The sequence below is a fragment of the Pipistrellus kuhlii genome, unplaced genomic scaffold (genome assembly GCF_014108245.1).
Source record: "Pipistrellus kuhlii isolate mPipKuh1 unplaced genomic scaffold, mPipKuh1.p scaffold_m20_p_12, whole genome shotgun sequence".
NCBI classification, from domain to species: Eukaryota; Metazoa; Chordata; class Mammalia; order Chiroptera; family Vespertilionidae; genus Pipistrellus; species Pipistrellus kuhlii.
Window position 1 is genome coordinate 8,472,686 of NW_023425427.1, and position 288,358 is coordinate 8,761,043.

Below are 288,358 nucleotides of genomic sequence, written 5' to 3' on the forward strand. Positions count from 1 at the left end.
CTAAAGTCACAACTTGTCTCCCATCCCCTAGCAACCACTGATTTACTCTCTGTTCCTAATTTCTGCCTGGGAATTTGCCTATTCTGTATGCTTTGTATACATGGAATTACACAATATCTAGTCCCTTGTGTCTGGTTTCTTTCACTTATCACAATGTTTTCAATGTTTATTAGTACTTCATTCCTTTTCGTGGCTGAGTAATAGGCCATTGTATGAATATCACACTTCTGTTTATCCATTTATTGGTTGACAGACATTTAGGATGCCACCACTTTTTGACAATTATGAATAATACAAACATTTGTGTACACATTTTTTTGGGTGAATATATGTTTTCCATTCTCTTGGGTGTCTAGCTGAGATTGGAATAGTTTGGTCACCTGGGAACTTTTGTTTAACTTCGGAGAAGTTTCCAGGATCACAGTTTTTACTCCTTAAGCCATCAAAAATGGAAATATCACATTTATTACTAGACAGAGCACGGGCACATCCATTAGTGGTCAGATCCTGAGATGCAGCACTGATTTGGGAGAGTTTTTATAACGGGAGAAAAAGTTGTTGTAGTGAAGTGGCTTTGATGAGAAGAGAAAATAAAGGTGGTTTCTTTTAAAAGTGAAATGAAGCTCAGGTCCGTCTCTAGGTCCTTGTGTGAGTAGCTCAGCCAGTGGCCTCAGAATATTCAGGGAAAGTTTCCTCCCAGAAAATGTGCACAAAAGAGAAAAAAGGGGAATAAAACAGCAATAGATAACAAGCTCGGGTTCCCAAACCAGAGAATCAACACTGAAATCAGAAATGTGTTTGTTTTTGGTTGGCTGTGGTTTTTTCCTAAACGTTGATCCATTTAAAACTGACTATACCTTCCCTGGTGAATAGGTGAAGAAAAGAAAGGAATTTCAATTTTTAAGAAGTAGGGTTTTCGTCGTCGTCTTCTTCTTCTTCTTCTTCTTCTTCTTCTTCTTCTTTTTCTTCTTCTTCTTCTTCTTCTTCTTCTTCTTCTTCTTCTGTATTTTAGAATTTTATACATTACAAAGCTGTTTTTTTTTGGGGGGGGGGACAGGCAAAGTCTCTTTATTTTGATTGTTAAATATTTGTAGTTCATCTTACCTTTTTCAAGCAATAAATCTGACTTCTTGCAACAGCTGGTATATTGGGAGACCTCTCGAAGTGAAGTGTTTCATGAATTACACCTGACCCACCTGTCAGGATAAACATGTTTAGGTTCTAACTGAACATCCCCCTGACAATGTCAGCTGATACCCACGAGCAAACACTTAATCCCCGAGTCTCACAGCACTTTTCACTATTTCTTCACCAGCGCTATCTCCCGTCTCCCCTGCAGTCACTAGTGTCTTTTTGAATGTTTGTATTTCACAACCTTATGTTTTCATTCATGCCGCTAGGAGCCTTGAACCCTATTAATTCTTACCTATACCATCTTATTTAAACTTCCTGGTCATCATGGAGGTCACCACTCCACACAAGCTGACTTCTGGGCCTGCATTTGGAAGCTCTCCATGCTTTTCTGTCTCCATCATTATTTTATTTGTTCATGCAAGAAAATATAACAGGGGAAAAAGAAAAGCAGGCAAAAATGCTGACTCTGCAATACCAGCATAAAAGGAACTATGCCCATGTTTTCTAACGGAAGACAGCTTAGTTTGAATATTTTATCACTCCAAAACCACCCCTGGAGAAGAACTCCGGGGGGCCTGGCATGCAGTTAAGTGCTCCGTGTGAATAAAGGGACAGCTGAGTAAACAACCGAAGTGAATTGCCAGCAGCAGGAATGGATTTGAGAGAGCTGAGCATCCAGCTTGGCCATGGGGCCTGGTAGAAAGCTTGCTGAGGGGTAACCAGAGTACAGGCTGCGACTGCCTAGCTTTCAAGGAGGGTGGGTGATGCAGAGGCCCTAGCAGCCACTGCTGTTACCACATCCCAGAAGTCTGGAGAGGAAGCAGGTACCTCTAGCCAAAAGAGCTGTGTCCTGGCTCTGAGCCCCTCAGTTCACCTCCAGTGGGGATCTTGCTATTTCAACTTCCTCCTGTGATGATGCCAGGACATAAGGGGTACCGTAATGCCTTATATAAACCAAAAAGGTGTCTGAACAAGGTGGGGGAGGCAGTAGTTCTGACAAGGCGCGTCCAAGGTAAACCTTCCAGGGGTGCACATCTTACATCTGCGCGTGCATTTGGGGTCTTGGGGGGGGGGGGGGGGGGGGGGACCTTGGTGAAATGCAGACCCGGACTCCCGAGCCTGCAGTGGGCGAGGTCAGTGCTGCTCACACACCGGGATGCTAAGCTGCCAGGGATGCTGACGGCCGAGTTGAGGACCACGATCTGAAGAACAAGTCCGGAGGGGCCACCCGCGTGGCCATGGGAACCCCACGCAGGGCGAGGAGGAGGAGGAAGGGGAGCTGGGAGGAAGGACGAGGAAGCGGAGGAGAGCGCGGGCGAGGAGGACAGGTTGAAGGGGAAGAGGGGGAGGCTTCGGGCCCCGGCGAGGATGCGCAGACCGAGCGGGGAGGCGGCGGGAGCGGGCGGCTGCGCGGCTGCGCGGGCTGCGGGCGGGGGACTGGTGGCGGCGGCGGTGAGGTCCCGGCCCCGCGCCCGCAGCCCCCGCAGCGGCCGAGCGGCCCGGCCGAGGGACCGGAGCGCAGCGATGGCGCGGCCGCCGGGGCGGAGCCGGGGGGCCTGGGCGCCGCTGCTCTGGCTGCTGCTGGCGGGGCCGGCCGCCTGCGCCGCCAGCCCCGGGGATGACGGCGCGGGGCCGGGGGGCCGGGGACCCCGAGGCCGCGTGCGGGGCGACGCGGGCGCCGACGAAGCGGTGCGGCGCCACGACTCCTCCTACGGCACCTTCGCTGGAGAGTTCTACGACTTGCGCTACCTGTCGGAGGAAGGTGAGAGGGGGGCGGAGGGGGGCGGGGGGAGGCGGGATGGCGGGCAGGGAGCCCCGGGTGAGGGGCGGCTGCGGGGATGGGGAGCTGGAAAGGATGCGCGCGGAGGCAGCTCCTGCACCGCCGAGGCCGGGCGGAGAGCGCAGCGCTCAGACCCCCATCCGCCCGGTAACGGGGCCCGCAGAGCTGTCCGCTTTGCAGGTGGGGAGACTGAGGCCGGGGGAGGGTGCCAGCCAAGACCTGCGAAGCTGCGGACAGGTGGAGTTCCCTCTACCCCTTCCCCCCCCCCCCCCCCCCGTGTTCAGCACCTGGCCCCCACCCTCTCGGTCAGGTGTGTATGGGAGGGAAGCGGGAGGGGGGAGGGGGGAACCGTTAGTCGGGAAGGCTGCCATCTGGCCCGGGCTGGGTGAGATGGGAGCAGCCGGCAGCGGAAATCAGAAATCCAGACTTAAAAACGATGCTGCCGTATTTCCTCCCCGCGAGCACTGACCTAGATTCGCAGAGGCGAGCGCCCTGACCTCTCCGCCTCGATCTGTGCTTGCCCCCTGCCCCGCCGCCAGCGCCGGGTCACTTCTTCTCCGCTTCTACCCCATCCCCCGGTGTGAGCCTCCATTGTGGGGCCTGCTGGGCCCGGAGGCTGGGGCTTGCCAGCCAGAGACCTCCCCGTGGGGATGCTTCCGTGAGCAGCACAAAGCCAGTGGTTCTGCTTGGAAGGAAGGGAAGCGGGCCTCTTTTTTCCTGCCATTTGGAAAGTAGTCGTTTTCATTTTCTTCTGCTAGGAGAAATAGTAAAAATAAAGTAAAATAAAATAAAGTAAAATAAAATAAAATAAAATGTATATATTTAGGACTTGAAATCTGTGTCCCAGCAACTAATATGTAATGGATATGTCTGTTACTGAGGATTAGGTTTAGCTACCTACACCAAATAAAGATTAATAGCTTAAATAAATAAGATAGAAGTTTCTCTGTCATATATAGAAATCTGGAAGTAGGCAGCCCAGAACCGGTCATCAGAGACCCTGGATATCTTCTCTCTCTCTCTCTCTCTCTCTCTCTCTCTCTCTCTCTCTCTCATATATTTTATTGATTTTTTACAGAGAGGAAGGGAGAGGGATAGAGAGTTATAAACATCGATGAGAGAGAAACATTGATCAGCTGCTTCCTGCACATCCCCTACTGGCACATACCCTTGACTGAAATCAAACCTGAGACTCAAGGGTCCGCAGGCCAAAGCACTATCCACGAGCCAAACCGGTTAGGGCTTCTTCACAATTCTTAGCGTGTGACTTCATGGGCCAAAATGGCTGCGTGATCTCCGGCCATTATATTCACTTTCCAGACAGTAGGAAAGAGGAAGTGGGAAGATCATTGACTATAAGAAGATTATGCAGAAGTCCCATATAACAATCCTACTGAGCCACAACTTAGTCATATGGTCACTCATAGTTAGTTGCAAAGGAAGCTGGGATGTGTAGCCTTTTAGCTGGGAAGTAATAAGTCCAATTTAAAAATTGGAATTAGTGTATTAAGGAAGATGGAGAGAATGGACTTGGGAAAATATATTAGTTGGGCAGAGGCTTAACTGCTAAAACAGAGTCCTCAATATACAGTGGCTTAAGTAAGATGGTTTGTTTTTGTCTCACATGAGTCAGGCTGGTCTGAGCTGGTGGGACAGCTCTGATCCACAAGGTCATTCATGGACTCAGGTTCCTTCCATCTGATTGCTTCATCATCTCCTAAGACTTGGTCCTCATCTGTGTGGAAGTTGAGTTGCTTGCATGTCCTTGTTCAAGCTTGAGGAAAGGAGAAGAACGGAAGTTCGGGGCAAGCAGTTTCCTCTTAAGCTGGCTGTACAGATCACTGCTGCTCACATTCCTTTGGTCAAGAACATAATTATATGACCTAGCTGCAAAGGAGGTTGGGAAATGTAGTCTTCTAGCTGGTTAGCCATGTGGCCAGGGAGAAGGAGAGAATAGGGGGAAGGGAGGCAGGGAGTACACAACAAGCAGATGCAGAATCTTTTACTCTTGAAAAGAACAAGTATCCCAAAGTCCATCTGCTTCTGAAAACATCTAAAACATATTTATTCTGTTCATAGTCAGCCTATCACACTCAGATGTGGCACATGAAAGCTTATATTCTCATTGGGCACACAGACCTAACAAATGAAGAACAAGATCAGATGCTCAGTTTGTATCTCCAGAGAGAATAGTTAGTTGTATAACCCAGACAGTTTCATGAACATGGACATCAGGTGGGCTGCAGCCATAGGAAGGCTTTATAGAGTTAGCTGGGAAGTATGAAAGACTTTGGTGAGGCAGAAGAGGGAGGACATTTAGGTGAGGTGACTGCACAGGAGCAGCAGGGCATGCGATATGTATACAGATCCCCAGTTTGCTTGTCCCTCTCACATATTCTGCACGTGCAGGAAGAAGTTTGAATAGGGTCTTAGGACTTGAATCTTACCAAGCATCCCTCTTTATCTTAAGGTTCTTAGCCCAGAATCTATGTGGTATTTAGAACAAAGTAGAATGTAAAACAAATTACCACATGATTATGGCTAAATAGCCTATCTGGTTGTTCTCTCAAAAACAACAACAAAAACAAGAACTGAGCTGGGTGTTGGCTTAGGGCAGTGGTCGGCAAACTCATTAGTCAACAGAGCCAAATATCAACAGTACAACGACTGAAATTTCTTTTGAGAGCCAAATTTTTTTAAACTTAAACTTCTTCTAACACCAGTTCTTTAAAATAGACTCTCCCAGGCATGGTATTTTGTGGAAGAGCCACACTCAAGGCCAAAGAGCCGCATGTGGCTCGCGAGCCGTAGTTTGCCGACCACAGGCTTAGGGTTAAGTCCCAAGTAAAGCAAGCCTCCTGCTCTCTTCTCCCAGCTGCTAAGACCCACAAGCTAGGCCTAAGGAACAGACCCTGAGACTTTCCACAGTCACACGGGTGATGGTGGCTGGCTTGCCTTTGGGGCCATGGCCTGTATAGGAAGGAAAAGGGGATAACACCATACTTGGTTGCTATCTTTCAGGCACAGTGACCTGACCACTTGTAAGACATGGCCCAGTCAATTCGCTCCTGACCACCGAGTTCAGATCACAGTTTTTCCTATCTTGGGAAAGAGCTGGTGAGGCAGTAGAGAGAAGAGCAGGGCCTGGAAGGGCAGAGTTCCCTTCATCTGCTTATATTCTTCCTACATCGACTGCATATTGTATGCAGCTACATAACTCACTGCCCTACACATAAACATTTGGGATGCAAATGTTACCTCCATGCTTTTCCCCTTTGAGATGCATAGACAGTTACTATCTGAGGATAAAAAGACCCCTCTCACACTCGCACATATTCACAATTTTTCATTTATAGCATCTCTTCATTTGTTCCTTGTTTTGAACAAATATAGTATCACCTTGCTCAGTGAAAAAGAAAAAGTAGAAACACTGTTTTTATACTTTTTATGGGCAGGAGATAGCTTATAATCTCTGAACCTTTTACTGAACCCAAGATAGAAAGATGAAGCACAAAAAAAGATAAGTAATTTATAAAAACAATCTATATCTTTAAAGATAATCTATAACTAATTTATCTCTGTATCCCCCATGAATCTAGCCCAATAATAACACTAATTGGAGCTAATCGTTAATAAGTGCTTCCTACGTGCCAGGCTCTGTTTTAAGTACCTTTTACATATTAATTTTAATCTTCACAGCAATACTCTGAGTTAGATACTACAGTTTTCTCCACTTTACAGTGAAGAAAACTGACCCACAGAAGATTTAGATATTTTAGCTAAAGTCATTCAGCCAGGACAGTGGTTGGCAAACCGCGGCTCTGTTGACTAATGAGTTTGCTGACCACTGAGCCAGGATGTAGCAGAGAGCTGTATGGGATTGTTGATTTACTTTAAGGAAAAGGTGTGCAAGCTGTCCAGCCTGCCTGGAACGGAGGGTCCCTAGGAAGTGCAGAGGGACAAGCGGGATGGGATACTTTCCTGAGTGGACTTCAGAAGAGGGGATTGGTAGGTAGGCAGTTGAGAACCGCAGGTTACTGAGTGGAAGAGTGCCTTGGGTAACGCTTTGCTAAACAGGCTCCGTGTGTGTGTGTGTGTGTGTGTGTGTGTGTGTGTGTGTGTGGCTTTCCATTTTCCAAAGTCCCGGGACAACTTTACTTCAGGATGTGATTCTGCTGAGTGGAAATGATGACTCTCGCAGTCCAGAAAGAGGCAGATGCTGTTGCAGGGGCTCTCAGAGATCAGAGCAGATAATTTCTGGTTAAAATATCAAGGACGCAAGGACTCAAGGACTACATTAATACCTGAGGGCTGCGATCCAAGCAGTTAATTAGAGGCACTAAATAGCAAACCAGAAGCCATTAACCACTCAGTGGAGAATGGCAAAACGGGCTCAAGGGATTACAGGAAAGGAATAGATGGTATCTGTGAGTAAGACAGGGATGGAAACCACAAAACCATATTGAGAACCTGAAAAAATAAAAAGCAACCACGAAAATAAGTACCTCTTGTGTTACAGGGATATCCGAAGGGAGAAAAAGTGGCTTCACTGGTCTCCACAACAGAATAGTTATTGGAAGTTTTATAGGGCACATGTGAGAAGAGGAAAGTGGGAGGAGAGGAGGGGGGGTTTTTCCCTAAACCAGTGGTCAGCAAACCACAGCTCTCCAGCCACATGCGGCTCTTTGGCCCCTTGAGTGTTCTAACGCCGCTTCTTCAAAATAGACTCACCCAGGCTGAAAACCGACTTCTGTGCATGGCCCACGAAGTTTCAGTCACACTGTACGTGTGCACCTGCATGTGGTATTTTTGTGGAAGAGCCACACCCAAGGGGCCAAAGAGCCTCATGTGGCTCAAGAACCACAATTTGCCCTCCACTGCCCTAACCCAATATTATTTGGTCTCAATCTAAGTTTTTATTTTAGCAAAAAAGAAAACCGATAGCACCAAGCCCAGCTGGTGTGGTTCAGTGGTTTAGCATTGACCCATGAACCAAGAGGTCACTGGTTCAACTTCCAGTCAGGAGACATGCTTGGGTTTCTGATTTGATCCCCAGTGCGGGGAGGAGGAGCATGCAGAAGGCAGCCAGTTAATGATGTTTCTCATCTATCTTTCTTTGTCTCTATCCTTCTCCCTTCCTCTCTCTCCAAAAATCAATAAAAACATTTAAAAGAAATAGCCCCCAAAATGGAGGGAAAGAAACAAGCAACAACAAACAAACAAAACCCCAAAACCAGTAGTGAAAAATGGGGGGTGGACAATGTAAGGGGAGAAAGAAGAGCTGGCCGTGTCTGGGGGTTCTAACCCATGTATCTCTAGACCAAGGTAGACGAGTAAGTGCAGGAAAGAAAGGATGGTGGGGACAGGGCGGGGGAGGCCAATAAAGGTCTTTAAACAGTGATGTGACAAGATCAGTTCCCCATTTTAGAAAGCTGGCAGGTGGTGAAGGAAGGGGGGGGGGGCGGATAAGAGATGGCAGGGTGTGAAAGGGCAGACTCAGGTTTCTAGGGTGGCAATACTAGTAAAAGGATGGTGGGTGAGTGCATATAGCAGGTGGAGAGACCCAGGACTACAGTTCCAGGCTTGGAAGACTGTGGTGGGTGGTGGCATTCTTCACTGCCACAGGAAGCGTAGGAGGAAGAGCATTTGGGAGGTGGGGAGCTTAATGCTAGGCTATGGGATTGATGTGCTTGTGGAATATCCAGGTAGAAACCCATGGCAGATGGTGGGGCAAAGATGTAACAGCCACCCAAATGAGGTGTGTGTTTTTTTTCTTTTTCTTTTTTTTTTTTTTTGGTGTTTTTTTAAAAAAATATATTTTATTGATTTTTTTACAGTAAGGAAGGGAGAGGGATAGAGACTTAGAAACATCAATGAGAGAGAAACATTGATCAGCTGCCTCTTGCACGCCTCCCACTGGGGATGTGCCCGCAACCAAGGCCGATGACCCTGACCAGAATAAAACTCGGGACCTTTCAGAAAGTCCAATGGCTGACGCTCTATCCACGGAGCCAAATCAATTAGGGCCAAATGAGGTGTTTTTAGACAGCCAAGCAACTCCACAGACTGTATCAGAATTTATCGTAGGGTGATTTCCCTCTAGGAAGATTGAGCCAGAGGGAACAGACAACCCAGCACTGGGCACAGATTATTCTCTGCTACCGGACACCTGGTGCAGTGTTTTTTGCAATAGTATCACTCAGGGTCTAAGGATAGACAAGACAAAGGGATGAAGAACGCAGTAGCCCTCACGGTCGTACCTCCTGGTGGTCTTGTGATAGATGATTGCTTGTAATCAGTATTTTTTCCAGTTGGATATTTATCTCTGTTGTCATGCCATACCAGTCATTACTAATAAAAACTATAGTTACATATTATGGAACTCATAATCATCAACTAGAAGGCTTCGAGATACTTGCTAAGGACAGGGAGGTTGGTCAAAGCTCCCAGCATGAAACTTAACAATGAAATGAAATCCAGAACACACAGGGTGCATACACTTGACCAGAATCAAACCCGGGACCCTTCAGTACGCAGGCTGATGCTCAGCCACTGAGCCAAACTGGCTAGGGCTGGAACCTGAACTTTAGGCCCAGGTTCTGCTGCAGGCACTTTTGGTAATTATCTTACCAGGTAGTAGTCATGCTGGAGTTTCAGGATAATGGTCTTGGGGACATAAAAGACTTTTTGCAGCCTAGCAGGATCTTAGATACTGGCACATAGTCCCAACTTATTTTATGCCAAATAGATCAACTTATTTTATGTAATATTGAAAAACCTGCTTCTATTCTGATGCCAGCCCCAATGAGTACACTGAAGCTTATTTTTGGTATTAATGACCCACAGTTATCACAAGTGAAAGGGGTGGCCCATAGAAAGACAGCTCAGACCAACTGGCTACCAACTCAGGGGCACCCACTAGAATGTCTCACAGGACTCAGGAAAGCACCGGACCTACAGAGAGTATAGTTTTATTATAAAGGAAACAGTTCAGCAATAGCTGGTGTAGACACACAGAGGGCGAGTCCAGGGGACTCCCCAATGCTGTTGCCAAGCCTTCCTCGTGGAATCGGCCTGTCAGCCTCCTGGGACAACACCGCAGTGAGAAATATCAGGAAGAACATTATATGAAGAGGCTCAGCGTAGTTTGCAGCATTCAGCATATATAAATATAAAAAGAAAAACAAAAGTCTCATCTAAGGCAGGCCTTGCCAAGGTACTAGGGGTGAGTTAATTAAATCTTTGGCCAAATAGAGCAGGCTAATTTTTTTTAAGTTGATAATTTTGTACAGCCTGAAAATGGTGTTATAAATATCCAAATGGCCCTTGGCAGAAAAAAGGTTCCCCACCCCTGCCCAAAATATACTCTTGTGTGCCAGGAAAATGCAGTCCAGTGGCTTTTTTTTTTTTTCCTTAAAGGATAACTCATAGAACAAAATAAACAGAATCTCACTTCAAAAACACACACACATTACAAATAAAATAAGACATCAAAATAAGGTGAAAAACTAATAAGACAGTATTTTTTTAAAATGTGTGTTTATTTTCCTAATGCTAAAGGGTGGTTTTATTTATTCATTTGTCAATCATTTATTCAGTGGCCAGTGCTAGGCTTGATGCTGGGGAGAGAATATCATACAAGATGAATCACACTTGACTCCTTCGTACACTAAGGAAACAGCCTAGGAGAATATTATTTTTGTTACAAACTGGAAGCATAACGTAGGCTTGCCCTTCGGTGTATGTTTTAATGCATTCTGATGCCAAGCAATGTTACAAGAGAAATACACAGCTGTTAGAAATGATGTGTGTAAAGAATTTAGTGAATATGAAAATGTTATATGCAGCTTAGTGAAAAATGGAAGTTGGCAGTGATGGAAAAATTCTGTTATCACATATATAAATGGAAAACCTCTATTACTGAATATAGTCATTGTTAAATTTTAAAACATGTTTTTATTGCTTTTAGAGAGAGCTTTTAGAGAGAGAGAAAGGGAGAAGGAGAGACAGAGAGAATCATCGATGGGAGAGAGAAGCATCAGTGGGTTGCCACACCCTGTGTAGGGATTAAACCTGCAACCTGGGCATGTGCCCTGACCCGGAATCAAACCAGTGACCTTTAGGTGCATAGGATGATATCCAACCAACTGAGCCACACTAGCCAGGGCTTTTTTTTTTTTTTTTTTTTTCCTCTTAGAGCATGTGTATTGAATTAAAATTGTGATTTTTTTTAAGCTCCCAGGTCACAGTGGTGAGCCAGTGTTCATAGGAAATTATGCCCCCTCTCAGTGCTTCAGTTTCCTTGCCTGTAAATGAGGGAAACATCACTTATTCTCCGTAACATGTAAGACTCAGTTCAAGGATGTGTACCCTGCATTCTCCTCTCATGAAGAGAGTAAGTTTACACAGGGCTCTCTTCTGAGGCCTTACGTCTACATCTAGATGGGTGTGACAGAAGATAGAAAATGTAATTTTTTTAAAATTATCATTGAAAACGTTGTTACTGGACTTTCTAACCATTATTTATTCTCGCTCTCCAGGTTACCCTTTCCCTACTGCTCCTCCTGTGGATCCATTTGCCAAAATCAAAGTGGATGACTGTGGCAAAACTAAGGGATGCTTTAGGTTGGTAGACCTGTGAATTGGATAACTTTAAGACTGAGATGTTGCTTTTATTTCTCAGGATAGAATTGGAATTGCATGCAGCCCATCCTAACCAGGGGCCTGTACTCCTTCGGACCTTTGGCAGGGATGTGGCCTGTTTCTGAGAGCCACCCCAGTTCACAGTCTTAAAGGCCTGGATCACGGGAACATTCTTCATGTTGACTGTGCTGCCATTGGCATCGTTGTCTATTCCTAACCAATTGGCTGTATGAAGAAGAATCATGTGACACAGATATGCCCACGTTCATTAGGTGGGACATGGCCAAGACAGACAAGGATAAACATGTCTAATACCCAATTCCTTTTGAAATAAATAGTCATGATGTATGATATTAACTATTAATAGTCATTGAGCACTGGTTATTGTAGTGAGGCATTCCGTGATTATTAATAGTATTCTATCATGGCATGATGGGCTAGAGCTAGAAAACAGTAGTAGTGACAGTGGGCCTCCCACAAAGATAGCTCTGGTTTGTCGTAAAACTTCCTTCTCTTTGTATTTTTTTTTTTTTTCTGAAACAAATTGTCCTTAAGTAAAGATTTGTTCGGTCACTGTTCTAAAGTTCTGATTTATATTTTTTTGGTTCATTGCTCAAGATCTATGGAGGAGATGGGGGGGAGGATTGAATTAGGGCTTTTGAGCTTTTCTTTGGATTACCAGAACATTCTAAGGAATAAAAATAATCCAATAATACTAATATTAAGGATAATGACCTTTAATGTATTAATTCTGGTCACTAAGGGATATTTTTGAGAAGCGAAGGAATTTTAGTACCCTGCTGGCTTCAGGGTGACCTCTTTTCTGGCCCATTCACTCCTGATTTAGCTGTTCTTAACCTTTTCCACCCAAGTTCCTTATTGTGTGGAGTTTATACCTCACCCTGGCTGCTCAGAGTCCCTGCCTAATCCTTGCCTCCCTCCTCAGTCAGCACTTAGTGGGTTTGTGTCTTATTCCTTCAGATACCTTCCATCTGAGTTTCAATGATCACACCATTGCTACAATTTTCTGTCACCCTAAAAAAGGTGTAAAAGAGTATTCCTCAAACTAGGACTTGTCAGTTCTTAAAGGACCCACAAGTCCTCTGTAAGAAAATTTACATTTCTGTTTTCAAGAAAGAAACAGATGATATATATTCAAAGGACAGACATATGGCTGCCAGATGGGAAGGGAGTGGGTGAAAAAGGTGAAGGGATTAAGAAGTACAAATTGGCAATTACCAAATAGTCACAAGGATGTAAAGTACAGAATAGGAAATACAGTCAGTAATATTGTAATAACTCTGTAAGGTGCAAGTGGGTACTAGATTTATCAGAGACATCACTTTGGAAGTTACATAACTGTCTAACCACTATGCTATACATTGAAAACTAACATAATATTGAGTATCAATTGTACTTGAAAAAAATTTTTTTTAATTTTTTAAAATTAAAAACATTCCTCAGGGAAACTGAAAATAAATAAAATAAATTTGTGTCTTTTTTTCAATGGTGCTTCTTTAAAAGATCGATGTATGCATAATCTGATTCTGTGGAGAGACACCTTGTAGTACTGTATGCTTTAGTGTCTGGATTTGTGGTTGTATCAGAACCTATGGAGCAAAGGCAAATTTTATAAATAGAAGATGCATTCATGCTCAGTAATGCCAGTGAGGTATTCAAGTGGGTGCATTGTACATGCCAGGGTTTTGCAGTCATTCAGATAAAAGTGGAGGAGAGTGAGTCCTGTGCTCAGTTAAAAGACCCTGCACAGTACAGTCAGACATACCATATGTGTGGGAGCGGAATGTTCCTTTAAGAGAAACCGCATCATTCATCACATGAACGCTGTCAGTTTAAGTGTTCCTGGTTTTGTAGTGTAATTTATATTTAATTTGCAACTTGGTGTTTATTTAATTGCAAATTTTAAAGTAGAAAGAATTGGTATACATCTAATTAACAAAAATAATTTAAATTATTAACTCGGAGAATTTTCTCATTTAAAAGAGATCCAGAAATAATTCAGTAAAAGCTAATATTTGAGAGACACCAATATAGTGTAGAGAACACTGGCTGGGAGTTTGGAGGCCCAGGTTCAAGTCCTGTTGCAGCCACTGACTCACTATGCAGCCTTCCCATCTCTGGACCCCTTTTAATATGCAGATAAAATGAAGCAGATCATATCTGAGGTCCCTCACAACTGAGTGAAACTGTTTTCTGAAGCAATGATCTAATTTACTCAGTAATGTCACTTAGCATCCTGCCTCATTCATTGATGTCCTTTTAATGTATTTTAAATAAGAATATAAAGGAGTCACGTCTGTTTTTTATTAAATGTATTGGGGGGTAACACTAATAATAACATCACATAAGTTTCAGGGGCGCATTGTATAATTACCATCATATCCCATTGTCTGCTCACCACTCAAAGTCTAACCTCTTTCCATCACCATCTCTTGGACCCCCTTTCCCCTCTCGGGTCACCTCTGTTTTGATGTCCCTTACAGATATGGAAAACCAGGCTGTAACGCAGAGACCTGTGACTACTTCCTTAGCTACCGGATCATAGGGGCTGACGTGGAATTTGAGCTGAGTGCAGACACCGATGGCTGGGTAGCAGTTGGATTCTCTTCAGACAGGAAAATGGTGAGACACACATCACGACAGAAGCTTATGTTTCTCTTTCGTTTGCTGTGTGACTTGAGAGGTTAGAGAACGCTCGAGTTTAGCGAATGGGCCTGGTGAAGCGACCACTGCCACTTTCAAAGTCAAGAAGCTAATTTCTGGCATTTGGTTGCTTTTGCAGAGCATCACAAAGCACAGAAACTCGGCAAAGCAGGATAATGAGGATATTAATATGGCTCTCTGGTTGCAAGTTTACACAAATTCAAGCTAGTTTACACAAGGAAGGCAGAGGAGGTATGGAGAACACAGATGTTTCATGGTTCCTCTGTTTATCAGCCATTTCCACAGACTTCCTGCAAGGAAAGCCTCCGAAGCCACATGGTTTTCAATAGTAAGATTTATTTGCTGCTCATGCATGTGCATTGGCAGGGGCTCATTCTGCAACCAGCAACCACCAAGGCATGCTATGTTCATGGCAGAGACAGGAGTGCAAAGACAACCCAAACTTATTTTAAACCTCTGCTCGTGTTGCAGCTGCTAACACTCCATTGCACAAAGCAAGTCACACAGCCAAGCGCAAAAGAAGGGGCCGGGATAAACACACCCCTACCAAGGGGCCCTGAAGAGGTATGGGTGTGAACTAGAACAACAGGGGGCCGAAGAACTGGGTCTGACAATTCAGTCTTCCAGAGTTCTGCCGGGTGAGGACACATCTGGACCGCAGAAAGGACTGTGACCAGGCACAGGCAGGCCTCCGGGGATCCAGGCAGCTGCCCATCTCCTGCCTTTGCTCCTTTCTCTGCCTCTGCTGCTGCCTTCCCTCCTTTCTCTATAGCCCCGTCATTTGCCACTGCACTGTGCCAGGGTGCTTTCCAAACAGCCGGACTTCCTTGGGCCTCTGTACCCTGGCGCATGCACGTCTTTTTCCCCGGCCTGCTTGAGATCCAGGCAGTGAGAAGAGGGCAGCTCAGGCCAGGGTCACGGCAGTGGTGGTGGTGAGAGGTGCTCAGGTTCAGGATCACTTTTGGAGGTCAGGCAGGCTTCGCTAATGGATTGGACGTGGGTTGTGGATGGGTGGGTGGTAGGAGGGAACTGAGAGAATGGTCCAGGCAGTCAGAGCTCCCTGGTCTTTGTTCTTGGAGAGGTCACCAGGAGAGGTGACCTCCATTCCCAGTCCAGGCAGGAAGACAACAACGGGTCCAACTGGTAAGATTGCACAAATATGAATCTACATCGCTCATTTCCTACCGGGGTGTCAATAGGAGAAAGAGCAGGTGTGTGCCACACCGAGGAGCTGGCTTGGGTTGCAGCTGACCATTTCCCGTCCCGGAATGCATATGCGGACCGGGTGCAGCTGTTAGGATTATGAGGTCCAGAGCTGGGAGGTTGAGTGAGGAGTATTCAAATTTTGTGTTTGACATTTTGCTGCCTCAAGGCTTTTACATTACTGATTTCTCTTTTCTTCTCCTATTATTTCAATAAGAATCACAGGCTAAATTTTTTTTTTTTTCAAAACCTGATACACAGGAAAAAGCAAAATGGAACCCCTTTTAATAGCCTTTAGCTTATTTTGAAATGGTGTATTATTTTTATTAGGCTTTATTATTTTTTAATTTTCACCCAAGTACATGGTTTTTGTTTCTCACTTTTATCCTCACCTGAATATGTTTATTGATGAGAGAGAGAGAGAGAGAGAGAGAGAGAGAGAAACATCGATGTGAGAGAGAAATATCAACCCGTCACTCCCATACGCTACCTGACTGGGGAATGAGCCCGTATCCTGGGTATGTGCTCTGACCAGGAATCAGACCTGCAACCTTTTTGGTGTACAGGACAGTTCTCAACCAAATAAGTCATTGGCCAGGGTTAGGCTTTATTTTTACAGCAGTTTTAGATTCACAGCAAAATTGAATTAGTGGATTCAGAAAATTTCCATTGACTTACGTAGCCTCAACCATTATCAACATCCTGCACAAAGCAGAACATTTGTTAGAACTGATGAACACCTTTAATATTTTTTTTACTTATTTTGAAGACAAGCTGCAAGGATGGTACAATGTAAGAATCACCAATTGATAACTTTTTTGTGGTAAAATGTACATTACATAGAAGCTACCATTTTAACCATTTTAAAATATACAGTTCAGTGGCATCAGTTATATTCACAGGTGCAGCCATTGCCACTGTCCAGAACTTCTTTACAAATGATAACATTTGCCACACATGCATTATCTTTCTACCGTTACTACTATTATTGTTATTGTTGTTGTTATTATTTTATGGAAACTTTGGGGATTAAATCCATTTACTTATTAAATTCAGGAAGTTTAACATTGATCTGATGGTATTATCCACTATATGGTCTATTTTTAAATGTTGCCAATTGTCCCAATACTGTTCTTGATGAAAATTTTTATTTTATGGCCCAGGATACTGTCCAGGAACACTACACTATTAGTTGTCATGTATATTTCATCTTCTTTAATATTAAATAGTTCCTTACCCTTTTAAAAAATTTGGTCTTTTATGATTTTTTTTATAATTAGAGGCCAATTTTTTCTTTGTAGAATGACCCTCAATTTGGATTTGTCTGATTGTATTTTTAATGATTAGTTTCTGTGTATTTGGCAAGAATACTATAGAGCCAGTGACATATTCCTTTCTCAATATCATATCAGGAGGCATTTGATGTCAGCCATTGTGATGTTAACTTTGGTCATTTAGTGAAAGCTTTTTAAAGGCATTTAAAATAATTTTGGGGGTGGGATTTCAAATGAGATATCTATTTCTCAGTGAATTTTCTGTATTATTTTTTGTTAGTCCTCATCCAAGGATATTTTTCCACTGATTTTTTTTTTAGAGAATAGAAGGGAGCGGGAGAAACAGAGAGAGAAACATCAATGTGAAAGAGACACATACATTGGTTGCCTCCTGCAAGAGTCCTGTCCAGGGCTGGGGATTAAGCCTGCAACTGAGGTACGTGTCCTTGTCCAGATTCGAACCCAGGACCCTTCAGTCCACAAGCCGATGCTCTATCCACTGAGCCAAACAGCTGGGGCTGAATTTTTTTTTTTTTTAGCAGAGAAATTTGCAAAATACTGACTTTTTTCTTCATTATTTTCCATGGCAGGGTGGTGATGACGTCATGGCCTGCGTCCATGATGACAATGGCAGGGTCCGCATACAGCACTTCTACAACGTAGGCCAGTGGGCAAAGGAGATCCAGAGGAATCCTGCCAGAGATGAAGAAGGAGTTTACGAGAACAATCGAGTCACCTGCAGATTTAAACGCCCCGTGAACGTTCCTAGAGACGAAACCATTGTCGACCTGCATCTGAGCTGGTATTATCTGTTTGCTTGGGGTCCAGCCATTCAGGGTAAGCTTGCATTTTGGCATCTGGATTAAACATTGCACACTGCTGTGCTGGCATTCGTTATTTATTGGGCAAGAGAGTGATAAGCACTTAGGATAATATTGTTTAAAAAAGGAGATTTGATCCTGCCTTCAGGTTATAATGAATTTATCATTCACACAGACATGCAAATGGATAAGGTATACAACACGCGTAGCTTGAATAATACAAGATAACATATGATGAGTTAAGTGCTGAATGAAACAGATCACCTGACTACTATCTGTGGGGTGTGACTGTGCTTAATTTTCACCTGCTCCCATTTATTTCTCACCACATCCTTGAAATGTAAAGGTATTATGACTAGAGGCCCGTTGCACGATATCCATGCAAGAATAGGCCTTCCTTCCCCTGGCTTCACTCCCACTCACCTGGGAGCCAGCAAGTCCCTGCTACCAGCTCACCAGAGAGCCAGCAAGTCCCCTCTCCCAGGTCACCCAGAGCTGGCAAGACCTCACTTCTGTCTGGAGCACCATCTCCAGTAGCTCCCTCTTCTGCCCCCCTTCCCCTCAGAGCAGGCTTCACACAGCTCTGTGCTTGTGCATGCAAATTAACCTCCATCTTTGTTGGGTTAATTTGCATACTCACTCTGATTGGCTGTGGGCATAGTGGAGTGATGGCTGATATGCATGTTTCTCTTTTATTAGGTAAGATTCTAGAGACTAAGGAACTTGCTCAGGGCACTACCACTAACTAATGGAAAACTAATATTCAATTCTAGGTCTGCCTGGCTCCAAAGTCAGTGAGAACTCTTAGCCCTTATGCTCTAAATGCAAACAAACAAATACTGAGCAGGAAAGGGTCTCTGGAGATTGTCAGGCATTTCAGTGTGTTCACTCTATGACTCTCCTGATGGTCACAAATCCACCAAATTACCTTATAATTTAACCCGTTACCCCTCACATTTTTAACGTGCAGAGATATGCCTGCCTTTATCGTTAAAATGCAATTCAGTGGCCTGTGGAAAGACTGAGATCCTGCATTTCTAACAAGCCCCCATGGATATGGTTTGTTGCTGACCTCCCTTTGGGGGGCAAGGTTCTTCCAGCATCTCCCCAACAAAGACCTAAGGATGTCCTGAGACCTTTTAGCAGCTGCTAAAACCGAGTTATGCTGTGTCTTCAGCATTTCCCACCTGATCAGCCTAATGGCCTGAGAAGCCTGGGCACATCTTGTCTGCAGTTTTGGGGTGTTTTTGTCTTCTTTATTGATTAAGGTATTATATATGTGTTCTTATTGCCCCCCCCACACACACACACACTCATGCCTCCACTCCCCTGGTGTCTGTGTCCATTGGTTAGGCTTATATGCATGCATACAAGTCCTTTGGTTGATCTCTCTCCCTTACTCCCACCCTACCCTACCTCCCCTCTGAGGTTAGACAGTCTGATGTCTGATCGATGGTTCTGTCTCTGTATCTGTTTTTGTTCATCAGTTTATGCAGTCTTTGTGTGAGAACTTTTCTGGCTCCTGGGAGTTGCATCTTCCTTTACTGTGTGCCTGTCAACTATATGTTGCCCAGTTTGATCTGCACACACACACACACACACACACCGCTTCAAATTGTTTCCATTGATTGGTCTGGAGCGTTCATAAACTTTTTTTTCTGTTTCTAATTGAAAAAACATTGGGATGCCTTCAGATAGATTTTGAGACAGCTTTCCCATTTGCATATGCCCCAGATTAACACCAGTAGATCTGCAATTGTGTCTTCGAGTACTTTCAGTACCCTGGGAAATTAATCCTATCTTATCCTGGAGAAAGGAACTCATTTCAAATGATGGCATTTGGTCTCTGAAACGTTGGGTTTGTGCATTGCTTTTGCCCCTTGGTAGCTGTATCTAGCCTTCATCTAAATTCTGAACTCCAATTTATGTATATCTAAAATGGGGATAATAATAATTTCAACTTTATAGAACTATAGTAAGGATTAGATGAAAACAAGTACTTGAAATCGCTTTACAAACTGGAAAGTGCTGTCCTGCAACAGTTCATCTCCTTACACATTCTGCCTTGCGAGGTGAGATCACTCCGGACTTCTGTTCTCACCGTCTCCAAACAAAACAGGCACCTTCCCACCCACTGCCAGGCTTGTGCTTTTCCAGTCTCTTGGACGCCCTTCTCTCACCTCTCTATTTAAAAAAAAATGTTTTAATTTATTGATTTCAGAAAGGAAGAGAGAAGGAGAGACAGATAGAAACATCAATGATGAAAGAGAGAGAATCATTGATCGGCTGTCTCCTGCACGCCCTCTCCTGGGGATCGAGCCTGCAACCTGGGCATGTGCCCTTGGCTAGAATCGAACCTGGGATCCTTTAGTCCATAGGCCGACGCTCTATCCATTGAGCCAAACAGGCTAGGGCCTAACACCTCTCTATTGATGAAAACTTTTCATGCTCTTGAGGTCTCTCAGAGGTGATAAACCTTGAGTTAAGGTTTGAAGAGGGGTGTGGATTAGAGTTCTCTAAGGAAGGCATAAACTAGAACTGCTTGGTTAAGCCTAGGAGTCTGCAGGGGACGCCCAAGCGACATCAGGTAGGGGAGGGGAGGGATTTACTGGGAGAGAAATCTCGCGCCAACCTGAGCAGTTTGATTAGTGCCAACAGGAGCCGACATGGACACTGGGGCAGGGAAGTGACATGTCAAGTTTGGTGCAGCTTCCCTGGCAGATAGGACTTTTACCTGAGGCCTGTTTCCAAGGAGACATTTGCTCTGAAGTATCTGCCTTAGCCTTCCTACCCCAAATTTCATATGGATTATTCAAAGGGCTTACATCCATATGGATTTCATATGGTTTAGGAGGTCAGGCACTTCTAATCAGCTATGAAGTAGCCTTTAAACACAGCCTTTCCCTCTTTCCACGTCTAAAGAGGTCAAAAGCAACCTTTCTGTTTAAATATTTATTTGGGCCCTGTCCAGTATTGTTCTATGGTTAGAGTGCTGGCCTACTCACCAAAGGGTCGTAGGTTTGATTTCCAGTCAAGGGCGTGCACCTGGGTTACGGGTTCAATTCCCTGGCCCCAGTCAGGGCACCTGTAGGAGACGGCCAAATAATGTGTCTTTCTCTCGTTGATGTGTCTGCCTCTCCCTCTTCCCTCCTCCCTCCTACCTCCTCCTTTCTCCCTCCCTCCTCTCTCCCTTTTCCTTCTCCCTCTCCTTCTTCCCCTCTCCCTCTCCCTCTTCCCTCCTCTTTCTTTCTCTCTTTCTCTTTTCCCCTTCCTTCCACTCTCTCTAAAAATCAACGGGAAAAGTATCCTCAAATGAGGATTAACAAAAAACATTTATTTGGCATTTTAATCCTCCTACTTCCTGTAGTGTTCCATCCAACTTGAGCAAGCTACCACTTTATGTCCCATAGACAAGGTGAGAGAGGCTTCCACCTGTAAGGGAATCCAGTGTATTCAGGGGTTGTTAATAATCCATTTATAAAATATATATTTGAGGAAAGCAATTAGTAGCTCTTGCTCTTTGAAATCAAAGTATGGTTTTCCTTTGGTATCAGTAAGATAAAACTCATTAGAGACCTTAAAAGTAAGCATTCCTACAGTACTAAGTAGCAGGCTTAAAACTGGGGTGCTGTGGGGGTATGCAGATTCAGGGGAACTTGTCTTTTTGGATAAATTTAACTAGCGTCTCTGTTCTTCATTCTATGTGCAATTGTGGGGAATTCCGAGAGTTCTGATAACCTGATTCCAGATCTTTATAGTCACTGCTTACTTATTTAACAGGAAAGGTTTTTGTTTTGTTTTTCTATTGTTAGAATATATCATTTTCAATATGTAATTTTCTTTAATTGCCCCTTCCTTTTCATTTCTTTTTTTAAAGGCTCTATCACCCGACACGATATAGACTCACCACCTACTTCTGAGCGTGTTGTCAGTATTTACAAGTATGAAGACATTTTTATGCCATCAGCTGCCTACCAGACCTTCTCCTCTCCATTCTGTTTGCTTCTCATTGTTGCCCTGACTTTCTACTTACTGATGGGAACCCCTTAATCACAGCTGCAACGCCAGCACATCCCATGGATTAGAAAGTCTTCAGTATAAATATATATTTTTAAAGAGTATGTAGTATAATTTTAGCTTCTATTGTTTTAAAAATAAAAGGACTCATGATTTCAGCTTTTTGGAAGAAAAAAACAAACTTCTTTTCTAATCAAAGAGGATTGTTTAATAATGACCCCATACTTTTGGAAAATACTTAAAATTTTTCTAAGTTTTCATATTTGAGCTTCACAATATCTCTGAGTTGGTTTGATGAATATTATTATTGCCTTCTTACTGAATGGGGTCTGAGACCCAGACAGCTGCCTTTTTGTGACTTGGTCAGATAACAGGTAGCAAGGTAGATAAAGAGCTAAGCATGGGATCCTGTCCCTAAAGCGCCTCTCCTCTTCCAACCACAGCTCAGGAGACTTACTTGGAAAATTGCTAAAGAGAACTTTACTGCATGGACATAGTTCACAGTCAGCCTTTAAGGCAGAAGAACTTTCAAATTTTCATAAAGCTTAAGTGCTTTTGGATAATTACACAGCTGATGGGAAGAATGGGGGAAATTACAATAATATGAAAATGGTTCATATTTCTTTGAGATTTCCTCTCAATTAGTGAGTAGCTATGAGAAACCATTTTTTTTTTTATTGCTGTTGGAAAGCTTAGAAACAGTTGGCTGATCCTGAAGATGAAAATTATGTTAATGATAGAAAATATGGGCATTGTTAGCAGTTAGAATTCAACCACTGTTTTATAAATTAAGGTATTAATCTGTGGTTACAGCCTATTCTGTTGCCAGAGTAACATACAGTGAGAATGATTTCATAAACAGTAATAGATCAGATCATCTTAATAAAAATTTAAAGCATTTGGACAACCCAACATTTTGCAGATTGTGGAATTAAGCATAGAAACATTTTTAAGATGAGATTTTTTTAAAATTAGAAAACTAGAGGCTTGGTGCATGAAATTCGTGCAAGGGGCTTGGCTCTTGCAGCCCCGGCTTCATCCGGAAGGTCTTCCAGAAGGATGTCTGGTCTAATTAGCATATTATGCTTTTATTATTATAGGTGAGAAATGACCCGTAAAGTGAATTCACCTAGATTATTCATTCAGACTTGTGAATTGGATTGGCAGTCAGTATAATTTATAATAATGTTTTGACTTATCGGAGTTCCTTTTTTCAAAGAAACATAAAGGTTCCCTTTGGTCCAAATGTCTGTGTTAGCAGCACATTTAGAAGAAAAGAATCCAAGGATGTGGTTCTGCGGCTGAGGCATTTCCATTGTAGAGCTCTGGAGTCCTCTGGTTTGCCTTGTTGCTTTAAAGCTTGCTCCAACTTTGTGGGTTTTTTTTATTAAACAACACTGGAGACTGGTTTCTAATGCCATCCTTGAAATTCATGTCAGAGGCGAGAATCCACCTTTGGAGAGAGCTTTCAGATTCTTCTGAACTGAACAGAAAGAAGAAAAACATTGAGATTCCTGTGACGTTGCCCAGTTCACCAAGCTCATCTGAGGAACGTAGGAGAACTAATCCTCCTTGTAGGTGGGGAGAGGTTAAAGGACATCAAGCAAGGTAGGATTTATGTGGTTTAAGTCCCTGGTTCCACCTGACTACCACTGCCTAACTAAGCCCTCTGGTCATGGCCGAGGCTGGGTTGTAATTTCACCTTTGCAGCTATACTAGTTGTTGAGCAGTGAAGATCCTGAGTGTGCAGGCACCCACGTTGTAAATAAGAGAGCCAATATTTTTCAGTTTCATTCTCCTATGTGTCTTACATCTCAGCTACAAATAGCTTAAATCTAAAGAGAGACTTAGTTCACTAGTCTCTGTAGCTGGCAGGGAAGCAATAAATTAATGGATTTCCCTTCTGCTTACATTTCAAGTCAAGCTACTTATTTCACACATTGGTCCTACCAGTTTTCACCCATTGATTACCAGTTTTGCACATTTGTGCTTGGAACCTCCCATGATTGCTCACTGCTGTAAGTGTGAAATGCAAGCCACTTTGATCACCTCCCGGTATCTTCTTTTCTCACCACTCCTCACTTGCTATGACCCAGCTCTCGGTCCTTCAGACCTGCTTGCTTACCTCTTATGTTCCCTGTGCCCGAACATTCTCCATCCACTTCCTGTGCTTGCCGAACTCCTGCTCATCTTTCAGGCCACAGCTTAAATATTTCTTCTTCCAACCCCCTGGACTAGGGAGATTTAGGTCCCTGCCAAGTGCTCCTCTGGCACACTGGGCTTCCTCATCACACTTTACTGTAATTGCTGGCTCCTCCTCCTTCTGCAGGAGTAGCCATTTCTTGTTACTCATCACTGGAACACACACTACTACGTGGTAGACACTCAGCAAACGTGTTGAAGGAATAAACTTCTGTGGCAAGTTTCTTTGGAACAGAAGACTTGTATTTCATATATATTGTCAAACTGGCTAACATTTTTATATTCTTCCACCTATGATCAAACCATAAATCATCTCTTTAGCAAACACTGAACTCATAATCCAACATTTTGCAGATTGTGGGATTAGGCATAGAAAGTTTTTTAAGATGAGATTTTTTTTTTAAACATAAATAAAAAGATGGTTAGTGAGAATGTTGTTTTGCCCTGCAAACATATCTGATAGTCTTACCAATGATCATTGTTTAGAAATGAGAATTCACAGAACTGGGTTGGAGAACAGCATTTAACATCATCTCAGAGAGTCATCCACTTATAGACACATGGGAGTTAAACCCTGTAGAGTCCAAGTTCATTCATTCTCACCTAATGTAAGAGAATCAATTTCTATTTTACCTCTGCATTCAACTTTCTAACATAGTACTTGGTACAGAGGAGATACCCACCTGTGTTTTTGTAGAATAATCTAGCTATTTGTATTTAGTGCTGTTCTAAGCACTCTGTGTGGATTAACACATTTAATCCTCACAACAACCATAGGACATAGGTTCTATCAATCCAATTATACAAATGAAAAAACTGAGGCTAGTCATTTGGCACAAATTACCTCTGCTGGCAAAGACTTTAGAGACCACTTAATCCAATGCACTTATTTTACAAAGGGGCAGCTGAGGCCTAGGGAGGTGGTACTATTTCCCATTCGTGCCTCATGCACATACATTGAAACTTATTAAGTGGAGCCCACTATCCACACTCAAATTAGCTGGGTACTTTGTTCTCTCTCTCCCACTCCCCTGCCTTTTAGTAATTTACAATGAAAAGACCCATTGTTTGTTTTCTACCAGCTTTTTTTTTCTTCTTAAAATATTTTGATTACTTTATCAGTCATTTTTAGAGTTTTTTAAAAATTAACACACAGATTGGACAAGACTAAAATGTATTTGTCTTGGTTAATTTTTTTTTTTTTAATGGCTTGCCTAAAACCCGGGTCTTCTATCTTTGAGTCCAATGCCCTTTCATTGCTCCCCAGTCATCTCAAAGGTGAATTGGTAAACGTGATTTCAGACAAAACGCAGGAGCCATAACTGTCTTAAGTTGGCTTTTGGCGTTAAGGAAATCAGGAAGTTTGGACAATTCGAGTGGATTTCCATCCTGAGGGGTTTTTACTACTATTTCTGTAATTAAGTTTACTGTCTACATAAAGGATCTGTGTTTGAGAGAGATGACCACTAGCCCTAGCTCTAGCCTAGGGCTCAGCAAGCTTTTTCTATTAAGGGCCAGATGGCAAAACAATTTTAGGCTTTGCACTCTCTGTTTCAACTCTGTCATAGATCATGCATCAACCAATGAGCACAGATGGTTGTATTTCCATAAATTTTTTTTGACACTGAAATTGGAATTTCACCTAAATTTTACGTGTCACAAATATTTTTCTTTAGATTACAAAAGAATCTAGTCCTAGCTGGTTTGGCTCAGTGAATATAGTATTGGCTATGCATGAAGGGTCACGGATTTGATTCCAGTCAAAGGCACGTATCTTGGTTGCAGGCTTCAATCCAAGTCCTGGTCGAGGTGCATGTGGGAGGCAACCAATCAACATTGATGTGTGATGTCTCTCTCACATCAATGTTTCTCTCTCTCCATCTCCCAGCTCCTTTCCACTCTCTCTAAAAATCAATGGAAAAATGTCCTTGGATGCAGATTAACAACAACAAAAACATCTAAAATGTAAACACCATTCTTAGCTTGCAGACCATACAAAAATAGGTTTCCCTTGGTCTGTAGGTTTCCCTTGCTCAGGAGACAGGTCTAAGTATCAGGATCAATTGTCAAGTACACCGCTGGTAATGCATTACTGGTTAATTGCAAAAATATTGAAGTCAGCAATTTGCTTATAAAATATAGGTGATGAATTGTTATCCTGATAATAGCATTCCCCAACACATACATCTGATAGACTTCCCAGAGTTGATGCGAAAGTGGTGGCAGTCAAGTCGGCGCTGGGTAAGCAGCTGTTTTATTTTACCTAAACTGTGGCAGCGTGAATGACTTTCACTGATGAATTGCTCTTCATGGTGGGGATTACCATATTTCACAGTAATTTATTTCCCTGCAGACATTTTTTTTTAAAGTTTTATCAAAATCTGCTGCAGCTGCCGATAGTTTTACACATGTGACAATGTCATCTACCTTATGTGTCATGATGGAGAAATCTTTGAGAACCACCGCAATAGGCTCAAGGCTGAGATGTGTATATTTGGTTGTATATAAATGTATGCCTTTTTGTTCTCTAAACAGAATTGGTTATGATCAGTGAACAGGTTATTCTCGGTGTTTGTATATAGATTTGTACATATAAGATGAGGTCTGTGTGTGTTTGTACATAAATGCCTCTATGTACATACCATGACCATCTGAAGGTCTTTGCCAAGGTGGTTTCTGTTTCTGATCTCTTGGATGCTTTAAAACCCGAGGCAAAAAAACATTGTATGTATTATAGGCAAAATGACCCTGGAGTTTATAGAAATTTAGTTTGTAGAGAGGATTCCTGGATCCTTTATTAAGCCTTTGCTTCCTCCAATCAACATTGTACGAATTGTTAAGAACGTATAAAGTGTCATTGTTGAGTCTGATGTTTCTACACTATTAGTTAAGAAACTGAGATGTTAACTGAGTACATGGCATGTTGATGCATCCCATACCCGTTTTGTATATAATTCAGTTCTTTCTCTAGTTACCCAATTACTTAGTTTCAAGTTGGACTTCTTTGTTTCTATGTATAATAAATAACTTGAGTATAAGTTCCTTTTCATAAAAACAGTGGCTATGCTGATGTGATTTCAAATAGGGCTGCACATTTAAGGGAATCATTCATCTCTGGAATCTTTCACTTAAAGTATACTGATTTTTTTTATTAATATTTTCAACCCACTCCCCCCTGCTCTCCAGATATTTGCTATTGGGCAAGTAGCTGTTCAGTTCCATTCTTCTGGAGAGTGAGCAATTCTCTCGGGTCTCGGGGTGCTGAAGGGGTTGTGGCCTTAACCTGGGTCACTAGAGCAGTTACCATGTCTTCACATAGCAAGGCCTGGCCACCTGGAAGAGTGAATGCAGCTTCTCCACATGCCTTATTCCCACAGCTGCGCCAACATGCTGGAACAGTCTGGCTCCAGGAGTATCAATATACTTTTTTGAGATTGTCTATAAAATACTATTTTGTAAACATGATGCCTTTCAATAGACATTGATGGGCTGTATTTGTTTTGTAATAATTATGTACCTCATGTTCGATTGTGATTGATTTTGAGATTTATGTATATTTATAAGCCTGTCCCATGTGAATTTTTACTCTTAAGATGTGAGGTACCTTACTAATAAATACATGGATTTCTATCTATGTCAAGTAACTGTAGCAATATTCCTAAATGCTACCTAAATGATTGTACTGTCCATTTGCCATCACAAATACTTCTATCCTTAGAGGTTTATGTCACAGTTACAATATAATTAACTAGATTTAAACTTTAAAATATAAATTCTCAACATGGTTTTGACATTCGTCCTGTTGATATAATTAAAGGTACAATAGTTTATGACTGCTTATTGCTTTGCTCTGGTGCATTTTTGTTTCTCTGTTTGTTTGCTTTACATCCTTTCATCAGTAAAGTCTCCCCAAAGTTACAGACATTAAGAAGCCCATAGCCCAGTCTTATCTGACAAAGGGGGAGATCGTGTTGCAGCAATCAGGTGAAAAATCACTGTAGAGAAACAATTTGCAAAGTAAGTCTATGTTTATAGCTTCAGCTTAATACCTTTCTCAAATAGTAAGTGGATAATAATCCCACTTAAAGTGTGTTTTGTAGTTAATGGTGCAGAACTAGCTGTAAGGATTTCAATGATCAGCCATATTGGTAACTAAATCATAATAAGTTTGATTGTAGAGCATTATGAATCACCAAAAAGGTGCTGAGATTTGCAGGATGTAATAGCTGAGCTGCTGGTACTACCAGGGCGAAGTTGGGAAACTCAAGGAATGTTAAGAAAGCATTACCAGTAGACATTACCACATTCTGCACTATGGGCTCTAATCCTCACCACCACCCCCCCCCCCAAAAAAAAATACGTTTTGTTGGTTTTTGTGTTTTGTGTTGCATATTAACTGTTCCCCTGTGATATTTATTTTGCCATATTCTCAGTGGGTAGCCCAGATGTCTGTCTTGACCCTAATTGATGCCTGACTTGGAAATTTCTTAGGGCTCAGTCCCAGGTGTAAGGGCCAGGGGACAGGCGATAAGAAGAGACAGCTGAGATGGAATGAATAAAACCATCTGTATCCAGGAGGTCAAGAAGTTTTAATCATTTGTCATTCATTCACTCAACATACATTTACTGAGAACTCTTCTGTGCCAATCCCTGTGGAGGACTCCAGGGAGAACAGCTCTGTATTTCTGATGCTAAGAGGCTCACAAGCCTCATTAGGGAATCAGACACATAAACGCCACGATAATGCCTTTGGGTGACTAGAGCCATAAGAAAATGCTCAGTTGTGGTGCAGACCTGGGCTAGGGACCCTCACCCAGCCTGGGGCAGCCTGGAAAACAGGAGGCGGTGGTGATGCTGAATCTGAAGGAAGAGCCAGGAAAGCAGATGAAGGGTGTGAAGAAGCATTGCCAAGAAAGGGGAGAGCAACCCCAGAAGGAAGACCAGCAGGCTGTGTTTGCGGACCACCCTGTCTTTTGGCAAGGTTTGTCTTCATTTCCTACTGCTGCTATAAAAATAACAGAGGTGTTCTCTTGCAGTTCTGGGGGCTCGAAGTCAGAATTGAATCTTCTGGAGCTAAAACCAAGGTGTTGGCAGGGCTGCTTTCTCCTGGGAACCACAAGGGAGAAGGTCCTTTCTCGCCTCTTCCAGCTTTTGGCAGGGGTGGGTCTCCCTTCACACCCATGTCCACCTCTGTGGTCAGATCAGTTCTCTTCTGTAGTCTAACCTCCCTCCCACTCCATAAATATTCGTGTCATTACACTTAGGCCCCATCTGTATAATCCAGGATAATCTCCCCATTGCAAAATCTTAATCTTATTTGCAAAGTGCCTGTTACCAGGTCAAGTGACACACCTCACAGGTTCTGGGGATTATACTCTGGATATCTTTGGGGGCCACCACATTGCTGGGGGATAATGGACAGGGAGGGAACTGAGAGAAGGGAGGCAGGTCCCTCATCTTGGACTTTGGATGTTTGTAGTCAAGGGTTTGGACACCTTCCCACAGGGTAAGGAGGTTTTGAAGGGATCAGATTATATTTTAGAAAGATCATGCTGGTTGCAATGCAGAGAGTTGATTGGAGTGACCTAAAAGGGCAATGACACCAGAGGGGTGTCAAGAGGGTACAAATAAGTGACTCTTAGGATGGAAAGCCAGCAGGAGTTGGTTCTCAGATGAACATAGTTCATTTATAAATAAAGAGGGATTGGTCTGGCCAATTTGAAATGTATCCACCACGCTCTGGTTCTCAGTCTTGCTCTGATTTGGAGCAGGAGGCTGGCTGTTTATAGATGACCTCCGCTTTGGCTGGAGTATTGCTGCCAGTAGAGCCGAGGAAGGGGCGGGCTAAGAATTCCAAATCCTCATCCCTAACTCCTACATTTCAACCATTCCAGATAAAATGTTCCAGATAAAAATCACCCCTGTAAAGATGAGGCGCCACCAGTAAAGGACACTTAAGGCCAGGCACTCTCCAGACCAGCAATTCTGGTTTTTAGTAATGATCTAATCACAAAATATACCTTGCAAATGCCCTTCTCCCTGCTAACCTCCTCACACTCTAGAAGAGGAAATTGGAGTCACTTTGCAGACTTTTTACAAAAGTATTCCTCTCCTCTTTCTCCCCCCAAAGAATTTCCCAAGTTTTTTTTATTCATTTGGCTCTTTTCTGGGTACATGGGTCTCAACTAAGTTGGTTGAACCAATTTAAAATCTTTTCACTGGCCCTTTAACACACTGATACCATTATCCTTGTTGACATGGGGTGGAAGGTTAGCTGCAGCTGGATGGCACAGACTGGAAGGACAGGAACCTGGGGGCAGGAACTATTCCCAATGTTGTGTCAGTTGCTGGGACACGGAAATGCAGCAAAGCCATGTAAACCACCAGCTTTGGCTGCAGTGTGGTGAGTGCCATCAGAGGGTGAGCAAAGTCCTGTGGGAAAGCAGCCTCCTTGTGTTAGGCCATATAAACGCCAGTCCCTTGTCTAGTGTAGGGGTGTCGAACTCAATCAGAGAAGGGGCCAAAATCTAAAATCCAGCCTAAATCGCGGGCCGAATGGTTTACTGAACAGTCATAAACTGTCATTGTGATGAAAATGCAGCGGAGTGCAGTGATGACAGCGCGGTGCAGGCCACATTGCAAGGCCTGGCGGGATGGATTTGGCCCGCGGGCCTTGTGTTTGACACATGTGGTCTAGTGCTTCAATCTTCATTTCTGTTGGAGTTAGGTTCTCAAGTAGAAATCCTGCTGGAGAAGTGTCAGTTCTATTAAAACAGCTGAAATGTTGCCTTTCATTGGGACTTGGAAGCAGAGTGCCAAGACAGGGCATTTTTGATCTGCTGAGCTGGGTCCCTAACACAATTTAGGCAACATTACCCCTCCTGTCCAATGCACGTCAGTTTCTGTTTGCAGGCACTCATAGATGCTTTTATGTAATACTAGTGGCCAGGTGCACAAATTCATGCACGGGTAGGGTCCCTCAGGGTGGCCTGCGGGGATCAGACCCCAGCTGCCCCCGCCCCCAAGCTAGAGCCCCCAGCCTGACAGCCCGACAGCCCCGCCTGGCACACTGCCATGGCCTGATGCTGCCCCCTCACCTGTTCCACAATCTCACCTGTGGGCGATCGATGGGGCGGGACCCCTGCCCTGCTCCCTTAGCACCTGGGAGCAGGGCAGGGGTTACCATCTTTAGGGACTGGACCCCACTCACACCAACCTTGCTTGGTGCCACTCACTCACCTGCTCCACAGCCCCACTTTCGTTGGGGCCCATTGCCCCACTGCTGCCTGCTGTCAGCTCCGAGTTGCTAACACTAACATGTTCCGCCCCGCCCCCCTGCTGGTCAGGGCACATCATAGCGAGCAGTAGAACTCCCTGTCGAACAACCACCTGAGGGGACAATTTGCATATTAAGCTTTTATTATATAGGATGGGATCTTTTTGTAATTAGAGGAAGAAAGCAGAGTCTTTGGTTGGAGGAGGAGGTGGGTGGTTTAGTCTTTGTTCCTTCACTAACCCCTTGGATGGGTTTTGAAACTCTGTGGTTTAGAGGACTAAAAGTTAGATCTGGAAGGAACGCTTCATGACAGGAGATATAATACATTGGGCACAAGTGACCTGGTTTAGGGTTTGAGTAATAAAAGAGCAAAGAGTATGCAAGTTAGGGAGAAGGACTTCCTCCCCACCTGTGAGTGGAACCCAGCTCTGCTTTGGAATCCTGAAGATTAGAATAATGACACGAGTATTCAAGATCTGGGAATAATGACAAAGGCTCTGACAATCTTATGATAGGCACTGAACCCAGTGGGCTGTGTGGGTAGCAGGGTGGACACAGGCTAGCTGGTGGTTGTTGACTCATGTTTCTGGGTATATGTGAGGTATCCCTTTGAGATTCCCTAGAAATTACTGAGCATTTTTTGGGAGGGAGACTGAGGCACTATTGTTATATAAATGGGAGTTTGAATCAGTGTAAAATGGACACTAAAAGCAAATGTGACCATAATTTGTAATCATAATCTCAGCAGTGCTATACAAAGTAGTTAAGAAGCAAAGCAAAATGCAGGACAACTGAAGCAAAATATTTACAGAATAAGTCAGAGTTCAAAGACCACTTGGAAAGCAAGAACTGTGACCTGAAACCCAAAAATAAAATGGAAAGGAATTACTTTTTCTTTTACTTTAAAACTTATTGACAACTGGAAAGGGTAAACTTGCAGGGTTTTGAAGCACTCACATATTGGGTACTTGGTAAATGTTTCCTTCTTTGCTCTTCCTTCCTTCCATCCTCCTTTTTAAATAAAGGTGCTGTTTGAGATAAACTTGGATTGTAAGACACTTCCGACAGAACAGAAGCAACTTGCTCTACCCCAGAGTTTCCTTTTTCTCTTCTGAGATGAGAGCTTCTATTATCATTATACCCTTGGGAGGAGGGAGGGAAGAGATTGGGGGGGAGGGGGAGGCGGGAGGGAGGAATGAGGTTGGGGGCTTACTTGACCCGACTTCAGGTCTCAAAAAGAAATAGTGGTACTATGAGACTGATCTAGAGTTTAGATTGCTCCCGCACTGCCACCTGCACCAACAGTTGTCAACAGTGATTGCACAGTCCAGTTCTCTGAGGAGCTTTAAAAAATATGCCAACGGATCCCTGTCAGTCCAGTTAGCAAAATAGTTAAGATAATAGAAGTAGGAGCCAGACTCTGAGTTAGAATCCTTCCTCTGTCACCTCCTAGCTGTCTGACCTCAGCAAGATATTCAGCTTCTCTGTGCTTCGGTATTCCCCTTTGTAAAGGGTCAATAATAACACCACCTTTTTTGTGGGGTTGTCCTAAGGATTGAGTTCATAGGAATGAGGCGCTTAAAACAGGGCCTGACATAGATAATCGCTAAGTAAAATCCTGCCAAATAGAACCGGGGAATCAAGTGTTTTATAAGTACTCCCCCTCGGGATTCTAATCTGCAACCTGGGTTTTCCATCTGTCAATGGAGTGCCACTTTTGGGATTCCGCTTGCCGAAAAGTTGACATTAACCAATCGAAGAAGGGAGTTTTTTTGTTGTTGTTGTTTTTTTTCCCCCTTCCTTTTCCTCCAATAAGATTTTGAACTCAGAAACCTGTTACCTGGATCCAGTGGAGCGGAGGGGTTTTCCCTACACTTTCTGGGATTTGTAGTTTGCCAAAGGCCCTTGTAAGCGCTCGGCTGCCGAATCGGAACTACAACTCCCACAACGCCGCGCGCCGCCCGCCCGGCTTCTCGTTGGTGACTCTCTCCGGCTTCCCAGTACCGCCTCTGGGCGGCCGCAGCAGAGGCACCATGGCCGACGGCGGCGGCGGCGGTCCCGCCGAGGTGTCGGGTCCCGGGGACTCCCCGGGCCGGACGCCAGCCCCACGCGCGGCCGAGCCGGGTGGTGGTGGTGGCGGCGGCGGCGGCAGCGGCAGCGCCGGCGAAACCCCGCGGACGGCGGTGCTGGCGCTCCGCTTCGACAAGCCCATCAAGCAGGCCTTCTACAACACCGGGGCCGTGCTGTTCGTGTGCCTGTGCTGCGCCGCCGCCGTGCTCGTCTACTTCATCCTGGAGGCCTTCCTGCGGCCGCTGCTGTGGGCCGTGCTGTGCGGCACCTTCCTTCACCCCTTCAAGAACTCGCTGACGCGCCGGGGCCGCCGCTGGCTGCTGCGCCTGCACCGCGCGCGCACGCCCATCCTGCTGGCCGCGCTGCTGCTGCCGCTCTGCTTCGCCGACTACGGCGTCGAGGCGCTGGGCGAGCAGGCGCTGCGCCGCCGCCGCCTGCTGCTGCTGCTGGGCGCGGGCGGCCCGCTCCTCTACGGCCTCTACAGCCTGGGCAGCTACCTGGGCGTGCAGGTGCTGCTGGCGCACGCCGGCCTGCTCATCTGCCGCGGGCTGGACTACTTCAGCAGCCTGTGGGTGAGTGAGCCAAGGCCCGGGCCCTCCCTCCGGGCTCCCGGCGGGCGCGCTGCACCCCCTTCTTTGCAGCCCCGGCGCCCCGGGGTGCGACTCTGCAGCTCCATCTCCAGGTGCAAGGGCGACCAAAGTTCCATCCCTGTGCGGCAGCGGCAGCCCCCGCCTTCCTCCCTTTTTTCCTTCCCCAGCATCTGCATCTGCGGAACTTGGCGCACTTCCTTCCGACGGGAGGGCGGGTGTGGTTGGAAACAGCTTCCCAGCCAGCCCTTCCCTCCCCCGCGCCCATCCTAGCAGGTTCTCTTTAGGGGGACGCGCGCCCCCAGTTGGGGATCACAGTTCCCGCTTTGCAGGTGGGGGCTCCAGAGCATCAGCAAATGGACTTGAATTTATTCCTGGTCACGGCGGTGGGAGCAGGTGGACTTTTCTGGATGTCAGAGCTGGAAGGGACCTTAAGAGTTGCTCGTTTAGCATGTCGTGAGTGGAGAGGTGACTTCTAACCGTGCCAGGGCTAGTTAGGGACAAGCAGGGGACTCGTTGACTCAAGTGTCTCAAGTCTTGAAACGAAGGTTTCTTCATAGTCCGGGGCTGCCCCTCAGTACAGGTGATTTCTCTGTACTTTGTGCCAGGCCCCGGGTGCTGAGCCTGGCCGCACTCTGCTTCTTTGGAGCTACTTACTTTGTGCAAGCACAGCTGTACCTCAGTGCATCTCCTCCTGTGGATTACTTAAGCAGACTGGGTGGAAGAGAGGTAGATTCCTGATTCTTGGATCACTCTGGGCTCATTCTTAGAAAATTGGGGAGCTTTAGAATTGGAAGGGACTTCAAGGATAATCGAGCGACACAATTCCTAACTCAGATCAGATTGTAGACCAGTTCATTCAGATATTTAAAAAGCAAGTGGATATTTATTTTATTTTATTTTATTAATATATTTTATTGATTTTTCACAGAGAGGAAGAGAGAGGGAGAGTTAGAAACATCGATGAGAGAGAATCATCGATCAGCTTCCTCTTTTGCACACCCCCTACTGGGGATGTGCCCGCAACCAAGGTACATGCCCTTGACCGGAATCGAACCTGGGACCTTTCAGTCCTCAAGCCGATGCTCTATCCACTGAGCCAAACCGGTCCCGGCGCAAGTGGATATTTAATGCACAAGAATGCCAATTTATCAATAAAGAGTACTATTAATTTTTTAAAATATATATTTTATTGATTTTTTTTTTTTTTTTTTTTTTTTTTACAGAGAGGAAGGAAGAGGGATAGTCAGAAACATCAATGAGAGAGATGCCTCTTGCACACTCCTCACTGGGTTTGTGCCCACAACCAAGGTACATACCCTTGACCGGAATTGAACCTGGGATCCTTGAGTTCTCAGGTCGACGCTCTATCCACTGAGCCAAACCAGTTAGGACCCATTAGAATTTTTTAATCCTCTTTTGTCAATGTTTCTCAAGTTGCAAAACAATTCTCCTCATCTGTCCAGCAGGGTATTGACGTGCTCGAAGTTATTGGTAAAGTGATGATTGATCCCAGAACTGCTGTCTTCTCTTGGTCTATCAATACCACTTCTCAGGTCAAGTTAAAAGTCCATTATGTTGGGTGCTGGGCTTTGTGAAGGATTGAAAAGCAGTAAGATGAAGGCTCTTACTTCAAGGTGCATATAGCCATACGTGTACATAATCTAATGGAGATGACAGACTCACAGGAATACATATGTTCATTACCCACCAGTTATGGGCCAGCAAGGTAACGGGGAACATCTCATCCATAATTTTGCAATGCTGCCGGTGCGTGCGTGCAGCAGCTGAGTGGTCAGACAGAAGCCTTGGCCTCTAAGTTTCAGTTGCGGAGGGAGGGTGTGCAACAACCCCCTCTAACTCGGGGATCTTGTGGTTGTCAGGCAGAAGTGACCCCAGAGTTAAGCTACTCTTTCCTGCCGGGTGCCTGCTTCTCTTCAGGAGAGGTTTCTGAGGTCCAGAGAATGTTTCACAGTTCGGTAAAAGTTCATTGAATGCCTCTTACGCAGAAAGCAGAATAGTATATGCTGTTAAGAAATAGAAAGACTATTTTGGCCAGATTCCTAGATCCTCAAGAAATTCAATCCTGTCAAAAGTCAGACACGTTTATAGAGTCTGCTAACAGTTTTCGACTGTTGATATTACAACTTACTGTAAATTACTGTAACCAAGGCCAACTATCTTATCCACTGCACTCTAGGAGGGTAGAAAAGAAAGCCCTAACGGATGTGGTGTGTTTTCATACTAGAATAAGAAGTTAAATACATGGGTAAATGGTCATGAGTAGTGGAAAATGAAGCATTTCTGTCAGTAACTCTCAAGAGAAAGAGATGAGGAATTAGAATTCACATGTGTCAAACACAAGGCCCGCGGGCCAAATCCATCCCGCCAGGCCTTGCAATGTGGCCCACACCGCGCTGTCATCACTGCACTCCGCTGCGTTTCCATCACAATGACAGTTTATGACTGTTCAGTAAACCATTCGGCCCGCGATTTAGGCTGGATTTTAGATTTTGGCCCCTTCTCTGATTGAGTTCGACACCCCTAAATTAGATACTTTTAAAAAGGTGTTCTCGCCGAAACCGGTTTGGCTCAGTGGTAGGGCGTTGGTCTGTGGACTGAAGGGTCCCAGGTTCGATTCCAGTCAAGGGCATGTACATTGGTTGCGGGCACATCCCCTGTAGGGGGTGTGCAAGAGGCAGCTGGTCCATGTTTCTCATCGACGTTTCTAGCTCTCTATCTCTCTCCCTTCCTCCTCTCTGTAAAATATCAATAAAATATATTTAAAAAGGTGTTCTCAACTCAGTGTAGTATACAGTATAGGTTTGAATATTGTTTTACTGAACATAAACCCTCATCTTTGTATTTTACTTAAATGCCCTTGTATGGTTTGTGGCTGAGGAGAAAGGGCCAAGGTTGGTTGAGCTAGAGCAGTGGTCGGCAAACCGCTGCTCTTGAGCCACATGTAGCTCTTTGGCCCCTTGTGTGTGGCTCTTCCACAAAATACCACGGCCTGGGCGAGTCTATTTTGAAGAAGTGGCATTAGAAGAAGTTTAAAAATTTGGCTCTCAAAAGAAATTTCAGTCATTTTACCGTTGATATTTGGCTCTGTTGACTAATGAGTTTGCTGACCACTGTGCTAGAGGTAGGGAGGAAAGTCAAGACAATTAATGGTATAAAAAAAAAGGCTTGAAACTCAGCTGTTTGGCTGTAGTAGTAGGGGCAAGGGTGTAAAGAGACAATATGAGATCATTAGAACTGAGTAGGGAGTGGTAGAGGGACTAAGTTGAAAGTAGAGCCGGAGGTTGGTCTGAGTTTGAGAGAAACAGGCTTGCAGTTGTGCTTCAGCACTGGGGCGGGGGGGCGGGGGGGGGGGGGGTGGGTGGGGGTGAGGTGTACCTGGGAAGCAGAGACAAGGTGTTTTCAGCTCTCAGGCAAAAGTGCTGATTAAGGCCTGACATGACCTGAAAATAGGTCATGTGACTGGGCAGGGGTCCCACGCTGTAACTTTTCTGTCACATAGTTCACAGTCAGTTTGATTTTGTAATCCCAAGCAGGGCTGCCTGTTAAAGAAAACGAGTCTTTATGCTTTTTGGACAACTTGTAAATTTGAGCCTGCTGCATGAATAGATGGGAGAGGCAGAGGGGAAAGGTATTTACACATATCTGCATTTGGTGAGTTGACAATTCATACAGTTGAGATGCAATTTTAAAAAATATTTATTTTTATTGATTTCAGAGAGGAAGGGAGAGGGGAGAGAGAATAGAAGCATCGATGATGAAAGATAATTACTGATTGGCTACCTCTTGCACTGGGGATCGAATCTGAAACTTGGGCATGTACCCTTGACCAGAATCGAACCTGGGATCCTTCAGTCCGAAAGCTGACACTGTCCGCTGAGCCAAACTAGCTAAGGCATTGAGATGCAATTTTTGAGCCATGATCCAGGCACTGGATTAGGTGCTTTCGTGTGTGTTATTTCATTCTCACAACAATCCTGTGCAGTAGGGGGGGATTTTACAGGTGAGAAGACTGACTAGAGATTAATTTGTTCTTTTTAAAAATCTATTTTTTATTTCAGAGAGGCAGGGAGAGGAAGAGAGAGATAGAAACATCAATGATGAGAGATAATCATTGGTTGGCTGCCTCCTGCATGCCCTCTATCCGGGACCGAGCCCACAACCTGGGCAGTACCCTGGCGGAGAATTGAACTGTGTCCTTCTGGTTCATAGGTTGGTGTTCAACCACTGAGCCACACTGGCTGGGCTATTCTTTCTGTTAGTAAATTGTATTCAACAGACCTGTCAGCAATTGAAATCCTTGTCATTAAGACCTTCAGTAAGGATTTTTAAAAGTTTTACTCCAGTACGTTGTGTTTAAATTGTTAGTTTAAGTTTTTAGTATGATTTGATTTTAGTTATTAGGGAAAAATGGAAGAACATCAGGGATTGGACTAACCACATGTGTTCCCCAAAAGACCCCTGGATTCTAGTCAACTAGAAATCTTAGCCATCTCTCTGTTCCTTGCTTTTATCCTTGTTCAGTTATCTTCAATTCCTGTTCAGTTTTCCTTTGTAGCGACTTCAGTGCCTTTATTTCCCTTTGTTCTCAGTTTATCTTTCTCGTTCCGTTCCTCTTCCCCTCACTGGTAGGCTCTTAGCTCTTTTCCTATGTCTCCTAACTGCATCCTGCTTACAGTGAAGACTAATCATTTATGGTGTGGGTAGTTCTTTTTGAACAGTTTCAAATATATTATGATATTGCACTGACTCCTTAAGTGATTTCTAAACACTTAAAAAAAATAACTTGTTGGCCCATGCTCACATGTGACTCAGTCCTTCAGGTACTTGGCATCTCTCCTAGTGGTGGCGGCGTGGGTTTGTCCAGATAAATATGAAAAGCTCATGGCTTCCCCTGCTCCACCATGTTTCTTTGCTGGGAGTGTCTTGCTTTTCTTCCCTCCATTAATTCAGACTTGTTGGAACATTCGCAGGCCATTTACAATATTTGCATTAGTAATAGGTTTGTTTTCTCCGTGGTCTATAATCGCATTATTCTCATTCCACTTCATAAAGAAGCCTGTGGTGGAAAGAATAGTGGCTGAAAGATGAGAAGAGTATAAATTCTACGCTGAGCTCTGTCAGTAACTTGCTTCTCGACCTTGAACAGACCAGGCCTCCTCTCTGGTACTTGGAGGGTTTCTGAGGCTCCTTGGTGTTTAGTTTTACAGCGTGGGGAGTCTGGCAGCCTTGTAGGTGAGGCTCTCAGGAAGTGTGCATTAGCCATCCAGGCCTACTCAGCGCCACTTCTGAGCCCCGGTGCCTTTCTGCTTGTCTGGCAGCAGTGAGGAGGAGGATTTCCAGTGCTTGCTTAGATTTCAGGGGACGATTTCGATTTTATAAGATTCTTGACTCAAGTTCCCAGACCACAGAGAGAACAGTTATTCAAGTTAGCATTAAGCTGTCTTAAAAGAGAATGAAGTCCTGGAAGCAAGAGGTGATGGGGGCTGTGATGAGGGCTGTGGCTCCATAACTTGGGAAGAAGTCTGTTGGTTTAGTCTCTCTTGTTCAAGACTTAGGAAAGTAAGAAGAAGAAAAAAGACTTGGGAAACTGTTTTGCAGAAACATGCAACAGAAGCAAGCCAAGTTGTCTTTCTAGTTAATGCCCAGATGGAAATAAAGAAAACAATGACTTAGTTTAAAAGGCAGAATCTACTTACAGCTTATGCATTTACTATTTTTTAATCAGAGAAGTATATATGGGTAATAAGTCAAGTGAATGGCAAATGTGACTTTCTAACTAAAAATTTGTTTTTAGTTTGCTTTACTTGTAGTGCATTGCCAATTTTTATGCAGTCTTAATATAGTATCTAGCATACATTATGCAGATCCTTATATAATGATTCAAAACAAGCATTGAATGTATATTTTGAAAAGGACACATTGTTTTAAAGAAAATACATTTGGGAAGGTATGACCTCTTGTGTATACATTTTGCTCATTGATTTATGCTGGGAAGAAAATTCATACTTGAACAGGTTTGCTCAGAAGCTAAGCATATCTCTTCGGGAAAGAAAGAAAAAAACTCTCCTAAAGGCCAGTTAGGAATCCATACTAGAAATTACGTGTGGAAATTGAATGTCCAAATCCTTATTTTGAGTTTAAGTTATTTTAAAGAATATTTAGCAACTTAAAAAGTTGACTCAAGTAAAACATGCTTATTATATTTTTAAAAATTTAAGTAGCATAGAAGTTTTATGGTAAAACCGAATTATTGTCTCTCTTCTGCTATCATTTCTACTGTACAAATGTTACTGTTGTTACTGACAAATAGTCTTCTAAATTTATTTCTAAGCCTATGTGGATATATAAAGTGTAGGATTTTTGCTTTTTAAAACAAAATGAGGATAACATGTATAAAACTCTGCAGCTTGGTCTTTAATTTATCATTGTATTGTAGACATCTTTCTTTGTTAGTACTTACAGATTATGCTTCTTTTTTTAAATAGTGCTATAGTATACAGACTTTTTAGAAAGTGTTCTAACCAGATTATATTAACTGTGAATCTGTATTAGGATAACCTGGTAAACATTTTTAAACATTGGTCATTGTAAAGTAATGGTTTAATAGGAACTCTAAGTTTTTTTTATAAAGGGCCATACTTTTTGCACTAATAATATTCTGTGACTCTTCTGAGGAAATACTTCAAAATATTGAAGATAAAAAATCCAAAATAAGGCAAAGTGTTTTTTGTTTGTTTGTTTGTTTGTTTTTTGTTTGTTTTTTTAAAACATTTACTAGTTATAAAAATAATAATCCTCTTAGGAGAAAATTCAGTATTTGAAGAAAAGCATAAAGAAGCAAATTAAACCCTGAAATCCAACCAGCCAGGGAGAACACATTTTTAGCATTTTGAGAGTATATTTGACCATTATAAATTTGCACTTGCACAAATTTATAGTGTATCATTGAATATAGATATTCATCATGTTTTTGAAAGTCTGAATAATTGTTTCATTTTTGGAGATACTACCATTATTTAAATAGTTCTAAAATGACATTTTAGCTTGTTATAAATTTTTTAGTATTTTAAACTGCCACCGCATTTGTATATCTGTCTGCACAGTGTACAGTGCTTCTGTAGACAACATTCCTAAAAGTGGAACGGAGGTGTCTATTTCAGTGGTCATTTTAAACTGGAATGGGATGATCTGGAGTTTCAGGTTTACTGGGTGAAAATGCTTCACTTTGGACCATGAGTTTCCCTTAGAAAATCTGAAGTATGTAGTCTGGTTTCGTTTGTTTTTTTCCTCTCTCCCTAATAGTGATACTGATTCCTAAGTACAAAGAACAAAACTTCTTGGAGATTCGTTTTAAAATGTAGATTTAAAATCTGAAAGTTTGTACCTTTTGTGATCCTCTAGTTTAACTTCTCACTGCTAAGGGACAGATGTTCCCACTTTGTCATCCCTGACTGATGGTCAGCCCTGGCTCAAACACTCTTAGTGGTGGTAGCCTTATTCCAATTTTAGATTGCTGTAGTTTGTTAGAAAGATTCATCCTCAGATTAAGCTCAAATGGGTTGCTTCCTAATCCTACCTAAATTTTCAGAAGATTGTCTAATGCTTTCCCCAGAGGAATTTCCCAGCTATTTAAAGATAGCTATCAAATCTTGACATTTCCTTTTCTTTTCTAAGCTAAAAGCCCCCCTCCCTCCCGCTATAACCATATCTCCAATGTTGTCGTTTCCATTTCCTTCTCCTCTTTATTTACTTATTTTAGCACCACGGTTCTTTCTCCTGGTTAAGAAAGCAGACTCTGGGTTCTGATCCCTGCTTTGTCACTTTTTAGCTGTGTGACCTTGGGCAAGTCACTTCCCTGAAGTCTCAGTTTCTTTCATCTGTAAAATGGGAATCATAGTACTTATTATTATTTTAACCTTTTCTTGTGTGTGTGTGTGTGTGTGTGTGTGTGTGTGTGTGTGTGTGTTTTAGATACATTAATCTATAGAGAAAACTTAAAGAATTTCATAAACTCCATGGCTTAAAAATGAAATATTTTACCTTAAGGATCTTTGTGCATATAATAGTTTTTGAACTTTAATTTTTCTTAAGTTAAAACTAATGTATTTTTGCTTAAAAATATTTAAATAACATCACTCCATGGGATTTTAAATGCTTGTTTACCTTAAAACCTGACTGACCTTATAGCAGCACCTGCCAGCAGCCTTCTCTGTGCTGTGACCACAGCTCTCACGCGATATAGATGGTTGCACATTTTGTACAATTGTATGTATTTCCATGTGTATATATTTTACAACTGTGTCTATATTTCATTTATTTAAGATCTGGACGTTGGTAGTTGGCTATCTGTTGACTGTTTCATTCAAGTGGAATGCAAGCACTGAGCGCTACTTGAGAGCAATTTCAATTCCTGTCTGGATTATATTGCTTTTTCATTTAGGTGGGTCACTTTTTCTAAGAAAGTTTAGCTTAAGGTCAGCAACGGCAGACCACGCAAATCAAAGTGATTTTTTTTTGTAGTGTTATATGTTATATTTAAAATTCTTTAAAGTAATCTCTAGAAAATATTCTGCTTTAATATTTTATTAATAATTTAATGAAAATGTTATGCTTTAAAATGTCTATCTTTTAGTTAAACGGAATGCTCATTTACAAAAAGGCCCTTTTAAAAATAACCACATCTTAAAAAGGAGAGCACACTTGGATTATTATCATGGCTATTTCTGAGTGTCTTCCTGAAGAAGGATGTAGATAAGCAGTCAAGTATGATAAGAGGTGCTCAGAATCACAGGGGAGAAACAGTGAAAGGAACCGGAGATGTTTACTCTGGATAAGAGAGGGGACTGGGCTGCTGGGCGGGGAGAGGTGGAGGTAAGGAGGATATCAGACATGGAAGCCTGTCCCAGGAAAGTGGTTTAAACGTGTGGGAGAGAGGTACAGCAGCGAATAGTTTCAGAGGGAAAAATCTCCATTCAACAGAAGGAAGATCGGCCTCAGAGCTGCACAACATAATTCTGTTATTTGGGGCTGCACTGTTCACTGAGTGACTGCTATACAGTGAGTTTTCAGGGACTTTTCTTATTTTCAAGTCTGAGTCTATGGAAATATTTAGTTCTAATTTAAAAACAAAATTAGTAACCACGAGTAGTAGGTAGCCTATTTAAAGTAGTTTTTAGAGCTAGCTATTGTTAAAAGTTGGAAGGAGAAAAAAAAAAAGAGTTGATTGAGAAAATACGTCTCTCCTTAGAGCCCAGAGTTGAGGGCAGGGTTACCCTCTAACTTTGCTGACTTGGAATGCTGGAGGAGTTTATCAGCAAGACCCCCTAAAACATGACTTGACTCATTTTGAATTGGAGGAAGGCAGAGGAGGGAGGCAGGTCCATAAGGCTCTAGGCTAATGGTAGACCCTTGTTAGCATTCTGCACCAGGGAGGATACGTCGAAGCTTTTTGCGGTGCTCTTTTGGGCTGTTTCCCCCCTTTCTTGAGACAGTTCACCTCTAGCAGTATTTTTAGGAAATCAAATGAGGCCACATGACTTTAGGATCCATGCCTTATGCAGATGCCTGATGCAGGTCATTGTGGGATTACTTGGGCGTTTTGAGTTTGAAATAGTCTTAAAATCTGGACATGCTTCAGAGAGGACTTTGTTCCTCAAGTGACACAAGCCTATTGCAGGTAGGCTGGTACCTGCCCAGTCCTTGGGACCAGGGGCCTCTTAGAGAAGGCCGGTATTTAGGTTTCATCTGTCATTTTTTCTTTTTGTCATTTTCCCTATGAAACACTTTTGTTAACATATATGCCAAATTGTTCTTTTAAAGTGTTGGGTTCTTTTTTTTTTTTTAAATTAAAAATGTTAACTCTTAATAATTTGCAGCATCTCTGGCTGGCTCATGGAGAATTCCAGTATTCCTGGTTATTGTTTTCCTGATGTCAGTGGGCACCCTCTATGAAAAACAGAATGGAAAAGAATCTTCTGGTAAGAAATAAGGCATCTATTAATATTACTGTTAAGAGTAGCTTTGTTTTAAAAAAAAATGCTATGATGAAATAGCTTTAAATATACTTAAAAACCTATGATGTTTTCTGAACAGTAAATTTATTTAAAATATTTTAGGTTGTTAGACTATATCTCATGCCTCTTTTTTGCATTTTTTATTGAGGTATAACTTATAAAATTAACCATTTTTAAAGTAACATTTAGTACATTCATAGTGTGTGCAACCATTACTTCTGCCTGATTCCAAGATACTGTCATCACCCTAAAAGGAAATCTTTACCCGTTAAGCAACTAACTCTGTAGTTAGGTTAATTTGAGATCTTTGTGCTTTCTTAATGTAGGCTTTTATAGATATAAATTGCCCTCTTAGAACTCCTTTTTTGATATGTTGTGTTTCTATTTTCCCTGAGTAAAGATTCTATGTGATTTCCCTTTTGATTTCTTTGACACATGGATTCAAGTGTGTTGTTAAATTTCCACCTATTTGTGAATTTTCCAATTTTGTTGCTTTCACTAATTGCCAAATCCATGGTCATGAATATTTACCTGTGTTCATCGTGTATCCTGCAACTCTGCTAAATTTGCTTATTAGCTTTAATTTTTTTTTTTGGTGTGAATTCACTAGGATTTTGTATATGTAAGAACATGTCATCTGCAAATAGTTGTACTTCTTCCGTGCTGATTTGGATGCCCTTTGTTTTTTTTCTTGCTTGATTTCTATGGTTAAAACTTCTAGTACGATGTTCAATACACCAGGTTCTTTTAAATATTATTTTTGGCTGTAAATGGTTTTATTCAAAAGCAGTTTGTTAAAAGATATGACTTTCTAATGAGTTGTAAGGGGACAGCTGAGGGTGGGGGAGCAATAGTGCTCAGGTCATCAGACTGGACTTCCTCGTTGACCAGCCATGGGGAGGCAGCTGTGCCTTGAGAGATAAATCTGAGGAGCACACAGCTATTCTAGTGTCTGACATTTGTTCCTTGTTTCTTTCTGATGGTATACATAAGCTAAAAGGGCAAACAGCTCTCATTCCAGCCTGCTTCGGAATAGGTAATTCTTGATCTAGAATCCTTTTATGGACTTCTAGTCTAGACAATTCTTATAATAAAATAAATCTTTCAAACTTTTTTTTTCTAAATTTCTGAGTATTTTTTCTCTCTTGTCCCTAGAACCTGTTTCTTTGAGGCATCAGAACTCAAACCCCCTAGTCCAGTGGTCGGCAAATCACGGTTCGCGAGCCACATGTGGCTCATTGGCCCCTTGAGTGTTCTAATGCCACTTCTTCAAAAGACTCGCCCAGACTGAAAACCGACTTCTGTGCATGGGCCACGAAGTTTCAATTGCACTGTACGTGCGCGCCGGCATGTGGTATTTTGTGGAAGAGCCATACTCAAGGGGCCACAGAGCTGCATGTGGCTCGGGAGCCACGGTTTGCCGACCATGGACCTAGTCCATACTGGGACACAGCCTTTTCCTTTGATTATGGTCCGTTCCCTCCTGTAGATGTCACCATAGCGTAGTTAGGTACAGGACTGCTTCAGTGTACTGCCATTGTGTGCGTGCATTTATTCCTCCCCTGTCCTTTCCACTGCCCCTTTCGTTGTAGGACCTGCTCTTGTATCCCAGTCACCTGTGCAGGCATCTCTCTCAGTGTCTTTTGAGCTTTGAATCTTTTGCTGCTGTGGATGCTTTTATGACCTGTGGTTCACTGGATTCACAGAATGAATTAATCCTTTGGATTTCCTCAGAATTCATTACGCCCACAAAACTCCTCTTGTGAATCATTGCTGAGTTAGCTTTAGAGGCTCCTTCTGAATCCAGGGGCCTTGCCAGTGTTTTCCCTTAGACCTTGGGAGCTCTTGGTATTTCCTGGAACCCCCCAAGATAATGTAGAGAAAAAATGTTAAATGTGTACCATGCTTCATCCCAGAGATTAGCTGGTGACTGGTGGAGCTAAGAGATAAACCCAAGTCTTTGCCCCTAAGCCTAGCGTTCTTTCCCTTCGCCGGGCTCTTTGAACAAGCGTCAGTCACCCTGGAAAGGTCTGACTGCTGATCCTCTTGAACCCAGTTGTGATTGCCAGCTGCTTCAGTCTTTTATGTTGGCTCCCCTGGCTTACCACAGCGGTGGGACCTAGGTGCTCTGTCTCCTGGGTCCCAGAGTCTCACTGGGTAGAAACCTGGAATCCGGCTTCGATGTGTTTGTTCCCTTAGCCTGTGAGAAAAGGGGAGCAATAGCGTTGTTGTTAGTAATGACAGTATGGGCAAGGCCCTGGTAGACTCTTGAGGCATGCTGTCTCATGTCTTTTACTCATTTAAATTTACTCTGAATATGAGAAGTACTTCTTCAAAAGCCAGGCAAACACACCAGCTGTATCTAGCAGCCTGGACACCCAGCTTGAGAAGTACGGGCAAGTGAAGCTGGATCTGTTCCTCCTAACATTGGTAATTGTTTATAAGTGACCTTCTAAAAGTCTCTTTGCAGGAAGACTTGGTGGTTGCCTTAATTGTTTTAAGACAGCATGCAATAGGAGTGAAAAAGTTTGGTCCAGTTAAGCCCAAATTGGAAAGAGAAAAGGAACAAACTAGATTTTTTTTTTTTTTACTGCTCATCTTCCACTCCCCATTTCTGACACTGTCAGTTAAAGAGACACAGAGAACCTCCAACTGGTACTTATCCACATCCTTGATACTGACTAATAGTACAACGAGATGATCCTGGAAACCATTGAGAAGGAAATGTATTTTCCACATTAGTAATGGACACACAAGAATCAAGTCTCAATTAGATTGGTTTCAAAATATATTTTCCCCTGATTTAAAAAAAAATGTTATTCTTCCCATTGCTTATTAACAGATAAAGTTTGAACATGTGATTTGTTATTCTTTTTCCTTTTGCTGGATTATGAGTTTCTGTCCCCTGGAGCCAGGCTGCTGATGTCAGTGGCCTGCTGCTTTGGACTTGCGTAGATCCCTGTTACTTGGACCTCTGATTGCTCGCCCTATCCCTGGGTAGATGGACACTTGAAACCTTGGATGCTCTTTCCTTTTTTGTTTATAGTTCTTGGGCCCCAAGATTATGTTCTTTGTCTGTATGTCTATTTTTAGCTGGGACTTTTTGCCAGTACCATGACAGTCTAGATTCTCAGTCCTGGAGTTTTCTGTCTACTTTGTCATCCTTTTTGCCCAAACCCTTGGGGTTTTTGCAGTGCAGGTGGATATCACTAAGACAGAAGTCGTTAGAATGCCTATTTGAATAAGATCAGTTTCCTAATCTTACCTTGATAGTTTTCAGATACTCTATGTTGATTTTTTTTAAAGACTATTTTATTTTATTTATTTATTTATTTATTTTTAATATTTTATTGATTTTTTACAGAGAGGAAGGGAGAGAGATAGAGAGGTAGAAACGTCAATGAGAGAGAAACATGGACCAGCTGCCTCTTGCACACCCCCTACTGGGGATGTGCCTGCAACCAGTGTACATGCCCTTGCCCGGAATCGAACCTGGGACCTTTCAGTCCGCAGACCGATGCTCTACCACTGAGCCAAACCGGCTTCGGCTCTATGTTGATTTTCTGTGTGCTCTTCTTGGCAAATAACCACTGGTCTGGTGGATCATTAATAACCATTTTGTTTTGCCTGGCTGGTGTGGCTTAGTGATTGAGCATCGACCTGAGAACCAGGAGGTCACGGTTTGATTCCCATTCAGGGCACATGCCTGGGATGTACCCAGTCGGGGACGTGCGGAAGCCAGCAGGTGAATGACTCTTTCTTGTCACTGTTATTTCTCTCTCTCTCTTTCTTTCCCTCCCCCTTCCTCTCTGAAATCAATAAAAATGTATATTAAAAAAAAAATTTTATTGCTAGTAAAAATTTAGGACTACTATGTTTCAATTTGCAAGTTAATTCCCACTTTGTTCATTTGCGTTAAAAAGTTTTAAAAATGCATGCTTGTTTTACAGGGGCAGAGTTACCAGGACAAGTTATCTCCATGGCTGCTTCCACTCTGGCCACCTTGGCCATCTCTATCACAGGGTATGAATCGAGCACTGAAGACCAACCCTCCACTCAGCCTGCAGGTGACTGACCTTACGAAGGAACTAGTGGCCTGGTGCGAATCGTGCACATTAAAAGGAAATTAATTAGAAGAAATATTTTAATAATGCTATTCACCCTTTCTCTATGATAGAAGTGTCAACCAAATTCACGATTGACAATTACAAATGGAAACACATGCATACGATTGGTGCCAGCGAGAGCTTTGTATGTATTGTACATGTGCGAGCCAACTTAGCCTTTTAAGGATATAGAACAAACTTGCTTAATTAGATCTGTTTTCTGATTTAGCTAAACTTTTTCCAGCCCAGTGAAGCACCCCAACTTCTCTTTCAGGTAATTGTCAGCAACACATCAGTAAATATCAATGGAAGCAGATTATTATTGTAGATCACTCAGGTAAAATATTTAACTGCAGCAGTGTTTGACTATATTCTGCGCAGTGAGAAAATCTGAAGTCATTTTTAAGGTCTACCATTTCTTACTTTTCAGTTGAGTCAAGTTTGTAAACTTTCTAAATTTCCGTTTTCCGGCTAGTGAAAAAAAAATAGGATTCCATCGAGTCTCCTATCTACCTACTTCAGGATTTCTGTGAGGATCACATGAGATGAGGCACGGGAAAACACTTCACAGACGTTTGGTTAAAGTGTAAAATGTTTCCACCTGGCTAAAGTGTTCCTGGGCTGCAGAAACTGCAAGGAGGCTAGTTGTCACTAGGGAGAGGAAGCTGGGCGTTGCTATGTGATGTCATTACCCAGATGGAGAGAAGGACACTTAGCATATATTAGCCTTTTATATAGACAGATGCCTTCAAAATTCTTCTTGAAAATGAAATACACATAGAATATAAAATTAAGAAAGACACTAGCATTACAAAATGCTACCTACTGATCCTTCATTTTTCTCTCTGATTCCTATTTTTACATCCTGCCTCATCTTTGTTCTCACGTCACTTTTTTCATCTGTTTAATTATTTACCTTCTTAGGTTTCTTATCTTTATTCTTCATTTTGAACTGTTTCTCTGGCATTTCTTGCTTTTCAACATTTGCTTTGCATGCCTCATGCTCTTAATCTATTGGCCATTTCCCTTAAAACAGACTCCTCTGGTTCTTCTGGGTTCAGTGCTCCCAAGAGGCCCAGCTGGTAGATTTATATCAGCGTTAAAGTCGCTCCATGCTCACGTGGAGGTCAGGAATGTGAAAGGCCACCCTGCCTGTGCCAAGGGCCCATGAGAGCCAGAGGTTTGGGAGTTTAGGGATATTTTTAGTAAGCTTTTCTTGAAGAACTGACGTTAGAAAAGCCTGGAATGAAAGGGTCAGCTAAGGAAAAGGCATTTGGGGTAGTAGGACAACTTATTTTTCTTGCACATTGAATCATGTTTTTAAAGCGAGGATAGTGTTTTGATTACGGACTTATTATTTTAAATGTCTGCCACATCCACCAACATGTAGTTTCCAAATTATAAAGATACTCAGAGAGCAGAGTTAAACAGAAGCATTTTATGACTAGCTTTGGCTTTAGCCCCAAACCTCAGGGTGCAATGTTAGTACTGGGAGGTGGGCTCGCTTACTATGGTGCTGTTTCTATCAGTGGTAAAAATTTACTCACAGCTGAACGTTTAATGGTAAAAGGAACACTAAGGAAATTATGATAGAGCACTGAGAAGGTTACTGTGTAGTTGCCTGTGAAAATTTTGAAATAATAGACAAGGCATTCTTTCAGTAAATATTTAGTGAATACCTACTATATGTCAGGTACTGTTCTATGTGCTAGGATTTCCATGGAGGGAGAACAAGACAGACAAGGTCTTAGTTCTCTTGGAGCTGACGTTCAGCTGAAGGGAGAATGTGGACAAGGGTACGTGGAACATGGCACAACTACGTAACACTGGGAAGACCATGGGGCAGACAGGGCACTGGTACTATGGGTGTTCTTGTTTCTTTTCTTTTTCTAGACTTTCCGAAATATGACGTACTTTTATCATTACATTTTATTTATGGCAGGCAAAATACAAGTTTTAGGATCTTACTCATTTCCATCATCATGGTATATACTAAGTAATACTGCTTTAAGAGTTGTATGATTTCTGATACATATGGTATGTGTTGGTAAAACTAGGAAATAGAAATAATATAACCTTATATTAAGACATAGTAGTGCATTATTAGAAAATAGTGCATAATGGGAAATAATGTAGTATGATTTTCTTTATTGGAAATTTCCTTAACCCCCAGAAATATTGTTCTCTGTCTCATTCTAAGAGGAACACATGTTTCAAAGTCCTGGGTTCTTTTTCTAAGAGTGGTTGTCTCCATTTTAGGTGAAATGACAATGAAAAGCTACCTTGTGTCAGAAATATCTATATAAATGCACCTACTATCAAGTTCTATTAAAAGAAAACATTTTAAATATAGGAATTCTATACGTTGATGTTTGCTGCTTCATGTGGTTTGAATAATTTTCATGGATTATAATTCTCAGCTATTTTTTTATATTTTTCTTTAGTTTTTTTGTTTAAATGATGTCTATTTTAATAAAGATATGTCATAAAAAGCTTGAACAGTATAAAAACAAACTTTTTACCCCCCCAAAAACAAATTTAAATAATTTCCCTAGATGTAGACACTGTCGGCATTGTTAATTCACCACATATTTTTCAGTGCATATGCAAACATACATCGAAATCTTTTTATTTTTTCACCCAATGTAATCATACTGTTGGAGTCCATTTTGAAGGCTTAAAATAGAGTAGCTTAGCCAATCACTCTGTGTTACTGTTCACCGATGTGGACTAAAAGGGTGGGTAATTCTTTTTCCTTTCCCTCTTTAGAAACTGTGGACAGAGGCGAACCCCCTCCAACACTGTCCTCACCGTCGCCTTCCTCCCCTTCGCCCACGCTGCGCCCGCAGAGGCCGGAGATCGGAGCGTTCCCCAGAGAGAAGAAAACCAGCGACATCTACTTCGTGGTCCTCGTCTGGGCCATCATCGCCGTCCAGCTCTGGATGAACCTGTGGATCGTGCAGCTGCTGCCAGTGCCGATTGCAGGTGACCGTTAACCAACATCTTATCATTGAAATTGTCTTCCTTTTCCTTTTGGATTTTAATACTTGGGATCATTTTACTCTCTTTTTAAATTAAATGACCATATTTCTGCATTTAAATAAGCATTATTTTGGAAATTTGCTACTTGATTTCTCTTTAATATTTCTCCTTTCTGTGGAGGAGAATGTTAGCAATCTGGGTTTAGGGGTTTAGGATTGAATTTTGAGAGCTGCTCTTGGTGAAGTGTGTTTTACATTGCATTTTTAATTCAATGGAAATGTGGGTTGTGAGAACTGTAATGTATGCAAAATCGTGATTTGTCTTTATTTGACAGAAAATTAAGTTCTTTGTACATAAGTCATACTTTTTCTTTTTTTTTTAATCAAAATCGAGTCAGACAGCTTTTCATAAATCATTAAGCTAGGTCTTTGTACCTGAATACCATGATTAAAAGATACCTTTAGAGAGAACAACATAATAGAGGTGGGCCTTAAATTACCATGGTATTCAGGAACAAAGACCTAGCTTAATGATTTATGAAAGCCATATGATTCTATCCTATCTAATTAAAGACGGACTATGCTAATTGACCATAACACTATCACAAAGATGGTGGCGCCCATAGCCACAAGATGGGGGCGTCCAGTCCTCTCAGCCCCACCGGAGTCCCCCAGCCCTTTCAACCCCACCTGGGGGTGTGTGTGTGGCAGGCATGCGGACCTACCCTCTAAGGGTGGGTGCATCAGGTCCCAACCTCAGCCCCCCTGCTGCCACTGCTGGCAGGCAAGCCTCAGATGTCACCTGCTCAGCCGACATCCAGGGCGCAGGCAACCTTAAAATAGAGTAGCTTAGCGGTGGGCCCTAGGCTCAGGCAAGCCTCAGATGGCAGTTTCCCAGCCACCCGGGCTGCCCGAGGCTCAGGTAACTGTGCTGTCGGCAGTGGCAGCAGCAGAGATGTGATGGGCGTCATCACCTTCCCCTGATCGCCGGGTCGCCTCCTGCTCCTGAGGACTCCTGGCCTGTGAGAGGGGGTACACTGGGCTGAGGGGACCCCCCCTGTAGTGCATGAATTTTCATGCACCGGGCCTCTAGTTTTGATATAATACATGTGCTTTATGTGTACATAGAATTTAATTTTTTTGTCAAGCAAAAATAAAGCCTTCTAGTCCCACCACCCTCTTAGTTGGCCTTTACAGGAAGCTTTACCCCTGATTGAAGGGCGCTGCATTGCCTAACAGCAGAGGGCACATTCATATTGTGTCTGGGAATGGTCCCCGCTGAAGGTGTGCAATGCCCAGCCTCGGGCCATTTGTAACAGCCCCGCTTGTACCCAGCCTGCTTCTCTTCTGAATCCTGGTAGAAGATTCAGATGTTTAGCACAACATCACCTAAAGAATTAGGAGCATAAATGAAAAAGTTACCTGAAGTGGTATAAAATCATGATGCGGGTGGTGGAATACCTTTACTTTCCTGGTCACTAAACACAAAAATCGAAGGAAAATAACAAAATTTGGCAACAGCAACTATAATAGCCAAGGAGGTTAGAACATGTCAGAGATTAGTATTCTTTACCCAAGAAGAGATATGGTATGAGGGGTGTAGGTCGTAGTTGCTGGTATCTTCATGATCAAAACAGGCTGTCAAAGAATCCCTGACTCCTCAGGGATTCAGACTCCACAAAGAAGGTGGTATGTGTGGGAGCAAGCGGGAATTGTGTGAAAGGTTGCTTGTCCCAATACCACCAATTTGGAATACCTTGAACTTTTCCCCTCCTCTCCTTTTTTAAATCTATCTTGTCTTAAATACTAGCTTTACTGTTTTAAAAAGGTCACATGAAACTTAAGGGATCCTTTCCTGTTATAACCTTGTAGTCTGCATTTTGTTCATAAATGTATTTCTTATCCTTTTTATAGTCTGGATCCTCAAAAAGCTGGTCATTCACTTTGGCGTCGTGGACTTCCTGGGGAAGCGCTGCTCCGTGTGGTGGCGGGTCGTGGAGCGCTTCCTGAAGGACCGGCAGGAGGCGCTGGCGCCCTGGCCCATTGTCGGACTCGGGAAATTCTTGTTAAAAGTTGATAGCAAGGTAACGTATTTTGAGAACTTGGGCTGTTTTAGTGGAATTTATCTATTTCATTGTCTGAAATATTCCATTGTATGGTATTTGATGTTTATACTGGAATTGAAATCTAATTCTGTGGTGGAATTTAAAGTTTAGAATTATGGTTTATACAAGGATAGGATATCAAGGACCAAATTGAAATCCAGAGAGGTAAGTGACTTGCCTAAAAATTATAGCCAGGTAGTGGCTCAGTTTAGTGAATATTTTTGGAATAATTCCCATGTGTCAGACATTATGCTAAGTTCTTGGGGGGGGGGGGGGGGAAACAAACAGATGAATCAACAGAAAACTAGATGGGGAATTTCTGTGTAGGAAGAGAGCAGTCCATTAAAATTTAGAGACAGTGGTTAAATTCAGGTTTAGTGGTTAAGAGTCCAAGTTCTGGTTTCAGATCCAAGTTCAGCTACTTATTAGCTGTGTGGCCTTGGATGCGTTTCTTAACCTTTCTGTGCCTTTGTTTTTCTATCAGTACACTGAGTGTGCGAGCACGTAGCTCATAGAGTAGTTTGTGAGTACCAAATGAGTTAATACCTGTGCAGTTCCCAGATTAGAGCCTGCACACAGTAACCTCTTTCCAGTGATAGTAGTTCTGATTCGTGGAGGAAAAGTACTAGTGTGCACAAGATACAGTGATAGTTCTCAGCAAAAAAGTGACTCGGTGTGGGTGAGGTAACGGGAGAGGGGCAGTTTTGCAGAGGAGGTGATGCCAGGGCGAATTCTGAAGCACAAGTAGGAGTAGACATGGCAAGGACAGTGTAAAAGCAGGGACTTCCACAGCATGAATGTGTAGGGCATGCCAAGAAACTGGTCACGGCTGGGCTTTGTGAACGGTGCTTAGTGGGAAGTAAGCCTGGAGGGTGAGATGGGACTGGATTGAGAAGGTCTTTCTGTGTGGTGTGCTGTGCTGTGCGAGCTGGACTCTTACCACAGAAGCTAGTAGCTATTTCCTTAAGCAGGTATATTCATGACTTAGGTTGAGAAATGCTGTCAGGTGAAACCGGAGTAGCTATTGGTAAGAATATTATCGAGTGTGTGAAGGGGGAGGAAGTAAATCTTTTAATGCTTATTGAAATATCCAGGGTCAAAGGAGAAGCAGGGGATACATTTTCTCGCATATTGCCTGGCTGCCTTCTACATGTATTTCCTTGAGCCCTTGCCAAGGAATATTATAGTGCAACAAAAGGCCTTTTCGTTTCATAAAAAGAAGTATCTCACTATTGTTATAATTTGAAATTTTAAAAATTAAAAATGAGGCTGACCGTCCTTTTATATGCTTACTGGATATTTATATTTTTCTTGTGAAATTTGCCTATTTGTATTGTTACTAATTTTTTTCAACTTTTTAAGTAAGAACGAGTCTAAGACTTTGCATACATTTCAGCATATTTATCACATCTCCCTTGTATTAGGGAGAAGCTTTATCTTACGAGAACAGATTCAGCACATCAAACTCTTTAAAGAGGGTATCTTATTTTCAGTTAATGCTTTGTCTTTCCACTGTCAGGATAGAGATTAAACCCTGTTTTCAGCGTTCTCATGTACTTGTATTTGGACCCTTCATTTAGGAAAACTGTACAGTTGTGTCAGTTGAAGGAATCTGAAAGCATTTGTTAGGGGTAGCCTTGTAAAAATTTGTCATTTTTGTTCTAACTTGTTTGCCAGTCTGTTGTTCTTAGGGAACAGAGACGGTAAAATGAGTAAAACTGGCTTTTTCTGCTGTACAACAATCAGAATAAATGGCTATTACACACTGAATATTTGTTTAATTATAATTGATGCCAAATTTATGTTCTGTCTAGTATAATAATACGTATGGGCTGTTGCTTTAGGGAGTACATCTGTTTTTCATGTTTCTATTAAATTTTAATTGATTGGACCAGTATTTCAAAATGATTCACCTACAGAGAATTGTTTGAAGAATACCTAGACGTGCTTTGGGTATACTTTAGAGAAAATGCTGCAAAGAGCATTCACAGTCACTGATGAAATTACACTTTTTATTAGCATTTATACTTCTGACAGCACTAATGTTCTAAATTCTGTGTTTATCGATTTTTAGGTTATGTGTCCACTAACTAGCATTAGTAAATATAGTGCTAAATATTGTGGGGTTTGGATGAAGTCGGGGGGGAGGGAGGGCAAGATAATACTTTTGCTTTTTTGTAGAAAAATATGTGCCTAAGAAATTGGGGTGGAAGGAAATATACCATATAGTAACAGAATCTTAGTATGGCCTGCGTTTAGCCAGATGTCCTCTATTCCAAATGCGCACTAGAATGTTTTTACTCTTTAAAAAATGTGAAATAACTAATACTATAAAGCTGCAACTACAGAGTTCAATGAAAACGTACTATGGGAACCTAAATTGGTTTATACAGGGACTGAAAATCCTTCTGGGGCATGATATGCGAAAAGATCTTAATTATTACTCTCATCTATTTAAGGCTACAAGCTTTCAGGTTATTTTATGTATTTTAAAAAATATATATTTTATTGATTTTTTACAGAGAGGAAGAGAGAGGGGGAGAGAGTTAGAAACATCGATGCGAGAGAATCACCGATCAGCTGCCTCCTGCACACCCCCTACTGGGGATGTGCCCGCAACCAAGGTACATGCCCTTGACCAGAATCAAACCCGGGACTCTTTAGTCCACAGGCCGAGGCTCTATCACTGAGCCAAATCGGTTTCGACTATTTTATGTATTTTTAATTGTTGAATTGCCAGCAAAGCTTGTGGTTATCATCATCACTATAATCATTGTATATCTTAAAGGAATACTACATTCACTCGATCTATATCTTTACAATGCAGAGCAGTTTTTTCCCCTCTAGTTTTTCTTTTGTTTGGGATAATTTCCTCCTCATGCTCCCAGTGACTTTCTTTTCTTTTCATGCTGTTACTGCATTCTCTAATGATATTCCACTGTTCTTCCCTTCTCTCTCTCACCTTCCTCCCCTCCCCCAAGCTCTGGCACTGGCTAAATAAGAAGGTAAATGAACACACGGATGTTGGTTTTTGCTGTTCGGTGCTGTAACTTCTCTCTGTATCTCTGTTCTCACACCTTCTGTCTGTATGTCAAACTAAGTTTTCGTTATTAAAGTTCTAATGATAAGCTATGGAAGGTCATGAAGCATTGAGGCCGTCCCAGTACAATTTGCTAAAAACCCAAAGCTATTTTATTCAGGATATTGGTAGTGTCTCCTTGCTCACGTGTGTGTAAGAAGTTCAGTCGTGTAGTCCTTTTGTCCACTATGATGGGCTTAGCCTGATACTCCTTTGATGTGTGAGGGCACGTAGGCCATAAGTTACTAAAACGGAAAGAGAATTCTTTGTGGCTAATTTTTTAATAAGTGACACAGGAAGATTTCAGAAGATAAATCTGTGAAGTATTTATGTAATTTCCTAGATTGGTAATTTTATGTATTGACTAGTATTCCAAAATTTTATATTTAACTTAAAAAAGATGATAGTCATGTTCTGTGAAGTCTAATTTCTTTTTTTTTTTTAAATATATTTTATTGGTTTTTTAAAGAGAGGAAGAGAGATGGATAGAGAGCTAGAAACATTGATTAGCTGCCTCTTGCACACCCCCTTTGATGAAAGCAGTTGGTTTAAATGTATTTTCCTAATTTGTATATGTACAGGGTGTCTCCCCAAAATGTGTATATACTTTAACACCTGGTAGCTCAACTTTGCAAATGAAATGTATTTTACCAGACATTGCCTTTATAATTATTCAAAGTGTGTATATATACATCTTTTGGGGACACCCTATATATTGAAAAGAAAATTTCCTCAAAAGATGAAAGGAGACCCAAAGTCATTAGGTTTGTTTGATTTAAAGCTAAATGAGTTAGATTACCTAATTCATGAGCCATATTACAGCTAATGAGTGATTTTTTGTTTGTTTTGTTTTTAAATATATTTTATTGATTTTTTACAGAGAAGAAGAGAGAGGGACAGAGAGTTAGAAACATCGATGAGAGAATCATCGATCAGCTGCCTCTTGCACACCCCCCACTGGGGATGTGCCTGCAACCAAGGTACATGCCCTTGACCGGAATCGAACCCGGGACCCTTCAGTCCACAGGCCGACGCTCTATCCACTGAGCCAAACCGGTTTCGGCTAATGAGTGAGTTTTAAAAGACTCCCAAGAGATTAAGTAGCTTTTGTCTTTTCCTTGCCAATGCCATGAACCATAGGTAAAGCATGGTGTGGAGCTGGAGCAGCTGCTTGCAGTTCTGAGGGTGTGTGCTCCAGGAAAGTGCTCAAATAAGTTGAAGATCATTTTATCACATTATATCCAAGGTCAGAAATTGCAGCATTGGGTATTTACTATTCATTCCAAGCTCAAGTGGAGTGAATTAGAAAAATGAGAAGTGAGGGTGAAAGAGAACAAATATTATGGTTAACTAAAATTGCAACTGATTTCTCAAGGCTTAATTTAGTTGTTTTTTTTTTTTAAAGCATCATAAAAACCTACATTCATGATAGAATAGCAACTTACGTAGTGGCACGACACTTTTTAATAGCTTGATCAATAAGGCCAGTGAGTTTAGAAATTTGAGTGTCTTTTGATATAACTATAAATTCACCAATATCTCTAAATTTTTGCACTTGAAACACCCAGAATGTCACTTAAAATTTTTTTCCTCTTCCCCTTTTAGGAAATAAAGTTTAACAACTAAAATGATTTCTCAAAGCCTAGAAGACGGGAAAAATTCTAGGGACTGTGATTTCCGTGAGCAAGGAAAGCAGTGGTGACAGGTGGTGTGGTTTCTTTTGCCCAAAGTAGGCACGGGCAGCTCAGCCTCATGGGACACACCCCAGGCATTCCTTCAGGCTTCCCCCACCTTCCCTTCTCCACGGCTTCCTCCGAGTGTTTCTCTTTCTGTGTCTGAGTTTCTGTTTCCTTCTGAGTCTTGTTCTGTTTACTTTTTCAGGGTATTCTCTTCCTCCATATACGTTTTGTATTCATTTTGTTTATTTTTTCTCCTCTTTTGGGCTTTTGTTCTATATACCAATTCCCTCTCCACATTTATTTCTTCTTTTTCTTGACTTTTCTTTCTCTCGTTATTCTTTTTTATTTTTTTTAATCCTCTCCTGAGTATATGTTTCTTGTTTCTTTGATTTGAGAGAGAGAAGTGTGTGTGTGTGTGTGTGTGTGTGTGTGTGTGTGTGTGAGAGAGAGAGAGAGAGAGAGAGAGAGAGAGAGAGAGAGAGAGAGAGAGAGAGAGAGAGAGAGAGAGAAAGAGGGAGAGGGAGAGAGGTGTGTGTGTGAGAGAGAGAGAAATAAGAGAAACATCAATTGGTTGCCTTTCATATGTGCCCCGTCCGGAATCAGACCCAAAATCTTTTGGTGTTTCGGACAACACTTCAACCTACTGAGCCACCTGATCAGGACTTCTCCTTCTCTTTTGCTGTATCTTTTCATCCTGTGTTTTGTTTTTAAGTCTAATCTTAACCACCCATAATGTGAATAGAAGCTCCTCCAACTTTTTTTAACTTATGAATTGAATTTCATAAATGATTTTATTTTAAATTTTGAATGAAACGGATAACCCTTACTGTTATCCCTTGAATATAAATTTTTATTTAGGTAACTCTTAGTGTGGATTTCTTCCAGCCCTTAGTTCTACAGCTTGTGATAAGAAAATTCTACCCTGGTTGAAAAATATAATGCAACATTTAATTTTGTAATGTTGATGTACATAATGTGTTTGGAATATTCCATGTTTTAGATGTTAAAAATACCCAGATATAAATTTATTTACTTACTTATCTTAATATATTTTTATTGATTTCATAGAGCAAGGGAAAGGGAGAGAGAGATAGAAACATCAGTGATGAGAGAGAATCATTGATGGGCTGCTTCCTGTACATCCCCTACTGGCGATCGAGCCCGCAACCAAGGCATGTGCCCTTGACCGGAATCAAACCTAGGACCCTCCACAGGCTGATGCTCTATCTACTGAACCAAACCAACTAGGGCTAAATTTAGATATTTATACTTTGTAAATAGAGCATCATTTATGTTTAAAAATACATTTTAGGATACGACTTTTCTAAAAAAGAAAAATGGAGGCTCTCGAGGTACTTTTAAAATTATAATTTGTGAATACAAATCTGGTCTTATTTCTGAAATTATTTAATTTATGCTTGCCTATGTAGGTATATATTTTCTGAGCACTGTTAGGTTTTGGGGAACAAAGGAGTAATACAACACTAGCCCTTATTCAGGAAGTTGTCTCAAAAACTATGTGTAGAGTTGGTTTCTGATTGTGAAACTTCCATTTCATTGATTTTAGAACTTACATTCAAAATATGACATTGACCTTCCATATCTTAGAAACCTGTTATTATTTTTTTTAATCTCTGCATTGTCTTCCATGCTTTGATGGCATGCACTGAAAACTAACTCTTCTGTTTGAAGCTGTAATAGTGGAGATAGAAGATGAACTTTTTATCTTGGAGTACTGTAGCATTGATCTCTTGGTGACAGGATCCTTCATGAAAGATAAAGGGAATGCAAGCTTGTGAGCCTTGAGTGGACATTAATTTTTTAGAAGTCATGTTATTTTGTGTTGTTGTTTTTAATAACCATTCTTTGCTTTTGGATGTTTAACTCTCTGTTTGGAGAACCTATTTCAGATTTAAGTAAAGAATAAATTAATCAGCACCTTTGTAGTTCATGTTAGAGTTGAGGGTTGCAATGTAGTGTTTCAGCAGTCACCAGTCTAATTGATTGTATTTTTGAAATGTTAAATACTAGCTTAGCATGGCAAGAATCCTACACATTTATCAGAATGATATATTCTGAAAATAATAATTTTTATATGTAGGATTATTTGTGATCATGGAAAATGAGAGAAGTTAAATTCAAAATAGAATGTCAAATAACATTGAGGTAGAGCATAATTTTAATTATTGACTTAGGAATAACCACTACATTAATGGTTATTTTCTATTTGCAGTCAGTTATAACTTGTCATGAAGCTTATGCTTTAAAAAAATAGAAATTTCCAGTAGAATACAATAAGTATTTTAAATAGTAAAAGATGTAAAGAATACTCATATGCCTACCCTCCAACTTCATAAAACATTACTTATATAATTGAAGCCCATTTTGTATCCCTCCCTGACCCTTTCCCCACCCAGAGTAACTATTATTCTGAGATTGGTATTTATCATTACCGTAACATTTTATTATGGTTTTGTAATCTTAATGACATCAAGGAAAACATATATTGAAAGTAATTACTATTTTAATTTGCTCCTATTTTATCTGTATATAATCTAGGACCTATTTTTATAAAAGTCACACTTTTTCTAAAGTCATCTATATTTGCTAATTGACAGTAAAATTTCAAAATATTTGAGGTCAGCTAATTAATTTTCATTATTTTCTTTAGAAATATTTATCAGATTATCATGTATAATAAAAAGCTAATATGCAAATTGTCCCCTCACCAAGAGTTAACTGGGAGTTTGATCAGGAGGTGGGGTGGACTGGCCAACTGCCTGCAGCCAATTGGGCCCGATCAGGGCGGGCTGATTGGACCCCAACTGTGCACAAATTCGTGCACTAGGCCTCTAGTAAATTATAATTTGAAATGTAACATACTATAATATTATAGTATTATAATACTATAGATATAACATATAACATAAATGTAAATTACATAATATAATGATTATGTTCCTGTTGACTGCTTTTTCTTAGATGTGAAAATAAAAAGTTCTTTATATAACAGCAGTAATTAATACCTAATTTTATAACGTTGCTTACAGTTGTCAGTGCTTTAGTCATTATTCCATAGTTTGCTTTGCATTGTTGAATATCCTATTTTGTCTTCATTATATATGAATGCATATGTGTTTTATTAAGTTGTATTTTACAGCTAAGTAATCCTCTCTTTTATTTCTGTGCAGATAATCATCTGGCTGGAGAAGATGTTAGACAAAATAATTAGCATTTTCATCATATTTTTGTTAGTAATAGGAACCCTTCTTTTAGCCCTACTCCTGACTGCAAAGGTAGAGTACAATAATTACTATTCCCACTAGTAAACTCTTTATTGTTAGAAGTGTAGAATGGCTAAGAAACTGACAGTATGGAAAATGTCATTTTGCTTATAAATATGTATAACTGCTATAACTTAATTTTTGTATTACTAGTTTTGCCATGAATTTACCTAATATATTTTTACATGCACCATTATTTTATTATCATCAAAATCCTCAGATGTAAATACAGATACAAAAATTGAGATACAGAGGGACAAGTGGCTTCTTCTGTCAATAGGAAAACTATTGGGTCGGCAAGTAAGTAATTGCGGATTTTTTAAAGAAAATCAAAGACAATTTTTTCATGGAACTAAATAACTTTATTCTGTAATGTATTGCCCATTTTGATCAATGACCTTTTGCCATCTTTCAGGCAGCATCATAATCCCACGTTCAAAAAACTTCTGGTTTTTATTAGCAAAAAACTGAATCAGGTACAATTTGACATCATCATCATTATTGAAATTTTTACCATTCAAGGAGTTTTGTAAAGATCGAAACAAAAAGTAATCAGATGATGCAAGGTCAGGACTATATGGTGGATGTGGCAAAACATCCCAACCAAGCTCCATTAATTTTTGCCGAGTGACCAAAGATGTGTGTGGCCTTGCATTGTCATGATGGAATACAACACCTTTTCGATTTGTCAATTCGGGCCGCTTTTCTTCAACTGCATTGTTTAATTTCATTAGTTGTTCAATGTAGACATCAGAATTGATCGTTTGGTTGGGTGGTAAGAGTTCAAAGTAGACAATTCCTTTGTAATCTCACCAAACTGATAACAAAACCTTCTTTTGATGAATATCAGCTTTTGATGTTGTTTGAGTTGGTTCACCTGGCCTGCTCCACGATCTTTTCCGCTTGATATTGTTGTAAACAACCCATTTTTCATCGCCAGTTATCAGTCGTTTTAAAAATGGATCATTTTCATTACGTTTCTTTAGCAAATCGCAGCTGCTAATGTGTTGCGTTAACTGTGATTCTTTCAGTTCGTGAGGAACCCATGTATCGAGTTTTTGAACATAGCCAAGTTGTTTTAAGTGATTTTCAATGCATGTATGTGATACATGAAGCTTCTCTGCAATCTCACGTGTTGTACTGTGACAGTCCAAATTGATTATTGCTTTGATTAGGGCGTCATCAACTTCAACTGGACAACCAGAGCGTTTTTCATCTTTGAGTGAAAAATCACCAGAACGAAATTTGGCAAACCAATTTTGACACTGCCGTTCTTTTAAGGCTTCGTCACCATAAACAGCACATAACTTTTTATGAGCTTGCGATGCGTTTTTCCCTTTGTGGAAATAAAAAATCAAAATATGACGAAAATGTTCCTTTTGATTTTCCATTTTTCAACGAACGCCAAACGAAAACTACAAAACAGATCAAAAAACTTTTTTTACTGATTAACAGCTGAATAGCCAACTATCAAATAACAAAATGTGTTTTACATTTTTACTATGTCTGCAAACCTAAAAATTCAACTGAAGCCATATATGTGTGAAACCCGCAATTACTTACTTGCCGACCCAATATAATCTAGTCTTATGACTCCTAATCTAGTTAATACCCTGTTCACTAAATCAGAGTTTTTTTTACTAACTCCTTTCTTCTTACCTCATTGGTCTGTCTGCTGATATAGCATAGGGCCTTTATTTCTCACTCTCCAGGTTCTTCCAGCTTACATTTCCTCTCCCATCTTTGTTCAGACTGCTATAACAGAATGCCATAGACTAGGTGGCTCGAACAACAAGAGGTTCTCACAGTTGTAGAGGCAAAAGCTCCAGATCAGGTGCCAGCGTGGTTGAGTTCTTGGTAAAGGCCCTCTTCCTAGTTTACAGATGGCTGTTCTTTGTATCTTTATATGGCAGAGAGAACTGTTACCTATCTCTTGTACTGTTTAAGGGCACTAACCCCATTCATGAAGGGTCCACCCTCATGACCTAATTACTTCCCTGTGTCCCCATCTCTTAACCATCACAATGGAGGTTAGGATTTCAGCAAATGAATTTTTGAGAAAGCAGACATTCAGTTCTTAACACTCCTCTTTCATCTCAGCAAAGAATTATCATTGTCCCAACTACATGGTATCTATAAGAGTTACATTTTAAATTTAAAGGCATTAAAAGATATAGAAAAAGGATTTTAAAAAAGATATATCATGAGAACTATGAACATGATAAATCTGGTATGATTATATTAATATCAAACAATTAAAACAATATTACTACATACAAATAATGATAAAAGTTAGTACTACAGTAAGATACAGTAATTATGAATGTGTATATTCTAGCAATAGCTCTAAAATACATGAAGCAAAATATTCAGAATTAGAAGAAGAAATGGACAAATCAAAGATTATAGATAGGTTGACTAATACTCCTATTGCAACAATTGGGAGAATAAATAGATAGAAAATTTATGACCTGTCAGTAGCAGAATCCTGTTCTTTTCAAGTAAATGTAGAATACTCACTAGGATAAACCATATGCTCAGCATGCTAATTTAAACTAAGTAAAATCATACAGAGCCTGTTTCCTGACATTGGCCTGCTCCTTTTTTAATCTCTCATTTTGCTGATTATTGGGCAAGGTAAATTTGGAGTAGTTTCAGTTTGTTTATTTTTATTACTCAGAAACCTTACTCAATTGCTAATATTTGTGTATCTTGCATGTAAGCTCATCTAGTGTTGATACTGCATATATATACATATGTACTTACAGACACATTCGTATTATATGTCTATACACATATACTACACACATGAACTACCAGTGTATATATATTATTGTGTATATGTGTATTTGTATGTATCTATTTACATATTTTTTGCTTAAGTAAATTGTTGAGCTTCTTGAAGGCAGGGACCTATTATGTACATTTTATTTTCCATAGTTTGTGTGATAGAATATTATATAGCAGCTGTTCAATGCATCTTTCTAAATTAACTGCAACTAAGATGTATAATTATTTGACTCTAAAATATTGCTTCAGTAATAATTGGGAGAATAAATAGAGAGAAAATTAGAAAAAATAAATGTAGAAGAATAAATGTTTAGTTGGGTTTACTTGTTATTGAGATTCTTTTTATCTCATTTGTGATGCAGGTACATCAGGAGAGTGTGCACATGATTGAAGTCACAAGCAGTTTGATTAATGAAACACTAGCAAATCACCCTGAGTGGGCAAAGTAAGAATATTGTTTTACAAAAACAAAAATGGAGTTGGATGACTTAGGTTCAGTATCTGTTTGCATGAAATGGTCTTCATTGATGCATTGCCTTGGAAGAGAAAAGATAGGGTTTGCTAAAGCTTTGATGAAGCTGACATTTTTGCAAAAGAATTGCAAGCATGTAATCTGGGAGAGGGATTGATGGGAAAGTGCTTAAGATTTTGGAAACCATTTATAGTAAATGATACCTTATATTTGAATTGAGAGTTACACTTCATAGCATGTTTATAATTTACAAGGTACTTTCACCTGCTTTGGGACCTATCTTCCTCACAGTGACTGTGCAGTAAGTTGAAAAGGTTATATCCATTTTACAGATGAGGAAATAAGATAGAAGGTTAAGGAATTTGAAATTATAATCAACTGCAGAGTCAGCCCTCAAATCCAGTGTTTCTGATCAAGTACTATTCCATGTAGGAGAGTTTTAAAAAGCTGTTTCATGAAAGGTCTGATTCTTTTGAAGCAAATAAGTGAGGATGAATATGCATTAATAGTAATGGCTTCTCGCACATCTCAGTATTCAGTAGATTCCTGTCCTGATGAAGGCAATTGACCTTGTGAGAAATTCTATGGATATTCCTAGAGGGGATACAGTTAAGAATTCATCTGTTTACTTTCTTGCAATATGGAGCACATTTCATAAGTCCTGTGTAGGTGCCTGACTTCCTGTGGATGTGTTTGGTGAGCTGGTGGATAAATTACAAGACTTAGGGTAGGGTCACCTTAGCAGAGCTTCAAAGAAAATGCAGTCAGATCACATCTTAATTCTTGTCTTGGACAATTCTATTAGTATGGAATCCACTTTCTACTGACTAGAAAGAGATTATATCCATTTTACAGATGAGGAAATAGGAACGAAGATTAAGGAATTTGAAATTATAATCTGCATATTAAAACTTGAGGAGCCACATGGTATGTTAGAAAGTTTCCTTTACTGGGACTGTTCTCTTGGAAGTATATATTGTGAAATAGATTAACTATTACCCAGAAAGATGAGGGCAGGCCAATCCAAAATGTAAGAAGATGGTTTCCACTAAGAGTAGAATTAGTGATTGACTGAGGTAGTGACTGTCTTATTGAAGGAGGCTGAGGTTGGTGTACCATCAGGGCCCATCCCAGTTGGTCCCAAGGTTGCTCGGTGTTTGTGGCCCATGTAGTGTTGATACTGCATATACTGTGTGTGTGTGTGTGTGTGTGTGTGTGTGTGTGTGTGTACATACAGACATATAGGTCTTTGACTTGGCCTCAGGATAGCTCCTCTTACCTGCTGCTGTAATGACACCTGTTGTGAGTACATTGGTGAAGAGTTTTCACTGAAACCAGCAAGACTTGTTATCAGGCCTAATAGACCTGTTCATTAGTCATTAAGGATCTATCTGGATGTCTCTATGGATCCTCACACATTATATCCTATCTCTAGGACATAATCTATAATAATAAAAGCATAATATGCTAATTAGATCACATGTCCTTCCAGACGACCTTTTGGACAAAGCCAGGGCTGCGAGGGAAGCCCGGGTCCCAGGTGCCAGAGGGAAGCCATTGCTGGCAGCTACGGAAAGAAGGCCTACTCTTGCATGAATTTCTGCATCGGGCCTCTAATTTTCCCATAAAAATGTAGTGCCAGATAATTGAAAGTATACAACAGACCCTTCAAACCACTATAAGTCTATAATCCTAGAGTAATTTAAAGCTACAATACTTAAATTAATTTCTCCCAAACACATCTCTTTAGAGATTTAAATTTCCTGTTCATATCCTTTTACTGTAAGATTATTATATTTAAAAGGTTCTCTAAAGTTTTATCTTACTTGCTGAGAAGTACTTGAACTGACTGAGAATTTGCAAAAAGCTTCACAAAGATTTTGTTTATGTGGCGTGTATGATAAACTTGTTAATACTAAAGATTCAAACCAATTTGTGGATGGTACATAACATTGTGAGGAACAGTTAAGAGAATTGTTTAAGTACTCATTGCTGTGCTCTTGCCCCAGAGTTCCTTTTTCAGTGGGTCTGAGTTTAGGCCGGGTTTCTAAGCAGTCGTGATGCTGCAGGTCCATGGACCACAGTTTGAAAACCGCCATTGTGCATTCCAGAAGTTGGCCATCAGTGTCCCAGAACTACTTCCTCTGGTGCTATGTGAATAAAGCAGGTGACCCAGGACTGGAGGGACAGAGAAAAACATGGCAGAGCAGAATGAGAGAGAGGTGGTGGGGAAAGTGGATGCAAAAGATAAGGAAGGCTTGAAAAGACATTCCGAATATTAGAATTAGGCCAATCGGGCCTGTAAGTCAAGGATTTTTGTGTGTGATTCATTTGTATTTCTGTGTTAATGGCTGTCCAGGAGTTTGTCAGTTTCTGATTGTTTAAATACATCAAGTTCAAAAAGTTATGGGTGCAGTACACTAAAAGTGTGCTAGTTTTCATTTTCTTTCTTTCTTTATTTTAAATTAGCTGGCTTCCTGAGGCTCAGGTAGTCCAAAGAGCCCTCAATTCTGCAGCTAACAATGTGTATCAGTATGGACGAGAATGGATAACCCACAAGGTAAGGAAAGAGCCTCTCTTGGTGGATTTCTCTTTCCAGGTCCTTTATTGGTAATGATATCTTGCTTCAATAAAGCATAATTTCCCTTTGCAAATAGGTTTATATCTACACGTCGACAAGCAACATACAGTGAAATTAAAGTTTTTTCATGATCATACTGAATAGTGCTAATAGCCTGAACAAGCTCAGAAGTTGGCCATTTGCTTCTTGTTCAAGATGGCTCTGATTCATTATTTGTGCACTAGGGAGGAACGATCACTAAGCTTGGTAGTCAAACGAGGTTCTCAGGGCCAAAGAAGACATAAGGAGTAGCCTGTGCGGTAGGAGGAAACCCAAACTGTCTGTGTCACAGAGGCCGAGAGAAGACAATGGTTCAAGAAGGACTTTGTCAGCTAACGCTTCACACAAGATGAGTGCTGACTTGTCATCCCCATTTTCTGGTGAGGCTGTACGCCTTCAGTCAGTCAGTTTTCAAATGGCATTGTGACCGCCCTTAATGCTTTACTGTTCTCGGGCAAAGAGCATGTCGCAAACCCCCCACAGTAGGTGTGCTTTAGTGATCCTTTTAGAAGGCTCTTCGCTCTGGCCCCGTCTTCCCAGTTTTATAATATGCTGTAAAACTGTGCTGAACTCTCCTTTACTGTGATAGCTGTGGTATTTTAGTTATTCCCTGTCATGCCTGGAGAGAGCCAGCTAAAGGAGATGTCAGTTTGAAATGGTATTTTATTGCAGTAAAGGCCACTGTGCTGACAATCTGGAAAAGGAGCTGTCAGTAACTTACATTATAGAACTCTCCTGGTTCCAGGGAGACTTCACAGGCTAATAGGAAAGTGACAAAAAGAATTAGGAATAGGAAGTCTGTGAGTCTTTGACAGTTACACTATGCAAAAGACAAATTTAAAGAAATGAAAGGAAGTTAGCCTAGGGTAATTGTGGTTTTTAACCCCTTGCACTCCGCTGTCCCCTCTTAGGGGACATCGGAATTCTAGCATATCACTCGGATGTCCCCTCTCAGGAGACATTGCAGTTTATTAGTGATTACGGGGAATTGAGTTAATTCAATGCACGTTTCCACTGTTAGCGTCGAGTAGCTGGTAGCCAATGTCCAGAATGGTTCGGAGTGCAAAGGGTTAATTATTTGGGGTAATTTGCTCTATTAGGTGTTCTTTGTTCGTAGGTTATATAGTCTTGAGTTGAAAGAATATGAGAGAACTTCTCATCCTGAATCTGCCACTTGTCTGTGTAACTGGGACTGTCATAGATCCTTTCTAAGTCTGTTTTCTCAAATGAACACAGATGATGCCAAAACTATTTTCTGTCCAACTCATGGAGTTGTTGTAAAGATCACATAACGTAGGTGAAAGCCATTGGTAAATTGTACAATGTGATGAAACTTTGATATTCACAGATTTGTGTTTGAATAAATCAATTAAATATAAAGAACAACATTGGGCAGATGTATTTGCATCAAATATGTCCAAGAACTGGTTTAAGCATCTGTAAGGCCAGCATCAAGTGGGCAAAAGGTATGAATAGTCCACACTAAAGGAAATGCACATTGAAAACCAAAATGGAAAATGGTCGTTCTTGTTATTAAAGAAGAAAAGTATAATCACTTATCACTTCACACCTTTTAAGTCATCTAAAAATCAGTTATCTGTAAGGCTTTGGGAAAATTGGTTCTATCCTTAGAATGTTTGAAAGTGTTAATTGGTACAATCCTTATAAAGTTTGTCCACAAATGCATAGCAAGAACCATTAAAAATGCTCATTTCCTTTGATTCTTCCACATTTATCTTACATTAGAAGTAAGGAAAATACTGTATATAAGGATGAGCAGTGTTACTTGTGACATTAAAAATTGGGAACCATCTATGTGTCCTGTGATTTGGTGATGATTAAATACTATAAAAATATAATGAACTAACACGAAACCATTAATAATAAAGTTGAAGGTTAGTGATGAAGGCTAAATATGAAAAGCTCATGATGTGAAAGAAAATGCAGCATTCTAAATTATGTCTATGTAAACAGGCAGAAATTGCAAAGAAAATGAAGCAGCTAGTTTTAGTAAGGAAAGTAAGACTACAAATCAGTGTTTGTCCTTTTAAAAGTATCTTTAATGTTACCACATGGTTGTAATAACACACAAAATGTGGGGTAAGATATTATAATAAATGACCTTTCTCTAAGTTATCTCAGGTGTACTTGATTTCCATACATCCTGAAGCCAGTCCGATCAGTCACAACTCTGAGACCCGACATCTCTCAGCAACGGGCATATTTGCGTTTATAGCCTGGGTTCTAAAATGTCACTTCAAGTTCTGTGGCAATTCTTAATAATGTGATAAATGTAACATGAGACTTCAGTATAATGGGTGGGCACTGGGGTCACATAGAAAGATTTTTCTCTGTGCAAATATGATCAGAGATGTCCGTAGTCATGGCCTTATTTGTAGTCTTCTTTTACTTTTTGAAGTTACTCTCCCTTGAGACCTAAGGATAGAGGAAAGAAAAAAGAAGCAAAAGATGAAAGGGAGGAAATTTACTGGGAATATTGAGGAGCAAAGTTTATGAAAAGAACATTGTGTGGCTAGAGGCAATTAAATAGTCTGGAACATTTCAGTTTGATTTAGAACAAATGTAAGGACCCAGCATGTGTTCGTTTTACTGGGTTATTGCCTGGAATATTAAATCAGATTATATCTGTATTTCTTCCAGCTTCATAAAATTCTCGGAGATAAGGTGAACAATACTGCTGTGATTGAAAAGCAGGTACTAGAACTTTGGGACAGATTGTATCATTCTTGGTTTGTAAAGGTAAGTTATTTTAGCTAAGGATTTCAATGGTAAACTAATAAAGTCCTTTTATTTTATAGACCCAATGACTAAGTAGGACTTAAGTAATACTGGAATTTCACTTACTGACATTTTTAAGCTACAGGGTCTTAAACCTTAGGCCCCAAAAAGTCAGAGTGATTGACGGTTAATCTCCATGGCAGCGTCCACCCGTTCGTTATCAGCTATAGCATCTCATCATCTAGACCAGCTCTGGGCAGGAGAAATGTAATGCAAGCCTCCTAATGTTAGTTTTTCTAGTGGCCGTGTTAAAAAAAAAAAAAAAAAAATCAGGTGAAATTATTTATGCATAGCCTTTTCTTTTTCTTTTTTTAAAAAAAATATATTTTATTGATTTTCCACAGAGAGGAAGGGCGAGGGATAGAGAGCTAGAAACATCGATGGGAGAGAAACATCGATCAGCTGCCTCTTGCACGCCCCCCACTGGGGACGTGCCTGCAACCAAGGTACATGCCCCTGACCAGAATCGAACCCGGGACCTCTCAGTCTGCAGGCTGATGCTCTGTCCACTGAGCCAAACCAGTCTCGGCTATGCATAGCCTTTTCAAACCTAGTTATTCCTGCCAATGCAATTCTCTTCCAGATAAACAAGTTAGACTCCCCTCGTTTCTTTTCCATATTCATTTCCCCCCTGCTTTATTGATACATAATTGATACTTAACATTGTATTAGTGATCTTTTTTATATTCTTTCTCTCCCCTCTGGTCTCTTTATCTTGGAAAGAAGATTAATAAGGGAGATGAGAAAAGGAGGAAGAAAGCAAAAAATAAGAGAGCAAAAAAAAAAAGGCAGAAGTATTTAAAAGGGAAGAAATAATAAAAGTAAATGCTGTGTTTGTCTACAGTAGAATATACACTGAGGAATAACGTGTATCCACAAATGTACTGAGGAGAGAAGCACTGAAGCTAGGCTGAGATGCAGTAACTAGCATATTAACAGAAAAATACTCTCTCTTAGGTCTTGGTGGCGTTCTTAATTGGTTTCTCAAATAATGCAGTTTTTCACTTTTGTGTGTTTGCTAAAGTGCTAAGTGGACCTAAAAAGAGGTTATTTATACTCTCTAGTCTTTAGGTTAAGTTGGAGATTTAATGTCTGAACTGTTTTTTCCCGTAGAACGTAACACACTCTGGAAGGCACAAAGGACACAAGATGCAGATAAGCCGTCAGAACAGCTGGCTGGGAGATATTCTGGACTGGCAGGATATCGCGTCCTTCGTCCACGAGAACATCGAGACGTTTCTTTCTGTAAGAAATAATATTTATAGTTAAACTGGCCTTGGAAGTAAAAACAGAAGCACTCACTTTCAGTCTTCTTTACCCACTAAAAGGACTTTACTTACCCTGTTTTTAATGCCACAACATTTGACGTTCTGAAAATTCTGAATGCACTACAAAGATGTCCCAAACCTGTAGACCTCAGGTGTTGTTGCCTTGATGTGCCTGGAGAGTAACCAAGAGATGCTAAAGCAGGGAGCATATGCATGATGCTGCGGCTCTCAGATTCTGTGCTAGGGATCCTTGTCCCCAGAGGCTGCCCAGAATGGCCCCAGCTGGACCTCTACAGGAGGAGCTGCCTCTCTGGTGGGCAAAGCCCTTTTGGCAGATGGATATATGGTTTTCTCCCCCATGCACCGTCCACCTCTGCCTTTTTTTTTTTTTTTACGAAGGTTAGAAGGTGGCAAGGAACAGCTAGCAGTGCTGTGAAGTTTCAGTGACTACTCTTCATTCTGTAGTGTACTTTGTGGGGAGTCTGCCTGTGGCTTTTCACAGAAATGAGAAAAAAGTTCCTGTGAAAACACTTGCTCCAAGTTAACAAAAATCGATGTTTACAATGCTAGATTTTTTCAATTTACTTTTTATCTGAATAATAGATGACCATAGTTGAAAAGCCAAAAATGCTCTAAGATTTATTTATTTATTTTAACTGCTTTAAGATTTTAAGTGGGGGAAAAATAGCAATTTTTTTGTGCTTCTCCACTTCCGTCTCATTCTCCAGAAACAGCTGTCAGTTCCTTTATTCTGTTTTATTTTATCACTTTATTTTTAAAATGTGCTTATTGAATTTATTGGGGTGACATTGATTGATAAAATTATATAGGGTTAAGGTGTATAATTCTAGAATACATCATCTATATATTGTACTGTGTGTTGAGTTCACCACCCCAAGTTTAGTTTTTTATGGGTGTTTACCTCTGAATTTCTAAAATACTGTTTACGCTGCTCTTTCTTGGTTTTGCAATTTTAGATACTATCTTTTGACTTTCCAATATGGAAGATGCAGGTAAAGATGTGACTTTCTTGTGAGTCCTGTGGTGCTCTCCTCCTCCTCCTCTGGGATTTTCGTACAGTTCCTTTGGCTCCTACCCTCCTTCCTGCACTCACACTTTCCCTTCCTCCCATTCACCTAATAGAGCTATCACAGTTTGAAATTGTATCTGTCTCTTTCTGCCATCATACTTTGCCCAACAGCTCTTCCTTATATTCTAAACCTTACTTCCCAATCCTCTTGAGTATACAGAGAGGTTATTTGATCTTGGCAACTTCCAGTCTACAATTAATGAATTCATTTAATATCTTAAGAATTACCACAGGGCATTTCCTAGCATTGTGACCTAGAAACTATTCAAAACTTTTTTTTTTTTTTTTTTAATAAAAATTCCAGCATGACTGAGCCCCCCAAAAGAATGCCTGTCAAAATCACAAGCAAGGGCATTGTTGGTTTGTCTCTGGAATCAGTGCCATTATTCATTCATCCCTTTATCCCGCAGGGTCAAACAGTCAATCATGCATATTTTTGTAGGCACTGTGAAACATTTTCAAGATTTTATGTAAGGCGTTTTTGTAAATGAGACTAGCCTGCCAGAGTTCTCTTATGAAGACAGAGCTGAGGTTTGCAGGAAATGCAGAGGACAACAAAATGTGCTTTAATAAATGGTACATTTGAGGTAGGAAAGGAAGGGGTAACCTTTCACAGCACAGATGGTGTAACTTGAACATATGACAAAAACAGAGCTGCTGTTTTGGAAAGGGTAGGCACCAAAATAAAATCAGACGTTTTGAGTTCTAGTTCCACATATTAGCTCTCTGCCATTGGGCAAGTTTTTAAAAACTCTGGGCTTCAGTTTGCCTATAAAATAAAGATGGTGTCACCTGCATTTCTTCCCTTATGGTGTTGTGAGTTTATGGGATGAAAACTAAGGTTGTTTAAAAAATTTTTTTAAAGTTTTTCTGGTCATTTTGCTTCCATATTTTATATTACTCAGGGAGAATAGAACAGGCATTATCATAAAGGAATGTAAGTTTATGAAGAAATAGGAAAACATTCAGGCGTGCTATTGACAATATACATCTTCCTTTAGTAATAGTTAACATATATTAATAAACTTTATTTTAATATCTGGTCCTTGTAAAGTTGTAGGTGATGGATCAACTGAACTCTAGTTCTTAATAGAAGGGTCATCGTTTATGTGAGGAACAATTTTCAGCTATAGAGCTCTGCCCCTGACCCTGTCTGTTCATTTCTTTTATTGTGATTTTAGTGAAGATGCTGTGGTAGTTGCAGATAAAGTTAAGTTGAAGGTGGAAAGGTGGAAGGAAGCTAATAAATCAAATGCTAGATTTTCATGACCCGCACTTGTGAACCTACATGCTATGATTGCACTTTGACATATTCTCCTATCGGTATTATTCTTATGCATACCATTTTTACAGTTATAATCATGCTATCTAAATTTATCTAAAATTTTCCTATACTGCTTTTTAAACTTAGCATTATATCATAAAATATGTTCCAATGGTCATAATAGAGATGATTTTAATGGCTGTCTAATATTATTTGGAATAGATTCGTCATAATTTACGTAATCATTTTCTTTCCTAATCAATATTCAAATGTTTTCAGATGATTTTTTTTTTCCAGTTCTTATCCTTTCAATTTATGGTACCTTCATTCCTGAGGATTAGTTCTGATATTCAGCTTTCTTCCTCTCAGATCTTGGAGTCTCTGTGGATTGTTATGAGCCGAAACGTGAGCCTGCTTTTCACCACTGTCACCACGCTCCTGACCATCCTCTTCTACAGCGGGACGGCCCTTCTCAACTTCGTGCTCTCTCTGGTATGTACGTACAGATAGAACACATCGCAGTTCCTTCCACAGGGAAGCATCTTCTTGGCGCCTTTGGTGTGTCCTTCCTGTAGTTTCCAAATGTGGTTTTTTAGGAGATGCTGTCCTTTGTTTTGCAGATCATTTTCCTGACCACACTGTTTTATCTGTTAAGTTCCAGTGATGAGTACTACAAGCCCGTGAAGTGGGTGATATGCCTGACACCACTGTCTCAGCCAGGCCCTTCTTCTAATATTATTGGCCAGTCTGTGGAAGAAGCCATCAGGTAGGGATAACATTTACACTATTCTTCTTTCCCAGAACAAGAAGCCCGTTCGGTTTCTGTCTTGAGTCTTCCTGGTAACATTCAGTGCTAACCAAGTGAGGGAACTGCTGATGTTTAAAAAATAAAAATAAAAAAAAAATCTCCTTTTGAGACGATTATATAAGCAGTGAAAATGTTGCTAAGAAAAAATTTCAAAACAGTTCCAATATCCTACTCTCAAGCCCACGGTTTACAGAGATTAATGGCCTGTCCCCATTGGCTTTTCCTTCGCAGGCTCTTGCTCTGGGTGCCAGTCATCACGTCACTTGCTCACTCATATACCTCACATTCTCTCAGGACCCTCCTGTTCTCAGGAATCCCAGCTCTGCTCTGGGAGGGTGTCGGTGGCCTCCGGGTGTCTTCCTCTCCCTCCGCAGCCAGGCTGTGCCTTCTGCAGGGGTAGTTTGGACACTGGCAGTGCGGAGTTTTGGGTTATCTTTAAGGCATAGTCGCTGTGTGCTTTGTAGGTTCTGGCCAGAAACTTGCGTCCTGTCTTCTAGGATCCATGTGTTGCAGGCTTGGTTTCTGAATGAGATGCTTCAACATTTGTTCCTCGCTTGCTTTTTCCAGGTCACAGGCTCCTGCCCCCCTTTTCTTTTTTCTCATTTCCAGTTGGGAGAGGCCTTTTGAAGCCTCGGCCTTGTCCCTCATTGCTCTGAATTTATCATTAATGCTTCATCACATTTTTACTTTTTAAAAAGAATCTTTATTTTTGACAGTATTACAGATGTCTCTCATCATCTCCCTTTTTATCCCCTTCCTCCCAACTTTCACTCCACCCTAAGCCTTCCCCTACATATTTACTTCTTATGAATAGCTACTCATGTTAACTTCTCATGGTATCCATTAGAGCTCCTTTATCTAGTAAGTTATTGGCCAGGTGGTTGCAAGCTTCTATTGAACAGTGGATCTTTGGCTGGCATTTCTACATGCTTGTAAAATATACCATTGCTTGGAACCAGTCTTCTGCAGAAATCTTGATTTGACTGATAATCCGTGGCTGAGCTTGGCTTCTTTTTTTTTTTTTTTTTTTTTTTTTTTTTTTTAGAAAGAGTGATTTTTATTTCTGTGGAATTAAATCCCTGTTGCCAAAGTCCCATTTCCCTTTGTCCAGTCATTGAAGAAGTGTAGCTAGGGCTTCAGCAGAGCTAAAATCAGAGCCAGTGTCCAGAGCTTTCTTTCCATGTTGGGAGCAGAGTCCAGTCCAGTATTGATCTAGCATAGTTTTTGTTCCGCACTATAATCCAACAATTCATTGCATATGGGGTCGTCAGAGCTAGATGGCAGCCAAAAGACAATTCAGCAACTCCTCCCTGCAACAATTCAGCAGTATATTTTCTACAAGATGTACTCCATAAATATGATGCAGAACTGAGCAGAGACTCAGAAGCAGAATTGCCAGGGGAACCAGTGCTAGGGTAAGGAAAATTAAGAATTGCTGGAGGCACATGGTAGATAAGTTAAAAATTCCAGGGGACCCAATCATAGGGCAGATTCAACAACTTTATGAGATTTACTTCCAAAGCTAGACCAGGTCCTCATGGTGAATAGTCACAGCAGAGGAAAATACTCTCCTGCTCCCAACAGGAGGAGAGGAGGAACCATTTCTTGGCTTCTTTTTTTAATGTATTCATGTACCAGCTATGAAGATACCCCTTGGATCTTCAGAAAACCCTCCTCATTTCAATAGGTTGGATGTTCCTCAAATACCTTCTCTCTGGGAACTTTGGTAGGTTTTCTCCCTTTTTCCTACTAGCAAGGCCTGGGTAAGGTCTTCACCAGTATCTTGGATCCTTGATTAGAAATCAAAGTGTTTTTGTTTTGTTTTTTCATTTTGGATTTAAAAAAAACATACAGTTCTTATCTACTATGGTACCTTTGGGGATTTGGGGGGGATGGGTGAGTGGGAGAGCATTGGCATTCATGTAAAGCACATGTGTCAAACACAAGGCCCGCTGGCCAAATCCGTCCCGCCAGGCCTTGCAATGTGGCCCGCACCGCGCTGTCATCACTGCACTCCGCTGCGTTTCCATCACAATGACAGTTTATTTCTGTTCGGTAAACCATTCGGCCCGCGATTTAGGCTGGATTTTAGATTTTGGCCCCTTCTCTGATTGAGTTCGACACCCCTAAAAAGGCTCTAAGTTGGGGAGCTTTCAGGATGAAGCTGTTCCTCAGGAAGAACTCTTGTCCTTTTCAGCCTGTGTGACTCTTGGTTATCATCTTTATTGAGTAAACAAATGATGAAAACTCCAGCAATAGATTAACTTGAGTTTATCTAAGTGCCATTTATCTGCCAAAAAATTTTTTACCAAAAAAGGAAAATAATCTTCTGTCTTCTCAGTACAATAAAGCTAGTCAGTCCACCATCTCAAAGAGTCGCAGAATCCTCTAGTCAGTTGACTTAAGCCAAGATTTACCAAAAAAATATCTACCTTGTCCATAGAGAACTTCAAGAAATATAATAGCTTATTTTCCTAAAGTAGTCTTTATTAGCACTGACTCTTATTCTCACAAAAGCTTTTCTATCTTTCAATCTCAGCTTTTGAATTTTCCCTTGTTCTACTTTCTTAGTGAACACTTACTAACCATCCTATGAATGTGGGTCATTGAGTCACCATTTGTTTGTTTTTTTCTCTCTCTCATGAAAATCAAGTTATCCTTTGTTATGAAAACCAAGTTATCTTTTGCTTTATATTTAATACTCTAATGTCATGGTTGCTTGTAATTGATAAGCAGAGCTATGTTTTGTGCCAGGATAATGAAAACACATAATCCTTCTGGTATTCCAGGAGGAGCTGGTTGGGAAGTTCATGAGTTAACTTAGTGGTTCTGTTGAGACTATTCATATGGACACATAAAGCTGATGGCTGAAAATTCAAGTCTTTAGCTCTACAGGGAATTTAAGATTAGAAGAGTTCAGTCATCTTCAGAGATATAAGGAAAACAGTGTCTTTATACAAATTAGATTTGCCTTGTCGACTTGAGTTTGCACACACTAATTATGCACTCTAACATTAGCCCATGTCTTGGTTCCAAAGTATACTTGGATAAAACCCATTCATTTTATCATATTATTTTTAATACAGAATTTTTTTTCCTATTTTTTATTGATTTTTTTTAAAGAGAGGAAGGGAGAGGGATAGAGAGCTAGAAACATCGATGCAAGAGTAACATCGACCAGCTGCCTCCTGCACACTCCCTACCGGGTATGTGCCCGCAACCAATGTACATGCCCTTGACTGGAATCGAACCTGGGACCCCTCAGTTCACAGACCAATGCTCTATCCACTGAGCCAAACCAGCTTTGGCCAAAAAAAAAATTTTTTTAAACAATCCTTAGTACCATCCTAATGGTCTCAAAACTGATAGGTTTTTGTGAGTCTGAAGATAATGGTACAAAACTAGAGAGCTTATTACAGCCTGGGCCATTTTTCTAACCACAGCTATATCAGATTATATAAATTAAAGGTTGCAATTCAGGATGACTTTTAGCAGTCTTAAGTGCTTTTGGTCTATTTTTTTTTCTGGGTCAAACTCAAGACTTAAAGAAAAATGTATGGGTTTTACATAGATGCCTCTGAAGATCCTTCTCATGTATATGAAGGCAGTGGGTTCTAGGTCTAAGAGCTTCTGTCAAACTTTGCGTTCTGAAGGATTGTCTTCAAGATGGAACATAGCTCTTCATAGAGAAACATTTCAAGAGGAAAAATATTGTACAGATGATAATGAAATAGTATTATAGTGTCCTGAGAGTGTAGTTTAGTCTGCAAATTACCAGTGATTAACAGACTTTATAAGCATCAATCATTAGTCATCATTGATGCTGCAGTTAAGCCACTCATTAAACTCATTTTATGGGGTCCATTAGTAAGTTAAAGATGGAATTGGAATTGGGAGTTAATTGCATGACCAGACAGTGAACATGTCTTTGTTCTTCAGGCTTTGCCTTTTGAAATATGTGGTTACTTTATAATCACTGTCTCATTGAATTTTTGAACCTTAATTGTCACTCACAATTCTGAATAAGCATTCTAAATTAAATGCATTTGTGGTTGGGTTTTCATTTCATGAAGTTTTGAGTTAGTGGCATGCATCCTTCATTCCCAAACCATTTTCCTCTTCTTAGAGCATGTTGTGTCAAGAATGTTTGCATCATACCCTTCTTCCCTGATGCTCCCATTCTGCTTGCTCTGGTGGAGATATTGCACATTACTAAGTTGCATGTTTCACGGCCTCAGTGCAATTTAGTGTGTGTGATATTTTCACATGAGTGCATGCACACGGGTATGGCTCTTGCTTGTGGGATTGCAGCTTTTAGTGGGGAGGATGTTTGTATTGTGAGGTTTTCATTTGGAAAGTGAACACGCTTCTCATGTCTTTCCCCCAATTTTGGAGGATTAAAAGTGTTTGGGTTTTTTAAAAAAAATCAGTGTTGATCATTCGGTAAATCAGTACTTCCATTTTTTATGTGGAGCAAAATGTATTTTCATTGGAAAGAAATACTCATGATTTAAGGTTATAAACCTTTATTTGAAATGTGTAAGGGAAAACTTAAAGCTGTTAGAAAATGTATTTTCATTTATTTGAAGAGATCTCTCTCCTAATATTGGAATAGAGACATAGACTTTCTTATGGAGAATTGGGAAATTAAATTAGCTAGAGTTCTTAAAAAATAACCAAATCATTAAATATACTGTTTATTTAACCTACTTGGTTAAAGATTGTTCTAATAAACCTAACCATTTACTTTTTTAAGTTTCCAAGGAAAATGACCTTAAAAAAACTTTGTCTTATATTTAGTTTTTCATTGTGTTGCTTTAAAAATTACTAAATTTATTTTAATATGCTTATAATAGAACTGGTGTTTAGATACAAATGTTTGCTATTTGCCTATATAATTGAAACAATCCCTTTTTAATTTTTTTCTTAGCATCTTCCAATCTCTTTTTCTCTCCGACTTCTGTCCTCATGTCTCCTTCCCTGACTCTCCTGTAGAGAAGGCAAAACTGTAGTGACAGAAAGCATATCCAGTGGCTTTCAGAGATCCAGGTTTAGGGAGGGATTGACTATGAAAAGGTGTGAGGGAACTTTTGGGGGTGATAGAAATGTTTTATATCTTGACTGCAGCAGTGGTTATGAAACTGTTTACATTTGTCATAATTTACTGAATTATGTACTTAGAATTGGTGAGTTTTACTGTTATAAATTATAGTTCAATCAAGTTGAGACAGAAAAAAGAGAGAAGAAAAACGGCTAGGAATTTGAGGGCGTCAAAATGTTCTTAGTAAATGGTTAGAGGATTTTCCTCTGCTGTTTTATAAAGCTTGTGTACCAGATCGTAAGTAATACGATAGGGGGGAATACGTTGTCTTTTCCTCCCTCATTGAGTTGCATGAATATATTTAGTAACTGCAAACAATATCTAATGTATTTAGGGTCCACAAAACTCCTTAAATAGTGCCTTAGTGAGAAAATCGTGATCAATATCCTCAAAGACAGAAAAGAGGACCGTGCTGTTTCCTGCCAGCGGTACTTTTTGCATTGAGTGTTGCCTCTTTGCCACCCTAACAGATGATTCAGTTGTGATATTCTACTGTACCTGTGATGTCAACTTATTTTTGGCTTAACATTTCTTAAATAACGTAAGGTTGATGGAAGTACTACATCTATATCTTTTCTCATCAACTCCTCCCCCCCCCCCATTCTAGTCAAATTCTGTACTTTTTTTCTTAGACTTAATTCTCATTAATTTTTCTGTGGTATTTGGTCTGTTATTATCCCCTCCTTTTCAAAAGCTGCTTTTTCCCTTGGTCTCTGGGGAAAAAAAATCACACTGCAGCGATTTTCTTCCTACTCCAGAAACGATTTCGTTATCTCTGGCGGGAGTTTATTTGTCTCTGGTCCCATTGCCCCATTTTCTCCAGGCTTTCCCCTCCGGATAGCTTATCGGTTTCTGTGAGTAACCCATTCTGGCGTATCTCTCTTAGGCCTCGTCTCTTATTTCCAGCTACCTCATCTTCCTTTTTTTCCTTACCATTGCCCAAACTAAATGTGTTCCCTTTTCTTCCATGGCCCCTCCATGCTGGGCTTCTCCATGTCTTTGAGACACTGCCAATTCTTTCCCTTTGCCATTTTCCTTTTCCTCTGTCTCCTCTATTCAGTTACTACTTACATTTTTTATATTTCCTGTGGGCCATCTCCACTCCTTTTCGTCTTTTTGACACCACTTTAATCTGTGAACTTATTGTCAGAGGTCACATGGCACTTTTAAGAACTTCTTGAGTGAAAGCTGCTGGTCAGGTTTCACATTTGGGGAGCCACTGTCAAATCCGTGTCTCCAAACCCTATTAAGTGACTGAATCAGGAGGTCCCAGAGCTTGACTGCTCTGACAGGAAACCTCTTGGGCTACTTTGGAAAAGCTTTCCTTTCATGGGTTCAGTGCCATCTTTGCTGCGCCAGCCTCTGCTTTTTCCATTGCAGAGAGCTTTTCCTTCTCATGAGTATGTGAGCGTTCCTCTCCCATGCCCTCCAGAATCCTGGTTTTTGTAATTTTGTGATGCCTTGCGATAACTTAAAATTTGCTGCTCCTTACACAGTACTGTCTTAATAATTTTCCACTTGAAAAGCACAAATGGAGTGCCTGAGGCTGCCCTTTTTTTGTACTTCATTCCTACTAATCACCGAATATGTGCATCTGTTTTTACCCCATATATATATGTATTAGAAACCCAGCGCACAAAATCGCCCAGCCCCACCCGCTGCCCTGCCATGCTCACAGCCCTGCCCACCAGCCCCAGTCTTTGGTCCTTATAGCTTTAGGACCATGGGTTTTTGATAGATAGATAGATAGATAGATAGATAGATAGATAGATAGATAGATATTTTATTTTTTTAGGGCATATGTCTTTGGGAGGTTTTATTTATTTTATTTTTCTCTATTGACTAAGGTATTACACATGTGTCCTTTACCTCCCATTGCCCCCCATCTCTTGTATTTTTGTCTCTGACTTTACTTTGGAGTTAATATGTTTGGTTTTCTTTTTACTCTTTTTTTTTTTTCTTTCTTTCATAAGTTCTCTCCCAATGACACGCATTCTTTGATAGTTAGCATCTGCAGAAGTTACTTTGTGGGCTTGGTTGAATAGTTGAAGAAATGTGGGGAATTTTGTTAACAGAAGGAAGGCTGCTAAGTACAAGTTCTGTTATCCCTCCCTTGCTCTTCCCAAAGGGGAGAGTGCTCACGGCCTAGAGCTCTTAGAGTTTAACTGCATCCTCAGAAATAGATGTTCACACTCAATTTTCTTTCACCTGTTTTGGCAGTAAAAGGTCTGCTTTAGAAGTGAAAAGTTGATTCATTATCTCAGTGTCTAGGGTATTCAAAGGTGTTTTAGTCCACTTATCTTTTCATCAGAAAGAAATGTAAAGAGTAGTTTAGAAAACATTTCTGGGTTTTAAAAGAAGTCTTTATGCTTCGTTAGAATGAAAACAGCATTCTCAGGCATTGGAAAAATTGAAGCTGTTAACAGATTTGTAACCCGAAGCCTAGCAGCCTAGAAATAGTGATTTTTCTGAATCACAATATACTATGTTTATTTACTTTCCTTTTTTATCTTTGGGCCTTCTAGAGGGGTGTTTGATGCTTCCCTCAAAATGGCTGGCTTCTATGGATTGTATACCTGGCTGACTCACACTATATTTGGCATCAATATTGTCTTCATACCATCAGGTAACGACTGTGTCATAACTTTCACTGCCCTCTACTTAAGAAAAGTTAAGCCATTTTGCATACATTGGGAAGTGTCATATTCCCCAAATTGAAAATACTAAAATTTTGAGATCGAATCTAGTCCAAATTAGGAACAGAAATACAATTTGTCATGTTAATTTATTGCTGTATCCCCAGTAGCTAGAATAATACCCAGCACATAGGAAGCACTGTGTACTATTGGTTGAATGAATGAATATCTTATCACCAACCATAATTGGCACTCAATAAGTGTTTGAACTGAACTGATTGGCAGGAAGCAGTGAGTTGGTCAAAAAGCTTTGCCCCATGAAGGAGATTGTCCTTTGGGCAAGATGAATGCTTCTAAAGGCCCGCAAACTGTCCCCACACCTCTTGAGGTCTGTTCTGATAATACCCACATTCCATACGCACCAGGATGGTTTAGTGACCATCTTTTACTTTTCTATGTTATCTCTGCTCCTCTCCTTCCACTTTTTCTACCTTTATTTTGGTGGCTGCTTGTCTTCCTAAATATATCTGCCCTCCACATTTGCCTCTACCATCAGTTTTTTCTACTTGGGTCTGTGCTCCCATCCTCCTTTACATTCCCAAGTTCATTCAGGTTGTTCCCTACTTTGTTTTTCACATAGCCATCCTCTGACAGCACATGGAGGTTGTTCATGAAGCCCTATATAGATGGGAAACCAAAGTTTTCCAAGTCACAGGGCTGGTTCATGGTTAGGACCAGAATTGGAATCCACGTCTTCTTGACTTTTAATCTGGAGAACCCATGTCTCTGTAGAGTGCTTGATAAATCTTTTTTTTTTTTTTTAAATATATTTTATTGATTTTGTACAGAGAGGAAGGGAGAGAGATAGAGAGTTAAAAACATCAATGAGAGAGAGTCATCGATCAGCTGCCTCTTGCACACCCCCTACTGGGGATATGCCCACAACCAAGGTATATGCCCTTGACTGGAATCGAACCTAGGTCCCTTCAGTCCCCAAGCCGACGTTCTATCCATTGAGCCAAACCAGTTTCGGCTCTGTGGAGTGCTTTAATGTGATGTTCTGGAAGGAGACAAGCTTCAGTAAGATCCTCAACAAGCTGGGTGTTATTTTTAAATTACATTTCTTTTTTTCTTTTTTATTAGAATCAAGGTAAAGACTAATACTCATATCTGAGCTATAGAAACTGATTTGGCTTTGGACTCAGTACCAATTTTGACCAATGTTCTATAGTGATGTTATAGGAGTGTATATTAACTAGCCATTGGTTCAAAATAACCACAAGATACAGAAATTTAGTAGCTAAAAAATAGATTTATGAAGTAGACACACATTTTAGAAAGATTTTCAATATCAAGTTTTAAGATTTCAGACCATTTAACTAGCAAACTTAGTTAAACAAGGACATAGCTTTCCCTGAAATTTTGAGTTGCTGTTTAACTTGTTTTGGTGGAAATTTTCAAATGGGAGGAGTTAGTGTTCAGGTTCTGCTGTGTTGCTGTTTTGCTGATGATGTTCAGTTGCATTTCTTAATTAATCTCTTACCAGCTTTAGCAGCCATCCTTGGAGCAGTACCATTTCTGGGGACATACTGGGCAGCAATCCCTGCAGTTCTAGACCTGTGGCTTACACAAGGCCTAGGATGCAAAGCCGTCTTACTGCTGGTTTTTCATCTCTTGCCAACATACTTTGTAGATACTGCCATCTATTCTGATATTTCGGGGTAAGTATCCTATAGCACTTCCAGGTATCATGACCAGGGATTTCTGTGGCATTTTTAAAGGAGAGTTTTTATATTTCTTTTGGAGATGGGAGAAAGGGCAGGGGGTGGGAGTTTTTAATGAAGTGACCGTCTGTGTTCTCCACTATGTAATCAGAATTTAATTTAATATAATTAATATTGTTTGCAAGGTATTTTGGTATTTTGTAAGTATAATTTATAATAAAAAACACCCCGAGTTAAAACAAAAATGTGAACAATTTAACCTAAGAAACATATTACTAAATGTACATTAAATATTCAAAGTAACAAGTTTGTGATTATTTTCAGAAAGTCTTTGCTTTTGGAGAAAAGACATTATTAAGTTGTATGGTGATTTCCACGTAAAACCAAATCTCAAGCTAAATATTTGACAAACAGCTCTCTTATTTAAGATGTTAGATAGTATGGTTGTTTGATGGGGACAGGTTAAATTTAAAACTTGAGCCACATAATATCAAAGTAAGTGTGTGTGTATGTGTGTGTGTGTGTGTAATAGATTTTGATATTTTAGGTTCTGCTGTGTTGCTCTTTTGCTGATGATGTTCATTTAGTTATATATTCAGATTCACATTGTTTATTAGAATCTGGGATGCCACCAGATGTTGAATTTTAATCAGCTTCTTAAATTCAGGATACAGCCTACTGAGACTATCGTACTAATAGTAAGTTTTCTTTCAGTAAAACTCATCATCACAATAAGGATAGATGTGGTCTGAAGAGTACACCCTTCAGCTAATTTGAAATTATATAAGGACAAGTTATTTACAAAAATATTTATGTTACGATTCATTAACAGTAGCAAAATTACAGTTATGGTGTAGCAACAAAAATAATTTTATGGTTGGGGGTCACCACAACATGAGGAACTGTATTAAAGGATCACGGCATTAGAAAGGTTGAGAACCACTGTTCTAGGGTATATAGCTATTTGCCCCTCACTAAATTGTTACAGTTATGTGTGTTTAAAAACTAGAAACAACATACCTTTTTCCAGTTCCCCTCATGGCAGCGGCCCTTGTTATCCTTATCATTGTGCTGTGCTGCTAGAATCTGTCATTTTGTTCCATTTATGTCAGAGATATTGTGATATGCTGGAGGTCAATTATGACTCTCTTGTGAAATAAAAATCTTGGGTTTTCCAACAGATCTTTTCCTCATGAGGTTTTTTAGTAGTACCTACACTAAAAACTATACTTTTGGGAGTTGCCAGAAGTCTAACCTATGATAACAGGGAGGCTCTTATATTGTCATCATCTTTTAAAAAACACGATTAATTAATTACTAAATTGGGCTCGCTTAATTGTTCTTCATGGAGGTAAACTTAGCAGGTGACTGATATAACCAATCGCAAGCAGGCATTAACCCACTTCAGGCAGCCACGTAATGCGTGCAAGGTTCCTACCTGTTAACATTACTGACTTCACTCCTCCAGTTGCTGGACCTATATGAAAGGCAGAGGTCAGACATGTTATGTAGACAAGAAAATTCTTTCGTCTCAATGCTATTACAGTGTTCAGTTATCCACATTGAGACGATCTGAAGAGAGCGGTAATATACTAGTAGTCAAAGGCCTGGCGTATTGGAGAATGACTGTTGTGTTAGAGAATGTGATACAGATTTACTCCAGGGTTTGTGTTTGTCAGAAGCCATGAGCCAGTCTGTGTGCTCTTCTCTCCAGAGGCGGCCATCCTTACCTGACAGGCCTGGCCGTGGCTGGCGGAGCATACTACCTGGGCCTGGAAGGAGCAATCATCGGGCCCATACTTCTCTGCATCCTTGTGGTCGCTTCCAACATCTACAGTGCCATGCTAGTGAGTCCCACAAACTCCGTGCCCATGGCAAACCAGACTCCGTGGCCTGCTCAGAGTCAGCGGTGAGTTCAAGCGGGATCATCTCTGCCTTCTTGACCCGAGTGGCCTGGCAGGATAGAGGTGTTTCAGCACCTGCACTCTGGTGATTTATCTTCTAAAACTGCCATAGAGATTTCCATGTCTGCTGTTTTATTTATTTTTTTTCAGTCTGGTTTATTGAGGTATTATTTATGTAAATAAAATTTTCTATAATCCATAACAAATTACCACTAATTTAGTGATTTTAAGCAGCATACGTTTATTATAGTCGTCCCCACGGGTCAGGAGTCGAGGCACAATTCAGCTGGTCTTCTGCCTGGAGTCTGACAAGGCCACAGTCAAGGGGCCAGCTGCAGCTGGGGTTTTTATGGGTGGATTGGGGTCTTCTACCAAGCTCGTTTATTATTGGCAGAATTATTTCCTTGCACTTGTGGAACTGAGGCGTGCAGCTCCTGTAGGCTATTTCTCCAGCCATTCATACAGGGATGTTTGCTTCCTCAAAGCCAGCTGGAGAGTGTTTTTCTGACTTCTGTCTCTGCTAAAAACCTTTTAAAGAGCTCACCTTATTAAGCCTGCCCCACCCGTCATACTTCTGATTAAAGCCAACTGATTAGAGACCTTAGTTATATCTATAAAAGCTCTTCATTTTTATAGTATTAACACAAACATGATATCAAAGACCAGATATTTTGGGCTCTTGGCTCATATTAAGAGTGTGACACTCACTCAAGAGCTGTGAGGGGGTTAAGTATGTTACCATAATAAATCTGGTAGGGCCATTGCCTTGTGCAGCCTTTGGTGACAGTGCTTTGCGGTTCCCTTTTTGGGCCAGTAAATTCCTCAGAGAAAGGTCTTCTAATCTTTTACCTAGGTTGATGGCATGTTCAAGATATAAGCATTCACTCAATTACTTTTCTTTTCCCACTGGACTGTGGTTGCTGCCATTGCAGGGGCCATGTCAGTTTTAGTAACTGATGTATCCACAGCACCTGTTCACAGTGTTTTGTACTTGGAATGTGTTCACTTCCTAGTGGAAGGAACGAATGGGCTGTGAAGGAATAGTCTCTACTGAGGCATGAGCTATGGAACATTTGGCTTCTCCTGGGAATTGATGTTACTGTGTGATAACAGCAGGTGGGTGGTTGCATTTCATTAGGCAGACTTACCTTCTAGCTGCAGATGCAGGCACCGGGGACTGAAAAGACCCATTTGAAGACTTTCTATGTACTGCCATCTGTCTGCAGACGGATGACCAACTGTCCAGCTAAGGAGAGATGTAGGAAAGTGGTTTTTTTAATGAGTATAAACTAAGAAGTCGTATATACTTCCCTCCCTTTAGTGTGAATGCAGCAGCATGTGCTGTGGTTTATGTCGCGCAGCATTGGGCTTCCGACCAATGGGCTGATTAAGTCATAATCAGAACCTATCCCTTTCTCTTCTCTGTAACAGTGGGGCTGTTTGAAAGGATAAAAACACTCCTGCAATCATATGGCTTGGAGTGCTTTCTTGATACTTGGACAGGACAATCAGACTTGATTTGATGTACGTATTTCACTCCTACCAAAGGCTGAGCAGCAATCCCTGAGTATCCAAGCTCAGAAAACCCTGTAAGGAGGAAGCAGGAGACTACCCCAGACACTTCCAGGAATGCTGTTCTCGGCATCGTTTTCCATTGCCTTCTGTCACACCTGACCCTCCCAGAGGTGACGATCGAATGTGGTCCTTTAGGAGCTCAGCTTTGTCTTTCTCTAGGGAAGAATGATTACTGACTCATTGCTGTTTTGAAGAGTTGTTTTGTTTCTGTTTTTCATGTTTGTGAAAAATGAGATATAAAGATGTTCTTCAAAAACTTTACAGCGCCTGCCCTAACTAGTTTGGCTCAGTGGATAGGGCGTTGGCCTGCGGACTAGAGGGTCCCGGGTTTGATTCCAGTCAAGGGCTCATGCTCCAGTTGTGGGCTCTATCCCCACTGGGGGGTGTGCAGGAGGCAGCCTACCGATGATTCTCTCTCATCATTAATATTTCCATTTCTATCTCCCTCTCCCTTCCTCTCTGAAATTGATAAAAATATATTTAAAAAAACACACAACATTACAGCTCCTGCAGACCTTTACATTAAACCTCAGAATTTCAGTTGGTATGTACTTTCCATCATCTTAGTTTGGTATAATGAGGGGGGAAGAGAGAAATCTGGTTACTAGGGAGCTACTGGACTCAACCTCTGCTGACTGTTGCCTCTCCTTTGACTCTGTTGCTGGCACATTTCTTGAATCTGTGCAGCCCTCTGTGTTCCCTGTGGGGTGATCCAGCGCTGGGGTTACCCTCAGGGGCCTTTTCTCCAGCCCCGGCCTCTCTAGTCTGGCTCCCCATATGGTCTACTTTCCATAGTGTGGCTAAGGGAGACTAAAGTTTACCACCCAAAATAGACCTTTTGGGATATGATTTTAAGCTAGTTGTTAAGAAACAGAAGACTCAGAAAGAACCTTTGACTTTTCCCTCCTTACCAATCTAAAGGAATTCTGATAGAAAAACCTGCTTGAAGGAAAGGAACATCACCTTAGCATCTTATTACACACTAAATGTGGCAGACAGGCAGACAGTTAGCAAAGCCTGTGTGTTGAGTCTCCTTCTGAGCCACACTGTCTCCGGGTGGCCCAGCAGGAATTGGTTACCAGGGGTTTGCCCCCTCTCAGCTCCCTATGAATTGCCTGCGTTTCCTTTGAAATCCCAAACCCCTGCCTCCCCTCCTTTGTCCAGAGTGGCATGTAATCCTCAGGTGTCCTGTGTATCTTTGGATCTCATATATCTTATGACACTCCAAGCGTACACCTGTAATAAATTGTAGACATGGTTCCTGTTGCTCTTTCTTATATTAATTTGATTGTTAGTGCAGTTAGAAGAATTTAGAGGAGGGAGTGTTGCCAGTGGAAATGGGGTCCTCTCATGGACTCAGAAAGGAAAGCTTTCTGGGTGCCCACATATGGGAGGGTCAGGGGTAGTGGTAGGATTTATTGTAGAAGCAAAAACCTTGTGAAACAAGTCCAGCCTTGTCTTCATCGGGCTCAGAGCAAAAGCCAGCCTCCAGGGGGAGGTGCTTCCTCTGTGCTGTTGGTTCCGTGCCGTCCTCATCCTCCTGGGTTAGCTTCTGTTCCCAGCTGTGCCCTGGCTGGTGCTTGGAGTCCGTGGCTGTGGGGCCACAGGTGGCTGATAGGGCTTCATGGCTGTTATGAAGAGAGAACGTGTAAATAGGGCGAGTGTATGTTGGGGAGGGTAGGGGGGAAGAGAGAAGGAAGGAGAGAGAGAGAGATCCCACATGCCCTTGTTAGGTTGATTATATTATTTCGGGCGTGGGAAGGACCAGGCACCCTTTTAGAATAACCAATCCACTTCCCAGTCTTTCTTGGGTTGGCACTGGGCCCTCCCCCTACCCTATCCATTTTCTAGATCTTCTGGGGTGCTGTGTCCCTTATCCAGTCCAGTCCTTTTCCCAGGCTGGGCTCTGCTGCCTTGTGATCACCATCTTAGTTCCTACTGAGCATGCCTCAAAGTAGGAGCACCTCCGCCGTGCCACCTGGCTTCTGTGCCTGTCCCCAGCAGAGGAATGTCTCCTGCTCTTCTTATTCTTCCCCCTTCCCTGGAAACTAGGGATTAGGTCCCAGGGTGTAGGATGCAGAGGTTCCCTGGGGAGCCTATGAATGCTGCAATTTCCTAGTGAAGCAGGCTTATTATCTCATTCAGCTCCTCAGCTGATGTTCTCAACAATGTTGGCTTCCCTCTGCTCCCGTTAATATCAGCTAACACGAGGAAAGTTATTTTTGCACCCCCACAAAGCCTCTCTGGTTTTTCTGAAGCGTAAATGCTATGCTCCTCTGTACTTAAAATTCCCACCGTGGCTTTATATGGCCTTCAAGATAAAATGGAAACTTTTCATGGCTTCTTTCTGTCTGTCTCTGCAGACTCCTTTCTCTGCTGCCCGCCTTACGTTTTATTTTCTAGCCATCTTGAACTTGTTTTAGTTCCCTGAGGTCAGTGTCATCTTTACACTTGTTTTCCCCTCTGTATAGAATGCTACCCCTTTCTAGCCAAATCCAGTATCATGGTCTATACTTAAACTGCCTTTTTAATGAAAAGCATTGCTGGGACTCATTAGACTAGGTAAGATGTCACTGCTGTGTGTCCCAATAGCATGTTGTACTCCTTCTATTGGGACTTAATACACAGTGTATACATGTGCGCTTCGTTAATTGTCTCTCTCACCTGTTGGAAAGCTTTCTGAAAGTCGAAGCTGTGTCTAACTCCTTTACCACTCTTACCATTCCTGGCATGGTGTTTGGCACATAGAAAGTGCTTAGTGAAAATGTGATGAGTTAATAAGTTAGTGAAACCAAGAGAAGATTTGATAAAAAAAAAAGAATATTGCAATGTAACCTTGAGGTTGAAAAAGACAGACGGTACATAGTAAATCTCAGCCTTAGAAGTTTATTCCATATCTGTTAGAAGAGAAGGTATGTGTAATAGTGATGATGTGATATAAAAGTGATCACGGGTTTTGTACTTGTCTGCTGGGGAGGGTTTAGGAAATACACACTCAGCTATGTCCAGCCAATGGAAGTTAAATTTGTCACTTAATGCTCTTCATTAGTTTTTTATTTTCAAATGTTCAAAGTTTATCTGTTTCTCTGGGAGGCCAAAAGTCAACAGCTCTTGAGTTATTAAATCAGAAAAGATTTAAAGATTTACATAAAACTGAATCTTCCTAAAAATCACATTGAAATTTTAGGGGAAGCAGTTCCCCAAACATTTTTCAATGAGCAAAGGCTTGTGAATGGGAAACCACACTGCACATTGTCTGTTGCCCTTAAAGGAGCTCTAAATGCTCACAGCTGTCCTCTGGCCCTGCTCATCCTGCAAGGCTGGTTCCACCACCCTGGTTCTGAGGAGCATAATAATCCTATGGTTTGGGAAAGAAGACTGTAATTTGGTAGTTTAGATAAAACATTCACCATTTTTAGAAATAATGTCAATGTAGTCTTTATTTCTTTTCCCCCCCCTGATCTAGAGAGCTGCAATTTTATGAGCCCTCGAAATTAGTTAGCTCCGTGCCTCTTGATGAGGCCAGAAAGAAATCGGAGAAAGACAAATCCCTTATGATTTCATTTACATGCAGAATCTAAAAAAAGAACCGCCCGCCTGGAGTAGCTCAGTTGATTGAGCGTCGTCCTGTGCACTGAAGGGTTGCCAATTTGATTCCTTATCAGGGCACATACCTGGGTTGTGGGTTTGATCACCAGTTGGGGCACATATGGAATGCAGAGGATGGATACCAGTTTCTCTCTCCTTTTCTTTTTCTCTTCCTCTCTTTCCTTTTCTCTCTCTTTTTCTCCCTCTTCCCCTTCCTCTCTCTACTAAGCATGTCCTAAGGCGAGGATTAAAAAAATAAGTCCTTTTAAAAAATAAAACCAAACTTATAGATACAGAGAACAGATTGGTAGTTGCAGGGGGTAGGACAGATGCAGGGCAAGTGACCTGATTTTGTTTTGTAATTTTAGTTTAAATAAATTCAATTAAAATGTTTTTTAAATAAATTATTTCTGCATCTCTAGATTATGGAGTTTGTTTTCCAGGAGAAAATTGGAAGGTGGTTTAATATCAATGTTATGCCTATAAGGTTTTACACACACACCACCTTCACCAACCTAAACATCTAAAGAAGAGATAATATTGAGATGGAAAACTCTCAGTAACTTAAAAAACTCAGTAACTGAGTTTTCTCAGCTTGCTTAATTTAATTTCCTTTCTCCTGAGTGCATTTGGAGGTTTTCTTGGCCTGGAGGGAGCATTGAACAGAAGGTATGAATTTCAACATTAAGGCTAAGCTTACTTGTCAACAGAAGGCAGTCGCCAGGCCAACCACAGTCTTAATCTTATATCATGCCTCTTTGCCTGAGGCAGGATTTTTCATTCATCGTCTGAGGAATTGTCTCATTAGAGATCCAGACTTGCAGGTAACTTAGAAATTTGAAAAGATGTCAGAGATGAATTTAGAAGCTGGTTGGGTGTTGGAAATGCTGTCTGGTATTGGCCAGTTTTTGGTTATTGGTTGTGAAGCCTTTCCAGGGTTTCCCAGACTTGAGTACTGCCTGAGATGGTCATCAGACATTTAGTAGTCATCTTAGCCTCTATACAGGTGTTAAAACACAAATTTGGGGGGCGCTGTGAAAAATAAATAAATAGGTAGGTAGAGCAATGGTTGTGGAGAGGGTAATTTTGCTCCCCTTAAGGGATATTTGGCAATGTCTAGAGACATTTTGATTGTCACAACTGTAGTAGGTAAAGACAGGAATTCTGCTAAATATCTTATAATGCCAACAATGTCAATAGTGATGCCATTGAGAAGCCCTGATTTGATTAATAGACATATTGATAGGTAGTAATATGTATAAAGCATCTATAATAATAAAAGCGTAATATGTGAGGGAAGCCCCGGTCTCGTGTGCCAGAGGGAAGCTGGTGCCGGCAGCTGGGGGAAGGGAGGCCTACTCTTGCACGAATTTTGTGCATTGGGCCTCTAGTGTGTGTATATATAAGTCGTAGTTTGGGGGAATTTTTCTCAGAGTTTAAAGTTATTTAAGGAAACAATTCATTTTGATTCCTAGGCCCATCAGCATATATATTCAATATGGTGGCTTTGGCCACATCACACACAAACCCTTTTGAAGTGCCAGAGCCAGGGCCAGGAAGCTCACCCATTACTCAAAACTGTTCCTTTGGAAGCAGAACTGTGCTAGTTAGTGGCACGCTTCAGAGGCTTAAGGCACCACCCATTGAAAAAACCTTGAGACAATTGAGCATCCTTGATGTAATCTCTTTCCTGTACCATTTTACCTGCGCCCCTCTTGATTTTTAAGTATTCCCGGCATAAAAGGGTCAATCTTTAATTTACCTCTGCCCTCTCTAGCTCACCCTCCTAAATATGCATATGAACTGAAAATTGGGAAGACAAAAATGTACCGGTAAGCGGTGGCATGGAAGTGAATTGCACCTGAAGTTCGAAATTATTTGCTTTGCAAATTTTTTTTTAAAATATATTTTATTGATTTTGTACAGAGAGGAAGGGAGAGAGATAGAGAGCTAGAAACATCGATGAGAGAGAATCATCGATCAGCTGCCTCTTGCACACCCCCTACTGGGGATATGCCCGCAGCCAAGGTACATGCCCTTGACCGGAATCGAACCCGGGTCCCTCAGTCCCCAAGCCGACGCTCTATCCATTGAGCCAAACCGGTCTCGGCTGCTTTGCAAATTTTTAAGTAATTTGTATCTAACCACAACTTTTTGTCATCTTTTGTATCCATAACTCTGAGTGATTAACTGAAGCTTTGTAACACTTTTCTTATATTCTATTTTAGGTCTATTTCTAATGAAAAAGTTAATCTTTTTGATTATAAGGTATGAAAATAAAGTGGGCTTTATTTGATAAATAATGTAAGAAGGAACAATGTGATGTAGTGATGTGACTACAAATTAATACAGTATAACTTGAAGACTTTAAAATTGTTTTTGAAAACTAGCTTGTTGAGCTCAGATGTTTTTCTGGGGTCCTGATTGGTGATACTGCTGTAAAGGAGCAAGGTAACTTCTAGCTAAAAGGATGGCAATGAACTTCTGCTTCACACTTGTGCCCTTTAAGATAGATTTAGCTTCATATAGCCCAAAACAAAGAAACTCAAAAAAACCACTGTCAGTAGAACTCAGATGACTTAAAAGAGCTAGAGGTTGAAAACAGTCCAGAGGCAGGCAGTCCAGGGCTGTATAACTCTTCCACATCATCCCGCCGAGCCTCCCTCCTTGCTGTTCTGCCAGCCTTGGTGTGAGTTTTTTTCCTCTAAGGCGGGTGCTTGGGCTCATGTTCATTGATAAACTCTGACCTGGCCAGTTGGCTGCCAGCACAGATGCAGGCCTGACTGGGTGACGTAATCCTAGCTTGGCCATATAAATTATGTAGTAAAGGCAAATGAGCTACTACAGTCCTGATGAGCTACTAAGTCTTCAAGTTATACTGTATTAATTTGTAGTCACATCACTACATCACATTGTTCCTTCTTACATTATTTATCAAATAAAGCCTCATAGGTGCACCACACCACCGCTATACAGCCTGGATGCTGCCTGCCAGTTGGTGATACGCACTTAGCTTGTCTACGTGGGTCAGACAGTTCAGTACCAGGCAATTTGGTGAAAAGACCTCACCTCATTTCTCCTGCCCTGAACCACATCCCTCAGAGCTTGGACTCTGCTCGGTCCGGTTTCCTGTTTTGTAATACAACTTACTCACTTGGCTTTTGATCTTTGATATTCCAGTGTTTTTCTCTAATATCCTTGTGTACACTTCTCAGCTGGCTAGAGGGTGGGAGGGAAGATCACCCTTCTCTTTTAAGGACACTGCTGAGAAGTCACACTGCTCTTCCACTTACATCCTATTGGCTAGAACATAGTCACATGGTTGTTAATTTCAAGAGAAATACTTTTTTGGATGGAAGATAATGGACTCAGCAAAAAAACAAACAAAACGAAACTCTGGAGTTCTTGTTATTAGCATACTTTGAAATAATACTCAAAATATCAACTCGTGATAATATTAAAGAAAAATGACTCTATAACCTCATCAAGGCTCTCAGATTATAAAAATAAGTTATTATTCCATGGCATTTATTTACTGGTTAGGTGCTGTTTTCCTTTCTTTTATTAGTATCTCATTCCTCCTACCACCTCATTTTCAAAAGCAAATCGAATTTTATTTTTTCTTATAGGACTTTCCGTGACATTTCTGAAGATCTGAAATCTTCAGTGGACTGACACAGCTTCCACTTCAGAGATTTCTCTAGGAAGTTCCACCTTGACTGTGAGTTCAGTTCAGCTGTGTCTCCTGTCCTTTCGGCTATGCCTGGCACCCAGAGCCAGGGAAAGAAGCGGAGTCCCTGGCCTTCCTGCAGAACGCGTGGGCAAGAGCGAACTTGCTGTGAGCTGCTTTGCATTTTAAAGCACAGCTTTAGAGCTCCCAGATGTGGTTTGCTCACCTAACTGTTGCTTATTTAAGAGTTTCAGTGTATACACTGGCACTATGGCTTGAAATTTACCCCCTTTGCTTATCTGTAATATTATAATATGTATTTATAAAGTTATTTTCTAAGAGCCCTAAACTGCCTACTCTTAAAAAGGACATACATGTAATTTTTCTCCTGTTTTAAGAAATCTGTTTATAAACTTTTCTACGACGGTCACTTTTCAGTGAAAAGGGCTTTTACTTTTGAGTACGTAGTTGCTTGAGCAGGAAAAATGTGTCTGCTACCCTTTTCCCACAAGGTATGGTCCTCTCTAAGGAAGAACCAGCCTCCCGTGGAAGAGCAGGTGGCTCACTTCAAGTTCAGTTAGTTGTGTGTTGCAACCCAAGGAGAGACAGACTGATTGAAGCTCTCTCTCCCCTTTCTTCTGCCTCCATCCCCACATTGCACTGTTGCCAAATTTCTAAAACTTGGCAGACCAATGGCACTGAAATGTCCGCTGCTATTAATGGTAACAAGGTGATAGAATTCGTGTGTGATTTTTCTTTTTTCTTTCCAAATGTTTCAAGTGAAAAGATCTCAGGTGCATCAGTACTCTGATTTGTTAAATGTATCCCTGTTTCTCCATTTGGAATTCTGCCACTTGGTTACTTACAGACCAGAAGTTTATATTTATGCAGTATTTTCCCATCACTTAGCACAGTGCCTTGCACATGAGACTAGATAAATGCCTGTTGGAAAAACATTGTAACTTCTTGAATTTATCAGATATCACAATAACCAGGATAGTGCTTTTACATTTTACAAAGTCTCTTTGCCTGTAATTATTTCACAATTTCACATAACTTTTCATACAGCATTATGTTGTTTTATAACGGTTTCACGCAGATGATGAAGCTAGGGTTCAGAAAACTGACAAACTGAAAGTCATAAAGTTCAGTAAGATTTGACCTCCTACCTTCTGACTCCGTAAGTCTGCAAACTCTGCGTATGCGGTAGTGTTGCTTGTACTTCCTTCCAGTTTTCCGTGTTGTGAGATGCTAGTAGAATAGTTGTCCTTGGATTTGTCCTCCTGTTACTGAGGGCTGGGAGTAGAACCCAGCTCTTGGCTCTGTGCCCTTGCCATCATATAAGACAGTCCTCAGGCTCTCTCTCTCTGCCCCCAGGGGAATGTGGGAGAGAAAGGTTTCTTAAGAATCAGAGATCACCGGTTTGGAAAACACTTAAAAGTATAAATTATTTTATCTCAAACACTTGTTCACTAAAAAGCACAGTTAGTATAACTAGTTAAATTTATTCTGATATTAAGAAAAACTCCATTTAGAAGAGAAGCTACCATGAAGTCTTTGTTTTATATAGTAGACTATGTACACATCTCTAATTTTTCCTAGGAACCCTTTAACAATTACAATTTGATATAACACCAATGGTACGTTTGGCCACTAATTAATTATTTTCCTTAGTTTGTTGTTTAGTCATTTATTCAGTAAAACATTTGCTACTTGTTTGCCAAACTCTAGGCCCAAGCCAGGCACTGACAGGGTGCTGTAGGGGATAACTCCTAAGCAGGCCTTCTCTTTCGTAAATCTTAGCTAGATCATGTGTATTGCCAAAATAAAACATTTGCATTAAAGGGGTTAAAAAATAAATAGGGCTTGTATCTGTTAATTGTGTACTGGTAAGTTTATAACTGTAATTTGCACGCATTCACAAGAGGTAATGTTGTACACAATGAGTTGGGTGCCTGTACAGATTATGCTTTTTCCAAGTGCTTTTAGTGGTACAAAGTGATATTGCAAAAAAACTAAACTTGAGCTAATGTGTGGCTATTGCTGGTCATAATTATTCTTAGGAGTACCAGGTTGTTGGGGTGGGGGGGACCTCTGAGCTCTAAGAGACTAGGTTAGAGCTGCCAAAATGAGCAGTGATGCAATATCACCCCGGAATAGCAGAAACAGAGGTGCCCTAGTGCTACCCAGACCTCGGCAGGAATTGAAGTGGCCCCAGCACTCCAGCAGCTGCGTAAGGACGGGGAGGCAGGCTGGCTAGGAGAGGTCTTCCTGGAACCCTCACAAACATGCCCCTCAGGAGTAGTGAGGTTGTGCAGAACCTTCACAGAGCAGAGAGATCAAGTGGTATGAAAAGGTAGGAGTCGCCAGCTCAAGTTTTAAAGATTTTCAGCCCTCAGGTTCTCAGTTGAGATCTGACCCAGAAAGAGGGAGAAAATGCATCGATGAGGTAGAAGTAGCTTCAGTAAAAACTGAGTTCAGAAATCCCATCACAATGTCTTGCATTTTACAGCTCAATTAAAGATTAGTGTTAAGTTCGCATTCATTATTCAGTTATAAACTAAAGGGAGGAGATAAAAACTCTCTACACAACCCTGCTCCTCTTTTTCTTGGAGAACAGGCATGTGGAATTCAGCATAAACTCCATATATAAGTCTTCCTTCAGTTCCAAAATTCTTACCATACTCTCTGTTCCTGGAAGTGATCTCTGACAGACTGCTTTAGATTCCAGTCTTATTTATTTCTTTTCCATTTGCAAGGAATCCTAACACCCCCTTCCATTAGAGGGGGTGAGCTGGCAGAGGGCTCCCTTGACCTCTGAGGCTGGTGTAGAGCGACCCTGGGCATGGGAGGATACCCGAGAATTGTTATGGAGATGCTATATTTAAACAAACTCTGTAGCTCTTGGAAACGGCAGCTGTTTATTCCAGTTAAAAAGGGCTGCTCCAGGGCTTACAGATAAAATCCTCTGGCTGACCTTGGTCTTAGCAGGAACCCTTCAGTGACCCTTTGGGACTTCCTAGTACCACTGGTTCTCACTTTCATTGTATTTAGCATTTCAGGAAGTGTCCCTGCTGGGCAAGAAATACTCAGAAATTCAGGCCATGAGAGTTAGATTAGGGCAAAGTAATTTTTAGATGAGCTATCTAGAGCTTTCCATCCCAGGTTTATAGGAAAAAACCCCTTCGGAACTTCCCAGACCGGAGGGTCTCCCAAGACCCTGACAAGAGTTTTACAGTAGGCACTTCACAGTGGAAATAGCTTCTGACGGTAAACTTCCAAATACTAGTTCCAGCTAAAAATAAGTACTTTTGTTTTTATTAACTTGTTGCCTTTATATAGTTTGCAATCAAACTATATCCATTTTACTAATTTACTGAGGACCTGCAAAAAATGTGCATACACTCTGAAACACTGAGCAGGTATCTTTTGATAGACTTGATTGACAGTTCTTTTATTTTTAAACTGTCTATTGGCATCACTGACCATTCTGTGCTGGAATGGGCCTTATATTTATAATGAGGTGGCTCTGTTATTTCCTAGAGAAGGGAACAAATCCCAAGGTCCAGGCGGCTTTTCTAACACAGTGAGTAACAGAATTCAGAGTAGAGCACAGTTCTCTTTTTCTCCCAGTCCTACTTCCTTTTCGCTTTTCCTCCTAGCCAAATAGCTCTTGGAAAAACGTCTTTCTTGTAGCAGTTGTTCAAATGGATGTTATTAGATGGTGTCAGAGAATACAGTGTGCATGGGGGAGGGGACGCCAAGGTCATTTAAAACTGAGACATGCTGGGTTGGTTTTCTTTCTGTAGGACTTCTCAGAGTTTTTGACTTGCTAGTATATATTGTGAATTGATGAGGGGGCAAAGACTGGCTTTACTTAGACTTACTTGACCTTGAACTGCGGCCCCATGCTTCCTTTTCTCGGAGTATCTCAAAAGTACTACCTTTTGGGAAACATAGCTCTGCAGTGAGTTTACAGCTTTTGTGGAAGACAACCTTAGTGGAATTTCTGAAAGGTAAATATGTTACCATGTTACCCTGTAATTGTAACAAATCTCAAAGTTTACCAAGAATACTAGAAAGAAAACATATTTGCCCTTTGGAACTATATGTATAGAAAGTCTTACCACCTGTGGTGCATAAAATCAGTATTTGTGTTTAGTTTTGCAAGTTTTTCAAGGATCAATTAATGTGCAAATACAGTGGTGATATATTGATATTACATTGTAATAATGCTTTTGTATGGCACTTTATAGTTTTCAGACTGCTTTCATAACAACCCTGTGAGGTAGGCAGGTGTTAAGTATTATCAGATGAGGCACTGGAGGCTCAGAAAGGTTTTTGTGATTTTTTTTTTTCTCCCCCCTGAAGTTTGTAACACAAAGTAATGGAGCCAGAATTCAGTTTCAGAATTTCTGACTCCAAGTCCAGTATTCGCACCTGGTTTCTTATTGTTCTTCCAGCTTTATATTTTACAATGAAAGGTGTGAAAGCAATTCTTAAAAGTAACATCATTTTGGCTCATTATCAAACACTGTTTCTTCTTTATTGCAGTGACTCAAAATTTAACTGCTATTACAGCTATCCCAAAGAAAACCCTCCTTTTCTCCCTTGTACTGCCAATTTGTTTAGGTGACTGGAGTGTGTAACAGGCACCATTTGACTTTGAAACCAAAATTGGATATATAATTGTGATTGCTTATGTAATTTTGGAAAATGTACCATCTCTGCATTCTCAGACAAAGTAGAGATGAGATGGTGGGAAAGTAAAAAAAAAGAATATTCTAATACAGTACACCTCTGTTCTCTCACAAATGGTATTTCTTAGCTTTAACTTACTTTGACAACCTACTGATGTAAGTTCTTTGTAAATGTAAAATATTTATATTTTGAAATAAAATAACTGGTGTTGAATGAATCTGGTGGTAAACTTAGTCTCATTTATGTTGAGAAATTTGATCTTTTGTGAAGCCAGACTTTTACAAATACACTGTCTCTTGGGTCTTAATCTCCTCCTTTGGCACCACTGCTTACACTGAAGTTTTATGAAATAAGGGTCACTTACAAAGGAAGATGCATGTGGGGAGTGGATGCTGGGCATCTTAAAGAGGTAAAAGGATCCAAGGCTGAGGTTGGAGCCCTCAGTACACAGGATAAGGTGGCCTTAAAGTGGGTGGATAAGAAAATGATGAGGTGGATGGCTGAGGAGTACGCATGGGGGAGGGGGAGTTGTATAAAGGAACTGTACCTTTTGAATAAGTAAAATAAGCCTAAGTTTTGGCGATATTCAAGACCAGAGACTAGGTGCAGCCCTGGCATCTATGCCAGGCAGCTCCAAACTGGAAGATGGAGCTGGACTCACAGTGGAAGTCCTGTGAAACACCTATGGGTGATGATTGCCAAAGAGCTTGCTGACACCTCGAGTTGGCAGTATTCAGCTCATCAACCTGACATTACGGATGGAGAAATGATCCTGGCTGAGCTGTAAGGGTGGACTAGCCAGTCACACAGTTTTTAAAATACATATATATATATATTTTTTTTATTTTTTTTACAGAGAGGAAAGGAGAGAGAGAGTTAGAAACATCCATCAGCTGCCTCCTGCACACCCTCTACTGAGGATATGCTATTAAGCAAGGCGAACACTCTGTCCCCTTAGCCAAACCAGTCAGGGCCAGTCACTTAGTTTTTCTACTCTAATGGCTTCTCGTTGGCAGATGATGCCTGTTCACAAAACATTTCTATGTGCATCTTAGTCTGTTGCATAAGATTAGATCCCTTGAGAGCCAGCGAGTGTGCTCCTGACAACCTCCTTTGGCTTCGCCCTGGAATCCTTAGGCAAGGGGTATTCAGCTTCCCATTCCAATCCCGCAGGGGCTCTGTGCTTCTCAGCCTTACCCTTACTGAGTTTAGCCAGAAGTAAACACTGATGATCGTTTCAGGCAATGAGCAGCTGTTAAGAAACTGTTCTGTGCTAGGCAACAAGAGAAAAATAATTTTGAAAAGTAGTTTTCAAAAGTAATAGTGTTGAACTGTAGGTGAAGCTTTTTCCTATGCTCTCCTTAACTTCCTTTTCAGGAGTAATTCTGAAAGATACTCAATACTCCTTAATTGCAAAATCAAATATTTCATCTTCAATCCAGCTCAGGGTATTGTGAGAAAGACAGTCGCAAAAGGAGCCGTGCGGAGGGGAAATCGGACCTCTGAAGTCCTATTATTGGTGGAATTCCCGCCGCAGGGCAAATGCCTTCCCTTCAGACTAGACTCTGGTTCTGTCCCACTAGTTAGTTTCACCCCCAGCGCAGCTTCTACAAATTGTCGCTGCAGGGGAGTGAGTACGACTCGTCGGTCCCAGGACCGGAAGCTTTGCCGGGACGGTTGTCCTTGTCGTGGTAAGAGGCCGCGGGAGGCCCCCAGGTGACCTGTTTATTATTCCAGTGGGTCGAGACGTGCGTGGGAACCACTGCAGAGCGGTCTCCGGGGACAGACGGGGCGGGGCCCGGGTTAGGGGCGGGGCTTCGGGGCGAAGCCGATCAGAGGGCGTTGGTGCTAGTGGGGGCGTGGCCTTCAGGGGGCGGGGCTCGGCGGCGGTAAAGCGGGACGGGACGGGGCGGGGCGGGGCCTCGGGCGGCGCGGGTGCATTGCCGCCGCCGCGGGCGGGCTGGCTGGCTGGCAGGCGGCGGGCCCGCAGTGGCGCGGCGTCCGAGCTGTGCGACCCGGGGGATGGCCATGGCCGCCTCTCCGGGCACCGCGGGCGTCGGCGGCGCCGGGGCAATGCCAGGCTCCGGCCCGTCCAGCTTCGGCTTCGACTCGGGGCTCGAGATCAAAACGCGCTCGGTGGAGCAGACGCTGCTCCCGCTGGTCTCCCAGGTAAAGTGGCTCCCGGCGCGGCCCCTCGTCTCCTGCGGCCGCGGCCCGCGATGGCGGCCGGAGGCAGCGCTGCCCCACATTCCGCGCCCGCACCACGGCGTGCGTGTCCGCCCTCCTGTCCGAGCTGGGGACCCGCGGAGGCGGCGGGAGCCGGGACCCTCCGACATCCGGAGGCGAGGCCGCGGGGGCTGAGTGCGGGGGAGGCGGCGGGTGCAGGTCCCGGTGCGGACCGAGTGCCGGCCGGCAGGTGCGCCCCGGCCGGACCCGCCGGACCGGCCTCGGGGCTGCGGCTCGGGCGTCCCGGGCGTCCCTGGCCCCGCGGGCCCCCCGCGGAGGGAGGGCAGCCGAGCCCAGCTCCCGGAGGCAGAGAGGACCCTGGCCGGGGCCCCCGCTGGCACAGAGGGACCCTCCTCGTCGCCCCTTTCTAACCCGCTGCCGGCTCACGTTTGCTTTCCCAGCTCAGACCGGGCTGCTGGCCGCTCCGGCGGGGGCTCCTCCGCCTCCTGCTCCAGCGCTCCCCCGGCCTTTGTCCCTTGCCCGCCGCCGGGTGCGTGCGGCTCTCCCGCTCCCCTGCCCCGGGCCGCCCGCCCTGTCCCTCACCTGCCTGCTCCCTCCGCTGGCTTTTGTCCCGCCTCGGGAGAGTGAAGTGAAGGGCTGTTTGAGAGCTAATCAGGATACACATCTTTTATTTTTTCCCTTTTTTTTGCCAAATTCCACTTGGGCTTTATGGTTTATGGTGTTTGCTGGTCCTAACCGAAGTCTGGAAGCAGCTAATGGATGCGCTTAGTTTTAGAGAAGTTTTTGTTACCGTGAGCCGAGCCGAGCCGTGGGCCGCCCGAGGGCTCGAATTCCTCACCTGGATGAGCTGTGTGCCAAGTGCCGGGCGTGTGTGTGTGTGTGTGTGTGTGTGTGTGTGTGTGTGTGTGTGAAGAATCCTGTGCCTGGGGGCGCGCGTTGGCGGTGTGTGACTCACGACTAGAATGCAACGTCCTGATGACTCACTCGTATTGCCCAAATCTTCGAGGTGGAGGGAATCTTCGAGACTACCTGACTCTCAGTTTTTTAGAAAAAAAACAAAAACAACCCTTTCTTACAGCATCCTTTGACACCTGGTCGCCCGTCCCTTCTGTAAACGTGTTCTGTTCTGTGATGGGAAGCCGGGAGCTGGTCCACAGAATTCTAAATGCCATCTCTTCTCCATCCCACTCCTGCCAGCACTCGAAGTCAGCAGGCACCCATGTCCCTAGGTCCCTGAGATGTTGATTCAATGAACAGTTCCATGTTTCTTCCTCATTGTAGCCTGGCTGACAAAGTGGGTAATGAAATGCACCTGACAAGCCCCCCTCCCCCCACACCTCCCATGCCTGAGGGCAGCACTGACTCCTGGGAAGGATTGCTAGGATCACTTAGTTATATCTGCACCGCCCCTCCCCTCCAGAGACTACCACCACCACCACCAATAGGACCACAACCCCCAGGGAGACACAGGGGAGTCGTTTTAGGAGACACGGAAATAAGAGAGTGGTGGGAGTTCAAGTTGACAGGATTTTGTTCATTTATTTACCATTGACTCTACGACAGGCCCTGTTCGAAGCATTTTATAAATATTAACTCATTGTCATAACAATCCCGTGAGGTAGATAGATGTTCATTCTCATGATATGGCTGAGGGAACGGAGAAATAGTGAAGTGAAGTAACTTGTCATGGGACTGAACTGTAAACGTCAAACTGGGATTTGAACCCAGGCAGCCTGGCTCCGGGGTTTAGGGTCTTAGCGACTGCCTGTGCTGCGTCGATTCTAGCAATCGGAAGCAGCGAGGAGGTCATCTAGGAGCAGGTTCAGAGAAGAGAGTCTACAATGGAAAAACGAGCTCCGGAAGGCTGTAATCTGAAGAAATGGTAACTTTTCACAGTATCACTGCTAAAAAAAAAAAATCCGAACCAGTCCTACAGCTGTGCCTTGTGTAATTCTGGGGTAGAAGAGGGTGGAGGGAGGAGGAGAGTGGAGGAGGAATGTATAAATCGCTGCTGAGAGTTAACTAGAGGTCAATGCCAAAGAGGGAAATGCCAGTTTTTTTCCTTCCCTATTAAAGACTCATTCAGGCCCATAGCTGAGGTTCTGCATCCCACACGTTCTATAGCCACAGCGGTATCTTTAGCACAATACCATAACTGATGATCCTAATGACAGACTGTACTCAACAAGAAGAAAGTTAAATTAGGCTTAACATGGGGGGGGGGGGGGAGTATAAAGCATAGCCAGAACGCTATTAACAAAACAGGAACGAGTGGAGTACAATTAAATAGGATTTTTTTGCCAGCCTGTGTGGCTCAGTGGCTGAGCATCAACCCTCGAACCAAGAAGTCACCACTGGTTTGATTCCTCGTCAGGGCAGAAGCTCAGGTTGTGGCCTCGATCCCCACTAGAGGATGTGCAAGAGGCAGCAGATGGATGTTTCTCTCTTACTGATGTTTCTACCCCTCTCCCTCCCTCTCTAAAAATCAATAAAAACATTTTTTTAAATAAAATGATTTGTAAGTTTCAGTGAATGTTAGCAGATTAAAGCTGCATCTCTCTAGAAAACTCGTGTCCAAGAATCTCCTTTTCTTTTCTTTTTTTTAAATATATTTTTATTGATTTTTTACAGAGAGGAAAGGAGAGAGATAGAGAGCTAGAAATGTCCATGAGAGAGAAACATCGACCAGCTGCCTCTTGCACACCCCCTACCGGGGATGTGCCTGAAACCAAGGTACATGCCCTTGACCCCGAAACGAACCCGGGACCTTTCAGTCCGCAGACCATGCTCTACCATTAAGCCAAACTGGTTTCGGCAAGAATCTCCTTTTCTAAGGATGCTGCAATATTATGCAACTCATGCTTCATCATCTTATCCAAAAAAAATATGTCAAGCATTTTAAGAAAGCATTTGTTGTGTGCTTACTAATTGCTGCTTTTTGAGGGTCTTGTATTCTAGCTGGGAAACAGGTGTATAGAATAGCACATCAAGTGTCAAATGAACATTGTCAATAGTAAATGCTCTAGCCCTAGCTGGTTTGCTCAGTGTCAGTGTCAGCCTGTGGACTTAAGGGTCCCGGGTTCGATTCCAATCAAGGGCACATATACCTGGGTTTCGGATTTGATCCCTAGTAGAGGGCATGCAGGAGGCAGCCAATCAGTGATTCTCTCTCATCATTGATGTTTCTCTCTGTCTCTCCCTCTCCCTTCCTCTATGAAATCAATAAAAATAGACTTTTAAAAAGTAGTAAATGCTCTAAGAGCTCAGGAGCGATGCCATAGAGGAGACAGAGTCTTGAGGTGAACAAGAAGGGCTAGGATTGGACAGTTTAGTGAGTTTCTACTCTGATGCCGTCTCACCTCTCTGACTCTCCAAGAGAAAAGATCAGAATTACTGGCCTTATTCTAGGAATACAAGGTTGAGTCAATATTACACAACTATATACAATTTTCTGTATTCACATTTCTATTCACATATTAGAAAAGATGTATTTTCCTATCATTAGATGCAGAAAAAGCATTCAATTAAATTCAACTTCTAAGCATGATAAAAAGCACTTAAAAACTAATAGCAGAAGAAAACTTCCTTAACCTGATAGTGTATTTGCAGAAAACCTACAGTTAACATTATAGCAATAAGTTAAAAAAAAAAAAAAAAAAAGTTTTTTAGTCCACACCAAGGATATGTTTTTATTGATTTGAGAGAGAGAGGCAGAAAGAGAGAGAGAGAGAGAGGTGAGAGGTGAGAGAAATATTGGTCAGTTACCTCACCCTGACAGGGGATCGAACCCGAAACCTAGGTATGTGCCCTGAAGGGGAATTGAACCTGCAACCCTTTTGGTGTACAGAACAGCGCTCCACCCACCCAACAGAGCTGCCCGGCCAGGGCTTAGCTGGATTTTTAAAGGTAAAATTTGATAAAGGTAATCCTAAAATTTATATGAAAGAGTAAAGAGCCAAGAATAGCCAGAAGAGAAGCAAAATGGGTGGACTTACTCTACCAGATTTCAAAAGTTGTTATAAAGCTATCACAAATTAAGACAATATGGGTATAAAGATAGAGATGGACAAATAGAGTAGCGAAACAGAATGCGAACCTAGAAACAGATCCACATGTGGAAACTGGATAAATCACAGAATTAGCTCGGCTTGTCAGTGGGAAAAGGAAGAAAATTTTTTAAAACCGAGTATGGACCTGGCCAGTGTTCAGAGCATCAGCCCACGCACTGAAGGGTTGCAAGGTTGATTCCCTGTCAAGGGCATGTATCTGGATTGCAGGTTTGCTCCTGCCCCGAGTCAGAGTGAGTAGGGTAGGCAAGCAGTTGATGTGTGTCTCTCACATCGATGTTCCTATCTCACTTTCCTCCTTCCTCCCTCCCTTTCACTCTCCGAAAAGCAATGGAAAAAAATATCTTCAGATGATGATTAACAACAACAAAATAATAATAATAATAATAAAATAATAAAAAAATAATGGGGTGGGGACAATTGGTTATCTAAATAGAAGCACATGAAACTGGATCCAGACCCCTAAGAGAAACCCCTGTGTGTGTGTTAGAGACATGGGTTAGAATTTTGGCCTTTTTTTCTTTCTTTACTTCTTATGGCCCCAAACAGGAAACAACCCAAATGTAGGATGTTTGAATAAATTACGCTATGCTCATGAGACACTCTATGTCATATGAGATACTCTACAGCAGTGAAATGAATGAACCAGGGGTATAATTAGCTATAGGGATGGGTCTCAAAAAACATAGTATTGAGTGAAAAAAAATTAAAGGTTCAAAACGTAGCAAAACAAAACCATATGTCATTTAGGGATATAACACGTGCGCAGTAGTTATAATAAGGGAGGGATGAGCACCGAATCAGGGCAGTGTTATTTTCCGGGGGAGGGAGTGATACAGAGAGGGAGGGACCCACGGGCAGTTGGGTTGTCCGAGGTACTGACAGTGTTTTCTTCAGCTCAGCCGTGGTTGCATATGTCTTCCCTTCATTTCTTCAAACTGTACATGCATATGTTATACGCACTCATTTGCTACATATTTTCTAACTCAGACCATTTTCTTAAAAGCTGTGGGCTCAGTCCCAAACATCTTTTCCGCAGACTTAACTCCCCACCTCCTTTAATAATCACTCTATTCTTCCTGTCAAAACTCCCACTCCCAGTCTTAGAATGTTTTTATGGGAGGAAGGGAAGGGGGGATCTGCCACACAGCCCCACCCTGCTGTGGAATGTTATTCTACCACCCACTAGTCTTTTCCTGTCGGTGATGGATTTGCTTCATTCTCCATTGTGCGGACCCCTCAGAGTTCTGAGTAGCTCGCCCTGCCTTCCCATTTCTCTCCGCAGGGTCCTGGAAGCTTTTCAGGATCCTTGTCTCCCTAAGCTGGAGATAACCAGAGCACATAGGGGGCCCTCTTTGCTGTTGTATGTGAAGATATGTGTGTGTTTTAATTGCAAAGATAAAACACACAAAATTCAAATGCTGCAGTGGTGTATAAAGTAAGCATAATTGCCACTTTTTTTCTTACTCTTAAAGCATCTCCCATTATTTGATGTATTTTCTTTCATATTGGTTTCTATAGTCAGTTAGCTGATTTTTATGTCTAATGATTTTAAGCATTTACTGATGAGTGTCGAGGGAAGAGTGTCCAGCCTTAGGAAAGCCTCATAGGAGTTCATTTGAGTTAAACTGGCAGCAATTGCCAGGAAGCCAAATCTCAACAGATTGAGGAAATGCTCTGCAGGATGGCAGTTTTGCAGCTTATTTTATACAGTAGTAGATCATCGCGCGTTATTGCATGCAGTAGGCTGCCTGCTGCTTCCGCGGGAGCCAGTGGGAATGAGAGGACACCACAGAGAGCCACCTGGAGCCGTGCTGCTGCCATGGGAGCTGGGAGGGAGCCAAGCCGATTTCGTGGGAGGTGGGCCCGCCATCTCCTCTCTGGGCCTGCGCTCGCCACAGAGGCTGCAGGCCGGCCCCCTGTGCTCCAGAGACCCTCCACAGCCGCTGCCCAGAGGCTGCCCCCAAGGACTCGGTGCTCTGGCCAGGCTGAGGGGACTGTGCACCACCATCTTGTGGCTATAGGTGCTACCATCATTATGATGGAGTGATGGTTAATTTGCATATTACCCTTTTATTAGATAAAAGAATCAAAGGAGACATAAGGGGGGGTGAGGGTTACATGAAATCCACAGGTTGTATTATAGATACATTAGGGAGGTAGATTAGGGAGGTGGGAGAAAGCAAAGTGGGGAATCTGAGATTATATAAAAAAGCAAAACAGAAATACATACTTCTTTTACGTGGTGGGTAGTGGACAGAACACAGCACCAAGGTATGTTATCTTAGATGCACAAAGACAAGAGACAGTTTCTTAATCTCTTGTCTTTGCGCATCTAAGATAACACACCTTAGGAATGCTACACGTGACTACCCACCTTGACCGCTATTAGTTAGGAATTTTTATGTTCAGACCACCCTGTGTGTTTACTTTCAGTCACTGGGTTTGTAAGGCCCGCCAAGCAGGCTTCCCCTGAGCTTGTCAGGTTTAGTATGAGGCCCAGGAGTTAAACCCAGAGACAAACTTCTCTGCCCTGGGCCAGCTGTCTTATTCTTCAGGTCCCAGGGAACTAAGTCTGTGTTCTTTTGTAGGTATTGGCTACTGCCTTTTTTTTTTCTTTTTTTCTTTTTTCTTCCTGGTCTTTGCTTTTTTTTTTTTTTTTTTTTTTCTCCCCACAAAATCAGTAAATTAACGAAGAAAATCGATTTCACTCAAGAGGTTACTGTTAGTTACTCTAGGAAACAAAAAAGACACCACAAACCTGAGATGCTAGAAGTGTAAACAGTATCATACCTACCAGTCACGAGGTGTTGTACTCTTTTACATTGACTAGTGTATTCCCCACAACCACCTGGTGAGATGGGTGCTCATAGCATCCCTGTTTTCACAGGTGAGAACACTGAGTCCTAGACAGGTTCGATGACTTGCCACACGGCAGAGCCGGAATTCAAACCCAGGCAAGGCGACACCGGAGATGGGGCTCTTGTGCAAGTGTATATGCTTTGTCAGAGATGGGTACTTCTTGACCCTGTTGGTTAGAAGGTATCAAGTGAGCCCTAGGTCTTACTCTTTCATTCCCCAGCGGAGTTCTTCATTGTATCAGATTCTCTTTCTTCCCCAGAGACCCGTTCTCTGCCCTCTTTTCCGGCTCAACCAGGCATTCTCTAGGTGAGTGCCAGGGCAGCTCCAGGTTGTGACTCCCAATATAAGACGCCTCCTATTCTGCAGAACAGTAGCTAAAATATTTTTTTTTTTTTGGTGCATTATGTAATGTACAAGGCACTCTCATCAGCTGTCTTTCCCTTGATCCTTAAGACAATCCTGGAGGAAAGAGCAAGTGTAGTGATTAAGAGTGAAGGCAACTCATTGTGACCTTGGGCAAATACTTATCCTCTTCAAACTAGGTTCTTTAACTGCAAAATGCGGGTGGTAAGAATATCTACCTCATAGAGATATAACCATTCCATGAATCAACACATGCAAAACACATAAAATAGTACTTGCTACTGTTGTGCTTAATGTTACAGGTTACCTATTTTTATTTTTTTGCATGATGAGGAAATTGAAGTTTGATCTGAATTTTGTAAAACTGTGTGTTTACATGTGTATATGTATATGTATATGTATATGTATATGTATATGTATAAAACAAGACTGAAAGAATCATGCCAAAATGCTCATGGGATAGTGGAATTATGGGTGATTTTTATTTATTTAGGCTTTTCTAAATCCCCCCCCTTTTTTTAAACAACATGAATAATTTTTGAACCTCCCTTTTTTAAAAGTTTGGTCATTATTCTAGGATATAAGTAGACCTCTTAGTAAGGAATTTTATAAATTGACTTGGCTCCTCTGTAGGCATACCTCTATTTGGACTGGAACATTTTCTATTCTGCTTGGAGTAAGAGGAAGACAGCCAGCCACACCTAATTATGCACCCAGGAGGATGCTTGTAGTGAAAGCAAAGTGTGTGTTTCAGAACTGAACAATAGTTGATATTTTAGCCTAATTGCAGGAACTCTTTTCTTTATGACTGAAAGTTTAAAGCTTTTTGTAAATGAAGGGTTGACAAACTGAGTCTGTTCCCAGGTGGTTGTTTGGAATAATCAATGTTGATCTAGCCCTGGGTTCCCCAGGTGGTCTGGAGAGTTCCCTAGTATATCCGATGTGGAGAAAAACCAAGCTGATGCTAACGGGCTCATATTAGTCTCCCTGCTTCCCAGCAGCATGGCCCACAGTCACCCGCAAAATTCACCCTTAGCAACTCCTCTGTGACATGATAACCTAATGGCTTTAGGTAATATTTTATTTTGAAGACAGTGTTCTGCCACCCTCAAAAAAATCAGGAAGATTGAAAACCTCCACCAAAGGAGAGTAATGGGTGGGCTTTGGTGTCAGACAAACTTGGGTTCACATTTTGAACGAGGCCACTTTATAGCTGTGTGAGCCAAATCTTCACTTCACTCAGCCTCAGTTTTCTTATCTTTAATAATGCCTGAGAATTAAATAAGAGAGCTAATTATAATATATCTTGAGTGCTTGCTATAAACTTGGTACTTTGTTAAACACAATATGTGGATCATTTCGTTTAATCCTCTTATAAACATAAGGCAGATAAGGCAGTATGGCTAAATGGTTAAGAGGCTAGGCTCTGGAGTCAGAATGTCTAGACTCAGAATGTCTTCTTGATGTCTAATTTCTTTACTCTTCATGATGTGCAATTTCTTCATTTGGAAATACCTGCTTCATTGGGATTTTTTTTGAAGCATTATAGGGTAGTATAAAAGTTTGAACTTGGAATAAAAATAAATAAATAAATAAAAGTTTGAACTTGCCAGGACCAGTTTGGCTCAGTGGATAGAGCATCGGCCTGCGGACTGAAAGGTCCCGGGTTTGATTCCGGTCAAGGGCATGTACCTTGGTTGCGGGTACATCCCCAGTAAAGGGTATGCAAGAGGCAGCTGATCGATGATTCTCTCTCATCGATGTTTTCTGACTCTCTATCCCTCTCTCTTCCTCTCTATGAAAAATCAATAAAATATATTTAAAAAAATAATAAATAAAAGTTTGAACAAGTGGGATTCCTCTCTGCAATGCAAGGACGGTTCAACAAATGCAAATCAATAAATGTGATATGCCACATTAACAGAACGAAAGGGGGGAAAAATCATATGATCATCTCAATATATGCACAGAAAGCATTTGACACAATTTAACATTTTTTCATAATGAAAATGCTCAATAAATTAGATATAGTAGGACCATATCTCAATATAATAGTAAAAAGTTGAAAGATTTTCCTCTAAGATCCTTTCTTGCTTAAAGATTCTTCTTGGTTTCTAAGGTAATAAAAAGAAACTAAATTTTTGATATTGAACATGCAATATAGTATACAGATATCAAAGTATAATATTGTATACCTGAAGTTTATATAATGTTATTAACCAATGCTACCACAATAAATTTAATTTTTAAAAATCAATATACAAAAATCAGTTGTTTTTATTTAGTTTCCTTTTATTTTTATTTTAAAAATATTTATTGTTGAAAGAAATCAGTTTTTATATGCTAACAATAAAATCTCTGAAAAAGAAATAAAGAAAACCATTCTATTATCAATAGCATCAAAGACAATAAAATACTTAAGAGTAGACTTAACCAAGGAGGTGAAAGATCTGTACACTGAAAACTCTAAAACTTTGATGTCTTCATGACAGGGCAACTGGCTCTCCTAAAGTGAATAATCTTAGAGCAGAGTGAGATGGGAATTGGAGTATCATTATGACCCGTCCTCAAAAGTAGTGTGTTGTTGCTTCTGCTTTATTCCAAGTGCAGCCCATGCTTAGGGAGAGAGGAATGAGGCTCCAGCTCTTGAAAGGTGAAATATCAAAGACTATGGACACACATCAAAACCACTAGAGAGTCTATCACTTTCCTACTTCTATTGCACTTACAAGAAAATACAAACTCGACTCCCACTCGTAGCCTTCATAGCCGGTCTCTGCCTACCAGTTGGATGTCAGTCTTATACTTGCCCTCTGGCCCACCTTAACCACTTCTGGTCTTACCTCATTCCTTAGGAGACCCCGCTCTTTTTTAAAACAATGATTTCTTTTCGCTAGAATACTTTTTCCCTGATGTTGGCCAGCCTGGCTACTTGATGTCATTTACATTTCAACTTAAATATCATTTTCTCAGAAAGGAAGAGAAATTACTTTCAGCTACACATACTTTCTATCGCTTTTCCTATTTTAATATCTGCATAGCACTTATATTTAAGATTTTTTTGTTTACCTAGTTATGTGATTATTGTGTCCCCCAACATTACAATGTAAACTCCATGAAAGCATGGGCCTTTCTTGTTCATTGCTGTTTCATCATTGCTTGGAATTTTATTTGGCATATGATAGGTGTGCAACAAATACAGTTTATATAATTGAACTAGAGGCCTGGTGCATGAAATTCCTATATGGGTACAGTCCTTAGGCCTGACTGCCGGCAGCAGGCCCCACCCCTCCCCAGCCCTGGTTCCCCATTTGCCGTCGGGTAATCGGAGCCTGCTGGCCAGGTGGTCAGTGCACCTCCTAGTGACTGGTCGAGTGGTCATTGTGGTTGTTCTTCCATTTGGTTGATTTGCATATTTTATATATATATATATATATATATATATATATATATATATATATATATATATATATTATTGTTATTCTACTGGACAGTTAACCAGACAGAGAAAGGATTGTAATTGTCTTGTTTACTGATGCATCCTTAGGGTCTGGCATCTGGGAAGTATTTAAAATTTGAAAACCAGTATTATAGATAAGGATATTTAAAGAGGGTAAATTCATTTCCCTAGGTCATGTAGCTAGTCCAGACAGAGTCAAGGCTCACACACAGGCCTTTCTGATTCTAAACTATTAATACCATAACATAGAATGTGCTTGGCACATAATTATCACCCAGACAGTGATTCCCTTCCTGTTCTCTTAATTCTCCATTTGGTCTTTGTTGATATATTTATAGAAATCATTTCAAAATTATGTTCCATGGCCATCTACTATTTAGGATCTATATTTTATTAATCTGTAACATCCTTTAAATATTTTTATAAGTCAGCAAAGTTCACGTGCTAATTTTATAAGTCATTTTGAAGATTTATTTTTGTTTCAACCAGCTTAACTTATCACCTTTTGTATTTTATTTCAGGGCCTGGAACCAAGTGTTCAGACTCTTGGTATTTCATTTACTTTGAGCTACAACAAAACTCAGGGAACACAGGTTATAATGGTCATTCTCAGTATCTATTGAATTCAGTAACCATGTATTACATCATTTTGTATAAGCTATGAACTTGTGCTAGGCAGTAGAGTGGAATGCAAGGTGAAGATACTCTTTTTAGCCTTGGCCGGGCAGCTCAGTTGGTTAGAGTGTTGTCCTGATACAGTCAAAGTTGTAGGTTCGATCCCTGGTCATGGCACTTATAGGAGGAATCAGCCAATGAATGCATGAATGGGTGGAGCAAGAAATAGATCTCTCTCTCTCTCTCTCTCTCTCTCTCTCTCTCTCTCTCTCTCTTTACCTCTCTCCTTCCTCCCTTTCCTCTCTCTTGAAAATCAGTAAATAATAATAAAAAGGCTTTCTATTCATAGTAACTCAAGTCATAGCAAAAGAAACTAGAATTGAAGTGCTTTGATTTTCTGTGGATTCTTTGAACTTAATGATCTAGCCTCTCTTATTTTTTTCCTGTCTCAAAGATTTGTTGAAATACCTGGAGGGCTTCTGGAACTTCATGCCCAAGCTATCTGCCTTCTCATAAACTTGGAATTGTTATCAATGGGAGCATTGTCCTGAGGAGCAATGCAGGATGTTTCTTGTTTCCCTCTGGCTTGAAGCATTAAACTTTGAATTGGGTCTGTTAGGTGATCCAGGATGCCAGGATTAATGTACTTGGCCTTTGTGATATTGCTTTAAAAACAAGTGATTGCAATAAAATTTAAACAAGTTCCTTTTGTCTTTTATTTTTAGATTACCACGCTTATTAATCACAAAGATAATACCAAAAAGTCTGATAAAACCCTGCAAGCAATCCAGCGTGTAGGACAAGCCGTCAACTTGGCAGTTGGAAGATTTGTTAAAGTAGGGGAAGCTATAGCCAATGAAAACTGGGATTTGAAAGAAGAAATAACTATTGCCTGTATTGAAGCTAAACAAGCAGGTATGTGGATGTTGATATTGAAGTGTGTTAATACCAGTTGTACTGCTTTTGACATGATTATCAATTTTTGTCTCATTTTGAGTAAAGATGTGCACTGTGTTTAATCCAATGATTATTACAGATGCTGGAACATAGAAGGACAGGATTAGCTTCTAGGTCTACAGAACTTCTCTTGACTCAAGCCCTAGGTCTGAAAGTATCATTTATCCATTTATTCTTTTAGTAAATACATTTTATTATTATTTTTTAAATGTATTTTATTGATTTTACACAGAGAGGAAATGAGAGGGATAGAGATTTAGAAACATCGATGAGAGAGAAACTGGGGATGTGCCTGCAACCAAGGTACGTACGCTTGACCGGAATAGAACCCGGGACCTTTCAGTCCGCAGGCTGACGCTCTATCCATTGAGCCAAACTGGTTTCGGCAATACGTTTTATTATTAATGTTTTTTATTTTTTAGAGAGAGAGGTAGAGGGAGAGAAAGAGAGAAACATTGATATGAGAGTGAAACATTGCCCAGCTGCCTCCTGCATGCTCCTGACTGGGGATCGAGCCCACAACCCAGGCATGTGCCCTGACCTGGAATTGAATCAGCAACCTTTTGGTGCATGCGTACAAGACCCAACCAAGAGCCACACTAGCCAGAGCTATTTTTGTGTCTACTGCATGCTGGCTCTATGCCAGGCATTTTTCTAGGCCACAGGTATCTAGCCATGCACAGATTAGTCAAAAGTCTGCCTTCATGGAACTCGGATTCTGGTATAGTAAGGGAGACACACCTCTGTCCAGACCATAAACAAATGAATCAATAGGTAGGTATATGAGGTCGATTAGTGATAGTTTTCACGAATAAAGTGACAAAGCCCAGAAAGAGTTAAGAAACCAATGGAATTATATTTCAGAGAGAGTAGATGCCATTGACATATTGGGGTAGATAATGGTTTGTTGATAATCCTTCATTGGGGATAGTAAGTCTCCATTGTCGACTGTTAAGCAGAATCCCTAGCTTCTACCTATTAGCTGCCAGTAGGTCCCCTCCATCCCCATCGTGACAACCCAGAATGTCTCCAGACATCCTCACATGTCCCCAGTTGAGAACTACTGAGATGGGGTGGGGGGGGGGGGTGTATCAAGAAACCCCTCTAAGGAAGTAACATTGAAGAAGAGACTGCCCAGCTACTGGTATATGGATACCTGGGAAAAAAGAAGAAGAAAACCAGGTCTGGCCTTCTAGGCAAAGGTAAGAACCTCGGGTTGTGTTGTAAGCGTAACAGGGGAGCTAGTGGAAGGTTTTGTGTAGGGTGGTGATCTGATGTCATTTATATTTTAAAAGGATGACTGCTGGCTCCTGTTGGAAGAACGGGTTTTAGGCGCTAAGAGGTGAAATCAGAGAGACCAGTTGAGAGGCTGTTGTAGCCGTTCAGGTGATAGATGGTGGTGACTTAGACCAGGGATAGCCTTTGAGGTGGTGAAAAGAAGTGGCATTTGGTTATATCGTCAAGGTGACACTGGCAGGGTTTTCTGACAGTTTAGTGGTGGGATGTGGTGGGAAGAAGGGTCTAGGTGTGGAGGATGAACAGCTGGGTAAACGATGGTGCTGTTTACTTCCACGGGCACCCCTGAGGGGGGATCGGGTGATTTGGAGAATCACCATGGGGGGCGGGGGGATAAGCCCAAGTAAACTTGGAAAGGCCAACCAGATCAGCCGTGGTTCTGTATGTTACGTGACTGACTGTGGGTATTATTCTGCAAATGGTCATTGGAAGAATTTTGAGCCAGATGAAAGACTTGTTGTTTTGTCTTAGAAAACTTCTGGTAATAGGGAGGGAATGAACACATGAAGGCTGACTGAGAGGGGAGACTGAAGGCGGGGAAGGGTTTACAGTAAGCCAGGCTGCAGCAAGGCAGGGTCCGGGCCATGGAAAGAGCAGGAGGAATGCACAAAGCACCCACAGCGCGGTGAGTAGCTAGAAGTCAGTTGCAGATTAAAGGAAAGGGAGGTGCCGAGTGACATGAATTTGTAGCCATTCACGAGGTGGAGAATAGATGCAACACTAGCTAGTTACACATACGTTGGAGATGATAGCCGTGGAGCTATAAGAAAGCTCTGTGGCTCCTTCAGGGAACTGATTTCTGAGCCATCTACACTTGGCACGACTTCATCATGTTCAGGAAGCACCGAACCTTGTTGGTGGAGCAGGCCAAATGCGACCAACGCACGTACTTGAAGTTCAATGCCAGGGGTTTAGTCAGAAAGGTTAAATACTGCCATATGTGCAGGCTCATGTGTAACGCTTTCGGTGATGGGGAGCCACAGGGAAAAGTAACATTTTCCAGAGGAAACGTTTTCATCCTTTCAGCTCTTGCTGTTAGACGCCAACTTACACTTCTTCTCCCGCCCCTCTCAGTGTGTATTAGGTTTAAGGCTAAATGCTTTTCTCTGCATATTTGACTACATAAAACTTGGTAATGGCTCCCTATGGCTGTGTAACTAATTAACCCAAACTTAGCAACTTCAACTGCAAATGTTTATTACCTCACATCTTCTCCAAGGGCCAGGCACCGGGAGTGGCTCACTGGCCGGCTCTGGGTCTGGCTCATGTGGCTGCACTTACGGTGTGGCTGAGCCTGCAGTGATCTGAGGGTGGACTGCCTGCAGGGCCTGCTTTCCAGCTCCTTCTCAAGGCCATTGGCAGGCTTCACGTCTTTCTGGACCATTGACCAGAGGCCTCAGTTTCATCTCCTGAATGCCTCTCTGTGGTAACAATTGCTTACAGCATGGTAGCTGCCGTCCCTCTGAGAGAGAGAGAGAGAGAAAGAGAGAACACACCAAAATGGCTACCTCGATGCCTAATAATTCAACGTTGGAAATGACATACCATTAAACTGCCATACTAAACCTTGTATGACGTGGGAGGGACAAGCTCAAGGATGTAGATCCCAGGAGGTGGGCATCCCTGGGGGCTTGGCGATCACAGACTTCACCTACTAGCAGAGCTTCAGCGGTTGCCATGGTATTTCAGCATCCACATGAAGTGGCTTATCATTTGGGCTTTCCATTGTCATTTTAAATTCCTGTTGTCTGACACTAAATTTATCCTCTCCCTTTCCATGTCCTTCTGATTTTAAGTAACTTAGGTTTGCAACCTTGAAGCTATTTTTATTTTTCACTTTCCTTATCAACTGTTCAGGTACTAATTTTATATTTTATTTTATCAGTATCTCCCAAATATATATTTTTAAATTTTCACCTGAGAATTTGATTATTGATTTTAGAGATAAAGTGGGGGGGGGGAGGGAGGGAGGGAGGGAGGGAGGGAGGGAGGGAGGGAGGGAGGGAGAGAGAGAGAGAGAGAGAGAGGGAGGGAGGGAGAGGGAGGGAGGGAGAGAGAGAGAGAGAGAGAGAGAGAGAGAGAGAGAGAGAGAGAGAGAGAGAGAGAGAGAATATGAGAAAATCAGTCTGAGGGAGAAACAATCAGTTGCTTCCTATACACCCCCTGACCAAGGATCAAACGCAAAACCTAGGTATGTGCCTTAATCTAGAATCAAACTTGCAACCTTTTTGGTATGAGGGACAACACTCCAACCAACTGAGCCACCTGGTCAGGGCCAAATCATCCTCTTCTTTTTTTTATATTCCTATGGCTTCATCCCAGTAAGATCTTTACTGCTTCACACACACAATTGAAATATAATAGTAGCTTGACTTTAAGTCTTTCCTTTCAGGTGTATTTTATATGTTTCCATTAGGTCTAGCCTTGACTTTCATTATGTCACACTTTTACTCAGGATCCTGAGCACATAGGTTGGTACATAGGTGGGTGTATGTAACGTTATTGACAAAGAGCGAATTTTTGAGAAAATCAATCTATTATGCACTCAGATCTATTTGGGATATAAAAGATCATCTATCAATAGAACATTGCAAGATAATTAAGTTTGTTTTTTAATACTCACCCAAGGATATGTTTTTTATTGATTTTTAGATAGAGAGGAAGGGAGAAAGAAAGAGAAACATTGAATGGTTGCCTCCCATATGTGTCCCAACCAGGGATCGAACCCACAACCTTTTGGTGTATGGGATGACACTCCAACCATCAGAGCCACCTGGCCAGGGCAAAAGTTCATTTTTCTAATCTTATTAAAATAAGGTTTAGAAACAATTTCACACTTGTTTCATTTTTGAACAAATATTTGTATTGTTTTATAGATTGACTGTTGTTATTAAAGGTCAAAAGGTTTTCAAAAAAGAAAAAAAATATATAAAGTTTTTGATAGCAGCAGTGAAGAACATTTTCTAGAGGATTGGGAGTTCACTCGGCAGAATGGCTCCTGCCGGGTGTCATAGGAAGTATCAGTTCAAACAGCAAGCCTGAGTGAGGGGCGGCCTGGACTGAATTCCCAGGAGGAATACTCTCCTTTAGTTTTGCTTTCCACCCAGAGCTCAGGCTGGCCAACAGATAATTTCCCTTATTGTTTCCTTTTGCTTATGGATGATTCTTCTAGGCCCCCTTTTCACTGAGGTGCCTCTCACTGGGGCCCAAAGCCTTGTCTTCTCTCCCTGGGCGTCCACAAAAACTCAGGTGCCTTCAGGTTATGGAGATGGGCATTGTGATGCCTTCAAGATACAAGAAAGATCTGGACTTTAACTTAAGTGTGTTTAATTCCCAATGTGACATTTCTTCCTTGCCTTTCTTGTTAGGAGAAACGATTGCAGCACTTACAGATGTAAGCACCCCGCGTCACCCCGAATCTGGTGGCCAGATCACCATTTTTACAGACAAAACGGGAGTTATAAAGGCTGCGAGATTACTCCTTTCTTCAGTGACAAAAGTGTTGCTGCTGGCAGACCGGGTGGTCATTAAGCAGATAATAACTTCGAGAAATAAGGTACTTCCCTGCCTGTTGTTTCCGTACTGGGTCTTCCAGGGTTGTTCACAAAATTTGTTGTTATTTTTAGGTTTAACTGCAGGTAATTTAGCAATGCTTGTCCACTGAACACCATTGCAATGTATATAGTAGAAAGCTAGTTGGTAAAAATACTGAATTTCTCAGTGCCCCCCCCCCTTTTTTTTTTTTTTACAATTCAGAGAGTAACAATTTAGAAGCACAAGAAAACAATCATCAGAAACCACAATTACCCACATTGTAGAATTTTCCTATGCAAAGTTCCTAAGTATTCCTGAAAAGTTACAAACCTTTGAGAATAGATTTAAACTCTTCCAGTGTCTCAGATAACAGTGCTCCTCGGTCATCCAGAAAGCTGGGAGGTGAGAGGGGGAGTGAGGAAGGGGGTGGTAACTATTACTTGTTTCCCTGGATAATGAATGCACTAGGCAAGGAGGCACTCAGCCAGGGACGGGATGGGCCCAATCGTGTTTAAGGGACCTGACCAGTGTGGAGTGATTCAGAAGAGTAAGTTTAAGAGAGGAAGAAATTGGAGAGGTGAATGGATCGGGCAGTGCTAGGGGAATGAAAACCATCTTCCGGTCTCTGAAAGACAGACGCTCTGCTCAGTGGCGGCAACCTGCCTTATCTGTGGAGTCGCCGGGACTTCCTGAGCGGCCCAGGCAGATTAACTCGCCAAGCATCCATCATATCCTCATTAGAGAGAAGGAAACACAGGATATCTGTGTTTTCTTTACTTAGCTCGGTCGGACTAAAGCTAATCCAGCAGTGTTATTTTAGAGAAAAAGTATTTGAAACACTGTTTCACATCTGTTTACTTTCCTTTTTATTTTTATTATTTTTAAATTTTTTAAATTATTTTTTTAATCCTCACCCGAGGATATTGTTTTCATTGATGTTCAGAGAGTACTAGGGAGGGAAAATGGGGAAAGACACACATACACACACACACACACACACACACACACACAGACACACACACAGACACACACACATGTACTAGTACATCAACCAGTTGCCTCCAGAATTCACCCCATCAGGGACTGGGGCCGGGGACCAAGCCTGCAACTGAGGCACGTGCCCCTGACCTGGAATCTAGCCCACTATCCTTTAGTCTGCAGCCTGATACTCTAACCACTGAGCCAAAACAGCCAGGCTATTTACTTTATTTCTAATGTCAAGAATATGCATGAGCCGAAACCGGTTTGGCTCAGTGGTAGAGCGTCGGTCTGCAGACTGAAAGGTCCCAGGTTCGATTCCGGTCAAGGGCATGTACATTGGTTGCGGGCACATCCCCGATAGAGGGTGTGCAAGAGGCAGCTGGTCGATGTTTCTCTCTCATAGACGTTTCTAGCTCTCTATCTCTCTCCCTTCCTCCTCTCTGTAAAATATCAATAAAATATATTTTTTTTAAAAAAGAAGAAAAAAAAACCCCAAAAACTTGGGGGAAAAAAAAAAAAGAATATGCATGAGCCAAAACCGGTTTGGCTCAGTGGATAGAGCGTCAGTCTATGGACTGAAGGTCCCGGGTTCGATTCCAGTCAAGGGCATGTACCTTGGTTGCGGGCACGTCCCCAGTAGGGGGGGTGCAGAAGGCAGCTGATTGATGACTCTCTCTCATCGATGTTTCTAACTCTCTATCCCTCTCCCTTCCTTTCTGTGAAAAACAATAATATATATATACATATATATATACACACACATATATATATATACACATATATATGTATATATATTATTGTTTTTATATATATATATATATCGATATATATTTATATATATATTTTTTTTAATTAAAGAATATGCAGGACATTTTCTGTTGCCTCTACTACAGGTTCATGCTCTCTATTCACCCCTGGCTGCCCAAAGCTTCTTGGCGATGAATTCTTTTAACACAGGCAGTTCCTGTCTGATCCACCCTGTTTCCTGTTCCTGAAGTCCCCAAGCCTCCCTCTCTACTCCCCACTCTGCAGATTCCTTCCTTCCCCTGTTCTCAGACAAAGGGTGTTCCCACGCCTGGTTGACTGACCTTAAAATTTGAACAGTCTCTTAGTCTCACCCACTCCAGGTCCTCGGAAGATAGTCCTACTGGTCCTCACCTTCTCCAGCATTCGCTACATACACCATTTCTTCTCTTGGATATTCTCTTGGATATTCTCTTGCATATTAGTCCTTTCCTTTATGCTTTTTCCTTTTGATTTTTAAGTGAGTTCAAGTCTCCTCATCCTAAAAACAACTTGTCCCCTCGATAATTCTCACCTTTGGATTTGCCTCTGCTTCTCTGAGCCCTGCTGTCCCCTTCAATTTAAATTTCTCTTTCCCTCTCTCTCCTCAGTCCTGACATCTTAGTTTCTGGCATGCCTACAGCTGAGAATAAAATATTCTTTGGTTTGCAGGTTCTTGCAACTATGGAGAGACTGGAGAAAGTGAATAGCTTTCAAGAGTTCGTCCAGATATTCAGTCAGTTTGGAAATGAAATGGTGGAGTTTGCACATCTGACTGGAGATAGACAAAATGTATGTATTTACCACATGTTAAAGTTTTCAAGTACATGCACACTTTTCTGGTGCACAAATAACAGTTATTTGTTCCATCTCACACACTGGGGAAGGTCAGTCTTGCCTCCAAGGCCCAATTCAAGTACTTCCTCTTTTGTGAAACTTTCCATTTCACTTTTCAATCAGGGCTCATTATTTATTTGCATTGGCTATGTGTTAGGTACTTAATATCCATGATTTCATTTAATTCTCAAAACATCCCTGTGAAGTAGGTATTGTTATCGTGAATGTGAGGAAACTAAATCTGAGAAGATAATAAACTTTCCCATGGTCACTCTTCTAGCAGATTGGGCTCAGTTATGCCTGAGTCTAAAACCTATAGTTTTCAAACGAAACCGTAATAGAAGTTCTTTATAGGTCTGTTCCCCATTTCAGACTGGACGCTCTGAAGTTTAGGAAGATGGAAGACCCTATTTTATTTAGGACTGACTTTTCCTTGTGAGGTTATTTTTAAACAGGTTGAATATATAGTAATCAACCTTTTCTTGGGGTGCTTTGGTGTAGCCCCACAGGCGGTGGTCTGGGGCGTGAACTTTCAGGCTGTAGCTGGCGTTGGGAGGTAGGTATTGGCCTGGGAAGTGCCAAACCAGGTGGTGGTGCTTCCCTTGGTGCTTCTTGGACCATCTGGGATTTATGTCGGCCTTTGTTTCATCCTGTGGACTAGCCCTCTTAGATTGAGATGCCATCTTTGCCCCTCACTTGCCATCACCATCCACAGTATGATACGGTGTGTGGCTTTACAAGTGTCTTGTGTGGCACACGTGCTTGATGCATGGTCAGCTAGGTCCACAGGTTGTTTTGCAGGAAGTCCTGTTCAATATGTTAAAGACAAAAGGGAAATTTTAGAAGTGACCTCAACTTTTACTTTTGATATACATGATGGATGATATTCACAGGTAGGACACTGTCCTTTGGGATGTAATCGTGTGGCATAAATTAACGTTTGGTCCAAAGAAAGCTATTGTATATTGGGATGCAAGTGAATGAGTGATATTATAGGCATAACTCTGAATCTACTATAATAATTTACTAAGACAAATAAAATGCAAATGATTCTCAAACTTTGAGTCTTTGTTTTTTGTATATAAGAAAGGGCTTGTCACTCAACTTGAAATGAAGAAAGACCGACTAATGTGGCAGGTGGAAATATTATGTAATTTAAATGTCAGTGTCCACAAGTAACAATTTATTGGCGCAGCTTGACACTCTAACCACTGAGCAATACCTAATTTGTTTAGGTATTATCTGGGACAGTATTCACACTACAGTGATAGGACTAAGTAGTTGTGATAGAGACCACCATATGGTTCAAGAAACCTAAAAGCTTATTATCTGGCCTTTTATTGAAAACATATGCTGACCTCTGAATTAGATGGTCATAACCAAATCATTATGAGGAGTAGTTGGTTCTAGATTGGATAAGTAATATTCGATACTTCTGTGATAAGCATACATTCCATCAAGGGCTCTGTGCAGAGAAATCAAAAGAAAAAAATTTCAAAATACAGTTTTTGCCTCAGAGTTCATAATCTAGTTGGGGAAGATTATATATCTGCCAAACAGCCTAAGAACAAACATTTCAGAGCAGCAGGTTGGTTAAGTGTAGGACAAACCAACCTCATATCGAGATGAATTATAATAGTACTTCGATATGGGATTCATCAGACATGGTCCCTGGAAAGAATTGCCTTCTAAGTATCTATTTTGAAGGAAACGATAGCTCACGGGTGCTCAGTAAATAAGCCAGTTTTATTTAAGTAAAGCTCGGGGTGATCGTTTCTGGTTAGGAGTGAGCTGTGTCCACGAGGCCACGAGAGCGCCAGGCATGGCCAGCCACCAGAGAGTAATCACGTGGCAGCACCTCCCTGGGGCTCAGCCCTGGCTCTGCGTCCTGGCGAAGGGCAGCTGTTTTATTCCCCTCTGTTCTGTACATGTCGTCTGATGGAAGAGGGGACACGTTATGAAACTTCATTCTAGTTTTTTTCACGTCACTTTATTAACCATGCCACTTCACCATTGAGTATTGTCACTATTGAGTAAATAATTTTTCAAGAAACTGGATTGTCCCATGTCCCTGGCATGCTCAGTGATTTCACTCTCTTTTTAGGATCTGAAAGATGAAAAGAAAAAGGCAAAAATGGCAGCAGCGAGGGCAGTTCTTGAAAAGTGTACGATGATGCTTCTCACAGCTTCAAAGGTAAGGACACTTTTTGTTTCACTGTATTGCAAATTAATTAGAGAACCTCATTAAGTACATCTAATTTGCATATAGTATACTTTAAAGGAGATCACAATGACACATTGGAATATAGGCTCTCCTAGTTGAATTTCAGTTATTCTTTGGCAAGAATGCTAACTCTCTTCCCCGGTTCCAAACTGCAGTTAACCTCCGAGTCAGCTTTGCTTGAGCAGCTAAGCAGAAGGTGCTGAGTTAGGTGCTAGGAATGGAGGCCTGTTCCACGTGGCCACTGCCTGCAGGGTTTTGCCAGTCTCGTTGGGCAGCCAGCACACCTATCTCAAGCGAAAGCTAGGCAAGTTAGAATATGTTAAGTGACTGGAGTGTCAAGTCAGCCCTTAGTTTGTTTATTCTGGAAATTCATATCTCTAATTCCTTATCCTGCTTTAAACACAATTGTCAATCAAGAGCTTGTAACTCCAAACTGCAGCTGGCCAGCAAATTGGTACAATTCAAGAATGAACTAGTCAACATCTCATTAGCAATGTGTTTAGAATTGCCTTTTCTGCTCAGAAACATTTATTCTGCTGCGATCAGTAAAGCTACAAAAAACAGGTTTATCTGGAGCCTAGGTGGCAGCCTCTGTTAGTGTCTGGCCCTTGAGTAGTTGTGCATTTATATCATTTTTTTTGAAAAGGCAAACATATATCCACAGTCACATCTCATCTGTTCATTTTTCCTCATTGTTTTTCAGTCCTTACACACATAAGACGACTACATTTAAAAAATATTTTTTAATCATGATAAAGATATAGATAGGGGTTTTGTTTTTCCCCAAAAAATTTTAAGTAAACTGATTATTGAAGTATAAAGATATAGTCTTGCATTCTGCCTTTTTCACTTAACCTTGCTATCGCTTTTTACTCATCCTGCTTCCGCTTTTAGTGAGGAGAAGCAGCTGGGGGAGCCAGGGACCCGGGAGATTTTGGTAAAGAACCATTTTTATTAGCATGACATGTTCTCTGTAAGATTTTGTGTGTTGGGATTTGGGTCAGATCTTAAAATAAAAAGCTTCACTTGTTTTGAAGACATGTCTCAGGCATCCCAACTGTGAATCGGCCCATAAAAACAAAGAAGGGGTATTCGACCGAATGAAAGTGGCCCTGGATAAGGTCATTGAAATTGTGACTGACTGCAAGCCCAACGGAGAGACTGACGTTGCAGCCATCAGTATTTTTACCGGAATTAAAGAATTCAAGGTAAGAAGAGAATATATTTTGATTTTTTTTTCTTTCCATGGAATATATTTATTCCATTCTTTCTATGGAATATATTTATTTTTGTGTAATATTCTAGAATATATGCTTCACAAAGGCAGATATTTCTCTTTTGAAAATGCCAGGAGGTACAAACGTAATAACCAGTAACATGTGGCTTAGTGTGCAATGTACAAAGAACACTGGTCTTGGGTTTTCCCAGCTACTCGGACCCTGGTTAGCTGTATGGTTTGCAGCAGCCTCCTGTCATCTGTTTAGAAGTCTGTCCCTAACCAAGACTTTGGAGCAGAGCTACACCATCCACAGATGGTGGCAGACAGCAAATCATTTCTGCTGGGATTTCTCTCTTTCCTGGGATATAGGACTTATAATTAAGATGGTAGTAGTACCCTGTTTCCCCGAAAATAAGACAGTGTCTTATATTAATTTTTTTCTCCCAGAATTGCGTGAGGTCTTATTTTCAGGGGATGTCTTATCTTTCCATGCGCTATGTCTTATTTTCGGAGGATGTCTTATTTTCGGGGAAACATGGTAGTAATAGTATTTATGATAATTAAAATTTTAAATGAACCTTAATACATGCTAACATTTGTGGAGCATTTACCATGTGCCAGCCCTGTTCTGAGTTCTTTAAATGTATGTGTTTGTCTGATTCTCACAAGAACTATTGTTCTTATTCCCATAGGCCAGGGGTGGGGAACGCCTGGCCCGTGGGCCATATTAGGCCCACGAAATCGTTTGGTCTGGCCAAGGCATTGGGAGTGAGTTCATTAAATATGTGACCAAACATAGCTGGCTGATTGTTAAGGTGATAATTTTGAATGGCCCACGAAATGAAGTTATAAATACCCACAGGAAGAAGGAAGAAGGTTCCTCACCCCGACATAGACTGTTGGGGAAACTGAGAAACGGATTAAGTATACTTGCCAACTAGGAAGCACCAGAGTCGGGATCTGAAACTAGCAAGTCTGACTCCAGAATTCCATCATTTTAGGGCAGAACTTCTCCTCAGAAGTCAGAGAGATGGTGAAGCTGCTCTTTGACTCAGAGCCGTGTCTAAGTCAGGGGCCCTAGGAAATCAGCTAGCACAACCCCTTATTCAGCAGCTGGGAAAAGTAGGGCCCTCAGAAATGAACTGATTTGCCTACGGGTGGCCACCTCTCTGATTCTCAGGGCTGTGACAGGACGGGGATGCCTGGTTTTCATCTTACTGCACTTGCACTTTTCAGCTTGATTGTTCTATGGTTTAGTTGTGTTTCTGCTTTGGTTCCTGGAGGAGGTGAGTGTAACTCCCACCTTCTCCACTGCCATCCTGGATCCTCCGCTTTGAGTTTTAATTGTGTGAAAGTCTAAATAGGAACATGGGATGAAAGGTCCTTTATTTTTAGGAGCTGTGCTCTTAATAAATATTATTTAATCTCTAACACTCTTTTTAGGTGAATATTATTATAACCGTATTTCTTATGTAATATTTAAAAAATTGATTTGAGCCGGAACCGGTTTGGCTCAATGGATAGAGCGTCGGCTTGGGGACTGAAGGGTCCCGGGTTCGATTCCGGTGAAGGGCATGTACCTTGGTTGCGGGCACGTCCCCAGTAGGGGGTGTGCAGGAGGCAGCTGATCGATGACTCTCTTTCATCGATATTTCTAGCTCTGTATCTTTCTCCCTTCCTCTCTGTACAAAATCAATAAAATGTATTTTAAAATTTTTTTTTAAATTGATTTGAGAGAGAGAAGGAGATAGAGGAAGGGAGGGAGAGAAAGGGGGGAGGGAGAAACATTGATTTGTTGTTCCACTGATTTATTTATACATTCCTTGATTACTTCTTATATGTGCACTGACCAGGTGTCAAACTCACAACTTTGGCTTATCGGGATGGCACTCGAACTAACTGAGCTGCCTGGCCAGGGCCTATTATCACAGTTATTGCTGTGCTATGTTTCATGAACTAGAGGTGGCGTAGCGTATCTTAGAAAATCGACAGGGAGGAAGGCTGTCCAGGGACACTGTCACACAGCAAAGGGACTCGAAGCACCAGGTGGTGAAGTGAGCGTGGAGTGAGAGAGACTGTTAGAGAGGTATATAGAGGCAGGGCCCTGGGGATTTTGTGTTTTACCATAGAGGGTTGGACTGGATTTCATAGGTGGTGAGGAGCCAGGTAGAGAGGGGGGCAGTATCAGAAGCTTCACCCTTTCGGAAAGATGACTCAGGGCCCCCTGGCCGAGGGTACTGGGCAGGGAGGTGCTGTTGAAGGACATAAGACAAAATGGTCGCGTTTTGCTGAGTTAATTAAGGAAAAATTGAATCCTTTCCCAGTCCTTCCCATACCCTCCACCCTCCACACCCTTCCCCTGGGCTCAGGACATTTTTCTTTTTTGGGTGTAGCATTTTCTAGGACTTTGCCTCAGCGTTTTCTCAGAAGCAGATCCTTGACGTGGAGGCGGGTTCACATTTTCTACCGGTTGCTACATGCTAATGCTCTTCCTGCCTTTGCTACATGCTAATGCTCTTCCTGCCTTTGCTACATGCTAATGCTCTTCCTGCCTTTGCTACATGCTAATGCTCTTCCTGTCTTTGCTACATGCTAATGCTCTTCCCTCCTTCGTCTTCACTGACCTCACAGGAATGTGTGTTAACAGCTATGGGAGCGAGGCTCGGCATGGCCTTTTTGGTGGGCTCTGTGTCCTCCCGGGTTAGTGGAGAATGCAGTCATCACTGGAGGTTGCTCCCCACTGAGCCCCCAGATAAGGCAGGACATTGCTGTGCCTCCCTGGGCACTGCTAGAAGCCACGGCCCCTTTTGGTTAGGTGGGAACACTGACTCGTGGGTGTACGTTGTTTTTGTTCTCAGATGAATATAGAAGCTCTCCGGGAGAACCTTTATTTTCAGTCGAAGGAGAATCTCTCCGCGACGTTGGAAGCCATCCTGGAGCGCACGGAGGACTTCACCGATTCCGCCTACACCAGCCACGAGCACCGGGAGCGCATCCTGGACCTGTCGGCCCACGCGCGGGCGGAGCTCCAGCAGCTCGCCTCCGTGTGGATGCACGCTGTAAGACCCGCTTCCATAGAAGTAACTCTTGTCTGGTAGCTCTCCCCTAAAGCTGTGAGAGATGGGGGCGCTAAGCACATCACCAGGGATGTGGATGTGGCCCAGAGGGAGGCAAGGGCGTCTCTCCTCCGTCGTCTCCCTCCTGCTTGGTCAAAGCTCCCTTACCATCAGCGCAGCACTCAGAGCGCCTGACACCCCCAGCCTGTTTTCCATCCTGGCCAGTCTGGACTCTGTGCCACAGTCACTGTCACAGTTCACCTGTTGTCTCTGCTCTTCCACCAAGCTCACCTCTGGAATATTCCTCCCCAAAATGCTTCTTCAGAGTGAGGAGCAGAGGAGTCCCCACCTTGAGGGTCTTGGGACTTGAGTCTTACCTGAGGCACTCAGAAGTGCACAGCGCTTCCCTCTGAGGACAGCTGGTTTGCAGACACAATGATGTAGGAAGCTTATTGAGGTCCACATACAGTGAAGACAGGGTAGATTCAGCTGGCCGGTGGTAGATTGCTCACCCTCACACAGATTCCCAGTCTGTGGGCAGACTCTGAAAGAGCCTTCATAGGCTAGTGGTCTACTTAAAACATAGGCAGCTCTCAGGGCAGGAGAGGTAAAGGCTGGCAGAGGTGGAACAGCACAGGGAGCAGGTACCTTTCAGAGGGTGGGTTACAACATTGAGAGACAGAAGCCTGAGATGACACCGGACCTTTATTCTTAGACCTTGGCTGCATCAAAACAGTATTCAATGTGGTTTTCAACATATAGCTTGGAGAGAACAAATCGGAACATACAGCATGGAGAGAACAAATCTGGGCATCTTAAAGGAAAGCTTTGGCAGTAAAGATGAAGAGGCAGGGTGAACGTGGCTGGGATTGTCCTGAACAGAGCAGAGCTTACTCCCTTTAATACATTCATTTATGAATGAAGATTTCTCTCCTATTTTCTTGGCATCACAGCATGGCAAATGCTCACATTAGCAGGAAAACTTGACCTAGGGTAGAGTAGTGTCAGGAATGAAAGCAGCATTTTCTGTCTAGTTTGAATGATCTGTGGGCTATCTAATCTGAAGTATAGATTGCTTTGTGTTAAATGTGTAAGCCCAACATTCAGGGAAAAACGTTTCTGTGAGGAAATGCTGTCTGCGTTGGGAATCTTATTCTATTAGTACTTAGATTTGCAAGTAGCACTGTTCAGATATTTTACAAGCACTGGCATCTCCAGTTCTGCATTCCAGATGTATTGTTCACGCATTCATCTACTTCAGTTGTTACCATGTGCTTTTTATATGCCATCTAAAGATGAAGAAGATAAAATATTTGCCTGCAAGAGTTTTGCAATGGAGAAGAATGTGGGGTGGGGTGAGGCAAGTAGAGAGATGTAAGCATCCAAAGAGGCAGACAGACCATGTGTGAGTTGAGAGGATTGAAGGGGGATGGATTTTTAAAAATATATATTTTATTGATTTTTTTACAGAGAGGAAAAGAGAGGGATAGAGAGTTAGAAACATCAATGAGAAAGAACCATCGATAAGCTGCCTCCTGCACACCCCCACTGGGGATGTGCCCACAACCAAGGTACATGCCCTTGACTGGAATCAAATCCGGGACCCCTCAGTCTGCAGGCCTATCCACTGAGCCAAACTGGTTTCGGTGGGGGCGTGGTGGGGGGGATGGATTTTTATTCAGGGAGAAAAATGAAGATGGCTTGTTGAGGATATTGACATTTAACTTGGATTTATTCATTCAAAGACCTGAACACTTCCTTGCTTCCTTTTGCTGTGCCAGGGATTGTGGATTCATTGGTGAGCAAATTAAATATGATTGCAGCCTTCATGGAGCTTACCAATGCCTTGTGGGGAAGACAGACATTAAACAAATGAATAAAAAAGAATGGCATACTGGGATGACGACTTAGACTGAGAGTTAGCATGGGTAAGAAGGGGGTCTCATTAGGTAGTGTGATATGAGAAGGTGTAAGGACTTGAAAAGGATTCATGTTTTAATTTTTAACTAGGTCAAGAATGATGATGGGCATCCTAGTCACAGATAAAATAGCTGAGTCTTAGACATGATGAATTTATTCAAGAAAGTTAGAGTTTAGAAATTAACCCATGTATAGTTAGAGTGGGAAAATATAACTAAATACTTAAAATTCTATTTTCTATTCTAACCATAAGCAGGTGAATTTTTAAAATCAACTTTTCTTATAATGCACAGAATGATATTAAAAATTTATTGATATTATAATTTATAGTTCAAGTAAAATTGGAGTCATCAGATGAAAAAGATGAGGTAACCCTACGTATATACTTTTTAAATTTGTTAGCAAAGCAAGAGAACAAAAAGCATCGCTGAAGAGCTGGAACTCAGTATATTGAAAATCAGTCATGGCCTCAATGAACTTAAGAAAGAAGTAAGTATAGTTTGAAATCTAGCCCTCTTTTCACTCTTTGCAAATTTTCATGTTGTGTATGGTATGTAGAAAATGCATTAGTATGTCGCTGTGCACAGAAAATAATTTCTTAAAGTTTTTCTTTGACTTCGTTATTTTGAAGCCACCATTTTATTGGTGCCATCGACTTAAAGCTTGTACACGAATGCTCACAGTAGCTCTGCTTATAATGGCCCCAAACTGGAACCTAAAATTTCATCATTGGGAATTGATTAAACGGATTTTGGTGTGACTACACTAAATATTGTTGAGCAATAAAAAGTATATACATGGTGACAGGTTTCACATCTTGGTACCGACCTCTATTGAAATCTTCATTTTCACATCCAAGGATACCATTTTCTATGGTTTAAACAAACCCTAACCACCACCATCCCCCCCCACCCCCCCATTCAATTATTGTTAGAAAGATGACTATCTGAAGAGCACAAAATCCCCGAGGCAGAGTGGCTTTCCTCAAGCTTCATTTTTCTTACCTCTGAAATGGGTATAACAACAACAACCTGGGATCTTGTAAGAATTACAGGCAATAATGTTAAAAAGCTGTTGTCAGTACATTGCATGGTCTACGAATTGATTTTATTCCCCCTTCCTCCTTAGGGTTGGTTATAAATTGTAAAATTTGCGTGGCCTTGGGCAAGTGACTCCACCTTTTCATAGTCTGTAAAATAAGGGCTGGCATTAACTATTCTCTAAGGGCCTTGGTGGCTAAACAAAGTCTTTTAGAATTCTCATGTGGTATTTTGTTTCCGAAAAAGGGGGGGCGTTTTAATGTCTTTGTTTCAGACTAATTATTCTCACTTGATTGCGTGAATGTGGACTGCCTATTGTTAATTTAATAGCAAGTCCTGTAATTTGAGTTGACATTGGATTACTTCCAGGGGGAAAAAATCACTTCATTCAAATGGGCTCCATTCAAGGTCAGATTTTTTTTTTCCTGGGGACAGTGTTATGAAAAGTGATCTCTTTCTGGAGAACCCCAAAATAACCTGTCACATTATTTTTATGTTTATAATTTTATTGATTTCAGAGAGGAAGGGAGAGGGAGAGAGAGATAGAAACATCAATGATGAGAGGTAGTCGTTGATTGGCTGCTTCCTGCATGCATGCCCTCTACCTGGGATCAAGCCCACAACCTGGGAATGTGCCCTTGACTGAACCCGGGACCCTGCAGTCCATAGGCCGATGCTCTATCCAGCTAGGGCCTACTATCACATTTCTTTTTTTAAGGTCAGTATAAGAAGACTTTGTAGTTAATAGTACCCAAAGAGATCCATGTGAGAGGGCCATGCTTACAATGCACTCCAAAGTCAAAAATAACCTTGGAGGTTTTGTTACCCTTTTAGGCATCACATCTCCTGCGACCCAGATGTTAAGAATAAAGTTCTGGGTAACAACTATAGATAGACTGTAGCCCCACTGAGGGGAGGGTGGTGTCCTATTTGTCATGTGGGCCCAGGCTCTAACCCAGTGCCTGCCGTGATGCAGGTGTTCAATCACATTGTGGTGACTACCTTATTGACTAAATCCCACATTGATCCTTTTTCAAAAGTCTGATAAAAAACTGGCTCAATGGATGAGTGCAACTTATGAACCAGGAGGTCACAGTTCCATTCCTGTCAGGGCACATGCCTGGGGGCATGCAGGAGGCAGCCAATAAGTGATCCTCTCATCATTGATATTTCTCTCTCTCTCTCTCTCTCTCTCTCTCTCTCTCTCTCTCTCTCTCTCTCTCTCTCTCTCTCTTTCACCCCCTCCTTCCTCCCTAAAGTCTATATACATATATATATATATTTTTTTTTAATTGATTTTTTTACAGAGAGGAAGGGAGAGGGATAGAGAGTTAGAAACATCAATCAGCTGCATCCTGCATATCCCCCTCTTGGGATGTGTCCGCAACCAAGATGCATGCCCTTGACCAGAAGCGAACCTGGGACCTTACAGTCCGCAGGCCGATGCTCTATCCACTGAGCCAAACCGGTTAGGGCAATAAAAATATTTTTTTTAAATACACTCACTTGTGATCACAAACTACCATTGATTTTTTTTTTTTTTGTAATACTTTGGATACCATGTGGTAATACTGCTCTATTCCCCACTAACTTAAAGAGTAGCAGAAGCATTTTTGTTTAAGGTGAGAGAGGAGCTATGTGGGAAAGAGCTGATTGATAATAGAATGAACAAGGGATCGAGTTCATTTTTCTGCAAACAGCATAATTCCCACACAGGGGCCTCCCAGATGTTCTATCACCCGCCCAGGTCTACACAACTGCTACCGTCACCACGGGGAACTGACCACTCCCCTGAGAGGTCCCACTAGGACTGAGTTGAGGTCTTTGGTTTTGAAAGTGATTCTGAGGCGCTTGGCCATGGAGTCTTATGGTTTGTTGTTTGTCTCATTCCCCTTCACCCCCCACCTCTGCAGCTTCACAGCACAGCAACGCAGCTGGCAGCGGATCTGTTAAAATACCATGCCGACCACGTGGTTCTGAAAGCGTTAAAACTTACGGGAGTGGAAGGCAATTTAGAAGGGTTGGCTGAGTATGCCTGTAAATTCTCAGAACAGAAAGAGCAGCTTGTCGAGGTGAGTGATCGGTTTACTCGTTCCAGAAATGGCGGCTTAACCGTCACTATAGATCACCAGGGAATGTTAACGCAATGCAGCTTTGGGGCAACTTTTGTGAGCATTTTCTCTCTCGTTTGGAATTCTAAAGGTATTATGTTTATCTGTGCCAATCTTTCAGCGGTCTGGCTTCTAAAACAAAACAACCCAAATTGCCTGAACCCACAAAAGCACTTCTTAGTAATCTTTTCCTTATTCTCCCGGGATCTCAGTCTCTGAGTAGCGCTATGGAGGCAGAGGCACTGTCTGACCTTGTTTCTATTTGAACCCGTGGGTCTCAGCAGGAAAAGAATGGCACACTCAAGTTCGGATCCTCCAAAGATGGTTTAATAAAGGAGCTGTTTACAGTGACATACATGGTGGGTGGGGGGTGGGGACCATGGAAGTGCAGTAACTGGGGTGAGAGCAGAGCTGGTGTCACCCTCATGCCCACCCTGATGGGGGGTGGGGGGGGAGTGGTTATTAGAGACTGGAAGGGCCTGGAGTCTTCCAGAGAGACACCTTGAGAGGTGGTTCTAGGACTAGACATAGAGACAGTCCAAGGTGACCCTGCAGGGAAAGGACATGGGACTAAAGGCCCTTACTCTCCTCATGCCTGCTGGTCTATTGCCGGGGGTTCCCACCGGCCAAACATAGCTGCAGACCACGCAGGTCAGTGTCCCAGGACAAAAGCAGATTTGAGAGAGAAGGAGGGTAAATATGGAGGGACAAGGAGAAGCCATCCAGTACAAAATGCCTTCTCTGAACCTCTCCTGTTCTTCCCAAATCTCTGTTACGTGTTACTGGTGCTTACCTGCCACCTTTGTTATCATTCCAATTATTAATTAATATTCTAAGCCTTCCACCTATTAAGAATGTCTGACATCTGATCTGCTAGTAAAAAAATACATACTCAACCCAAGTATATCTTGTATATAAAAGGTAGGACTTATCCCACATGCACATAAATGCACAAATATGAGCCATCTAGCTGGCTTTAGATTTTCTAATATACCCTGCTCATCATATCTCAAAGACTAAGGGCTGAAGAAACCTTTAGATCAACTGGACTAGCTTCCTCTCCTTCATTTGATTATATTTTAAAACTGCTAAGGAGCAATTTTTTTTTTTTTTTTTTTTTTTTTTTTTGTCAATTCTTACCCGAGGATATTTTTCCCCTTGATTTTTTAGAGAGAGTAGAAGGGAGGGAAGGAGGGAGAAACATCAATGAGAGAGTGACACTGATTGGTTGCCTCCTGCATGCACCCTGACCTGAGCTAGGGATCAAACCTGCAACCCAGGTACATGCCCTTGACTGGAAATAGGATCTGAGACTCTCTGGTCCGAGGGCTGGTGCTCTAACCACTGAGCAAATGGCCAGGGCAGGAGCATTCTTAAAATGAGTGTAGAGTCACCTCCTTTTAAAATAGTTTTGATGCTGTTTTGTCTGTAAGCCGAATATTATGACTGTAAGCAAACTTGGTAATTATAAGGTTCCTGCAGCAAATCTTTTTAAAAGATGAAAATATACTTTTTTCTAAATTTCTGTTTCAAGCCTCAAGGTTTTCAATAATTTTTGCTGATATTAATGGTGGGCTCTCCACTCATTACATCGGTCTTGCCTAATCCAGTGTTATCTCCAATGAAAAGTACGTTAGTTAATTTCCCATGAAGGAAAGTGGTTTTTGTTGATAGGAAGAATACTTAGCTTTTAGTAATTGATGTAGTTTAGCCTAGAGACCTTGGGCAAGTCACTTCTCTGAGCTGGGTGTCTTCACACATAAAATGCGTGGGCGCTGCAAGATCCTTTCCAAGGTTGCTCCCTGTCCGAGAAGTCTGTGAACACCTTGCCATGATCAGATAGGACACAAAAACAATTCTCTATACCCTTACTTGTTCCTCGAGACTCTGTTAGTAACCAATGTAGTATGATAACTTCTTGATGTAAAGACTTGTATGTGTGGGTTTTTGTGTTTTATTGTCATTATAAATTATAAAATGAGTCTGCCTTGTGAAGAACGCGAACGTGGAAGTTGAATGCAGAAATGCTCTCTTGCAGACCTGCCGGTTGTTGCGCCATGTATCTGGGACAGAGCCTCTCGAAATAACCTGCGTCCATGCAGAAGAGACATTTCAGGTGACTGGCCAGCAGGTACGCCCAGCAGCAGATTGCTCCTTCTGTAGTGAGTTTTGTCTGAGTGTCATAACAGATCGTGTGCAAGGAGGAGAAAGTGGTTCTGCTTAACTATAGGCCACATCTACCGAGAGAAATGCAGACTCTGGAATTTTCCTAGGTACAGCGCCGGAACATAGCTGGCATTCCTCTGGGTTATCTGGTCATCTGCCAACCTGGAGATTGGCTCATTCAAGGGAAGCCTAGTTTATATCTCCTTTAATGAAGCTGTTGACATTGTGGGTTGTTGTAACGTGTTTGAAAAGTAAGCTATCGCTACGGAACAAGCCATAAAAATATTCACACTTTGACCCCGTTATTCTTAAGGACAGAGGAGATAAACAACTACAACAAAAAACAAGCAAACCGCCCTCCCTGGTTTGGCTCAGTGGATAGAGCATCGGCCTGCAGACTGAAGGGTCCCAGGTTCAATTCCAGTCTCTCCTTCCCTCTCATTCTCTATAAAAAAAAAATCAATGGGGCCGAAACCGGTTTGGCTCAATGGATAGAGCGTCGGCCTGCGGACTGAAAGGTCCCGGGTTCAATTCCGGTCAGAGGCATGTACCTTGGTTGCGGCACATCCCCAGTAGGGGGTGTGCAAGAGGCAGCTGATCGATGATTCTCTCTCATTGATGTTTCTAACTCTCTATCCCTCTCTTTTCCTCTATGTAAAAAATCAATTTTTTATATATATATATATATATATATATATATATATATATATATATATATATATATTAAAATCAGTGGGGAAAATATCCTTGGGTAAGGATTGACCAAAAAAAAAAAAAAGAAGAAGAAGAAGAAGAAGAAGAAGAAGAAGAAGAAGAAGAAGAGAAGAGCATGTGAAGAAGAAGAAGAAGAAGAAGAAGAAGAAGAAGAAGAAGAGCATGTGACCCTCCTGCCTGTGTGCAACCAGCTGGTCGCAGTTCTGTTTACTGTTTCTACTGCAGCCATGATTAGGAAAAGCCGGATTTTCTTCCCCACGGTGATGATAGGGCCTGTTGTCAACTTTTAAACTTGAGAAGTTTTTTCTGTGCCCATCACCTTGGCTTTTACCTAGTCTTTGCCATCTGCCTCTCAAAGGGATTTTTAGGAAATCTGTCTATTTAGGAAATAGAGCATGCCTCTTGGATTCTTTATATTTATTTCTGGAGCTCTCTGCTTTAGCAATGCCATTTTCATATTTCCTTTAAAGTGCTAGGCACAGTGAGCAGGTTACACGCTGTTCCGTGGCTCCGGTGAGGAGGGCAGGATAAAACCCTGGCCAGCCCAGGGTTCCGCCTTCCCTGCAGATGGCGACCGTGTTCTGCTCATAAGGCTGCCACCAGCTTGTCAGCCCTGTGCCCATGCAGCCGTGCCCCCCAGGCGAAGCATCTAGTTCTAGTTTCCTTGAACGTAGCATAACTCTAAGGTGCCAGTCTCTGAGAGCTCTCCAGTGACTTTCCTCCTTGCTCATACAGTCCAGTCCTTACTGTGGAGGCTTCACCATTACATGGCCATTGGTGACCTTCCTTTTTTTTAAAAAATTTCATTTTTAAAATTTTTTATTGATTTCAGAGAGGAAGGGAGAAGGAGAGAGAGAGAACATCAATGAGGAAAGAGAATCATCGTTTGGCTGCCTCCTGCACGCCACCGTCTGGGGATCCATCCTCAACCCAGGCATGTGCCCTTGACCAGAATTGAACTAGCAACCTCTCAGTGTGTGGGAGGACACTCAACCAACTGAGCCATACCAGCGAGGGCTGTTTGTGTGTGTTTGAGGATTAATATCAATGTATGTCAAACACCTAATGTGGTATCTCAAGAATATATCTACAATGTACTCATACTTGTGTGCATATGTTACTACTACTACCTCTACCACGTATAATATCAATACCGCCACCACCACCACTGCTATCTAGCTACACTACTACTCGCACTACTATTGATACCGACACTACTGTTCCACTACTGCTATTGCCAGCACCACCAATGCTACTACTACTATTACTACTACTACTACTACTACTACTACTACTCCTCTGAAGGTCCCCACCAGACTGGCAACCAGGGGAGCAATGGGCAGTGGCAGCTCGTCCCAGGATACCCCCTCTAAATTTGCCCCCAAATTCTCCTTTTCTTTGACTCCACAGTGAGCTGACAACAGTCCATTGTGGATTGAGATTGGCTCATTCAAGAGAAGCCAATTATGGTTTCTTTTCACTTCTTTCCCACAACCTTTCTAGAGAGCCAAAGCAGCCCATCCCATTCTCTCTCCTGTAGCTTCTTCTATCCCAGACCCTTCCTGGTTTCACTGTCCCAGCTTTAATAAATGTACTCTCGAAATAAAAAACAAAACACCCCCACACACACACACACACACAAGTATAATTGGTCCCGAAATCAAGGTTTGTACGGAATAACACGTACTGTTTGTCTGTAGATAGGGTTATAAGAAACAGTAAGTTTTGTCCTACCATGTATCTCCACATTGGCCAACAGGCTTATCAGTGGAAATTACTTCATAGTTGTATATTGAGTTGATTTGGACAGTACACACTTAAGTTTGGTCTTGCATTGATTCTAAGTGCTAAGATTTTGAAAATCACACTTGTTTATATTGTATTTCTTCAGATAATTTCTGCTGCTGAAACATTGACATTGCATCCAACTAGTAAAATTGCTAAAGAAAACCTAGATGTATTTTGTGAAGCATGGGAATCCCAAATTAGTGACATGTCAACGTTGCTAAGAGAAATCAATGATGTGTTTGAAGGGAAACGAGGTGAGAGACTGTCCACATATTGAAATATATTTATTTTATTGTAACGCTATTAGTTTTTCAATTTCACACTTCAGATGCAAAATGAATTATCTTGTCATATCCTGAGTTACTTTTATAGTAAGATATCTTCCACAAAAAAATCATGAAAATAATATTTGTCCTTTATTTAGCATCGAAGCAGTAAAGTTTGTTGTACAACAGCGTAGTAGATTTCTTTGAGTTAATATTAGCATTTAGTTTTCCTCTTGACATTAAGCCATTTTATGTTTCTTCTAAACTGTTTTTTAGTTTTAGTACAAATATCTTCTGCAGCTCAGTGATTATCTGATTTATTTCTACTAATTTCATAATGAAATGAATGTAGTTGTTTGATTTTTGAATTGCTTTCCTTCCACTTGGATGGAATCGTTTTCCTTGATGACCACCTGACCTGGGAATATTTCCTATGGTGGGTAAGTTCATTATTTCTACAACATGTAGAATCACACCGTACAATGTGCAGGAGGGCATCATTTTTACTTTCTATTTTAACATCAACTGGGATTTTTGTTTATTTCCCGTTGTGCTGTGTGTCCTGTTATTTGTTTGCATTTTTATATATTTTTCCCTTCAAATGGCTTCTGTTAGTATCAAGCATGCTTAGTTTTTAAAATAAAATGCATTTAAAGTCACAATAATATCAAATTAGATATTTTTTACTGATTAAGGACATTCAAACATATTTTTGAAAATATTTACTTAGAATAATTGCTGATATGCTTTAAAAAATCAGAATAGATATATCATAATTTATAAAATATAATAAAAGTTTACCATGCTTGTACATCTAAAGATTTCTGTGAGAGCTAGTCTGAATGGCATATCATTTTGATGCTTGGGTAAAGTAATTATGGTGGTTACATGGGTTTTTATGTGAGGCAAGCTTCATGCATTAAAAGGTAAAGTGAGGTAACTGAGCCGCATTTACAGGAGAATGATCTCTTAGCCCTCGGACTTGGCTAGGAAAGGAAGAGAAGTGGCTCCCAGCCTTTCTTAGCACTCGCACCCACAGCGGATAGGCCAGACTTGACACAGGAAAAGTCACAGACTTATTTTAGACTACATGGTTACTGTGGTTTCTTTGACTTTCAAGCTGGATATTATGTAATAGACCTCTTCTTTAGGTCTTCTTTAGGTTTGGGTAACCTATCCTAAAAAATTCAGGATTGCCCTGGCTGATGTAGCTCAGTTAGTTGAACATCGTCCCATGCACCAGAGAGGTGGCTGCTTCAATTCGGGTTAGGGCACATGCCCGGGTTGTGGGCCCGATCCCTAGTAGGGGGTATGTAGGAGGCAGTGGTTGATATTTCTCTCTCTCTCTCATCAATGTTTCTCTCTCTCTATCTCTTTCCCTTGCTCTCTGTCTAATATCAATAAAAACATATTTTTGAAAAAAAATTTCAGGATTACTTTAACCTCCTTAGGGCGAAACAGAAATTCCTTTTTAGGAGGAAAAAACTCTGCTGCATTCTATCCATGGAACACCCACTGTTTAACTGGTAAAGATATCAGACGACATCTTTATGTGGGGTTCACTGAGATAGAGTTAATTTCTTACAGTGCCTTTCTTAATCCTTGCTTTTTATTATGAAGCTCTTAAGAAAAGCTTTTTCCCACGAAATCCACCTCTGAGTTCACCGTTATTGATTGGGCTGAGTCCCTGTCATGGGGCTGCTCTGCCTGCTCTGTGGTTACGACAGACCTGCCTGTTCACCTTGCACCTGCCCACTGCTTGCCACCCAGCGCTGAGGGTATTCTTCCGATCCCACTTCTCTCTGCCGCTGTAATAACTCATGTTACAACTGTCATAGCCACCAGAGCTCTGCCCTGCACATGTTGACTCTCACAATTGGGAAAATTATCAGATATATTTGCAACTATCATGGAACCAACCAATTAAGTGGCAAACAACATGCTAAGCGATGAGAAAGTGTTCTCATACTTGAGTCATTCTGAGAGTTCAGTCATTGTTCTCTTTACTCAAGACACTCACATTTCACAGTCGGGCCTCCTGGGATTGTTTTAAGAACTCAAAAATCAGCCGGGACCGGTTTAGCTCAATGGATAGAGCATCGGCTTGGGGACTGAAGGGACCCGGGTTCGATTCCGGTCAAGGGCATGTACCTTGGTTGCGGGCATATCCCCGGTAGGGGGTGTGCAAGAGGCAACTGATCGATGACTCTCTCTCATCGATGTTTCTAACTCTCTATCTCTCTCCCTTCCTCTCTGTACAAAAATCAATAAAATATATTTAAAAAAAAGAAAAGAAAAAGAAAAAATCAGCCCGACCAGTGTGGCTCAGTGGTTGAGTGTTGATCTATGAACCAGGAGGTCATAATTTGATTCCTGGTCAGGACACATGCCCAGGTTGTGGGCTCGATATCTAGTGTGGGGCATGCAGGAGGCAGCCGATCAATGATTCTCTCTCATCATTGTTTCTATTTTCCTCTCTGAAATAATATAAAAAGGTATTTTTTAAAAAGAATTAAAAAATAAATATTTGTCTTCTGGTGTTTTGTCTTAAAAAAAATATATATATATATTTATATTTATATAATTGATTTTTTACAGAGAGGAAAGGAGAGGGATAGAGAGTTAGAAACATCGTTGAGAGAGAAACATCGACCAGCTGCCTCCTGCACCCTTCCTCCCCCCCACTGGGGATGGGCCTGCAACCAAGGTACATGCCCTTGACCGGAATCGAACCTGGGACCCTTGAGTCCACAGGCCGATGCTCTATGAGCCAAACCAGTTAGAGCTGATCTTTTTGTCTTTTCACCAAACTTCCGTAGCCTTCATATTAGAAGGGACCAGATAAAGACTTGACTTTCCCTTAGTGATGAGTAGGTAGCAGCATTGAGAACTTGAGATTATTTTATTTTATTTATTTATTATTTTTTTTTATTAAATATATTTTATTGATTTTGTAGAGAGAGGATGGGAGAGAGATAGAGAGTTAGAAACATCGATGAGAGAGAGTCATCGATCAGCTGCCTCTTGCACACTCCCTACTGGGGATGTGCCCGCAACCAAGGTACATGCCCTTGACTGGAATCGAACCTGGGACCCTTCAGTCCCCAAGCCGACGCTCTATCCATTGAGCCAAACCGGTCCCGGCATAGAACTTGAGATTATTTTAGACAAATGTCAGGAAGAAGCCTTCTCCTGGCTTGCAGACTCTATCCCCCCTTTAAGGAAGCTGCATTTCCTTGGTTCTGTTGGACGCATGTTAGAGTTCACATGACTAAGCTCAGTTTTTAAGGATGTGTGGTAGCCCTGTCTCATAGCCCTGCGTGTAATTCATCACCTGGCAGGTTGGATGCATAGGGTGCTGGTCAGTGACATGGGGAGTGCAGGAAGAGGAACATGCTTGTGGATAAATACAAGCTTATTTGGGGAACACATGAGTCTGGAACATGGAAGTGATCCATCCAGACAAGAGTTGATGGTTCGAGGGTAATAGACATGGAAATAAGAGGACTGATAACAGGAGAGTTTTACAAATAATATTGATAGGATTTGGTGATTGAATGTGAAAGTAAAGAAGGATTTGAAGTTGACGATTGGGTTTGGATTTCAATCTGTCAATCCCACTCCTGAGGTTAGCCAATCATCTGACTGTCCAGTGGTTAGGGATTCGTTTTAAATGGTTCTGGGACATGGTTTCTTTTCTGATCAAGCATGTCGTAGAGAGCCCCTCTTGAACCCAGAAAAGCTAACTGGCCTTCTCGTAGGGAGTAATGTAGCACATCTTCAGTGAAATGAAATGATGAGGCTTATATGTCCCTGGGGAATTTGTTTTATTTTGTAGAGATGCAGAAAAGCTCTGAATATTAAAAACGGGAACAGCACTTCTCATTTAGGTTTTCAAAAGAAATCATTTTGGTACCCTCATAAGATGAGAGGGCCTTTGGGACTTAATGGTGAGCTTAATCGATCTTGAAGTATAAACTCAGAAATAAAGATGGCACAATTATGGTTTTGATTTAGGCGGTATTAAACAAAGGATTTAGTGGTTTGAAAATAATTCTGTAAAACAAATATCTGTACCAAGTATGTGCTCCCTAAATATTTGTTTTTCCAATTATTCCTAATGGTTAGAACATGTTTTCATCAGAGACAGCCTCCTTAATTTGATATAATAACTAAGCATAATTGAGTCAATATATTCTTGCTCTGCTTCAAATTAATGGCAATAATTAGACTTGTGTGAAAAAAATTATAAAATGATTCAGATTCATCTTTTTTATTTTATTTTATCAACTTACTTGGCAAGAATGATCAGTTTTGCAGTGATCGTCAAGTCTTCTGGGTCTCACTGAGGGCAGGAATGTGGAGCAGAGCCAAGCACAGTAGCTGAAGGAGGGCCTCAGGGAGTGGAACTGCTGGTACTAGGGACTGTGAGTGGGAACGTAGCAGACCCGACTATGTAAAGGCTCTCTTATGGGTTTATTTATCCCTACCTTCTGGTTTCTTTAACTCTTTTGTACCTTAGAGAAATAAGAAACACTGAAACAGTTGGCTATTTTTTCCCTTTTGGAGAGTAAGTGTGAACATTTCAGGATCATGGGCACTGCAGGGGGTCACAGGGTAGATAACACAGGATTGCTCCCCTAAGCTAATTATCCATAAGTATGATTATGCCCTCTTCTCATGCTTATTAAGATCATTTTTAAAGAGGTATTATGGCCGACACCGGTTTGGCTCAGTGGATTGAGCATCGGTCTGCAGACTGAAAGTTCCCAGGTTGCGGGCACATCCCCACTACCTCTCATCAATGTTTTTAACTCTCTATCCCTCTCTCTTCCTCTCTGTAAAAAATCAATAAAAATATTTATTTATTTTTTTAAAAAAGAGGTATTATGGACAGGATTCATACTTTGAATTAAAATAGATGGTGAGGCCCTGACCGGTTTGGCTCAGTGGATAGAGTGGTGGCCTGCAGACTGAAGGGTCCCAGGTTCGATTCCAGTCAAGGGCACATCCCCAGTAGGGGGTGTGCAGGAGGCAGCTGATCAATGTTTCTCTCTTATCAATGTTTCTAACTCTCTATCCTCTCTCTTCCACTCTATCCCTCTCTCTTTCTCTCTATAAAAAAATCAATAAAATATATTTTTTAAAAAAGATGCACTGCTGACAGTCCCTGTGTTCACCATCAAATTACACTTTTATTTCTCAATCATATGTGATTAATAGCCAACATTTTAAAACGAATCAGCTGATATTCCTGTTTATTTAATAATGTTTTTAAATTAGATGTGAATAATAGAAAATTTGTTTTAAGTTCTATATGTTGTTTGTAGGAGAGAAGTATGGCTACCTTTCACTTCCCAAGCCCCTGGTAAGTAGTTTTGTACATTTCAGAATGTTTTTTATTCAGAATTCAGTTATGCTCTTGCTGCCTATTGCTACTTAGCCCCCAATAATTGACATTAAAAATAGGATATTAAATGTTGATTGCTCATAGTTGTTATTCTGAATAAAGTCTAGTTTCAGTTCATATTTTGATTATTTGTGTTGGGTTTGGAGGTTGAGGGAATAGGTAGCATGATTAATAAGAAGCCATAATCTGAAGTCAGAGGTCTTTTTGTTCTTTAATCTCTTATCTAATTCACATTGTCATGTTGTAATCATTTTCTGTAGACTTTCTTAATGTTTCCTACCTTGATGACATTATGCCATGCTATTTCTATTTAGAGACTTGAAATGTACAGCTTTATATAACTGAAGCTGATGTACCTTACTGCATTCCAAAGTAGTGTCCACTAGATGGCAAGCTCGGTTGCATGAGTAAGATTGTTTCTGTACCTTTTCAGGCAATTCCCTTCCTGTATCTTCATAAAATACTTTAACAATAATTTGCAAAAGTAAACCTAAAAACAATGAAAACAGAAATCAATTTCAAAGAAAACATGGTACATAAAATTGTAAATAAAATAAAACCTAAAAACCTGTAGGTATTTTCTTTTCTAAATGCTTTATTAATTGCTTTACAGTCTACTAGGTTAAGGAAGAAGATACAGATGATGCAACTTTACAAGGAGGAGCCAAAGAGATCATTGATTATCTCCATTTATTTTCTAATGAACATAAGAGGCAGCGTGTGTGTGTGTGTGTGTGTGTGTGTAACCTTATAGTTTCCCTGAACTTAGTTTCTGTCCTTTAACTTCTCCCAATTCTTCTATAGCAAGGAGCATTAGAAAACCTCAAAAGGGCTATATTAAATGAGCAAATATAAACTATGGAGTAGAAAAAAAGGAAAAGTTGAGGATGTTTAGCTCTACAGTAAAACTGGTGACACAGTAGCTGGCTAGAAGTAATAAGTCATGGTAATAATGAGGGCAACAAAAACAGAGAGGTACACCTATACCTCAGAAATGTTGGTGATGATCTATTTCTTAAGTGAGAACATGAGTGTTTTGCTTTATTATAATTTATATTTTGTGTTCTCAGTGAGAGAGAGAGAGAGAGAAAGAGATTGTGATTGTGTATCTATATATATAAAAGGCTGATATTCAAAGTATCCTGTTGGGAGGTCAACCAGGAGACTGGGAGTTCAATCGCTTGCTATAAAGGGCACTGACCACCAGAGGGCAGTGCAGATCGGAGGGAGGCCCTGGTCAGCAGCCAGAAGGCCTAGATCAGGGCCGCCAGGTCTAGGGATCCTACCTGTGCATGAATTTTGTGCACTGGGCCTCTAGTTGTTTAAATAACTGTTTCCTTTAAAAAAAAAAAAAGTTTCCCTGCATTTTCTGGACCCTTTATGTCCATGAACCCAGCTGTTCTGGAACTCCTGTCCCAACCATGGGAGCTCCCAACAGATCTCAGCGTGAGAGGGATGTCCAACCTGGTCTGCCATCACTGAGGACTTCTGAACATATTTTTCAAAGGACCATTGCTATGAGTAGTGTTTTCTATCCTTCTAGTCAATAGGCACCTGCGGGCAAGCCTGGAAACCTAACTGGTGGACAGTGTTTTCTGCTTTCCCAGGGAAAATAGATTCTGAGTTCCAATAGCTCACATAGAAACAGATTTGCTATTTCAAATATAGGGGCATGTCCAACATGTTGGTTCAAATATTAAACCCTAAATTCTGGATATAATCTTCCATACAAGCTGGGTGAAGAATTGGGAATCAGGATGTCAGTGAAACGAGGGTGCTGAAATTTAGCCCTCAAAGGCACATCAGATATAGGCGTTGAATTCCAGTCATAACGCTAGGGGCAGATGGACCTCTACAGAGGGTGGCTAATTTTATTACATCATTTCAGAAGAATAATTATAATAACGACTCTGGGAAAATGCCCAAGTCCTTTGGTCCTTCTGCTCCATTTCCCTCGCCCCAGATTTCTAACTACCTACCTTTTCCAAGCTGAGCTTCACATAGTGGCAGAGTAGTTGCAGTCAGTTCTTTGTTTTAACGTAAACAACTTAATATACTTTAAGAAGTGTGTGCTGAAAATGTTTAGGTTACAACTTTATTACAGGTGTCTTATTATGCTTTCTAGTACTATTGTATTTCCTCACATTGAACTTAATCTTTTATCTTGATCTTTTTAATGTCACAGAAGAATAATGGAAACCTGAAATCATTAAAGCCAGAGAAGTCTGACTCTGAGGTAAGACCTTTTTCTTTTTCATAATCTTACTTCTAATCTCCCTCTTACATTGGTAATAACAAAATTATTGTGATTAAAATATCTTCTCCATATCTTATAGGAGAAAGCCAAGATTGCAAAGCTTGGACTTAAGCTGGGTTTGCTCACCTCCGATGCCAACTGCGAGATTGAGAAGTGGGAGAATCAGGAGAATGAGATTGTTCGATATGGGCGGAACATGTCCAAGATGGCCTATTCTGTATATTTATTTACTAGGTAAATATATTTTGATCTTTTAAAATCAATTTAAGCCGAAACCGGTTTAGCTCAGTGGATAGAGCATCGTCGGCCTGCAGACTGAAAGGTCCCAGGTTCGATTCCGGTCAAGGGCATGTACCTTGGTTGCGGGCACATCCCCGGTAGGGTGTGTGCAGGAGGCAGCTGATCAATGATTCTTTCTCATCAATGTTTCTAACTCTCTATCCCTCTCTCTTCCTCTCTGTAAAATATCAATAAAATATATTTTTTTAAAAAATTAAAATAAATAAAATAAAATCAATGTAATATCTAGTGTAGAGAAAAAAATGCCATGTTAAATCACTGATAGGTTGAGTCAGTTTCGTATGCATGGTAGAAGTCTATATATGTCGTTCTTATGTCAATTATGTGAAAGCAACAAGAACACAATTAAGACTTAGATGTAGTAGGGATTCTCTTCTAGGTTTATATCCCATTCTTTTCAAAATTTGGATTCTACTTTTTTTATCCTTTACATCAACCCAGCCAGCATCAGTAAGTTTACAAAACATGCCTTTTAAATCATTATATAAATGATTGATTAGAAACAGATCAAATAATAGAACCATTAGGCCTACCACTTCAACAGAGTGCCAAATATCTGTGTCACTATTTATTGTGTAGCACAGATTTTCAATAACTTTGCAATTATCATAAGACTCTTGAGCAAATATTCCAAAATCTTCCATTATAATAACCTCCCTATATGGTATAATAATGTATACTAGTATGTGTATATGATAGTAATACCATGTTGCTAAATATCGGTTATCAGCTCAATAGTCTGTTCTAGAATTTTCTCCCGGAATGACTTGAAACATTTCACTAATTTTCTGAAATCTATTTTTTTTATCTTTAAGAACCAGAAAGTACTCGATCTATCTAATGTTATGGCCTCTCCTTACTCATTTTGATTTTGAAATATTGTCAGCAGTGGTTCACAGCTGCATGTTGTTTCAGTATTCTGAAATGTAACCCATTTAGTCTGGAATCTAAGTTGGTAGATTAAAGCTGCTTGATTAAAGTTGGTAGGTTCTCTACTACTGTGTGGGCATCGGGGCTCAATAAATAGCTCCCTTTCCCTACCCAGAGTCGGAACAAAATACAAAAATAAGCAGAAGACTAGGCAGATGGGGGGCAGTTACATTTATACTGGTAAAGCTGATATTGGACAATGCAATTTATATCCACAGGCTGGTAGGTTTTAACAAATAAATTCTATAAATAAGAAATCTTACTCCACAGGAACTCTTGAAAGAGCAGGAATCTTTGTAAGGTAACTTTACTTTCAAGAGAAAAAGAAAAGAAAGAGCTACCATGTCCAATTTATTTTCAGAAAGTCTGAGAGGATAAATAAATGTCCACCTCTTTAGTGGGATGGGAACATGAGGGAGGGATGTGTACTAGTGGAAAGAATTTGAGGACTCAGCATTCATTTCCCTTTTGTGTGTGTCTTCTGTTTCTTTTAAGATAAACCATTCTTCTGGAGGGCAAAGGAAAAATGACAGTTGAGCTATTTTTTCTGTGTTGAGCAGTCATTTGTTAACACCTTACCATATTTTCCATCATTGGTGACCTTTCCTCTTTGGTGATTTCCTTCCTTTGTTCTTAATTGTTTTAGTGAGCTTCTCTTGGGATTAAGTCTTCCCAGCACTATGACCTTCTTTAGTTCATATCTTTTAAAAATCTGTTAAGTCAAGTCTACAAAAGAAAGTAAAATAGAACTCCTTTGTTTTCTCAACAAGAAAATGTGCACAGATAAACTGAAATAACAAAGATCTTTACTTTTGGCTGGAATCATGCTAATAATCTCATGGTGATAAAAATCAGATCTTTTAAAAAACTTTATTTTGACTGATAAAAACTGGAGAAATACATTATTAATGAACATAGTCTGATATATAAAATCTGCCCTAAGAAAAGTTTCATGAGTAGATTTTTTTCCTGTTTGCCATTCCCCTTTTATTTCTTGTTTCTTATTTCAGAATGTTTCAGGATGATATGGTCAGCATTTTTTTTTTGCTTCACAGTCAGAATAGTGGTTTTTGATAAAGGATGACATGCATCCCTCAGAGATGGGAAGCATGAGAGGTTGCATTATGAGGGCAAGGGAACACTCCAGTTCTGTGGAATGGGATTTGTTGCTCGAAGATAGTTATTGGACAGGAACATTGAATCTCAGGACAAGGAAATCAGATTCTGTGATGGATAGATAACACCTTGTGCTGTTTGGGCAAGTCTTGTTAAGAGAATTGTACAACCTGGAGCTGGCTTTGTTTTCTACCAGCATATTTAGTAGGCCTGTTTTTTTCTCCAATTCTTTCTGTTTTCCCTTAAGACTGTGTGGTTTACCAATCTCATCTAGTTGCTTCTTTCAGAGACTTATCTGTTGGACCTCGCAGTATCCAGTTTTGTATTTTTCCTGGGTAATTTTATAGCTCTTCTTCAGGCTATTGTTTATTGTTGTCTTAACGGTTTATATAAACTTCTTAGCCTCCCGACTCATGCATTGTGAGTCCAGATTCATGCATTGTGTTGCTCTTTGTGGTAATTCACTGTTCATTTGTAGGATCTAATTTTTCTTGGTGGTTTTCAATCTGATATTCCCTAACCTTCTGATGAGGTACACAAGTATTATTACGATTATTTTACAGACTCAGAATTGAAACTTAAATAACATACTTTATCAAAGACAACTGAACTCCTTGAGTTGAAATTGGAATGAGAAATGAGAAAAATAGGAAAAATAAAACTTTAATATAATTTGTGAGATGTTTTTTTTAATTATAATATTAAGATGTATAATATGTAAAAAAAATTAAAGTGTCCAAGAAATAATAATTAAAGTTGTTTTAAGAATAAAATCATAATATTATGAATCTATTCCAGAGTCTTCAAAATTTGGGATCTCTTAATATACAAAATGTTTTATTACTTTAATGTTGCAAAACCAATTCCCAGACAATGACTTTTTCTTACCTTCTTATTAATTCATTTATTTCAGGGGAGAGGGGCCACTGAAAACTTCCCAGGATTTAATTCATCAATTAGAGGTAAATTTTATTTCCATTTTTTGCTGCTACTTCAATTCTGGGCTAAAATGGATAAAACTAATTTCTAAATAATTATGGTATCATGTTTGTGTGCTTACCTATGCACACATGTGTACTACAGAGAGTGAAAGAAAAGTAGAGAGCTTGCTGTAGCTTTTTATGGAGCTTTTTTTGGGGGGAAACACACCCTTAAATATAATAGGAGTAAAGTAGAATGGGCTATGTCATCAATAGAGGACATAATAAGTTTTAGGTTTTCCCAAGTAGGTGAAACTATGCTGTCAGCAGATGCATTTCTCTCATATTTTCCTGAATGCTCAAAGGCTTTTTGGCCTCTTCATTATTGTTTAGATGAATGCTAGTGATTAAATGAGATAACACACAAGAAAGTATCAGTCATAGACTTGAGACTATCAGAGCGGACTCGGTACACGTTAGTCTCCTTTTTTCTTCCATATTCTTGATGATTTGGGGCAATCAGGGAGAGACAGGTATACCAACACCCACGCTTGTGCCCTGTGTGTGTAATGGAACTGCACATGGCCCCATTTCTAATTCTTCTCGCTTAGGTAGATGCTTTAGATATAGGGGTGTCGAACTCAATCAGAGAAGGGGCCAAAATCTAAAATCCAGCCTAAATCGCGGGCCGAATGGTTTACTGAACAGTCATAAACTGTCATTGTGATGGAAACGCAGCGGAGTGCAGTGATGACAGCGCGGTGCGGGCCACATTGCAAGGCCTGGTGGGACGGATTTGGCCCGCGGGCCTTGTGTTTGACACATGGAAGCAGATGACAAGATTTCTTCTTATCTTCCCGACTCTCATGTCAGTCTGTTCGCCCCTCCAGAACCAAGAGTATTCTTGCTTCTGTCAGTTTAATCACCTTTATACCACTTTCTTTGGCCTCCCCATGCTTCCACCTGGGCCTCTCGAGGAAAGGGAGGTGCAGCTTGAGAGGATGTTTGTCCACTGAGTCAGAAGAATTGTAGAAATATTTCTCTGGATTTTTCTGTAAAGTTGACTTTACAGAAATGAGCTTTTTCTCTTGAAACAGTTGGAATAAATTCTAGATTCATTCCAAGTCATACACAGCAAAATAGGTATTTCACTGCTGAAGATCCATTCCTCACCTTCTTGTGTGAGCTGACACTGATGCCTGTTGAATTGCCTACAAACTGCTGAACATAAACTGTTCATTGACTATTGATGGAGTTTCTACCATATGTCAGACCCTGGACACATGGGTCAGACTCTATGGATAAAAGTGAACAAAACAAAGCCCCTGTCTCCATGGAGCTTACATTCTAATAGAAGGACAATAACGAGTATATAATGCCCGTTTGTAAGGACTTAGAGATGAAAATGTGTAGGATAAGCACAGAGAGGGGATAGAGGGGCCATCAGAAAAGACATCTCTAAGGAGGTAACATCTGCATAGAGATAGTAACTGAGGAAGTGAGATGGATGGATATCCTGGGATTGACTATTTGAGGCAGACAGAACAAGTATAAAGGCCCTGCCTGAGGTATGAAACTAGGCTGGGGGAATCTATAAGGAAGCCAGTGTAGATGACATGGAGTGAGCCGGAAAGAAACTGGTAGCATATGACATCTCTGTAGCCACGGAAGAAACTTTCTTCCCCCAGGTGTGAAGGAAAAGTCTTTGGGGGTTTTGAGGAGAGGTAGCATGATCTGACTACATTATAAAGCTTTTTTGGCTTGATCAACAGGGTAAATGGTAGTGCTGTTTGCTGAGATAGGGGACACCAAGGTACTACACCAGATCTACAGGGTGGAAATTGAACATTATTTTGCTAAAGACTGATATCAGGGTAGTTCAGGAATGGAGAGAGAGGTTTGGAAGTAATCAGCTTTATGGTGGTTTTAAAAACAAGACACGCCAAAGCCGGTTTGGCTCAATGGATAAAGTGTCAGCCTGCGGACTGAAGGGTTCTAGATTCGATTACGATCAGGAGCATGTGCCTTGGTTACGAGCACATCTCCGGTGGGTGTGCAGGAGGCGGCTGATCGATGTCTCTCTCTCATTGATGTTTCTAACTCTCTATCCCTCTCCCTTCCCCTCTGTAAAAAATCAATAATAATAATAATAATAAAAAGAATTACAAAAATGCTGGTTTTAAAAAAAAACACCAAGACACACTATAAGACTGATGTGGATCTTGCACTCAAAAGGTTTATAGGCTAGAAGGGAAGAAGAGATAGGTAAAATAGAAAGTGGTAATGTAGAATGAGGAGGAATATATGAGTGAATCAATCCATTTGTTTAGAAGCTCAGTATAAAACTCATTGGTCTTCCTTTTAAAGGAGAGGGAAGGATGCAAAGGATGATTTGACCTTGAGATCAGTTTATCTAATAACAGCACGTGTTAAGGCTATTGGACAGAGAAGTGAGTTATCCCTAAAATTATTGCCGCATTCATATTTCTCATCTATGATAATTTATGAGCAAAACCTGTTGTTGTTTTTTTCCTCACAAATCATTCTCAGATTGTCCTGTTCACTTCATTCTTACTGCTGCCATTTAAAGTTAAGTCTTCATTTTTTTTTAAAATATATTTTACTGATTTTGTACAGAGAGGAAGGGAGAGAGATAGAGAGTTAGAAACATCGATGAGAGAGAGTCATCGATCAGCTGCCTCTTGCACACCCCCTACTGGGGATGTGCCCGCAACCCATGTACATGCCCTTGACTGGAATCGAACCCGGGACCCTTCAGTCCCCAAGCCAACGCTCTATCCATTGAGCCAAACCGGTCTTGGCAAGTCTTCATTTTTTTACTCCCCTGGTATCTTTCACTTAAACTGAATATTCTTATCAGTCCAACTCATTTGTCACCGTTTTTTTTCCATCATCCTGTTCTCCTACTGGGTTGTGAAATGCGTGGTGAACAGGCAAAAAACAATCTGAATTGCTCCCCTCGAGTGGCTGGTTAAAGAATGTGTGTAGGTGACAAATTTTATCTTGCTTAGCTGGAAGTAGGGATGTTCTAAGCCTTATCAGCTCATGTTCTAAAATTCGTCACCCATTTATAATTAGGGGTATTACAGGGTGAGCTTTGGATGCCTCCAGAAGGTCAGACACAATTTGTATGGCTAAGTATCATAGGTCCATGAACCCTGGAAGTGTCCAGGTGTAGAGGAACCTCCTTAGGGGAAGCAACCTTCTGGATACCACTAAAATCTTGTTTTTTCCTGGGTGCAACGGAAAACGTATGTGCACCATGACAGGCCTTTTATGAGTATTTTTCCTTCCAACTATCCAGAAGATGTACATTGAAAGTAGTTATATTTCTTTCTTCCCACTAGGTTTTCGCTGAAGAGGGCTTAAAGGTTGCTTCAAGTGCACAAGCTTTCTCAAAACAGGTAATGAGTTGGTGGTGATGTCATGAATACACATTTTGGGGGTATATTATTTAAGATTGAAAGATAGAATTTGTTGGAATTATGTTATAACTTCCCAAATTACATTTCAGCTGAAAGATGACGACAAGCTTATGCTTCTCCTGGAAATAAACAAGCTAATCCCTCTCTGCCACCAGCTCCAGACAATAACCAAGACACCTGTGCAGAATCAAGGGCTTCTAAAGGTAACAGTGAGGGTGGGCTATCCAGGGAGGCACTTGAGACTTGGGCACTTCTTTAGCAGGTTAGCCTCCAGCCCTTTTTCTTCAAATAAAAAGCTAATAACCACAGAAGAGCAATTTATTTCCATTTTTCTTGCCATGAATGTGAGTCACCTATTATCTGCAGTTCTAAATGACCCAAGAAGCAGTTGGTTCGCCTAATAAATCAGCTTTTTTGATATGCCTAATTCCATAGCATTAAGTCACTTCCCTTAATCCTAACGTCAGCACATGTCTAAGGCACAGACTCCTGAGTAGGGGCTCCATTCATAGGGAATTAATTGGAGTGCCACAAAGCATAGTGCTGGAGGAATTACAATACAAAGTAGGGGGTTCACTGCCATTATTTGAAATGCTTAGAGAAACCCCAAAATAGCCTAAAGTAGAACGGGTTGATTTTCCATCCGTTCTTTGGGGATTCATGAACTGGGCATAAGAACCAGCAACAATCCTTGCACCTGTGTTCTAGAGCCTCAGGTTATCAAGAACCCTTGGAGTTCCATGATGAAGAAACGTTATCATTTAAAAGTTAAATGGTGATAAAGTCTTTTGAAGTAACCATTGTAAAGGAGTTTGATTTGCTCACTTTTTGTCACTATAGGTTGATAAATGTATTACAAAGACAAGATCGATGATGGCTATTTTGGTTCAGCTTCTCTCACTTTGCTTTAAACTACTGAAGAAGGTGAGATAGTTTTCTATCTTCTCACATTTTAAAAACTAGTTTAAAGGACAATGCAAAAGAAAATAGTTATTTAATTTTACAAATTTCATTCTGAAATTAAAGAATAAATGAACTATGTTAACTCTTTCCAGCTTCAGATGGAAAACAACAGATGGGTCTCAGTCACGAATAAAGATTCCGTGGATGGTAAAACTTGAGAAGTTTTTGAGGACAGATCTCGGGAACACCATATGGCAAAGCTGACATTTTTAAAGCAAATGATCTTTTATATTTTTTGGAGTTCAGTCACTTTATAAAGAAAATAACACTGAAGTTCTGCTTTATTTTTTGATCATGACACCGATCGTGGCTTTTTGACAATGAAGTGCTGTGGTAGTTGCTAGACCTCTAATAGCAGTGTGATTTTAAAATGAGACATTGCCACCAATATTCTTTAAAAATCAAGCCAAATATCCCAGCTGTCTTAATGACGGTTTAATCCAAAGAATCTATTTTGATTATGTGCTTACCTTTGGCATATTTTAACTTTGTTTTCCGTTTTTTATTTAAGCTTATCATCTAGAACACTAATTTAAGCTGGAAATACACAGTAGTCTGGTTGGAAGCAGTTTTCTTAAGCCTGTGGACTCTTCTTCAATCCCTCTAAGTGTGAGTGGGCCTCTTGGCCACCCGCTGTCACAGACCATCCATGCGAGGAGCGCACTTTTGTTCTCTAACAAGCTTTTCACAGGCCAAGGCCATCTGTTGTGATGCATAGCCCTTCCACCCGCAAAGCTGGGTCATGGAGCTCAGGCCCCGGAATCCTGGAGGAACTCACAGGAGATGGCTTTTAGTTCTAGTTGTAGCCGAGCAGCCCGTCTACCCCGAACACTAGCTGGAATCCTGAACCTATTGTGCTGGCTTTAAAAAAGTAGTTTTTAAACTGTCTTCAGTAGTGACTGATGGAATGGAAGATATAAGAGAATGATAGAACTAAGAAGCGATTTAAAATAAATTCTGAACCATACATTTTATATAAGTGCTCTTGGAATGTTCATTGTAAAACAAATAAACATCTTTATTCTTTTTAATTTCAGGGTTTAAAGCCTTTCTTGTTTTTGTGGGGTGGGATTTGATGGAAGGTTTATAGGCCCTGCCTACCTGATATAATGCAGTTAGCTTTGGTTTGGACTTGCGATAGTGCTTGTATCCCAAAGCTTTGAAATCTTAACAGGACATGTCAGTTGCCAACTGGCTAGTTTTATAAGCTTGTCTGACTCTTATCTGGGTTAGCCATCACAACAGTCACAAGATTCCAAAGACCCGCAGTACTACAAACTAGGTAGTCAGTATTTTATTGAAGGAAACTTGAATTGTATGTGCCTCTTCTTTATAAAAATCATAAAGCATGATTTTTATTCCCTGGAACCAAAATGTTTTTAAATTACAATAGAAATAATGGTGAATGATGAAAGGTAGTTAGTTATATGTAAAATATACAATTTTTTTTTTTTTTACAATCATTGTGCTGCCCAAACCAGGGCCTGCTGGTTTGATACATTCTCAGTCACAGCAGGATCAGTGGAGATGTCTGCAGAGTTACCACCTGGATCGTGCCTGGTGGGTATACCTGGGGACAGTCATGCTGGCACTTAAGTTACAAGAAGTTTTTCTTGTAAGTCAGAAATAATTTTTAAATTTTATTTACAAGACACTTTTACAGACCTGAAATAATATTCTCTTATTTAAGTTCAAGTCGGGTGGGGAAGGGATGACTTAGGACTTCTACAGCATAAGAAAGGGAACTAAAGGAATTTACATGTCAATTGATTCCTTCTGTATAAACAACTGTTTGGATTTAAAAACAGATAGACATGTTTCAGCCTTTAAAAAATAACATTTTTAAAGTCTTTTATTTAAAATTAAGTATAAATAAGTATGCAATCTTAAAACATATATTCAGTTTTGTTTTTTAATTCAAATGTGAAAGCTTTTGTTCTATTCAAAGGCCTGTCTTTGAATTACAGTAACTTTTCCTTTCTTGTTACCCTGTAGCTAGTGTGAGACTGTTACTGTATCACTATTAATGTATGTACTGCATTATAATGCTTCCATAAATTAGGAAAGCCCTTTGTATTTTTCAAAGCCTTTTCATGTTGTTCCTCATAGAAGAAGCCATAGTGTTAGTTCTGCTTTGCCTCAGAGAGGAAGGACATCCAGTGGCAAAAGGACTAGAGAAGGTACATCTACACCCAGCCTCTTACTACAGCCTGGAGAGGACTGGGGGCAGAAGGGGTGGGACTAGACTTTCTGGTAGAGTCACAGTGAAGCACGCTGGGTAATAAAGGTCAGCTGTTGTTTCCTTTGCCATCAAACTGATGGAAGTTTGAGCAAAAACAATTAACCATGCCATAACATTCAAACAGAAGTATGTCAAAATGTAGTATTTACTAATGAGTTATAGGATGCATAGATTATTTTTACTTGCTACTTTAAAACTTGTGTCTTCTTTTCCAAATTTCCCCCAAAATGCTCTCCTTTTTAATCAGAAATGTTGCTTGTCATTTTTTAGAAAGAGAAGAGCAAAAGAGGAGCAGGCTAGCTCCATGGCTGGGCAGGTCTGAGACGAATGGGAACCGAGGCTTGTCTTGTAAGAGAAAGGGGGGAAACAAACAGGCTTCCCTGCAGAAGGCTGGCTGCGGAGTACGCTCCTGCCACACGGTGGTACTACTTCAGTGTCCGGATCGAGTGCCGCATTGCTTTTTTATGCCATCTCAGTCCTCACGATGTGGCTGTTGTAGCATTACTGCGTTTTACCACAACTTCTTCATACTGTTTTTGTGTCAGTAACCCTTCTGTTATGCTTTTACTTTCTTCAAATTTGGGCAACACAACTGCAATGTAACCTTCAGTGGATGGCTACAAAGGAAATAGAACATTTAGTACTGTCATATGACAAAAATCAGATGAAAAGTATGTGGATGGGATCATACTTCTCCCCCTTTACCTTCTCTTGAAGAATAGAAGGCTTATGGAGAATATTTTCATTCACTTCCATCAGTCGTCCTCTAACACAGCTATTGAAAAAAAGAATTGTCTTGAAAAAGAATATTACCTCCTTTTTTATCTCCTAATTTGTGGTTAAATAGTAACTTACCTAGATATAGTATATTCTTCCCCATCTGAGCAGTAAATCTTACACAGAGGTGCAAGTTCTGTTAGAAACTGTGCTCCCTGAAAATGAAAGGGAGGAAGTAATTAATTGATATACATTTTCACTTTCCTTTGAGAGGGAGCCCTCAGTGTCATCATAAGATATATTTATGGAATTAGTGTTTTAAAAATCATTTATTAAACATGTAAGTACCTGCTATGGGCCAGGTACCAACCTGAATTCTAGGGGAAAAAGCAAACTAAGACATGTGATAACAGGTAGTTTAAAGATTAAGAATATATTTTTGGAACTTCAAATGAGAAAGCTGCATATAGCTATAAAGGTTTCAACAGTGTAGGAAAGTCCATCAATAAATAATAATAGAAAATTCAACATGAGAGTGTGACACCAATATTGTACAAAGTTAACTTCATTAAGATTCCGACCTTCTCTAAGATGGTTTGAAAAAGGGATGTTTTTCTAGTTAACAAGTAATGAACTTGGAGGAAAATTTGCAAAACAGGTAAGTTATAAGTAGCAAATAAGAGCCATTTACCCATTATCCTATAACCCAGAAGTAAATACATTTAAAAATACACATATTTTTTATTGATTTCGGAGAGAAAGGGAGAGATAGAAACATCAATGATAAGAGAGATTCATTGATCGGCTGCTTCCTGCACGCCCCCTATTGGGGATTGAGCCAACAAAAGAGAATCGAACATGCTACCCTTCAGTCCACAGGCCAATGCTCTATCCACTGAATCAAACTGGCTAGGGCAATACCACATTTTGACATCTGTTAGAATGCTAAGGCATGTTATTGTTTCATGTACTCCATACCCTATGGACATATCTGGGGAGTTTCTGACAAAAATCTACAAGGAGGCTCATGGGAACTGAGGCAGCCATGTCTCGTGTATTGCTCTTTTTCCCCCATCCAGGAATTTTTCCCAGAGTGAACATAGACATTTGAGGTCAATTTGCTCTGCTTTATGATCTTTACCCCTCAAAACATTCTTGTACAACATTCCTATGTACCACATTGGCTTCACTCCTCTGCATGTGGATACTTCATTTCAAAATACTAGTCCATGGGACTCCCCACCTTTAAAATATATTTTATTAATTTTTTACAGAGAGGAAGAGAGAGGGATAGAGAGTTGGAAACATCAATGAGAGAGAATCATCAATCAGTTGCCTCTTGCACACCCCCTACTGGGGATGTGCCTGCAACCAAGGTACATGCTCTTGACCGGAATCGAACCCGAGACCTTTCAGTCTGCAAGGCGACGCTCTATCCACTGAGCCAAACCGGTTTCGGCGGGACTCCCCACCTTTAGAAGGGTGGGGTACTCATTCCAGAGGGCTTGTCTACCACTGGGACTATGTCAAAAGAGCAGAGTGTTTGACTCCTTTTTATCACCTCCCTTGGAAGACTAAATGGCAGGCAGTGCTGAGATCTAATGAAAACTTATCTGCAGTGAGTTCTATTTGTTCTGTCTCTGTTCTTCAGTAGTAACAACAGTGTTACTATTTTGGGTAAAGATTTATCACAGGACTTTCAGAAGTACTAAGTGTTTTTACTTGTAATTTGCAGATTTTGTCTTTTTAAGAATGGCATGTGCTTTTCTAAGTGCATGTTTCCTGAGGTGAGGAAAATATCAATACTCATAAGCCACGTCGTTAGGGGATTTCAGGCCAACAAAGGGGAGTATAAACAAGGGTCTTCTGTCACAGTGAGGGTTATTGGCAGAAATTGTTAGTACGCACTCAGTACACGAAGGACCTAAAGCATCCTCTGTGATAGATCTACTAAAAGTGATCCTCTCCTTTAACATGCTCATCCTGCCTCGGGTTGTAGAGGGTAGAGATAGCATTTTGTACAACCGAGCGTTATGTGGAAGTAGAGGGTGTGGCTGTATGTGTATGAAATAGGCGATGGAAAATGCTAAGGTGCAAATACTATATATTTTTTAAGATTGCTTTTTTTACCCAAACCGGTTTGGCTCAGTGGATAGAGTGTCAGCCTGCTGACTGAAGGGTTCTGGGTTTGATTCCGGTCAGGGGCATGTGCATTGGTTGTGGACACATCCCCAGTGGAAGGTGTGCAGGAGGCGGCTGGTAGATGCTTCTCTCTCATCGATGTTTCTAGCTCTCTGTCCCTCTCCTTTCCTCTCTGTAAAAAATTAATAAAATATATTAAAAAAAACACACACAATTGCTTCCCCCCCCCCCCCACCTCAGGAAATGTTCTTGTTGTTTTTTAATTTACTTGTGGAAATATGTGGTGTAGAGTTTTACAGAACTCAAAAGCTGGCTTAACAAAACTGGGAGGGACAAAGTATCTCTTTATAGTGGTATTCGAGTTGTCCTTTCAAAAACCCACCTTCCCCTTCATCCTGGGGGTGACAGGTGGTGATAGAGAACCTGAAATGACAGACCCTAAACCTCCTGAAATACCTCATTTTTTTGGTCTGAGAATTTCTCTAGGGTCAATGTTTTCTTAAGATCAGCAATCTCAAACTGCCAAGGAAGGATGCTGAGCATACATCACTGGATTCTAAGATTGAGTGGATCTATCTTTACTATGAAGTAGAGGATTTAAGTGGAGAATTATAGGAACATACCCGTTTAAATTTCCCAGAGACCTTGTTCTGAAGTCTGCTACAGTTGGTACTGATTTGATAGGAAATGCTTTTAATTGTTTTTCCACTTTGAAGAACTGGATGAGATTCTGCCAATGTGATGACACATATTCTATAAAGAGCAAAAATTGGTCCTGATTACTGCTTGATATAATTTTTCCTCATAAAACACAATATTCCTCCTGACCAAAGATTATCTGAACTGACATTTGTTTAGTCAAACTATCATTTCCCTCATTTTCCTCTGGTTTCTGTAGATAGGAATGCAATAATAAAATGGGAGAAAATGGGGTTTTATATACTTCCCAGAGAAGAGAAGAGTATGAGGTCTTCAGGTAGCACTGAGGCAGAAGAGAGAGTAGTCAGGCATGCCCATATACACTGAGTGGCCAGATTATTATGATCTCTGAACACATAATAATCAGGCCACTCAGTGTATATCCTATATAATAAAAGGCTAATATTCAAATTGTCCCCTCGACCAGGAGTTTGACCAGCAGGTAGGCCGGCCAATTGCCCATGTCCCCTCCCTCTGGCCCCCTGGCCAGACCGCATCCATGCATGAATTCATGCACATACACACACACACAGGAACACTTCAGAGATCATAATAATCTGGCTACTCAATGTATACAGGATATCACCTAGACCTCCACCATAGCCTTCTCCAGGGGCTCTGGCAATTCAATGATTAAGCAAAGGCTGGTTACATCAGGCCTTAGTAACTGACTGAGGGCATGGTGGTCCATTTGAATGATCACATTTGTTTAATGTGAGTAGGCACCGAAAGGCTCCTTCTTGTCAACCTAACTCCTATCATAAATCATACTATTTCAACACAGTGAAAAATGACCATTTATTGAACATTAGTTCAATCCAACACCATACCAGACTACTACACCAGAAAAAAAATTTTTTTTTTAAATTTAAAATTCCCAATTTGCTTACCGGTTAGAGTGCTGTAGTATACAGTGGTCCTCACAGGGTTTTCCTTTGACATCTAGAAGAATGAACAGGTCGGGAGGTTGTGAAGTCAATAGTTACTACTTACTGTATAGCACTTCTTTGGTTCATAGAGATAGTAAATTATGAAGATTGTACACATACCAATCACTTGTATTCTTTCATTACTTGAAAAGATATACCTAAAAAAAAGGCTTGCTATAAAGTAAAGAGATGTGGCCCAGATGGAGTCATTCATTCATCATTTAAGTGATGACTCTTTGCTCCATCTTGCTTTATCCTCGCTTTAAAATGAGTACACATTATTTCTATTAGAAAAATGAGACTAGCAATGCATTCTTTATACAATACAGTAGTGTATGTTTTAGAGGGACCAACTCCTGGTTTGCCTAGGACTGTCCTGATGTTAACGCTGAATGTCTCGGATTCCGGAAAATCCCTCAGTCATTGGTAAACAGGGACAGTTAGTCATCCAAAATTTGGCTAATAACACCTATGCTACAGTATTTTAAAAAATGAGTACACCTGTTATTCCTGAATGCAATGGAGCAAGTATGGGGCTAGAACAAGGAACCCAACGATGTTTCCACCACCGATATGCACTGCACACGCAAACAACAAAATACCCAATGACTAAGTGGCAGATGTATAGAATGCCCGCGGCTTCTCTTTTAGTAAAACTTGGATTCTGGTTTGCTATCCCTTCCTCCACAGGCCTGATCAAAACTCTAAGGAACATCAGGAGACTTGCAACCAGGGGAGCAATGGGCAGTGGCAGCTCATCCCAAGCTAACCCCTGGACCTGCTCCCAAGGACCCCTTTTCTCTGACCCAGGGAGCTGACAGCACCCTGCCTAGGCTCACTTCTCTACAGTCAGGTTTCTAGAGAGCCAAAGCAGCCCCACCTATTCTCTCTCCTGTTGCTTTTTTTTTTTTTTTAAACATATTTTATTGATTTTGTACAGAGAGGAAGGGAGAGAGATAGAGAGTTAGAAACATCGATGAGAGAGAGAGTCATCGATCAGCTGCCTCTTGCACACCCCCTACTGGGGATATGCCCGCAACCAAGGTACATGCCCTTGACCGGAATCGAACCCGGGACCTTTCAGTCTCCAAGCCGACGCTCTATCCATTGAGCCAAACCGGTCTCGGCTCTCCTGTTGCTTTTATCCTAAGCCCTTCCTTATTTCCTTGCCCCAAACTTTAATAAACCCACTCAAAAAAAAAAAAAAAAAAGGCAATACACAAAAATGGTTAGATTCTGTTTTCTAAATGCCTCTATTCTAACCCACCTTCTCCCCATCTCTACAGTCTTTACTGATCATAATAATCTGGCTACTCTGTTTACTGATCTGGTTCCGACCAAATCATTTAAGCCATTTTCTGTATGGCCACTCCCTATAGGGTTTGCCGCTCTAACCCTTCAGGCACCCCAGGAGATGGCCATCCAGCCCCTGCCAACCTCACCTTAGACAACCATCCTCCCGCCAGCAACCCATCCAGGAATTGGCACAGCGCTTGCCAGCCCCAGAATGCGCTCTGCTGGCATTTCAGCCTTTACAAATACCTATTCCCTCATGCCTAAACAAAGCAATACACACACACACACACACACACACACACACACACACACACACACACACTTGTTAGATTCCTTCCATCGTAGGGCTGAAATGCCAGAGAGCGCGCGCGTGGCTGTCACCCCAGTCCCTACCGCATCAGGCCCCTAGGGCTCAGGAGAGATAGACATCATCCCCACTTACCCGCTTTGTACCAGCGAGTGAAGTAACGATCCACCAGTGACGGCACCGCGGGCCCCACGGCCACCGGCTCGGTAGCCATGGCGACCTCGGGCACCGCTCCCTCCGCCCCCAGAGACCCGAGCACTTCCTCCATGCTAGCCTGGAGGAGGAGGCGGTCCTTCCGGCGCGCGGCCTGCGGCGTGCGCGTGCGCACTGCGACACTGGCCTGCAGGCCCCGCCCACCGACGCCACCCATTGGGGCTTTGGGGTTTACGTCAACGTGAGGATCGACTACAATAGCATTCCTCCGTCTGTCTGGGGCCGCCAGCGGAAAAGGCCGACCACGCCCCTCCAGACGAGTGACGTCTTCCCCGCGCTGCTCCGCCTGGGTCCGGCCTGCTTCGTTTGCAAGTCGTTGTCCCATCGGCAGCCTCTGCGCCGGCTTCAGCCACTCACTACCTCGGGGCTCCGGGGGCCCAGTGGCCCGCAGGCCCAGTGCGCCCGCGAGAGCTCGGAGCCGCGGTCGGAGAGGCGCGTGCGCGGGCCCAGGCGGACCCCGGGAGGCCAACCGCGCGTGGCCCCGGAGGCGAGGGACGCCCCGTTGTTTGTGAGTGAGCGCGGCGCCAGGTGAGCGTTCCAGGGACTCCCGGGGCGGGGGCTCGAGGCCCGGCGTGGTCCGCCACGTCCTGATGCCAGGAACGCCCAGCGCGCACCTCTGCCTGGTGCAGGCCCAGGCGTCCCTGGAGCCTGAAGTTCTCTTTCTGCAGGTTTGCCTCCACCTGCGGCCCTGGGCAAGGGGGAGGGTCCTGCTCCCCGGCCCCACGCTTTGCTCAGCCTGCGGATTCCTTGGAGGAGTGGGCAGTACCGCCGAGAGCGAATCAATGCGCGATAGAAGGCGATGGTTATTAGAAGTTCAGATACGGTGGCGGGTCCCTTCTCGTGAGTGGGACTTTTTCGTGATGTCCCCTGTGCTTCTCCATCTCATGGGGTATATTACATGGCCCTCTATACCGTTAAGATGTGGCCTCTTGGAGGCAGTGACAGAATCATTCCTTGTCTTTCAGATTGGAGCACTTACCAAGTTCTCATTCCATGGTTTGCTTTTAGACGTCACCGGAAAATACTTTTTTCCGTTGATTTTTAGAGAGGGGGAGGGTGAGAGAGAGAAACAGAGAGGAAAACATCTATGTGAGAGAGACACATTGATTGGTTGCCTCCAGCATGCCCCCCAGCCAGGTGCAGGAGCGAACCTGCACCCAGGTACAAGCCCTTGAGTGGAGAAAAGAACCTCGATCCTTCATCTTGCAGGCCCAAGCTCTCCTACTGAGCCACACGGCCAGGACGCTTTCTGTGTGTCATGTAGGTCACACCACCAGTTCTTAGGATTGACTGGGTACTTAATTGTATAAAGGATTCCAGCTGTATACTGACGGCCACGGTGGTAACCAGTGGATAGTTTAGAATGAAAAGTGGGAGCAGAAAGTAGGCAGTTTTCAAGTTGGGGAACAAGGGAGAGTAGAAATGCCGTGTCCCCAAATAGGGAAAACATGTGGTGGGGAAACGGCAAGTATTTCCTTCATTTTCCAGGTTGCATTGATGTGGTTGTGAGACATTCTTGTAGTAACATCAGGAGGTTGAAAATGTGGGTTTAGTATCCAGTTTAGGGTCAAGGCTAGACGTTTCCATCTCCGCAGCATATTAGTGATCTGCCTGGTAGTACTTGTAATCAGGGGCTTCATAAATTAGCTAAGAGATGTATAGAGGAGCAAGGGAAGAAAATGGAGTTGTGAGATATTTTGGAGATCAGGATTGATCTCTAGTGTACAGAGTTCTTGACTACAAAAAAGTTGAATCATTGAGGGCTAGGAGTTGGAGATTGCAGATGTAAAAGAAAGGGTACTAATAAATAAGTTGAGGTCCTGGGAAGTTTGGAGGATACTCCTTTGCTGTCCTTGCAAGTTGTGGGGAAACTTGGAGAAGATAAGGGAGTAAGGATGATGGGTGTGAACATTCAGAGAAGTTCTTTTTGAGTTGGGGAGAGTTGGGGGGTGGGAGATGAATGATGAGCTCACCTTGGCAGGTGATTCTGGAAGCTCAGTGATTTGAAAACTCCGGTTGTTGGTTGTATTTGTCAGCCGGGGTCCAGTCGGAAAAGCAGAAATCACATTATTATTTGAACAGAATTTAATATGAAGAACTAGTTAAATAGCTATTGGAGGAACTAGCTACAATACTTAGCTAGAGTTGGGGATCCAAACAAGGGAATCCCTGGGGATTATCATGGCCTAAACGTGGAGCAGAGGCATTCATAAAGCAAGGACTCAGACTTCTGGAATTCAGAGGAGGAGCCCTCCTGTGGCTGGATTTCAGACACCTGGAAGGGGCTGGTACCTCTAGGGATGAGGCGATGAGGCTGGTCTTGGGAGTACTAAAGCCTGGGATCAAAGGCCTCTGCAAGGATGAAAGCCCATTGCTGGGGCAGCAGGGATGGGAACAGTAAGCTAACAGGAAATAGTGAGTTCCTCTCAGCTCTTACTGCCTTTACCCTCCAGATTCTTACCCTTTGGTCCAAGGACCTCGGGGCACCACAGGTTATTGGTGACTAGTCACAGGGAGGGATATGAATATATTTTGATGATATGACCATGGCAACAGTAAAAATAATGGTTATTATTAGGTGGACCAGAATGAAAGAGCCCGGAAACTACACATCTGGTCCCCCTCTTGTCTGTCCTTACAGCTTGGTACTGTATCACCTGTTTATTCCCCTCTCGTCAGACCTGCCAGGCAGTCTCTCATCTCAAATCTACCAGTCCTTTCAGATATATACCAGTGGTCATCCCAATGTTTAAAGAAAGATCAAGGATGTAATTTTTATATACTTTGGAAAGTCTAAACTTTCTGTGTAGAATTAAACTTAAAACCTTTATGGTATAATACAGGTTCAGATAATTTCTAGAAGTTCTTGAATATAAACATCACCTAAGCTTATAAAACCATTGTCTACCTTGATTTTTTTTCTTCCTTCCACTATACATGGTTTTGCCTTTCTCTTAAACCACATTTTAGATATTATATCCTTCAGTTTACACTTAACAATATCTGCTGTGTAGGAGAAGGATTACCTCATCTTTTTTAATGTCATCTGTATGAAATGCCAAGATAAGAGGATTTATTTTAGAATATGATAGCTTTAGGCCATTGTGGTTTGTGTAATTGCCACTCCTAACATAACTTAGGGATTTCCAGTTATAAACCTTTGAGGGATCAGAATGTAAATTAATATTTGTTTTTCTCTCACTTAGATAATATACATTAAAGCAAGTCTGATTTTGCCAGATTGAAGTAGGTTTCCTATTTATCATTCTTTTCTCTCCTTACTCTTGCACTGGTAAAAACCAGGCCAGGAAAGTTGAATTACATGAAGTAATTATATCAAGTCATTAAACAAACATTGGTTATCATTTTGAAGTAAACTGTTAATAATCTTACCGGTCTTATTTTCCCTCTTAGAACAGTATGTACTTATATTTACTTCCACTTTTGATTTGAATTTTAACTTTTTTAATGGAAGTATATCCCAGCTTATAAATAAATGTATTTAGTGATATTAAAGGAATTTCATTCCAGATTTTCCTCAAATATTTATATGTATTTTACATGATTTTATAAATCTATTGGATTATAAGTTATCCTTATATTAAAAAAATAAAATGTTTTCCCGTTCATTTTCTTCTTTCAAATTTACAGAGGACTAACTGATGTTAAATATTTTTGTTTTAGGCCGAAACCGGTTTGGCTCAGTGGTAGAGCATCGGTCTGTGGACTGAAAGGTCCCGGGTTCGATTCCGGTCAAGGGCATGTACCTTGGTTGCGGGCACATTCCCAGTAGGGGGTGTGCAAGAGGCAGCTGGTCAATGTTTCTCTCTCATCGACGTTTCTAGCTCTCTATCTCTCTCCCTTCCTCTCTGTAAAAAATCAATAAAATATATTAAAAAAAAAAATTTTGTTTTAGAAGTGTTTTATCAATGGATATTTGTACTTTTCTTTCAGGAATTGCTTCACCATGAGAAATCTGAAGTTACTTCGGACCCTGGAGTTCAGGGATATTCAGGCTCCGGGGACACCTCAGTGCTTCTCTTTCCGAACTGAGCGGAGCACAGTGCTCATTGGCTCAGAACACGGACTCATAGAAGTGGACCCTGTCACAAGAGAAGTGAGTTACTGATTGAGAATGCAAGCATTTGGCATGAGCACTGACTTGTTTTTTTCCAAACTTGCTTCCTCCAGATAGTCTTTAAATCGTACTGATTTTTTATACTCCTAAGTGAGAACTCCCTTTGTTTGTCAGTGATGTCATATTAGCTGTAATTTAAATAGTGACGTACCTTTTACTTTGCTACTGTTTTAAATGTGAGTTGGCAAAACTCTGACCTCGTGTTTTATGTGGGTACCCTACTTTTTACCTTTTCTACCTTGTACTTTTTGTAACAGTGGTTCTCAACTGGAAACTGGAAATTGCCATCTGTTTCAGCCTCCATCTCATACCAATTAAATCAGAATCTACTCCAGGATCTTGAGTGCATATAAAATATGTATATATATATATACACACACACACATATATATATACACATACATATATATTTGTATATATGTGTATATATATTTATGTTTATATATTTGTATATGATGGGTCAAAAGTAGGTTAATGGTTGTTTATGTGGAAAATAATATAATTAATAAATAGTAACACAAAAATAAACTCTGGATGGAAGAAAGATGGTGGAGGAGTAGGAGGATCTTTCTCCTACCTTTTCCCAGGATCTAACCGGAATTAATACTAAAGTGGGAAATACTCACCCTGACATACCTGCTTTAGACTGAGGGAAGAGACTTTTTTTTTTTTCCCCCTTTTTTTTTTATTGATTATGGTATCACATACCGTAATTGTCCTCATCCCCCCACTCCCATCCCCAAGTACCTCCCTACATATGCCCTCAAACACGCACACACACATACCACTGGCCAGGCCCATATGCATGCACACAAGAGGGAAGAGACTTTTAAACGAGGAAGGCCAGAAACCGCCTCTAGACTTATAGGAAGGGCAGGGTCTAGAGTGGCCTTTGGCTGAGCTTTCAGGAGCCACGGGCCAAGGGTGAGGAGGGTTCCCTGGGAGAGAGTCTAGGACAGCCAGACAGTTGAGCCACTGGGCAGTAGCTGCCCACACAACAACCGGGGGTAGAGCTTCTAACAGTCAGAGCGCTGAGCAGCTTGGCAACAGCCACCCACGTAGCAACCAGCGCCTGGCTTATATCACCCAGGAAGCAGAGCCGCTGGAGGCAAAGCCACTTTTTTCAGACCCCAGAGCTCAGGAATTCCGTGCCCGAGTTTTGTTGGAGTGCGAGGTGCATACTGGAGTTGCCTGAGGAGAGACAGGGGTAGAAGGAGTTAGGAGCGGGGCAGGAAGGACAGTTGCCATGATACCTGTGCTGTCCACCCCTATTCTCCCATATTACAGCAGTATTTCTCCTGAGATGCACAAGCCACTCCCTATACAAAAACTTAGGAAAAGGCAATTACCACACCCTTTGGGAGACAGCTCAGGAGGCAGCAATTTCAGGAAGCATCAGTGGCTGGCTATATTGCATGAATATTCCCCCTTTTTTCTTTCCCTTTTCTTTCTCTTTTCTAGTATTCCTTAATTTTTATTTTATTATTATTAGTAGTATCTTTTTTGTTTATTATTCTTGTTGTCTTTTCTTTTTCCTAATTCTCTCTTCTTTTGGGATTGTTTTTGCTGTTGTTGTAGGGTTCTTTTGTATGTTTTGTTTTGTTTTGTTTTGTTCTGTCAGCACCTGCATGGCATTGTCAGGTTTGAGCATCACAGTTATCCAGCCTGAGAGGACATCTCACCAATGAATGGGAAAACAACAGTCAAGACCCAATTACAACAGAAGAGCCCAAATCACATAAGGGTCACTACTAGACCATGCAGCTCAGTAGTTCAGAGAGTCTGCACCATTGGTCCAACAGGACATTTACTACAAAAGACCACCCTTGCTAAGACCAGAATCATAGCAGGTATATTAATACATAGAAACAAACAAAACGATACAACTTAAAGGGGAAGACAAAAAAATGAAAGAAAAGGAGGACTCTCCAGTAAAAGACTAAAAGAGATGGAGGTAAGCAATTTACCAGACATAGTGTTCAGAATAATAGTTATAAAGATGCCCAAGAAACTTAGTGAAAACTACAAGGAACTTAGTGGGAAATACATCAGCACGAAAAAGACTATAGAAATCATGAATAAGAACCAATTGGAAATGAAGCATATTTTATTTAATATCAATAATACACTGGGAGGAATTAAAAGCACGATTGATGAAGCAGAGGATTGATGAAGCATTTTGGAAGACAAGGTAGAAAGACACTCAGAGAAACAAAAGGCAAAAAACATTTAAAAAGCATGAGGAGAGTTTAAGGGGACTTTGGGACAACCTGAAACAGAACAACATCTGCATCGTCGGGATACCAGAGGGAGAAGAAAGTGGGCAAGGGATAGAGAACTTGCTTGAAGAAATAAAGACAAAAACTTTCCTAACCTGGTGAAGGGAAAAGTTACACAATTTCAGGAAACAGAAAATCCCAGTTAAGAGAACCCAAAGAGCTGCGAGGGGGCATGCGGCGAGCAGCTGGTTGCGTGGCGCGTGCCCGGGATCTCGGCAGTTAAAAAATAAATAAACAAAAGAAGAACTCGAAGAGACCCACACCAAGACACATCATAATTAAAATGTTAATTGTTGCCTTAGCCCACATGTGTCAAACACAAGGCCCACGGGCCAAATCCGTCCCGCCAGGCCTTGCAATGTGGCCCGCACCGCGCTGTCATCACTGCACTCTGCTGCGTTTCCATCACAATGACAGTTTATGACTGTTCAGTAAACCATTCAGCCCGCGATTTAGGCTGGATTTTAGATTTTGGCCCCTTCTCTGATAGAGTTCGACACCCCTACCTTAGCCAGTTTGGCTCAGTGGCTAGAGCGTTGGCCTGTGAAATAAACGGTCCTGGATTTGATTTTGGTCAAGGGCACATGCCTGGGTTGCAGGCTCAATCCCCAGTGGGGGGGTGTGCTAGAGGCAACCAATCAATGATTCTCTTTCATTGATATTTCTGTCCCTCTCGCCCTTTCTCTGTCTGAAATCAATTAAAAAAAAAATTTTTTTTTAAACAAAGGCCATAAGAGACAAAGAAGGTTACTATATAAGGCTAGATGGATCATTTCAACGAAAGGATATAACCCTGTTAAACATGTGCACCCAACATAGGAGCAACTAAATATATTTTTAAAACTACTGGATACTGTAAAGGGAAGATAGACAACAATACAGTCATGGTAGGGGACTTTAACAACCCATTGACATCACTGGGTGGTTCTTCTAGACAAAAAAACAAACAAACAAAAAAACCCTGGAAATAATGACCTTAAATAATGCACTAGATCAGGTGGAGTTAATTGATATTTACATAATATTTCACCACAAGGCTGCAGAATATACATTTTTTTAAATATATTTTTTATTGATTTTTTACAAGAGAGGAAGGGAGAGGGATAGAGAGCCAGAAACATCGATGAGAGAAAAACATCAATCAGGTGCCTCCTGCACAGCTCCCACCAGGGATGTGCCTGCAACCAAGGTACATGCCCTTGACTGGAATAGAATCTGGGACCCCCTAGTTCACAGGCTGATGCTCTATCCACTGATCCAAACCGGCTTCTGCCAGAATATACATTCTTAAGTGTATATGGAACATTGTCAAAGATAGGCCACCTGTTAGGACACAAAACAAGTCTGTACAAGTTGAAGAAAATTGAAATCATGTCAAGCATCTTCTCAGATCATAATGGTATGAAGCTAGACATCAATTATAGTAAAAACACCCCAAAACATTCACACACATGAAGGCTAAGGAGTATGTTATTAAATGATAAGTGGATTACCAATGCGATCAAGGAAGAATTTAAAAATGTCCTAGAAATGAATGAAAATGAACAAAATCTATGGGACAACAGTGAAAGCATACCTGAGAGGGAAGTTCATAGGATTACAGGCCCCCCTCAAGAAGCAAGAAAAAGCTCAAGCTTTAACCGGTTTGGCTTAGTGGATGAGTGTCAGCCGGCAGACTGAAGAGTCCCAGGTTCGATTCTGGTCAAGGGCATGTACCTTGGTTGCAGACACATCTCAGTGGGGACTGTGCAGGAGGCAGCTAAATCGATGTTTCTCTCTCATTGATGTCTCTAATTATCTATCCCTCTCCCTTCTTCTCTGTAAAAAATCACTAAAATAAAGTAAAAATTTTTTTAAAAGATAAAGCTCAAATAAACAATCTAACCCTACAACTTAGAACAAGAAAAGCCCGGAGGAAGTAAAAGGAAAGGAATAATAAAGATCAGAGTGGAAATAAATCACATGGAGACTAAATAAACAATATAAAAGACCAATGTAACCAAGAGCTGGTTCTTCAAAATTATAAACAAGATTATAAAAAAGATAAATACCTTAGTCAGTCTCATCAAAAAACAAAGTGATGACCTAAATAAATAAAATCAGCAATGAAAGAAATGAAGTAACAACTGACACCACAGAAATATAAAGGATTGTAAGAAAATACTATGAACACCTATCTTCCAACAAACGGACAGCCGCGGTGAATTGACAAATTCCTGAAAACATCAAAATTCAATGAGAAAGAATCAAAAACCCTGAATAGGCCGAAACCAGTTTGGCTCGGTGGATAGTCCGTAGGCCTGCAGACTGAAGGGTCCCGGGTTCGATTCTGGTCGGAGGCGTGTGCCTTGGTTGTGGACAGGTCCCCAGTGCAGAGTGTGCAGGAGGCAGCTGATGGATGGCTCTCTCTCATCGATGTTTCTAGCTCTCTATCTCCCTTCCTCTCTGTGAAAAAAAAACAATAAAAGTATATTTAAAAAAAAATAAATTTTCAGGGTTTAAAAAAAAAAAAAAGAAAGAAAAGAAAACCCTGAATAGGCTGGTAACAATTAATGAAATTGAAGCAGCAATTAAAAAAACATACAAACAGAAAAAAACACCTCTCAGCAAACAAAAGGCTTGGCCTGGATGGTTTCATAGGGGAGTTTTACCAAACATTCAAAAAAGAACTAACACCTATCATCCTAACAGATCTAGCAATACGTTAAAAAGATTGTACACCATGAGCAAGTGGGATTCATTCTGTGAATGTGAGGCATGTACATTATTCACAACTCAAATGTGTTCTGTCACAAACACACTGAAGGGTAAAAATCACATGGTCATATCGATAGACTCATATAATGGATTTGACAAAATCCAGCATCCATTTTTTTTATTAAAAACTCTGCAAAGTGGAAATAGAAGAAGCATGCTTCAAAATATCAACATAATAAAGGCCATATATGACAAATCTACAGCCAACATAACATTCAATGAGCAAAAACTAAAATACATTTTCCCTAAAAACAGGAACAAGACAAGGTTGTCTGTCTATTTTCACTGCTTTTCAACATAGTACTGGAAGTCCTACTTACAGCAATAAGACAAGAAGAAAAAATAAAAAGCCAAATTGAAAGGAGTTAAGTAAAACTGTTATTATTCACAAATGAGATGATATTGTACATTGAAAACCCTAAAGATTTTACCAAAAAACTACATATCTGCAAAGTACGTAACACCCAAAAATTGATAACATTTTTTATATACCAGTAAAGAACTCTTAGGAAGAGAAACTAAAAACAAAACAAAACAAACCATTTACCATTTCAATGAAAAAAATAAGAAAACTAGGAAAAAATTTAACCAAAAAGGTAAAAATTCTGTACTCGGTAAGCTATAGGTCATTGAAAAAAAAGAAAATACAAACAGTAAAAGAATATACCTTCTTCATGTATTGGAAGAATTAATCATGAAAATGCCCAAACTACCCAAAGCATTCTGTAGATTCAATGTAATCCCCATTAGAATACCTTCTACTTATTTCACAGATCTAGAACATATATTCCAAAAATTTATGCAGAACCAAAGTAGCCACAGCCATCTTTAGAAGAGCAAAGTTGTAGGGATCACAATATCAGATATCAAAATATATTACAAAGCCATTGCAATAAAAGCATCCTGGTACTGGCACAAGAATGTGCATATAGAGCAGTGGAACAGAGCAGAGACCCTAGAAATTGGCCCATGCCAATATGGTTAATTAATACTTGATAGAGTAGGCAAGAGCATACAACAGAGTAAAGACAATCTATTCAATAAATGATATTGGAAAATTTTGACAGGTTCATGCAAAAAAAAAAAAAGAAAAAAGATTATCAACTTACACCATACACAGGAATGAATCCAAAAGGGATAACAAACTTAAATGTAAATTGCAAAAACCATAAAAATCCCAGAAGAAGCCATAGGCATCAAATTCAGACATCTCAAGTAGCAGAATTTTTGCTGATACATCTCCCAGGGCAAAGAAATGGGGGGAAAATAAGCAAATTGGACTATATCAAACCAAAAAGTTTCTACACAGCAAAGATCACAAAATGAAAAGGGAGAACATATTTGCCAGTGATACATCTGGTGAGTTAATTTCCAAAATATATAAAGACCTTATACAAAAGCTGAAACCGGTTTGGCTCAGTGGAGAGAGCGTTGGCCTGCAAACTGAAGGGTCCCAGGTTTGATTCCGGTCAAGGGTATGTAATTTGGTTGCAGGCACATCCCCTGTGGGGGGTGTGCAGGAGGCTGCTGATCAATGATTCTCTCTCATCATCGGATGTTTCTAGCTCTCTAACCCTTTCCCTTCCTCTATAAAAAAATCAGTAAAATATATTTTTTAAAATGGGCAAAAGACTGGAATAGACACTTTTGCAAAAGGGATATACAGTTGACCCAGAGACAGGAAAAAATGCTCATGTCACTATCGTCAGAGAGATGAAAATGAAAATGACAGCGAGGTACCATTTTGCACCTGATAGGATGGCTACCATAAAAAAATCAACCAATTCTGGCAAAGATGTAGGGAAAAGGGAATCCTAGTACACTGCTAGTGGAAATGCAGACTGTGCAGGCACTATGGAAAACAGTATGGAGAATCCTTAAAAAATTAAAAGTATAACTGCTGTTAGACCCAGTGATCTCACTTCTGGGAATATATTCTAAGAATCCCAAAACACCAATCAGAAACAATATATGCACCCATGTGTTCATAGCAACGTTATTTACAATAAGATCTAGAAACAGCCCATGGGCCCATGAGTAGGTGAATGGATAAAAATGCTATTGTACATTTACACAATGGAATACTATGCAGCTGTACAAAAAGAAGGATCTTTTACCCTTCGTGACAGCATGGAGGCACCTGGAGATTATTATGCCAAGTGAAATGTGCCAATCAGAAAGAAACAAATATTATATAATTTCACTTATATGTGGAATCTAATGAACAAAATAAGTTGTTCAAAAATAGGTCCAGAGACATGGAAGCATGGAACAGACTAGCAGATCTCAGAGGGAAGGAGTGGGGAGAGAAGTGGGACGAGATTAACCAAAGAACTTGTTATGGATACAGACAATAGTATGGTGAAGGTCTATGGATACAGACAATAGTATAGTGAAGCCTGGGGTGGGGTGGGAGCCAGGCAGATGGGGGAAATGGTGGGATATCTGTAATACCCTCAACAATAAAAATTAAAAAAAAAAGAATAAGCTGTGTCATGTAGTCACCTATAAACCTACTTTTGCCTACCCCTGTATGTATTTAAAAACCATTTGACTGATTCAAATATCTTCCCTTAATTATATTTTGCTACTAATGTATTTTAGGTGATTACATTCTTAGTCCCCTCCCTCCATCGATAGAAATCTCAGAAAACCATGGTCAGAAAAAGAAAGAAAAAAAAATACAGCAAAAGTTTTTACCCTATTTTTCGGACCATAAGACGCTCCGGACCATAAGACGCACCAGTTTTTAGAGAAGAGAAATGAAGAAAAAAAGATTCTGAAACAAATAGTGTCCTAAAATATTTTATGTGCATTAAAACCCAACATCACAGTCATAAACACATGTAATCAACCCTGTAAAGTAAACAGCAGCATTTAGAACCATTTTAGAGCCGGGCAAGCACACAGAGACCACACAGAGCCAGGCAAGTAAAAAAACTTTTTTTTTTAAGTATATGTGTAGGCTATATTTGGACCATAAGACGCAGGGACTTTTTCCCCCCACTCCTGGGGAAAAAGTCTTATGGTCCGAAAAATACGGTAACTTCATGTTTTATTGGATATTTTTTAAGAGACCAGGCTTTTTGCTTTTATGTCTGCTTATCAAAAATGTTGCATAAACTATTTTTCTTATTAAAGCTAGTAGGGTTCTGAGAATCGTTAGTGAAAGTTTGGATTTTTATCTAAAAAATTTTTGAAAGTTTTTGTATTATAAATGAAACATTAAAAGGCATTTTATTTCTGAAAACGTCAGTTGTTCTTGTAAGTAGATTGGCTTAATTTGCTTTTGTGTTTGTTTTGATGGAAGGTGAGAAATGAAATTTCTTTAGTGGCAGAAGGCTTTCTCCCGGAGGATGGAAGTGGCCGCATTGTTGGTATTCAGGATTTGCTGGATCAGGAGTCTGTGTGCCTGGCCACAGCGTCTGGAGATGTCATACTGTGCAATCTCAGCACGCTCCAGGTAAATGCAAGAGGCAGTGTAGAGGAAGTCTCAAGAGTCCTCCAACAGGACCTTGTTTTGCGTAGAAGTTTAAATATTCAGGTGATGTACTAATTAAGCACTTTACAAATTACAGTCATTGCAATATATATTTCTTTACAAAAAATTATTGGCTTCAGCTATATTTCAGGATTCTTCTAAAACTCAGTTTTGTTTACTGCGTTTGTTAATCAGAACAATTACAACCTGGAAGAAAAAAAAAAACACCCTGGCCATGCTTGTGTGGTGTAGTTCACCTTTTATCAAAATCTGATCCTGGGTTGTAATTTATATTTATCAATTAGAAAGTCTTTGAAATATTTATGATTGCCAAAGGAGATAGATTTCAACTGTTAGCCTCTTTCTCTACTCTAGCATAAGGCTGACTTTCTGGATTTCTGTTTTTACCTTTTTAACAGCAAGGGTTTCACACTAAAATAGTCTGTCTTTTTATTTTTTTTTAATTTAAAAACACACACATATTTTATTGATTTTTTTACAGAGAGGAAGGAAGAGAGATAGAGAGCTAGAAACGTCAATGAGAGAGAAACATCGACCAGCTGCCTCCTGCACACCCCCCACTGGGGATGTGCCCGCAACCAATGTACATGCCCTTGACCGGAATCGAAACTGGGACCTTTCAGTCCGCAGACCGACGCTCTACCACTGAGTAAAACTGGTTTCGGCAGTCTAAGTCTTTTTAAACTTCTTTGATTTACAACATGAGTGTGATCTCTTTAACATGTGCAATGAGACTTGTAGTATTACTTTAATACAATGATTGTAGTGGCAGACATTTATTCCATGTTTATAATGTGCCAGGCACTTTAAGTGCTTTTCAAGCATAATCTATTTAATATACAATCTTATGAGATAGTTTTCTGATTCTTTAAAACTAGAGGAAAGTGAGGCTCAGAGAGCTTAAGTAACTAGGCCAAAGTCATAGTTTTCAGAGGGGATATGAAAACTTGGCTGTCTAAATCTGATACCTTTGCTTTTAACCATTGCATTTAGTGCAGTAATAAATCTTTCTTTCAGTTTATGGTAAGAAATATCAAAGATATCAAGTACAACTTAAATAGTATTTCTCATATTTAAAAGGTATGTTTTTATTTTCAAAACTTTCTGTAGCAATTTTTCCTGATTACTGAGCTCCCTCCTGTTCATTAATTTTATCAAATGGTTTTAATCCTCCCTATTTGTGGCTTTTCAATGTGTGCAAGACAGAATCCATGTTCTTATTGTACCTTATAGGACCTTTCACTATGTGTTCCCCAAATTCCTTTTAGCTTCTCCCCTCCCCCATCATTCCTGTGTGTGTGTGTGTGTGTGTGTGTGTGTGTGTGTGTGTGTGTGTGGGCCTTATGCTCTACTTGCAGCTGCTATTTAACTGCTCCTTTTTGTGTGTGTGTGTGTGTGCGCGCGCGCGCGCGCCCCAATATTGCATTTCACCCTGATGTATTTTTCCTGACCCTGTTATCACCCTTCAAGGTACCTTTCCAGAAAAGCTTTCCTAAATTCCTGGGCCACTAGTGATTTCCTGCTCTGAGCCTTAACTTAATTCCCAGAAACCTCAATTATATCTCTAATCCCACTATAGAGTCATCTTTTCATCTCTTTCGTGAGATAACTCTGGGAGGAATGATGTGTCCATAGTCACATCCACTTCCTGTGCCCTGTGTCATGCCTAGTCTCTCAATACCTGATACTGAATAAATGTTGAGTAAATTCATAGTTGTTTTGTTTTTAATTATTTTGATTCTGGTTGTAGTAAATTTTCACTGAGACAGTGGGGTTTTAATCTCTTATTTTTTCTGTCTCAGCTGGAATGTGTCGGGAGTGTAGCCAGTGGTATCGCAGTCATGAGTTGGAGTCCTGACCAAGAGCTGGTGCTTCTTGCTACAGGTAAACTTGTTATTGATCTCATCTGACTTTTATCAAACATGGCTCCCAATATCTCTCAGGGTTAAGCTGTGTAGGTTTCAAATTTTTCTTTTAACAGTTATACCAGTGTTATAATTTAGAGAGAACTTTTATGTTAGCCTTACAACATAAATAGCTGAGAATAAGCACCACGTCAGAAGCTCTTTGTGTTTATGAAAGTCAAACACTTAGATTGAATTCTCTCTGTCTTGTTCTGTCTATAAACTCTTTCACACTAGCTGTACACTTCCAGTGCCATTGATACTTACGGAATGGCAAATTTGTTGTATGAAAATGAAATCATTCTTGTTTGTGCCCCTTCAAGGTCAACAGACTCTGATTATGATGACAAAAGACTTTGAACCGATCATGGAACATCAGATCCATCAGGATGATTTTGGTGAAAGTGAGTATAGCTTTGTTTGAAATGTCTTGTGCCCTGCGTTCCACTCTAGTTTGATCATTGTCTTGCGCACTAATCTCCACGCCATAACTCAAAGGACTATGATGTTTGAACTTCAGCTCATTAAGTGTCTGATCGCCCAGTTCCTTTGATACACTCCCGATCTTGAAAGGCATACTTCAGAGCCTCTCCCAGTCTGAGAGTTAGCTTTGTCAATAACCTGGGGAATAGAAAACTATGCTTAGGGCCATCTTGATAACCCAGGAAAGGGGCTACACTGGCTAGACAGAGGCAGGGAACGCCCAGCCCATGGGTTGTATAGGGTTGCGAAATCATTTGGCCTGGCCCTGCCAACACATTAGGGATGAGTTAATTAAATGTTTGACCAAATATAGCAGGCTAATTGTTACAGTTGATCATTTTGTATGGCCCTCAAATGATGTTATAAAAATCCAAATGGCCCTTGGCAGAAAAAAGGTTCCTCACCTCTGAGCTAGAATGAGGAGGCCATTTCTGGGGTACAACTTTGGGGAGAAAACAAGACAGATTTTTAACTTTTGCTGAGGTCTAATTTCATGCATCCTTATTCCCCCAACTCTAAGAAATCATTTAGAAAATGGCTGTTCGTTTATTCATTTAAAGTAATTTATTTGTTCAGTAATAATTTTGGGGTTGGTATGAACCCAGCAGTGTTAGGTGCTGTAGAGAATTTGGCTTTTCTCTTAAGGAGTCCCTTTAGTTCACAGATGACTTGATGTGCAGGTATTAGGGTAGCATAAGGGGAGGAAGGGAGTAATGGAGAGGGAAGGCTTCTCAGATGTGGCTTCCTCAGCTGAATCTTGGCTGAATTGGTCTTGGGCAGTGGTTGGCAAACTCATTAGTCAACAGAGCCAAATATCAGCAGTACAACGATTGAAATTTCTTGAGAGCCACATTTTTTAAACTTAAACTTCTTCTAACGCCACTTCTTCAAAATAGATTCTCCCAGGCCGTGATATTTTGTGGAAGAGCCACACTTGAGGGTACAAAGAATCACATGTGGCTCGTGAGCCGCAGTTTGCCGACCATGGGTCTTGGGTAAATGAGGGTAGAAGGTAGAGAAGTGATTCAAACAAGTGAATAAACTCATTCCAAGGCAAAATGTTTCCCAGAAGCCTTTTACACATCATAACTTTTTCAGATGACTGTGAATACTTAAGCATCGATGGTTGCCAGGATGTGAATGTGGAATGAAATAACCAGATGGATTTTGATTATGTTTGGTAGGAAGGGAATTTGGATGTTGAGTTATAGGTGATCAGCCGTTAAAGGTTTTGATGATACAAGATTGAGTGATTGGTACAGAGGGAAGAGTAAGGGTGAGGGATATAGGTGAGGGATAAAGAAGGTGTGTATGGGGCCCAAAAGAGGTAATAAATTCAGGGAAAAATTGATTCTCAATGAGGATGGGAGTACATTTTTTTGGAATTATCTGAGCAGCTATTTTGGAATATGTGTGCATGGTTCCTCTCCTGTCCTAGCCAGTTAGAGAAATACTGGTTTAGGAAGTACTATAGTAGGCTTTGGGTATGTAAGGTGAAGGGGAAATTTAATGGGACTCTAGCCTGAAGCTCAGGTGGTGGGAGTAAAGGTGCCAGGATTTGAGAGGAAAGGTGGGAAGTGCTGGACTGTAAGGGGTAGGTGGTGAGTTATGTTTTTGGTTTGTTTCAGTGCTACCTGGTATCACTATGTGAAGGCGGCAAATATAAAGGGCCAAAGCATTGTCATGTAGGAGTCTTTACAACCTGGGGAGTAGATGAACTTGCTCAGGGAGCAGGTGTGGTCCTGGAAGAGTATGGGACCCAGGATGGGTCTCTGGGCATTCAGCTTTGAGGATAGTCATAGAGATAGATGGTAACCAGCAAACCTTTGCATGGGAAAGTACCCTGGGTTTAGCTAATCCCACCTTTTTCATAATGTTGACTGCTGGTCCATTTATTGAGAGGTCTCGGAGCATCCAAGTAATTACCAGACCCTAACTTCTTGGAAACTAGCAATGAAACTGCTTTTATTGAATTTTATTTAGCTCACTGGTTGTCTTGCATGTTCTCAATCATTTGTTCTCTAGACAAGTTTATCACAGTTGGATGGGGCAGGAAGGAGACCCAGTTCCACGGATCAGAAGGCAGGCAAGCGGCCTTTCAGGTGCAAATGGTAAGGTTGATCTGATGAATAAAGACACTTAGAGGCTAATAAGGGACAGATGTCTTATGCTTTATAAAGCTGACACTTCAGAAAACCTCAGGGAATGAGTCATCCTAGGAAGATCCTTCTTTCTTTTTTGATTTTGTACAGAGAGGAAGGGAGAGAGATAGAGAGTTAGAAACATTGATGAGAGAGAGTCATCGATCAGTTGCCTCTTGCACACCCCCTACTGGGGATATGCCCACAACCAAGGTACATGCCCTTGACCGGAATCGAACCTGGGTCCCTTCAGTCCACAAGCCGACGCTCTATCCATTGAGCTAATCCGGTCTCGGCTCTTCTTTCTTTTTTGTTGCCATTGGCTTTATCTTTTTTATTTTTCAGCGTATGGAATAATTATAACCAATATTCAGTGTAAAAAATAAATCACAGGTAGAAATAAAACACTGTGAATCTCTTCCTAATATGTAGAACTGTTTTTATACTTTCCTACATATGGAGATATCAGATATTTTTTCCTGATTTTTCCTTTTGGATGAAACTTACTTTCCTTCATTGTGGATGCATTTTGAAGGTAGAGCTACAGGATTTATTAATAATAGATCAGGTGTGGGGTGTGAGAAAGTAGAATTGAGGATGATTTGGGGCCTGAACAAATGAAAGCATTGTGTGTATATTATATGTAGAAATTTCCATGAACTGCTCTTATATAATATTGTAGTATAAACCAGAGGCCTGATGCACAAAGGTTTGTGCAACAATGGCCCTTCCTTCCCCTGGCTGCCAGTACCGCCTTCGCTCAGACCGGGAGCGGCCTTTCTACCTTCCCACACTGTCCAGAGGCCTGGTGCGGCTAGGGTGCTCAGTGCCTGTGTATGCAAATTAACCCGCCATCTTTGTTGGGTTAATTTGCATACTTGTGATTGGCTGGTGGGTGTCATGAAGGCACGGTCAGTTTGCATCTTACTCTTTCGTTAGTGTAGATGTGTCAGTAATACACTGCCTACCATGTACCATTTTTTATCTTTCATTATTTCTAGCTGCATTTTGTGAATCGTATTTCATCTTAGGAAGTTTGTGTTCTATACCATGGTTTCGTTTCGCCTAGAATGAATCTGGTTAAGCTGCCATTGTATTTCCTCGGGTGCAGGCTGTGGCACCATTTTGACTTAAGCTGTCAGAGGAATGGATGATGGCTTTTCAGGCGGAGTTGTCCCCAACCCCGAAAAGTTGGTTTCTGTCTTGGAGGCCTTCAGGATTGAGATGCAAGTGGCACTGGACTGTTTTCATCATTGCTGCTGCCTTGATTACCTCTGTGCACTGTTGTGAAGCTTACACAACAAATTTCTATTTAGACAAACAACATTTATTTTCTTGTCAAAGTTACCTGGTAGATTCCTCAACTCATTGGTGTTAATAATCTCGATCTGTAGCTTTTTTCCTGTTGCTTGAAGGCCATTTTTTTAAATGCTCAAAGAAGAATTTTGTTTTGTTAGAAGTTCTTTTCTATTGATGATTTCTGCATCTAAGGGTCCTTTAATTAGAAGAGTTCCTGAGGTTTCTATGAAGCTGGGTTTTTTTTTCTAGGTAGCTTAATAGCGAATGAAAGATTGACCTGTAATGGCCTGAGGCTTGTTTGATTCTGGGCTATTGAAGGCCCTTAGTGACATTTGTCTTTTCTTATCTCTTTAGATTGAGTCTGCTTTGCCCTGGGATGACCAGAAGCCACAAATCACCTGGCGTGGTGATGGACAGTTTTTTGCCGTGAGTGTTGTTTGCCCAGAGACAGGTATGGAAATTAATTGCAGTTAAACAAACTAAAAGTTTATCTTATTAAGTTCAGGAAAGTTTATTGTCTCTCTTTTTTTATGTGATACTCAGCATTTTAAGTATTTTTTAAAAAATTGATTCTTAGAGATAGAGGAAAGGAGAGAGAGAGAGAGAGAGAGAGAGAGAGAGAGAGAGAGAGAGAGAAAGAGAGAGAGAGAGAGAGAGAGAGAGAGAGAAAGAAACATCAATGTGAAAGTGAAACATTGATCTGCTGCTTGCTACTCAATCTCCACTGGGGATTGAGCCCACACCCAGGCACCCTTTTGGTGTGTGAGAACCCAGCTGGCAACATTGTCTTACATGGGATGCCGCCCAGCCAACTGAGCCACACTAGTGGCCAGGGCAGTTTTTTCTTTGTCATTGAGAGTTTTATTACATAAAGATATACTTTAGATGTTAATGAATTTAGAACTAAGAATTAGAAGAGTTCTTTGAGGCTATTTTATCCAGCCTCCTGTGTGTTGGACACAAGTTTTTACCAAGATTAATTTGTTTAGATTGTAATAAAACTATGACAGTTTTTATTAATAAGGGAGGGTGTTTGAAAAGTTCTAACTGGACAATGCTTATCTTAATGCTGTAAGCTTGTTTGTTTTTTGTTTTGTTTTCTCTCTACCTACTGCACAGGGGCTCGGAAGGTCCGAGTGTGGAATCGTGAGTTTGCTTTACAGTCAACCAGTGAGCCTGTGGCAGGACTGGGCCCAGCTCTGGCCTGGAAGTGAGTGGGAGTAGAAATCTTTTAATTCCTTCCTCAGAACTCTTGGAACTAAGGGTGGGGGTAAGGGAGAGAGATCAACCAAAGGACTTGTATGCATACATATAAGCCTAACCAATGGACACAGACATCAGGGAGGTGAGGGCATGAGTTGGGGGATGGAGGGGCAATGGGGGGATAAGGACACGTGTGTAATACCTTAATCAATAAAGAAAAAAAGGCCGAGGCCGGTTTGGCTCGGTGGATAGAGCGTCGGCCTGCGGACTGTGGGGTCCCGGGTTCGATTCCGGTTGGGGGCATGTACATTGGTTGCGGGCACATCCCCGGTGGGGGGTGTGCAGGAGGCAGCTGTATCTCTATCATCGATGTTTCTAGCTCTCTATCCCTCTCCCTCTCTGTGAAAAAATCAATAAAATATATATTTTTTTTTTTAAAGAAAAAAAGAAAAAAAGGATTCTTGGAACTGGGGTAGAGGTGGTACCTATTGAATGTGGGTGTTTATATAACACAAAAAGAGAATTATTTTTTTTCATTTGGCTGTACGCCTATATGTTTTTCTTCTTTAGTTCCCTGGAGTCTGATTTCAATTTGAATAGTAGATTCTGAGTTTCTTCACAGACCTCACAATTTCAAGACCATATGACTTGTAGGTTATAGGCAGGGTCTCCATGAAGCCATTGTATAAAGCAGAAAATGGTGCTTAGAAGGAAAGTCGCTGTATGCACAGCTCAGTAGGCAGAGGAGTTCTGGTGAGGAGTAGGAAGAGGGCTTCTTTCCTGTGCACAATCTCTCATACCAAGGGAATCTGTTTGCTGAGGAATGTGCAGGGTGGATCCAGCATGATCCAGCATGCTTGTGTGGTCACAGCCTGCTTGTGATCGTGGCTGCCCTTAAAATAGAGAGAGGATGTGTCTCATCCTCTGTCTCAGTAGCATCGGTTATAAGCAAAGCCACTAGGTCTGTTAGGTTTTAGATATCTCATTTCCCACCAGTATTTGAGTAGCAGTTGGATGATAGAGCAAAGAGAAAAATGTATTTGAATTAAAACCTGGAGATGAGGTGACTGAGAAGTCTTTTTACCTACCTGAGCAGGGAATATTTGCTGAAGTTATCTACTTGAAGGAGAAATAGGTTTTGGTGTTACAGGACATTACACATGCAATGATTTAAGTAAAGTATTAACTTTTTAAAAAGTCCCCAAGTGCGTTCTAAGTCTGAGGCTTGGGGGCAGGTGGAGGCCTTGTGCACATTAGGAAAGGGCACTCTCCTCTGGGCAGGCATAGTCTCTCATTGCTAACCTACCGACATAGGATTTAAAACTTCCTCGGATGCTTTTTGTTTTTGCTTAAAAAGCTCATTTCTCCTAATTTTATCCCTTTTAAAACCAGCTGCATGTACTTGCAGGCCTTCTAACTCTCTGTTTGCTTTAAGGCCCTCGGGCAGTTTGATTGCATCCACACAAGATAAACCCAACCAGCAGGATGTGGTGTTTTTTGAGAAAAATGGCCTTCTCCATGGACAGTTTATGCTTCCTTTCCTCAAAGACGAGGTGAAGGTAGGTGCCTGAGTTGTTTCAGAATCAAAATTAGGGACTTCCCACAGCTATAGAGAAGGTTTATATTGGATTTGGACATGCATGTAAATAGAAGCTCCCATGTACATAGTAATAGAAATAGTGGCTAATTTCTTTCCCACCCTACATAAAACATAGACAGAAAATAGAAATGCTGGTTTTTACTGTTTATTTTGACAAAAGTACAATTCTTCCAGCAATTAATTTGCCTTTCACTCATAACATTGAAACCTTAAGCAGCTTATGTACCATTAGGATCTTTGTTGGAGCAGATACACATCCAAAGGTAATCTTTAATTAAAGATACTAAAAATGGAGAAAAGAGGTGGATGAACTCCCATGTACATATTATTTGCAAGGTAACAACATTTTGCAAAATTATTTTATCTATCCCCTCTCTCTTTGTCTCACACACAAACATATATGCACACACATTTTCATTTTATTTCCTAGGGTGTTTTTTTGTTTTTGTTTTTTAATTCTAGGAAATGTATTTTTAATATTTTTTTTCTAACAAGTAAGAACATTTTTCTTTAAATAACCATAAATAACCACAATTACATTATCATAGCTTACAAAATTAGTAATCATCCCTTAGTATTATCTAATCCCTAGTCTATATTCAAATGTCCTTGATCGACTAAATGTCACTTGCATTTGGTTGTTAAATCTCTTTTAATCTTTAAGCATAATGCATTTTTTAGAGTCCTCTGCATGTGAGGACAGATTACACAGATTTGTTTAATGACTCTGTAGGTTAATAATTTATAGCTAAGGGTCTGCTCCAGGAGAGGATTGTTTGGTTTGTGAGAACAGCGAATTCAGGTATCATAAAGATTTTGTGCATACATAGTTAAAGGACAATGACAGGTCTGTTTTCCCTACTAGGTAAATTACCTGCTCTGGAATGCAGATTCCACTGTGCTTGCAGTTTGGTCAGAAGACCTTCCGAGGGAAGAAAATTCTACTCTAAAAGCCCATGGTAAGACAGCACTGTTTCAGCCTTTTTGCCCCATAAAATAGAGTTGAAAATAGATGTGGAGTTACCCTTATCCCTTCTACTTAGTCCTGTAGTGGAATAAAAGATGGTGGAGAGGGGTAGGTGGAGGTGGTTAGGTTTTGATTATTTATGGTTTCAGTCATGCATCGGTCACAGGTCTTTAGAGAAACAGAATCAGGCCAGGCCAGCAGGCTGGAAATTCAGGTAGGAGTTGATGTTTCAGTCTTATCTGAAATTTATAGGACAGGCCCGCAATCTGCAGACAGGCAGATCTTACGTTACATGTTTGAGGTAGAATTCCTTTTTCTCCAGGAAACCCTTATCTTTAAGGCCTTTAATGCATTGGATGAAACCTGCTCGTTGTGGAGGATAATCTGCTTTATGTAAAGTCAACTGATTGTTGTAGGGCAAAATGGGTAAGGGGGATCAAATCTATGATGACAGGTAGAAATTAGAATTTTTGTGAGAGCACTTTACAGTATAGATTAGGGGTGTCGAACTCAATCAGAGAAGGGGCCAAAATCTAAAATCCAGCTTAAATCGCGGGCCGAATGGTTTACTGAACAGTCATAAACTGTCATTGTGATGGAAACGCAGCGGAGTGCAGTGATGACAGCGCTGTGCGGGCCACATTGCAAAGCCTGGCGGGACGGATTTGGCCCGCGGGCCTTGTGTTTGACACATGTGGTATAGATAGATGTCAAATTATAATGTACACCTGAAAAGTTATACAATGTTACCAACCAGTCTTAACACAATAATAAATAATTTTAGGAAATTGAAAGAAAAAAAGTCATCTGATTGTGTATGTTAACCACATCTACAGAATACCTTCCTACCTTCCCAGCAATATCTAGACTAGTGTTCAGCATGGCACCATAGCCTCGCCAAGTTGACATGTAAAATTGACCATTACAGGTAACCAGTAATTTATTTTCTTAGGTGGTATTGCTGCAGGAAGTCACAACGTTGACCAATACTACACTGTGAAAGAGAAAGAGAAATTAGATTAGATATAAGAATCGTCTCTATACCTTTTAAATTGTGTAAATAGGTGTTTTTTAGTGCATACATAAGTGAAAACATTAAACAATAAAGATGAGAAGGAAAATAGTTAATCCGTAATTCTCTCTCTATAATAAATTACTATTGGAATTTTCTCATCTTCCAGATTTTATTGATATGTTTCAGTATAGCCATGATCTCATTTTTGTTATGTGTGATACATCAGTTTTTGTAATTTACTTTTCTGCTGCCACAAACATATTTCCACTTCAGATATCCATCTATATTATTCTTAATTACTGGATAATATTCATTTGTGCCACCGTTTATTAAATCCTATTCTGTTAGACTTTTAAAGTTTTGTACTTTTTCATTATTAATAATAATGCACTGAATATTTTTTTATTCACTCGTTCATTCATTTGACCCAGTGGGTTTCATCCCTGGTTGCACCTTTACTTTTTTTAATTTTAATTTTTTAAAATATATTTTTATTGATTTCAAAGAGGAAGGGAGACGGAGAGATAGAAACATCAATGAGAGAATCACTGATTGGCTGCCTCCTGCATGCCCCACACTAGATATTGAGGCCGAAACCCGGACATGTCCCCTGAATGGAAATTGAACCATGACCTCCTGATTCACAGGTTGAGCTTAACCACTGACCCACACCCGGCTGGGCAACCCTGGCTGCACCTTTAGAAAACAAAACAATACTTTCCAGGCTTCATCTTAGTGGATTCATTGTATCGAAATATAGACTATCCGTATTTAAATTGTATTGGGGGGGGGGTAATGTTAAAATATGTATATAGATAATAATTTAATAAAAAATATTTTAAAAAAAGCATTAGAATAATAAATAAATAAAACCAAGTAAAAAACAAAAACAAAAACAATGCTTCCAGATAACTTTTAACATGCAGCCAGGGTTGAGAAGCACAGGGTGTCAAGGGCAGGCAAGGCACTGTGATATGCTCAGGATATGTGTTATATAAGCACAGCCATAATACCTGTTATCACAGCATGGGCAGAAAGTCTAGCTTACCAACTCACTGCTAGGGAGATGCATTGCGATAGCCAGGTTAGAGAACTAGGTTAGATTTACTGTGATCACTGAATTAAGAATTAGTGAGCTGGGAGATAATTAAAGAAAATAGGTTTTTTAATATAATCAAGAGCTTCATTTATGTGTCATCTGTTTAATAAAACTTGGTTTTGACTTGACATGATTAGGTCTTTTTTTTTTTAGCTTCATTGAGATATAATTGGTATACAACTGTGTAAGTTTAAAATGTACAATGTATGATTTGATACATGTATATATTGTGAAAAGTTTACCACAATGAGATTCACCTCACATAATTACCATTTTTATTATTGTTGTTGTGAGGACATTTAAGATCAACTCTCTTAGCAAGTTTCAAGTAAATGTTACTGTATTATTAGCTGTAGTCACCATATTGTACATTAGATCCCTGGATCTTACTCATCTTATAACTGAAAGTTTGTACCCTTTGACCAACATCTTCCCATTTTCCCTACCCTCCAGGATTAGGTCTCTGCTTTTAATAGATGTTGGAAAAGATAATTGCTTGCTAATCTCCCTTTGGACTGCTGAATCCTAATTAATACCAGAGAGCCTTGCACCCAGTTGCATTCAAAGCACTTGGGAGAAAGTAATAAGCAACTTAAGCTTAACAGAACATAGTGGTACTAGTCTAGTACTTCTGGATTGAGTGTTTTAATACTTTTAATCTTCTTTCTAATTCTTTATGAAAAAAACAACTGACTAGAACACTGTCTTGTCTTAGCCGTCCATCCTCATGATTAAAAAGTTTGAAGGTAAAGGCAAAAATAAACATGCATTTCTGACTTTATTGTGCTTGACATTTTGTCTTCATGGAAAATTGCCTTTTACCAATTATTGTTAATATTGTTTAAATGGAGAGGCTGAGCAGGAAGGGTCATTCAAAAAAGAAAAGATTGTCCCATCCCCCTCTAGCAAATGGTTTGAGGTCTCGTCCTCCAGCCTCTGAGGCCTCCTTTCATTTTCCCTTGCAGTTCAGCTCTGGACTGTGGGGAACTATCACTGGTATCTCAAGCAAAGTCTGATCTTCAGCGCCTGCGGGAAGAGCAAGATTGTGTCTCTCATGTGGGACCCGGTGAGCCCGTACCGGCTGCATGTTCTCTGTCAGGGCTGGCACTACCTCTGCTATGACTGGTGCTGGACGACCGACCGGAGCTCAGGGGATACTTCAAGCGACATGGCCAACGTGGCCGTCATCGATGGAAGTAAGCAGCTAGAAAAGGTGTCTGTGAGCCTGGAGGGGGCCCCTGAGCCGGTGCCTGCAGAAGTGGTGGTTTGGTTAAAACAATGGGGAATATTTATTTGGCTGGTTGGTTGGTTTATCTTTATTTATTTGTTGTTTTGTTTGGATGAGAATTCCTATAGCTGGAGCATGTACTTTCCTGATTACCATAGTCCCTCCTCCCCACATCCACCTCCCACCCCAATTCCTCACTGTGCAGCATCCATGGTCTTCACATGTTTACTGGTCCGCCTTTGAAGACATTGAAAATTATCACCCTGGGCAGAAGAGGCACAGTCATATTAGGGTTTTGGATGTGTTAGCCTTGTCTATTGCCCTGACTCAGATTTTCATTGATCCTTGCTTCAAAGACAGTAATGTGAGTTGCCATACTAATTCATGTTCTATGTAGTGGTCATAATACTGATTTAATAATCATATGATCTGTGTAGAGGACTTAATCAAATATGCTTTATTACCAAATCCATGCAGAGGAAAGTGCTTCAAGGATTTTAAAGGCATTGATTTCCTTGCATTAGTCTGGCTCGGTTGCAGCCAAAGCTAGAACTCTGATCTCTTGACCTTGTCCTAACTCCTGCTCCTAAAACCTCCAAGACCAGAGATGGACTTCTCCGGGTCTGGAGGTGACAATAGCCTGATATAGAGTCCATGGTATTTCCTTCCTCCCTTACACGCTGTTTAAGCTTATTCATGATAAAACACCACAAATTATTTTAAAGAATTGCTGTATATCTCCTACCCCCATCATTTGTTAGTAGTACTGTGCTGTTCTGATGCTTTAATTCACAATTGAACATACATGTGCCTGTTCCTCCTTCTCCTTCTCTGTCACATGCAGACAGGGTATTGGTGACAGTCTTCCGGCAGAGTGTAGTTCCACCTCCCATGTACACCCATCGAATGCTGCTCCCAGAACCTGTGAATCAAGTCACGTTCTCTTCCTGCCCTGAGAGGAGTAACGACCTCGCTATCCTCGATGCCAGCAACCAGATTTCTGTCTATAAATATGGTATGCTTAGAACTGTTTCGAGATGTTCTGAGTCAGGTTTCCCCTCTAAAAAACAAGTTATGGTTTGATGTTGCCTTTGCTCTAGCGTTTCTAAAAATTTTGAAATTTATCATTAATATCTTTATCGTCATGATATTTAATTGGCTTCTGGGGGTCTTTTTTGGGGAAGTTTTAGTCTTACTATGGGTTATAAGAGCTATTCCTTTGCTTTGTGAAAGAGTCAGTTATTTATTTATTTATTTTTAAATATATATTTTATTGATTTTATACAGAGAGGAAGGGAGAGAGATAGAGAGTTAGAAACATCGATGAGAGAGAGTCATCGATCAGCTGCCTCTTGCACACCCCCTACTGGGGATGTGCCCGCAACCAAGGTACATGCCCTTGACCGGAATCGAACCCGGGACCCTTCAGTCCCCAAGCCGACGCTCTATCCATTGAGCCAAACCGATCCCGGCGAAAGAGTCAGTTATTTAAAGAATAACATTCAACCCTGGAAATAGGATGCTATCTTATTACACCTGTAATGTGTTTTACAGTTTCATTGCCTTTGCACAAATTTTCAGTTGATCTCACAGCACTCCTAGGAATTGTGTCACAAATAGACTTCTTTGTGTTTTTTTTAAACGTTTGCATTGACTTTAGAGAGGATGAGAGAAGGATAGAGAGAGAGAAACATTGATGAGAGAAAAACACATCTATCAGCTGCCTCCCACACGCCCCCTACTAGGGATTGATCCTGCAACCTGGGCTTGTGTCCTGACCAGGAATCAAACCAGTGACCTTTTGGTTCATGGGTCAATGACACTCCATCACTGAGCCAAACTTGTTGGGCTGGATTTTTTCTTTTTTTCTTTTTTTAAAATATATTTTGTTGATTTTTTATAGAGAGGAAGAGAGAGGGACAGAGAGTTAGAAACATCAATGAGAGAGAATCATCGATCAGCTGCTCCTGCACACCCCCCGCTGGGGATGTGCCCACAACCAAGGTACATGCCCTTGACCGGAATCGAACCTGGGACCTTTCAGTCCGCAGGCCGACGCTCTATCCACTGAGCCAAACCGGTTTCGGCGGATTTTTTCTTTTTTATAATGAAGGACAGAATGCCAGTGGGTTTGCAATTTGCTTCAGCAAGCATGGACAGGAAGTCCAACTAAGATGTCGTAGCTTCTAATCAGTTGTTTTTCACAGCTACATTGCTCTCAGTTCCTGATGGGATGGGAAAACCTGACACTTGTTTTTAGTTGTGAGTTCTATGTTCATGTCACAAATTATACAGGCAAATGGCGCTGGTGGCCATGTTTTCAAATAACTTATGCATTCTCAGAGAACAATCTAGATAGCTAGCTGCAGGATAGAATAATCAAAATTAACTAATTTGGATTGGAATTCCCTGCTAATCAGCTTTTCTGTTGAATCAGCAGGATTCTGTTTATACTAACAATAACAGTGGGCCCTCCTTCCTTCAGTGTCATTTTGTTGGAACATTGATGAGATGCTATGTAGGAACTCTTGTTTATTCCACTTACCCTATGATAAAATAGATTTCGTTACATATCATTTTGTTTAAAGTCACAGAACTTGCTGTACTAGAATATGTCTCCAGCTTCTCTGATTTTAGTTTTACTCTATAAATGCTATAACAGTTCTCCTTAAACTTTTTCTTAATAGCGTTAAAAAAAAAAAGTAATAGTTATGCGTTCATTGTTAAGGAAAATCAGAAAAAGTAAAAATTAACTTTTTTTTGAAGATTTTTTTTTTATCAACCTGTAATATGAAAAGTAAACAAGTGATTGTCTTTATACTTGACTACTGCTAGTTTTGTTAGCTTAAAAGAATCAGATGTAGAGTAAGCTTTTGTGGTGCTTACTAGAGGATACTAATTTAAGATTGTATATTTTTTTATTGTTCTACTATGTACAGAATATTTTATCCTATATTCACTTAAAAAATAACTTTATTCATACCACTCATCCATTTAGGGTGTACAACTCTATGGTTTTTAGTATATTTGCAGTCTTGCAACCATCACCACAGTCAATTTTAGATCACCTCTATCTCCCCAGAGTGAAACACTATAGCACCTTGCGTTCATGATACTGACACTTACAATCCCATGATCAGATAGGAGAGGTTAGACTAGACCTCCGCTCTCGGGTGATGCGTCAGGTGTCTGTGTGCGGGCAGGCCATGGTGTGGGCATCTGGAGACAGACATACCAGTGAGGCTGTTCAGAGTGACTAGGCAGGAGATGGTGAGAGTTTGAGCCAGGGAAGTGTCTGTAGAAAAATACCAAGTGGGGAACTGGAAGCCTTTGAGAGTTAGGAGCATGTTGTAGCGTATTTGGGTATAAGAGCCTGGGAAAAGGTGGTGGGAGTTGTTATTAGAGTGTAGGATGTAGAAATTAGCCTTTCAAACACGGAGCGATTTCAGACAATGGCCATGGTGTGGACAGCTCACCTGCAAGGGGAGCACAGCAGAAAGGAGGGTGGGTGGGAGAGTCAGAATTGCTGTGTAGAAGCAGCAGATGTTAGCTGTTGTGTAGGTGACAGTGAACATTGAGGAATAATGCATTGTGTTGGGATTAAAGGAAAGATTGGCAGTTGATGTTGAAATCAGAATATTCCAGTTTGAGATCTCAAAGTGGATAAGTCAGAATACTGATAAAGGCTCCTGAGCCGAAGGGAAAGAGCTTGTGCTATAATACAAATGAACAACTTGGAGGTGAGTATGCACATTTGAGTCCAGTGGAGACATATTAGATGCCAGAATTTTTATAGGAAACATTTGATGTGTCCCCAGTATTGCTCCTTGTCCCCCTCCATGTTTATATGTCACATTTTATTCAAGTCCATACGATTGTGGAGTTTATCTTCTAGTTGGGAAGAGAGGTAATAAATAAGTTAGTCTATGAGATGGTAAATGCCGTGGAAAAAAAATAAGCAAGGTCAGGGTATGGGAGAGCATGAGCATAAGTGCTGGCAGGGAAAGGTGGCTTTGCTTTTAGGTGGTCAGGAAGCCTCTATGTGAAGGTGATATTTAAGCAGAGACCCAGCGGCAATTGGAGAGGGAGCCATGCCAATGCCTGGGATAAGAACTTTCTAGAGAGCAATGGCTAAGGTGCTTGTCTCTGTGTAGGAAATAGCCAGGATTTAGGGTGGTGGATGGAGTCAAAGAGGTGACAGGAAACAGCTCTTGTCGGCCTTGAAGGGGCTCTGGAACGACCTCGGTGTTATTCTGTGTGAGACAGGAAGCCTCCGGAGGGTGTAGAGCAGAAGAATGTGGTGTTCTGACTCAGTTTTTTAAAGGGTTATATTGGCTGCTGTGAGTGAATAAACTGGATCAAGAATGGAAAGAGAATATCTTTTGATGAAGGATGCCAGGTTGGTGAGAGGTGGTCTTAGGGCAGTGGAGGAAGTAGCACTGGGGTGAGAGGGCAGCCCTACCCTGGTCTTGCTGAGGCACAGCAAGATTGTGACTGGGTTATTATGAAGGAGAAAGAAGATTTGGTTAAGCCTGAAAGGTAGGCAGAGATTTTAAAAAGAGATTGAGATTTTCTCGATTGCTTTATTTGTAAAGTAGTTTCACTTCTAGAACCCCATAAACTTAGTATGAGGAGAAGTGTTCATAGTGTAATATGATTGAATTTGAAATTTTGTTTTCTAGGTGATAGTTCAACTGTGGATCCCACGGTGAAACTGGGAGCTGTGGGTGGAAGTGGATTTAAAGTTTCCGTTGAGACACCTCATCTGGAAAAGAGATACAAGTAGGTGGTTCTTAGTTATGGGAACGTCTGCAAATAGAAGGAGCCAGCATTTACTCCTGAATTACCCAGTTGTCCTGTGTTTGTTGCTGAGTGGAACAAGTTGATACCACACCTGGGTGCTAGTTTTTAAGCCCTTTTGGGGAAAACACTTACCTGGATTCTGAATGTCATGTAGGATGATGGGTGCAGGAGAGCCCAAGTGATAAACCAGCCTAAAGTCTATTCTTCTCAACAGTCCTTGGTTCTCCAGGGAAACATTGCATGGGAAAGATGGAGATGAATGACAGGACAGAATGCATTCACGTACCTAAATGAGGATGCTTAAGTTATTCACATATGGCTGACCTATAGCAGCCTCTGTCTTTGCTTCCTCTACATTCCAAAACCTCTGGGTGCTGTGTTTTGAGGCTCAACTTGGAAATCACAATATATTTTCCCATGGAAATAATACTAGAAACGACTGGGTATAATTGAATACCTCAGGTACACTATAACCATTATAAAATGACCCAGAAGCCAATTTATAAATTATAATGCCATTCCTGTGAGAATCCAGGATTTGAGTCTACTCTTGATGAGTCTGTGCTCTCAATTCCTGCTCTATTCTGCCTCCTGGGAGCATTTATTCCTGAATTAATAGTAATAATAAACTAGAGCAAATAACTGAATGTTTCTTAAGTATATGCAATATATTTCATAAATGTATATATGTAGCTAACCTGTGTATGATTTAGGGGCTGCCTAAATCATACACAGGTTATGATCTTGTGTGGTCGGATTCATAAATGCTTAAAAAAGTTTTCAAAAAACATTTATATGGATGATTTTATTTCACAAACTTAAAACCACTAGAGGAAGAAAGTGTAAGGCAATGTAGAATGTTAGTTTCATTTAGAGAAGACTTCACGAAGTACACGAATACTTGTCAATCATTGAAGAAGGACTAGGACTAGGTTAGGATTGCAGAGTAGGCTTGGGAACAGTGGGTGTGGTGAGCAGAAAAATGTCGGCAAGAACCAGGTGGGGATGCTCCTGCATGGGGCTGCGTGCAGTGGAGAGGCTGAGTCCTAGGAGCTGGTCCAGGAGGAAGTTTGGGCTAGAGACCCAGCTCCTTCATGCACCCTGAGGGTTTGCTGCTCGAACTCAAAGGCAAAAAGTGACCGTTATGAGTTCCTGCATGAGGCAGCAAACAGCGCTGTCCTCTGCTGCATAAACACTGTAGAAGATGTTAGAGGCAGAGAGACTCAAGTTAACGTGTTCATTCTGGTGTGGGATGCTTGGGAAAGGACCCATTCTATTGAAGTTTAACTAGCTGCTGCAGTTTGGTTTGAATGCTGATAAGTAGGACAGTGGAAAACCTCTGGGTTTATTAGTGTAGGGTCAACCCCGGCACAGGTAATTTTCTTGTGTGGTCGGATTCATAAATCTAAAGCTTTCAGAGAATAAGAGACAATATTAAGTAAACAGAAACCACATTTTCGAACCAGACAAACAGTATTTTGGGGGTTTTAGTATTTGACATCACTTCAGGTTTTGCCCCTACAAATAACTAGGTGTTGACTGTATACAAGGTGGTTCATTCTTCCTTCATTCAGGCAAATCTCGATGGTAAAGTTTCATTCTTGGATATTCTTTTTTTTTTCCTAATATTTAAAACAGAATTCAGTTTGAGAATGATGAAGATCAAGAAGTAAATCCACTGAAGCTCAGCTTTCTCACCTGGATCCAAGAAGACGTCTTCCTGGCCGTACATCACAGTCCGTCCAGCCCACAGTCCGTCATTTACCGTCTCACCGTGGCCTCTTCAGAGACAGATGACCAGCAAGGACAGCTCACTATTAGGTATCACAGCCCTTCTGTGTTCCATGTGGTAATAGGTAGAGTTATGCTTTTCTGTTTTGTCCTTATGAGCATAGGACAAAACAGAAAAGCATAACTCTAGTTATGAAGTAGGTTAAGAGGCAGTAGCTTCCTTGTTAGACACACTTGGCAAGAGGTTAAGTCTAGTTTTGAGTCTTGTCAAAATACAGGCTGAAAATGTGTCAAGAAGTGGTGAAAAAAGGACAAATACCAACAGATGAGGCAAAACATTTTGAAGTGTGTTAAAATTTATAAATGAGCAAGGCAATTGCTAGCCCATAAGAATCAGTCACTCTGATTACCCTTGTTAGTTATTAAAATCAGTTGAGTTATAAGATCTATTTATATGTGCTGCGTTTTGATGTCTGGCCTCTTTCTTTTTATATTCTGTTTGGCACCTGATGCGTTACTATTAAAAAGTCTCTATTTTTCTTCTTTTTTTTACTGCCCCCCAGCCTTGAGTTTCATTTTGATCCCTGACTGCGTCTTTGTCATGTAACAGCTTCTAGTTCATGAATGCTGTTTTCTGTAAGGCAAGCCCTGTTGTGCAGTAGATAGGTGGTATTGTCTGGGCACCTCTGGGAAATCCTCAGGTTTCCAATGTCACCCTTGGCACCATGGGCCTACACTGATATTACTCTCTAGCTTCTTTTGTAATGGAAGATCTGCTTAGATTTAAACTCTGAAAACCCTTATTGCAAAATTAGGAACCTTTCCTCATTGTATGAATCAAACATTCTGATGCAGTCATGAACTGCTAATCTTGATTCATAACTCTTTATATTTTTATTTTTATTTATTTTTTTAAATAGTTTTGTTTGTTTTTTATTTCTTTTTTAAAAAATATTTTATTGATTTTTTACAGAGAGGAAGAGAGAGGGATAGAGAGTTAGAAACATAGATGAGAAAGAATCATCGATCAGCTGCCTCCTGCACACCTCCTACAGGGGATGTGCCCACAACCAAGGTACATGCCCTTCACGGGGATCGAACCCGGGACCTTCCAGTCCACAGGCCGACACTCTTATCCACTGAGCTAAACTGGTTTCGGCACTCTTTATATTCTTAAAAGCTTTTTGTGAATATGTCTCGGTGCAGAAAATGTTGTAGCTACATGTAGCACTTAAAGGTCTTTGAAAAGCAGAGCAGTTTTCATTAGACATGTTTAAATTACGTAATTTCTAGTTTTCAAAATTTAAAATTATTTTTTAAGAAATTTTTATTTTTAATTACACTTGACAAACAATATTATATTTTTGGTGTACAACATAGTGATGAGACATAAAATTTAAAATTATTTATAGAAAAAAAGCTAGAGGCAGTTATTTCATTTACTGAAAAGATAATGAGAAAGTCATTTAAAATATATTTCTGTTGCTTTGACCTTTATTTCTCAAAAAAAGACTGCTTGTTCATATATAGTATCAATGTTTTTGAGGAATATAAAGTCCCTTGATTAGCTTACAGCTCTTAATAGCTTACATACTACAGTTTGTCTTTGTAAAAGGTACTCTTCTTAGTGCTTTACCACTATTAACTCACAGATTTCTCACTGTACCTCTTTGGAATATGTACTGTCAGCATTTTACAGCTAGGACAGCTGAGGCACAGGGAAGGTAATAACTTGCCTGAGACCCCAGTCCCAGGAAGAGTAGCTCCAGAGTCTGCTTTCTTAACTTACAGATAATTTATCCTCATAAAACTTAGGACATTTTGGTATTTCATAAATTGGTTAAAAATATCTTTGAATAAATGTTATCATTGGAATACTTTTTTAAAATCACTATCTCTTTCACTTCCTTTAAGACATATCTAGTCTCTTTAAGATGTATCCGTTCATTGACTCGGGGGGGAAAATATGATGGCACAGCACATTTTCCCTCTCCCCATGAATGAAGACCCACAGATTTCCATGAACGAATATGATAGTGATAGGAAGTGTTCTATGTTCCTACAGACCATCTTATTCAAAGAACTGCTTCATTAATGTAGTTTAGATTTTAAGAATACAGAAATAATATTGGTACCAGGTATGTCTAATGAAGGCGATAAGTTATAATGAGTTGCTGCCAGAACAGGAATGAATGGTGGACTTCACAATGTAGACTCCAGTTTATTTGTATTGTGGAAAATAGTGTGATGTGACAGGTAATCGCTTTATCTGTGATTGCAGTAGTTTATTGTGTGTGCGTGACGTGTATATTGTATTGAAATAAGCAGAGTAACACTAAAAGGAAACTGCTTGTTTATTTTTCTGTTTTGTAAAATCTGAAATGTCACTACTTTTGAGAAAAACTAGATCTATTCACATCCCCTTTCTCCTTTTGATTACTTTTGTCAGTTCATCTGTGACAGTGGATGGGGTCATAATCAGCTTATGTTGCAATTCCAAGACCAAGACAATAGCATTGCAACTAGCTGGTGGTCAGATACTTAAGTACCTTTGGGGTGAGTATCACAGTTAGAAAAGCATATTTATGATTTATATGATGTTTCATTGTTAAAAACATGATTTATATCTTGTCTATGCCACATTGACTGTAAGGTCTTTTAACTTCTCTGGAAAACATTAAGCTATAGCAACGATTGGCTGGTGTTTTCTTTTTTTTTTTTTTAAGATTTTTTTATTGACTTGTAGACAGAGAGAAAGGGAGAGGGAGAGAGAGAGACATCACTGTGAGAGCAAAACATTGATCAGTTTCTTCCTTAACGCCCCCTATCAGGGATCAAGCCTACAACCTGGGCATGTACCCTAATGGGGAATTGAACCAGCAACCTTTCAGTGCATGGGATGATGCTCCAACCAACTGATCCACACAGGCCAGGGCAGCCAGTGTTTACTACCTGTTTTCTCTTGTAATGAATCGGAATACCCTAATGAGTTTCCAGAATACATTTGGAAAGTAATCCAAATTGCATGTTAAGTGTTTTAGTAAGTATTAATGGGACAGTGTTTTACACAGAGCAGATCAGCTCTTGGTAAACCTCATCTGCTAATCCTGCAGAATCACCTTCTCCAATTGTTGAACCCTGGAAGAACCCGGGTGGATTTCCTGTTCAAATTCCTTATGAATGCACACAGACTGAGTTGGCCATAATTGGAGGGAAGGTAAGTGATCACAGGGCAGAAAAATTTACCACTTAAAAGCAGGGATCCAAGATCTGATAGCATTAGGTACAAAGAATATGGGCTTTGGATGTGAGCCTGGTTCTCCACTAAATTGTAAGGCAACATTGAGAAGGTACAGTTCCCTGAGCCCCAGCTTGCTCTGTGAGATGGAATTAGGAGGTTGCCTGGCAAGCAGGCTTTAGTAGACCCTTCCTCGGAGCTATAAATTTAAAAATAGAATGCAGTTAGCAAACTTTCATCCCCAGTTGTACAGAACAGTCAAAGTTAGTTTTATTAAATACCTTTTGGGAACAACAGAAATGTTATCTTGAAAGTAGTATTCAGTAGGTTGTCATTCATCAAATATTAAAATGCCTATAATTGTGGTGGGTGGGATGATACAGTTGTTATAAAACAAAATAGCTCTTCAAACCCTTGTTCTTGTGGACTTTATAATCTATCAACAGATTATATAATTAGCCCTTCCAAAGGGAGAATGAAGAAAACAAGCAGGGTATGATGACAGTGTTGAAGTGCTGGGGACTAAGTGGAAGATGGTAGCTGTGAGGAATCGAGACCTACTTTAGTGGAAAGCTCTATGTTCTGGTGTGTGAACTGAGCTGTGATGGAAGAGAAAGCTCCCGAGGAAGGGAGAGTGTTCCAGGGACAAGGAACTGTACACAACTTGAGCTTGGAAAGAGCTCAGCTTATTCAAGGAGTGAGTGTGGATTTTTTATTTAACAAAGGAAGATTATTAGTAACTTTAAATCAGCAGAATAATGTGATTTGCTTCATGGTTTTCTGGCTGCCAGATGGGGAGTAGGTTGGAAAGGAACCAGAGTGGAAGTGACTGTTGGGATAGAGGCAGAGAGGGCAGAAAGGTGGCATATTTGAGATGCAGGTAGGAGATAGAAATGACAGGGCCTGCAGATGGATTGGATGGCTTCTGGACCACCCACATCTAACATGTCTATATTCAGCCCTGATTATAGAGATTTAGATGTGAAATCACAGGTCAATAGAACTGTGTGATTGAAAGGTTAGGTTTAACTAGTTTGGTTAGAATTGTTTATAATTTCAGTTTTATTTCTTTGCAGGAATATGTCCTTGGTCTGACTAACAGGTGTCGCTTTTTCATCAATGACAATGAGGTATAAAGGCTTGGTTTGGTGACAGATCTTCTTCAGGGTTGCCTCCAAGTAATAAAGCTAAATTTCCCCTTATCTCCCTTGCCTTGTAGGTTGCTTCCAATATCACATCATTTGCAGTATATGACGAGTTTTTGTTGTTAACGACTCATTCTCACACCTGCCAGTGTTTTTGTCTGAGTGATGCTTCGTTAAAAAGTAAGTTCTCAGTGTATAAAATAGAAAGTGGTCCCTCTTCTGCTATCTTTTGTCCTTTGAGTTCTTGATGACTTTCAAGTTCTTCACCTACTTTGGCTTTTGACTGTGGAGTCCTGGACAGGAGAATACCATTAGAGTTTAGTTCCTTCGTCCCTAACCTCAGCACAGCTTCGCAGTTCAATCATCCTGCACCAGTTAGCAGAGACTTCCAGAAAAGGAAATCCTTCCTTAAGCAGAATATTCTAAAGATAGATAAAAATTGTTCAGGAAATTTCAATATATAATTAATATTTTACTTCGAGTTACCAGTAAATACCAAGCGAGCAATATGCTGTGACTCCTTTGTAATCTTTTCTTACTGTGGCCACCCTCCGCTGTACCCTTGGAAGGACTTTGTCTGGGACAGTGGTCAGCAAACTCATTAGTTAACAGAGCCAAATACCAATAGTACAATGATTGAAATTTCTTTTGAGAGCCAAAAACTGACTCTTGCTCATTGGCCACGAAGTTTCAATTGCACTGTACGTGTGCGCCCGCATGTGGTATTTTGTGGAAGAAACACACTCAAGGGGCCAGAGAGCCGCATGTGGCTCACAAGCGTCAGTTTGTAGGAAATTGGCTCTGTTATTTCTTCTATTCCTTGCCCACCCATCCCCTCCCCTTGAACCCCACTTCCCTTTGTGTGTGTATTTTCCTTATTCTGAAAAACCCCATTTATTTTCCTAGTTTCTAACTTGGAAATGGAATCATTCCCTGGTATGATCATAGCGCTAAGATGCTGCCCATTCTCCCTGACTTCCAAGTCAGTTAATGAGTTATGTGAGAATATGCATGAAGGCTCTGAGAAAGGGCTAGTTCGAGGGAGGAGACCGTTTATCAGAAAGGCTGATGGTCTTGAGGTTGAGTGGGAGAGCAAAGGAGCCTGGTTAGTAACTGCTCTCCTGTATTTCAGATAGTATGCAGTTTCAGCTGCAGGTAATGGAGAATGCCTGGTCATGACAGTGATTCTTAAGGCCCATGTTGTCTCTAGCATTACAGGCAGGTCTGAGCAGCAGTCACGCGTCTAATGGGGAAACACTGCGGATGGTGGAGAGGGGGTCACGCATTGTCACTGTTGTGCCCCAGGACACAAAGCTGATATTACAGGTAAGCTGATATTTCAGGCTGTGTTTCTGATTGCTGTTGGACAGTCAATACCAAACAGTTCTTGCAGATTGTATTTTAGGCTTTCTTTTCATTTTCAGTAATTTACTCTAAGTCTTTCCTTGCCAGGTTCTGTTAGCGTTATTACAAAAGAGTGTTCATACAGGCTCTGACCAGTAAGGCTTATAGGGAAGCTTTTCTGGAAAGTCAATATAAATATTTAGCACAGCAAGATTCTGCTAAAAGTGGGCTCATTTTACCTCGCGTGGTAGTTCACTGTGAAGTTAGGTAAAGTTGTGTAGCCTGGGTATTTAAATGTTTTCTATTTAATTTAAAACATTATTATTTTGATTTATATATTTTAAGATGCCAAGGGGAAACTTAGAAGTTGTTCATCATCGAGCCCTGGTTTTAGCTCAGATTCGGAAGTGGTTGGACAAGTAAGTACCGCATACAGGACTAGTTAGCTTGTTATGACTTATGTGTGAAGATCATAAGTATCCTTTCAAGATTTAAAACCTAAAAGTCTGGAAAACCTTCATTACAGATGTCACCAATCAGATTCTCAGAGGCTTTTTTTTTTTTTTACACTTTGATTTTTCTTTTTAATATTTATTAATTAAATTGATTGTGGTGACATGGTCCACACTGATTTTAATGCCGTATGGTATAGTGACATTTCCAGCAGAAGGGATCATGAAGCTCATCGTGTAGATCAGGGCTTCCTGGCCTAAGGGGACCCGCTGGCTTCAGATGGCCTGTAAACCTGGGCCACTGCACCAGCTGTGTCTGCATGTCTTTCTAGCAGGAGGCCCACGGCTTTCAGGTTCGCAGGGGGGCCATGACCCAAAGTGCCTGAGCCACTGTTAGCAGGGAAATGATTCATGGTCTGACTCGGTACAGGAGAAGCTTTGCATTATTTTGTTAAGACAGACCCAAGTTCCATGATGAGTGTGACTGAGGATGTAGTCCTCATCCTGTCATGATTAAATCATTCCTTTTCAGAAGGTAAATGAATTTGGTAGCCGATTTTCTTATTCTGTGATTTCAGAGTGAAAACCCATTAGCAGTTGTTGGGGACTTGGGCTGTAATCTCCTTAGAACTGGTTTGTATCATAATGAAAACGTGCTGGGTCCAGGGAGCTTGCTTTTTGTTAAATGGCTTCTCTGTCTTTTCTCTTCACAGGCTTATGTTTAAAGAAGCATTTGAATGCATGAGAAAACTGAGAATTAATCTCAACCTGATTTATGATCATAACCCTAAGGTAACTTCCTCATGCTGCTGTTTACCCTAGCTTACTTTAGACTTGAACTAATGTGATCTGAATTAAAATGTTTTGTCTTTTTTTTGGGTAGGTGTTTCTTGAAAATGTGGAGTCCTTCATAAAGCAGATAGATTCTGTAAATCACATTAATTTGTTTTTTACAGAATTGAAGTAAGTATTTTGAATAATTCATGAGTATCATAGACATGATTTTCTCTCTTCTGGTTAAGGAAATCAAATAGATAGATAGCTAGAGGAGAAAAATTAATGTCTAGTATTTTTTTTTAATCACTATAATTCTTAATCATATGTACTGGTTTTTTCCTTTTTAAAACAGTATTTAAAACTAAGACTTTAAGTACGTAGGTCAGAATTATTATTTGACTTTATCTTTAGGTAGACATATAAAACTTTGTTTTTATGAATTTAAAAGAAAATGGTATCTTCTTATGTCTGTATTGACCATTTCTCCAACTTTTTAATGAGAAATTTGATACAGAAAAGTTGAGAAAATTGTCACATAAGAATCCTGAAGCTTCACCTAGATTCTAGAATTCATATTTTTCTGTATTTGCTTTATCACTGTTTGCCACCAGTTCATGCATCATCTATTTTTAGACTAATTTCAAGGTAATTATAGACATTAGTCTACCTTTACCTCAATATTTCATTTTGCATAGCACTATATAGAGTGCATTGTTTGCATACAGAATCCTGTTGTATTTATAGTGAAATGCAATCACCAATGTACCCTTCAGTGAGTTTTGACAAATGTATACTTCCTTGTAACCTGAACCTCGACCAAGTTCCCTCCAGTTCCTTCTCAGTCAGTCCCTGACCCCCAGGCAGCCACTGTTTGGAGTTTTACACCCTGGGTCAGTTTTACATGTTCAGGAACTCTATAAATGGTTTCTGAATACTTACTTTCCTATATAAATAAAGCTCCTTTCCCATAGTGTATATTATCTTGAGATTCATCCACTTTACATGCATTCAAAATCCATCTTATTTATCACTCAATAGGGTGCCACTGTATAAATATACTAGTTTGTTCATTCATCCCCCAGTTGATGGACACCTGGTCTGTGCCTTGTTTGGGCTGTCTAGACAAAACACCTATGAATATCACTATACAGGTCTTTTGTAGACGTGTTTTCATTTCTCAATAAATTTCTCCATTTTTATCTTATATCAGTATTTTTATAATTAAACTTTTCCAGTAGCTTTTTTTTTTAATAGCTAGCTATTTTTATTTTTTTTATTTTTATTTATTTATTTATTTTTTTTAATATATTTTATTGATTTTGTACAGAGAGGAAGGGAGAGAGATAGAGAGCCAGAAACATCGATGAGAGAGAGTCATCGATCAGCTGCCTCCTGCACACCCCCTACTGGGGATATGCCCGCAACCAAGGTACATGCCCTTGACCGGAATCGAACCCGGGACCCTTCAGTCCCCAAGCCGATGCTCTATCCATTGAGCCAAACCGGTCCCGGCTAGCTATTTTTATTTATTGTCTCATCAACACACCTGGATTTATGTGAATGGTTTGAGGAGGGGGACTGGTTCAGTTAGTGACCTTTTAATACACACTTGTTCTTAGGGAAGAAGATGTCACAACTACCATGTACCCTCCACCAGATCCCGACACTGTCCCACATTCCAAGGGTCTCGAGGGGAGTAAAGTGGACCTTATCTGCGATGCCATGCGAGCTGCCATGGAGAGCATAGACCCTGTCAAGTACGTGTGCCGGGTCAGGGGCGTCTTGTGAATGACACAAGCACATAGCTGTCCTTACTCTGTTCATCCTTCTCATCCTGTGTTGCTCTTCGCATCTGACCTCAGGTACTGCCTGTCCATCCTCACCTCTCATGTGAAGAAAACAACCCCAGAACTGGAAGTTGTGCTGCAGAAGGTACACGAGCTTCAAGGTAGAGACCCGTTCACAGAAAGAGTGTTTTCGGGACCTGATTGTTTCAGCCTTCCCAGCTCGGGAGAGCACACTGACCAGGACCAGTGTCACAGTGCAGATTTAACGTGTGGCCTTCGACTGGCCATTTTAAGATCTGTGTCATTCTGTTCAGTGCTGCGTGTACAAAAGAGTCAGAAATGTCTGTCTATTGGAAAATGTGTTTCTTTGTCATTTGGTTATGATGCCAGGTGTGGGGGCTTTTGCCCTATGGTTTTGTTCTGTTTTGTTTTCTGACAGGAAGTGCTTCCCCTGTTCCTGATGGTGTGAGTGCTGAAGAGGCCCTCAAGTATTTGCTGCTGCTGGTGGATGTGAATGAATTATATGATCATTCTCTTGGGACCTATGACTTTGATTTGGTCCTCATGGTAGCTGAGAAGTCACAGAAGGTACGTGGAGTTGCTACTTTGCCATCTTTTTGGTTCTCGTTTATGTAATTATGGCAGCATGAATCCCTCTTCTAATGGTGCAGTGTTCTGCCCGATATTGTTCGGAGCACAGGCCTGGAGGCAGATCTGAGAGTCTCCGGGCCCACGCTTCTAAGCGTCATTCTCTATCATAGTTCTTTGCTTATCAAAGTGTTTTGATTGCTAGGTTGAGCAAGTGAAATACAATTATGTGATTATTTTTAAGATTATAGCATATGTTCGAACAAATTCTCTTATCAAGGAAATAGAACAAACGGATCGTATTTCAATTCAGGTCTATTTTGTAGCTCAGTTACTAATGGAAAGTAGGAACACAGAGATTAGAAAGGTTCGGGGCCTCTGTCCCCCTTAGCATGCTACAGTCAAAATGTTTGAGAGCCTGGGCCTGCACCCTTTTTATCTATTGTGCAGCCTTGGTTTCATCCTCTAACTTTCCTTTCTTTGCTCTTGTCAGAGTGACCTTTCCAAAAAGGAAAACTTGATTCTTTATTTCTCTGTTTTAAACACTTTATAATCCCTATGGCCCCAGCATGAAATTCAAAGACCATTATATTACCTAAATATCCTCTGTGATCTGTTCCCTGGGAATCTCTGTCCTCATCTCTTCACGTGGTCCCCTTTTCTCTGCCTGTAGTGGAAAGGCAGTGCTTTTGTTGCCTTAGCCACCACACATCTTTGTGGATAACATGACTTCTGCCTCCCCTCTCACCCTCCCCATTCTCCTGGCTAATTCTCACTCTTCTTGGTCAAAGGATGTCAAGGTGGCATATGCCCAGTAAGCGGTTCTTTTTCTTTTTTGGTGCCCTAATGGGATTGAACCCACAATCGGGATGACATTCCAATCAACTGAGCTACCTCAGTCAGGCATTCCAGTAAGCCATTTTTGCCTCTCTGCCCACTGCCCAGGGACTGAGGAGATGGCCCCTGTGTATTCCACTGCACCGTGTCTACCCCTGCATCCAGTCTGTCCTCTTTCGGACTGAGGGACCCCAACCATGCATGAATCCATGTACCGGGCCTCTAGTAAAAGGCTTAAGTGTCCATCTGACTGGTAGCTATGACACATACTGACCACCAGGGGCAGACACTCAACACAGGAGCTGCTATGATGCGCACTGGCCATTTAAAAATAAATAGCACCACGGACCTGGTGCTGACAAACCAACATTCAGTTTTCCCAAGTGGGATATAGGCCCTGCCACCACCCTGGAGTGACATCCCACCAAATCACAGCCAATGCTGCCAAGGTGCAAAATGCGGCCCACAGCCCAGCCAAGCCCAGAAATGGTCACTGTGGGCACCTTATACTTATGACAAAGAGAAGTTAGGGTGCTTCACTGGGTTGGAAAAAATTTAACTACGTCAAAAAGCACATCTAATTAAGCAAGTTTAATATATATATATATATATATATATATATATACACACACACACATATATATGTATATATATATACACACACGCGCGCACACACACACACACACACACACACACACACATATAAAAGGCTCAGTTACACACACACACAATACATATAAATCTCTCACTGGCGCTAATCACATGCATGTGTTTTGATCTGTCATTGTCAATCATTAATTTGGTTGACACTTCTATTATAGAGAAAGGGCGAATAGAGATTAAAATATTTCTTCTAATTAATTTTCTTTCAATGTGCACAAATCCGTGCACTGGGACACTAGTATTATATAAAAAGTAATTAATATATTAATATGGTACATGTTCTTAAAATTATGTAGCTTTGGATTTACTGCTATAATTATTATATGTCTATTTTTATAAGTAAATATGATCACAAGCAATAAAGTTCTATTTATAATTTTTTCTAGGATCCAAAAGAATATCTCCCATTTCTTAATACACTTAAGAAAATGGAAACTAATTATCAGCGGTTCACCATTGACAAATACCTGAAACGGTATGAAAAAGCCATTGGCCACCTCAGCAAATGTGGTGAGTATGAGGATTACTGTGCTTATTCCCACTTCAGATTTTCTTTGGAACTAGGCAGGTATAAATTTAAATGTTAGTTTAAACACACTCTGCTTTCAATTTCCACTCCTGAAATCTTTAACAATTACATAAATATACCTGATTTTATATGTTCTAAGAACATGTTTTTTAAAGAGCTGAGGGGCTCTGCAGCTAGGGAAATAGAGCAGATCCTTTTTGGGTTAAGAATGATTGGCTCCTAAGTCCACTTCAGTGTCTCAGAATCAAAATGAGTAGATAACTCACTGTTCTCATGGTGTTTGCAAACACCTGAAGGAAGCTTGGCTTGTCTGTGAGGTGCCCACTGCGGTGCCCTGGACGCTGGTCTTACTCATCAGTGATGGGGTGGGCCAAGCGCAGTGGCGGGTGCTCTGATTCCATCCCCCACCCCCTCCATCCCCTGACCCTGGCCTGGGCTGCAGCCTCTGGCTTCAGCAGTTGCGAGTCCTTCCTGAGGGCTGGGAGGGGGACAGGGAAGAGTCACTAGGGCTGGGCAGTGCTCGGTGTGTGTATGTTTAATACACATCCCAGGTGATTCTTAAGGAGGTTGAACCAATTGGGCTGGATGGGTCATTGGTCAGAGGTAGTGTGAAAAAGTGCTGTAAAGTATTATAGAACTCTGATCCCAGGCAGTTCTTCTAATACCTCACAATCGGCAGTGGTGTTCATTGAAATTCAGATTCCTGAATTCTCTTCTCCAGATTTTCTGATTGTGCAGAAATCGTCCCTGTTGATTTTGTTTAGAGACGGTTAGTAAAAATGAAATCCTTTCTGCTTCCAAGTCTTAAGCTTATGTGTGTATGAATCTTATTCCTGCAGGACCCGAACACTTCCCAGAATGCTTAAACTTAATAAAGGATAAGAACCTGTATAATGAGGCTCTGAAGTTATATCCACCAGACTCGCAGCAGCACAAGGTGTGTGGTGTGTAATGTTGTGCTCCTGGTTTTGCTTTGTGCCTTAGTTGGAAAGAGTGAGGGTCCTGAGTCCATAACACTGTCCTTGGTTTCAAGGTTCATCTTCAGACAAATTAGCCTCACCTTGAACTTCTTATCTGAGACAGTGGTTCTGACCTGTTCCTACTCTGAAGAACTTGCTCAGGCCAGAAACCTAGGAATTGTCCCAGATTCCTCATGGGGAATACCCACATGGCCTCCATGTGGGCCCCTGATTCCACCGCCCTCCGCAGCCTGGCCTCTCTGCCCCATAATATCCTGCAAAGTGCAGGTCTTTCTCATTGGTGAGCTAAACATATAATTGCCATAAAAACGTGTTAGTGGTATGCAGTTTATAGATGAGAAAACAACTTGCCTAAGGACCTGGGCTGTGAAGCGGCTGACCTAGACTACGGATCGCGTGCTGTTAACCACTGCTCATTGTGCCCTCATCCATCGCCATCATTTCCAGTTCATCTGCAGATTGCTCACATCTTTCTGTGTTCTGGCTCCTGACCGCCTCCTTAGCACCCACTGCCTCTGCCAGCCCTCTGCCTTCCCCTTCCTTTAGTCCCACTTGTCCTTCAAAACGCTCAGGTCTCCTCTGTCAGGAAGCCCATGCTCTCTGCTTACCAAACCAGCCTTCTTGCATATTCCTCCTGGGCATTCCATACATGTTCCTGCCCGGTGTCCACGGTGCCTTCCTTGCTTTCGGCCTGGGACACTCTTTCTCACTCTTCATGTGGTTTATTCACATTGCTCCCTGGGCCTTTACCGCTGCAAATCCTTCCTCTGTTTCTAGAGCAGGAACTTGATGGTGGTTCTTGTTACTGTTTGTTTTTTTGCTGGTTTGGTTTTATTTTTGCACTGCAGCATCTTTGTCACTGTCCTGAATAGTACCCAGTAATTATTTGTTAAGTGAATAAATGGCACATCATCAGTAAGGTTTTGAATGGAAGAATGATTGGATTCACTGATCAATGGTAGGACTTCCCTAAATTCAATAGTTTCAAGCATAGCAACTAAGGCAGCCTACAATGGAACTTAAATATGATTGTTACCTTTCCTCACCTACCCTCAATCTCTTGTCACAGGATATCAGCATTGCTTACGGGGAACACCTGACGCAGGAGCACCTCTATGAGCCGGGGGGCCTGGTGTTTGCCCGCTGTGGTGCCCACCAAAAAGCTCTTGATGCCTTTGTGGCTGCTGGCAGCTGGCAGCAGGCTCTCTGTGTGGCGGCCCAGCTTCAGCTGAGCAAAGAGCAGCTGGCTGCCCTCAGCAGAGCTCTGGCAGGTAAACACACATGTAAAGGGTTGCCCAAAATGAGAACTTCTCCAGAGGTTTTTTTATTTTTTGTTTGTTTTATTTGTCAATTTTGCAAAGAAACTTAGGGCAACATACTTTAATGCAGTCCCATACTCAATAAAAATTAATTTGGAATGCTTTACTAAGTAGAGTAAAAGTTAAACTGCTACGACAGGAATCCTAAGATGCAATGGTATAATAAAAGTTCATCTCTCATCTGACTAGTCCTCCCGATGTATGGCTCTGCCATCTCCTGGGCAGAGAGCTACAGTGGGGTTAATCTAATCTTCATTCCATTCCTTGGGGCGCACACTTACCTTTAGGTTGGAAATGACCTACAAGTCACACTGTTACTTCTCCATCTCATTCACCAACACTATGTGGCCAAACTTAGTGGAATGTAACTGGATGACCGTGTGCCCTATATAAAGCTAAAGATGATTTTTGGTGAGGCTCTTCGGTATAGGCAGTAGATTGTTGGAAACCATAATAGCAATTTTCAGTAATGAGGTAAAAGAAGAGGCCAAATGCATGAGCATTTGCAGATTAGAACAAAGGCAGTTTAGGTGTTTCAGGGTGTAAGGACTCATCAGACCAGAGGCAAGGCTATACCAAGTCTGACTCCTTAGAGCAGAGGAAGGGTTAAGGTCTGCCTGTGAGAAGAGGTGAGGAGAGGGTCTGGTCCTCTCGCCTGTGCTTAAAGTAAGAGATTGATTAGTATGCTTTCCCCTTACGTTTCCAGGAGACTTGTTCATATTACTTCTTTTTTTTCTTTTTTCTTTAAATATATATTTTATTGATTTTTTTTACAGAGAGGAAGCGAGAGGGATAGAGAGCCAGATACATCAATGAGAGAGAAACACCAACCAGCTGCCTCTTGCACACACCCCATCAGGGATGTGCCTGCAACCAATATACATGCCCTTGACCGGAATTGAACATGGGACCCTTAAGTCCGCAGACCAACGCTCTATCCACTGAGCCAAACTGGTTTTGGCTACATATTACTTCTTTATTAGTTGTTATTATTATTATTTTTAATATATTTTATTGATTTTTTACAGAGAGGAGGGGAGAGGGATAGAGAGCTAGAAACATCTATGAGAGAGAAACATCGACCAGCTGCCTCTTGCACACCTCCTACTGGGGATGTGCCTGCAACCAATGTAAATGCCCTTGACCGGAATTCGACCCAGGACCTTTCAATCCGCAGCCCGATGCTCTATCCACTGAGCCAAACCAGTTTCGGCTTCTTTATTATTATCTCTACCGGGGGGGGGGGGGGGGGGGGGGAGCATTTCTGAAAAACCAAATTATATCCTGTTAAATGTATGTACATATTCTCATTTGAATTATTCTTTTCCTTGGGAATATAAAAATGTGTAAGATCACTTTTCTTTTTCTGGCATTTTCTGGTTAGATCTATATGTAGGCTCTTCAGAAAGCCCTCCCAATTTTTCAAGCTGAACTCTTTATAAGTGTGAGAATTTTTTATTTTAGCCCTTTTAGTTATTCATTCTGGCTCCATTGTTACTTCTGCTTTAGAAACTGGTATTTTTGGTAGTTTGTACCTTCTAGCTCTGTGACCTATGATCTGTGATTTTTTTAATTATTATTTATAAATCTTAGTTTGCATTTACCTTATGGTGAACACCTAGACCTCCAGATGGTTAGTGGAAAATGGTGGGGAAGGCAGTGGCCAGAAATATTTGAGAAATATTATATGGTAATATTTGAGAAATGTTATATGGCAGAGTTGCTTCATGTGCACATTTACTTTATTAATTTACATGAGCCAGCAAAAGAAAGAAAAGATAGGTGACTCTGTTTTTGTCAGTCATAATGTGGCCAGGAGTTAGCATGAGATGGGAGGCATGAATCTGCCAGCCCCTTAGTCAGCTTCTGGTCCTATGTGCCTCTCATAGTGTGATTATCTCCACTGGGCTGACTATGATTCTAGGATCTAAAAACAACACTGCATGATCCCAAGCATAAGCCAACTAGCTCCACCTAGTGTTCAACCAAGCAAACAGCAATTTTTTTCCAATAGGAGGACAAAATGGATTAGTGTGAGTTATTACAATACTAGGTCAGCTTCCCTTATCCATGCCTTTGTAAGTTAATTTAATGTCTTTTTCATGGCTAATTTTAATTATACATGATTTTCACATCTCATGCTAAATTTAGATTATAACTTCCATTCAAGATAAACTCCATGGTATTCCTGCCTCTTTCTCTTAAAGAAATTCACAAAGTATATAGTTTGATACATAATGAAGAGATATTAATTAAATACGTTAGCAGAAAAATTTTGTTTAACTTTGTTATTATCCCCTGGAACAGTCAGCACTTAGGAAAATGCTGTTTTAAAGCAGTTAGATTGGAATGTATACTTGTACTCTGTAGAATTCAATCTCCAGTTTGTATGAGGCCATATTTACTTAAATAGTACTACCCAAAACCATTTCTCCTTGGGTTTTGGTAGAACTGTTGTTCTTAGCAAGCCAACTGTGGTCAAATGCTTCTTGTTATCTTTGCAGGAAAGCTAGTTGAGCAGAGTAAGCACAGTGAGGCGGCCACAGTTTTGGAACAGTATGCCCAGGTAAGCTCACTTCCTCCTTTCTAAAAGTGCCCCGCTATCAAGCATAGATTTACAGATCATGAAAATTTGAAAAACTATGGTAGGCCCTGGCCAAGGAGCCCAGTTGGTTAGAGCATCGCCCCGATATGCCAAGGTTTTTGGTTTAATTCCTAGTCAGAGCACATGTAAGAATCAACCAGTGAATACATAAATAAGTGGAACAACAAATTGATGTTTTCTTCTCTCTTTCTCCTTTCTCCTCTCTCTCTTAAATCAATCAGTAAATTTTTTTTATTGTGATAAAAAAGAACAACAGTGGATAATTAGGATGTTTAGGGATAGTTTGCCCTAATGTTTCCCATCTTGACTTGGAAATCTAAATTCAGTATATCTCTATATGAGTGCTTGTATGTATAATACCCGAAAGCTCTACTATAATATGTTCTAGTGGTTTGACCTTGGTAGAAAGTACTAAATTAAATCTCAAGGGAGTCGTACTTTTTATGTTAATTTGGCAAAATAGAAAGAGTAAGGAAGAACCATTCTCAAACAAGGTGATTGACTTTAAATACCTTTTTGGTTTTTATACTCATGCTCTTTCTTAGAAATATTTCTTTTACTTCAGCAGATTTTTATCTCAATACAGTACACACATATGTAGGCCAAACATCCTACTATGTCCCTTTGTGAACCTGTGGCGTGGGCCTGTTACTGTGGCGCATGCCAGCTGATCCAGAGGGGTCTGTCTAGGAAGAAAAATTTTATTTTATCTTTTTAATTAAATTATATTATGCACCCTGATGAGGGTTCAAGCCTGCACCTAGGTATGTGCCCTGACCAGGAATTGAAACCATTTTAGTGCACAGGACGATGTTCTAACCAACTGAGCCTGGGCCAGGGCGAAGTGGGCCTTTTTAGCAGACCTGTTTGGTGGCTTTGATGCTTAGGGAAATAGGGAGATGATACTCACCTTGTGCTCTTTGCAGAATGCATGCCCTCCGTTGTGTTTCAGATCAGTATGTACTGAGCATGAGCTCTAGGCCAGGCCAGGGATAGAACTGGGACTGGAGGATAGCTGGGGAGGCAGAAGGGCTTCTGACATGCTTGCTCCCTTAATCTGCTGTTTGCCTTGATGTCCCTTTGCCAGGATTATGAAGAAGCTGTGCTCTTGCTGTTAGAAGGAGCTGCCTGGGAAGATGCTCTGAGACTGGTAGGGGAATGTTTGCAGCCCTCCCAGCATTAGGTGCTGAGCAAAAAAGAGCAGGAGTGCAGGGGGGACTGTCAGCCCCAGTGCCTTCCCTCTGAGCCCGTGAAGTGAATTGATAGTTCAGTTCCCACTCTAAGGACAAGCGTTAAACCATGTAAAAATATATTCTTGATGTCGGGAATTAGTTGCTCCTCTAAGTGTGAAATATTGCTGTATTCTACTGAAATGAGTTGCATTTCCACTGGTTGTCTTATAGGAGGCTTACTCCTTTGAAGTCATCCACTTCTTTCTTACGTGTCTGAACTCTCTGGCAACTTGAATGTATCCTGCCTGAAATAACTGTCTGTTTCCTCTTAGGTTTACAAGTATAACAGGCTGGATATTATAGAAACCAACGTAAAGCCTTCCATTTTAGAAGGTGAGAGTTCCATTTAAATAGAATTTCTCATTTGGAAGTGGAGGGTTGAGGTGGGAGAGCATTCCTGGTGTTATTACATCCTTGGCTCATGTGTCAAATGGGATCCGTCAGAATTCTCCACTGGTGTAGTACTCACTTCTGACCAGGGCTTTTCACAGGCTAACCAGTTAGGTGGTAGCACATGAAACATTTGAAAGGTAAAAGTCTGTGATAAGATAGGAGTGAGAACCTTTGCATTTGGGAGTAGATGATTAACTTGAAAGGAATAGTATTGTATCAATACACAATTTCCACATTTAATTATTATATTGTGTTTAATTAGGTAATATTAGATAATGTCTTTATTCTTAAGAAACTGTCTCCACTGTTGAGAACGTAGGAAAACGCTGACAGTTCATCTACATGGGCCGCACACGTGTGTTTGGGAAGCATGTCAGTGGTTTTTGTCCTATTTGTTAACAGCTTCCTGTGCTCCTTTTGTTTGCCAGGTCTGTTTTGGGTTAGGTATCAAGTCTGTTCAGGTGATTTTGTATGTTTAGTGGTAAGAGTATTCTAGGATGATGTCGATGAGTTCTAAGATCTGGAATCTCAGTTTGGTTCATTCTCCTAAAACGGTTTAGGTTAATACTCATTAGAAAAAAAATCTTTCTTGGAAAACCTAGTAACCTATTTCTTTTTGGTAAATTCCAGCTCTCACCTTTCCCCTCTACTTTCCTCTGTGCTTAAGCATGATGCTGAAATTATTTTCCATCTTCACCCCCAGCCCAGAAAAACTACATGGCTTTTCTAGATTCTCAGACAACCACTTTCAGTCACCATAAAAAACGTTTACTGGTGGTTCGAGAGCTCAAGGAGCAAGCGCAGCGTGTCTATCTGGGTGAGTGTTACATGGAAACCCTCGGTGCTGGGATGGGAGGGGTGGACAACATCATCACGCTTTGTCTTGGCTGCTTATTGTGTCTCCTGCGGTGTGGGTACTGTGTCGTGGGGAGTCTAAGCCTCTGTGAAAATCATTGGGGGCTGTGTATCGGGGTATGTGTGTGTGTGTGTGTGTGTGTGTGTGTGTGTGTGTGTGTGTGTGTGTGGAGGGCTTGGGAGCAGCACTGAGCACGAATGGGAAGAACTCTGCCAAACCTCCCCCTCGTCCCATCCAGCCAGAGTGTTAGACCACTGTGTTTTATAAAATAAGTCTTCTCATTTCTAAAAGTTCCTTTGCTGTAATAAAAAGGAAGAAAAGACTAAAGCGGTTTGGTACTGGTGTACTGGTATATAGTAATTATATTTAATATTATCTCACTTCATTTTGAGATCAACTTTGTAATAATTTTCATCCATTTTTAACTATGCCCTGGTTAACTATAACCCACCTACCCCACTGAAGGTAAACCCACATTAGCAGGAAATTTTCATTCTGCATCTGGTCCTTTTCTAGATGATGAGGCATCCCGCGGTCAACAGTCTGACCTCTACTCTGAAACTAGCAGTGTCATGAACGGCAGTGACATGAGTGGCAGATATTCCCACAGCAACTCCAGGATATCAGCGTATGTATCCTACCGTACTCTGGGCAATGGAGGAAGTCCAAGTAAATGGGTTGGTTTCTACCAGGATGTTGCTGCAGGCGCCGGAGGTCATTCACGGCCACGTGGAAGTTGTGCAAGGCCTGTCCCAGCACATCCAATAGGTTAGACTTGGTGTTCACACGTTTCCGCTGCAGCTTCATGGCCTGTGTGCTCACCCAGTGCCCACACAGACCTCACACTGCGTATCAATTTATAAACATCTGATTTTATTCACTCAATAAATACTATGTGACTATAATAGGTGGGCTCTGAAAAAATAAAAAATATTTTAAAGAAAAAAGATTTTAGTCCAGTTCAAACTCAGGATTGGAAGAGGAAATAAATATATCATCACATTTTTACTGAGTGTAGCAATTCGTTACTGAACACCTATATGCTAGTTGTAGTGAAGGTTGCAGAAAACTTTTAAGGAGATCTGAATTATAAGAGTTAGAGCCTTACTTGGGAGACTGAACAATGCAAGATTATATAATTCAACTGAATTGATCAGAAACTGTAAGAAAGGCGACTAGAACTGGGCGTTTAAAAGTTAGGGTGAGCCCAGCTGGTGTGACTCAGAGGTTGATCGTCAACCTATGAACCAGGAGGCGGGTCATGGTTCCATTCCTGGTCAGGGCACCTGCCTGGCTGCAGGCTCAATACCCAGGAGGTGGTGTACAGGAGGCAGCTGATCAATTATGTTTTCTCACCACTGATGTTTCTATTTCTCTCTTCCTCTCCTTTCCTCTCTGAAATCAATACAAATACATTTGGGGGAAAAAGTTGGACTGGGAGAGCCCCAGACAAAAGAAATGGCATATTGATGACCCAAGGCAGGAAGGACTATTGGATTTGTATAGATTTTATTATGTTCAAATTTCAATCTAGTATGTCTTTATCTCCTAATTTTAAGTTTTATCTTGTTGTCTTTAAGTTTGTTTGTTTTTTATTATAAAATTCAAGTTCAGTGTTCTGTATATAGTTTAGCAGATGTGACCTCATTTTCGTCTGTATTTCAAAGAAAGCATCAGGCCAGATAATACTTTTTAGGATTTTTCTTTTTCCTGCCTATAAGACTTGCCTTGCCAAGTTTTGTGGGTGTGTTTTTTTTTTTTTTTTTTTTTTTTTTTAAATCACTTTTAACACCTCATCACCATTTCTCCCAAGTACAGATACCATCTGTAGGTGCCTGGTTTCTCAGAAAGTTAGTGGCCAACATGAACATTTTAATATGTTCGGCACAAGAAGAGCCCTTTATAAACAGCTCTCTAATTCCTAACAGGCGGTCATCGAAGAATCGCCGTAAGGCAGAGCGGAAGAAACACAGCCTCAAAGAAGGAAACCCCCTGGAGGAGCTGGCCCTTTTGGAGGCTTTGAATGAAGTGGTGCAGGGCATTGAAAAATTGAAAGGTATCTGCTCAATACTGACTGACAGTTCCTGCCCACAGACAGACAGTCAATGGACAGCACAGACAGAATTTCTCCAACTAGAGGAACGACCAAAACTGTCAACAGGAAGTGTCATTTTAGCGCACATTCCTGAAACAGCCCTTCCCAGCCGGTCCCCAAAAGCCTCCTTCCTTCTATTGGCATCCCGGTGCCTGAGCTGGGAGAGCTGAGCACTGAGGCAAGGTGAAGGCTGCGGGACCCTGCTTCCTGCCAGGGCCCTTAGTGTGTGTGTTCCTGATGTAGTAGCTGCTTCCTGCCAGGGCCCTTAGTGTGTGTGTTCCTGATGTAGTAGATGTGTCGAATGACTCCCGCTTTGGGGAAGAGAGAAGAAAATGTGGGAGATGGCAGCTGTAGTGTGATGTTCAATGTATTTTATATGAGAGAGAAACTGTGGACACCACTGACCTCTCCCTCACGTTTCTGTCCTAGATGAAATACACTGCATTTTAAAGGTGCTCTTTCTCTTCAAGTTCGATGAGCAAGGAAGAGAATTGCAGAAGGCCTTCGAAGATACCCTGAAGCTAATGGAGAAGTCCCTTCCAGAGATTTGGACTCTCAGCCACCAGCACTCAGTTACACCTGTAAGTTTTCCTCAAAGACAGAAGGTGCATTTTTTCATCATTTCACAGGTTATATCACTCACACAATCTCTTACAAGTCAAAGCAAAAGACTTTGCTGTCCTTAAAACATACTTTGCCACAGCTCAGTTATCTGAGACTTCTGTTGAAGCGATCGCTAAGATTTTGTTTGACTGTACAGCGACTGTTACACTGTGGCTGAGGTTGTGTTCCCTTTTATTTCTCCTCTCTGCATGGAACACTGTCCTGCAGAATGTGGGACAGTCAGACCGTTGCCCCTGGCCTTCGATGAACTTGGAGTGGGGGTGAGGAGTGTTCGGACTTAGGAGTGGTATCAGAGTTCTCTAAAGGAAGCCCAGACAAGTGCTCTTCCTTACGTTTGATATTAAATCTGACTTGTTAACTTCTGATTATGCTGAGGGGTGTTTGTGTGCCACCAAGAATGACAGTAACCGTGGGAAGCTGCTGACAGCAAAAGGGAGAGTTTGGGGTTGTTAGGATTTAGAGGTTTGCAGGCTGGGCGCTGCTGAGCTGGTTCCTGACCTCTGCGAGGAGGGTGCCAGCCAGCTGGGGCTGGTATTTCTGAGGGGCCATAACGATGCTAGTTCTCTGTATGGAAATGAACTGACACGAATGAGCAGCTGCTGATGGTGTAGAGCTACTGGGGAGTGAAAGGAAGCAGACAAAGGAACAGATTCCTCCTCCCTCCAGCCCTGCTCTCTCCCTCTGGTGGGAGCAGCTGACAAGGGAGTGTCTTCTCAGGCTCCCAGCCCTGCAGTGTACGGAAGGATGGGCTTGGGGCTCTGAGAGAGGCTGGTAGAAACACACAAGGGTACTGGGCCTCGACTCCTCAAAAGGGATAATACTTCCCTGTACACCTTATGATATGTTTTGAATGTTAAATAAGAGATGTAAAAGCATTTTACAAACCATAAAAATAAAAGCAACTAAAAATCATTACCCTCACAAATATTTGGATTTACTATAATAGGTATTTCCTAGAAGAAATGTGATCACCTTTAAAACTAGTGATTTCAAAGCTAGCAGTTTATAATGCTTCTCTTTCCCTCTCTCCCCTCCCCTCCCCTATTCAGATCATACTAACTTCTAAGTCATCAACTTAATGAGTCTTTTAGGGAAAGTGACCAGGCATATTGTGGTTTGGTTTTGGTTGTTAAAGTATAGTAATGGCATAAGTGCAGGATACCGTGAGTCACACAGGGGTGCTTGGAGCATGTCATTGCTGTTCAGGGTGCCTTCCACCAGGAGGCGCTGCCTGCACTTCACCCTGCAGAACTGAGAGGAGGCAAACGCCGGCGGGGGAGGGGCATGCACACCCTCAGGCTTGTGCAGCTCTGGAAGTCCCTTGTTTACCTTGTACACATGTAGCCTTTTTCCTCTGTCCCAATGGTATGCACCTTTTTATCTTATTGTAAGAATTCCCACAAATCTCTGAGTACAATTTGATACTGTGTATTCTATAGCCTCTTGTACTATTCCCTCTCCCTCAGAGTCTGACTTGCTCATGTGAAAGGATCAGGCGCATATTGTAGATTTTCTTTCCTTTCTCTTTAGCAAGAGAAAACAACCAAACTTAATACAGACATATGTATGGGAACCCCGCACACGTGAGAGTCAGGCTCCACATGAAGAAAAGTACCTAAATTTTCTTTTCTTTAACCCATTATTACCTTGTTCTTCTGGTAGAAAGGAGATTTAGAGGTCTGAGTTGAAAATGGAGAAACAGGTGAATTAAAATCACATAGGAAAGAGAATTACTGTATTTGCTACTATCCAATGAAAATGACGGGCTATTTCCTGCTGGCAGAAGTCTGGCCTTTGGTACCGCAGTTGTCAGAAGTATAAGGTCATCTTTGCTGATACAGTCTACTTTCTGCTTAGGTTCTGGGACCCAATTCTACTTCCAACAGTATCATGGCTTCTTATCAACAACAGAAGACTTCAGCTCCTGTTCTTGGTTAGTATTTTACCCTCTGAATTATTACAGTACTAAGCAGGAGTATCTTTCTGTATGTGTTGAGAATTCAGCAGTTTAAGGTGAGAATCTAAGACTGCATCTTTAGTAAAATGAGTTTAATGCGTCTAATGGTAAGAAACTGGGGGGTGGGGAATCCAACATGACTAAATGTATAGTGTTATTTTCAGTTGTTCTCTTATACACTTGTCAGTACAGTGGCCTATTCTTGCCTGCACCAGCATACCACAGTTGAAGTTTGTGTCTAAACGATTGAATTTACACATACAGTTTAAAGATTCTCCTGAATCATAATTTTTGGCGATAGGAGGTTCACAATTGCAATTTTGGTATGTTTTCATAATCCTTAAGAGCTGAACCTTCTTGATCATCTTTAGGATTGACAGTGTAATTTGAAAGCAAATCCGAAGACCATTAACATTGCATGTGGATTTCCTGTTTACTTATACCTAAAATGTTTTGTTTGATGGGGGGAGGTGATTCTCAGTTAGATTACATATCCATCAAAGTTAAAACTCCTAAAGGCTTTCTTTTGAAAGTTGAATGGAAACATTTGGCAGGTCAATTTGGTACCTGAATATTTGCCTTTCAGGTGGATTAATCAAGAATACCAGTCTCTTAGCTTTGAAAGGTTAGAGATATGTGTAGAATGGCAGTTTTCACTATTTATATTTTCTAGCATGTGAGAGGCAGCAGTCTGAGAATTTTTCAATTAAATGCCGAACTATAATAGCATTTTTATGACATTTGAAGTAGCCTGTGAGAGTTCAAATTAAGTTTAACTTTAATGGCTTATGCTGCTCCCAGGAATAAACCACTAACTACCTTTCATCCCAGCTAAGCACATGTATATGGATAGTACCACTGCATTCCCTGCAAGCTGCTTTTGGTATCGATCCCAAAGCATACTTATTTCTGAGGTGCTACCAATTCACCTTAGACCTGAGGCAGGTTAATAATTACTTAGTTTGTACTGTGACTAAGACAGTTGTAATTTCTGTCCCATTTTTCTTCTTGCCGGCCTGATGCTGACCTGCAGGTGATCATGTCAGTCACCCCTGGAGTAGTCTAGGTGGCTCCTTGCAGAGTACTTCCTTTCAAGCTGAGCAGTTTGAGGCTTCTCATTATCTTTGTATGTATTATCTATGTCCTTGTGGCTACAAGAATTTGTAGGAAGAGAGAAGATGAACTACTCTCAAAAGTAGTTCCACTCACATATTTGTCAGTGAGTCCTCTCCAGCTAACAGTACTAGTTAAATACATTCATACATCCCAGTGGGATCAGTGGGCATTTTCTCTGATTGTTCATGTTTGCAACGCAGTATAACATCATGCAGATCGACTGCAAGTGTTGCAAAAATTCACGATTTTATAAAATGGATTCAAGTGTTATTGGAGTGCTTAAGTCATAATCTATTTGGACTTGTTAAAATTGATAACAAAATAAGTACTTCAAGTGAAAGTGATTTGACTCTCAAATAATTAAGAGAAGTCCTTGGGCCGAAACCGGTTTGGCTCAGTGGTAGAGCGTAGGTCTGCGGACTGAAAGGTCCCAGGTTCGATTCCGGTCAAGGGCATGTACCTTGGTTGCGGGCACATCCCCGGTTAGGGGGTGTGCAAGAGGCAGCTGGTCGATGTTTCTCTCTCGTCGACGTTTCTAGCTCTCTATCACTCTCTCCTACTCTCTGTAAAAAATCAATAAAATATATTAAAAAAAAAAAAAAAAAAGAGAAGTCCTTGGAAAAATTGATAAAGCTTTCGGTGTATCTTTGTAAAAGTTACTGTGAAATTCAAACATGAAAGTCATCATGTCCTGCTGTCATACACTTTGTCAGCGTAATTATTTTCCTCCAGATTCAGTGCTTGGTATTTATTGTTAGTTAAGTTTAGGAATCAAATATTATTGAAATGCCTAAGTTTTTAATAAGGTAGAATATATTTTCATAACTTTTTTTCTTTAAGAAACAGATAAAATCTAGGTCAAAGTTTATTAATCACTATTTAATATGAAATTATGGGCCTTATTGACAGTGGACTTACTTAAGTAGCCTTTCCCAATATCTATTCTTAAATGAGTAAAACCTCCTGTAGTCTTTGTATCTATATAGTTTTTGTTTGGGGGGAGTAAAGAGCAGCAATTGTATGTGAAATTATAAAAGTGATATGATTAGTAGAGAAAGTCTGGATTGTACAGAAGTATGTTAAAGAAAATTAAAATTTGATGATTTCTAGTCATATGTATGCATACATATATTCATGAATAATATGAAACCATGTTTTTAAAAACTTTCTTGAGCATTTTTCTCATATTGTTAAATATTTTTAAAAATAAGTTTTAATGTCTGAATGGCTCATATTTGCAGACTGTTGGAAGTTTATAATGAATTCTGCTAAGATAGAACATCTTTTAATGGACATGTTTCCTGTATATAATTCATACTTAGATAATAGATTCTACAAATCTAACTGGAAAAGGTCTGGGAGTTTTATCTAACAATGACAATGCTCCCTCACCCATTTCCCCCCCCCTCCACTTTTTCTAAGTAGGGACATTTTTATCAATTAGTGTGCTTGTAGAATTTTTATTTTTTTTATTTTTTAATATATTTTATTGATTTTTTACAGAGAGGAAGAGAGAGGGTAGAGAGTTAGAAACATCGATGAGAGAGAATCATCAATCAGCTGCCTTTTGCACACTCCCTACTGGGGATGTGCCGCAACCAAGGTACATGCCCTTGACCGGAATCGAACCCAGGACCTTTTAGTCCGCAAGCCAATGCTCTATCCACTGAGCCAAACTGGTTTTGGCTGTAGAATTTTTTTTAATGTAAAGTATTTTCTGACCAGTATCTTTACTTATTGAATACATGCCCCATGTTTCTTTGCTCTTACAGTAGAGGTAAATTTTACATAGAGTAAAATGTACAGATTTTAGGTGGATGTAGTCTGATGGGATTTAATAGATTATAATATGGCCTTGTGACCACCACCCATTTGAAATGTAAGACATTCTTTCACTTGGAATCACTCGGTGGACATTTTCCTGCTATTCCCCCATGTGCCTGGAGTTGTAATGGAATCCCCCGCTGCGTTTGCTCTGATGGAGGTTGGAAGGTAACAGCAGCATTAACTCGTTTCTGATGGTCGCCTTGTAGTGGCCCAGTTTTAGAGTTACTGCCTCAGCTCCTGCCACCAAGAAAGTGTCCTGTCACCATCTCTCTCCTTTGCACTAGATGCGGAGTTTTTGATACCGCCGATGATGAACAAAAGAACCCAGTGGAAACTGAGCCTATTGGAGTGACGGCTCCTCGTTGGGAGGGCTCGGCAGAGAAGACGTTTTCTTTCCACCCCTCAGCCCTCCAGGCCTGACTGCCGAGAACCGGGAAGAGGGAGACTCTGATCTACCTTCGCATTGCCGAGAGCTGCTCGTGCAGCAGACCTCTGCACACACCACGCAATTGTTTTCTTTTATTTTGCATAAAACTTTTCGTTTTAATTCACTAAACTTTAACCTTTAGTCAATATATAATAGCATCATTTTGTAAGGTTTAGTGTTCTTTTATTTAGTGCTGCTTGAGAGCATATTTCTGGTATTTATGATAAACAGGAGCTGGGGTTTCATGCCCAGTTGCAGGTCTAAGTCATATTGGGACCTCAGACAAGTCACATAATTAATTTGTGCCTCAGTTCATCTGGAATAATGTTTCATGGTTTCTACCTCAAACATGTGAAGAAATGTTTTTAAATTGCTTTATGTTCCTCGAGGAGAACATTGTACATCAGCAATATGGCTGTTCGTGCTACCAACAGTTAGTCACATTTCGTCACTTCAATGGTTTTTTTTTTTACCTTGTCCTAAAGCAGAATGAAAAGCTAGCTATTTCGATTGAAATTCAAAGCTTTTCCTGGCTAACCTGTTATTTTGCAGTATCTTACCTGATTATGTGCTCCCAGTTATAACTGGGATAAGCCTTCCATCACTACAGTGTCCACAAGGACTATTTTCACTGCCTGTGAATTTTCTGAGACTTAGCAGAACAGAGTGGAATTTCTGAAACACATCATGCAATTTGTTATAGTGAACAGTGTTCATCAGATGGCATGCACGATTGTGAGTTACTCCTTTTCTCCAAACACTGCTACTTTTAACAAAATGTTTTTGTCAGTGTCTAGACCATTTCATCATCATCCCCCCCCCCCCCCCCCCCCCCCCGTATGGTACCTAACTGACCTCTTTTTTTAGTTATTTTCTTTGAAAGTAATGAGAGTATTTTCTCTTTTTGGTCAGTCTAGAGAATGCTCATGTCATCTTGATGCTAGTTTTGGGGCTCGTAGGTAAGATTAAAAATTTCTTCCATGCCTTTAGTGCCAGACCCAGATCTTCATCACTATACATAAACTAACTGGAAATGCTGCTTTTGATTCTGAGTATAGGTATATCCAGAATTAGAATTTCAGACTTTTCTTAATATAACAAAATGTTAGGTGTAGAATCTAGGTGTGTTCCCTGTGTAATTCAACTTTTCCATGTGTCTGAAAATTTTCACAAATAAAACTAAAAAGAAGAGATAAAGATATGTATATCCTGCTTAAGAGAAACTGGCTTTTTGGTTCATACCTATATGGATTTGCTGTAATTAAGTTCCCAACACTGAAAGGCTGAAAGTGCTTTGTGACTTCCCTTTGGCATGGATAAATGAGCATGATAACTGCTATGGCATTTTAATAACTCTCAGTGCTCTTGGTATGGGTAATAGTAAAAGGACTTGCTGATGGATTGGAAATACAAGTAAATGTGTCTTGATAATGGTGTGATTTCGTGGATGGTCAGTTTTCTTAAAATAATGTAGTGAAGCATCAAGAAAGAAACTTGTGTGAATTCTTTCAATTCAGTTTACTATCAATTACTATCTCTCATCGGAGAAAGATGGAATTTTGTTCACTTTGAGAAGTAGCAGGCGGGAGCAGACCTTTCAAAGTAAAGTTGGGGAAGAATGCAGTATGGGAAAAGGAGGAACTCCTGGGAGTGGTGAATGCCTCCTTCTGGGGAAGGATTTCGTGAAGTTTTAGAAAAGAGTATATAGCTCTTCCCCCCCCCCCCCCCAAAGCAAGTTCATGTCACAACCTGGGTTTGTGCCCTGACTAGAAATTGAACCCACATCTTTTTTGTGTGGTTTACAGAATGATACCCCAGCCAACTGAGTCACCTGACCTGGACAGCCTTGGCACTTTTGACACTTTGGGACATTTCATTCTTTGTTGTAGGGGGCTGTCCTGCACATTGTGGGGTGTTTAAACAAATCCCTGGCCTCTACTCTCTCATTGCCAGTATTTCGTACTCCCCACTCCTATTATGACAACCAGAAACATGTTTACACATTGCCAATGTCCCCTACGAGTCAAAGTTGCCCCTATTTGAGAACCACTAATCTAAGATAATTTTCAAATACTTAGTAAAAGTATTCACCTCTTTCATATATATATATTTTATTGATTTCAGAGAGGAAGGAAGAGGGAGAGGAAATTAGAAACATCAATGATGAGAGAGGATCATTGATCGGCTGCCTCCTGCAAGCCCCCCACTAGGGATCGAACCCACAACCTGGGCCTATGCCCTTGACCAGAATTGAACCTGGGACCTATCAGTTTGCAAGCCAATGCTCTATCCACTGAGCAAAACTGGCTAGGGCAAATATTCACCTCATTATGAGTATTCTTTTTTTCTACAAGGCTGATTGTGTAAGGATCAAGTGAGGGAATTCATAAAAGTCTTTGGAAAAGACTGCAGGTGTTTAGCCTTACATCCTTTCATTTTAAAATACAGCATAATGTTTAGGCCTCGGGAGGCCTGCAGAGTCCCATTCTCCGTAGCTACCTCCCCTGCCTCCCCTTCATCAGGACCCTCCCTTTCCAGGGTTCTTGACTTTTGTTCCTAGACCCTTACAGGATTTGAAGATAGTATGTGTCTATATGATTGTTTTCCTCTGTGGTCTCCTATTTTATTTTATCCATTTTAAAATATTACTTAGAGGAAGGTACATAGGCTTTATCACCCTGCCAAAGAGGTCCAAAGGTTAAGAATTAGCCACACTTCAACCTGCCCATCAGTGAACGTTCATGCAGTGTTGACACGCGAGTGGTTTGGGCAGAAACTGACGTGAGCAGGACATACTTCTTTCTCATGTCAGTGTACCCACTCTAGCTGATTCCCAATACTGAGGTAAGGCTGTCATCCTTGCTGAACTGTAGACACTGCAGGTGCCCGTCTGGGGCTATCAGCTGCCCTACTCCAGCTCGGAGGTGCCAGCCAACAGTGTTCCTCACCACGCCAGGGCCCAGGGTCTGCCATGTATGTCTTTCAGGTGAGTCCAGGCAAACCTGGAGGCTCAGGGTGGTTCTGGAGAGCTACTCCCTGGGGGTGGTAGGGATGCCATTAGCTCCCCTGTGAGTGCTTGAGCATGTGTCTTTGTGGGGTAAGGGTGGGGGGCAGTGTGGGTTACAAGAGACTCAAGACCATATAGTAAGACTTGGGGTCCTGTGAAAGAGAGAAGTCTAAGATAATCTAGCAACTCATGATCCCCTCCTGGAGCCGGACACTGGTGTTTAGGTGCTTTGTGGGAGACTGAACCTTGACAACATACTTCCTATTGGTGTTCACCAGAAGGGATCTTCGTGAACTTAATATATGCGTAGCCCACGGACACAGTAGTGCAGTGAAGGCCTGGGATGGGGTAGGGACTGGGTGGAAGGAGGCAAAAGAGGAAATGGGAGACATCGGTAATTCTGTCAATAGAAAGGGGGGCTCTTATGTGTCACAACAGCATATAATCTACCATCATACTTCCCCTTCCAAGCAGATCTTAACAATATGGTAGTTCCTAAAATGGAAAATAAGAGAGCACCATTTTAGAGCTAGTCCCTCCACCCCCCACCTCCACCTTTGTGTTGGCAAACTTATATTTCAAGGCAGAGCTGTATTTATGGAGTTGTTCTCATTAAGTCAGGAAATGGACACACTGTGGAGGGGAACAGAGTGTTTAATGCTGTCGGAATGAACGTGCCGGGCCTATGTGTGGGGTGGGTGCTCACCCAGCAACGCGGACCCCTGGCAGCCACAGCGTCCATGCTTCATCCAGGACGTTCAGAAGCACCTTCTGTAGATGAAGAAAGGCCCATGTTCCTCATACTCAAAGCGGTGGATCCACAGTGGCTGGAAGCCGTGGAGCGATGCCAGGATGGAGCCACCCGTCCACACCGAAGTCTCTCTCTCGGGCAGCACGTTCACCTGGGGGGTGTCATTGGGACACAGGCTGTTCAGCTCCCTCTGCAGACGGTTGGGGAAGCCACTGAGCATGGTGCTCCCCCCGCAGAGCAGGATATTCCCCATGAGATCCCGCTTGAGGGCGATGTCGCACTTGTTCAGGCAGGACACTGTCTGGGTGTGGAGGCCCAGCTGCATGGACCTGATCAGGGAAGGCTTGAAGAACATCTCTGAGCAGAGGAACCTCTCCTGGCCCAGGTATATCTGCTGCCCGTCGGGCAGGGTGTACTGGATCATGTGCTTAGCCTCTGGGATTTTCCTCTCCTCGATGGGGTCCAGGGCCACGAAGCAGCATTTCTTCTTGATGTCCTCCACGATGCCCCTGTGGGCCTCGGTGAAGTGTTTCCCTGAACTGTTCATCAGGCCCATCAGGTAGTTTGTCAGGTCGTAGCCCGAATAGTCCAGCCGCCCCGTGATGCTGGGCAGAGGGTAGCCTTCGTAGATGGGGACGACGTAGGACACACCGTGGCCCACCTCCACCACCAGGCCGGAGGTCCTGCCGTAGGAGTACATGGACAGGCGGGACTGGTAGGCAATGTGCATGGCGGGCGTGCTGAAGGTCTCGAACAGCATCTCGGCGTACTTCTCCCTGTTGGTGTGCGGGCTCAGCGGCGGGTCTGAAACCAGGACCGCGTGCTCCTCCGGGGCGATCTTCATCTCCTTGTGGAAGATGTACTCCCAGATGCCCTGCACCGAGTCCCAGTCCACGATGACGCCGTGCTGCAGGGGGGTCACCAGCCTGAGGCGAACCTCCGGGTTGACGAGCTCCTGCCCCACAAAGGTCTCTTTGCGTTTGTCCCCAGTCTTGGTGGTCTCCATGTAGGGCTTGCCCACTGTCGACGAGATCTTGTGGGAGGGCCGTGGCAGCCCGGCAAAGCCGCATTTGCAGTAGCCAGTGCCCAGGTCCACGACCACCGCCTTGGTCACCTTCACCGGGGGCTTCTCCCTGGCTTCTGATTTCGTGGGCTCTTCTGGTTCCAGACAGTTCCGGTTGACCCACACCGCACGCTTCGCTGGGCCACATCTTAGGGAGGCCGTTGGGAGGGCCTCTGTGTTCTGGGGGGCCTGTTCACCCCTCCCCTTGTCAGGCCCATCCCCTATGAGCCTTGCCTGTGGAGCCCACGTGCTATTGAGAGCCATCTCGCTCTCGGAAAGTTCCTGGAATCCACAGGTTTCAAGGCAGGAAAGGCTGAAATCAGAAGGCAACTTGAGAATGTCCGCACTGATGACATCACTGATTATGACATAACCTAGTGACCTGGGGCTTTCTGGATCCTGGGAAACCTTGTTCCAATGTAGGGTTGATTTGGGTAGTGTTTTATGGAGATTTACCTTTTTCTCGTTTTTGTAATAAGCCTGAGTCATCCAGTCAGTATTTATTGAATGCTTGCAGTGTTCAAGCAGCTGAAAATACAAGGCAGAGTAAGAAAAAGAAAATTGTAGGTCCTTTTAGAGCTTACTGTATATGCTAATTAGTGACTGAGTGAAGACCTACAAAAAGAGGGGGAGAATGCCGGGTGTATATCCCAGTAGAAGATGTAGAGGACTGGAAGCAGAAGTGCATCTGATGTGGTAGAGCAGGGGTCAGCAAACTAGGGCCTGCAGCCTGTCTTTGAAAATTTTTATTGGAGCACAGCGACTGCCTATGGCTGCGTTTGTTGAGTTATTGCAACAAAGACTGTAATGAATCGCAAAGTAGAAAGTAAATATTGACCACCCGGCCCTTTACAGAAAAAAATTGTCAGCCCCCAAGTTAGAAGATCCCCAAAAGATGAGTGTGGCTGGCGTGGGAAGAGTGAGAAACAGCATGTGAGATGGAGGAACTAGGGGGTAGGGAGGGCCAGTGCTAGGACTTCGGCTCTGGTTCTGCATGAGGTCAAAAAACTAGAGAATTTTGAGCAGGAAGTTGACACCATCTGACTTAGATTTTAGCAGAAATAATTGCTGTTGTGGTTCTTGTACCCAAAACTTAAGTCTCATTTGTTCCTTGGGACAATCTGCAGAGGAATTATTTTTGGACACGTATTTGTACACATATTGATCCTTTAGTTAGGTCTTTGGTTCAGCAATGAAATTTGACTCTACGGAGTCCCACTGATGACAACATTGAGGTTCTTAGGTGCGTAACTCACCCAAGGATGGTCCAGCCAGCCGTGGCCAAGCTCTCCTAACTACGACTTCTTCCCAGGGGTGTGCTGTGGACACACCTTGATGGGACCTGACATAGGTCTCCCATGCCATCTCTGAAGCTGGGTATGTTGGTGCTGACACCTGCCACCCTCAAGGCTCCCAGAATCCAACCTTACGTTGTGCAGTCACTTTTTTTCATAAAAGAGGCGGTCACTACAATGGTGGGCTTTCTCCTTTAAGACGGTCACTGGGGGTGTTCTTGGCTCTTTGTGGGCTGTGTGTGAAGAAAAGGACCAAGTCCAGTCTCATGAGCCTTATGACTATCTGATGGAGGTGGCTAAGCTGCCATCTCAGAAACAAAATCTCAGCTTCTTAGTTCATTGACTAGAGGGTGAAAAAGCACAGAATTTTGAAAGGCTAGGAAAGCACTTTTCTGAATGCCTGGCTACTTGAAAAATAGTTTACTTGCTTCTGCTATTCAGGGATTTCCATGGCCAACTTGGATTGCTTGACTTTATTTCAGAAGAACTTGCATGATAAGGCATATTTAACTTAGAATGACCTATTGTCCTTCTCCTCAATCCCTCTCTTGAATTTTGAGAAATCTGCAGCTGCTTAGTACATTTCACTGTCCTGGGTTTCTGGAGGGACCTCTATTGCTTCTGTCATGAATGATCTCAAATTTAATGGCTTAAAACACAAATGTATTATCTTATAATTCTGAGATGGAGGTTAAAAGTCCACAGTTGGTCTTGGTGGGATAAAATCAAGGTGTGGACAGAGCCCTGTTCCTTCTGGAGACCCTAGGGGCTCATTTATTTCCTTGTGGCCCCTTCCTTCCTTCATCTTCAAAGACTCCTCTGACTTCTGCTTCTTTGCCACATCTTCTCGGACCTGACCCTCCTGTCTTTATCTTAAGATCCTTGTAATTCCTGTGAGCCCTGTGTACTCCAGGGTATTTAACCTCCTCTCTCAAACCCCTTAACTCGCATCTGCAAAGTCCTGTGCCATCAAAGATAATAGTCACAGGTTCCAGGGATTAAGGATGTGGATATTTTTGGGGGGAAGAGGGGTAGATTATTCTTTCTTCCTCACTCTCTACATCTGATCTGATAATCTAATGCAAATGCAGTTTGTGAGGCTAGAGATGGCACAGGAGCCAACCAGAGAAGGCCTCAAATGCCAGAATAAGAGCTTGGATTGCATTGAGGATAGTTGGGAAACCAACCAGTTAGATTAGATTCTACCTTCTAAACTTCTCTAGAATCTGTCCCTTGTTCTCTTCCACATTATCACAGCCCTACTTTAGGCCACCTTCGAGTTTTACAAGAATTTCTTCAGTTCTCTTTTCAGGTCTCAGAGTTTTGCACCTTCATTTTATAGCTAAACACAGATCTTCCTAAAGTTATCTAGAAGTCAATCTGACCAGTCCTCTGCATGGAGTCTTCATAGTCTCCAGCTGTCTTCTATTCTATCCAAGCTCCTTCCTATTCCTAGCATTTGAGCCCTGCCTGGTTGTCTCCGTGACCCTCTAGCTTCATCCATGTTTCCAAACCTGAACTACAGGCAGTTCCCCACCGTGACCCCCTGAGAGCCTTTGCTCAGGCTGTCCTTCCTGCGGGGGATGTCTTTCCCACTCTTAACTACCTGAAGATACCCATGATTCTTCCAGAACTCGACTTAAGCATCACCTCTCTAGGGAACCTTCTGCCTGCCCCCCTCCAATGAGTGCTCCCCTCTGGGCACCTCTGCTCTCCCAATGGACTTTCACCTGCAAACTCCTTTTGTCCATTCCATCTTCTTCCCACCTATTATAGATGGGGCTCTGGTTGTGGCTGAGATCCTGTCTATCACCAGCAGACTGTACGGGGCTGGACCCACCACAAACCCCTTAAAATGTTGGAGGAATGAGAGTGCTGCTGGGTCCCTCGCAGTCTTTAGGAGACTTGGTGCACTGAAGTTGCATGAACTTGGGTTAACGTACAAACACTCCAAGAGCTGTCCGTCCATGGGCAAGTCATTGGAATTGTGAGCCTCGATTTCCTCAGCTCTGCCTACCTCGTGGGATTCTGTGAAATAACATGTGAGGTGTCTGGTATAGTGCCTGGCTTACTGTAAGTAAGGGCTCAAATATGCATCATCCTTGCAACCAAGAAGCAGAGGAGAGAACAGTGTCCAGTTAGTGAATAGGAGAATAGGAACAGGGAGGTAAGAGAGCAGGAGAAAAAACTTCTGAGACCCAAGTGTGCTTGGGTTTCTAAAACGGTGCTGGCCACTTAGTATGCCCTGTGCAAAGTCAAGTGAGGCGGATGGGGGTGGGATGACAGAGCATGGAGCCAAGGCCCAGCCTCCCCTGACTGCTGGAATGTGCCAGCCCCCAGTGACATCACAATCCTGAGTGGCTGCTGAGGCCCTGCTGGAGGTGGGCCCTCATTTCTCTCCACTGAGCACACCGATGTGGAAGCGAGAAAGGTGAGCAAGGAAGGCAGATGGCAACGAAGAACAGCTCAAGCCCCATGCCCGCGGGCACGGCCCAGGGTGACCCCGGAGAGGCAGGCACGCTGTCAGGCCCAGAGGCTGGCATCCGGGATAGAAGCTCAGCCACTCAGCTGAAGGCCAAGCCCAAGTACGTGCGCAGGGTCAAGGCGCTCATCATCGACCTGGGCTCGCAGTACTGCAAGTGTGGCTACGCGGGCGATCCGAGGCCCACCTACTTCATCTCCTCCACCGTGGGCAGGTGCTGCTCCCAGGTGGGCGACGCCCACAAGAACACCTACGTGGGCCACGAGCTGCTCCACGTGGAGGCCCCCCTGAAGCTGGTGAACCCCCTCAAGTACGGCGTGGTGGTGGACTGGGACTGCGTCCAGAGCATCTGGGAGTACATCTTCCACACGGCCATGCGGATCCTGCCCCAGGAACACGCCGTGCTGGTCTCCGACCCACCGCTCAGCCCCAGCATCAACCGGGAGAAGTACGCCGAGCTCCTGTTCGAGACCTTCGGCATCCCCGCCATGCACGTGACGTCCCAGTCGCTGCTGTCCATCTACTCGTACGGCAAGACCACGGGCATGGTGGTGGAGAGCGGGCACGGCGTCTCGCACGTGGTGCCCATCTCGGAGGGCAACGTGCTGCCGGGCCTGGTGGGCCGCGCCGACTACGCGGGGGGCGACCTCACCAACTACCTGTTGCAGCTGCTCAACGAGGCGGGCCACAAGTTCACGGACGACCACCTGCACATCGTGGAGCACATCAAGAAGACGTGCTGCTACGCGGCCCTGCAGCCTGAGAAGGAGGTGTGCCTGGCCTTGGAGGAGCTGCGCGTGGACTACGAGCTCCCCGACGGCAAGGTCATCACCATCGGCCATGAGCGCTTCCAGGGCGCAGAGATGCTCTTCAAGCCCGCGCTGGTGGGCAGCAGCCTGCCGGGCCTGCCCGCGCTCGCGGCCGCCTGCCTGGGCCACTGCCAGGAGGCCGGCCTGAAGGAGGAGATGGCCGCCAACGTGCTGCTGTGCGGCGGCTGCACCATGCTGGAGGGCTTCCCCGAGCGCTTCCAGCGGGAGCTGAGCCTCCTGTGCCCCGGGGACAGCCCCACAGTGGCTGCGGCTTCCGAGAGGAAGACCTCCGTGTGGACCGGGGGCTCCATCCTGGCCTCCCTGCAGGCCTTCCAGCAGCTCTGGGTCAGCAAGGAAGAGTTTGAGGAGCGGGGCAGTGCGGCCATCTACGCCAAGTGCTGAGCGTGGCCCGGCAAGCCAGGCCTCGGGGGCAGGCGACCGTAGGCCACTCTATACGTTTACAGAGTTTCACATAAACATTTAACACAACGGCTCTTGTCCCGTCTGGATTTCTTGCCTTAGGAGGTGATGGGGAGTTGGGTTTAGAGGTAGCAGCACCTTTTGCTCTGCTGGGTGGGGAGCAGTAGGGATAGAAGGTGGGTGGCCCCTCTCCTCATGAGGGTGACATCATCTCAGAGCCCCAAGGATGGCTTCCTGTTCCGTTAGCTCCTCTGGGTTCAAAACCCAATTCAGCAGACATGTTGCTTGCTCATCTGTCCAGGAACCATGTGGGACATGAAGGCTTGGATTAAGAGGCCAGCTTGGGTTATGTAGTTAAGTGGAGGGGGGAAACTGACAAGCAGGTGTCTGACTTCATCTCCTGGCACCTGCCCACAGCTGCATCATTGCTGATTGCCCCGGCTCCCTGCCTGCCCTCCCCTCACTGCCTGCCCTCTCCAGAGGCACAGCCCATAGGTGTGCCTTCTCCTGAGTGGAGGGACCATTTCCACCCGTCTGCCTTCCAATGTCAGCCAAAATTGCAGCTGTTTCTGCAGTCACTGAATCCAGAAGATGTCGGAGGAACCAGAGGGTCCTTTGGAAATCACGTGATTCTCTCCCTCCTGCTCAGGTGAGGAAGCTGAGGACTGAAGACGGGGAGGGTGAGGGCCGTGGCAGTGGATGAGTCCAGGTTTCCTGACTCAGAGCGTAATTATTTCCAGAAAGGCAAACACAGTTACTGTAGCTTGGGCTGCTATAAAAAAAATTCCACAGACCAGATGGCTTATAAATAGTAGAAATTTATTTCTTACAATTTTGGAGACTAGAAGTCCAAGATTAGGGTGGCGGCATGGCAGGGTTGTGGGGAAGGCCCTCGTCTGGGTTGCAGACTGCTGATATCTTGCTGTGTTCTCACATGGTGGAAGGGCTGAGGGATATGTGTGGGGCTTTTTAAGCACTAATCCCATTCCTGAGGGCTCTACCCTCATCTCCTAATCATCCCTCAAAGGCCCCACCTAATACCATTGGGCATTGGACTTTCAATGTATGAATTTGAGGGGAGAAAGTGGGAGGCACACACTCAACCTGTAGCAATGATTTCTTTTTTAAAATCTATTTTTATTGATTTCAGAGAGGAAGAAAGAGGATGAGATAGAAGCATCAATAATAGGTAAGAATCACTGATCGGCTGCCTCCTGCATGTCCCCTACTGAGGATCAAGCAAACAGCCTGGGCATGTGCCCTGCCCGGGAATCAAACCATGAATGATCTCCTCGTTCATAGGTCTACGCTCAACCACTGAACCACACCAGTCAGGTTAACAATGCATCTACTTACCAAGCATCTACTATGGCTGAGGCCCAGAGCTGGAGACCAAGAAATGACCAGGATGTGGCCCTTCCCTTGGGATCACTCAGACCCAGTCAGCAGGGACTCAGTGGATAGCGCCTGGGTAAGGAAACGAGGCCTGAGCTGTGTTCCTGGGGTGGGGAGGTGGAGGTGATGTGTTAGAAAGCTGTAAATGAGGAAGTGCTAGACGTGGTGGCCAGTTAGTGACTGTGGGTCTGAGGGAGAAGTTTCTGAGTCTTGGAAGATTTCAGCTGATGACTGACTACCTACTACCCTCACCTCCTGATGGAGCCTGTGACCAGGGGCCCATCACCGGATGTCCATGAGGTCACACATTGGTGAGCCGTGTGACCTGATGGGCTACCAAATGTCTCTGAGCCACCTCTGACCTTAGACCTGCTTGGGAGCACTCTGAGGTGTCTCTGTCCCGGGTCCTGTCCTGGGGGCTGCAGGCTTGGGAAAGAACCAGACACAGTCTTAAATGCCTAGCCATTGCCCAGAATTGGGTCTCTAAACTAGAGTCTGAGTTCCCCTGAGCTGGCAGGAACTTGAGCTCTTTCCGGGAGAGAAGGGTTGCAGACTGGAGGCCTTAGGCTGATGGTGTCAACAGACACATCTTATTTGGCCAGTGCAGCATATGAGTTTTTTTCTTGAATGCACTTTTTTTCAGGGAGGCCTATGGTACATTTCCAGGTTGCCAAGGTCTCTACTACCCTGATGACTTCATATATACTTGCTGCTTCAGCCTCGTTTGCTAATTAGGCAGCATTCATTCTATTGGTTGCAACCTAAGAACTGCTGAGCAGTACTAATCCTAACAACCTGATGAGGTACAGGCAGGGAAACAGGCTTATCGAGGGGAATGTGATTTGCCCCAAACCACACAGGCAGAAAGTCAGAGCTGCAGGTGAACCTTCTTCCACATGCTGGTCTGGAAGAGGGCACAGGGTAGCACAGGGGCCTATGAAGACCAGGTATGAACCTTGCCTGTGACAATTTGTCCTGTCCTTAAATCTCTACTCATGCCCAGGCCCAGCTAACATTCCCCAGGTGGAACCAATCGTTCCAGCCTCCATTTCCCCTCCTCCCTTCCCTGCAACTCCCACTTTCTTTATGGGCATCAGATGCTGCTGAGGGCTGACTGCCACGAGGAGCATGTGACTTAAGCTAAGCCAATCAGAGCAGCCCATCTGTTTGGCCACATGATTGGCTGGGGGTGAGCATGTGACTTCAGTGCCCTGGTGCAGAGGGAATCACAGGCTTTTTACTTGGAAGGTGGGCATAACCTTGGGGCGTGTGGCTTCTCACTGTTGCAACCACATTTGTTACCAGGACGGGAGCCAGCTGGAAGCTGGACCACCAAGGAGTGTAAAACTCAGCGGGTACCCTGCCAACAGTGACCTCCAAGTGAAACCACGCCTAGGGCACCCTCTCCTATCAGACCTTGTGTTTCTGCGAGTCTTCACCTTCACTAGGTAAGTGTGAGTCTGCTGCTTGCAGCTAAGCACTTTGTAACTGTTTGTTTCTCTCAACAATAGTATTCCACCCGAGAACTTTCTGAGGCTGAGGGACCAGGCTTGGAGAGGCCTCTTAGAATTGAAATATTAAGACCAACATTTCATTGATTTCCTAACAAGAAAGCTACTACACATGATGAATTTTTATCAAGGTATTAAAGAGTGTCAGATATTACACGAATGCTCAAGTACGGAAACTTAGCTAAGAGATGGTCCTGTTCTCTTGTTTAGATATTTGTTTTAGAGGTTGAACTTGGAGCTTCTTAAGGGCAGGAGCTTCGATTTCTTTGTCTGAGCCTTCTTCGTGACCAGTGCAGACCCTGGCACAGAGTGGATGCTCAGTGCATGCCAACTGAAACCACCTACTCCTACTCTGTGAGGAGGAAGTCACAGTATTTTCTCCCATCTATATGTAGAAAAGCCTAATATGCAAAGTATCCCCTCGTTCAATCTCTTGCTATAACATATGCTGACCACTAGGGGGCCTCTAGTATTACAGATGAGGAAACAGGTCTGGAGAGGTTAAAAATCTTGTCCATGCTCACCTGCTTGGAAAACCAATCTTGTGCTAAATCAGAGTTTTGTGATTCCAAAATGCCTCTTTGCCCTTGTTACCTCTCTTTCTACAAATTATCAATCTCCTTTACAAGGGGGAGGAAAAAAAGATGTAAAAATTGCTTTTAAGTCATGAACAAGTATGATGTAATTTCACAATCAGCCCGAGGTATGAAAGTTAAGAATGCCATTCTTTTAGCAAAGGAGAGACTTATTTTGCTCCAGATTTCCAGAGACATAAGTAAGCAGGTATGAGGGTGACCTCATGTGGCAAAGTCCTACCATTTAGACATGGTGGGAGGCCATTGTCCTCACTGCCTCATTGGACAGCCTGATCTCTCTCCCCCAAGTGTTTATTTACCAAGTTTTCTCTAAGAGTTATCTGCATAAAATGGGCTTAAGTAACTAATGAATTAATTTAATCACAATACAAACTAGTAATGGTGTTCTATTTGATGAAAGGTGGTTTGTTTTTTTGCTTTGTTTTTTTTTTAATATGCTACATTTTCTTGGAATGTAGTGGTTCTTAACCAGTGGGAAAGGGGGAGTGTAGGGTATTGGTTATGCTGGGGCTAGTTCTTAATAGCTCATAAGAGCCTGTTTTTAATATTCAGGAATCTTGCAAGCCAATTGTTAAACCATGTTATAGCTTAAAATTGGTCCACAGAAACCAGCAAGAATTACAAATCATGTTCCCCTAACCCTGGGAATTTGTTTAAAGGGGGGACAGGGGAGAAAAATGGTGGTCAACAGAATCATCCAGGGAGCCCAAAACCCGACCCATGTGTACCTTCTCCCCAGAGTGAATCAGTGGATGGGGAAGCTCCCAGGACTCTGTGATTGGTGAGTTCCCAGGTGGTTCTAATAGACGCTCTAGGAAAAAAGCTGCTCAGAAGAGTGCTGGTGGGTCTGAGCACCATGCAGCGTTCAGAGTGAACCAGAAGCAGTGACATCGTGTGGGACAAGGGCACCGAGAGACTGAGCGGCTTCTCCTTTGGGTCAGAACCTCTGTCACCACCTGTCTAAGCTCCACTCATTCTCCTCCCCCCCCCCCTCCACCGCCCCCACATTTTTTTATTTTTAAGGTATTTTATGTGTCTTCAAGGCACCGTTGAACGCTGTGGCTTTGCACTGCTGCCTTGGCTGTCGTTGTCCACCCATCTAGGTGGAAAGGACGAAGACTGTGTCTTTCTCTCTTCCTGTTCTGGGGCAAGCTTGGGCGTGGCACTGAGCAGGTGTCCTGGGGAGGTATGCTGCATTTGTGTCTCCTAGGCTTCTTGCTTTGTATTTCTCAGTTCTTGCCTTTTTGTTGTTCTTTCTTCCCAGAACTGGGCAAAATCCCTGGTTTTTAAACCTTCAGCCCTGGCTGCCTGTCAGAATCTCCTGGGGAGCTTTAAAAACATCCTGATGCCCAAGCTCACTCCCAATTAATCAGAATGTCTTTGGTGGTGGGGAGGAGGATGGGAGCACCAGTGTGGTCTCCCAGGCCCGCAGTGATTCTGATGTGCCCCTCAGGGGAGGCCCGCTGCTGGGGGAAGCCTCAGAGCCCTTCATAGGGTTTCATTTTCACAGTCAGGAATGCCAAACAGCCGATGGAACAGCGCACAGTCTAGAACAGCGTTCTTTTCCTGAGGTAGAACTCTAGAATCTGCCAATGTTCTGAGCCTTAGCATCCGAAGGGCCATGATACTGCTTCTGAAAGAAGTTCTAGTCCTCTGGGCTTCTGCTTTCGCACAAATTTGTAAAATAACAATGAGGAACCAAACGAGTCACAGAAGAAGCAATAGAACTCTGCTTCATGAGTTCTGGGAAAGTCAGGCAAGAAAACGGTGCCATAAGGATGCCTCTTGGGTAACTGCATAGAGACTGAGCGTTACCTCCCTGGTTTCAGACAGGAAGAGTCCAGCAGAGAAAACCACAAGAACCGGAAATGGATCAACAAGGTCTTGCATGACTGACTCCAGACCCACAGGCTTGAGAACACCCTTCCCATTTTCTTCTGGCCAAATAAGTAGATATGGAGTTGAATTCAACCAAGGGACATTTCTGTGGCTCTAAGCACTTTCTATCTTCTTGAGGGGACCAGGCCTCATCTCTACCCTCACCAGACACCACAGAGCCTGCAGTCTGCTTAGGGCAGTGGTAGGCAAACTGCGGCTCTTTGGCCCCTTGAGTGTGGCTCTTCCACAAAATACCACATGCAGGTGTGCACGTACAGTGCGATTGAAACTTTGTGGCCCATGCGCAGAAGTCGGTTTTTGGCTCTCAAAAGAAATTTCCATCCTTGTACTATTGATATTTGGCTTTGTTGATTAATGAGTTTGCCGACCACTGGCTTAAGGGCATTCCTTTCTTTGTTAAGGGGCATTCAAACAAGGGAGGGCAAAGTTCTCTTGTTGGCCTTGTGGTTCTCAAATTTTGTTTTATGTTAGAATCACCCGGGGAGCTTTGAAAAATCCTGATAGCAAGGACTTCTGGTTCTGCCAAGGTGGAGAAGCCTTATTCTGCCTGGTCCTCACCCTTACAGCTAAAATCCCCTGGACGTTGACAAAAATGCTCTCCTTGACCAAACTCCAGCCAGGCTCCTCTGAGCCCCTTCTCAGGTAGGCCTCAACATTGACCCATAAAGACTTGGACAAACACTAACATAGTGTCTAACAGCTCAAGACATACCTACAATGTCTCTATCACTCCTTCAAGTGACTGCCTGAGAAGCACAAAGATGCCAAAAGAATTTATTGTCTGTTCTAGCCAACACCTGAAGGAAGATGGGTCCCTGACTCCTGGTGTCCATGGAGGGGAGGAGCCTACCCGGTGTTTGTAATTTTCCACTTCCCTGACTCTACTGAGCCTCTGCTCACCCCACCCCGACCTCATTCTCCCTTTAACATGCTCAGTCACCTCTGATAAAGTGAAGTGGAACTCCCTTCCCTGCTGTAGTGGTATTTTACTAGTTAAAACCTATCCTTACCACTTTAACTAGTATCCAGCTTTATTTTTGATAACACAATAGGTAAGCATGAAAAAACTCCAGAAAGTGAAAGATGTGCTCAGATCAAGTTGTCATAACCTTTAGAAATTATATTAACTGTATTTTAAATTTTTTTTGTAAGACTCCCAAATGCCAGAGCATCAAGAGCTCAAAAAAAAAAAAAAAAAAAAAAAAAAAAAAAAAAAAAAGAAAGAAAGAAAGAAAATATAGCTAGCATAATAGGCCTTGCACTGGATGGATACCAAAACAAACAGAGAATGTAAGGAAACACAGAATAGGTTTTCATGGGGCAGAGGGAGGAGTTGCTCTTCCATTCCACCCTCCCACTCCATGGAAGTAGGTGCCATGCTCAGATTCCCCCAGTGGGTAATGTTTGGGGGATTCAGAGTCAAGCTGTGTCCCCATCCCCACCCAGCAGCAATGAGGCAGAGTAAGGGGATGAGCGATGGGGCTAATTGGCACTTTCCTCCCTCTTCCTCACCTCTGGGGGACAGTGGGGTTCAGCGAGGAGCTGATCTTGTACCCACTTGGAGGCAAGTAATTCGTGGATGTCAACAATCTGACTTCACTTACTGTGAAGCTATAATAAATAAGACAGTGTGGTATTGGTGAAAGAATATTCAGTAGAAAGAGCTCCAAAGCAGACCCATACAAATGTAATCAATTGATGGTTGACAAAGGAGTAAAGGCAATTCAATAGAGAAAGGATAATAAATGGAGTTCAAACAATTGGAAATCCTTTTGCAAAAAATTAAACCTAGACTCAGACTTTATCTCTTACTCATTAACTCAAAATGGATCATTGACCTAAATTTAGAATGCAAAATTGTAAGACTTTTAGAACATAACACAGGAGAAAAATTAATTGATAACTTGGACTGAATTAAAATGAAAAACTTCTGCTCCCTGAAAGACACTATTAAGAGAATGAAAAGACAAGCCACAGATTGGGAAAAAATATTTGCATCCACACTGAAAGGGAAGTTGGAAGGTTTATTTATTTTAATTTTACCAAGTTAAACATTCTTACCATGTGATCCAACAATCATACGCCTATGTATTTACACTTTTGAATCAAAACTTATGTCCACATAAAAACCTATACACGAATGTTTATAGCAATTCTGTTCATAAAACTGGAAGCAACTGAGATATTCTTAAATAGGTAAATGGATAAATGGTACATCTGTACAATGGAACATGATTCACAAATAGAAACTATGGACTTGAGTTAACGTGTCAGTACTGGTTTATTAATAATAACAAAGGTGCCACACTAATGCAAGATGTCAGTATTTGGGGAAACACATAATGGGCACAGGAGAAACAAATAAGGACAGAGCTGTCTTCTTCCTCCAGTTTCCAAACAAAGAGCACACAGGAAAGGTCCTGGGCAGCTGGGGAACTGGAACAGGGAGTCTGGAAAAGGATCTGGTCACATTATTTTGAAATGAGAAAACAGAGGCCTAGGGTCGGGAAGTGACCTGCCCAAGTACATAGCTGGTGACTGGAGGAGCTTAGACCATTGGAAGATTTCCCAACATCTGGTCCTGCACCCTCCATACCATTGGAACTGCTAGTTCAGCTACGTGCAGCGGGGCACATCCAGAGCACTTGCAGGGTGTGCTCTTTAATCCTTTAAGACTCCTTTAAAGAGGAACAGAGTAGTCTGCAGACGCCAGTGACCTGGCAGGAGCTCACTCCCTGCAGGAACAATGTTGTTATGCTCCCTCTGCAAAGATCAGGGATGCGTCATCCCTCCCTGATGCCAAGCCATATGGGCATATCCCTCTCTCCTGATGGGGCGGGGGAGTCCCCCCACATCAAATCCATATCTTCAGAAGAGACGGCTGGTACTCTGGGAAGAGCTCCCTTTTGGGGCCCAGCTTTTCCATTAGCATTAGGAAGCCCAAGTGGCCAATTACTATATATCTCTCAGCAGGTCTGACGGCACTAATGAGCCTTCCCCCCACCAAGGCCCAATTTACTAAATGGCAAAGGCTTACAGCTAGATGAAGAACAGACCAAGCCTTCTTGTTGAAGACGAGCAAATTGGAAGGAAGGCTATGGCAGAGAATGACAGTTGTCCAGCATAACATTTCTCTCCCTTGATAGGATTTGTGTGTGGACAGGTGGATACTTACCCGTAGCTAAGTGTGGCCATGTGACTAAATCCAGGCCAATGATATGTGAATGGAAGTGCTCTGTGCACCTTCTGGTGATCTGCAATTTAAAGGAAGATGTCTTTAAAGGGAGCAGCTCTGCCTTTCCTGTTCCCTTGAGCTGGAACTTGTTCCTGTGACCCAGCCTTGACTATGTAGGCAAGGAGAATGCCCTGGGTGATGGCAATACAATCAATGGAAGGAACCCGGATTCCTGAATGGCTGCACCAACCTGGACCTCGAGCCATGAGTGACAGAAACAAATCTCCATGGTCTTTAAACTATGTGCTATATTTTTGGGGGTCTTTTGGGTATAGAAGCTTTACTATGACTTACACTGAGGAGAGCATAATAGGAAGTGGATGGTATTTTGAGCAAAACTGGAAGGCCTGTAGGGCAGAGCAGGTATAAAATCTCATTCTTTGGGAGAATGCGCTGTTCTCTATCCCTTTTCCTTTTCTGACAGTTTCCTAAGAGAGCAAGTCAGCTTTCTCATTTTACCCTTATAATAATCCTGTGAACAGGGTTTGCTCCCATTTTACAGTTGAAAAAACTGAGACTGAGAATGGGGAAGTCATTTGTCCAAGTTTGCACAGTTAATGAGTGATGAGACTATGATTAGATCGTAGGTCTCTGAGACTCCAGAGTCTGGATGCTTTGCTCTTTGGCATGCTGCCCCTCCCAGTAAGCCATATGTTTCTGAGAATAAGTGTTTTCTATGCCTTGGTGGTTTTAATGTCTTATAACCAGAAAGATAAGTATTCTGAATAGCTCTCTTATTTTGACTATTTACCATGAACCAGGTATTAAACATGCTATCTCATGTGATCCCTAGAACATTTCTAGGAAATGGGTATTATTATTCTCATTTTTATGTGAAGAAATCATCTTAAAAAAATCCAGGAAATGCCCAAGTTCAGACACTAAGTGGGTTCAAACCATAATTTTTTTCTACAATGTTTCTGCCCTTTTCTCACATTCCTTCTACATCTTTTTTGTTGCTGTTAATCCTCACCCAAGGATATTTGATTTTTAGAGAGAGTAGAAGGGAAGAAGGAAGGAGGAGGGAGAGAGAAGGAGGAACATTGATGTGAGACACATCAATTGGTTGCCTTCCACATACTCCCCTACCAGAAGTCGAACCTGCGATACTTCTAACCACTTAGAAACATTGGTCAGAGCCCTTCTATATCTTAAGAGATAAGTCATAATTGTCCCCAACAGTGTTGGAAGTAAGACTTAAGACTAATTTATTTACTTTTGAATTTTGAACTGTATAAGTGTTTTATATTTTTTTGAATAATAAAATCAACAGGAAAAATAAAGCTAACCTAAAACTGAAACTAATAATCTTAGATCTATCAAATTGGTTACATAGCCACATAGAGAAACTAATTATTACAAGTAATTTTCAAACATTTTCTTCTGTTATACATTCTTGGTGGGGTATATTCAAAGGGAAAAAAGAATTGCAAATAATTTCAGTCTTCACTCAGTAATTTTATTATTAGGAATAATAATTGCATTATAATTTTTAAAAGTTATATATTAAGATAAAGTACAATAATGTTATTAAGATCCAAAATTTGCATTGTGAGAAAAATATGATATAAAAATCATAGTTATGTAATCCAAACTTCTCTACTGAACCCCATATCCACTTATCTACTAAATGGCTTAGCCTTTTATATATATGTAAGAGGCTAATATGCAAAGTGTCCCCTGGGGAGTTCAACTGGGAGACCCGGAGTTTGATTCCTCTCTATGATATGGGCAAACCATCAGGGGATGGTGTGGCTGGCAGCCAGAAGGCCCAGATCAGCCCTGATAATAACAGTAATAAACCAGTACTGACACATTATTAACTCAAATCCTAGGGATTCTACTCACTCAGGAATTTCATGCACCAGGCCTCTAGTGTTAACATAGAAACATTCAAACCTGTAAAGAATTTTTATGAGTTTGAGCCAATCTGTCAACCATTGTCCGGGAAGCAGAACCTCAACAAATTGAGATAATGCTTTAGAGAATGGCGGGTTACATCTATATTTATATATTGCCATCAAAGGAAGGAATGTAGGTGGGTTATATGAAATCTATTGGTGATAGACTAGAGAGGTATAAGAAAGCAAAGTGGGGGAAATCCCTGGGATTGGATGAAAAGTTAAATAATAAACACATACTTAGGTGGGTGCAGGAACAATTAACATGATAATGAAGGAATTTGTGGTATTTTTCCTGGCAACCAGGAACATTAGGTTGTGCCCCAAGGGGTTCAGGAAAAGGGAAGTTACAAGTTACCTAGACATTTCAAGGGCATGTTATTATAGATGTAAAAATATAGATAGGCTCAGTTAAAGTAATGGTTGACCTTGTCCGTGAAGATACCAGCCTAGGATGTAGATAACTGCCCACTATAACTGCTTTTAGTTAAAGTTTCATTTCAGACCATCCTTTGTGGTTACTTTAGGTCTCTGAGTTTGACCGCTATGCAGGCTTTCCCTGAGCTTGTCAGGTGAGCATGTGGCCCCTTCATCCACAAAGTTAGAAGTGAGTCAGCTGGGCTGGTAGGCTCAGGAAACAAGTTACAGAGGCAAAAAGAGCCCTTAGAGCTCAGCAGAGAAAAAGGCAGAGGTAACCCCCTGGGGTGGGGAGAGGTGTGGCGTGTCCCTGAGAGGGAGAGCACTACTTTATTATTTTTACTTTCTCTGTTTACTGAAAGGACTGAAAACCAACAGAGTTCCAGTAGCACTGTTAACTATCCCTTTGATAGTTCTGCTGCCAGTTCTGACAAAGTCTGGTCGTATGGGTGGGAGGGGATTGGGTGCCTTGGGCCAAGACTGTTTTTGGGGAAGGAGATAGTTCAGTGCTTGCTTCAGCAGCGAGAAACTTTAAAGTTGTCAGGGGCGAGGCCTTCTCCCCTCTCACAACATCATTTGTAAAGGCTACGTTGCTCACAAATGCTTTTATGTGCAAGTGGACTCTTGAGTGAACGTGCAGGCGTGGTGGTGTCCTGTGTCTGTCTGGTTTGACGCAGGGCAGAAACCTGGACTTGAGAACAGAGGAAATCCTGAGAATGTAAATCCCTGGGAATTAGCAAAAATTCCGGGAAGAACTTCATTTTCAAAGGCTATAGAATTGGTAGGATCACAGTGGAAGTGACCAAGGGGGTAATGAGCAACTCAGTATCTGGGCTGTAGGAGGAATGACTACAAAACTGCACTATTATTGACGATAATGGTGTAGAAAGGATAGAATTAGAACATACTAAGGCCCAGAGAAGGATGGAAGGATCTGGAAGGCTCAGGGAGGCATGCAGGGCTCTGCTTAGCTGGGGACTGAGAGGAGGGATTGTGGGTTCAGCCGCCTCTCTTGGGGCCTTCTCTGTGAGGGGGTCCTGGTAGCCTAGTGGACAGGGCAGCTTCTCAGTTCTCAGCTTCAGAGGCTGATACCCACATGCCCTGCAGAAAACTCTGCTCTCAGGGGTAGCTCAGTGAGTCTGGGACACTAGTTCCATTTGACCCTTTATGTGTCCTATGGGGTTCCTGTTTCTGACCCTATTTATAGAGCAGTAACATTTGACCCATAGTTGAGAAAATTAGGCACATGACATAGGCGAATTCCCTGTAGCATCAGCCTATCTTCTTCTTCCTACTTTTCTAAATCACTGATGTTGACACCAAGAGCCACCTAGTTGGGACCTCTCAGGAAAGATTAGAATGCCATCAAGAAGAACAGGCAAGCATGGGTGTGGGGGAATGAGACTATTTGAAGTTCATGGTCCCTCTCTCTGAGGTTGGTAGAGGGCTCCATGAGAAAATCCTGATCACAGTGAGTCACAGACCAGGTGTTGCATTGTTAAGAGAGTTCAGGATACTCGTAGGAGAACAGAATCCCTCAACTTAGTCAGTCACAGTCTCAGCTCACGGGGCTCTGGGCCAAGGTGTCTCCCATCCCTGTGTTAGGGCTGAGAGGGAGAACAACGCTCCGAGCCTTTGAAAGCCTTCACTCGGGTGCTGGAGCCGAGCTCTGCCAATGAGCACAGCATACAGTGATCTTTCCTTCAAGTTCTCTAAGAAGGAAAAATAAGCAATATCTATATCCACTTTAAAGTGAATAACAGGGAGAGATCACAGAGCCCTTTAATTCAATATAGAAAATCAGATAATTTATAAATAATGTCCACTGGTGCCTGTAGAAAAGACAGAGAAAATACAGCCCTGGCCACTCACTCGAGTCTCTTAAGTACAGAGCCCAAAACAGGAACAAAAGTGCAATATTAAAAGGTAAGGTTTGAGCCCGGTCAGTGTTCTCAGTGGCTGAGTGTCGAACTATGAACCAGGAGGTCATGTTTGCATCCCGATCAGGGCACATGCCTGGGTTTCAGACTCGATCCCCAGTAGGGGGCGTGCAAGAGGCAGCCGAACAATTATTCTCATCATGGATGTTTCTCTTTCTCCCTCTCCCTTCCTCCCTGAAATCAATAAAAATATAAACTTTTTTTTTTTTTTTTTTTTTTTTTTTTAAAGGTAAGATTTTGTCTGCTCAGCCCTGGGCTACCCAAGGTTCCATCTTGATCTCCCTTTTCCATGAGGGCCAAGGCCCACAATCTCTGATGCTGTCAGTTCCTAGAGCAAGTCAGTTAGAAAACAGAGCTCTGGGAGGGATGGCTCACAGGGAGGGTGCAGATGCCCTCTGTGTCCAGTGTCTGTCCGAATAAAAGAAGGATGAAGCTGGGCCACGCTGGTGCCAGGCAGGATGAATTGGAACCACTATTGGTTTGTAGGCACAACTCCCGGGTTATGAGTTTGGACTAGCTATTGAACGTGGGTCAGAGAGAGATAGGATATAAGAAGAAAGAGAAGGGTTCAACCCTCCATTGCTGGCTTTGAAGGCGAAGGATAAGGGCCACAGGCCAAAGAATATAGAAGCCTCTAGAAGCTGGGAATGGTTATTCGTTGATGGAAAGCAAGGAAATGGAGTCTCAGGGCTACAACCACAAGGAATTGAATTCTGCCAACAACCCAATGAACAGGAAAGAGATTATTGCCTAAAGCTTCCAGAAAGCCGTGCAGCCTGCCAACACTGTGATTAGTGAGGCCTCTCCTGAACTCCTGACCCACAGATTGGTAAGATAGCACACTGGTGTTGTTTGTTTTAAGTCATCGCGTTAGAACCCCAATGCTCAGGTTCCCCTTCTGTGGCCACACCCGGCCTCCATACCTCACAGGATTGTTGTGAGGATCAAATGAGATAATATCTGTGAAAGGCCTGACTCCTCCTGTCCTGGACTACATTGTGTACTAATTTTGGTGCTTTCAGAGTCTTAGTACCCTATGTCTCCCCAAAGGACATTTCACTCAGGCTCTTAAGACATCCCTTTGTTCCTGTCTCCCCAGGAGTGGCCAGGCTCTGGGGTTCCCGGTTGGAGAGGTTGGCTAAAAGCTCTCCCATCGAGCAGGAGACGAGTCTCTCTCCCCACTTTCCTGTGCCCCTCATCCTGGGATGGCTCATGCAGTTTCGGGGCCCAGTGCAGCCTGGGCTGGACCCCGGGGAGGAAGCCTATGGGACGGGGATGTGAAAGAAAGCCTTGCGGGGAGGAGTTAGGGAAGCATGGTGAAGTCTAGGATGTGGGGCCACCTCTGTCAGGCCCCCAGCTCTGCCTTTAGCTTATCCTCTTGTCTTCTGCAGCCTGCTATGGCAGTCGGTGGCAACCGCTTTGTCAAGGTCCCTGCTGTGCGCTGAGTGACACCCGGCTGTGGAAGCTGACCTCCTCCTGGGTGGGGCGCCCATGGGAGATGGCGCTGTCTGAGAGCCCTGGCTCCCGCCTTCCTCTGAGTGGGCAGCCTCTCTCTCACCCTCAGAAGACCCATAACCATCCCCTGTCTCAGCCCGGGTACCTGTGGTTTCCACCTTCTCTATATAAAACCAATATAAAAAATATAGATTTTGGGGACTCCCCAAACACCGGCTTCTGCCTTCCCTGGGGACTCTCCAGGGACGTGTTTACCTGCGTGGCCTCTGGGCCCCACTACCCCATGGGCCCATCTACCTCCCCTGAACTCTGTCTCCTTTCCTCTCAGTTGTGTTCTGTTTTCTCAAAGCACCTCCTTTCACCCCCATCACTGGCTTCCCGTCTGTGATGATTTGGTTGGAAGTGCTAAACCTCACAAAAGGTTTCTGAGCGTGGTTTTGTTTAGGGCCAGAACCTTTCTTTCTGTGTGCGACATGAATGGGGGGTTTTGGAATTCAGATATCTGGCCAGTTACACCGTACCCCAGATCACTTCTTGGTTGTGTCTCATCACCTAGGCCATCAGCTGATTAATCCCATGAGATTGCTAACAAAGGAAGCTGGGCGGCACCCACAGGGACAGGAAGTCCCAACTCTGTAATTGCACCCTGAAGACGAATCGTGTGCAAACTGCTGCCCAGCTTGGACTCAGGGAGGAATGACTCAGTGAGTAATAAGGATTACTCAAAGGTGGGACAGTTGATAAGAAATGTAAGCCTTCACTCTGCAGAGAGTAAAGAACAAAGAAAAGGAACAAAAGCACATGCAGACGAAGCCCCCAGAGCTGGCTCTGATGGTCTTGTCTGGCAGATCCTGGGAGAGGGGGTGCATCCTGGGGCCACCTGGTTGGTCCTGGTGGTGGGTGGGAGGTGCCCTTTCCGCAGTCACCTGTTTTGGAGGTCTCAGCACAGCCTTGGCGGTGATTTAGAGTCACTTATGTCTTTTGACTTGAGGCAAGGGTTTCACTGCTGTGTTAGTTGTTAATGGTACCTGGGGCAAGGTCCTTCTTAATGAGGAGGGGCCAAGTCTTTCTCCCAAGTCTGACCTGGCAACTGAAAAATAAAGAAACATGTTACCATTTAAGGGAGGAAAAAGAGTTAGCAGAATATTTTGGTGATTCAAAGGAAAACTCTATTATCTAGGTACAAATAACTTGGTCATTTAATTTTACTCTTTTTATGTATCACCTATACACATTGCAATCTGCAGTAAACAATTTGTAAGCATTTTCTGTGAATAAATCCACTAATATGGAATATACCTGTAAATTTGTCTGTCATTTATAGAATTAAAATAATATACTTTTATTTTTATGTCTTTGTAAATAAATACATAATATATCTATAATAAAATTTTAGTTTTAAAATATAATTTATATTAGCATATTGAAACAAATGTATATATTACATTTAATAAACAAATCATTAACAGTCAAGCCATATTCATTATCTTGCATATATATTCACATTCTTCTGTAATTATTATACAAAGTATCATCCTAATAATTTTTATTAATTACCACATTTAGCCAAGGTACCAATTTTTGTTTTCTTCAGACAGGGAAAACTACAAGGCAAGAAACCAAGAACTGACTAACTAAATTTTTAGTAATACCTATTTTATATTACCTTTCACCTTTTTAGGAGGCAGAATAAATAGATTATCCAAAGGCATTTATACTTTCTATTAATCTATAGTCCTGTGTAATGTATATGAATAGGGATATATTAATATATATATATGTTGAGACTTTAAATATATATATATTTGATATATATATTTTAAATATATATATACTTTAAATATATATACTTTAAATATATATATTTGATATATATATATGTTGATACTTTAAATATATACTTATAAATGTTGTATTCATAAAGCAACATTTAAATAATCATAGATGATATTTAATAACTCATAGTAAAGCTAAGGTATTTTCTTCTTTCAGAGCTATAGCATGAAGGTTATTATTATTATTTTTTTGCATGAAGGCTATATATATATATATATATACACATAATATATATAATTTTTTTAAACTTATAAACTATTCAGGTATCCAAGTAATATATATCAAGTAACTCAACATTTTCTAAAGTCTTAGCACTTTAATTAACTGTTTGGAAATTATAATTTTAGCTAGAACATTAAATCCTCATGATTTTTAGTATTGTAAGAGTTTTACAAGATCAAAACTCTTTAAAAAACATCTGTTTTATGATTTCATTTAAACACAATTTTATATTTTGTTCCAACAATGATCTTTTTATTGTCCCATAAAACCAATATAAAAAATATAGAAACTTCAAAAGTTTTAATCTTGGTCTTATATTAACTAGAATATTGTCTTAGCATTCATTTTATATTAAAAAAGTAGGCAATGTAGACATACAGTTGTCTTTAATAAACATGATTAACTTATTCTAATTCGTCCAAAATTTATCAGAAATATTACAAGATACTTTAAATATATACTTTATAAATGTTGTATTCATAAAGCAACATTTAAATAATTGTAAATGATATTTAATAACTCATAGTAAAGCTATAAGGTATTTTCTTCTTTCAGAGCTATAGCATGAAGGCTATTTAAATATATTTGTCTACATTTTATGTTGTAATATACAGTTTGTGGATACTTTTTTAGACATTTTCAACTACTGAGTATGCAAAATAATGACAATGATTTTTTAAGAATATATTTTTTATTGATTTTTTACAGAGAGGAAGGGAGAGAGATAGAGAGCTAGAAACGTTGATGAGAGAGAAACATTGACCAGCCGCCACATCAACCAGCTGCCTCTTGCACACCCCACACCGGGGATGTGCCCGCAACCAATGTATTCGATACATGCCCTTGACCGAAATCAAACCAGGGACCTTTCAGTCTACAGACCGACACTCTACCACTGAGCCAAACCGGCTTCGGCGACAATGATTTTTTTTTTTCCTGAGCAAGTAATCTTTCAAATTTCCCAAGTGAGGGAAAAAGGGACAATAGCAATATCAACAGAAATGTGTAAGAGATAGTTTTAGACACATAGGAAATGACCACTGTAAAAGATTTTTATCTCTGTTAGGAGAAGGACGAACATGTAGATGCAGGAAAATCTTTTTCATATACAATAGATACAAAAGAGGAAGCCATTATAGCTGGTTTCAACAGTAATTCAAGTCTTGAACAATTTCATCAAGCCATGCAATGAAAAGCCAATGCTTATTAATCCCTAAAGTAGGGGTGTCGAACTCAATCAGAGAAGGGGCCAAAATCTAAAATCCAGCCTAAATCGCGGGCCGAATGGTTTACTGAACAGTCATAAACTGTCATTGTGATGGAAATGCAGCGGAGTGCAGTGATGACAGCGCGGTTCGGGCCACATTGCAAGGCCTGGCGGGACGGATTTGGCCCGCGGGCCTTGTGTTTGACACATGTGCCCTAAAGCATGGAAATAGAGGGAAAGATCACAGGGCTCTCTCTCTCTCTTTTAGACAGACCAGTTACACAATCTCCTCTTGAGAGTTTCTTTTCCTTTTTTGCCCCACACATTTCTCAGATGAACATTCTTGTTGGAGTCAAAGTTCCCCAGGTGGCCAATAGAATTCTAACTTATCCTCATTGAAGTCAAGTCAGGAGGTAGCACAAGCTTATTCGCAAAAGCCCATGAAAGAGTGCTTGCCTGTTGATCAAAGGTAACATAGCACTTGTGTTTTGAGTTCTCAACCCTCAAGTTAAACTGCCTCCACTTGCTGACTTGAGAAATCAGCAGCCACCTGACTCAGGGAATGTGTGGAGAGCTCTCACCCAAAGCCAAGTTCTCATACCCTAAGCAGACGGGCAGTGGCGGGGACAGACATGGGGGATGGGGGGACGGGGGGACGGGGGATGGACACAGACTTCTCAGAGACAAAGGATAGTGGACGCATGGAAGATAGGAGATGGTGGTAAGAGCCAGATTTCACCAGGGGACACCAAAGACTAATTGGAAACCAAAACTTCCAGGGGACAAGTAATCATCTGATGTTGAAGGACCAGAAACTAAATTCAGTACACAACCACAGGCAGAGAAAGGGACTTTGAAGGTCTTGAGACTCTAGGTATGTACATTATCACTGAGTTAAAAAGGCCAGTCTCTGTTAGCGAGAGTCCAGACCAAATAGCCAGAGAACCTCTAAATGTCCCAATCAGGACAGCAGGAGCAAACTATAGTCTGACAAAGTCATTTATTGGTGACAAGGAACATTACACACCAGAGGAACCATGCAGTATGGCACCAAGAAAGGAACAGTTGCAATATAATTTTGGGGAAAGGGTGGCAATAGGTGAAACTGATATGAAACAGGGCTTCATCAGCTCTCAATGCCAAACTGGACTTTCCTTAGAAACTATAAGATAAGATTCGTGTGGAATTTCCCAAACCCTCTTACCTGAATCTGCAGCTGGCTTGGGCACCAAGGCAGCTGCTCTGTGACAAACTGAATTAGATCCTGCAGGCAAGAGAGAAAGGTTTTGTTCTTACTGAAATGATTTCAAAAGCAAAGTTTCTGATAAACTGTGATTTTAGAGAACAGGATTTCTCAGAAGCAAAGTAATAGTCTTGCTACTCAGTATCATTAGGACACTTGACAGATGGAGTGTTTCTTTGGGAGAAACGTAATTTTCGGCTAACTTGGCAGCCGGCCTTCTGTGTGTTCTGTGGTCTGGTTGCCCAGTTTGATGAATGAATGCCATGGTGGATTTTCATTTTCTCAGGCCAAACTCATTTTCACTTTCTCAGCATGTATCTCAGTCTCATTTTATCACCTTGTGGAAGTTGCTAGAAAGAAGCTGTGGTGGCCTGGGACCTTTTCTGGGAGAGATGAATCTCTTCCCCTCTTTCCTTTCTCCTACTTTCTAGCACGGGCTTTGCAATGTTAGGGCCCCATGCAGCCTCGATTGTTCCTGAGGGAGGAACCCATAAGGAACAGAATGAAAGAGCAAGCCTGGTTATGAGGGATAAAAAACATGTATTATGAAGTCTCAGACATGGGGGAACGGTAAGGGGATGTATGCTTCAGGTGCCCTTACTCTTGCCAGACCCGCTTGCTCCTGTCCTGTTCCTGGCTGCACCTTGCAGTTTTGGTAACCGCTGGGTCAAGACCTCCTTGTGGAGGCTGACCTGCTTTTGGGAAGCCTGTGAAAGGTGCTGCTTCCTCTGTGATCCCTTTGGCTCCCATTGCTTGTCTGCCCGAGCCCTCTTTAGCTCTGGCCTCCACCCTTTTACCAGACGTTCTGTCTGAGCTCTTTCCTTCTGGCCTACTTACCAGCCTCTCTTCTCAGGACCCTGCAGTGTCTTGTCTTTCCCTGCTGTGCCCCCTCTTGTGTTTGACACTTGCATAGTCTGTATTCTTCTTATTGCGCCCTGCCCTTCACAGTGGGTCCCATCCTCTCACCACTCTTTTCACCCCCATTACTGGCCTGTTCTCTGCCACCAGAGACTCTACCATTGTTCTCCACATCTTTACTCGTTGCTTTTTCTGCTCCTGCAGTGGCTTTGTCTAGCCTGTCTGGGAGCCCTCCTTGCCTTGGCCTCTCCTAATCTTTTACTTTTTCTTATTTCACCCCCACCACTAGCTTTCTCATCTTTTCCACCAAGGTCCTCTCTGCCAATGCCTTCCCATTTCCCCTCCCAGTCCTCCTATTCAGTCTCAACACTGGGAACCAGACCCCTTTTTGCCTCTGAGCTACAATCTTAATGGACCATCTTGGACCCCTGTCATTTATCCTTTTTCCTGCCCCTCGCGCACACACTCAGATGCCAGACCCTCTTTTCTAGCCAGATTCTACCTCTTCACACGATCCTGCTCTATATCTGTCAGGACCTCAATGTCTGATCTCTCCCAACATCTCATTCACTCCATGAAGCCTACTGATGCATTTGCCCATCATCTCACCACCAACTATTACCTCCCCCCCCCCCCCCCCCAATTGCCAGACCCTACTTTAACAATGACTCCATTTGGCCTGATTTCAATCCTACTCAACACTGTCCCATACGACAGTGTTCATCCTCAGAAAACCCCTTTTGTCTGGCCTCTTCTAAAGCAACAGTAGGCAGTGATGTGCTCCCCAAACTCTACCTTCTCCTGGTGGCAGGCGTGTGCTGAGGACTTGGTTCTCCTTACTTCTTCATACTGTGATTTCCAGCAGGAGCTTTACTCTTTTCGTCCACTGAGTTCTGTCTCTGGGGAGATGCTGCAACCAGACCCGTGGAAGCAGGTCCATTCTCTTTCCTCAGCCCAGAAGCTCCTGGAGAGACAAATCGCAAAGAGTGAGGGTTTCCAGATTTGGGAGAAGAAAGTGAAGGGGTCATTTCTAAAATAATTGCGGGCATACTACCAACTTGATGGTTCTGCGATTCCTTTAGCACAGTGGTCGGCAGACTGCGGCTCGTGAGCCACATGCGACTCTTTGGCCCCTTGAATGTGGCTCTTCAACAAAACACCACAGCCTGGGCGAGTCTATTTTGAAGAAGTGGCATTAGAATAAGTTTAAGTTTAAAAAATGTGGCTCTCAGAAGACATTTCAATCGTTGTACTCTTGATATTTGGCTCTGTTGATTAATGAGTTTGCCGACCACTGCCTTAGCATCATCTGCTATTGAGCACTGCTCCACAGCCCTCCAAGCCTTCTGGAGATAGGAAGAACAACCAGAGTAATTGCATGGTCCATAAGCTTCCAAATCCCCGAACCTTGGGAAACTAGCAGAAATGTAGTTAGCTCTTCAGAGGGCTCCCTTTTCTATACAGAGAGAGCCCTGCTGGACCTCTTGTATTTTTAAAAAATATATATATTTTATTGATTTTTTACAGAGAGGAAGAGAGAGGGATAGAGAGTTAGAAACATCGATGAGAGAGAAACATCGATCAGATCAGCTGCCTCCTGCACACCCCCTACTGGGGATGTGCCTGCAACCAAGGTACATGCCCTTGACTGGAATCGAACCTGGGACCCTTCAGTCTGCAGGCCAACACTCTATCCACTAAGCCAAACTGGTTTCGACACCTCTTGTATTTTTTGATAGACATGCTTCACCAGCCTTCCTTTTTCTTATTCAATTTCTAATGGCCTCCTTCCCCAATCCAAATGCAGATAGCAAATCCCCGGCTGCTTCCTAAGGTCTCAGACCTTTCCTGCATCCCAAAGCCCAACTTTAGCCCTTGGGGAAGAAGCTCACTCAGAAGAGCAGTATCTTCTCTGCTTTCCACTTTAGGAATTTGATGATGGAGATAAAGTTAGGGATTCTTTCCAGTGTTAAACAGTCCAGGGTAGGGGTGTCGAACTCAATCAGAGAAGGGGCCAAAATCTAAAATCCAGCCTAAATCACGGGCCGAATGGTTTACTGAACAGTCATAAATTGTCATTGTGATGGAAACGCAGCGGAGTGCTGTGATGACAGCGTGGTGCGGGCCACATCGCAAGGCCTGGCGGGACGGATTTGGCCCGCGGGCCTTGTGTTTGACACATGTGGTCCAGGGAGATAGTCAAGGCTAAGGAAGCCCCAGACCAGAGCAGCCTGGGTCAGCAGAAGCTCTGTGTTGCTAAACGTCAGACCCCATGCAAAAGCAAAAAAAAAAAAAAAAAAAAAGAATATAGTCCCAAAGGATGAGAGAACCTTTGGAGATCCAAAGCATAAATACATCAGTGAGGCATAAGGAACTTTCCAAGCCAAGCAGTCACCCTCACAGACTAGGGACTTAGCTGATACCTTAGTGAGCAAGCCTCCTTCCCCCCTACCTCCCAGATGGAATAGACTTCTACAAAGTCACTTGGGGAAAAAGGTTGAGATGCTTGCTTGTTTCATTGGCTTTGCCCCAGGAAACAAGGCAAAAAGGTAAAAAAGGTCTGGTCAACTCTGCATTGTCCACATCCAGTTGAAACCAGAGGGTCTTTGGTGAAGTATCATAGTCATTGTTCCAAGCATCTGAGATGCATTAGAAAGAAAAACAAAGCTGCTTGCCCTCGGGGAGCCTAGAGTCAGCTCCCTCACCTGTTGTTCCAAAGGGTATCAAACCTTCATTGTTCTGCAGCGCTCCTCGCTCCTCCCATCCGCTGCTGAGAGGAGCCACACGCCTTCAAATAAGAAATTTTCATCATCAGATCTTCAAAAACCTTTGTTTTCCCACCCTCCTTTCCCCTTTACCCCCGAGAGGAGGGTCCTTGTGGGAGGCCTTCCGCAACCCTTCCCAGGAAGAGCTTGGTGCCCATCACAGCTCTCCTTACACTGGGCTGGACTCTTGGGCTGTCATCTAGCTTCTCTGAGGCCTGGGACCTCCCCTGTGGTCCTCACTGCAGGCTGGTGTGTTGCACCTAATTAACGGTCATAACCGTTTGGAAATGGACAGGGAGCGCTGGGCAGAATCCCTGGGGCAGAGGCCCCGCCCAGCCCGTTTGGGGGCGGGGCTGCGACTTGGGGGCGGAGCCACCCTCAGGCCTTGACCTAGATTGGGCCAGAGGTTGGTTGGGCTCGCACCCTGGTGTAGGTTGCCTCTTGCCTCTCTTCCGAGGAACCTGCCTCCTGAATCCAGCGCTGGGCCGGCAGGTGCTGGGATTCACACCTCCGCATGGCACCCTTGGGGCCTTTCCACCTCCCTTACTTGCAGCGCTCCGCCAGCTCCTTTCGCCTCAGTCTACCCGGCGTTGCACTGGGGCTGGGAGGACCAGGGCTGCGGCTTCTGGAGTCCCCGGGAGCCCCTGAGCGGGGGAGGGGGGGCAGCCCAGAGACGGTGCTGCAGCTGCCCCTTGGACTGGGCCAGGCCAGCATCTCACGCACCTGCAGGACCAGTTGCCGCACCATGGAGGGTGCCCAATGCCCGCTGGAACTGTGTTCAGAGGAGCTTCCAGGGAGGCCCCGGTACCTTCAGCAAGGCCTGGAGAGCCCCCTGGGCAAGGCCCAGCAGGACAGCGTGACCCTGGAGGAGATGCCACAGCAGACGCGGAGCCGCAGGCGCTCTCAGGTATGGGCACCACCCTGCTTTTATTGGGAGCCAGCCTCCTGGGTCAGGTCCTGTGTTAGAAGGCGCTCTGGCGATTGTGGGACTGTGGCCGTCCCTGGAGCTGGAAGAAAAAACAGTGTTTCTTCAGTTTTGGGGGGGGGGGGGGAATGGGGGGGGGGGTGGGGTGGGGATGGGGAGGGAGGTAAACAGGTTTTCTTGCCTAAGTATTGTGTCGCAAATTTGCAAGATGTAGAATAGTAGATGGTAGTACTCATAGGCCCTGTGTTAGGGTCCCAACCTCAAAACAATGTTAACGTTTTGATGGTCAGGATTTCTCTCCAGACTTTGCTGTGCATATTTTACAGTGTTTAAATAATATGTATATTTAAAAGGTAATCACATGGAACACTTTATCATAAGCAATTTCTGCGTTATTGAGCACTCTTCCTAAACATTCTAAGCATCTTCCAGATGAATTTAATCATTCTATTTTACTTTCATATTTAGGTTCTAAGTTTGGGACATTTTCACACATTACTTAACGTGTTTGTGCTTAATTGGACTTGCTTATGAACTGTCTGTGACAAAATTATAAAGCTTCCCCCCCTGAACTTCAGGATGCTTTTCTAATCCAGGGTTTTGCCCGAGTCAGTGTTCTCTCTCTCTCTCTCTCTCTCTCTCTCTCTCTCTCTCTCTCTCTCTCTCTCCCTCTCCCTCTCTCTCTCCCTCTCTCTCTCTCTCCCCCTCCTCCCTCCCTCTCTCTCCCTCTCTCTCCCTCCTCCCACCCCTATACTCTCTTTAGGTGAGATAGCTACCCGTGCAATAAATTATCTCAATGCTGACTTCTTCCCTTTGCTTCAGACTTATACATCTAAATGTTTGCTAAGCACTGCCCACCCCTGATTTCCCACAGGTGCCCCAAACCTAAAGCCTATAAATTTAGCCCATCTTTCTTTGCTACCGACCGTTCTTGCTCTTTATTCCCAGTCTCAACGAGTAACATCTGGTCTCTAAGCCAGACACTTAAGAGCCTTTCTGTGCTCCTCCTCCTTCTCGCAGCTTAATTTAGCCAATAATCAAGTTCTGCTGATTCTGTGTGCTATCTAGTTCTCAATTCCCCCCTCCCCCCCTCAATTCTTCCTACCACCCTAGAAGTCAGGCCTCATCATCTGTCACCCTACTCTAAACTAATCTCTTTGTGCCCCTACCTTTGTCCTTCAGTTCTTTCCCCTCAGACTGTCAGAGCAATCTAGCTAAAAGGGATGTGAGCACAGCTTTAAACCTTCACTGACTCTGTTCCCCGGGAAACCTGTGCTTCCCCACGTGGCAAACAGAGGCCTCTACTGACTCCTATGTCCTTGAGCTGTTTCTGCTACTCCCTGCCATGCGTTTTCTACTCCAATAGTACAGGCCTGTTTTGTTCAGTGCTTCCACATCTTTGCTCATGATTTATCTAGAATGCCGTAGACGGGTCAGCGCTGGAGTTCTCACAGTCTGCTACAGTAGGGCAGGGGCTGTATTGTTCATGAATTTATTACATAATTGCTTATAATGTTTTCTTATTAGTCTTTTAATGTTAATAGATCTGGTGATGTCAACATTGGTAACTTGTGTCTTTGTTGATCAGGCTGACTAGAGCTGTGGTTGGCAAACTGTGGCTCTCGAGCCACATGTGGCTCTTTGGCCCCTTGCGTATGGCTCTTCCACAAAATACCATGGCCTGGGCGAGTCTATTTTGAAGCAGTAGTGTTAGAAGAAGTTTAAGTTTAAAAAATTTGGCTCTCAAAAAAAATTTCAGTCGTTGTACTGTTGATATTTGGCTCTGTTGACTAATGAGTTTGCTGACCACTGGACTTGAGGTTTGCTAATTGTCTTTTTTTTTTTTTTTTTTTTTTTTTTTTTTAATAAGTTTTTATTGTTCATATTATTACAAATGTTCCTTTTCCCCCCCCCCCCCCCCCCCACCATTGCTCTCCTCCACCAGGTTCCCACCCCACCCTCTGCCCTTTCCCCTCTCCCCATTGTCCTCATCCATAGGTGCACAGTTTATGTTCAGTCTCTTCCCACGCCCCCCTCTCCCCTTTTCCCCAAGAATCGTCAGTTCACTCCCCTTCCATATCTCTGATTCTATTATATTCAACAGTTAATATTGTTCATCAGATTTTTTTTTAATTTCCTTGGTTTTTAGATTCACTTGTTGATAGTTACGTATTTGTTGTTCATAATTTTTATCTTTGTTTACCTTCTCTTCTGAAAGAACCCCCTTCAGCAATTCATATAATTCTGGTTTGGTGGTGATGAACTCCATTAGCTTTTTTTTATTAGTGAAGCTCTTTATCTGGCCTTCGATTCTGAGTGATAGCTTTGCTGGGTAGATTATTTTTGGCTGTAGGTTCTCGCTATTCATCACCTTGAATATTTCTTGCCATTCCCTTCTGGCCTGCATGGTTTCTGTTGAGAAGTCAGCTGACAATCGTATAGGTGCTCCTTTATAGGTTACTACCTTCTTTGCTCTTGCTTCTTTTAATATTCTCTCTTTGTCTTTTGCTCTTGGAATTTTAATAATGATGTGTCTCGGTGTGGTCCTCTTTGGATTCCTTTTGTTTGGAGTTCTGTGTGCTTCCTGGACTTGTAAGTCTAATTCTTTCACCAGATGGGGGAAGTTTTCTATCACTATTTCTTTCAGTATGTTTTCGATATCTTGCTCTCTCTCATCATCTGGGACCCCCATAATTCTGATGTTGGTTCGCTTGAAGTTGTCCCAGAGGTTTCTTACATTATCTTCAATTTTCTGGATTCTCTTGCCTTCTAGCTTCTGTGGAGGAGTGTCTTCTGGCTCTTTATGTTCCAAATCTTTGACTTGATTCTTGCGATCTTCCCTTCTGTTTTTAGGACTCTGTAAAATATTTTTTATTTCAGACAATGTATTCTTTATTTCTTGTTGACTCCTTATTAATTCTAGTTGATCTCTTTTCATATCCTCGTAGGCCTTATCCATCTTTTCTAGGAAATTCTTGAAAAACCTTGTAAGCGTAGATTTGAACTCTATATCCAGACGCTTTTTGTCCTCCATTTCTTTCGTTTGTGATCTATTTTGTTGTCGCATTTCGCAGTTACAGATGGGACGGGGTTTCAGGGTGGAGCCTACAGCCTTGGCTTCTGTCAGCCCCGCCCTATGCGGGTCCGTCAGAGCTCGCTGCCGGCGCCTCTGAGAGAAAGGTGCCCTCGATTTTCGCCTGCTGCCAAACAGTCTATGCTCTCCCCCAATGAGCCCGGTATTGGGGTTCAGTTCAGTTGGAAGTGGAGTTGGAGGTGGCGTTCAGAGCAGTCTGGAGCCCCAGTCTCCTTCCCGTCAGGGCAATCCCGCGGCACAGCCGACCGTCCTTTCTCTGCGCGCAGTGTGCGCGCCTCCGGGACCTCCTTTCGCCTCTCCCCGGGTTCCGCCTTACAGCCCGGCTCCCTATGGCAGAGCCTGAGTCCCCGGGGTCTGGCTTAAAACTGGGGATCAGAGCAGTCGGGGGCCCAGCACAGTCGGAGTTTTATCTCCTTTCCACTAGGGAACGCCCGCCAGGCACTCGGCCTCCCTCCTCTCCGGCTCCGTCCTCTCCGCGCGCCGCGTCTCCGTACCTTGGCTTTTCCAGCTCCTCCGCACCTCCTTCTGGTTTTCTCCTTGCTTCTCGCTGTAGAATTTCCAGTCAGTCAACCTTCCTGTAGTTCTGGGCAATGTCCGTTTTATATTTTAGTTGTATTTTATTGAAATTGTTGTGTGCGGCTGCGGCTAGGTGTTCACCTGGGCGCAGCCATCTTGGATCTCCCTGCTAATTGTCTTAAAAAAACCCCCACACTAGCTTTTGGTTTCATTGATTTCTTTATTTTTCTGGCTTTTATTTCATAGATTTCTCCTCATTTAAAAAATTTTCTTCCTTCTGTTTGATTTAGGTTTATATTGCCCTTTTTCCTAGTTTCTTAAAGTGAGTATGTACTTGTCAGGTCATTGATTTGAGACCATTCTTCTTTTCTCAATATAAACTTTTGTTTTTTATATGAACATAACCTCAAGATTTTTTTGCTTTCATATTAAAATAGAAGGCGAAAGTCAGAACTGGATCACTAGGCCCTTTCTCTTGTATCCCTTCCCAGTTCACAATGCATGTGCCTCTTAATAGCCAGCATTCTTTTAGATATATACATAATTGGATTCAATACAGGCACAGGTTTTTTGTGTTTTGTTTTTTTTTGTAGTTGTAGCCTTTTTCTGGAAAATTGGCTTAATCTGCTCACCACACCCACTCTTCTTCCTGTAGTAACATTGCTCTCCATGGACACACATGAATCCTGGCTCTTGTGCTCTCTCATTTTGTGGGATTGTGCTTGCCACATTTATTATACAAAGTCTAACGTGTTTTAGGAATATTTACCATGTTTGCAGGGGCACATACTATTGCTATAAACTCTACTGCTATGAATTTTCCCATAAATGATGACTTATCTGTAACCCAACAAATTTTGATATGTCGTGTTTTCCTTTTCAATTCAGATTATTTTATAATTTTATAATTTCTCATGTGACTTTTCCTTTGCGTTATTTAGAGGTATGCTTTTAAATCCCCAATATTGAGGGATGTTCCAGATTTAAATCTATTCTTTTTAATTTAATTCCATTGTGGCGAGAGAACATACTTTGTGCAATTTCAGTGTTAAAACGGTTGAGATTTGTCTTATGACCTAGTATATATTTTATCTTGGTGACTGTTTTATGTGTACCTGAAAAAAAAAAGTGTACTCTGCCGTTTGCTGGTACTTCTCCAGCGTGCATACCTAGAAGGGAAATTAGAACACTCTAGTGAAAAACAAAGTGGAGAGGAGAGTTGGAAGTTAAACCTAGAAGGTTTTAGGGTTGCACTAGGGTTAGTGGGTGTGGTAGTGGTTAGTGGCTGTGGATGTGACAGATGCCTTAAAGCCTTGGACCATCCTTGGTAAAGTTTGATGACATCACAGTAATGGCATCACGTTTGGAACTAAGGGATGTCTGAAGGAACATGGGTTGGTCACTGTTTTCATGCCTTGGGTGTAAAGAAGTAATTTTTTTCTCCATGAGAGATAGAAAAGAGAAGGACGTGACTCATTTGGCTGGTCTATCAGAGGGGCTAAATGACTTGCCCAAAGTCATTTGGCTAGTAAAGGACTAGCTTTGTGGTCATCTCCCAGAGGAATGAGTGACAGCCCAGGGATCTTAGGAAAGTAATTGAATTTAGAGATCACCTGGTTATACACCTTCACGGTTCCAATGGGTAACAAGGTCTGCAGAGGGAAAGGCTTGCTCAGGATCCTACATCTAACCTGGTGAAGCTGAAGCTCCAGCCCTCCATGCTGGCATACTCCAGCCTGGCTGAATGAGGCAGAAAGCAGAAACAGGATGGAGCTAGCTTGGTGCAGCAGGGGAAGTGGTGTGGGGGTCCAAGGAGACAGAGATGCAGACAGTATCGCCACCTATTCCCCCTGCAGCCCACTCTCTTCCTTTCTCCAGATTCCTGCGGACTTCTTTCTTTAGGGGCATCAAAGAAGTCCAAAAAGGAAAACTAAACAATCCAAATTACAGGGTAGAGAAAAAACCCATTTCCATGTAAATGTTACCATTCTGCAGCAAACCAAACATAATAGAAATAATGAGACTTTGGTTTGGATCTGCAATGTAGAAGATGGGCATAAATAGTCACTAAACCAGCAAGTGGAACTGCAGTAATTCTCTTCTTGATGGGGGAGGGATGGGGGCTGGGGGCTGGGCACACCACCCAAATGCAGCTATTCAAAAAGTGAATTAAAATCACTTGATCCTCTTGCAGTAAGCATTGATTCAGGCAGCAAACAAAATGAACAAAAACCCAACCAACGTGTGCAGTGGATGGACCATTAAGACAAAAAAAGCTGGACACACAAAGGACAGCTGGAAAGTTGCGGAGGTTGGATTTGAAACTGCCACCTGACTTTTGCCCACTTTTACAGCACAGGGTCTCCAATGGGTCTGCTCACAAGACAACTAAGGATGCCCACTGAGAAGTGGGGCATCTTGGAATGCTGTCTTCTGAGTATTCTGGGCACAGAATATGCAAGAGGGGAGGGTCCCTTAGAGCAGTCTCCCAGCCTTGGGATTCCTGTGATAGTTAAAAAAAAAAAAAAAAAGGCAAATTCCCGAACTACCCTACCCAAACTCCCCTAAGGATCAGTATGGGGATGGGCCAGGAATTTGCATATTAATTGATCTCCCAGATGATTCTTGTGCTGATGTTTGGCCCCGATGGGCTTGTTTGATCATTTTGCAGAGAATTTCCAGGAAGAAAACATTAACAAACATGTGACTTAAGGCAGAGGTTTCTAATTTAGAGGGCATTTTAGAATTCTTATTTGTATTTGGAGAAAATTTCCTCATGAAGTTGGCACATCTACCATGGGCACCAGCAGGTGCCAGCACAGGCTAAGCTTTCAGAAGGGCAGCTTCATTTGATTTTATCATTCCGCATCCTTTAGTGTGACTCATGAAAGGCCGGACTTCCTTTCCTTTCATTCAGAGTGATTTCTATGTCTCCTAGGCTGTCTGCGTGCTACTCTGAGCCTGGGAGAAAAGGCCCAGTCTTGCACTATCAAATGTCAACGAAGAAGAAAGACCTCCTGTTTGGGGGATCCTTGTAACAAAACTAGTAACACCAGTGGCTGCATTTGGGCAGCACTTTACAGTTTGCAGAGTGGATATAAAATGTTTTCATAACCTAACCATTCGTTGGTCTTCAACCTAACTTTGGGCTTACTTTTTTCATTTTTACACCCAAATCCTTTCCTTCCAATCCCCTGCCTCCATACCTTCCTCTGCCTCATTTCCCCTCACACAGCCTATACTGAACTTTCCTTTTCCTGCCCTGTACAGCTCGTCTCAGGCCTTTGCATATGTTATCTATCTTCCTGAATCCTGGTAGATATCTACTCATCCTTCCAAGTAGCTCGACTTCCTCTTATCCCTATGCTTCCTGCACACCTTGGTTACAACAATTGTGTGGACTGGGATCGTCCCTTTCCCTGTCTATCTCCCCCCCCCCCCTTTTTTTTTTTTTAAATATATTTTATTGATTTTTTACAGAAAGGAAGGGAGAGAAATAGAGAGCCAGAAACGTCGATGAGAGAGAAACATCGACCAGCTGCCTCATGCACAACCTCCACCGGGATGTGCCTGCAACCAACGATTCTGACCGGAATCGAACCTGGGACCCTTCAGTCCGCAGACCGATGCTCTACCACTGAGCCAAACTGGCTTTGGCTCCCTGTCTATCTTCTAATCAGACTGTGTGCTCCCTGGGTCAGGGACCATATCTCACTTGTAACCCTGTGGCCGATGTCTAGGAGGTACCAAGGAAATGCTGGTTTGAATGAACAATTGTTGCAGAATTCATCATTCCAGATAAAAGGATCTTAGGTAAGCATCCAAGTCATCGAGTCCAGCTGCTGTGGAGCCAGTGAGGGAGCCCAGGGTCCAGTTCTCAGTTCCATGCCCTCTGGGTGCTGCTCGTAGTGCCTCTCAGAGTGGCCTCCTGACATTGCTGTATAGACTTTTCTGACCAAGCTGGGCACAGAAAGACAGAAATGAATGATAGGAAAGCATGAAACTTCAGATTTACAGGCCCAGAAGAGATTTCCAAAGAACACCAGGCAGCCAGTGTGCAAAGGCGCGCTTTGAATGTATCAGAAAAGACAAAATTACAGTATGTCTGCCTTTGATGTGCTGTCTGTTTCGTGCTTTTGAATAAAAGGGGAACTCTGGCTCCAGGCTGAATTTCAATCGCAAAAATAGACTAAATTCCAACCCTTAAATTATCAAAAGTGCCACATACTTGACAAGCAGCTTAGCAGAGGGCAGAAACTACCAAGTTAGTAATTAAACAGCTTAAGTCAAATTAACAGAGACAGACATTCTTGTCTGGCGGTCAGAACAGAGGCCTGGAGAGCCATAGATCTGGCCCTGGTCCTGCGTGGCCAGAGTCAGCTCCTGATGTGCAGCCACAGCTGCCAAGGAGAGACCCGTGGGCCCCCACCTCCCGCTATCTTCCTGAAAAGGCTCCCAGGGTGGGAGGAGGGGGTGTTCCGTTGAGAGATAGGATGGGGAGGGTTGGCCTATAAGAGTCTGGAGGAGGCTGAGGGGGCAGTTCCCCTCCATTTCAGAATTTGTTTCCAAATATTATGAGGCTGTAGAAGATTAAAAAAAAAAACTTTTTAAAAATCCTCACAGAGGATATGTTTTCATTAATTTTTATTTTATTTATTTATTTTTTTTAGAGAGAGAGAGAAGGGAGAAAGAGAGCAACACCAACTGGCTGCTTCCTGTATGCATATCAACTGGGGATCAAACCTGCAACCAAGGTATTGTGCCCCGACCAGGAATTGAACCTGCAACCTTTTGGCGTGTGGGACAATGCCCCAACCAAATGAGCGACCCAGCAAGGGCTGGAAGATTAAAACAACAACAACAACAAAAAACAACCCATATAAGGTGATTATATCTTAGGAGCTCTTATAAATATTTTCATATAAATTATCTTTCCCTCAGAATATTCTTTCTCTTTGTCCCTGCAGTAATGGACAAAGCAAAGTCCCAGCTTTGTAGGTGGCTGTAAGTGACATGGACATTATAGTGAAAGGAGGAAGGAAGACAGGGAGGTCAGGGCTAGGGGAGAACAGAGTATGGGAGAAGGGGAGGACGCAGCTGCTCTTTACAGTAGGCACTTAGGGAAGACTTTTCTGATAAGGTGATATGGGAGCAGAAACCTAAAAGGGAAGAGAATTTCCAGGCAGAAGGAACAACAGTAAATATAAATGTCCCGAGTTGAGAGAGTGCTTAGCATATTTAAGGACAAGCAAGGAGGCCAGTGTGGCTGGATCAGGGCAAGCCAGGGACTCAAAATGACATTTAAAAGAGATTAGGGGCTAGATCATGTAGGCATTCTAAAGACAGTGACCTTTCAGGTAAGTTGAAAGTGGAATCATGGAAGGAATCTGAGCAGATCTTACATGATTGGTAAGGGTCATTGAGCTGCTGTGTTGAGAGTAGACTAGAGAGAGACAAGAGTTACAAGGTCTGTTATGAGGCCAATACAATAATTCCGGGGAGATGCAATTATAGCTGAGCTCAGATGGTGATTAAAAAGTACTTAGATTTAGTATAACTTTTCACAGTAGAGCTTGCAGGATTTACTGATTGTTTGATCTGGGAGGTGAAAGGAAGAAAGGATTAAAAGATGACTAAAGATTTTGGCCCAGGTGGAATGATGGAGTTGCTATTTAATGAGATTGGTCTGGGGGATCGAAATCAATAACTTACCTCTGAGTATGATGATTCTGAGATGCTAGTTATGCCACTATACCAGGTATAGTGTAGAAGCACAGTCCTGGGGATCAATCAGAAGGCGATTTTATTTTGCCTTCTAATGACCCTTAACATTTACAGTACTTGGTTGAGAAATAGTTTTCCCTGCTACTGGGTTGAAAACTATCAGACACCATGATATTTCTGGTCACTCTTAGTTATCAGAAAGCACCACTATTCTCTTAGAGTAGGAAACCATATTCTAGGTTCAGAAATAATGTCCAACATGGCTCATTATTAAAAGTTATGTGTCTTTTGCTTTCCCCTTCCTTCACTGTCAAACCTCTCAAGTAGGCCATCCTTTGAGAGGAGGTTATGGTTTGCTTTTTTCTCTTTCAATGCTCATCTGCTGTGGTTTCGACCATTTCAGAGTTGGAGACCTTGAGGGTAGAAAGCAGAGATCAGAAATGCTGGGACTGTCCCAGCATTCCACGTTCTCTCCGTGGTTCTTTTGTGGATTCTGTGGCTGCTTCTGTGCTGTGGCTCCTCTCTCTGAGTCATCACTGGTATGGGTGATGCATCCTATTCCCCCAGCTGCCACTGGTTTTCCTGCAGCTCACTCCACAGGCTTTCTCCTTACAGTCCTGTCACCCCCCTGGCAGAACAGTGGAACAAGAGTGATAAGGCTCTTGCTGGCTCTCCTCTTGTCCACAGGAAGCACACCCTGTGCGTTGGCTGACCCCCAAGGGAATCATCTGTTCTCTGTGGGATACCACCGACTGCTTTAGCAGCCTCTCACCTTCAGGTTCCTTATGAATTCAAGCAGCTTCCTCCATCCCCTTTCTCCAAACTGCAGGGAACACAATATCAGCGCTCCAGTCTATTCTCCTGGGGGAGGAGCTATTCACAGCACAGCTTCCTTAAAAAAAAAAACAACCAAAAAACACCTTTCACAAATCCTTCCTCCTTTCAATTTCTAGTAACCTGACCATTTTATGATCTTGATTACAGTGAGTGGTCCTAGTGAAACTGTTATCAGATACCCACCTTGAAAATACTGATTTGTATTGGCCCCCAATATTTGAATATTTGATATCTGTTGTGTTGGAGCCTTGGCCTAAATGCCCATTTAAACGTCTTGCTCCACTCTGAAAATCTGAGAGGCAACTGCATATGAATCATACTCAGAAAGCCATGAGATTAGAGGAAATCACCTGTGGTATGAACTGCAAATAGGTCTAAGGACTGAGCCCTGAGACTTTCGTAAGTTGAAGAAATGACACAGAAGGAGCAGTCAGAATTTGCCCAGTTTCTAGATTGGCCAACCTCCCCCCAAACAAACAACAACAAAAAAAAGACCCCACAAAAACAAAATACAAACAAACAATGAACACTTCAGATTCTTAGAACTCATCCTCTATTCTGAATTATAATCAACTAGAGGCCCAGTGCATGGATTCATGTACCTGTGGGGTCCCTTGGCCTGGCCTGCGGGGATTGGGCTGAAATTGGTTCTCTGACATCCCCTGAGGGGTCCCAGATTGTGAGAGGGTGCAGGCCAGGCCGAGGCACCCCACTGGTGCGTGATAGGGCTGGGATGGGTTCTTGGGAGGGCTCCGGGGCATGTCCGGCCTGTCTTGCCCAGTCCCAATTGGTTGGACCCCAGCAGCAAGTTAACCTACCGGTTGGAGTGTCTGCTCCCTGGTGGTCAGTGCATATTATAGGTTGAATGGTTGAACACTTTGGACACTTAGCATATTAGGTTTTATTATATAAGATACTGTACCAGTTGTCTGTCCCAAGAATGACTTTTCTTTCTTCATGATGCCATCATCATATGTGTCTTTGACATTCACACAGTGTCCCTTATCTTATTTCAACAACCCTGTACTCCTGTGAGGAAGGTTCATTGTAGACGAGGAAACTGAGGGCCAAAGAACTTTAATAAGAGGCTTTCCCTGGGTCCAAGAAGTAGGAGGTAGATAGTGGATTTGAATTCAGGTGTTTGGCTCCAGGTCCTGAGCTCTTTTTTTCAGTCACATCAGAGATACTCAAAATAATCAGTTTTTTAGGTTTGCTAAAGTAGACTATTTAATAAAATGAAAGCAAAGGTTGCATTTTACATGTCGGCATCCATGCATTAGTCAAAGTTACTTGGAGAGCTGTGTTGAGCAGGATTCTGAGGTATAACGATGATCAGCAGGAAAAGAGTACCTTGATTTATTAGTGATGATTGCCATTTGTGTGGGAGGGTTTTGGTGGCATACATGCCATGCTTTTGGTATCACTGATTTAATTATTTCTGCTGTGTGTGTGTGTGTGTGTGTGTGTGTGTGTGTGTGTTGTTCCCTGGAACAATTGTAGTTTTCAGAACATATTAAAAAAATGGGAAAAGGAAGAAAGAGCAGCCTAAACCCACATGGGGTTACTGGAGATGACAACATTGTGTACATACATTCTGAGAGCACACTGTTTTTAAGATGTGGCATGAGCAAAGGAGACATACTAAACTCAGAGCAGTCTTGCAAATAAATAAAACAAGCCACTATTCTCCAGCATTTTTCTACCAAATTTTTATTTGGAGAGACTTCAAGCCAAGAGAAAAGTTAAAAGACCAGTAGAATAAATGCCCTTATATCATTTTTCTAGTTTCATCCATTGTTGACATTCTCTCACTCTGCTTTTATCCTCTATTATTTAAAAGTAAATACTAAATAATTCATGATGCCAAAGCATTCATCTCTTAAGAACAAGGATATTTTGCATAATCCTAATATCATTATCATATCCACAAAACTAATGTATAAGCCATATTTAAATTTCCCTAATTGTCCCTTACATCAGGATCAAATCGAATGCACTGCTTTTGACCCTTTTATTTTGGTAAATTATATATGTATCCTAAGACTTTTCACTTCATCAATAAAAAGCCCTATCAAAGACTATATGCCACTTGCTATATTCCATTGGGTTTATCAAAGCATTCTTCAAAAGAAAGGATTATTTCTGTTGTGCTGCTCTCTATTCCTGAGCAGGCGTTCAGTAGCAGTTCTGTGGTGAAACTAGTCGGACTTGCAGTCTGATGAGCTAAAACTGTGCTGTGCATTGTGGGAGCCGATAGCCACATGTACCTACCTATCAGGTACTTGAAGTGTGGCTTATATCACTGAGGAACTGAATTTTAGAATTGTGTTTAATTTTTATAAATTTAAACTTAGAAACTGATAGTCATTTCAATTACTGGAAAACTTTTAAGTCCATGCAAAACAGTTTGAGTATGTGAATCTGTTTTTTCCCCACCAGCTATAAATGTTATGATCTAAATACTAGTAAGAATTTCCATTGAAAATTTAGATGTGCTATAAGTGTAAACATACATTGGGTTTTGAAGACTTAGTGTGACAATTGTAAATTATTTCACTAATAATTTTTATATGGGTTACATTTGGAAATGATAATATTTTGGATATATTGAATTACATAAAATATGTTATTAACATTAATTTTAATCTGTTTTTCTTTATTTTTATGTGGCCACTAGACCATTTAAAATGAGACATGTGGCTCCCATCCTATTTCTCTTGGACAGCCCTGCTCTAGAATTAGCCGTGAACGAATGTTTGTGTTTTTCTAACTGGGGATTTCCAGATTAGACCAGTACAAATCATAGTTCAAATTCACATTTTCTCTCCCGTAAAGAATTTCTGGAGCAATCTCTTCAGTATATAAGACACTGGCTAATTGCTTCTTTAAAACCTGTGGAGACTCCGTGGGTACTGACTGAGGTGGGTTTTGACCTTCTGGGAGGTGGTTTCCTAGATCCACATCTGTGCTTCGTTCCAGTAGCCCGTCTGGGGGGAGCCGCCTCCCAACTCTCCTTCCCTCCCCCAAGGCCTCCTGGGTTTGTGGACTTGGGCCCCACTTTGACCTCACTTCCTGCCGGTTCTGTCGGTTCTGTATGACCTTACCCAAGCTTGGTTTGGTACTTTTGGGTCCGTGCTGGTTTGGCTATTTCCTTGGAGTGTTCCACTGTGCAGGACACGACTGGACATGGCATTGGGAAAAGCTGGATTGCAGGTGACTCCTTACTTTGATAAATGCCCTCCCTCATTCCTGAAAGCTTATGTGAAAGGTCAACACACCCCAAAATAGACATTTCAGCTGTCAGATGAAGACTGTCAACCCAACAGCTGACACAAGTCTCAAATAATACCTTGTCTTTTAGCCACAGTCTGTGCTGCTATCTTTCCAACATTATCATAATGCTCTATAATTTTGTGATGGTATTCGCAGTTGAAAACACAATTATCTAGCTAACTGTACCATTAAGTCAAAAGATGCACCACTTTTAACACCCCTAACAAATGCTCTCATTTTTTAAACAAATATATTAAATTTATAAATCCACACTTCTTAGTAGTGTCAATATTTTCATTTTTTTTCACCGCACATTTAAAAAATATTGAGGGTAAAGAAAACAATGCTTTTCAAAGAATTTTAGTCTTGGATTTTTTTGCTTTTTTCCAAATGAAACTTACGTGCCAGCCAGTAAGAAAGGCAGAGCATTGTAGCATGCTGTGGTTGGAGCAGGGGGGACATGTGCATAGGAGGGAGAGAGGGGTCCAGGAGTCCCAAGGGGCGTGGGCAGATTGCTGCCAACTCGACATATAAAAAAAATCACAAAATCACTGAAATAAACTCTTTGCATAAGGCAAAGTCCCTTTTTTGGGGGCAAAAAGGTGATGCTGCTGAAACTTGTCTGCCAGATGGTCCCACCAGGATGTTTTTGGGTTGATGTGTAAGAGCCTGAGATTGGTGGTTGAAAGGTGGTTTGGGGTTGTGACCGTATAATGTACAAAAGTGGGGGTTGTTTTCTTGAGGCCTGATGGATCCCCACTAGATTCTTAAATCCCATACTGGGCAGTGCTGGAGAGAGGCTGTGTGTGTTTTTTACTATGAGAACATGTCTATGATTTGAGGGCGGCGGCAGCAAGCTACAGATAAAGACATTTTACTCCATGCTCAACAGTCTGGTTTTATTCCCTCATCATGCAATTCTCTGAAGATCATGGATGATTTTCCTGGCCGAGTGTGCCTCATAAACCAAGACAATGAGGTGTATGGGACACTTGCCGACCATGTGAGAACAGTCTGTAAGTTCATGAATGCCCGCCTTTCCTGCTCCCTGCTCCCTGTGCCCAGTTGGTGACTGGCCTGGTGTTGGGGAGGGAGCAGATCCAGAACTTCAGAGTGATGCTATGCTAATAAATGTGTATTCTGTTAGTGGTAAAGAAATCCCTGCTTTTCCAAAGAAGACTTGGCTTCAGTGGCAGAGCGGAAAAGAAGATTCCTGTGCAAGTGAAGGCTTTAAAAAATTGCCTTGTAAATGAGAGCAGGTAAGCAGTTTATCAGACCCCATCCCATCCTCCTCAGCATTCAGACTCTTTGGCTCTGTGCAATGGCCTTCAGTTCTCAAAGAACCCAAGAAAAAGATGGGAAGGGGGATGCCAGGCTGAGATTACTTATTGTATGATTAGCTCCCTGCTGTATGTTTTAAACAGTTAAGTTCACTGAATTTCCACAGTAGTTCTATGAGGTGGGATCTCTTTTCCATTCAAATATGAGAAACCCAGGTCCAGGAGGTATGGCATATTTATCGAAAGTCACACAGCTGGTAACTAGGCTTTGTTCTAAAACCCATTTACTTATGTAACACGAGGAAAACACTTCCAACTTTAGGATTAATAATTCCCACAATGTCCTTAAATCCTTGTACACAATGAAATATCGCATGCACCATGATTCTTGTTAATGCACCCATCTGTCTCCCTCACTGTTTACTATGTGGGTTCCCTGAAGTTTGGGTCTGGGAAAGATAATTTTGGTTTTTCTCCCATCAGCCATTTCTTTCGTGTGCATGTGCGTGTGTGTGTGTGTGTGTGTGTGTGTGTGTGTGTCAGTAAGACTTATCTCATTGACCAGAATATAGTCCCATGATCACACTTAGCTGTAAGGGGAGCTGGGAAATGTAGTCTTTTAAGTGGGCCATTTTTGCATAAATAAAAATTGGATTCTCTTGGTAAGAAAGGAAGGATGTTTGAATATGGGGTAGTATACTAGCAGTTTCTCCTTAAAATACTTTTAAAAATGTATATTTTAGCCCTAGCTGGTTTGACTCAATGGATAGAGCTTGCGGATGGAAGGGTCCCAGGTTCAATTCCAGCCAAGGGCACATGCCTGTGTGTGGGCTTGATCCCCAGAAGAGAGCGCACAAGAGACAGCTTATCAATGATTCTCACCATTGATGCTTCTCTCTCTGTACCTCTCCCTTCCTCTCTAAAATCAATAAAAATATTTTTTAAAAATGTATATTTTAAAATACCTTTAGGAAGAGCTCATTTTTCAGAATGCTTTCTTTTTTGCCCTTTTAACTTGGCTCAATTCATACATTTGTGTTACCCATGGGCACTGAATTTGGAAGAAACCTCTGTGGAGGCAGCATCCTCCTTCTTCATTCTGGTGATTTCCAAAGATTTCTTTAGTTGCTTTCCACAGGAAATGTAAAAGTTTAATTTTTCTAATGTGTAAATAGGGAAGAATGTGTAAATAAATAGATGGGTAAATTTTTTTTTTTTTTTTGATTTAGGAAATGAGTCATTTGACGTTGCTTTACTGAAACCCAGTTGATACTAATCATGGCTACCATTATTTGAAACTTAACTGTCTTTTGGAGGTCAGGATGGCTTGGTAGTGTGGCTCTGTAGGGCAGGGATATGGCATTTGATTCATTTTAGTAACCATCACAGAGATAAGCATAGCCAGGGGCCTGGGACATATGTGTTGAATTGATTGGGCAACAGTCGAGTTTCATCAGACCTAATTGATTCATGTGTTACAATTCTGAGAACATTATAGATTTCTGGCTGTTCTGTGGGAGATCAGTTTGTAAGTTAATTAGCTTCACATGTATTATTGTGCTCAATTCTAATTGTTTATGAGCTTTACACAGATGGTTTTGTTCTGAATGAGAGAATTAGTGCCCATAAATAAATGAAAATGTTAGACTTTTGTGTACTCTTTGTGTCTTTGTCATATATATTATGGCAGGATCCAAGGCTGATAAATTATTTTGACATAGAGAATTGTGATCAGGAACTTTCTACTCAAGTAAGGATATAAGTGGTCTTCCACAGTGGTAGCAGAAATAGAATTTTGAATTTGTTAATTGGCAAATGGGTCATTTCCATCAGGCCAATCTTATAGCCATAGGGCAACCTTTTGACTATTTAGTTAAAAACATCAGCAATTAGGAACACATCCTTTATAATGAAAGGCTAATATGCAAATTGTCCCCTCAACCGGGAGTTCTACCAGGAGTTCCACCAGGGGGTGGGTGGGCCGGCCAACTGCCCATGGTCCTTTCCTCCAGCTGGCCTGGCCTGGCCCCCACCCATGCACGAATTCGTGCACTGGGCCTCTTGTGTGAAACAATGGAAAAAAAATATATTGGTTTCTGCCTCCAGTTCTTGGCACAGAGATCCTAAACCATTGTAATTTCCTAAATGCTAAAAGCACCAGGCCCATCTTTTGTTCTAATATTTGGTCTTTGATTCTGATTCCTGACACAGAGCTCCTAACTCCCTTGAATTTCCTGCGTGATAGCAGTGTCTTTTGTTTTAGTGAGGTGACTCCTAGATGGGTCTGGTCACCAAAAATAGATTAGAACTTGGGATTTTCAGCTCTCCCTTGTCTCATTCTCTGGAGAGGCTATATCTCTGTAGACTACTGAATGGGATTGGGGGCCAGACTTATAGGACTGAGTCCTTAACCTGTGGGATCTGATGCTAGCTCCAGGTAGATGGTATCAGAACTGAGTTAATTTGTAGGACCCCCGGCTGGTGTCGTGGAATTACGTAGTGTGGGGAAAACTCCCACATATTTGGTGTCAGAAATGTTGTGAGTGTGATACAGTGTGAGAAGAAAAAAGAAACACAGGAGTAGGGTAAGTTTTCTTTATAGGTGCCTATGAGAGATAGCTGAATTTGCCACATATTTGAAACACTTCTTCATTAAAGTAAAATTACACAGAGAAAAACATGAAAATTGTAAGTGTAGGGTTTGAATTTTACGAACAGAACCCATTCATGTGATTAGCACTCAGGTTAAGAGACAGAACTTGAATGGTGCCGTCGGAAATTCCCTCACGCATCCTTGCAGTCTGCATTGTTTTTTCCAAGTGCACCTTTTTCTTGGGCACAGAAGGAAAGAAATCCCTCTTTGTTTCCATCCATTCTTATCCAAAAGCAAATGAATTCTACTAAAGATAAAACCATTTCTTGAATTATTCCTAAAATAGTACTATTAGGCTGTTTAATGGTAGTTCCATATTTCCATTTGTATTACTTTAAAAGAAGTTTTACATTGATTTTCTCATCTAATTTTTACAACTGCCACTGAGATGTAGGGATGATTGTCACCCTTTAGACCCAAAGAAGATAGGCTTAGGGAGGTCACACAGTGTTCAAGGGATCCCCGGACTGAGGGACTCCAGGGTAGGGTCGTTGATGTTCCATCAAGAATAGATGAAATGGCCCTAACAGGTTTGGCTCAGTGGATAGAGCTTCGGCTTGCGGACTCAAGGGTCCCAGGTTCGATTCTGGGACCTTGGTTGTGGGCACATACCCAGTAGGGAGTGTGCAGGAGGTAGCTGATCGATGATTCTCTCTCATCAATGTTTATAACTCTCTATTCCTTTCCCTTCCTCTCTGTAAGAAATCAATAAAATATATTTAAAAAAAAAAGAATAGATGAAATGTATGATCCTTCACTGAGTAGAGTGTATTGTGGATTCAGAGACCTTGAGAACCCCTGGTTTATGTGAGTCACAAAAGGAGACGCTGTCATCCATCATTCAGAGACATGCTAAGTATGCAGATAATTCGGAACAGGGCTGGTGAGAGTTGCTATCCATTAATCTAGTAATTCATTCTTTCCTGATTACTGTTTGCCAGTTGCTGCTACAGGGATACAGCACGCAGCAAGACAGACACTGCCCTTGTTCTCTCTTGGCGCTTATATTTTAGGGAAGGATACAGAAAATACATAAGGAAACACAAACACAGACAAACTAGTTGGAAATAGTCATAGTGCCATTGAAGCCAATAAACAGAACTAACAGGAGATTGAGGATCTCCTGCATGGGGTGGTCAGGGAAGGCTTTTCTGAGGAGGTAACTTACTTAGTCAAAAAACGTTTTTGTTGAAGTATAGCATGCATACAACACATGTGCAAGTCATAAGTGGACAGCTTGATGAGTTCTGAACACACCCCTGTAACCACCACCAAGGCCAGAAGCAGAACATTGCCAGCGCCCCAGAGGTACCCTCCTGCCCTGGGGAGGCGACATGGGAGTGGAGACCTGCGTGCTAAGGAGACAGCTGTAGGTTCAGAGTGTTCCAGGAAGAGAGGACTATAGCTGAGAGGGCCAGGGGAGGAACAGACGGAAGGCCAGTTTGCCCCAGGCTGTTGATTTGGCTTTGTGATGTCTGAGTTATGTGCTTGTAATGTGGCTCTGAGTGGGGACCTGGAAGGGAAGCAGCACTTTGCCTATAACTGCGCTTCCAGCCCATCAATCAGTAACTGGGCTCTTAGGGTTCCAAAGTAAATTGGAGCAGAGTCTCAGCAGGGAAGTGGAGGTTTTGTTGACCCTGGTGTCCTCCACATCCTAGGAGGGCAGTATCCTGGTCCATGCCCAGCTCAGAAATAGAGACTTGCTCACCTTACAGGAATTCTCCTGGATTCCTTCCAATCCCATCAGACTCGCTTCACCATGGGGACCCATTAAACCTAAGAGTCCCTCCTTGTATCTTGTCCAGGGCCCTGCTCTTGACATTTGATAGCCCACCATTTCATCGTGACCATGCACTTGAAAATCCCAAGTTGCGTAAACATTTGAACGTAGGTCGGGTTGATTCCTAAGAAGGGCTCTAGGGAATTCATAGAGGTATTGGGAGGCATAACATAACTGGGGATTACAGGACCACTGGGGAGCCATTCCACAAAGATCTGCTATTGAGAGCTCTTATGTTCGGAGAACATGTCAAATTGTGGCTGTCTGGGCAGTTGAACAGTTTTCTGCCTGCCCTAGTGAAATTCGAATCCTACTTTCATAGTAGACAGTTCCATAGTTTTGAACATTTCTTTGTATGAACAACATTCATTTAGAATTAGACAAATGAGAGCTTTGGTGCGGAAGCAGCCCCGCCTTCCCACGGGACAAAAATAACCTAATTTGGCCCCCGACTGCCTGTGCAGAGGCTCCGTCTGGACCCCCAGGAACACTTCAGGGGGTTCCCAATGAGCTTAGAGCGTGTCCACTGCTATCATGTTCATACCGTGCCCAATCCTGTGGTGGGCATCACTGCTGTTCGGTGGGCAGGGCTGGGGACACCGCTCTGCGTCAGTCTGTAACTGGCTGTGACTGCCCACAGTTCTCTGGCTGCCACTGAGCCCTCAGGTGCCAGAGGTGTGTGGGGGAGGACCTTCTCCTTCACCTTTCCTACACAGTTCCAGGTGTTCCCATCTTTGCTTGCAGCCTTTTACTGATCAGAGGTCTCTGACATGAACCTAATGGGGGTTGGGTCCAGTGGCACATTCGAGGGACAGACAACTTGGTCAAACTCAGAATTCTCCATCCTTAGGACTTCATGCAGCCTGCCAGGGTCTCTCTGCCTTGAGGCAAGTTCCTTCTCAGTAGACTCCTTGGCAGCTCTCCATGACAGACTTCTGCCAGGTGTGCCGACTCCTGACTCCCCAGCCTGGACACAGCACCAGATCCTTCCCAAGGTAGCTCTGTGGCCCGTCGATGAGCCACTGGAGGCCTGAATCGTGCAGCCTTGAGCTGGGAGCCTCCACCCCTTTTTTAAGCTGCTCAATGCTGTTTTCTTTTCTCAGCAAAAGCCTGATTCTGGTTTTGATGAGTCATATCCCAACGTGAGAAAGCAGCACTTGGACTTGAACTACCTGTATTATATGTGAAGCTCCTGGGTGTTTAGTTCCCTCCTCCCCCGCCCCAAGTCTTGGTGAAGAAGGCATTGGGCTCCCAGCAGATGTCTCTGACCAGAGTGGTCCCTGTACTTTATCTGCTTGCGTGGGGTCACTTGAGTGATCTTGCTAAAATACTGAGTACACCCCTTCTCTCAAAGCTGTTCATGCTTGCTCGTCACTTAAGGCCAACTTCTTCACCACGGCAGACCGGGTCCTTCCTGACCCCTTGGCCACCTTACTTCCGCCCTCTTTTCCCACTTCCCCCTGCATGTGGCACCCCCAGCCACAATGGTATACTCCTAGCCTGTATCCATCCTCATGCTGTTTCCTTTTCTGGATACGTCTCCCTACTCTCCTTTTCTACCCTGAAACTACTCATCCTCTAGGCCCAGCTCACACGTTCCCCCCCACAAAGCCACACAGGCTGCCTCCTCGCTGGCTGCGGAGCGGGGTGAGCAGGGTGCGGCTGGCAGCTGTGCAGCAGCGTCCAAGTCCTACCTGGGGCTGGCCGTTCCCGAGGCCTGGCGTGCCTCTCCCCACGGCACGGATTGGCTCCTGGTGAAGTGCCCTCTCCTTATTTGGCTGCTGGGGCCCCGCGTGCCAGCCAGGAGCACGTCAGGGAGTTGCCTGTTCGTGCGAGATCCTCAGCCCCCTTAATCCTCCTTTGTAAGTGGATTATGTCAGACTTGAACACGGGCCTGCAGGCTCCCTATGGGTCTAATTTCAAAATAACAGGAGTGTCATACTCACTACCCCCAACTCCCGCAACCCATGTATTTGTTTTAGAGACAGTTTAATAGGATAATACCCAGGAAGAAACAGGAGCAAGAGGAAAAAAGAGGAGAAAAAGAAGGCTCCCAAGTGCACCGGCGGCCAATGCACTAAGTATGTCCAAGGGCTCACAGCTCCTGCAGGAGTCACAGTGCAGAGAACCGAGTGCCTTCTCCACGGACAGGCGACACTGCCCTGGGCTGTGAAGGGTTTGTTACGACCGTTAGAGCTTTTTCTGTTCTCTTCCTCCGCAGAGGCTCTGGCTAAGGCGCACAGCTCTTGTGTCCTCCCTGTGGCAGGGCTTGTCACTCTGTGGGATTCACTTCTGGTTTCCTTGTGACCTCCGCCCCCGGAAAGGCTCAAGGGAAGTTATGGTTCTTCAGATTGTCTGTGTTTCTTTCTCTCCTTGTTGGGGCGGGAGTTGTGCTCTCTTGTGGCTTTCTACCCCTCACTGTGGTTTTTGATTTAAATTTCTTCCATCACTAAGGAGTCTGAGCACCTTTAATTACAATGACCTCATTTAGCATGTTTGTGCCGCGCTGCCTCCATCTGAAATGAACACAGCACCAGAAGCTTTCCTTTATTCTCTGTCTGTTCAAGGATCAATTCAAGGGTTTCTATTCAGCAGGCTTGAACCACCTCTGTCTTCCTTTGCAACCTCCACCCCCAAACCTTGCTCTTTTGCTGTCCACTTCTCCAGTATTTCATACTATCTGTAGTAGGCAGCTAGGAATTGGGAATATATACCTTTCTTCCTGGTTCCCATCAGATTTTTCTTACAGTGATGGGAGAAGCAGAGCAGGTGGCAGAGCAGGCGGCAGAGCAGGCCGGTGAGAGGGTGATATAGATGTCCCCACGGTGGTGTGCACAACCTGGGGATTCGGAGCAGGGTCACCTTACAGCTGCTCGGGAAGCTTACTTCTGGCTTTGGTTGTCTCTCTATTCTTTGCCAGGCACTATTCCTGCCTAATTGAGCCCAAATTGCTGAAAACAAACTTTCCCGGGGGTTATCCTCATCCTGTTGGGTATCGGCTTTCCCTAAAACCAAAATTGCTGCTTCGTCTAGACCTGCACATTCATTGTTCTATTTTAAGAGTGGCCCAACGCCACCGCAGAGCAGCAGAGGTGGCTGCTCCATGGAGCAGTGCCTTTCCCTCTGGCCTCTGCTCATCCCCTTGACAGCCCTTGGGGAGGGGTATCTGTCCCTGGTGGCTTCTGGGTGACTTCAGCTGCTTTGGTCCTGACCAGGGCAGCAGTAAGGTTGGAAATAGCATGTCTAAAGTGAGGGGAGAGGAAAATAAGATAAGTGCTTTTCTCAGGCACAGAAAAGCAAGCCTGAGCTCTGGTGGTTAACCAACCGCCTGTTGATTAAGCCATGTCCAAGTGTGTGAGGCTGGGTGCCCTCAGTCTTTCTTTTCCTCGGACTTTATGCACTGCATTTCCCCTTTTCATTCTGCTTCTACGCCTATATTTCCTGGAGGAGCTGGTGAAGCACTTTAGTGTTCTGTGATTCTCTCCCACTGGGACCTTGGGCAGTGGTGTGCTGGAAAATGCTTAGCAACCAGCTCTCTAGGAAGAAAAGCCCTGGTTTGCAGTGTTTGCCCATTTCCATAGTGTAAACTAGTGGCCTGGTGCACTGATTTGTGCACATTGTAAAGAAATTAATTAGAAGAAATATTTTTAATATCACTATTTGCCCTTACTTTATAATAGAAGAGTCAACCAAATTCATGATTGACAATGACAGATCAAAACACGTATGTGATTGGTGCCAGTGAGAGCTTTATATGTATCGTGTATGTGTGAGTCAATGTCTACGTCTAATGTACCAGCTGGTTGGTCAGTCAAATGGTTGAATAGATGTACTGTAGCCTTTTATATATATAGATACTCCCACCATAGCTGATTTTAAGTTGCCAAAGTGATTATCACTGACATGGAATTGGAAAACGATACTCAGTCACACACAACTATATAAGTGAGATAGATGTAAATATTGCAAGGGCATAGATCAGTGGTTAGCAAATCATGGCCAGTAGGCCAAAGCAGAGCAGGTGGCAGAGCAGGTGGAAGAGCAGGCCGGTGAGAGGGTGATATAGATGTCCAGGGCCTGGAGAAAGGAATGGAGAGGATTTCTTCCAGAATCGTTAAGGCTGTTATGCAGCCCATGAGCTAAGATGGGGTTTTACATTTTTAATGGTAGTATTTAGCAGTCAGTTCTCACGATGCAGAAGGAGCTGACTTCAGCACACCACTGCCTCCAGGGTGCACTGAAAAGTTGCTGGTTCAATTCCTGGTTAGAGCACAAATTTGGGTTTTGGGCTCAATCCAAAGGAGGCAAATGATCACATTGATGTTTCTCTCTCTTTCCTTTCCCCCTTCCTCTTTCTCTAAAAATCAATGAAAAATTTAAAAAAAAATCATCAGGAATACTGCAAACCTATCTATTGTTAGGACATCATAATGGCAGTATGAAGCACCTGTCAGGGAAAACTCCCCCAGAATGCAACTCCCTATAAATAGTGTTTTCATTTTGTCTGACTTTCTCCTATCCTTCTTTACCTACATACACTTTTGCATTCGTGTGTTCATAACATACTTACATATTTTTTGAGTTATGAAAAGTTTTTATGTTGCTGTAATCTAGATCTTTTCATTTCTAATGGTTGAACAGTATTTTTCCATTGGTTTACCAGAGTTCAATTAATTGTTCTTTTATAATTAAATATTTAAATTATTTGTAGCATTTGTTATCATCAACAATGAAATGGACACTTGTTTTTTATTTTAAAATTAAAAAGTCTAATTCCTCATTGCAGTCCCCTGAAGGGGGAGGGCAGCTTCATGGCAGGGATCTGGATTTAACATTGAAGACCTGGGATTGCTCTTTGATCTGTTACCTGAGTAATTTGGGCAATTTACCTCATGTTAGTGAGCTACAGTTTTCTTACCTGTTAACTTTTTTTAAGTTGAATTTATTGGGTGACATTGGGTAATACAATTACATAGGTTTCAGGTATACCGTTCTATGATTCATCATCTGTACATTGTGTTGTGTTCACCACCCCAAGTCAAGTCTCTTTCTTTCACCTGTAAAGCTAATTTATACAATTTCATACCTTGCAGGATTTTTTATGAGGATTAATGAGATACCATGTAGATATTAGCACATAGCATACTCAGCTGAGTGAGTTTCAGCTACAAAAGAATAGACATTGTTATCCTGCTTCATCCATGCCACCAAACTCCTTCTCAGAAGATAGAATCACTAGGGACTTAATGAGAATATGCAGGCTTGAGGACAAACTCAGCAGATTGTATTTTATGATTTTTAGGTCAATACAATAGACATGAATGCTATCAAAAGGTACTTAGGGACAGTCAAAATGCGCAGAAGAAATGCTTAGACAGTAAAAAGTAAAACAAAGATGACAGCAGCAGGCAAAGCTCAGCATGGTATGAGATGACTGAAATAAGAGAACGAATCAAAGAGACGGGGTGGGAGAGGACCTTGGCAGGAAGCTGACTTGTCCTCTGCGTCCCTAACCTCTGTCACATTGGCGCATGGGTGGGCCGCCCGGGAGCATTCAGCATTTTCCTTTCTTCTGCATGGGCAGTGCATGGTTCTCTCCCTGTGCCCTGGCAGATGCCCCAACCTGGTTCTTCTCTGCCCTTCACCCGTAGGGGAACAGATGTAAGGCAGGGAGGAACAATGCCCACATTGTGAGCCCAGCTGTCATACACAACTACCCGCTACCCTCCCCACTAGGGAGGCTGCCCCCCATGCTGCCAGAGCCTCCAGCCCACTTCTCTGCCCACTCAGGCCCAGTCCTGCCAGGCACCAGGGGCAAACAATGCCTGGCTGTTCTCAGGCACACTGATCTCCTGGCAGGGCAGACGCCTCCCTGTGCAGAGCTGCCTGTGGGTTCACTCTCCACTGCTGGGCCATGGTGCGAGAGGAAGGGCCTAGATACTGACGTTCTGAGGGGCCTGGTTGAAGTGACCCGAGTCTGTGTCATCATCATGAGGCTTAGAAGGTCTTGATCATGAACTGAACTGGAAGCTTCAGAACAACTCTGGTGAGCTCCATGTTCCAGAGCTGCTCTTCTGGAAAGTTCCATGGTATCTACAATAATGGTCTGTTCAGGGACTCACACCACGAGTGAGAAGAAGCAGCCATCTCCGCATCAGGCACTTGTTTTAAAACCAAGCACGAGAAATGTTCTGAGGTGCCAGGAGGATTTCTTCCCCTTTAATGTGCTTTCCATCCATCAAAGCTTGTTCTCATCCATTCCCTTTGAGGGAGGCAGAGGTGCAATGAGAAACTGAGGCCCCTGGGTGGAGGGCAGTTGGTGTGTATGGGACTGAGACTTGGAGTCTAGGTCATCAATCTCCTGATCAAAGTTGTGTTTTTCTCAGGTAGAGCGACCTGGGACAGTGTGTGGGGAGTGCAAGCACACAGGACTGGCTCTCAGATTTCTCCTGTGTTTGGTTGACACTCTAGCTCCTTTGTGGCTTCCTGCAGTACTTCCTCTCCCTGGGTTTCTTTGGCTTCTAGTAGGACCGAGAGGGCTGCTCTGAGATGAGTATGCCTAGGGCTTCTGATGCCTGAGCCTTTGTGAGCCACCATGGGCTGGGGGCAGCTGCTCAGTACTGGACTGGAACAGCTGGTGGACCTCAGGTTACCTCTGTTAGAGACTGACAGTCTGTTTCTCCCTTCTATACCATCCTATGCCTCTCATGGAGGGTGATGACTTTAAAATCCCCTTGCTCAATTATTTTAAGGACTCTTATTCACTTCCCTTTCTCTTCCCTCCCTCCCCCTTTCCCATTCTCTTTTTTTCTTGTATTTAATACATTTTATTGGATGCCTACTGTATGTCAGGCAACATCCCAGAGTCTGGGAGAAGCTTTTGGTGAGAATAATGTGTGTTTTGTTGTCTTTTCTTGCCCATGTCCCCGAGGGAACTTTGAATTTGTCTATATGACTTAGCCTCAAATGACAGGCCCCGCAAATCCGGGGAGGTGGCTAAAAAGGCGCTGGGATAAAAAGGGTTTAGGCTGGGCCTGCCTCCCAGATCCACCCCCCCTCCCCCCAAGCCCACCAGGAAGTCTCCACTTGTGATATGAAAATGCCCCTTTCAACAGCACCCTTGTGGAAGCTCAGATGTTTGTAACAGTTGCTTAATTTTAGGAAGAGGGATATATTTTGCCAAATTGTGATCCCACCGGGCTTTTGAGCAGTCTGAACTTGGAATGAAATCCAAACGATGGGGTCTTGAACTTTTGAAACTAAAAAAAAAAAAAAAAAAAAAAAAGAGATTCCAGGTTCAAAGGAAAAAACATCACCAGGCTCTTGGATGAAAGGAGCTGACCCAAAATACAATCATCCAAAAATAATATTCTGAAGGTTTCTGTTGGAAAAATTGGATATATATGGGTAAAACTTTCTTTTTAACAAATGATATAAATAGGTAGAGTATGGAGAATGGGTCTCCTTTCCATTACATTCAATTCAAGAGTTGTTTTGTGATGTCAACTGCTCGGAGAAAATAAAATGCTTTAAAAATATTTTATTAATTTCAGAGAGGAAGGGAAGGGGAGAGAAAGAGACAGAAACATCAGTGATGAGAGAGAGTCACTGATTGGCTTCCTGCACTTCCCACACTGGGTATAGAGCCCAAAACCTGGGCTTGTGCCCTGACCAGGAATTGAACTATGACTTCCTGGTTCATTCATTGATGCTCAACCACTGAGCCACATTGGGTGGGCTTCATTTTTTTGACTAGAAAAGATCTTCTATGGCTAATCCTATATAATAAAAGCCTAATATGCTAAGTGTCTAGTCATCCGGTTGTCCATTCAACCAATCAAAGTGTAATATGCTAATGATATGCTAAAGCCACTCAACCGCTTGCTATAACGTGCACTGACCACCAGGGGGTAGACAGTTGACCAGTTGACCAGTTGCTATGATGTGCACTGACTACCACGTGGCAAACTGACTACCAGGGGGCAGACTGGTAGGTTAGCTTGCTGCTAGGGTGTGGTTGATCAGGACTGAGCAAGATGGCCTGGACATGCCCTGGAGCCCTCCCAGGGTTCCTCCCTGGCTGGCTAACCTTCTGCTTCCCTCCTTGGCCCTGATTGTGCACCAATGGGGTCCCTCGAACTGGCCTGCGCCCTCCTGCAATCTGGGCTGAGGGTCCCTCTCATCTCCTGAGTGCACAAATTTTGTGCTCCGGACCACTAGTGAATTTATAAGTTTGAGTCCCATTTATATTGCTTACTTCTGAAAGATAGAGTTCACAATTATCCTCTCCAGGGGAGGCGAGGAACCCTTTATTTATTTATTTTTTAATTTCTTTATTGATTAAGGTATCACATATTTGTCCTCAAACCTCCATTCCAATTCCCATTCCTCCCCACTCATGCCCCCATCCCCCTATTGTCCTTGACCACTGATTAGGCTCATACGTATGCACATAAGTGGTGAGGAACCCTTTAAATGTTAGACCATATATGTATAACCCATGGACAAAGACAATAGGAGGGGTGGGTACAGGTTAGAGGGGTCAGTGGGAAGCACACACTCACAAAGGGGACATGTGTAATACTCTCAACAGTAAAGATAAATTAAAAAAAAAAAATAGAAGACAGCGTAGTTCAAAGCCGATTTGGCTGATCATAAACTGGGATTATGAAAGCTATGCTGATGGGATATTTCCTTCTCCTCCTTTGGGATGCATTGAAGATTTTTATCTTCTCTGTAAAGTGTCTCTGTAATTTTCCCCTCGGCCTGTGTCCCTCCATTCTCCCTGGCCCATTTCCCTCCTATTCCTGCCAGCTGCCTCCTGTCCCAGGTGTGTGGTCTGGCCCCCAGAGGCTGCTGGTCCTCCTCCTACCCCAGTCTGCTGCTTTCAGGACCCACACCTTGGCCCCTCAAACATCTGAGATCTTTAGGAGAAGAGTGCTGGTGGTAATTGCAGCTAGTCAAGGCCACAGCCATTTCTCCCTAGGAAACCACTCGGAGTCTGGGTGGCTTACTCCACCTGCCTGATTGCCAGGAGCATGAGGAGACAGAAGGGATATTTCCCTGTGTAGGTTCCTGGGAGGAATCCCTGGCTAGAGAGATTTTAAAAAACAATATATATATATATTGATTTTTTACAGAGAGGAAGAGAGAGGGATAGAGGGTTAGAAACATCGATGAGAGAGAGTCATCGATCAGCTGCCTCCTGCACACCCCCTACTGGGGTTGTGCCCACAACCAAGGTACATGCCCTTGACCGGAATCGAACCTGGGACCCTTCAGTCCGCAGGCCGATGCTCTATCCACTGAGCCAAACTGGTTTCGGCTGGCTAGGGAGATTTTGGAGGCTCCAGAGGGAAGAAGTGCATGTGCAGAGCCTGTCCTGGGGGGAGAAGGGGGTCAGATGTGGCTCACCAGCCTCACTGTTCCTCTAGCGAAGGAGGGTGGAGGGGTTGCAGGAGGCAGTCTGTTGGCCCGGACCTATGGGGTGGCCTGGGCCTATGGGGTGGCCTGGATCTGAGGAAAGTCTGCCTGGGAGAAGAGGGGTGCTCAGCAAGGAGGCTGTGAACTTGTGGTTCAAGTTCATTGTGAATGCGCTAGTAGTTGGGCCCATGGTAGGATGGGAAAAGCTTCTGCAGGAGTAGGAAGTAGGACCCTGCAGCTTCAGGGGATGGCAGCTTAGTGTGAGGCAAGAAGGGAGAAACTCATGCATCTGAGCCAGGAGCCTCTCTGCTGTGGGGCTCTTTATTCCAGGACCACAGGTAACTTTGCGGCAGCCCATCTGTGGAGTCCTCTCCTGCAGGAAGCCGCTACATCTGCCTGGTCCCTGGGCTGGGAAGTGTGGCTTCATGAGAGGAATTTCTTTGACATGCCACCCATCAAAAGGTGGAATCTAAACGCTCCTTGAATATGGGCTGGCTTTGTGGATTCACTTCTAACTAGTGGGATGTGCAGAGGGATGCTACCTGACTTCTGAGAGTAGATTCGAGAAGGCAGTACAACCTCTGGGAGCCCAGGCCATCATGCTATAGGGAGGCGCAGGCCACAGGTAGAAGCCATGTGGATGTGTTGCAGCCAAAAGTCCCAGCTAAGGTCTAGCTTCAATACTAGACCTTGAAAGAGCTTCAGATGCTTTCAGCCCCTAGCCATTGACCCAGCACAGCCAATGCCACTCTCCACTGCCAAGCCAAATTGCAGATTCATGAATGAAATAAAGGTTGCTTTAAAAAAAAAAAGATTTTTTATTGGTTTTTACAGAGAGAAGAAGAGGGAAAGAGGGAGAGAGGGAAGGAAGGAGGGAGGGAGGGAGGAAGGGGGGAGAGAGAGAGAGAGAGAGAGAGAGAGAGAGAGAGAGAGAGAGAGAGAGAGAGAGACAGACATCTATGTGAGAACAATACATCAGTCAGCTGCCTCCTGCATGCCCCCTTTTGGTGGTTGAGCCTGAAACCTGGGAACCAAATTGTGACCTCTTGGTTCATAGGTCAACACTCAAGCACTGAGCCACACCAGCTGGACTTAAGTCACCAAGTGTTAACACCAAATCCTTGGCTTTTCTCAGGTCTTTGACACATAGATATCCTGTCTTCTGTCTCCCAGCTGGAGAATGAATGAAAAATATAAGCTAAGCACTGCATATATGATAGAATCCCAATTTTGTTTGAAAAATGTGTGCATAGGAAAAGAACTAAAAGGAAACACACCTATATGCTGAAGTGGCAGGATTGTGATATTGAAAAGAAATAATTTCTGTCCACTTCAAATATTCTATAACACACATATGCTTTTTTAATAATGAGAAAAAATTGTTACATTAAAAAGATTATCAGTCCATTTCCTTTTCTCACAATAAACATGGTGTCATTTCTTATTCTTAATTTCATGCATAGTTTCCAACTATGCATGAAGCAAGAATTCATATTCATTTCAGAAAAACAGTTCCAAATAGATAATAGTAATTAAAAAAACTGGCTCTTTTCAAAACAAATATAAATTAAATGAGCTTTAGACTTTCAAGAAATTCATTCTTCCAGTCCTTCCTTCCTCTCTCATTTTCCTCTTATGTAAACTTGACTCCGAGCCATATTTCATCTCATTGAGTGTCAAAGTCTTCTGGAAACTTCATACTTTCTGGAACAGTCTCTTGGACCTGCCTCCTTGCCCTGCTCTCATTCCCATTTCCAAACTTATGATTTCTTGCTCCCTGAGGAGCAAGAAATATCTTTTCGGAACTGTTGTTAAAAGACACATGCTCTATGCTAAATTAGTCTCTAGACCAAAGCTTTCTCTCTCTACAGCCCTAATTCAACTTTGTAATCCAGGAGATGGAAATGGAGTCCAGGAATGTTAAATTTGGGAGAAACCCCATAGATTTTCTGATTCTACTTTTTTCTTCCAAAGGGAAGGAACTCAACATCTAAAGTGTTTAAATGGCATTCCCAAGAACACTATAAGAACATGACAGACCAGTATTGGGGTCAAGTTTTTCCTGACTGGCAACAGTGAGGGTGCTTTTGGTGCCGGACATTTTTGGGTTCAAGCCTTCCCTCTGCCAGTTATTGACTGTAAAATTGGGTAAAGTTACTTAACATCTCCAAGTCTCAGTTTCCCCATCTATAAAATGAGGAGAATTATGTTTCTTGAAAAAATGTGATATTAGAAATACTTCATCTTCCTTTCAAATGATCAAAGAAAACATTGTTCTTGCTGGGCTTTATGCAAGCACATAATTTCTCCAGAGGAATCAATTCAAGGATCACTAATGGGGACAACTATACACCCAAGATACAAAATACAGGCATTTTCAAGGTCCAGACTTTCAAACACCTGCGTTAATGAATACTTTAAAAAAATATATATATTTTATTGATTTTTTTTTTTTTTTTTTTTTACAGAGAAGGGAGAGGGATAGAAAGAAACATCATTCAGTTGCTTCTTGCACCTCCCCCACCAGGGATGTACTTGCAACCAAGGTACATGCCCTTGACCAGAATCGAACCTGGGACCTTTCAGTCCACTGGCCAACACTGTATCCATTGAGCCAAACCGGTTTCAGCAATGAATACCTTTTGAACACCACCTCCTCTCCATCTGCCCATGTCGCCTCTCACCACTAGGTAGCTTGTCACTGTCCTTTCATCTTGTTCACGCCCCCGGCTAAACACCCCATTCTCTTCCCTCTGTGCATGGTTTCCTTTACTTTTGAATCCATCTATTAAAATATTTTTTCTTCTTCTTCTGTATCTTCTAACATATGTGAATTACCTCAGGGAAATCTCTCTTCTTTTTATATTAGCCATAAATTTCCAAGTTCCCCAAGTCCTGGAGGACACATCTGCCAGTAATGATGCTTTTGGTCACGATTCACTTGTATGCAGGAAGATGAAATCCACATGTGTTTTGAGTATTATTAGATTGCAATAAAATATGATTAAAAGTTAAATAATACTTTTTGTCCACTAGATTGGCAAGAATAACAAAAGACATAATGTTCATTATTGCTAAGGATGAGGGGGAATTTGTATTATTTTACACTATTATGTTAACTATGAATTTATGATACATATGAGACAGCATATTTGCATCAATATGTAATTACTGATGCAGCTTTTTGGTAGAAAATTTTGACTATATCTGTTAAAATTTAAAATGTATTTATTTTTTATTTGTATACATGCACAAAGAGGCATGTCCGAAAACACTAAAGTATTACTTACACGATAAAAAATTAGAAGCAAATTAAATGTTTCTAAGTAGAGGAATGATGAAATGAATCATGGTTCGTTCACTTTATGGGGTACTCTGAAGCTCTTAAAATAGACCTGTGCCCAGCTAGAGTGGCTCAGCTGTTGAGCATTGACCCATAACCCAGGAGGACAGGGTTTGATTCCCAATCTGGGCACATGACTATGTTTTGGCTCAATCCCCAGTAGGCGATGTGCAAGAGGCAGCTGATCAATGATTCTCTCTCACCATTGATGTTTTTATCTATCCCTTCCTTTCTCTCTCTGAAATCAACAAAAACATTAAAAAAATAGGTCTGTGTTTGTCAACACAGAGATCTAGTCAGCACTTAAGGAAAAGGGGATCACACAATGGCATGAACACCAGGTGGCCATTGAGAGCCATTTCAGATAACTGCCACCACAGAAGCTATTGGCTTAGGAAATTAACAAAATCTAAAAATAAACTTATTTTTTTTGTCAAGCACAATCTTTCAATTTTAAATGTACTTATTCAATTCACTTTTTAATTTTAATTATAATAATTATTTAAATATTTTTACACCTTATTGCATTTCTTAATATCTCATTGGTTAAATACTCGTTTGTGACAAGCCTGAGATCTCAGTCAGGTCTGAGTTCCCATGGGGAAAATACATTTTGAATTCTGTAAAATTCTGTATAGTACTTCCCCAGATTGTGGGAACATCACTCACGTGCACACTCTGGGTATAGGAGCACTCATTCTAGAGATGAAAATGACCAACACATCTTCAACCTCTTTCTCACTTCAGGGTTTGCTTATAATGGGTGTCTATTTTAGTCATCATCACTGTGTAAATACTGCCTTGAAACTTAATGGCTCAGAAATACCATTTTATTATTGGTCATCAGGTGATGGGTGACTGGGCAGCTCTGTAGTCAGCTGACCAGTCCACTGCGGTGGGTGGGAGGTTGGGTGGTCTGGGATGACTTCACTCACCTGCTGGTGGTTTTTCAGCTGGGACAGATGCTCTGTATTCCACGTGGTGTCTCATTCCCCAGTAGCTAGTCAGGGCTTCTGCATGTGGCGGTCTGAGGGCAAATCTTCTTGGTCAGTGCAATTACATGGCCAACTCTGGAGTCAGTATGGGAGCCCTATTGCACTAGGGGCCTTACTGAACATTACTACCAGTGTCCTAAAGTTTTTAAGATGTTTTGTCACTTTCTTGTTCTGTACTCTTTTATTTAACACAGCCAGCAAAGGGTACGAATCTTGTCAACCAGTAAAACAGGAGCTGTACTTTTGGTTCTCAGCAAGAGAGTACATCTCAGTGAGGAGTGATCCAGCTCTTGTTCAAAGCTAGGCTAGGGCTGTTGCTACTTGAGGAAATGAATTTGAGAGATGTTTTATCTATTCCTCTCTGTATTCTAAGCTCTATCCTCATAGCAACTAAGGCCAGCCAGCATTAACAAGTATACCTGGGTGGCATTAACTCAGCTACTTGCAGGAACAAAACATCCCTGGATAACAGCTTAATGTCATACCTTAACTCACAGTCATGATCACTATGAGAAATGACCATGGGAATAAATCTGTACACCTTTAGTAGAATTATTGTGGAGAATATTTTCAGGCCTGGTGCACGAAATTCGTGCACAAGGCGGGGGGGTCCTTCTCTGCCCAGCCTGCACCCTCTCCAATCTGGGACTGCTGGCTCCTAACTTCTCACCTGCATGCCTGCCTGATTACACCAACTGCTCTCCTTGCTAGCCTTATCACCCCTAACCACCAGTTGCCTCCAACTATTCCCCCAATAGCTGGCCTGGTTGCCCCCAACTGCCCCTCTTACCCCCCAGCCAGCCTGGTCACCCCAAACTGCTCCCCCTGCTGACCTGGTTGCCCCACGCAGCCTGCTATTCAGTCATTTGGTCATCCCTCAGTAACCCCCTTGCTGGCCTGGTAGCCCCACTCAGCCTGTTAGTGAATTTAAATGAGAGACCTGTGACTTCCTTTCATTGAACACTTAGAAGCCATTGCTGGGTTATTAATTGGCAAAATTTCTTTTAAAAATATTTTTATTGATTTTAGAGAGGAAGGGAGGAGAGAGAGATAGAAAGATCAAGGATGAGAAAGAATCATTGACTGACTGCCTCCACACTGGGAATTGAGCCTGCAACCAAGGCATGTGCTCCAACCAGGAATTAAACTACAATATAACCTCTTGGTTCATAGGTTGATGCTCAACCGCTGAGCCATGCCAGCCAGGATGGCTTAATTTCATTGTAGTAGTGCCTCAGAAAAAAGGAAAGCCTGAGGGAAAGAGAGAAAAATGGGGGAAAGGCTAGTTGATGGAGCAGTTAGAACATACGATATTTATCCATTTGGCTTGCTGCCTTGAATGGGCACTGTTCGTGGTGCCCCAAACAATTACAATAGCTACATCAAGGATCACTGATCACAGAATACCATAACCAAAGTTATAACAGTGAAAAAGTTTGAAGTGTTGTGAGAATTAACAAAATGTAACACAAGACTCAAAGTGAGCAAAGACTGTTGGAAAAATGGGGCCGATAGACTTGCTAGATGCCAGGTTGTCCCAAACCTTCTGTGCTTATATTCTGGTTCCTCTACTTTCCAGCTATGTTAGACTGAGCATGTGTCTTCACCTCTCTGAACATTTGAAAGCTTCTTGTAAATTTTTCTGCTATCCTGGCTGGTAGATGAAGAACAGGGCTCTCAATTCAGTCACGAACATAATTTGCCTTTTCGTGACCAAGCAAGCAAGACTCTGATTGCAAGACCCTCACACCATAATGGTTTCCGCTGGCCCCACATGGGGCTCTCAGCTGGGAGGTGTTTGGAAAGCATTTGGGGTGGTTTTGACTGTCACAGCGACAGGGGGTGTTTTCAATAATTAGTACGGTAGGCAGGAAGCAGTGATCCCAATTGTCCAGCAGTGCATGAGGTCGTCTTGTATAAGGAGAATTGTCCTGCCCCAAGTTCCAATGGCAGCCACTTGAA

General features: G+C 42.1%; 7 protein-coding genes across 15 annotated transcripts; 5 read left to right on the forward strand and 2 right to left on the reverse strand.

Annotated features, from left to right (window-relative positions):
• Window positions 1-2,502: 2,502 nt before the first annotated feature.
• On the forward strand, window positions 2,503-22,523 carry FRRS1L (ferric chelate reductase 1 like). Its single transcript, XM_036433096.2, has 5 exons — window positions 2,503-2,896; window positions 11,455-11,539; window positions 14,062-14,200; window positions 17,310-17,556; window positions 21,418-22,523. Exons 1-5 carry the CDS (start codon window positions 2,503-2,505, stop codon window positions 21,588-21,590), a joined length of 1,038 nt encoding a protein of 345 aa, XP_036288989.2. The 3' UTR covers window positions 21,591-22,523.
• A 10,497-nt stretch (window positions 22,524-33,020) lies between these two features.
• TMEM245 (transmembrane protein 245) lies at window positions 33,021-99,190 on the forward strand. Of its 2 annotated transcripts, none has more exons than XM_036433089.2 (18): window positions 33,021-33,677; window positions 42,039-42,156; window positions 43,592-43,693; window positions 47,680-47,796; window positions 50,605-50,820; window positions 52,731-52,900; window positions 55,903-55,926; window positions 60,871-60,975; window positions 64,116-64,198; window positions 66,695-66,785; window positions 69,507-69,605; window positions 70,758-70,889; window positions 73,636-73,758; window positions 73,887-74,032; window positions 81,701-81,801; window positions 83,358-83,532; window positions 85,250-85,444; window positions 94,232-99,190. In XM_036433089.2, the coding sequence occupies exons 1-18, from the start codon at window positions 33,069-33,071 to the stop codon at window positions 94,275-94,277; spliced, it is 2,652 nt and encodes an 883-aa protein (XP_036288982.1). In that variant the 5' UTR covers window positions 33,021-33,068; the 3' UTR covers window positions 94,278-99,190. The 2 variants fall into 2 exon arrangements, with proteins under 2 accessions (XP_036288982.1, XP_036288980.1); XM_036433087.2 differs by lacking the exon at window positions 55,903-55,926 and adding an exon at window positions 71,890-71,925.
• Window positions 99,191-100,896: 1,706 nt separating this feature from the next.
• Window positions 100,897-153,792, forward strand: CTNNAL1 (catenin alpha like 1). Of its 6 annotated transcripts, XM_036433090.2 has the most exons (19): window positions 100,900-101,142; window positions 113,253-113,442; window positions 118,149-118,336; window positions 120,751-120,870; window positions 123,020-123,109; window positions 124,177-124,347; window positions 127,217-127,417; window positions 129,737-129,823; window positions 132,288-132,446; window positions 134,524-134,616; window positions 137,257-137,407; window positions 142,750-142,787; window positions 145,015-145,065; window positions 145,166-145,320; window positions 148,346-148,394; window positions 151,721-151,777; window positions 151,888-152,001; window positions 152,639-152,722; window positions 152,854-153,792. In XM_036433090.2, exons 1-19 carry the CDS (start codon window positions 100,996-100,998, stop codon window positions 152,917-152,919), a joined length of 2,211 nt encoding a protein of 736 aa, XP_036288983.1. In that variant the 5' UTR covers window positions 100,900-100,995; the 3' UTR covers window positions 152,920-153,792. The 6 variants fall into 6 exon arrangements, with proteins under 6 accessions (XP_036288988.1, XP_036288985.1, XP_036288984.1 ...); XM_036433091.2 differs by lacking the exon at window positions 151,721-151,777 and having other exon boundaries at window positions 100,899-101,142; XM_045579933.1 differs by lacking the exon at window positions 134,524-134,616 and having other exon boundaries at window positions 100,899-101,142.
• A 605-nt stretch (window positions 153,793-154,397) lies between these two features.
• ABITRAM (actin binding transcription modulator) lies at window positions 154,398-161,631 on the reverse strand. The gene is made up of 6 exons (XM_036433098.2): window positions 161,229-161,631; window positions 159,452-159,503; window positions 158,486-158,615; window positions 155,859-155,935; window positions 155,709-155,778; window positions 154,398-155,620 (listed from the first exon to the last, which is right to left on the reverse strand). The coding sequence occupies exons 1-6, from the start codon at window positions 161,629-161,631 to the stop codon at window positions 155,483-155,485; spliced, it is 870 nt and encodes a 289-aa protein (XP_036288991.1). The 3' UTR covers window positions 154,398-155,482.
• Window positions 161,632-161,702: 71 nt separating this feature from the next.
• ELP1 (elongator acetyltransferase complex subunit 1) lies at window positions 161,703-221,682 on the forward strand. Of its 3 annotated transcripts, none has more exons than XM_036433086.2 (37): window positions 161,703-161,834; window positions 165,261-165,423; window positions 173,791-173,943; window positions 175,785-175,866; window positions 176,210-176,290; window positions 178,395-178,480; window positions 180,164-180,260; window positions 180,929-181,019; window positions 182,448-182,571; window positions 183,478-183,571; window positions 186,659-186,889; window positions 187,766-187,936; window positions 191,604-191,703; window positions 193,363-193,545; window positions 195,905-196,011; window positions 196,569-196,672; window positions 197,770-197,823; window positions 197,913-198,018; window positions 199,049-199,164; window positions 199,528-199,601; window positions 200,348-200,426; window positions 200,518-200,597; window positions 202,031-202,168; window positions 202,274-202,359; window positions 202,638-202,786; window positions 204,673-204,796; window positions 205,655-205,752; window positions 206,865-207,066; window positions 209,619-209,680; window positions 210,807-210,869; window positions 211,224-211,284; window positions 212,048-212,161; window positions 212,717-212,828; window positions 214,129-214,256; window positions 214,725-214,876; window positions 216,777-216,852; window positions 220,104-221,682. In XM_036433086.2, the coding sequence occupies exons 2-37, from the start codon at window positions 165,274-165,276 to the stop codon at window positions 220,169-220,171; spliced, it is 3,996 nt and encodes a 1,331-aa protein (XP_036288979.1). In that variant the 5' UTR covers window positions 161,703-161,834; window positions 165,261-165,273; the 3' UTR covers window positions 220,172-221,682. The 3 variants fall into 3 exon arrangements, with proteins under 3 accessions (XP_036288979.1, XP_036288978.1, XP_045435888.1); XM_036433085.2 differs by having other exon boundaries at window positions 161,716-161,738; XM_045579932.1 differs by lacking the exons at window positions 161,703-161,834; window positions 165,261-165,423; window positions 173,791-173,943; window positions 178,395-178,480.
• A 2,329-nt stretch (window positions 221,683-224,011) lies between these two features.
• On the reverse strand, window positions 224,012-225,331 carry ACTL7A (actin like 7A). Its single transcript, XM_036433099.1, has one exon. It carries the CDS (start codon window positions 225,329-225,331, stop codon window positions 224,012-224,014), a length of 1,320 nt encoding a protein of 439 aa, XP_036288992.1.
• Window positions 225,332-226,032: 701 nt separating this feature from the next.
• ACTL7B (actin like 7B) lies at window positions 226,033-231,063 on the forward strand. The gene has a single exon (XM_036434273.2). The coding sequence runs from the start codon at window positions 228,811-228,813 to the stop codon at window positions 230,053-230,055; it is 1,245 nt and encodes a 414-aa protein (XP_036290166.1). The 5' UTR covers window positions 226,033-228,810; the 3' UTR covers window positions 230,056-231,063.
• Window positions 231,064-288,358: the final 57,295 nt, after the last annotated feature.

Excerpts from the sequence above, each read along its gene's own strand:
- FRRS1L (XM_036433096.2), top strand. The coding sequence starts at position 2,503 with ATGCGCAGACCGAGCGGGGAGGCGGCGGGAGCGGGCGGCTGCGCGGCT. Across the intron at positions 11,540-14,061 it reads AAAACTAAGGGATGCTTTAG|ATATGGAAAACCAGGCTGTA; the intron begins GTTGGTAGACCT and ends TGTCCCTTACAG. Across the intron at positions 14,201-17,309 it reads TCTCTTCAGACAGGAAAATG|GGTGGTGATGACGTCATGGC; the intron begins GTGAGACACACA and ends TTTCCATGGCAG.
- TMEM245 (XM_036433087.2), top strand. The coding sequence starts at position 33,069 with ATGGCCGACGGCGGCGGCGGCGGTCCCGCCGAGGTGTCGGGTCCCGGG. Across the intron at positions 71,926-73,635 it reads TTCCAATATGGAAGATGCAG|ATCTTGGAGTCTCTGTGGAT; the intron begins GTAAAGATGTGA and ends TCTTCCTCTCAG. Across the intron at positions 74,033-81,700 it reads TCTGTGGAAGAAGCCATCAG|AGGGGTGTTTGATGCTTCCC; the intron begins GTAGGGATAACA and ends TGGGCCTTCTAG.
- CTNNAL1 (XM_036433090.2), top strand. The coding sequence starts at position 100,996 with ATGGCCATGGCCGCCTCTCCGGGCACCGCGGGCGTCGGCGGCGCCGGG. Across the intron at positions 124,348-127,216 it reads CCGGAATTAAAGAATTCAAG|ATGAATATAGAAGCTCTCCG; the intron begins GTAAGAAGAGAA and ends TTTTGTTCTCAG. Across the intron at positions 142,788-145,014 it reads TTTCACTTCCCAAGCCCCTG|AAGAATAATGGAAACCTGAA; the intron begins GTAAGTAGTTTT and ends TTAATGTCACAG.
- ABITRAM (XM_036433098.2), bottom strand. The coding sequence starts at position 161,631 with ATGGGACAACGACTTGCAAACGAAGCAGGCCGGACCCAGGCGGAGCAG. Across the intron at positions 159,504-161,228 it reads CACTCGCTGGTACAAAGCGG|ATGTCAAAGGAAAACCCTGT; the intron begins GTAAGTGGGGAT and ends TCATTCTTCTAG. Across the intron at positions 155,779-155,858 it reads GAAGAATATACTATATCTAG|CTGTGTTAGAGGACGACTGA; the intron begins GTAAGTTACTAT and ends TTTTTTCAATAG.
- ELP1 (XM_036433086.2), top strand. The coding sequence starts at position 165,274 with ATGAGAAATCTGAAGTTACTTCGGACCCTGGAGTTCAGGGATATTCAG. Across the intron at positions 197,824-197,912 it reads TTTTCATCAATGACAATGAG|GTTGCTTCCAATATCACATC; the intron begins GTATAAAGGCTT and ends CTTGCCTTGTAG. Across the intron at positions 202,787-204,672 it reads TAGCTGAGAAGTCACAGAAG|GATCCAAAAGAATATCTCCC; the intron begins GTACGTGGAGTT and ends AATTTTTTCTAG.
- ACTL7A (XM_036433099.1), bottom strand. The coding sequence starts at position 225,331 with ATGGCTCTCAATAGCACGTGGGCTCCACAGGCAAGGCTCATAGGGGAT.
- ACTL7B (XM_036434273.2), top strand. The coding sequence starts at position 228,811 with ATGGCAACGAAGAACAGCTCAAGCCCCATGCCCGCGGGCACGGCCCAG.